Here is a 284,164-nt window from a genome sequence, read left to right on the forward strand (position 1 = left end):
CATGTTGAAATGAAGGCGCTGATTGGTCTGCTAATGTTAGCTGGTACCTATCATGCTAATAGGCTCAACCTTGAGGATATTTGGAGTAACGATGGTACTGGGATTGAGGTGTTCAGGATGACTATGTCACTAAATCGCTTCCGTTTCTTGTTATGCTGTCTACGATTTGATGACAAAGCAACACGTGAGGAGAGAAAGAAGGTGGATAAGCTTGCCCCAATTAGACAGATATTTGAGATGTTTGTTGAGAACTGTAAAAAGAACTACACTCCATCAGAATTTCTGACCATAGATGAAATGCTTGTAGCCTGTAGGGGCAGAGCTCCCTTTAGGCAATATATCCCCAGTAAACCTGCAAAATATGGAATAAAAATACATGCAATGATTGATGCCAAGACGTTCTATGTATGTAACATGGAGATATATGCAGGATTACAGCCAGAGGGGCCATACAAAGCTGACAAAGAGTACAACTCATCATACGCTGTGGTCACAAGACTTATATCTCTCATCTCTGGGTCTGCTAGAAATGTCACATTAGATAACAGGTATACCAGCTACTCACTAGTGGAATCACTACTCCGTGACCATAACCTTACTGCTGTGGGAACCCTAAGAAAAAACAAGAAAGAGATTCCCAAAGAATTTTTGGAGAAAAAGAGGAGACCTACATGTGACAGCATGTTTGGATTTAGAGATAAGCTTACATTAGTCTCATACATACCAAAGAGTAAGAGCAAGAAGAAAAATGTTGTACTCATTAGCAGCATGCACCAGGATAAGAAGATTGACAAAGCTACTGGTGAGGACAAGAAACCTGAAATCATTACATTCTATAATTCAACCAAAGGAGGAGTAGATGTGGTGGACATGATGATGGATAAGTATAGCGTCTCCAGAAACAGCCGACGTTGGCCTCTAACTGTGTTCTTTGCTCTCCTGAACATCTCTTGTGTAAATTCGTATGTCCTGTATGTTCACAACCCACAGAATAAGCTGAAGCATCGCAAATTCATCAAGAACGTAAGCCTTGTGCTATTACAGGACAATCTGAAGAGAAGACTCCAGAACATGCGCCTGTCAAAGATTCTCAGAGCAGGTATTTCAAGATTGTTACCTGAAACTGCAGTTGCGACACCCTCAACAAGCTCACAGCCCTCACAAATCAAGGCAAAAAGATGTGAATTTTGTCCTAGGTCAAAGGACCGAAAGGTGAAATCAGTATGTAGCACTTGCAAGAAACATGTATGCAATGATCACAGTAAGATGACTGTGACCTGCACAGAGTGCAAGAATGCAGACATTGGTGGTGAATCAGAGTGAACAGTATTTGCTATGTAATGAACTCCCATAAGTGGTGAATAAGAGTGAACGGTAAAAGCTATGTTTTGAAATCCCATATGTGGTATATACAGTATAGTGGTTTATTTCTATAAATCTGGTTGCACAAACTTCAAAATGTTCAATCATGTTTGTAAATATATCTTGAACCAGTGAACCAGTTGCTTGATTAACCCTATAAACTTTTTTGTATTGGAGTGTGCAAACACCCCACGTGACTAACCATGTTTGAAAACCCCATGTGACCAACGTAGGGTTAAGAAGTTTTCAAACACTCCTTTCTCTTTTATTGTGCATGTCGGAAGACACAAAACATCCTCTATCAATATGTTTATCAGAGTTTGGTGCACTTCGCCGTTCCTTTTGTATAATAACGATGGTCTTGTCCATACTTTATGTTTTCTTCTTCTCTGATGGCCACACAAAACAACAAATGATGCAGCTGCCAGCAAAGCATCCTCACACAATGACATGTCTGCCACTTCTGGAGACATGGTGGGGACAGTTTCACTGAGTCAACTCCTATTGTCAACATGTCTCTCTACATTGCGACAGATGTGTCCCCATACATATCAGATTTGTATCAGAATCTCTTCTACTGTGTCCCCCACAGTGCTTCCAGTTTGTCTCCAAGCAACATATCACTGGTGTGGATGCACCCTAACTGATCCTTGTAGTTTGCCATCTTCCATTTTATGAAATCTGGTCTTAACTCTCAAGGATGATATTAGTTGCAAGGGCACCACTGTAGGCAAAGCCCATTCATCAAACGTGCATTACACAATGTAATATCATGGCAAAAATATGTAAAAACTGTGGTCTCATTGATTCCATTGATGATATCTCAGAACAGGTCTGACAAAACAAATAAATACCAACATCAAATAATTTGTCTTGTGAATGCCAATTAGTATCCCAATCGACTTGTGCAGCGTCATAGGCTGGAGCCAGTCTTTCATTAGAAGTGTGCAGTGGTTGCACAGGAAGGAATATTCTGAAATTTTCTGAGCAATCAGAGCTCAACCTAAACTTCACTTCAGTGTAATAACTATCTAGGATATATGAGACCAGAGATACATTCAGCTGAACCTTTCCAATTTTAGCCCACCGAAATCCCCGATTTTCAAAAATGTGACTAGATCAGAGTAAAGGTAAGACTCTAACGATCATTCTGAGGTACATTTTGTAGAAATCAATGATGATTTACCGCTGTGTGCGGCTGTTGGAAGCTTCTCTCATGTTTTGATTGAGGCGACCCGAGCCAGACTGACATCAGGAAGGCAGGCGCCAGGAAGATCACGTGATCAGAATATCACACTGATTCATCAGCCTATATCATTGGCATTTTATTTTTAGAATAGCAATGCTACCTGAAGCCATGTGGCATTTATCATATTTATTGACATCTTCTAAAATGAGTTTTTTTTTTTTTTTCCAATTTGTCAGCATATTTTGACTGTATAGACACTTGAAAGAATGTCATGTGATTTAGAAGGTTTTGTTGCATGGAGATTGTTTTGATTCTGAACAGCTGATGTTGCTAGTCTAATTTAACCCTGAGATTTAAGGGCTAGAATGGATTTAAAGTGTCTTTAACCCCTTAAGACCTAAGGCCTAAAATGATTTAATGGCCTTTAACCAAAAAATATTTTCTTCTTTGATGCTGAACAGCTGATGTTGCTAGTTTAGTTCAACCCTTTGAGGCATGAGGTCTAGAATAATTTAAGTTCCTTTAACTAAGAAATATTTTCATCTTTGATGCTGAACAGCAAATTTTGCTAGTCTTGTTTAGATAAAGAACTCAGAATGATACCTATCATCACTATTTTGTTTGCTTTCATGTTTAAAGAGTAGGATAAGTTGATGCATTCATTATGGAAAAGAGACTTAACCCTGGCATGTAATGTACAAGCTGCACAGATGTAACCATCATTGAACAGACATGCAACAGAGCCTTCATCAATAAGATTATCTATTTACCTCTACTTTAGTTCAGTCTTGTCATTTAGACACTGCTGGACACAACCATGATCAGAGGTCCTGGAGCCGCAGCGTCTACGTCGTGGGACCACCCCCCAACCTCAAGAGTTGGGGGCCAAACGACGGCAACCAGCCCTGGCCACCGGCTCTATGCAGGTGGCACCGATCCCCAAGAGGAGCTACGACTGCCTTGGGGAGTACCACAATCCTTTTCTCAACATGCACTGTTACGTTTTTTCTGCACCGAGGGGTGATTTTCCAGCGATCACCCCTCTTCTACTTTTAGCTGGGAGATGTAGAGAGCAATCCGCGTCATCGCTAACCGAGTAGGTCGTTAAACGAGGAGTACCTGTATATATATTATATATGTATATATACCAATGGCTGCCCTGGGGTGGAAGTGGACCAGTCAAAGCAAAATCTGAGCGTTCAAGAGGAAAGGTCATGGACACTGTCTTCTTGGATGCGGAGGGGATTTTGCTGGTTGACTTCCTTAAGAACAGGAAAACAATTACATCTGCTTATTATGAATGTGTTTTGAGGAAATTGTCAAAAAAAATCTCAGAAAAACACCCTGGAAAGCTGCATCAACATGTCCTCTTCCACTGCAATACACCTGCTCACAGTGCTTGGTAGACAAGAGTTGTGCTACATGAATTTCAATGGAAAATCATCCAACATCCCCCTTACAGCCCCAATTTAGCCTCATTTGACTTCTTTTTGTTTCCAAATTTAAAAAAAATAATTGAAAGGTACCAATTTTCCATCAGTTGAAAATGTGAAAAGAGCTGCTCTGACATGGTTCAGATCACATGATCCTCCCTTGTACTCAGACGGACTTAACCTGGATTACTAGACATAAGATTTTATGACAATTTAGGTCAACCTGTATCCAAATGGAATCACAATAGGAAAAAAAAAATGTATAAACTTGTTTTACTTGTATATATAGGTGCTGTGGTACAAAAATATGTTTCTAGAGTCCTTTCGACAAAATTAATTAAATCCTAAAATATATATATATATATATATATGGAGACTATGTGGTCCTGAGACTAATATATAAGGAGCTAAGAAAAAATAATACTATAAAAATAAACCATATACATCACTTTGTCACACTGTGCCTCTAAGCTCTGGACTGCCCAGAAAACATGGTATCTGGAATAAATGAAAATGGGTGATTTTTGTAAATGTATAAAACAAAAAATAATTTCTAAACTTTCTTCCCCCCTTCTATCCACATTTTGCACCAAATCTTCTGTGACAAACAGCAATTCAGGAGACACAGATGACAGCAACACAATGGGTGGTGATGCTGCCACATGGTCCCCTATAGGGCCGAGTTGGCCACCTCCCACAACACCCTCTTCCACAGTCCCATTGGTGATATCGGCTTCACTTATTGAGTCTACTGTGTTATCTCCACCACATTCAAACTCCTCAGAGTTCACAAGCAACACCAATTGTTCATCTGTGTAGTGTTTTGTTTGTTTCATTGCTGCCAGCACTACCTACAAAAAAAAAAAAATAAACAAACACATGTAGCATTTAATATTGTATCATGTGAGTCATGTTTACGAATGCAGTGTTCATTATAACTTCTTCAAATTTTGTCTACAGGTAACAAATCCTTGTAGGCTGCCATGTCTTTTTAAAATCTGGTCTTAACTATCAAAGACGATATTAGCCCATTATCTCCCAGTGATCTCATATTATACCAGTTAATAAGAGTTGAATTTGCAATGCATCTGGCAATTTATTTACAAATCTAACACTTTCATGCAATTTACTGGGTATTTCTTCATAATAATCAGGATAAATACGAATCTTAAAATGGCCCAAAATGACCTGAATTTTTTTTACAAAACATCAATTTACCACCTTATGTCTTAAAAACATTAGTACGTACAGCAGACAAAGAGAGAAAGTTTTCAAAAGTGGACTGATCTCATATTAGATCACTGGGAGGACGTGCTGTAACATATGTGAAGCGTGTCATGACTTGTTACCTTGATAAGAAAATAGACAGCTCTCATGCATTGCTTGTCATAACTTGTTTTAATGTGTCTCTGTAGAAGTGGAAGTCATTGTAGAAGGAGACAGGTTATTTTGATTGAATGAGGTAAGATATGCATAGATAAGATGCTTTGTATTTTTATCCATTTACTTTATACACAAATTAATTCTTTTAGCGTTCTGTTTCCATATATAACACTGGGTAACAGCCAAAAAATCGTCAGGGGTTTCTCAGCTGATTTAGACTAATTTTGGTGTTCTGAGTCCGAATATCACATTGGTTTTGCTCAATCAGGTCAACTTTTTGAGATACAGCCATAGGCCTACCTGACGAGCTATACATATGATAATTTGAAAGGTTTTGAGTTCAATCCTATTTTTCTTGAAGAATATAGGGAATTATTCATATATAAATGGTTGCTTCTGGTGTGTTTCTGTTTGAAATTGACTAATTGACTTATTTCTTTCTTTTCAGGGTATTGATATGGCTTCGGCACGAAGGTCATGCAGGAATAATCCTGACATTTTCTGCTACATTTGCGGAGAATACACGCTGTCAATGCACAGGAAGAGCATCACAAGCTTTGTGAAGCGTGCATACCAGGCTTACTTTCAAGTCAAGCTGGGTGACCAAGATAAGTCCTGGGCACCGCACACGGTGTGCATGACATGCGTGGAATACCTCCGGCGGTGGACGAAGGGCACGAAAACTTCACTGAAGTTTGGGATTCCGATGGTTTGGAGAGAGCCGTCTGACCATGAATCGGATTGTTACTTCTGCGCCATCAATACTACTGGCATCAACCGGAAGAATCGGAGCAGCCTCCAGTACCCCAACCTTCCATCTGCCCGCCGTCCAGTTGCTCACTGCGAAGAACTTCCTGTACCAGCGTGCAGAGAGCTTCCTGACAGCGACGACGAGGCCACCACTGCATATGAGGGAGGAGATACAGAAGAAGAGTATGAAACACAAGATGGTCCGCAGCCCTTTTCACAATGTGAGCTTAATGATCTGGTTCGGGATCTCAGCTTGTCGAAGACTTACGCCGAGCTGTTGGCCTCCAGACTCAAAGAGAAAAATCTACTCGGCGAGGACGCGCGTATCACGTTCTTTCGTAGAAGGCATCAGGACTACATGGGCTACTTCTGCCAGGAGGAAGACCTCGTGTACTGCCGAGATGTCGCCGGTCTTCTTGTTAAACTCGGCGCTCCTCAATATGATCCGAGAGATTGGCGACTCTTCATAGACAGTAGCAAGCGCTCTTTGAAGAGGATGCTCATCCACAACGGGAACGAGTTCGCCTCAATTCCTCTTGCGCACTCCACAACTCTCAAAGAGAAATATGAAGCAGTCAAGTACGTGCTCGACAAAATCCAATATGAGCAGCACCAATGGCTCATCTGCGTCGACCTTAAGATGGTGAACTTTCTACTTGGTCAGCAGTCCGGGTACACAAAGTACCCATGCTTTATATGTAAGTGGGACAGTCGAGACAGAGCCCAGCACTATGTGAAGAAAGAGTGGCCGGCGCGAGAGCAGTTAGTACCTGGGGCGAGCAACATCATAAACGAACCTCTTGTTGACCGGGAAAAGATTTTGTTCCCACAGCTTCACATCAAGCTTGGGTTAATGAAACAGTTCACGCGCGCTCTGGATAAGGATGGGAGGTGCTTCAACTACCTGTGGCGAGCCTTCCCTGGAGTGACCACTGAGAAGCTGAAGGCTGGCATTTTCGATGGCCCACAGATACGGCAGCTCATCAAGGACACAGAGTTCGAAAACTCCATGAACACGCTAGAGTGCGCCGCCTGGAGGTCGTTTGTGCAGGTGGTGAACAACTTCCTGGGGAACAAGAAGGCAGCAAACCACGCCACACTCATCAACAGCATGATAAAGAACTTCCAAAACCTCGGGTGTTTGATGAGTATAAAGATGCATTTCCTGTTCTCACACATGGAGAAGTTTCCTGTAAACCTTGGTGCGGTCAGCGACGAGCAGGGAGAAAGGTTCCATCAGGACATGCGTCAAATAGAGGAGAGGTACCAGGAGAGGTGGGACGCAGTCATGCTCGCGGACTACTGCTGGTCGCTGAAGAGAGACAACCCAGCAGCTGCTCACACACGGAATTCGAGGAAACGGCGATTTACGCCGTGAACTCAAGAATTGGCAAGACTCTGTACAGGAAGATGTTGAATCAGCATATGTTATGGTGATTCGACCAGATACAGATGAATTGACAGACAATGAATATATTGATGACTACTGAAGATGTGGATGTTGCAGGCTCCCTTGAATTGCATACTGCTGGTCCGGTTGCCAATGATTTGAAAAATAATCCAACAATTTTTGAAAGCTTCATAGAAACAGATGGTGCCACTGGATCTCGAACACAAGAAAGCTGCAGCCAAGAAAGAAGAGAAAACTTTGTGATTCAGTACCAAAATGGGAGCACAAGGTACCAGATTATACAAAAGTCCACAAAGGAATGAAGCATGCGAAGATAAAATGAGATGTAATAAAGAAAAATTGATAATTATGTTCAACTCCAGTTGAGATTTTTTATGAAATGTTTTATAAAGAAATGTTTGAACTCATTATCAAAGAAACTGTTCGTTATGTCACAGTATATAAGAACAAGCCTAACACCACAGTAAACTCAGATGACAAAATTATTTATTTGAGTGTTACTACTTTCTGGCTACCACAGATTACCTTCAGAAACTCGCTACTAGTCAAATGATGAAGACTTAGGAATAAAACTTGTGAAGGATGTGATGTCAAGATTGAATTTTCAAGTAATGAAAAGCATTATCCATTTCTGCAATAATGATGAAGCTAATAATAACAACAAAATGATAAAGGTTTCAAAATAAGAAAACTGATTTCAGCTGCACAGGAATCATTCATGAAGGTTGGTATTTTTGAAGAACACCTCTCTGTGGATGAAAAAATAGTGAAGTATTATGGACATGATGCCCTGAAGCAATTCATTAGAAATAAACTGATTCGATTCAGATATAAACTGTGGGCACTATGCGGCATCTTGGGCTACTGTTACAACTTTTGACCTTTATTGTGGCAAGAGTTCTTTTGAAGATGAACGTGCAGATTTATTACTTGGATCAAAAGTTGTACTGAATATGCTAGATGTTGTGAAAGACCCCCAATCACATAGTGTGTTTTATTTTTATAATTTTATTCACTGGGTATGAATTATTAGTGCATCTTTGCAACACCGGCTTTTAAGCAACTGGAACAGTGCACGAAAACAGACTAAATAAATGCCCTCTGGAAGGCTCAGATATAATGAAAAAGCAAAAGAGAGGAACATACAACTACAAATTCAACACTAATGAGGCAATTCTCTTTGTGAAATGGGTTGACAATACATGTGTAACTGCTGGAACTAATTATGACACAGTGGAACTTTTACAAAATGTGCAACGTTGGCTGAACGAAAAGAAAGCAAAAGGTTTGTTTCCTCAATCTAATGTGTTTAAAAACTACTGCAGTTTCATGGGCAGTGTAGATAAATATGATGGGCTCATCAGTAAATATGCAACAGCAATCAGAAGTAAGAAATGGTATTGGCCACTTTTCACTCGCATTCTGGACATGGCAGTTGTGAATGCATTATATATAATTTGTTCATGCTGATGATAAAGATAATGCTGCCTGTAAAGATCTGCTATCATTTAGAAGAGACATATGCAGGTCTTATTTGAGATTCACCAGTAACAGAGTCCCACCTGGTAAAAAGCAATCATGTCCAGAACTTTTGTCCAATCTTCAGATGTTTGGTTTTCCTCCACAGGACACATCGTTATAAAATGAGCTGAACAACAAAGGTGTCAGAACAAGCCATGCACTGCTAGGCAAAGGACATACTGTTCTAAATGTTATGTTACCTTATGTGTAGACTGCTTTTCTTCCTACCATAAGAATAACAGCTGAAGTAATAAGTAAAACACTTTATGCAATGCTTATATAACAACATATTATGATTTTTATATGTTTATCTAGTTTATGTACTGATTATTTTGATTTCTATACTGTTTTGCATTATATTTATTTTGATTTTTATACTGTTCATTTTGATGTATATATTGGTTACTGGGCTCTTTATTGCAGCATTTACCACAATGTCTCTAGTTTTCTAGTAGTATTTTTTTTAATACAATGAGTTTTGATACCTCATGATACCACTGATCTCATATTAAGCCGCATCCACACTTGTTGCATTTCCACATATCGTATCATCGTTGTGTAGTAATGTGGACGGGAAAGAATTGCACTGTTGCACATCAAAATATGATACAAAGATACGCAATGGGTTTGAACCATCATTTGTCAGTCTTTTGCTATCACATCAAAGGAATGATACACAACGCATCTACCCTCGTGTGGACGGGAAGCATGGCATTGTTCCGTTTCACGTTCAGTCTTGTTGTAGAGATGACCATGAGCAGTATAGTTGTAGCTGATCATGTGTGACTGGCCATGATTGTGTCATTATATATACGATATATATATATATATATATATATATATATATATATATATATATATATATATACACATATATACACATATATATATGTATATATGTATGTATTTTTAGTGTGAAGAACTATCTAGGTACTAAAAATCATGGACTGGAGTAAGGAGGATGTCATATGTCTGATAGAATCTTAACAAAGGAGGGAAATTATTTGGGACCCAAAACATGTTCATCACTTCAATAAGCACCGTAAACAAGATGCATGGGAAGAAATTGCCAAGGAAATGGGATTAACGGCAGATGTGTGCAAGAAGAAGATGGAATATCTTTTGGCAGCCTTGAGGAGGGAGAAAATGAAAATGAAGAAGAGCACTGGTACTGGAAAAGGTAAATAAATAATACTGTATTCTTTATTTAACCATAATATATGAAGTCATCATACATATATACTAAATATTCTTCTTCTGCATATAAAGTGATGTATACAGCTCTCCATATATGGTACTCATATAGCCTGTATTCAAACCAATAACTAACAATGTGAAAAATATGAGTAACTAGGCTACATTTAGTGGGAAGTATTGACATACAATAAATGCCTATGTGAGTAATTGAATTAAATCAATGCCTCCAAATAATAGAAAAATGAACATATATATATATATATATATATATATATATATATATATATATATATATATATATATATCTGGCCTATATACTAAAGAAAAACATTCTACTCCGTTCCAACTTTTTTTTTTTTTTTTTTTTTTTTTTTTTTTGTCAGGAGCACATAAGGTTTACACTAGCTCATGGTATGCCTTTGAAAGTATGAAGTTCCTATGGGACAAGAACCAACCCAAACCAACACCGAGTACAGTAAGTAGTATTTAGTCCATTAAGAATTAATATTTCTTTATGCCAAACTACATAAAATTACATTACAAGGCATTGTGACAAAATAAGCTGTATTTAATTTTTATTTCTATTTATTTATTCTATCATTATTATTATTATATTTCTTTTAGTGAGTCGTCTGAACTTAACACAAGTCAGTCTGAATGTGTTTGAATATCATTGTTTATGTGCCGAAAACATAATGATATTCAAACTTATTCTGATCAGCTAATCAGCTGCAAGTTTGTTGCTGCAACTGATTCGTGGTGAGTGCAGACTCGCCACACTAAGAAGAAAACAAAAACTTTAGCAATTTAACCTGGGGGAGGTAACCTACGACAAAAAGACGCAAGCTGGATACTTTGTCAGCAGTTTTTCTTTTCTATGCGTACTTATTTTGCCACACTAATTTTCCTTCACTCAAGAAATAGTCAGCTATCTCCTCCTTCACATTTAGCAATGAAGCCTTTGTTTTGCATGCAACCCCTCTCAGGGGAAGAAGTGATCCCATCTCATGCATTGCTCCTCTCCAATTTCCATTTCTCACAACACTTGCCTCTTTGGAATCAAATGTTCCTGCTGGAGTGTAGAGTCAAGCTGAATCAGGTCTTCGGCACAAGAAGTTGTGTAGTATGGCAGTTGTCATCACAACACATGAAGCCTTTTCTGGTTCCAGTAGCAACGGTTTCCTCAGTACATGGAAAACAGAAGATGCCATGCTGAATACATTTTCAACTACTCTGTGAGCTCTACAAATACTGTATTTAAAAATTCTTTACTTTGATCCTTTGACATGGTAACCTGGATATGCTTTCATGAAGTTTTCACTCATAGGAAAAGCTTCATCTCCCACAAAGAAGAATGGTACAACTTCCTCCCTCTCGTTTAGAGGAGCAGGTTCATGCAGATTTAAAGCTTTTTCCTCCATTAGTTTGTACATCTACAAACATGAAGTTGTAGTTAGCATCAACTAAAGCATAAAGAACAATGCTGAAAAAACCTTTGTAGTTGATGTATTCACTGCCACTTGCAATGGGACACTGCAAAGTGATGTGCTTACCATCAATAGCCCCGACACAGTGCAGAAAGTTCCATATATTTTCAAAGTCTTTAGCCACTTCCAACCACACTTTTAGGGATCTGGAAAAGAAAACAGATGGTACAGTTTCACATTTTATGGATGTGGATAATTATGGATTTATGGATTTAATCTATGGATTTAATTTAAATTATGTGTTTTTATTAATAATTTTTATTTATTAATTTTTTAAAATAATTTTTATTAATAATTTAAATTATGGATTTAATTTATGGATAATTATGGATAATTATACTCAAGGATAATGTGGATGAAGGTACATACATACATACATATACCAAGGCTTTTTCCCCCTTACAAGAGAGGTAGCCAAAAAGGAAAAGGCATAAAATCATTCCCACCCATTCCATCCCTGAATACACTCCACACCCCTCCACCCTCCCTCTTATCTTAGCACCTCCTGGATGACGGGTCATTCCTGCACCTTGTCCACTGCCCTGGGTCAGAAGCAGTGTCGCAAGACACAGCACATCCACAGCAAGGCCGCTTCATTAAATCGGCGACCCCCCCTCTCCGTCCCCCCATGCATGAAAGGAGAAGACGGGGAGAAATCCCTTCGGGCTGCATCAAATTTTTGCTCACACATACTACCTCACCCCCCATCCCCCCGCCCATTCCACCTCATGCATCACAACATCATCCAAATACAACCATTCTCCATTCACCCCTGTCTTCTGTCCTCTCCCGTCCTTCCACAACAGACATTCCCCTCTTCCCCAAAGCCCCCTTCACCCCATCCATCCACCTCATCCTAGGACGTCCCCTCATGTTCACTCCCTCCTCATCTGCCTTCCATACCTCTTTTACTAGTCTTTCTTCACACATTCTTTCCATGTATCCAAACCATCCTAATACTCTTGCATCAACCCTATCTCCCAACTCCCTTTCCACCCCCGTTCTTCTCCTCACCTCCTCATTTCTCACTCTATCCAGCCTAGTAACCCCCATCATACTTCTCAGACACCTCATCTCAAACACATTCAAACTCCTTCTCTCTTCCTCTCTTATGTTCCATGTTTCTTCCCCATACAGAAGGTGAAACTGGGAAAGGAGATGTGGGTTTTTGTAAGTGCATATGGGCCTGGTAGTGAGAAGAGTGTAGAGGAAAGGGAGGCTTTTTGGATATATTTAAATGAGTGCATAGAGGGATTAGGGAGAAATGTCAATGTAATAGTACTGGGAGACCTTAATGCTAGGGTAGGAAATGAACCAATTGACGGAGTGGTTGGAAAATGTGGAGTTCCAGGAAAGAATTGTAGTGGAGAGTTGATGGTGTAGATGTGTCTAGAAAGAGAGTTGATGATAGCAAATACAGTGTTTCGGAAGAAAGTCAAGCATAAGTACACATGGGAGAGGGTGGTGAATGGGTGGTAGATAGAGCATTAATGGACTATGTAGTGGTAAATAGGAGTATAATAAGAAGAGTTAAGGATGTACATGTGCTAAGGGGAGAGGGTGGGGGAATATCAGATCATTTTTTGGTGGAAGGTAAGTTGAGAGTGGAGGATAGATGGAGAAAGAGGAAAAGGACAAAAGGTAGGGAGGTGCTTAGAGTTAACTCTTTAAATGAAAAGGAGGAGCACAAGAAGAAGCTGAGAGAGGAGTGGGAGGGAGTGAAGGATAGAGTAGAGCTAGGAATGGAGGAGGAATGGGGATGGTTCAGGGAGGGAGTCACAAAGTGTGCAAGGATGGTGTGTGGAACAAGAAGGACAGGAGGAAACAGAAAGAAGGGTAGTGAATGGTGGGATGAGGAAACAAAGAAGGTTGTAGAAGAGAAGAAGCAAGCTTTCACAGATTGGTTACAAAATAGGACGAGGGAGTCATATGAGAGGTACAAAGAAAAGAAAATAGAAGTAAAGCACAAGGTAAAGGAGGCAAAGAGGAGAGCAGATGTGAAATGGGGTAAGAGTATGACAGAAAATTTTGAAAGTAATAAAAAGATGTTTTGGAAAGAAATTAAGAGAGGAAGAGGAGGCGAGTCAAGTAGAGAAGAAAAGGTAAAAGGTGCAGATGGAGAGTTGATAATGGAAGAGAAGGCAGTAAGGGGAAGATGGGCAGAATATTTTAGGGAGTTGCTTAATGTGAAGGAGGATAGGGAAGGAAAGATAGTTGCAGTGGGAAATGCTAAGAAAATGACCGTGATGAGTGAGGAAAATGGAGGAGAACTAAGGAAGGATCAAGTGAAGGCAGTTGTTAATATGATGAAAACAGGTAAGGCACCTGGTCTGGATGGATGCCATGCAGAATGTCTAAAAAAAGGAGGTACAGTGATGGTGGACTGGCTGGTGAGGTTATTTAATGTTTGCTGGAGAGAGTGTAGAGTGCCGGAGGACTGGAGGAGTGCATGTATAGTTCCACTTTACAAGGGAAAAGGCGACAAGTGTGAGTGTAGTAGTTTCAGAGGGATTAGCTTGTTAAGTGTAGTTAGGCAGGCTTATGGGAGGGTCTTGATTGAGAGGATTAGGAGAGGAACAGAGGGAGTAATTGGTGAGGAATAGTATGGATTTAGGATGGGTAGAGGTTGTGTAGATCAGATTTTTGTGGTAAGACAGATATGTGAGAAAGCTATAGGAAAGGGGAAGGATTTTTTTTGCCTTTTATGGATCTGGAAATGGCTTACGACAGGGTAGACAGGAAGGCACTATGGGAAGTTTTGCTGACGGTCAACTTGAATATTCAAATGAAGGAATGTGTAATATCTTAAATAATTATTTTAGCTTGGTATTCGTAAATGAAACACCAAAGGGAACTCCAAACTGAAACCTGTGAAAAGTCTAGGGTAAACTTACTATGGTAAATATAACAAAAGAAAAAATTAAAAGGTGTATAGATAAACTCAAAGTTAATAAAACACCAGGGCCTGACAGTTGGCATCCAAGAATCTTAAAGGAAATGAAAAATGAGATTGTTGTTCCATTAGAAATTATTTTCAAGAAATCCATCATATCTGGAGATGTCCCAAGAGAATAGAAGCTAGCTAGCATTACTCCCATATTCAAAAAAGGTGACAAAAAGAAGCCAAATAACTATAGGCCTATAAGTTTGACTTCAATTGTAGGAAAAATAATGGAAACCATCATCAGAGATGCTATCGAACATCATTTAGAAAGTAACCGTTTGATAAATGATAGCCAGCATGGTTTCAGACGGAAACGTTCTTCCATGACTAACTTACTCGAATTGTACAACACAGTTATCTTGAATTATGACAAAAGAAACAATATAGATTTAATATATCTAGACTTTGCAAAAGCTTTTGATACCGTCCCACATGAAGACTATTTACTAAATTAGCTTTACACGGAATAAGTGGTAGCCTATTAAGTTGGACTAGTAATTGGTTGAATGGTCGAAAACAGAGAGTTGTTTTGAATGGAAAAACTTCTAGATGGAAAAATGTTACAAGTGGAGTTCCTCAGGGTTCCATTCTTGGGCCACTTCTATTCATAGTATATATAAATGATATAGACCATGGACTAAAATCTACTGTTTCCAAATTTGCTGATGATACAAAACTGTGCGGAGTGGCAAATGATCACTTAAATCAATTAGATATTCAAGAAGATTTAGATCAATTACAGCAATGGTCTGAAAAGTGGCTAATGAAATTTAACACAAGTAAATGCAAAGTAATGCACATAGGTAAAAATAACAGTAAGTACAATTACAAGTTATTTGGAAATTCATTAACAAAAGTGGATAGTGAAAAAGATCTCGGCATAATTATCAGTAATGACCTCAAATCATCCAAGCAGTGTATTTCAGCCTTTGAGAAAGCAAATAAGATTCTAGGACTGATTGCGCGATCTTTTGATTTCAAAAGTCCATCACTCATTAACAAGCTATATAAATCGTTAGTTCGTCCACATTTAGAATATGCTGTTTCCGCATGGTCACCGAATCTCATTAAAGACATTGACAGACTGGAAAAAGTACAACGGCGAGCCACAAAACTGATTCCAAATATCAAAAATAAATCATACAAAAATCAACTTAAACATATGGATCTGTTTTCCCTAAAAAAGCGTAGACTCAGAGGTGACTTGATACAGGTCTTTAAAATTCTAAAGGGAATTGACAACATCAAAAGTGACAAAATTTTCACATTGAGTGAGAATCAGACAAGAAACAATGGTCTCAAACTGTCCGGAAATAGATTCAATTTGGAAGTAGGTAGAAACAACTTTGCCAACCGTATAGTTAATGAATGAAATAAACTTCCTGCACAAGTAGTGCCATGTAGTTCAGTTCGAAGCTTTAAGAATCATTTAGATAAACACCTAAGCAAGATGCTGTAATGATTATAACTTATTTTATATTGTTTTTGTTTTGTTATCATTTGTCTGCTTGATTCTCATTTATTATTAGTTATATATCAATTTATTATTATTTACTATTTAACCTGTTTGTTTATTATTTAACTATACCTATGCATTTATGTATTTTATTTGTTATTTACATTATTATAGTTTTTATTTATTATTTTATTACAGTATTATGATTTTTTTTTTTTGCATCCGACCTAGATATGGATCAAAAGGTCTCCTGTCGGCATGCTCCCCCTTTGTAATCCTTTGTAAGGAGGAAAGCTTTTAGGAGCTGTCAAGGGATTTTATGAGAGTAGTAGAGCATGTGTCAGGATAAGAAATGGAGAGAGTGAGTGGTTCAAGGTAAAGGTGGGACTTCACCAGGGATGCGTTATGTCGCCCTGGCTGTTCAAGTTGTACATGGATGGGGTGGTGCGAGAGGTAAATGCAAGGGTGGTGGGTCAGGGATTGGAGATGGTTAAAGAAAATGGAGAAAAGTGGGAGGTGAGCCAGCTGTTGTTTGCGGACAACACTGCGCTTGTGGCAGGATCAGAGGAGGGATTGAGGAAGTTGGTGACAGAGTTTGGGAGAGTGTGTGAAAGAAGAAAGCTGAAGATAAATGTGGGTAAAAGTAAGGTGATGAGATGTACAAGGGGTGAAAGTGGCAGTAGACTGGAAGTGAGCATTAAGGGAGAGCGGCTGGAGGAAGTGGATAGTTTTAGATACTTGGGTGCAAATGTGGCAGGAAAAGGTGGAGTGGGGGTGGAGGTAGAATGTAGATTGAGAGAAGAGTAAATGTCTTGGTGGATTAAAAAGTGTAATGAGGAATAGACATTTGGGAATGAATATTAAGAGGAGACTGTATGAAGGAGTGATTGTGCCAACAGCACTGTATGGAGCAGAAACATGGAACATAAGAGAGAAGGAGTTTGAACGTGTTTGAGATGAGGTGTCTGAGAAGTATGATGGGGGTTACTAGGCTAGATAGAGAGAGAAATAAGGAGGTGAGGAGGAGAACAGGGGTGGAAAGGGAGCTGGGAGATAGGGTTGATGAAAGAGTATTAGGATGGTTTGGGCACATGGAAAGAATGAGTGAAGAAAGACTAGTAAAAGAGGTATGGAAGGCAGATGTGGAGGGAGTGAACATGAGGGAACGTCCTAAGATGAGATGGATGGGGTGAAGGGGGCTTTGGGGAAGAGGGGAATGTCTGTTGAGGAAGGACGGGAGAGGACAGAAGACGGGTGAATGGAGAATGGTTGTATATGGATGATGATGTGATGCATGAGGTGGAATGGGTGGGGGGATGGTGGGTGAGAGAGTGTGTGTGAGCAAAATTTGATGCAGCCCGAAGGGATTTCTCCCCGTCTTCTCCTTTCATGCATGGGGGAACGGAGAGGGGGGGTCGCCGATTTAATGAAGCGGCCTTGCTGTGGATGTGCTGTGACTTGTGACACTGCTTCTGACCCAGGGCAGTGGACAAGGTGCAGGGATGACCCGTCATCCAGGAGGTGCTACGGTGGGAGGGAGGGTGGAGGGGAGTGGAGTGTATTTCGGGATGGAATGGGTGTGAATGATATTATGCCTTTTTTTTTTTTTTTTTTTTTTTTTTTTTTTTTTTTTTTTTTTTTTTTTTTTTTTTTTTTTTTTTTTTTTTTTTTTTTTTCCTACCTCCCTTGTAAGGGGGAAAAAACCTTGGTATATATATATGTGTGTGTATATATATATATATATATATATATAGGTATTTATTCATTTATTTGTTTATTCTCTCTCTCAGATCCAGACCACAACAAGTGAAGCAGCAGAGGAACCAACACAAATGCCAGTAGAAGGTGAGGAACGGAACACAGGTTTGGTGTCATCACAGGAAAGAAAACCTGAAACAAGCCACCCTAAGTTGCCCACACCCAAAATTAAGAAGCCAAAGACATCAGGTGACCAACGTCTTGATAAGGCTTTTGAGTTACTCACGGCCACAGCTAACCAAGTTAATGATGAAAACCATCATTTTGGTAACTTGGTTGCTTCTAAATTGCGTAGGTATGATGAGAGGGTACGCAGTTTGATTCAAAATGACATTCTGAACGTATTTGTTAGAGCTGACAGAGGCTGTTACAACACTGACCATCCTTTCCCTGGCAACGTAGTTGGAGGTCCACATACAACCCATCCAGTAGGCTTCCCACCCAACTTTGGCCAGTATCATACTTATTCAGTCTCACCTCAGAGTCATGATTCTAGAACATCTACTCCACCTGCATTGCAACCATCACCTTCCCCCAGTACTTGTTCGGTAGCAGATGATTTTAACATAGAGGAACTAGTATACTGTAATTAATTTAATTTTTTCACATGTGGGCCTTACACTTCGAATGAGGATATAGATATCTTCTATTATTGAATAACAACTTTACTTTGTTTTTACTTCATTGTGCCCCATCTTCAAAATACATGACATTGATGTGTCAAGTTCCTTCTTGAGAGATGTACTGTTAAATAGAAAATACAGTAAAACATTCCTGTTTCTTTCATTTATTCCTGCACAGACCAACAGAATATACTGTCTTACGATTAATTATATGATTTATAAAATCAGTAATTCCCATTTTCCTGCTATTGTGATCTGTTTTTAGTAAGTATACGGACAAGACAGACTCGTTGAAGAAATAGTGTACATAATTGTGATCTGTTCAGCACACCTTTCCTTGTACTAATACATGTTTGTATGTGTACGAGAGAAACATACATCGATTCTAGTATGAGTGGCACATTCAGGTCAATGGTTATTATACATCAGTTGTTCATATGACATTTTATAGATGATTTACCTTAATGTAGTCATACAGTGTTTCCACAATGGCATCACACACTTCGGGAATGATCTTGCTAATCACCTGCTTGGAGATTTTGAAGAGATACTGCAGGCTGGTGTATGAGTCACCAGTGGCCAGAAAGTGTAATGTTACTGCTAGCCTTTCCTGGATGGGAGTTGCTTTCCAAAATGTTGTGTCTTTTTGGCAATTTTCAATACAACTGCAGCAAACAGAAACTCAAAATCAGTGGGGCATCCTTATAAAGTTTTTATAGAGTCCACTCACGTGTTGGAATTTTAAGTCAGCCAACATAGTTGTTCCATTGCACATCTCCCTTCTTTCATAAGCGGCCCATACACGATCAATTATATTGTGTAATTTCATTGTCAATACTCTGAATTGACAATTAAATTGACCGTGTATGGGTGATATATCGCCCATACACGGTCAATTTAATTGTCAATTCAGAGCATTGACAATGAAATTGCGCAATATAATTGATCGTGTATGGGCTGCTATAGAGTTTAGAAATCCACCAACTCCGTGACTTTCTTTTCCTTTTACTGACAAGATATTCATGAATACAAATATACGTGGCCGCAGCCAACTGCACATTTGCACTCATGGTAAGTGGTCAGGAAGAAACTGGATCATACTGTTGCACCATGGAATGATTATACAGCAGGCGAATACGCAACAAGTGGGTACAATACCCTGTTGCACCATATCATATCACTAGGTACACAACGATGATACGATATGTGGAAATGCAACAAGTGTGAATGCGGCTTTAGATCACCTCATATCATGTTTATTTTTTAATATAAATAAATTCTGATTATTGTAATGTGTTTGCCATCCAAATTTATGGTTGAATTCAGAAATTATAAAAAGAAAAAAAAAAAAAATTGAATTATGGGAGATAATGGGTAAGTAACTTTAATATGAAATTACAAGTGTCAGAAGCATTTTGAATGCTACTGTATGTTATGTGTAGATTTTCCTAGTCTGATCATAGTTTTAATTGGGAAAAATTGAAATGGACATGTTTTATGGGGGAGGAAAGGGTGATGGTTGTCCTCTCCCATGCTAAGCCACTTCATTTTGCATGTAACAACTGATATGTGAAAGAACAATGAAATAATTCACTCGAATATAGAAATGTACAGAACAGACCAGAAGAAATTCCTTCGGGCTGTGTCAGTTTATCATCCAATCATAACCACTCTCCATTCACAGCTATCTTTGCCCCCCACCCTCCCACTGCTCAACAGGCATTCCTCTTGCATCAAGTGCTTCCTTCATCCTGTCCATCCACCTCTGTCTTTGTTTTTCCCTCAAGTTCCATCCACTTCTGCTTTCCACAGTCTATAGTCTTAAGCCATACCAGCACTCTTTGATCAACCTTAATTGCCACACATTTCTTTCCATCCCCACTCTTTGCCACATTTCTTTATTTCTCACTATCCATAGCACCCACTTTCACCTAAAAACATGCACATTCTCCATTCCTACACTCATATGAGCTCTACTACCTTAGTAAAAACAAACAAATGCCCTCACTAGTTTTCCTGTTACCCATACACCTGCAACTCATTCCATAATGCCTATATTGAAGTGAAATCTTAAAGTTATTTACTTATATTTATTATGATTATAAATTGAACTGCCATGGTGACATGACACATCTCTGATGAAGTCCCACCTTTAACTCAAACCACTCTCTCTATTTCTAATTCTAACTCCACTTCTCTCATAAAAACTCTTGACCTAATTTGTACATAGATTTATGAAATTTATACATGGATTGGGTGGTGTGAGAGGTTAGTGCAAGGGTAATGGACTGCAGGGATTGAAGGTGGTTGAAGACTGGAGAAAAATGGGAGATAAGCCAGTTGTTGTTTGCTGATGACACTGTGCTTGTGGGAGGATCAGAGGAGGGATTAGGGAAGCTTGTAGCAGAGTTTGGGAGGGTGTGAGGGAAGGAAGTTGAAGATAAATGTGGGTAAAAGTAAGGTGATGAGATGTGGAAGTGGAGAGGATGGCAGCAAATTTGAAGTGAGTATTAAGGGAGGGAAACTGGAGGAAGTGTATAGCTTTGGATACTTGGGTGTGAATGTGGCAGAAAAGGGAGGAGTGGAGGTAGAATGTAGATTGAAAGAAGCAAGTAAATGCTTTGGGGGAATTGAAAGGTATAATGAGAAATAGACATTTGGGTATGGATGCTGAGAGGAGATTGTATGAAGGATTATGCTGACAGCACTGTAGGGGGCAGAAGCATGGATGGGTTAGGCTGCATTTATACCAAGTGAATCAAATATTCAATTCGTGAAGAATCAGCATGATTCATGAATCATGTTAATTGGACACACTAGTTTCAATGTAACCATTTACACCAGGCAAATTGGGTCAATTTAAATAATGCCGATTCAAAGTAAATGATTGGTTTGGACCCATTTTTCATCAGTCAAGGCAAGTCAGCCGAGGAGTAAGCACCATGCTAGTGGACGTCCTCATCAATTTAGTACGAGAACGACGTGCTATATATGATCCTAGTGATCCTGTGCACCGAGATCGGGATGCTATTGCTGCTTTATGGAAGGATATTGCCACAGAAATGAAATGCAAAGGTGAGTTAAACAGTTTTTATTTACTTATTATCCCTGTACTACAGTCGAAGTTACATGTACTGAACCATAAAAGGAATTGCTGTACCCTACAAATTACTAGACAATATTATTCTGCATCCTATAGTTGGATACCTTTCTAGAGTTACAGGTCCTTTCAAGGGTAAGGCTTCATTATATGTAACTTTTAAAGGGAAAGTTTCATCTCCCATGAGATAGAATGGTACTTTGACATCAGTATAAAGTATTTCACTAGGCTGTGGGATACCTAAATGACCAGAGAGGAATGACCTACCCATATTAGAGTAACTGAAAACTGTACTGTCACTGTTTCGCACATATGCCCCAACATTAATCAGAGTAAAATAGCACTTGGCATCAGCAATAGCCATTAGTACAATAGAGTGATACCCATTGTAATTATGGAAGAGTGAGCCTGCAGTAGGTGGGCATTTCATCCAACAGTGCTTGCTGTCGACACTTTCGATACAGTTTGGAACACTGCATCTATCGAAAAATGCTCTTGCTATCTCTTTCCACTGTAGATGATCAGGTACTGGCATATACTGTGGCTCTAATACTTCCCATATGGCATAACTTGTTTCCTTGACAATCCTATGCACTATAGTTTTCCCAATGCAAAACTGGAACCCAAGGGAAGCAAACTACTCTCTGGTAGCAACATGTCTGGAATAGAGAAAAAGAAAAACCTTCCATGAATAGGCTTTCTATTTCTATTTCTGTTATTTTTTATCATCATTGCTGTTGCCATTAAAGTAATAATAACTATTAATAACATTCATTATTATAATAAACACTTTTTATTTCTTTCACAGAATCCGATTGCAAGGACAAGTGGCATCAATTAAGGAGCAACTTTATGAGAGAAAAGAGGAAGATTACTACTCAACCATCTGGATCAGCTAACATCAAAACAAAGAAATGGGTATTCTACGATGCTATGGCATTCCTCATACCCCATGTGACACCACGAGCAACATCTTCTAATGTACCACCACTACCTGATGAGGACAACAGTTATGATATAGATGATGCTGCACCTGATGATAAATCATCAACCACTAATATCACGGATGCACCTGATATTGCGCGTTCTCAAAAAACAACAACCAATGTAGACGTCTGTGAATGGGGAAGTAGGCCTACACCTGCTGTCGACAAGCCATCATCTACAGCAAAGAAGCCTAATGCCAACAAGAGACGTCACTGCGAGCTTCCAAGTGAAGTAGATGAGCAAATCATGGGGGAGTTGCAAAAGTTGCGAGAACAAGTAGTTTATAAAAATGAAAATGAACTTGACCCAGATCGCCAGTTCCTATTAAGTCTTCTACCTCTTATGAAACAACTGTCGCCCGTTGACAGTATTGACATTAAAATAGAAATACACCAGGCCTTTCGAAGGAAACTCATTAAGGACCAAAACTCCAGCTACAGTTACTGGACTGACCAACACCCACCTCATACACCGTCTCCATATGCTAGTGATAGTAATTCTGAGTACACTTATTTGTGAAAGGTATCCTTAAACTAGGAGAACATAACAGTTACTGTATTCATAACCAGGAATAAAGCATGTCTACATATTATTTTTGTATTACAGCTGCCTGAAACACCAGACCAATCTACCAGTAGACTTTTTTTTAATGAACACACTTACCATAGGAAAATGGCCAGCCTTTCTTCAGGTTGATCTGCAAGTTGGTAATTGGTATTCTGCTTCTAAATGGAGAACCCAATCAACTCCACCAACATCTTAAATTGTTCTGTGGTTATCCTAAAGAAATTATAAAAATTTGGATTATTGACCAAATCTGGGAACAAATGTCCAGAGTTCCCAAATTCAGGTCTTCTGGAATTAATTACATGCACCCACATTCATTGCCTATGCTTCCTCAGCCACAGTAACACTGCTATTTCTGCAACAGCCAATACGTCCATACTCTTTGAAGGTTGCCTTGGTACTGAATGATGTGTTCAGACTTAGTCAGTTGGAACAATGCTGATTCAAAATAAGTCAAATAATTCTTCATTAATTGAATTGATTCGATTCACTTGGTGTAAATGCAGCTTAAGAGAGAAAGTGTTGAAATGTGTTCGAGATGAAATGCCTGAGAAGTGTGGTGGGGGTTGCTAGGCTGGATAGAGTGAGAGGCGAGGAGGTAGGGAGGAGAGTGTGATGGAAATGAAGTTGGGAGATAGGGTTCATGAAAGAAAATTGGGACAGTTTGGACACGTGGAAAAAATGAGTTAAGATAGATTAGTAAAAGACCTGTGGAGGTCAAAGGTGGAGGGGGTGGACATGGGGTAGGGCAAGTGAAGATGGTATGGATGGGGTAAAAGGGCCATTGGGGAAGAGGGGAATGTCTATTGAGGAAGGAAGGAATAAGACGGAAGATAATGGTGAGTGGAGAATGGTTGTGTATGGATGATACTGTGATGCATGGAAGGGGTATTGATATAAACAAAACTTTATTGATTATTGACATAAAAAGAAGCATCAACAGGAACAACATATCACAATTTCAGTGGGGAAAATATAATTTCACCTTAGCTCTATTTAGATTGGGACATGCTGTGTTTATTGAGTGACTGAAATGATAAAATAGAGTCATTTCACATTAATGGTCAGTACACAAAATGGAGAATGAATGAGAAAGACAAAAATATAGAGAACCAACAAAGAGATGTCTGGATGTAAGCAGGGTGGAATCACCGTTGGGGGTCATACCTAAGAAGACTTGCAATATGGAAACCCTGAAATTGACTCTAAGGTTTGAAAATAATGTTCTTTTCAGGGTTTATTAAAGAAAGTGGAATACTAGGTAGAGGTTTATAATTGGAAAGAGAATCAAGGTATAAAAATATCCTAAGAAATCAGGAGATTACAGAATTGATCAATGAAACTATAGATCTGTAAGCTGAATACAGGGACAGAGAGGTGAACCAGCTGAAAAGACAATGCTGAAACTAACAGAGCTTAATGATCAAAAAAAGGAATTAAACATAGTCAAAAATGAGGCTTTGAAAAAAGAAGTAAAAGAACAAATACGAGGGGTGATCAAGAAAGTTGGAGAAACAGTAAAAGGTACAGATCTCCAAGAATTAAAAATTAATGGAAAGTGGAACAAGAAAACCAAAAAGTAACTTTTAAAGAAATAGTACAGCAACAAGTGGAAGAAAATGCTAAAGAAACAGTAATTAAGGAGAAAGAGAATTGGTTCAGGGACACAATGGATAAAAAAAAATGGCATAGTAGTTTATGGTAATACAGAAAAACAATGTAGCTAGATACCTAAGAGAAAAAGAAAGAAATTGCAAAAGAAATTCTGAAAGAAGCTAGAGGAGGGACAAGTAATGGAAAAAGAAATACAAGTACATAGGATAGGACAATACTCTAAAGAAAAAAATAAACCCCTAAAAATTAAACTAAGGTCTCAAATGATAGCAGAAGTACTATCAAAAATGGCATAGTTGGCAAAAAGTGAAAATTACAAAAATGTATGGATAAAAAAAGAAAGCGATGAGGAAAAAGAGAGGGAAAAGACACTAAGAAATGAAAAGAAAAAGAAAAGAAAAACAGAGACTGAAAAGAACAAGTTTTTTGGAGAGTACTAGACCTCAGGCTGAGAAAATGGTACAGATTGACCTCTCATTAACGCACACCGCATTACCGGATATCGGATGCAACGGACAAAATCCGCTGGTCTGGTCCGACAGTCTAAATTTCACAGGTAGGGTGAATGCATCTGTTAGTTCGGCATTTGTCCGCTGAGTGGCTGATAGCGTGATGGTGTGCACTTTGTTTTGTTTACTAGTTAACAAGATTGTGATCAGTGTGGATGTTTGGACGTTTATTAGCTGTGTTTGTGGTGTTTTTGGTACTGTTGTTTAGTGCTGTGCAATCACTATGGAGGAGATCGCTGAAGCTGTTCTCGCTGGCAACGAGCAGGAGGGAGCGAGTGGCAGTGAGGAGGAGGTAGTGGCGGTTAAACCCAAGATGTCAGAGGTGCGCCAGGCTATTGACACACTCATAACTTACGTTGATCTCTGCTAACGGTGACATTCAGGCTTATTATGAACATTTGCGCACTTTAAGAGAATTATTGATTCGTGAACAGTATCAGAAAGGGAAACATTAATATGTATGTTCATATACTATGATTTTATTGAACTTAAGAGGTGATCTCCCCCCAATACACATACACACAAAAACCACTCCAAATCAATGGATTATTCACATCAACGGACACTGTTACCCCCCTTTTAGTCCGTTAATGAGAGGTCAGTCTGTATATAAAAAAAGGAGACAATAAACAAAAAAGGAGAAAGGAAAAAAATAAAAAATAATACCAACATAGATGGCATGATTTCAGGACTAAACAAATTGAATGACTGGCAGAAAACTCAGCCACCATCATGCCAAAACCTTGACAAGTCCATACCATTCATTCTAATAGGAATGTCACAACAGGCAGTTGGTTTACTTCAGTGTCTCTTGTGTCTGACCTTCAAAAAAATGTGGCATGAGCCTAGTGGGCTCATTGAGGGTTAACAGGTGAAAGAGAAAACAACTCTCGAGTTGGGGTCAAGGGCATTCCTACTTACAAAGGATATGATTTACATGCCTGCCACTTCTAAGACTACGAAGATAATGCTCTTGGTGTCATTCTATGCACACACAGCCAACTCTGGGGTAGAAAGGGATGCCAGAAATTATTGAATTTTATGATTCACCCAATGGTGGTGTTGACTCCTATAACCAGATGTGTGCTATTTACTTATGACCAAATGACCAGAATATGGCTGATTATGCCATACTGAAAGGTACTATGATAAATTCGTGGATTATGTACACTAATAATATGAGGACAAGTGGCAAAACTGAGATCAGGCAGCTGACAGGAATTTAAAGCCATGGGCACAGGAGAGGGTAAACACTTCCATTCTATCAATACCCTTGAAAACACTCATCACTGACCCCTGTTACCTCCTTTCACCAGACAGTACTACCAGCACAACAGGGCCAGAGGTTGCAGAAAATCATTATCCTCCACTCTGCTGCAAGAATTATCCATCAAATAAAGACAGAAAGACATGCACTAGGTGCCACAGGTGTCAACAGCTTGTCTGCCAGTGCCACCTTTGTTCTCTGTTTCAAGTGTAAGGAGTTAGCCTAATTTTAGGTTTGGAAGTTAAGGTTACTTTAATTATATGTAACTAGGGGCATATACATACATAAAAACATATACCAAAGGCTTTTTCCCCCTTATATGGGGGGTAGCTAAAGTCAAAAGGCATACACTTCCACCCATTTCATCCCTACCCACTCCACTCCCATTTGCCACCCTCCCTCCCTCTTTTCTTGGCTCCTCCTGGATGAAAGGTCATCCCTGCATCATGCCCAGTGCCCTGGGTCAGAAGCAATAGAGCAAGGCTGCTTCATTTAATTGGCAGCCCCCTTTCTCCATCCCCTCATGCAGAAAAAGAGAAAATGGGGAGAAATCCTTTCGGGCTGCATCAAAACACCGTTCACACACAACTACTCCCCCCACCCTATTTTCCACACCCACTCCCTACCATATATCACAGCAGCATCCATACACAACCATTCTCTACACACTAGGGGCATATTACTTGGAAAAAGGTTATTTTTGCAAATACAGTATGTAGATTTTTTACTTTAAAAATATGAACCCTTTTTGTTCACCAGTATCACAGTGAGTGAATGTACCAAAGGCTTGTGGCTGCCACAAGAGATTGTCCAGGGACCTGTAAAACTAAAGCAAAAGATAAATGTGTTATCCTGATAAGATTGTTAGAATTTAATTATGTTTTGTAATTGTTCATGTTTTTCTTTGGCTACTCCTGATATGTTTACTTTGGAGTTATTTAGGAGCTTTGGATTAAGCCCGCTTGATATCTGGCCACACACAATATCCGTGAGGGTCTGTGGCCCTATTAGTACGGGTATGCAGAATTTAACTATGTAGGAAATTGTTACTCAGTGGTGCTCCTGACGTTACCAGAGTTTGGTACACAGATGTTTTTTCTCTCAGTTGTTTGCTCACATGTTCTACCAGAGGGTATCATCGAATGTTGCTGTGGTCCCAACCAACCTGGCCATCAGTGAAGACGAGAGCCAAGAGGATGATGATGATGTGGCGGACCCCACCTTTATCCCACCCCCCCACGATGAGGACATGCCAGGCCCTTCTGATGAGGGCCCTAGCTCTTCCAAGAGGAATTGCGTGAGATGTACTATGCAGGTTGTTGAGGACGACAACAAGGAGGTAGAGGAGGAAGGTGACAGTGACGAAGAAGATGCAGACCAGTCACAAGCCAAGAAGGGGTGTAAGAAGAAGAAACCCAAGCCGACCATCTGGAAAAAGGTTGACATCCACAACCCACCCCTGCCTGAGTACAAACACACTCTCTCTGACTTCGTTGAAACTCCATTCCAGTACTTCAGCAAGTACTTCAGTTCACAATTCATTGACCACATCACCTATCAAACCAACCTGTATGCCACTCAAAAGGACATCAACACCACCTTCAAGACCATATTAGATGAGGTGATGAACTTCGTATCTATCCTCATATACATGGGGATTGTTGAGCTGCCTGCTGTCAGTGACTACTGGGCTATGGAGACAAGGATTCTGCAATTTGCTGACCTCATGTCTTCAAAGAGGTTCATGCTTATGAAGAGGCTGGTGCACTTCATTGACAACTCTCAGATCCATGGCAGCATCAACAGATTCTACAAAGTACGGCCACTTCAGTTTCCTCAACACTTCCTTCAGGAGTGAACCACAGACCCCCAAGCAATCTGTGGATGAGGTCATGGTAGCCTATAAAGGTAAGACAGCAGGAAATTTGAGGCAATATCTCAAGATCAAGCCAGACAAATGGGGTTTTAAGATATTTTGTTGGGCTTCTGAGGATGGTTTCATTCATGACATGATGCTGTATCAGGGGAGAACTACACTGCAAGCTCATGGCATTCCCCTGACCCCTGAACAGGAAGTCATGAGTGTGACAAGCCAGATAGTGGTAGTCTTGGCCAGCACCATGTCATGCTCTATAACAACAGCCATATTTGGAGATAATTATTTCACAAGCCTGGAGATTGTGCGTTACCTCAAGGACAAGGACTGCAGGTATACAGGGACAGCTAGGGAGACCCGAATTGGCAAGCCTCCACTGAAGACAGTCAAAGAGATGGAGAAAAAACTTTCCCTTGTACCTTAGACTACACCACCAGTGACAATGGGATCCTGGTGGTCAGGTGGAAGGACAACAAGGTGGTTACTCTCCTGTCAAATGACGTGAGGGTGGAGCCTAAGTCTGTTGTCAGCCGGTTCTCCAATGAAATAAAGGAGGAGGAGGAAGTAAGCTGCCCTGCAATTATCAAGAACTACAATGCCAATATGGGGGGCATTGACAAAAGTGATGTTTGTCCACCTGTACAAGACCCCAATAAAATTGAAGAGGTGGTACTTGCGCATGTTTGTGTGCACCATTGATGTGAGTCTAACCAATGCCTGGGTGATGTACAAAAGGGACTGTAAGGCTCTTGCTGTGGAAGATAGTCTTTCACTCAAACACTTCAGAATCCAGGTCTTGAGGGGTGCCAGCTGTCAGAAGCCTCAATCAAAGCACTCACAGAGACACTCAGACTTTCCAGTCTTGAACACCACTGCTGACATCCCTGCACCAGTATGAGGACACCGCAACCACATCCCAGACATCTCTGTGCAGTTTGATCTGACCCTGTTCCATGCCCCAGTCTACAGCAGCCGCCAAACCTGCAAGTACTGCAGCAGGAAGGGGTACATCCTGAGGTCAAACGTGGTTTGTCAGGTCTGCAAGGTCCACCTCTGCTTGAATGCAGACAGGAACTGTTTCATAATGTACTACCAGCAAGTTGCCTAAGTTAAGTGCCAGGGTTGACTGGGAGGTACTTATTTTTTGTGTATGTTTTGCATATTTTTGTACTTTTATACAAATAAACAAATGTTACTATGTATTTCATTTTCCAAAATTCATATTTCAATATGCAAATTTTAGCAAACCATTTTTACCAACTTCAGGCGAGGAACCATATCTAGTAACTTTATTGACTTGCAATTGCAACTTTACTTTTAATTTTTTTGAAAAAGTCATACAAATAAAAATGTCTTAGAATATGCTCAAGTTTATTGGTATGTGGCTGAAATTTTAAATTTCCAGCAATTTCTATGAGTGCCTCATAAAGGGTTAAAGTATTTTTTCAATTCAGTAAAGTTTGATTATAGATGCACTTTTTAATTTTCCCAAATATGCATTTATTAGAACCAATGAATGTGGGGAAAGGAATGTGAAGGAATGCCCCCAGGTATTTATAGGTGTTGATGTAATAAGTTACAAATAAATTTGTTATGAATGTTTTCAAAGATGATGCCAATCTTGATAGTAAAGTCATTGTCATCATTGTCAGTTCAGTTTTACAAAGAAAATTTGCTATCACATTTTTAGCTAAAATGTATAGTAATGTTACAGTCAGGCTGGGAGAACATTATGGGTAACTTTCCTCAGTTTCATAATGGTCATATGTACAATGTCTTGACCTCTGACTCCCTCTCTCTTTCTCCCTCTCCCAACCTCTTCTTCAAATACTGAATTAATACTTAATTCATATTCACCAATCACTACTCCTCATAGTTTTCACCCATTGTATTTGTGTGCATGGCAATATATTTTCTAGCAGCTCAGTAATGCTGCTCATTATTATTTTTTATCTATTTTATTTCCCCTTTGTAAGGGGAAAAAAGCCTTGGTATATGTATGTATTATTATTATTATTATTTTCAAAGACATTGAAGGCTGAACACATTTCTTATCTGATGAGTGAATTACTTTTTCTCCATATCCAGGTTGGATGCACATCACCATTTGCTTCGGACAAGTTGGCCTTGCCTACTGAAACATCACTACGCCATAGTGGTTCCACCTCTCACACCCGCTCCAGTTCAAGAGTGCTACAAAGTAGGGAAAAGGAGTTGATTTACAATGTTAACAAGTACTTTTTAGAAGAAAAGGCTTGTAATGCATTCATAATCCCACCTTCAAAGGCAACTGCTCGCACTGCAAAAGCCACCAATGTTTCTGAGAAAACTGTTCAACGAATCTGCTCAAAACGGACACGAACATCACTAGAACCGCCTGTGTTTTTACCACCACAGAAGAGGAGATGTACTGCACCTGTGACAAGTATCGATGATCTTGATAAGTGTGCAATAAGAAGAACAGTCTCTGGATTTTATGAAAGGCATGAAATCCCAACTTTGCAAAAAATTCAAGAAGAACTCAAGGCAAAAATATCCTTCAGTGGTGGCATAACATCGCTTCGAAAGATTCTGCTGGAGATTGGCTTCAAATTTGCCAAGGTTGATGGCCGCAAATTCCTTATGGAGAGGAATGATGTTGTGGCTGCTCGCAATAAATTTTTGCGAGAAATAAAGCAAGTCAAACAGTCCTCCCATAACATCGTGTATCTGGATGAGATCTGGGTGAACCAAAATTACACTGATGGAAAATGCTGGACAGACACTGCATCACCACAAGCCACTGGAGTACGACAACCAAAAGGAAATCGTCTAATTCTTCTTCATGCTGGAACAAAAAATGGTTTTGTTAATAATGCAGAGTTAGTGTTCCAAGCCAAAAATGATGGGGATTCCCATAACCAGATGAACTCTGCACTTTTTGAGGAATGGTTCAGGAATCAGTTGCTTCCAAACATTTCACCAAACTCTGTAATTGTGATGGACAACGCTTCCTATCATTCTGCCAAGCTGGAGGAAATTCCTACATCATCGTGGAGAAAATCAGACTTGCAGGACTGGCTGATGAAGAAGGGAGTGCAGCCCCACAATAACTTATTAAAAGCAGAGCTACATGAGCTTGCCAAGAGATTGGATATCACTGCACCCTATGTAATCGACAAGATTGCAGAAGAAGCAGGACATCGGGTTTTGAGATTACCATCATATCACTGTCAGTATAACCCAATTGAGCTTATTTGGGCTCAGGTCAAAACTTACATAACCAAGAAGAACAACTTTAAAATGGCTGACCTTAAATCCCTTGTAAAAGAAGCTCTGAGTCTTATCACACCACAAATTTGGATGGAAGCAGTTCGACATGCTGAACAAGTACAGGATGAAGATGCACAACAGGACATAGCAGCTGAACATTTTGTAGAGTCTTTCGTGGTCAATGTAACAGAAAGTTCTGATGATGAAGATTGTGATTAAAGATCAGTGAGAGAGGATTAGGCCTACAGGGGAAACCTCTTAAAAAAAAAAACGCGCCTAGACTTTTACCTCATGGGTGGTGTGGAAAAAAAGTAGAAAATGAATAAAAAATAATGTATGTATACATATATATATATACAGCCAGTCCTCGCTTAACAACGATCTCGTTTAGCGACGACTCAGAGTTACAACGGCTTCTTGAAAAAATATATATATATATATTCTTTTACTGCATTCGAATCTTCGCGCCTACCGAAACACATGCGATTGTAGCGTATCTATACTTAAATTTCCTCCTCAAGTTTTTAGTGATTTCTAGTTAACAGTATACTACTTTATCCCTTCATGATGACTGGAAAACGAAAGAATACAAATTCTCCTACTGCATCCGGTCCTAAGAAGCAGAGGAAAGCCATCGACTTGGATATGAAAATGAAAGTCATTAACGAGCACGAGCGAGGTAAGAAAGTCCAAGCTATTGCTGACAGCCATGGCCTCTCACATTCAACTATCTCTACAATTCTCAAGAACAAAAGTAGTATCAAAGAAATGGCAAAATTATCGCCAGGATACAGCGCATTCTTAATGAGGCAGCGAAAAGGATTGGTGCATGAGATGGAGAAAATGCGATGCCCAGTTAGTTCTTTCATTGCACTTGTAGGCATATGACGTGCCCATGTATATTAGACGTTAAACCTAATAAATGATTGATGTGGTCCCCTCGAGTATCCCTGCACCTACAACCACAGTAAGATGGACAGTAAGTAAACAAACATACAAAATGTATTAATATACATGCCCTGAATAAGATAACCTAGCATGTAGCACTTTGTCACTTTGCCTACTTCCGAATCTTTGTTTATATGCTCATACATGTATGTCTCTCAATGGGTCCTCGTTTAGCGATGAAATCACTTAACAACGGGGTCTTCTGAACGATACTCCGTCGTTAAATGAGGACTGGCTGTATATATATATATATATAATATATATACATACATACCTAGGTCTCTCAACCCCTTCCATACAATGATGTTGATATCTGTCCCATGAGGCACGAGTGTGTATACAGTGAGTCCTCCTTATACGGTAATTCCTTATCCGGTAAATTCACAGTTGGTATTTGGTAAATACTACCCTCGATTCTATTTACAGTAAGAAAAATTCACAGATACAGTATCCGCTTGTGTTTTGGAGGTAAATTTAGATATTTTGAAGAGGAAAGACCAGGGAGAAGGTATGTCTGCCATAAGTCGAAACTTGGGTTCAGTATGCGGTAATTTCAATTTGCAGTAAGGTTTTCAGGAATGCATATGTACTGCATAACAAGGACTCACTGTACTAGGATGCCAGTGTCAGCATCTTGATTATATTTTGTAGTTATAGCTGAGTGACCCCCATATTCTGTGCGCAGGCTTGATCACATTTTCTGTGATTAACATTCAGGGTGAAAGAACAAGCAATACAATTGTATCTTTATCTTTTATAATGGAAGTATTGTGATGCATCATCATACATCAGGCAGCCAAATTGTGTGCAAGAATTCAACTCATATTGAAGAAGTTAATCCAATATTCACTAACTGCTACTTATGCAGATGTTACCCTGGACATAAACCCACTTAAGGAATTGGCCCAGGACATAAAACATCAATTTCCAAAGTGGGTTTATGTCCTAGGCCCAAATGTCCTCACGATTGGTGGTTGACGAGTGTTGAATTAAGAGATATAGGTGTATGTGTGTCTGTATTTACCTAGTTGAATCTTAAAGGAAGGGGAGCTATGCTCGTGGTGTCCTGTCTTTGTATTTCACAGTGTCTAGTTTGCTCTTAAATTCATGTATAGTTTTTGCACAAACTACTGTTTCATCCAGTTTGTTCCAGATATCTACCGCTCTGTGTGGAGAACTTTTTTTTTTTCAGTTTCTTCTATAACTATCCTTTTTGAGTTTATTTTCATGTCACTATGTATTTCTCTTATCCCAAATTAGTAAGTTCTTTCTATCTAGGGCTTCCATGCCTTTCATGTTTCTGTAGATGGTCACCAGGTCACCTCTTTCTCTTCTTTGTTCCAGAGTCGGTAAATACAGTTTTGACAATCTCTCCTCATATGACAGGCTTGAAACAGTTGGGGCCATCTTTGTAGTTGCTCTCTGGGTTCTTTCAATTTTCTTTATATTCTTTTTGGTACTGGGTTACCATAGTGTCGCAGCATACTCCAGTCTAGGCCTTATTAGTGTGACTAGTTTATTTTATTTTTTTTTACCATTTCTTTGTCCAAATAGGTAAAAGCCACCTTTTTTGATCATAGCAAATTGTAGGATTCTCCAACAATTTTGTTTATCTGTTTATCAGTGACATGTCATGATGATTACTCCCAGGTTTTTTTCAGATCCCACTTTCTTTACTTCCTTTGATCTGATATTATATTGTCCTGATATTTTTTTATTTTTTCAATTCTATATTGTCCTGATTTTTTTTCTTCCCCAAATTCCATTATACTATATTTCTTGATGTTGAAGCCTACTTCCCACTTCTGACTCCATTTCTAAACCTTGTTCAGGTCTCTCTGCAGTGATTCACAATCCTTTTCAGTATTCATTTTCCTCAGCAATTTAGCATCCACAAATCACCTCATCCCAAGCTGAACACTTTTCTCTGAACAGTACCCTCATTTTCCTTCCATGCAAAAAATACTCCATCCAGTTTAGTAGTTTATCTTGTATCCCTCCTTTGTTTTCCTTTTTTTTTTATGATTTTTATGTGACACTTTGTTGAAGCCTTTTTGTAAGTCTAGGAAAGCACAATCAGCCCATGCATCCCTTTCTTGTATTATATCTATTAGTCTTGAGTAGAAACAGATTAAGTTTGTGACACATGATCTTCTGTCTGAATCCAAACTGTCTGGTTTGTTATATTGTTTTCTTCCAGGTGTTTTATCCACCTATTCTTAGTAACCTATTCACAAATTTTGACTACAGTGCTTGTAAGGGAAACTGGTCTGTAATTTGTTGGTTCTTTTTTGTTTCCTCCTTTATATATTATTACACTATTGGCATCTGGTATTTTTCCTTCTTTGAGTGAGCAACTTCTTATGTTATATATTTTGTCTATTAATTCTTCTTTAAATTTTTTTGTATTCAATTTGCTATTCTATCTGGGCCGTGTGATTTCCTGACATCAAGGTTCGTTAATTGACCCATTATTTCTTTTTGTGTGATTTGTATTTCCCTCATAGGGGAGGGGGGATCACACTTTGTCCCCTTCATTTTTCTTCCACTTGCATCTTTTCATGGTGAAATTTATCCCAACTTGCTTCTTGAAATTTTTTCTTAAGTTTCACAAAGTCCATGTCACTATATACCAGTCTGTCTTTTCTGTATTTCTCATTTCTCCCCATATATCCTCCTTTAGTTCTAGTTCAGGTAATATGTGGTCACTCTTCCCAATTGGTGTCTTGTATTCAATTTTATCCACAATTTCAGGTTCTGATGTAAAGAATCCAGTCTTCATGGTTCTTCATTATTTCTATATCTGGTGTTTTCCTTTACCCATTGTGTCATTGTATATTCCATAATCATGTCAAGTAATACATTTCCCCTTAATTCCTCTTCACCTTTCATTATCTCTTCCCAACAGATTTCTTTGCAGTTAAAATCCCCCATAAATACCACAGTTCCTTCATCTTTCACCACTCCATTTAATGAAATCCTTGTATCTTGTAACATTTTAGAGTAATCTCTCACCAAGAACCCATTTTTGGGGGCACATAAATCACCACAAACATATGATAAAGAAAATTATTTTATCAAAGCATTCAACAAGGTGCCCCAACAGAGACTTTGCCATGGTATAGAAGGAAAAGTGTTTGGATTAGAGCATAGATTAGTGACAGAAAACAGGCTGTCACCATTAATGGTGTAAAATCTAAATGGACTAGTATTACTGGTGGAGTTCCCCAGTGGGTCACCATAATGTAAAATTCAAATGGGGTAGTGTTACTAGTGGAGTTCCTCAGGGCTTGGTTTTGGGTCCCTTATATATGTGAATGACTCGGACAAAGGGATTAATATTGATGTTGATAAGTTTGCAGATGACACTGAAAATACATACATACATATACCAAAGGCTTTTTCCCCCTACACAGGGGGTAGCCAAAAAGAAAAAGGCATAGAAACCACTCCCACCCATTCCATTTCTTATATATTCCACTCCCCTCCACCCTCCCTCTCATCTTGGCACCTCCTGGATGACAGGTCAACCCTGCACCTTGTCCACTGCCCAGGATCAGAAGCAGTGTCGCAAGACACAGCACATCCACAGCAAGGCTGCTTCATAAATTCGGCGACCCCCCTCTCCGTCCCCTCCTGCAGAAAAGGAGAAGACGTGGAGAAATCCCTTCGGGCTGCATCAAAAAATTTTCTCATACATACTTCCTCACCCCCCATCCCCCACCCACTCCCCCTCATGTATCACAGCACCATCTATACACAACCCCTCTAATAGGATGCCATATTAGGTTGGGGGAAGAGGCTGAGATACCGCAGGAGGATCTATATTGTTTGTATGTTTGGTAAAATGGCAAATGGACTTCAATATTTCAAATGCAGTGTGTTAAGTGTAGGATTACACAACTCAGCAAATAAGTATAGCTTTGATAATGCCATATTAGAGAAAACAGAATGTGAAAATAACTTTGGAGATTTAGTGAGTCCTGACCATAAATCCAGGAAACAGTACATTAGTGCCAGGAATAGGGCTAACAGGGCATTAGGGTCTATTGTTGGGATGGTTACAAACAAAAGTGCATAGGTAATCATTAAACTCTATCTGGCGATAATCAGACCCTTGACTATGTGGTACAGTTTTGGTCTCCGTCCTATTGAATGGATATTAAATAAATTGAATCGATACAGAGGAGAATGACCAAAATTATACAAGAGCTTAAAAACTTACTACACAAAGACAGGCTTAGACACCTTAACTTACAATCTCTGGAAAGACAAAGAGTGCAGGGCAATCTAATAAAGGTATTCAAGTGGTTCAAGGGTTGTGATAAAGGTGGTGCAGGCAAGGTCATCATATTAATATAGCAGGACAGGACTTGTAGTAATGGATTTACATTGGATAAATTTGGGTTTAAGAGGTAAATAGGCAAGAACTGGTTTACCAACAGATTGGTTAACAAATGAGATAGAAGATTAAATAATCTTATGGACAAGGATGATAGGTGGAATGGACATGGAACTACCTAGTGTAGGCCTTATGGTCTCTTGCATTCTCTTTCAATCTTATGTTCTTATTGGAGGTATTCACTGCATATTATATGCAGTCAGCACTTTTGAGACTTGAAGTACCCCTATGCAAATCATACAGCATTCTTAATAATAATAATTAGCCTCGAGATTCAGACTGCAAATCTAGAGCCCCAGAATGAATGGCAGTGGTAACTGGTCTTTTCCATAGTCGAAGGTGAGTGTTGACAGATTTTGAAGACAGATGACAGGAAGGTGTGTATCGGTCTTGCTGGACCTTCACTTGCAACTTCCACTTGTAGGGTTATGGGTTTTCATTCAAGGAAATTTGAGGTAACAATTATAAATGGCATCAACCCTGTAATATATGTGCATACCACACTAGACCACTTCATCACATATTAGTAATGACATTTATTATAGTTCACATTTACTGCATTAACCAAGTCAGTGCATTGTGAAATACACATGATAGTTTTATTTGCAATTCTTAATAGAAAAAAAAAAGAAGAAAAAAAAAAGACTGGGGGGCTAAATGATAAACTTTATTCTGTTTCACTGTACAGTAAGAGTGAGTGCACAATAATAGAAAATGGAAATACTGTATAATAAATTTTTATAATAGAAAATGGAAATACTGTATCATAAATTTTTATAATAGTTTTCCTTCAAACATTTCTGTAGTTTAATTTGTAAAATACTTGTTTTCTTAAACTAAATCTTTACTGTATCATAACAGCACATTTATTTTTGATCCTACCAAAAATTTAAACCAAAAGCCATTACATGACCTTTATCTGGTCTGATATGAATGGACCTGTGGTGGTAGTGACTGTGCTGCTTCTGTCACTCAAGTCGTCGGACCACTTCCTCAGTTTATCGATTTTGCGCCAAAATATGCTTTCCACGGGTGTGAAAGCTTCTGAGACTTGAGTAAAAGCATTGATTCCTGTTGTTGCAACATTAGAAATAGCTTGGACCATTTCTCCTGCATCATTTAGAGAAGCTGCTGCTTCTCCCCCAAATTGGGTAAGGAATTGAAAAAAATTGGCTAAACCATTGGCAGTTTTCTTGAGAAAGTCTGTTAAGTTTCCTGCTGATGAAGGAGTGGGAGGGATGAATGGAGGGCTTGTTGAAGTCTGAAACAATGATGCAATATCTGGGAAAAATCCTTGTGATTGCTCTGTGGCTGTGACCATGGGATCTACACTCACTGATTGAGATTGTAACTGTGTGACATCTGTAGAAAGTCCAGGAATGATCTGACTGAACAGGCTGTGAATTAGGTTTGGTGGCATTTCTGAAACTTCAGGACTGGAGAGAAATTGAAGTAAAGGAGATGTGGCTGAAGGCTTTCTAAACAGATTTGAGAAAAATGACTTGGTAGGAGTTCTTTCTGTACTAGTTGAAGTCTGAGTATTTAACTTCAATAGCAGATCTGATATAAAATTGCTAGAATCCACTTGGGAATCAGTTTGCTCATTCCCTGTTACAAAAGTCATATGATTACTAGAGTTAAGCATGTTTGGCAATACCAAATCAAAGAAATTTTCTTTCAATCCTGAATGGCCTTGGTCTGGTAATTCATCAGAAGAAGTACTTGCATCATTGTTTTCTCCTATAAAAATTTCTTTGGAGCCTAGAAACTCTGTAAATACAGGAAACCCTTGATCTGGGGAGGGTTGAGGTACCCAAGCTGTAGAAGGATATGAGAGTTGTTGGTCATCATATGACAGCATAGGAACTGTGTAAAGAGTTTCTATTGTTGCACTTTGCAAACCATCATCTCTTGTGACTCTGGCAGTACTCAATTTTTCGTTATCAGGTTGATGCCTCTGGACATTCATTTCATTGTTCCTGAAGATTCTTTCAGGTATATTGCCAGGTTCATGTTCATTCAATGTATCAATATTCAGCCCCTTTAAGAAAGACACAAGTGAAGAGGGATCACGTAATGCAGACGATGGAATTTTTCCTAGAAGCAGACCATTGTTTCTTGAATTGTTAAAGTATGTAGTTGGAGTTAAACCTGACAGATTAGGATGTGAAACTGAAGACTGTTGAGTAGAACCATACTCTGTGGACAATTCTGGTTCAAAAATCATTTCTGAAGGTTGTTGACCTCTGACTCCGTTAAGTATAACTGTGTTATTAGTAAGTGATGGAAAGATTTCATAACCAATGGGATTTGTATCAGATACTGCCTCTACTTCCTCAGTTGGAGGTTTTGATTGATTTAAGATATTCAGGATATTGTGAATACTGTTGCTCTTGTTTGTATAATCTTCAAGCTGTAATATTTCTAGAAATGGATTGATATGGTTATTTTCACTTTGAGTTTGTGTTACCATGGATGCTATGGATGAAAGATTTAAATCTGTGAAACTGAAAGATGAAGGTGTAAGACCTGCAGGGAGTCTGGGCAAGTCACCAGAACTGAGTAAATTCTCGGTAGCTATACTTGCATTATCCTGACTGAATAGCTCTGAATGAATCAGGCTGGAAATAGTGTTGGAGATATTCTTGGTGGGAAATAGTAATGCCATTGATGACAATGTTGTGCTATTTTGGTCAAGGGGGTTGATGACTTCATTTAGGAGGCCCTGTGACAGCAAGAGAGGAATATCAGTAATGCCTACAAGAGGAGGAAGGGTAGGCAGAGAGGCTTGTGGCACAAAGAGGTTTGATAAATTTAATTTTGGCAATTCAATGCTGGGAACCAGGGTGAAAGAATCCTTTTTTTGACCTGTGAAGGATGGTATCCATAACGTGGACAACAAGCTTTCAAAACGCTGTCTCTTAGTGTTTGGACTGACAGATGAATTCCTTATCCCAAATTCTGAAAAAGAGGAATAACTTTCACTGGTAGAATGGGAGGGTGGTAGTGTTGTATTTTCTGTAGTGACTTGTGTCTGCAGGCTGGGGCTGCCATTTGCAGATTCCATTTGTGTGCTTCCAAGCAGTACAGCTGCACGACTGTGCCGTACAACAGGGCTCTGCAAATGGCCCTGTGAGCCAACCAGTCTCCCTTTATCATTCCACTCTGTTGTGATGTTACCAGGTTCTGTCACTGATACATGGTGAAGTGCAGCTCCATGAATCTTTTTTACTATAGTATCAGGCTTGTGTCTTTCTTTCTCTGGGTGATCATGCAAATGATGAAGTGCAGGGGATGATCCAGGAAAGTTGATAGTGAAGACATTTGGGTCTAACCCATTAGCAAGCTCAGTCATCTGTAAACTAAAAATATTTTTTTATTTGAGACAGCAAAAAAGAACACAATAAAGAATCATTGCTGGCAAATGTGCATCAAGAGCTTACCCTGTGAGCTCATAGTCCATTCCTTTGGCATATTGCATTGGGATGTGATGGGATTGCAGGCTAATGGTCACAGGACTACCATAAATGACCTGCCTAGACTGTATCAGCATTATCATCAGGGTACAGATCTGCTGCAATATAAAATAATTTGAGATCACACCACCACCTGATGGTTATTCAATTTGCATGTTCACTCCTTTAAAAAATCATAACAGAGACAAATCACTCAAAATTATTCACATTGAAATGACCATTTTATGTCTACTCACATTTGTAAAGCGCTTGGGAGGATCAGCCATCTCAACCTCTTCCCCAAAAGAAAATGCAGGTCTAAGAAGGTAGTGATGAGAGTTGACTCGACAAGAGGGGTTCCAAAGGTGATGTTCCGACTTCAGGGCAGCCGAGTAGGGAATGAGGAGCCAAGGTATTGTGGCGAGCTTATATAACTCCTGGGTCGCTTCGGTACAATGACTAATGACATGGTTCATTATATATTTTACAAATGTGACAGTCCTCACAAATACCTTACCATAATGAACTCACTAAAATTCCCTTCATGATGAACGTTTATTTCTCATCAAACCCTTTATTACCATAACATATTACACATTTTTTTAGAGGGTGGGGTGGCAAAACACTTGACTGTTCAGGCCAGGCCATTGTCAGCTTACTCCTCGGCTGAAAAGTAAAATGGTCTGTCAGATTATATATATATATATATATATATATATATATAGATATATATATCATGGCGTTATCGCGATATATTATCGTGATAATTTATCGCGATAACGCCCACCTATGCCGTCCAGTATGTTCTGTTCCCAGCTCGGACCTACCTATTTGTGCCTCCAAGGCACGCGGGTCTCGACCAAATGCTAAACTGGAACAAAAAACTGAAATAATCGATTATCGCTAATTTAGAACCAAAACTATCGGCGATTCCGATATATCGATAGCGCGGGAAAAATATCACATAACCGATAACCCGTTATCGTTATCACGATAATTTATCAAGTCCCCCATTTCATTGTTTCACACCAACAACTACTGTAAACGAAAATACCATAATTTGTTACCTATTTTAGGCATAAAGAAGATTGAAGCAGTTGCGACCCATAGGTGGGTATGATCGCGATAACGTCCACCTATGATATATATATATATATATATATATATATATATATATATATATATATATATATATATATATATGTATATGTATATATATATATATTTAACATTGGATGTTTCAATAGTATGACTATATATGTATATATTATATATATATATACATATATATATATATATAATATATATATATATATATTTATATGTATATATATATATATATGTATGTATGTATATATAGTGTCATACTATTGAAACATCTAATGTTCAAAAGTACCGATATACATGAAAATGTAATAAACAGATCAGACATGAATCCTTTAGGTTTGTCTAAGCGTTAGTCTTCCAAACGTTTTTAGGCGAGTCTAAATCAAATTTCTAATTTGAGTTTCATTTCTGAGGGTGAAAAGGTGTAGAAGCAGCTTCGAAACACTGTTTCTGGTTTATTCTGAGGCAACTATCGTAAGATGTTTCGTAATCACGTGAAAGACACGGTTACTACATTACCACTGTGTAGCAACTTGGGGAAATCCAATGATCGACTGACATTCACTATCGTCTTAGCGTTAGGTCTCTAGCTCTCTCTCTGAGGAACTGCTTCCTGTATGACAGTTTCACAAACCACGAAAGGAAAAAATTCTCAAGATAAAGAATACCAATTGGCTTTAATTTTCAAGACTGCAGATAATGGAGATCGAGTGAAATGGTGTCACGACCAAACAAGACCTGGAAAAAATGAAAGGAAAAAGAAAAATCAAAGGAAATAAAGAGAGAGCCAACGCCAGGAGGCGAAAAGAAAGAAAAACAAATATAGAAAAAATCTAAGTCAAGGAAATTCTGTATTTCAAACCTTCACTGGACGATACCAAAACAGTAAGATAAAAATCAGGAACGATACAAGAGAAAGAAATGACAAGATAAGTTTTAAGGCCATGGTAAAACAGATTATTTCTAATTAAATCTCTCAATCTGGGACAAGATCGCCGCGAAACCACAACAAATAGAAAACTACACATCTGATGAAGAAAATATATATAACAGATATAAAGAATAAAATCTATATAAATGCACCAACTCCTGGAAAAGCTTAGAAAGTGAATTATAAAGATAAAAGGCAATTGGTAATGAGTAGCCCTGAAGTAGCACTATGTGAGGAAATTGTTATGGGTAGCAGTGGCGTAGCTAGTGCTTTTGCCGACCGGGGCTGCCCTCATGTTTGCCGCCCCTTCTCACAAGGAATTCAATATTACAAATGCACATTAGCCTATACATATTAACTCGTAACAGTAGCCTAGTCCAATTTCTGTGCAGAGCATGTTCATTTTCACCCATGTATACCCGTCCAATCGGATCGATGTACACGCTTGCAAACTGTCACGCTTTATTATGCTCAATAACTTAGAAAAAACTGACATCTATGAGAGACTGATTAACGTAATTTTATATAAATCATACAAGGACCAAAAATGCCGCCCCTCTAAAAGTGCCGCCCCTACCGCCACCCCTTAGCTACGCCACTGATGGGTAGCCTATACAGATTCGTTCATTCGTGTTTCATTAGGTACTTGATAAAGTTCGTACAAGTGAAACGGTGTACCAGTAACGACTTATAAAGATTTACAAAGGAAAAACATACCAACAGGAGAGCTTTTGTTCCATAACTTCGTCCTTACATGGTACTTTTCCTGACCTGTTGAAATGACCCGAGCTAAAACTATGAGTATTCAAAACTAAGTGGAGTGGATAAGAGATAGGAAACCCTAAGTGCATGTTTTTTATTCATTTATGTATTTATTCATTCATTTATACAATCGGGTAAACACCCACACACATTTTTGCTGGTGCAGTGGTACCAAGCTCGCCAGCTAATTAAGCGGATTTGAAGTCAGCCCTGGTCCAGGACTGATAAACATCACAATATTGGAAAACCCTGCTCTGTTTGGCACGATTTTTTTTTATCGAGGCATATATGAATTCTGAGCTCTCATCCGGGAAAGTAACAGTTATCGATCACGATTTCAACACGTGACCCAAGACCATGGTGAACACACAAACACGTATGTCCCCTCCTATGCACGTTTACACGGGCATCAATCCCTGGGTGACGTAGTACATTGGAGGTATTGTTTCAGCATGACTGTCATGATATACCAAATTCTCCCTTTCTCTTTTTCTTTATACCTCTTTCCTTCTCTCTATCAGTCTCTGTCTTTCACTCTTTCTTATCTCATTAATTTTCATATCCTAAGCCTCGTATTTTCATATACGTCGTCATTTGTTTTACTTTGATGAAAGTTGATTTCTTACTATTATAGAACTTTCGTATTATAGCAAATACTCTCGACATTAAATTAATTTAAAAACACTGGACCATTATTTCGTCTAAGGTTTTGTTTTGTATCATTAAATCAACCATTGGTACGAAAAAGAACGAAACATACTTCATAGTACGAGAAAAGAGTACAGTAACAGTGTTATCAATGTTACGGTCAAATAAAGTAAAAAGTGTAGTGACCATGAAATGGTAGTTTGCACAGCTATGTTCAGTTCCAGAGCCGGCAGAAATAAAAACATTCTGATGAAGAAAATAAGCCTTGTGGAGATAAAGGATAACTAAAAGGAATTTCAGTATAATAATAATAATAATAATAATAATAATAATAATAATAATAATGATAATAATAAAATAATAATAATAATAATAAAACAACGTTTGATGGAACTAGCAATAACTTGGGTGGAATTATATCGCCTTATCCTACTTCTTTCTCGTTCTTCATCTGTTCATTATCTTTATACAGTCGGATTACACCAATGCCCTTCTCGTAAATGTTCTACAGAACGCGTCCAGTATATGAGTTTAGATTTTTTTTTTTCTCTTTCACCCACTGAAGGAGGTGGTGGTGTCACGTGATGCCTCTGGTGGGAGGAGTGGCAATGTCCAGAGGAGATCAGTAAGAGAGAACACCCTCAATCTCTGGCGGTGCTGGGGGCAATGGCGTGCCCCCAAGAAGCTGAGAGTTCCCTTGAAAGGGGAGACGGTGAGGTGCACAAAAAATCAAGAGCCAAACTCAAAAGTTTATTGTAACCTCGATTAGTTGATACTTTGTCTGAAGATAGTCTGTAGTGGAGTATCCAAATCTATATCCAACCAGTTTATAAATTTATTACGGATACAGAGAGACAGTATCCCATGAGCACACCTCAAGCCCCATGTGGTATAACTAGGTGAATAAACACACACACACACACACACACACACACACACACACACACACACACACACATACACACACACACGGCTCGGTGGCGGATTGGTAAGGCACTGGCCTCACAAGCCGGAGAACCGGGGTTCGATTCCCCGGCCGGGCGGAGATAAGTTGGGTTTGTCTCCTATCACGTGTAGCCCCTGTTCACCTAGCAGTGAGTAGGTACGGGATGTTAGTCAAGGAGTTGTGACCTTGCTGTCCCGGTGTGTGGTGTGTGAGTGGTCTCAGACCTACCCAGAGATCGGCAAATAATGAGCTCTGAGCTCACTGCCGTAGGGTGGTGTCTGGCTGTCTCGAACAGAGGCTGCAGCAGATCCGAGGTGAATACACACACACACACACACACACACACACAAAAGGCTCGGTGGCGGATTGGGAAAGCACTGGCCTCACAAGCCAGAGAACCGGGGTTCGATTCCCCAGCCGGGCGGAGATAAGTTGGGTTTGTCTCCTTTCACGTGTAACCCCTGTTCACCTAGCAGTGAGTAGGTACGGGATGTTAGTCAAGGAGTTGTGACCTTGCTGTTCCGGTGTGTGGTGTGTCAGTGGTCTCAGACCTACCCAGAGATCGGCAAATAATGAGCTCTGAGCTCACTGCCGTAGGGTGGTGTCTGGCTGTCTCGACAGAGACTGCAGCAGATCCGAGGTGAATACACACACACACGCACACACAAGAGAATTAGAAAGAATTCAAAGAGTAGCGACAAAAATGGCACCTACACTATCAAATTTGATATACGAACAAATATTGGAGAAATTACATCTATTAACACTGGAACAGAGAAGAGAAACGGGTGATTTGTTGACCATTTACAGATTTATGAAAGGGATGGAAATTCTTGATAGAGACGACTTGTTAAAACGGGACAGAAAAGAAACAAGAGGACACGAAAAGAAACCAAAGAAGGATAGTTACAGAAGAGATTTGAAAAAAGAATAGCTTCCCACATAGAGTGATTGATGTCTGGAACAAACTAAACGGAGAAGCAGTGAGTGCCAAAACCATACAAGATTTTAAGGATAAACTGGATGCAGAGAGATACGAAAACGGGTCATACGAGCTCTGAGCTCTCGTCCCGTAAAATATAACTAGGTACAACTAGGCGAATAGATACACACACCTCGTGGCGCAGTGGTTAGAGTTGCCGCCTGCCACTACTGCGGTCCGGGTTAGATTCTCGCCCAGGGCTGAACTGATCTCAGTATATGTGCGCTGCGGGTTGTTACTCCAACTCTTGTGGGCGGGGGGTTGGGGGTGTGTGTGTGCGTGTGAGGTCACAGTATTACCCATAGATTGGTCATACGAGCTCTGAGCTCTCATCCGGAGGTTAATACCTGTCGATCACGAGTCCGACATGTGATCCAAGACCATGGTGAATCACACATATACACGCTTGATGAGTGGAGGTAAAGAGACGGGTAAATACAACTACGTAAACACATCTAATCACACACAAACACACGCACACACACATACACACATATGGCTCGGTGGCGCGGTTGGTAGATTCTCCGACTATCATTTCGGCGGTCCGGTTTCGATTCCTGCCCAGGGTTGAAATAATGTCAGTATCGCTGCGCTTCGATTCGTTACTCCAACTCTCGTGGGCGGGGAGTTGGATGTGTGTGTGTATTCACTTGGTCTTTGGATCACGTGTTGGACTCGTGATCGACAGCTATTTCCCTCCTGGAAGAGAGCTCAGAGCTCGTAGGTCCGATCTATGGGTAATGCTATGACCTTGCACACACACACACACCCAACTCCCCGCCCACGAGAGTCAGAGTAACGACCCGAGGCACAGCGATACCGAAATAATTTCGGCCCTGGGCAGGATTCGAACTGGGTGCTGGGAGCATTTCTGCTTCCCAGTTCAGCGCTCTACCAACTATGCCACCGAGTCGGTGTGTGCGTGCGTGCGCGCGCGCGCGCGCGCGCGTGTGTGTGTGTGTGTGTAAGGTCACAGCATTACCCATAGATCGGTCATACGAGGTTCTGAGCTCTCTTCCGGGAGGGAAATAGCTGTCGATCACGAGTTCAACACGTGGTGCAAAAAGACCATGATGAATACACAAACACGCACCCACACACACAAATAATTTCAGTATCGCTCCGCTGCGGGTTGTTACTCCAACTCTCGTGGGCGGGGAGTTAGGTGTGTAAGGTCACAGATACAATTACCCATAGATTGGTCATACGAGCTCTGAGCTCTCATCCGGGAGGTTAATATATGTCGATCACGAGTCCAATACGTGATCCAAGACCAAGGTGAACATACATGCCTTTTATGCATAAACTTGAACTAGAATGAAAATTTTTGTTAATGACAAAGTACATTTATTTCACATGATTAAGATTTTCATGATGACAGTACCTAAATCCGGGAGAGAGATAATTAATTAGTGTTTCATTTGAAGGTGCATGGCAAGGAAGGATGTTGGATTCATGGAAAAAAAAACACGGAGAGAACAATCTACACTAATTCCGACCATTCACGCTTCAAAAATTAATTAATGAATTCCCTTTCTCTATCGATGTGATTAATAGACTTGAACAAAGCAAATGACAGTATCCACCCCGTCAATTCGTCCATCCATCCCCTCCCCCAAGTCCATCTACACCTATTGACGTACACACATAATATATACATCCATATATACACGCGCATACATGCATACATCGTGTACATATGCATACATACACACACGTGCATGCATGCACATGCATACATATATAGTACACGCATACATACATGCATACATACACTCAACATTCCATACATATGTACACATTTATATGGATGCATATATTTATACACACTGATTTTGTATCGTGGGCTGGGCGCGCGCCCACGATACCACCGCTAATTCAGCGTCTCGTGTTCGAGTGCTAGCCAGGGCTTTAAAAAAAAAAAAAAAAAAAAAAAAATGCACACACTCTACATCCATGCCCAAGGGAAAGTGTAATGACCTACACTGTCGTGATAGTTTTCCAGCGCTGGGCAGAGTCCGATCTAGGTACCACTGAGTAAGTAATCCAAGACGTTATTTACCATAAAAACCAGCCGTGCATACATGTTCATGTATGAGAATAGACACATGCACGGTAGAAAGAGTGGAAGGACACAGGGTGGTGCAACAGAAGATCAAATTAAACCAAACCATAAAAAAAAAGTGTGGCTTCCCCGACAAAACAATATTTGAGAGCGGGGAGCTGCCAACGGAGGTGATCGAAGCCCAAACCATAAGGGGCATTTAGACGGTCAAACGGTTTGACCGTGTAAATGGCCCTATACACACGCATATGAGATATGCTAGAACGACAGAAGAAAACGGGATGATGATGATGACAATAATAATAATAGATAGTAATAGTAATAATAATAATAATAATAATAATGATAATAATAATAATAACAATAATAATGATAACAATAATAATAATAATGATAACAATAATAATAATAATAATAATAATAATAATTAATAATAATAATGATAATAACATTAACAATAACAATAATATAATAATTAATAATAATAATAATAATAAACTGCTACTTTTGTCCTGATGAAAAAGGAAGATTACTTCGAAAAATTTAATTCCATTTTAAGCAATACCACTAAACTTAAATGACTGAACCAAGACCTCACAGAAAACCAAGAGAAAAAGGTAAATAAACTGATTGAGGCCAATAACACTGCTACCAACGCTATCCATCTCAACAAACCTACTGGTGAATATAAACCTGGTTAGTGTTATGGTAATGTGAAGATACACAAACCAGGAAACAAATTACGGCCGATAATTGCACAAATTCCCACGCCAACCTACCATATCAGTAAAAGACTTTGTGCCCTACTCACCCCAAACGTACCAGCTACATATAGTCTTACTTCTGTGAGTGATTTTATAGATATCTTGAAACACAACAACGCTAACGGTTTTATTGCTTCGTTGGATGCTGAATCCCTATTTACACAAATTCCTGTAAATAGGACGATAGGCTTTATTTGTGATCAAATATACAGAGACAACTCCACCCCTAAGCTAGAAATCCCTGAGAATATCTTAAGACGGCTACGAACATGTACGAGCGAGGCACCTTTTACTTGCTCAAAAGATAACCTGTACTCCCAGGTCAACGGTGTTGCTATGGGCTCCCCCTTGGGGATGCTTTTCGCAAATTTCTTCATGGGAAGTATAGAAGAACTAATATTTCGTAGTATGAAAAAACCTGAGATATACTACAGGTATATAGATGACATCTTCATTAAAGTTAATGACTACCAAGAAGTGGAAAACCTCCGTCTTAAACTACAAGAAGCCACAGGACTTAAATTCACAACTGAACACAGTGTGGGTAACTCCATGCCCTTCCTTGATGACCTTGTTACCCAAAGTGGTTATAATTTCACCACCAATGTCTACACCAAGCCTTCCAATGAAGGCCAATGTCTCAACGGAAACAGTGAGTACCCCAATCGATATAAGCAATCTACCATTGGAGCCAATGTCCGCCGAGCACTTACGCACTGTGATATCTGGTCAAAAGTCCACCAAGAACACGAACGCACTACCCAGGTACTAGTAAATAACGGCTTCAGCAACAAAGAAATGAATAAAGTTACCGAAAATATATTAAACAAATGGTACACCAATTCCAACAATACTCCAAACCAAGAAGAAATCAAACTTTTTTACAAGTCACACTTTTCTACAGCTTACAAAGAAGATGAAAAGGCCATCAAAGACATCGTCAAAAGAAACTTAAAGCCTGTGAATGACAACACTTCTATCAAACTTATCATCTTTTATAAAAGTAAGAAAACCTCCAATCTGCTTCTCCAAAACAACACCCGCCAAGAGAGGAATGAGCTGAAAAAGTCTCATGTCATATACGAATATAAATGCACAAAAGGGAACTGCGAAGCCCTTCCTTCCTCGTACATAGGCATGACGACTATGAAGCTGGAATCCAGACTGGTTGGACACAAATACACAGGAGCTCCACATTACACGAGAAGAATTAGAACAGAACACGAAAATCTTGGAAATCTGCATGGACCCGAGAAAGTTAAAGATAATCGAGGCCCTTTATTACTTCTTACTTCTTACTTCTGCTCCCAGGTAGGCTTTCAGCCTGTCAGTCGGGCCAGCACACTTCTCCAGATTGTCCTCTCAAAGCTTCCTTCTTCTCTCAAATCCTCTAGGATTTCTTCAACGCCATCTTTCCATCTTTTCTTCGGTCTACTTCTAGATCTGCTACCTTCTGGTCTCCAGTTCCATCTTATCAAGGATAAAAACCCCAACTTGAACATACAGGCACTTGATTTATTAGCGCTACCCAGTATGAGAACACAGGGTAGGCCAGAAGCATGAGGAGATAATTTATGCATATTTTTCAAACTATCATGTGATCTCCCCTAGTCTAATAATTTCGCGTGGTCAAATATCGCACTTTGATGACATTTGACACACTCCCTGAAGAAGGCTCAGTTGAGCCGAAATCCGGATCGGAGAATATGTCCACCATCCACGAGTTCTACAGAGTTTAGACCCTGCTACACGGCGATTAGTGAGATCTTTAGAAAGTATCTCCAAGAAAATTATTAATGCAGAAAACAGCATCACCTTCAACAAAATTTGTGTATTAGAAGACTTACTGCCTGTATATACTTTAAATAATAATAATAATAATAATAATAATAATAATAATAATAATAATAATAATAATAATAACAACAACATAAAAAGAGAGAGGAGAAAGTCAGTGAAGGGCGTTGAATTAAAATCTAAAAAGAAAAAGTACGTGAAAACAGAAAACAAAAAATCACGTACAGTAGGCTTTTACATGCAAAGGTCATTGTGGTTCTCAACTTCGGGGCCATGACAAGAGTTTTAGTTGGGTCATAGCCTGCTGTTACAATGTGAGGAATCTTGAAAAGAAAGAAGAAAAAATCCATCACTCTGTCCTGGCAGAAGAAATATAATTACGATTTCTAATGATAAAGCAAAGGTTTTTTTTCTTCAACAATCTATTGTAATTTCTTTTTATCTTTTTATTTATTTTTTTTTTTTTTTGGCGGGGTGGGCTTTGTGAGGAAAATGAAGGGGAGAGACACGAACGTTGTTAATTGATGAAAGGGAGGGGCGGGAAGGAAGTGAAAAAGGTTGAGAATCATTTAGAGGAGGGTTGGGGTTGGGAGCCATTCGGGCACATCGCCAAAATGATTAATTCTATGCCAAGAAGGCGTACTGAAGAGTGTGTCACAATTTGCCACTCTTAACCTCAGTGCCAAAGAGGGCCAGGCCACAAGGTGACCAAAACACTGTTATGTTTGCATTTCATGGTAGTCACACATTAAAGGGTTCGAGCACCAGTGGCAGAGCTTGTTGATCCATTTGTCGTAACTTCAAACACTTATTGGATGGCTTGCCTGCATAAAGACTCGATGAAATAGAGATGACTGTCGGAAAGTGGTCAGGTCCAGATCTTTCCTTTTATAAGATCAAATGTGGTACAACGATTACGTCCTTGTTCTGTGGTAGGCAGCTGCACATCCAAGGGAGTCTCAGCAACAGAACTTGTAAATCCATTTGTTTCTTTTTCAGACTCTCTGATTTATATAAGGTACTATAACAGGGCGGATTAGGTATATCACACACACACACACACACACACACACACACACACACACACACACACACACACACACACACACACACACACACACACACACACACACACACACACACACACACAGGCACACAAGTTAGATGAGAAAGTGGTGTGTGCAAAAACAATACATGAATTTAAAAACAGTTTAGATAAAATGAGATATGAAGACGGGACACCACGAGCATAGCTCCCCTTCCCGTAAAATACAACTCGACGACGCAGTGGTAGCGTTTGCTACCACTACTACAGTGGTCCGAGTTCGAATTCCGTCTATGGTTGAAATAATTTCAGCATCGCTGCGCTGCGAGTCGTTACTCCAACTCTCGTGGGCGGGGAGTTGGGTGTGTGTGTGTTTGCGTGTAAGGTCACAGCATTACCCATATACCGGTCATATATGAGAGGGTAATAGCTGCCGATCACGTGTCCAACACGTGATCCAAGACCATGGTGAATCACATATACACACAGAAAGATAGAGAGATAGAGAACCCGAAGGAGATGAAGTATTTGGGAGATGAGAATTATAATTACACACACACACACACACACACACACACACACACACACACACACACACACACACACACACACACACACACACACACACACACACACACACACACACTGCGGTGGCGCAGTTGGTAGAGCGATGAACTACTAGCATGGTGGTGCCCGTAGTGCTTGGTTCGAATCCTGCCCAGGGCCGAAATTATTTCGGTATTGCTGCGCTTCGGGTCGTTACTCTGACTCTCGTGGGCGGGGAGTTGGGTGTGTGTGTGTGTGAAAGGTCATAGCATTACCCATAGATCGGACCTACGAGCTCTGAGCTCTCTTCCGGAAGGGAAATAGCTGTCGATCACGAGTCCAACACGTGATCCAAAGACCAAGTGAATACACACACACACATACACACACACACACACACATACACACGCACACACACACACTGCGGTGGCGCAGTTGGTAGAGCGATGAACTACTAGCATGGTGGTGCCCGTAGTGCTTGGTTCGAATCCTGCCCAGGGCCGAAATTATTTCGGTACAGCTGCGCTTCGTGTCGTTACTCTGACTCTCGTGGGCGGGGAGTTGGGTGTGTGTGTGTGTGTGCAAGGTCATAGCATTACCCATAGATCGGACCTACGAGCTCTGAGCTCTCTTCCAGGAGGGAAATAGCTGTCGATCACGAGTCCAACACGTGATCCAAAGACCAAGTGAATACACACACACACACACACACACACACACACACACACACACACACAAACACACACACAAACACACACATGACTCGGTGGCGCAGTTGGTAGAGCGATGAACTACTAGCATGGTGGTGCCCGTAGTGCTTGGTTCGAATCCTGCCCAAGGTCGAAATTATTTCGGTACAGCTACGCTTCGAGTCGTTACTCTGACTCTCGTGGACGGGGAGTTGGGTGTGTGTGTGTGTGTGTGTGTAAGGTCATAGCATTACCCATAGATCGGACCTACGAGCTCTGAGCTCTCTTCCAGGAGGGAAATAGCTGTCGATCACGAGTCCAACACGTGATCCAAAGACCAAGTGAATACACACTTTTGTCGGATGGACGGCGAGGATTGGAGTTCTGAAGAAAAAGTGAAATTTTCGTGGATCTCAACGCAAAGGAAGTACCTATTGTATTTACAGGGAAGAGGATAACTCGTGGTGTCGTGGGAATGTGAGGAAAAAGGAGAAGGGGAGGGATTACTGAGGGAAATGGGAGGAAATGAGGAAGGAGAAGACTTGGTCCAAGAGGCCAGACGTCTTGTAAACAAACAGAGGACCGATGATTTTGGTGATGAGATTAACAAAAATGTAAATATTAGAAATATAGATAAGAGCAGCTCAATGGAAGGTGAGGATAATAATTTCCAGGGATTTAATGAGGGTGGGGGGATACAAACCTCCCCCGATTGACAAGACTAGAGGAGAAACTTGATAAGATGATCGAACATTGGGAAGACAGGATCGGTAACGTAACCAACATTGCGCAGAGAGTTGAAAAATTGCAAGAACGAGAGAAGGCGAACAAAAATTTAACTAATGAAATAGAAGAATTAAAAAGACAGTTAAAAGAAGTAAAAGAGGAGAATGAAGAATTGAAGAGGAATAATAAAGACAATAAAGAAGCCATAGCAAAAGAAGCTCAGGGTTGGAAAAAAATCCAGGAAAACAGTAAAGTTGCATTTACTGACATAATTAAACAGCAAATGAAAGAACAAACTGAAGACTCAGTTATCAAAGTGATGAGACAGAAGGAGAATATAGTAAGAGACTTAGCAGATAAAAAGAAATGTATAATTATATTAGGAATGGAAGAGAAACATAACCTAGATAGAACTTCAAGAATCAGTGAGGAAAAAGAAAAAGTAAGCAGCTTACTAGAATTAGTTCAGGAAGATGAACCTGAAATAATGAAACAAATCGAAGAGATGTTTAGGTTCGGAAAATATAGTACAGATAAGACCAGACCAATTAAGATTAAATTCAGGTCACAAACAACAGCAGAGAATATCTTAGCAAAAACAGGGAAGCTAGCAGCAAGTGAACAATATAAAAAGGTATGGATAAAAAGAGAAATGAATAAAGAGGAGAGGAAGAAAAAATGAAAAGGAAAGAAGCTAAAGAAAAAAACGAGACCAGAATTCTACTGGAGAGTAGTGAATATGAAATTGAGGAAATGGACCATAACAGAGAGAAACAAAAAAGAAACAGAGAATACAATGGAAATAACAGAAAGTTAAGAGTGTCCTACACAAATATAGATGGATTAATAACAGGACTGAATGAACTGAACGAGTATCTGAAGGAAAAAGAACCGGACATAATGGGAATTGTAGAGACAAAATTAAGAGGTCCACTACCACCCAACAGCATAGGACACAATGCATATACTTATTGGATTAGAAACAGAGAGATAAAACAAGGGGGTGGAGTTATGTTCCTGACTAAGAAGGATATAAACGTGAAGAGTGTCACATATGGAAAGAATAGAGTAGAGATGATTATGATAGAAGTAGAAGACAGAGATAAGAAGAGCAGAAAGTTTGTAATAAACTACGTGCCCCCAAAAACAGCCTCGTGGGAAGAGAGTGAACATAAAAGTATGTTAGAAGGCACAAGAATAACATTAAACAAGATAATGGAAGATGGAGGAAGAATAGTTATGATGGGCGACTTTAATTGCAAAGAAATCTGCTGGTAAGAGATGACCGTAAAGGGTGGAGAAGACTCATGGGGAAATGTTCTACTTGAGATGATTACTGACCACACAATGACACAATGGATTCAAGAGAACACTAGGTATAGAAATGAAGAAGAACCATCGAGACTAGACCTAATAATCACATCAGAACCTGAAATAGTGGAAAAGATAGAATACCAGGCACCAATAAGTAAAAGTGACCACATATTGATAGAACTAGAACTAAATGAGAAAAAATATATGAAAAGAAATGAACAATATAGAAAAGGAAGATTGATGTATCAATTTTTTTTTTTTTTTTTTTATAAAATAAGAGAATTCTTTCAAAATGAAAACTGGGAAAGAATACACAAAGAAGGTACAACAGTAGAAGAGAAATGGAATATTTTGACAAAAATTTATAAAAAAAATAAAAATAAAAAAAAAGTGGAAAAATATGTCCCAAGACAAAAACAAGAAAAAGAATATGTAAAGTGCTGGTATAATAAAAGTTGTAGAGAATTAAAAGACAAAGCTTGGACCAAATGGGAGAAAGACAAAAGACCTGAAAAATGGAAAATATATATTTGTTATAGAAATGAATATGTACAAGTGTGCAGAGAGGAAAAGAGAAAATATGAAAAAGATGCCATAGAAAAATGTAAAGATCAACCAAAACTATTTTACAGATTTGTAAACAACAAACTGAAAAACAAACAAGAATTAGAGAAATTACGACAAGGAGGAGTTGAATAAACAGAGGAAATAGAAATGGCGGAAATTATGTACAAGCATTTTAAATCAGTGTTTACAAGGGAGAATATACAACCGGAAGAGATCGAATGGAAAGAGAAAGTCCCCCCTATGAAAGAAATAGAAGTAACAAAGAATGAAATAATGAAACACTTGAGTAATCTTGATGTTAGAAAATCGCATGGACCAGATGAAATAGCAAACTGGATTTTGAAAGAATGCAGGAATGAACTGACAGACAAAATACAAAGCATAATAAACAGTCCCTTGAAAGAAGGAAAAGTTCCAAAAGATTGGAAAAGAGCAAATATAGTACCTATATATAAAGGAGGAAATAAAGAGGACCCTACCAACTGTAGACCAGTCTCTCTAACAAGTACAATAGCAAAAATTTGTGAAAGAATTATCAAAAGTAAATGGGTAAAATATTGAAAAAAAAAACAGCGTGCTAAATCCAAGGCAATTTGGATTCAGACAAGGACGACCATGCGTCACCAATTTAATATGTTTCTATTCAAGGCTAATAGATATAATACAAGAAAGAGATGGATGGGCTGATTGTGTATTTCTAGACCTGAAAAAAACTTTTGACAAAGTACCACATAAGAAGTTGCTTAAGAAATTAGAAACTGAAGGAGGAATACAGGGCAAACTGCTTAAATGGATGGAAGACTTTTTGCAAGAAAGAAAAATGAGAGTAGTGATAAGAGACAAACACTCAAAATGGGATGACGTAATAAGCGGTGTTCCACAAGGAACAGTTCTGGCCCCGATAATGTTTGCTATATATATTAATGATATGGATAAAGAAATTGAAAGTTACATGAGCTTCTTTGCAGATGACGCAAAACTGTTAAAAAAAAAAGTGAACAGTGAAGAAGATTGTGAGTCACTACAGAGTGATCTAAATAAAGTATGGGAATGGAGTAGGATGTGGGAGATGGAGTTCAATACCAAAAAGTGTAGTATAATGGAATTTGGAAAAAGGAAAAAAAAAAGAACAGAAGGATCATATAAATTGGGATTAGAAGGAATAAAAAAGTAGAAAATGAGAAGGACCTGGGAGTCATTATGATGAATAATATGTCACCTGAGAAACATATAAACAAGATTTTTGGAGAAACTTATAATTTAGTAAGAACAATCAAAGTGGCATTTACATACCTGGATGAAGAAATGGTGAAGAAAATATTAATCACCCTGATAAGACCAAGATTGGAATATGCAGCAACGATGTGGTCACAAAAAAAAAAAAAAAAAAAAAAAGTATAACAAAACTTGAAAGAATACAAAGAGCAATTACAAAATTGGCACCAACACTCTCCAAACTATCATATGAAGAGAGACTAGCAAAACTTGAGCTACAGACACTAGAGCAGAGAAGAGAGAGAGGAGATTTGATAACTATTTACAGAATCATGAAAGGCATAGAAATTATTGATAGAGAGGATCTAATAAAATGGGATGAAAGAAATACAAGAGGACACGGAAAGAAAATCAAGAAAGACAGCTATAGAAGAGATCTGAAAAAGAATAGCTTTCCTCACAGCGTAATAGACAGTTGGAACAATTTAGATGAGAAAGTGGTGTGTGCAAAAATAATACATGAATTTAAAAATAGTTTAGATAAAATGAGATATGAAGACGGGACACCACGAGCATAGCTCCCCTTCCCGTAAAATACAACTTGGTAAATACAACTAGGTAAATACACACACACACACACACACACACACACACACACACACACACACACACACACACACACACGAGGATCTAATAAAATGGGATGATAGAAAAGAAATACAAGAGGACACGGAAAGAAAATCAAGAGAGTTATAGAAGAGACCTGAAAAAGAACAGCTTTCCTCACAGAGTAATAGACATTTGGAACAAGTTAGATCAGAAAGTGGTGTGTGCAAAAAACAATACATGAATTTAAAAACAGTTTAGATAAAATGAGATATTAAGACGGGACACCACGAGCATAGCTCCCCTTCCCGTAAAATACAATTAGGTAAATACACACACAAACGCGCGCGTGCGCGCGATACAAACATGCAGACTGATTTTCTAAGAGTTTGGGAATACCGAACGAAAGATGGGAGAGAATCAACACATACAAGACCTGAGTGAGAAAGGAGAACTCTGCACATACACACAGGGCGAAGGTCCCTTTTATCTAGGGTTGCCAACCGTCCATTATTTCAAAGGACAGTCCTTTATTCAGCACTATTTGTCCTTGTCCTTTATTGAGATTTGAAATGACACTAGTTGTCCTTTATTTTGAAATCGGTGTGACTGGTAGTTCAATCCTACTCTTGAGATGTGATGATTGCAAAAGCGTTTACTTCTTGTAAGAGTGCAGACTGTCAACTCCGCATTCTGCACAATACCAGACGCACAGAGCGGCAGGCCGCAGTCCAGGGTGTAAAATTAACCTCATTTTATGTATAACTCAAGTTTTCATAAAAAATACACCAATTTTGGGAAAACCAGAAAATCGTAAAGTATGTTACTAACCACCACCAAGAAAAAAAAAAGGAAAATAATAGAGAAAGAAAGGAGGTGCCGTTGGACGTTTGGAAAGGCAATACTTCCGCCTATCAACTGAACTCACGAAGAACCAAAACAAATATGGCGTATTATACAACAATGTAATGATGACACCCTTCACAAAATCGAGCCGTAATGTGTTATAAATACCAGAAGAGCAGTGAAATCTATGTGAAAAAACTTGTATTAGCAGTGCCAATATGTCATGTTAACAGATATTTGGAAAAACAGAAAAGATTTCGATGAAATTCAACATTCGGCATATTATCAAACATAAGCTTCGTAGGCCATTCATTTTCCAAAGTTTCAGAAATTTGTAGAATTTGTAGAAACTTTGAAACTAGAAGGAAAGCTTAGATTAAAGATGGATGAACTTCTTTTTGATGAAGTAGTATTATTCAAAGAAACTTCAACACTATCAAAAGCTCTAAACTCTTCATAAGCTCAACAATAACCAGAGAGTGGTATTTTGTTTTGAAATCTATGGACTTTAAATGTATCAATGTTTTCAAAATAGTTTCTTTTGTACAATCGATTCCTGGAACATCAACTTATTGTGAAAGAGTTTTTAGTTTAATGTCATCTAAATGGCGAGATGAAAGGAACTGATGCTCTGTTGAATTAAGAACGAACTTCTCATACATTTTAACATAAAAAATAGTTACTTAGAATTCGCTAAAAACAGCAAAGATGATACAAATTTTCTGAAGGCAGCAAAAATCCAGGGCAAATATAGTTCTAAAGATTAGAATCCTTTGATCAAGGTAAAATAAATGTCTTCTCATTCTTGTTTTTATATTTTCATTTAGGTATGAGAAATGTGATTTTGAACTGCATTTAATATAGGCATCTATTATGATCTATAGCCACTTAAATAAATATCAATAAAGATTTTATGTCCTTTATTGTAGCTTAACAGAGTTGGCAACCCTAATTTTATCCAACGGGTCATCGACAAGAGTTCACGAATAAAAGAAAGAAAGAAAGAAAAAAAAAGAAAGAAAACGGATTCAACAGTCTCGGGCTTTCTTTGACATCGAGTACCCAAGCCCAGGGCAACCATCAACAGTCCACCCAAACACCTTGTAAGGAAACGATAGTGTTGCACAGCATGTGTCGTGCAATAAGTCATAAGGGAAAATTAAAAATGTCTTATTTGAAAAAACAGTAGAAATTGGAAGACAGAAGTATGGTTTGTGTGTAGCTAGTGAGAAACACAATTGGTATGTGTTGTAAATGTACGGAAACACTTTTGCATGATAAAACGAAATTATTTGAATATTACGTTTGCGATTATTGTGCCATTCAACATCCTATTTGGAGTAACAATTTTAGTTTATTGTAGGAGTGACTATATCCAGTGGACTACAATAATTTCGCAGTAGCGGAAACTGAAATCTGACGCCTTCCTGCGTTTGATATCTACTTGAGTCTGGACCAGCCCAGTCCTCAGTGCACTCAGTTTGAACGTGACGGTTACCGTCGTCTGATCAACTTTGTAGGAATATATATATATATATGTATATATATATATATATATATTCTTATAAGGGCTAAGGGACTTAAAATGCCATAAAACACTGCGTTGTATAAACATACGAGAAGACTATTCTGTACACCACAGGATCAACAGAGGCACCAATGACGTAAAACATCTTCACATCGGTGAGTCTCTATCTTCTCTTCCATTTAAATGGCGAAAGTGATATTTGGAAATAATGTTATGAAAACGCAATTGCACGTTCTCAAAGCAAAATCTAAACTATCTATGAGTACATCTACTCGTACACCCTAAGTGACACACCCAAGCACATACCACTCCCAAATGTATAAACGTCCGCGCTTCCGCGCGCGTACACACACACACACACACACACACACACACACACACACACACACAGCTACAGACACTAGAGCAGAGAAGAGAGAGAGGAAATTTGATAACTATTTACAGAATCATGAAAGGCATAGAAATTATTGATAGAGAGGATCTAATAAAATGGGATGAAAGAAATACAAAAGGACACGGTAAGAAAATCAAGAAAGACAGCTATAGAAGAGATCTGAAAAAGAATAGCTTTCCTCACAGAGTAATAGACATTTGGAACAAGTTAGATGAGGAAGTGGTGTGTGCAAAAACAATACATGAATTTAAAAATAGTTTAGATAAAATAAGATATAAAGACGGGATACCGCGAGCATAGCTCACCTTCCCGTAAAATACAACTAGGTAAATGCACACACACACACACACACGAGCGCATCTAGGGAGGGCCAAGGGGGCCATGTCCCCCTGAAATTTCCTTCCTTGTAAGAAATTAAATACACTAACTGCTCATTGCCTGGTGAGCGCTTGTTGAACTGGTTTTTCGTCTCCTCGTATTTTTAAACAGCGGTAAGAACAGTAATGTATATCACTGTCAATTTTATATATATATATATATATATATATATATATATATATATATATATATATATATACACACACACAGTCGGTCCTGGGCATAACATGAAACTGCATCCATTGATGGGGCCGTAGATCGGGAGATATATATACGGTTTTGGAGAGAGTGGGGCTGCTCCTTAGCCTCTGTAAAAGGTCAACTAGCCCTTCTGGTAAGATGAGTAGACATGAGGGGAAATATCCATGAGGACTTCATAGGATTTGAGGAGGACACTGATGGAACTGGCAAAGCAATAGCAGAGCTAATTGTTTCCAAACTTAAAAGAATATGGTTTGGATCTCAGCCTTCTGAGAGGTCAGGTGTATAATGGATGTGCAGCAACTGATGGGAGCTACAAATGGTGCTCAAATACACATTAGGCAAATCTACAAAAATGCAATTTTCACCCACTGCAGCAGTCATGTCTTCAGTCTGGTAGTGTGTCAAGCTGCAAAGGTGCAGGATTTCAACAACTGTGTGGGAACAGGAAATCACGACCTTCATGCGCGCCAGTGTCAAGAGGATGATAGAATTTGACACCAAAGTGTTTGAACAGAAGCAGTCTTCTGCATATGGGTAATTTCACAAGATGTGGTTATCTCTCTGTGAAACCAGATGGTTTGAACGCCACGACACTATTATTGTTATTATTAAAGAAATGTGTGACTGGAAAGATTACATAGCATCATCAAAGGCTTCACAAATGTTAGCTGCCATGACAGCACATCGGTTTGTAGTTGCTCTCTGTGTATGTGAGCGTTTTTCCAAGGTACTACTGCTTATATCAGTACAACTCCAGAATCCCAAACTCGACGTATTCCAATGTGCCGAAGAAGTGAATAACCTCCTGGAGACACTTACATCCATTCGAGCTAATGCTGAGGAGGACTTCCATATAATTTTCGTGGAAGCTAAAAATCTGTTGGATGAACCAATGCAAGTACCATGGCAGTTTACAAAGCAAACCAGGAGGTCAAATCTAGAAACACACGAACCTGAATCCTAAATTTTAGGATTTCAGTTTTCTTGCCATACTTGTATAACCTACTGCAACAAGTACGAAATCGATTTGGCACTCACACACTCTACGCCTACAATATCTTATTTCTAAGTATGTTAGCAAAACCACATTTGATCGGGTGAAGGAAGCTGCTGAGTTTTATAAAGAAGATCTGCCTGTAATGCGGGCAGATCTGCATGGGGAAGTTGAAAGATGGTGCCATATATGGAACACAGAAAGTGTGAGTTGCATGAGTAATGAGAGAATCCCAGCAACATGCTCAGAAGTCCTGGCTTTTGAAACCCATGGTGTGTTTTATCCCAACATCTTCCAGTTCATTAAGATTCTTTGTACTCTTTCAGTCACATCAGCATCAGCTGAACGAAGTTTCAGCTGCATGAGAAAATTAAAAATATACCTCAGGTCAACAATACACGAAGATTGTCGGGTCTGGTACTCATGAATATTCATAGGAACAAGTTGCCCTAATGAAACAGAAATCACTGCTGAACTAGCTTAAAAAACTCGCGTTAGGAAAATGTGCGTAAAATTTTAACAAGCGGTATGCTAGCAACGGTATAGTTCTAAGTAAACGTTAAATTACATTTTGCACTTGAAATGTTTTATTTTGATAATGTATTACATTAACATTTCAGTCCGATTCAAATGTTTCTAGTTTATTTGTAATTTTGTTCACTAATAGTTAAGTAGTTTTTAGATAAAACCTGTCTAGTTATTACTTTTACACAATATTTACTTACAAGCATACTAAACAAAATAAATTTGTTGTACGTATTACTGTAATTCAGACAATCATAAGTGTACTTTCTAATTACATTCTGGTTAATTTTCACTAATTTTATTCCATTTTGTTTTCTTAAATAACCAGATCAAATTAATGTTATTTTATTTCGTAATAAATTATATTATTAATGCAGTCACTATAATAACCATAGAAATATTTGCAATGATGTATGAGGTCTTGTTTTCATAGATAAAACATTCCACTGTCTATTTCAAACGCACAAAAGTACATAAAAGTGACTTACATTTTATTTTTTCCTCGCCTCAATTTTCATTTTCATGCCCCCCTCCGAAAAAATTCCTGGGTGCGCCCTTGCGTGATACACACATACCTACCTTCGGCAAGATACCTGAAAATCGACTCTAAATAGAAATTGGTACATGTTAGAGGCATTAAAGGTAATCAATATGACTGAATGAAGGATTTCTTGAAGGACCGGTACATGAGAACAACAGTAGTAAAGTATAGGTTGTTAGAATGAAGTGTAGAGACTAGCGGAGTCTCACAAGGGCAAAGAATAGAAGAAAAATTGGCACCTGAAATGTTCTTGATCATTGTAAATGACACGATGAAAGATACAAAACACTACACTTTGTTTGCTGATGATGCAAAGATCATACGAACACAAAATGAAGAAAATCCTAAGTTGTCATGAAATATTCAAACCAGGAATAGAGAACCCCCCTTTTATCCTACCCAGAGCCGTTACATTTTTTTTTTTTTTTTTTTTTTTGTGGGGACTACAAAATAATAAACTTAAAAAAGACAGCCTATTTTTTCTTCTTCTATTCTTTGCCAATCTCTGGACCCTTAACGTAAAGTTTATGCGTTATTGTTATTGCTGATACATATAATATCATACCAGTTGATAGTGTTAATAAAAAGGAAAATATAAAAATCCTAGAGCCTAGATTAATTGAAATTAGAATCAAGCCTGCGTTTGCCATGGCGGGGGCAACATTTCTCACCTTTGATCTAGACCAGTGGTTCCCAAACTTTTTTCTGTCATTTCCCCCTTGCACCCAGTTCAACCCACTGATCTAGATATAACTGGATCACGGATCGCTGTCGAGATTATGAGGTCGGCGGCAGCCATGATGTTAGTACCAAAACAAAGTCGCGCCACGCGATCACTGATCTGATACAGTTACAGTTCTCGGCAGCTTTCGCTCCCATATACATATTCAACGATCATTTTACAATGCCAACTTGTGCTGCATTCAACTGCACCAACCGGAGAAAAGGTGGATGTGAGCAGTCCTTCCACTCGTAAGTAAATTAAGGTTTTATTACCCAAAACATCCCGATACCTATCAACAAATGATGCGACCATCAGGAGCCATAAAATGTTGCCCACCAACTGTTTTGTTAGGTGTTGTCATGTTAATGCTTTGTATTTATTATCGTAAGAAATAGAGATATAGCAGCAACCCATTTGTCACGAATGTAATGGTGGCAATAGCAGGATAGATATTTATCATTTAAAAATATCTTATAAGGCTCAAACGCTGTCCAGAGCTGTGTAGGTGTATAGAACCAGTTGTTCTTCCTGATTACATGTGTAGGCTTTTTCTATATTGTGAAGTGTGAGGAATTCATATTAGATGGGCTGAATTACTATTCGGGGCCCGTTCAAAAATTATGTAACGTTTTTTCTGGTGAAATTCGACACCCCCCACCTCATGTAACATTGCGTAACACTGAGTGTTACATCTCCCTGTATTACATAACACTGATTACAACTAATTACAACTCGGCACCCCCATCAAGTGTAGGCCAGATCCGCCAAACACCCCTCCCCCTTGACTTCTCACCAAAACATACTCATTTTTATTTGTCCTGTGTGAAATTGTTTACGATTGCATCAAAGAATGAAACATGGTATGATGTTTTTGGATTTTTTTGCTCGATATTTATTGCTCGATCTTTTAAGGATATGCTATTTCAGTGCATAATTTGTGACATAAATTAATAAATGAATATAAATAACCATTATTAGCGTTGCGTAGCACTGTTGAAAACCCCCACATCCTCGTAACGCATCGCATCTACCATGCACCCCCCCCCCCGCGTTACATACTCTTTGAATGGCCCCTTACATGTTCACCACTTTAATGCGATATTTTACTATTTGAAACAATTTAGATCATAGATATGGCAATTTCTCTATCTTTCCATATGTTCGACACAACCCCGGATTCTAACCTCATCGTCAATTTGATCAAGTGTATCGTCACGTGCTTCTGCAAAATCAGGCTCCATCATATCTCCAAATTGTATTCTCAAAAAGTAAACGGTGTCAAAGTGAGGAAGGAGTTATCAAAACTTGTTTTATTCAAGCACCAATAACGATAAGCAGTACAGTAATCAAATGTTATAGGGATATTTATTCCGTTAAATGCTAGTATAGATATATTATTATCCCTATAATATTTTGACTATATATCATTATCCCATTTGTTGTCTGTGTAACATTACCTTGAAGTTATAATATATACTGGAATTATAATTTGTCAGTGCCAACTCATCCATATACTGTACATGCACAAGTTTATGTATATAAATGGTTATTTCTGCCAGAGGTAATAAATATCAATATATTGTTTTATTGTGATGATGCTATTTTGATATACACCTTGTATACGTACGTATGTATGTATGTATGTATATGGAGGGCCCAGCAGCGACGAATTGTGTGGCCATTATATACCCAATCATGCTTGGATCACAGGCCACGAGAGTATCACGACAGCTCCCATGACACTGATCTAAAAATGGTGTTATAATGACCGGCGGAGCGGTTCACACTAGCTGTTTTGGTACTTCCATTATGGCGGCCATGTCCCGCCCGCTGGCCTCACTCCTGGGGCAGCCCACGGCCCGTATACGCTATCCAGGTGTTATATAGATCAGTGGTTCAACCATCCAGATTTCCCCCTTTCATGTGTATGAGGGAAAAAGTAGTTAAAAGACACTGTGACTATTTACTAATTTATTTTTCAAATGTACATATATACTGATAAACAGGCATTCTCTCTCTCTCTCTCTCTCTCCCTCAGACATGAGAAAATTCATCTGAGATTTTTTTAGTTCGTAGGTAGTATAATTATTTCCCCCCTGGTAGCTTCAAATTTCCCCCCAGGGGGAAATTTCCCCCAGTTTGGGAACCCCTGATCTAGACAGTATATATCGGGAAGCATGTGTGAAAAATGAAATTCAATTCCAAAATTGCAAAATACTATAGAAGGGTAAAAGCTCAGAAAGATGGAATGGTATTGTTGGGGCAAGTTGATCGAACTAGTCAAGAATTATTTGGAGTTGGAAGGATGGGTGCACGAGAGCTTGCTCGGATAGACTGTGGGCCAGTGCTGGGCAAATACCGCTAATTTCAGTACCGGAATTACCGGTAAACAACAATGCCGTTACCGGTATTACCGGTACTTTACCGGCAAGACTCGTGAGGTAGTAGTGACGTCCCAAGTTCGAGTCGCTTTTATGACTTAAATCTTTAAACAAATTTCATCCTACTATGGTGTGTAGTCACAACTTAGTTTTGTAACGTCGTCACTATAAAAATCCTGCCTGCATCACGAACGGGCGAAGGAAGTACTAACCTACCCTACATGCCTACCGGTGTTATAGGCAAAATGTAAAGGGATATATATATATATATATATATATATATATATATATATATATATATATATATATATATTATATATATATATATATATATATATATATATATATATATATATATATATATATATATATATATATATATATATATATATATATATATATATATATACCGGTAAAGTTAGCGGCACACTGGGCCCGTGCCATCAGTCCGTCACTCAGTACCACCAAGACGAAACGTACTTACCGCTCTCTGAGTGTTATGGTATAGCTTATCGAGTTATCGGTTAACGGAACCTTAACGGTACCAGAATTTTTACCGGTAAAGTACCGTAAAGGTTGTTACCGGTAAAACCTTTATCTGCCCACCACTACTGTGGGGACTGGCGCCGAAAAGTACGTTGGAGAACGTCCTAAGGAGTGGTGTGGCGTCGTGGGAGACACTGGAGAATAGAGTTGATCCGTGCTACCAGAATGTCTGGGGTCCTGGACAAATACGGGGTTCAAAAAACGACGGACTAGAGCTCATATAAGGATCGATAAAGAGAGGTACGTCAAGGGAGTAGCTGAGAATGTCGAGGGCAATTTTAATGCATATGGCCTCAGGCCTGCTTACCGAGCCCTGAAGAAACTCTGCTCGAAATCTTTGACCTAAAGGAGCACAGTCTGAATAGCTGATGGAGAGTTAGTGCTAAGCATAGAGGGGTGGAGCCCCTTTGTCGAGTACTTTGAACAGTTGCTCATGGGTGACCCTCTAAGCGGACAGCTTCCTCTCGATGGTGTTCCGGTGGCAGTTATCAATCTAACGACATATGAATCTCCACTCTCATTGACATTTGTCAGAGGCTGTAAGTTGAAGGGTGAAAAGACAGCTGGCATCTGCAACACCAGTGGAGAGTTGCTGAAAGCTGGAGGTGAGGCTATGATCTGTGGGTTACATGTAGTACTGTTCTGTCTGGTAGTCCGGCACCAGAAAAAGGGTCTGGTCGTCCCTATCTGGAAGAGGAAAGGGGCCTGACAGGACCGCAACAATTACTGTGGTATTACACTGCTAAATGTACCAAATAAAGTGCTTGCCCATCCATTACCGACACGGGTTCGTTCACATCTGCTAAAGTTTCAGAGGCTTGAGCAGTTTCGTATTTTTGTGGAGCACCGACGACGTGAGCTTCAACAAGGATTTCTTGTAGCTAATGTTGATTTCAAGAAAGCGTTTGACACGGTGCATCGCGGGATACTCTGGGATCTTTTGATGATCCATGGGATTCCTTGAAGATTATTGACTTGGTATCTGGCTTATACTTTGGGACAGAGTGTTCTGTAAAATATGGAGGTGTGTCCCTTTATTTATTTATTTATTCATTCAAGGGTGAGGCAAGGGTGCGTCCTCGCCCCAACACTTTTCCATGCCTGCATGGACTTGGTATTGGACAGAATTATTGAGCATTGTCGTTGCAGAGCATCTATTGGCAACATCAAAGTCACTAACCTTGTCTTTGCTGATGATGCTGTCCTTCTTGTGGAGTCGTTGGAGATCCTGGTTGTAGCTCTCAAGTCACTGCACAGGGAGGTCAGACATCTTGGAGAAGCTGGTTTTGATAGTGCATCAATTGTTTGAGTAATGACACGGCTGATTGTTGCTTGCGAGGTCCCAAAGTCGTCACTGCTGCATTTTACCTGTGGCTAAATATCATAGGGTTGCCACCTTCGTCTCAGGACTCAGTGGTCGATTCCGTTCTGTTCGGGATTGAAGTTTGTCCCTCACTAAATCAGCCATTGTTATTATACCAGCACGGTTCATTCTGAAGCGTTTGAGGAGTTCGTCGTCATTGTACTCGTTAATATGTCCCGTCGCTGTCGTCTTTGTTGTTCCGCCATCTTCTCTACTAACAGGAATTTGTTAAGAGCTTAATAGTCCTCCACAACACTTTTACCTTAACGGTACTTTTAAGGCCCTAACAAGTTTTCTGTATCCACTGTTAGTGCTTAACAGCTAAATGTTAGCCTTAACAGGAATTTGTTACCCTTACAGCTATTTGTTAGTGCTAGCAAGTTTTGTGTATACGGTCCCCTGGATGATAGTGTCCAGTCTATAGTTGTATGTGGTGAGGACATTGAGGGCTTAGAAAGCTTTACATACCTTGGTAGTGTAGTGCATAACAATGGTGAGTCATGTCAGGAAATATTCCGAAGAATTGACATTGCCCATGGTGTTATGGACACGTTCAACCAGAGTATTGTATATGGCGTCGATATTTATGTGGGAGGACTAGGATCCGAATCTTCAAGTCATTTAATATGCAGATGTGAGACATGAACATTGAATTTAAAGCTTAGATAATTAAACTATACACCATTAATCTTCAAAAACTTTCCCTTCCCAACTTAACTTTCTGAAAATCTCTTTCGGGCAAGCTGTATATAACTTATGAAATTGTATGGCCTTTGATCTTTATAATTTTTGTACATTTATATACCGTATATATTTGTGTATAAGCTGACTTCATGTATAGGGGACTTCCGATTTAAGAAATGCATATACCTCGTGTATAATGCGACCCCAACTTCTAAACATTACTAGTAGGCTTATCATAGTCGAATATTGCAGTGCTGGGCATTATTCTGGAGATATTTTATAGAAGATATATGATCCCCATTCTTTTTTGTACAATGATACCTCTAAATGGTCAGAAATTTGCATGCATTTTCGTTCACAAGTGTTTCCATCGCTGAGTTATTGCCTTCCTAACGACAACCATTTTGTCAGGCTTAGCGGTATATGTATGCCACATCTATGGTTCTTTAACAGTATTCTATTTTCCAAAAAATATTTACAATAACATATCGATATATTTTACTTCCTGTATGTACTGCACAGAAATGCAGTATAAAAACAAAGTACCATAGTTGATGGCTTATAATACACACTTAAAAACAAATAAATAAATAAATAAACAAGTCTCAGAAAATATGTCTGCGTGTTATATGGCCAAAGTTCGGCTTTGAGATAACGGCTGTTAGTAAGTGTGTATGGCAGCAGTGGTCCTTTAATTAATCAAACTGCAAACATTTTTATACATCACTGGTGAGAAATGTAGTAACGCATTTGTAAATCACACGTCACAACTACATCACAGTCGGAAAAAAGAAAGAGTTGAATGAAATAGTGGGTAGTGGTATTTACTCCTTCCCTGTTCATTTTCCTTAATAAGATGGTTGCTGTAAGATGTCCTCCTCCTCCCACTTTGTACTGCTGAAAAAGTATTGCGGTTAGCAGTCAAAATATATAGACTAGCTTATGCAACTTTTTTTTTCTGAATGTGGTGTTAGTTGTGATTTTTATACGTGTAAACATAGTGGTGTTTGCTTCTACACTTAGTGTAGAAGCAATCACCACTATGTTTACACGTATATACATTACATGTTATACATTACAATGTTACACGTACATACATTAATGTTATACATTACAATGTATTTTTTCTTTTGTAGTGTAACACTACAAAAGAAAAAATACATTGTAATGTATAACAAATCGTATTTATTGGTAATTCATATAAAATGACATCAGTCAGGAAGAAATTAAATTTATTAAGTGATTATGCTTAATCATGCATTTACCAAAACAATGCCTGCCCAAATTGAGATGCATTTTTATTTTATAAGCCTGTGCATCTTACTGTTTAATTAAGCCGTCAAATACGGTACTGTAATTGGAAGAGGCAGAGCACCTCTAATGCAAACACGTGCGAACGAATATTCATGCAGGTTGGAGAAAAGACAAAAATATTGTCAAGTCTTCGTTTATAGAAGGTCTTTGTAGATTGTAAGTGGTATACAGTCAATGAAGTCCCGATGTGGCAATAAAAAGAATGTGGGTTACAGGAGACAGGTTAAAGGAGCTTACTCTTACTGTTAAGTTAGCCAAAAGTACCGTGAGACAGTAACAACCTGATAATTTAGTCACAAAAAAAAAAAAAAAAAGCATGAATTGTAACACATTAAAAATATTACTTTTGTATAATACAACCCCTATTTTTTGAGTAAGAAATTGATAATAAAATTGCACTAAACACAAGTATAATAAAGTAGTAGAATTACAGCAGTACCTTTCTCACAAATCTCGAGTTCTTATAACCATGTGTTTGCACCCTACTTGCATAGTGAGTTTAGTGTTGCGATTTGTTTTACCAAGTTAAAGGCCTTCTTGTTATCTACAAAAGCTAAACAAATATTCATTGTATTCTGTCGTTTTTGCGATTAGTTGATTCATCTTCTGCAAATGGTTTAGGCCTACAGTGTAGTCAATTGACCACTTCTAAATCTTCCCTGTTCTCTTGATTAGTTTCCATCTAAAACTTTAGTGAATCTGTTTGTAAGGATCTTGGAAATACTTTATATACATCTGATAACAAGCTGATTGGTTGGTAGTAAGGTCTTCCTGGTCTTTTTTGTGAAGTAAAATCATAGTATTGCAACATGATTCAGGAACACTTTCCTGATAACATTAGAAATACAACTGAACTAATTTTTAATTAACTTTTTTCCTAGCATTTTTTAGAAGTTCCATCCTCCCGAGGTAATTTTATTAGTTTCATACTTTTTAGAGAAAACACTATTTCTTCCATTGCAACTTTTGGGGCACTACTAACATCTACAGATGAATTTACTAATTCAACTACTGTATTCTCATTTTGAAGTTTTCTGCAAAGTTGATTTCTGTCATTTCTCTCACCTATTCTAGTTTCCAATGCTCAATTCATCTCCCATATTATTCCCCAGTTTAGCATTGAAGTCATCTATTACCAACATTATTTATTAATTCTTGATTCATTACGTGACTTAAATCATCATAAAAGGACTCAATTTCATCATCTGAACTCTGTGAAGTTGATGGATAAACTGGAATTCTAGAGTACCTTTTACGTAGCCTCATCATTCCAAGCTACCATAGCTGATACACTTCTGAACTTCACTATGTTACCAGCAACATCTGGATTTATCAAGAATCCTACTACATTAGATCTTTCCTTCTCCTTACCTCTATAAAAAGACAGGTGGTGACTATCTTGTAGCTGCATCAGCTTTTCTTCCTTCAAACTTTGCTCAGTCCCACTTGATGTTCTCTTGTTTTTCTATAAAATGCAGCCTTGCTGTGGATGTACTGAATTAATAAATAAACAAAATAAGACAAGATAAAGGAGTTCATCAAGGAATGTGTTTCATAATTATACAGTGGGTCTCTTGGAACCAGTCCTTCCACGTAACAGAAGGACTACTGTAATAATGCAGTACTAACAGTAGCCTTGAGTTTCACTGATAGGAAACTTGCATCCTTACAACATCTGGCAATGGTATTCACATCCTTTAGGTATTTAGTAGTCTTTAATCTGGTTACAGTAGAAAATAAATATGAAGTGCTTCGAGAAGAAGGGAATGTAAATGATCCGGGGTTTCAGTGGCAAAGGTTATGTGAAGCAATAGAAGAGGGAAATAAAAAGGTACTTCCTGAAAATAGAGGGAGGAGGAAAAACAAATGGATAACAGAGGAAATATTCAAACTGATGGATAAGAGAAGAGAAGCTAATAATAGGGATAGAAATGAATATAGAGAACTTACCGGTAATAGACAAATCAAAAAGAAGTGTATAGATGCCAAGGAGAGTTGGCTTGATGAACAATGTAGGGAAATTGAGGACCTTGAAAAAAGGGATTCTAAAATGATGTATGATAAGATTAGAGAAATTACCAAGAGAAAGGGGAGTAATGGGGGGCAATCAAAGATAGAGAAGGAAAGGATTTAATGGATGAGGAGGATATTAAACATAGATGGGAGGAGTATGTAAGGGACCTATTTGAGGACGACAGACAAGAAGGAGAAGAGGAAAATTATAGATATCTAGATGGGGAAGAAATAATGGAAGAGGAAGTGAAATTTGCAATGAAGAAAATGAAAAAAGGGAAAGTCATGGGTGAGGATGGTGTGATGATTGAAATGTTAGAGGCATTAGGGGATTTTGCAATAAGAAAACTCACTAGTCTAATAAACCAAATTTACGAAAAGGGTACAATAATGGAACATATGTGTAACTCAATTTTTATACCACTAACAAAGATAAATGGAACAATGGAATGTAGTAAACATCACACAGTCAGTATCATGAGTCAAATAACCAAAATTATATTAAGGATAGTTTTAAATAGAATAAGAAATAAAGTGAGAGAACAAGTTTCATGGGAGCAATTTGGTTTCATAGAAGGGAAAGGAACAGCAAATGCAATTTTTATAATATGAACGATTATGGAGAGGATGATAGAAAAACAACAAAATGTATATCTTTGCTTTGTTGACTACGAGAAGGCGTTTGATAGGGTAAGACATGAGGATTTGATAAATATTTTGGAAAGAGTGGATATAAATAGCAAAGACATGAGTATCATCAGAAATTTGTATTGGAAGCAAAGAGCAGCAGTGAGGGTACGGGGAGGAAGAACAGAATTTCAAGCTATAAAGAGGGGAGTGTGTCAAGGCTGTGTTATGTCTCCAGATTTATTTAATTTATATGGGGAGATGATCCTTAGGGAATTAGAGGGAATGGAAGGGATTAAAATTGGAGGATTTAGTATAAATCATATCAGATATGCTGATGACACGGTATAGGTGGCTGACTCAGAAGAAAAACTGCAACATCTATTGAATGTAACCGTAAGAGCTAGTGAGGAGAAAGGTTTAAATGTATTTATGGAGAAAACTAAAATACTAGTGGCCAGTAAAACAGATCCACCAAGAGTGCAAGTACAAATAGCAGGGAGAAGAATAGAACAAGTAACCAAATTTTCATAACTGGGAAGCGTATTGACAGAAGATTGTAGATGTGAAAAAGAAATAAAATCAAGGATAGCGATAGCTAAAAGCACGTTTCAGAAAATGAAAGGGGTTTTAACAAACAAGAAAATGTCTACAGATATAAGGAGAAGAACAGTTAAAACATTTATATGGTCAACACTGTTATATGGTTCAGAAGCGTGGACAATCAGCAAAAAATTGCAGGAGAACTTAGAAGCAGCAGAAATGTGGATATGGAGACGAGTATTAAGAGTACCATGGACAGCGAAGAAAACAAATGAAGAAGTATTAAGAGAAATGGAGACAGATAGGGAATTGATGACAACAATGAGGAAAAGACAGTTGCGATTCTTAGGACATATAATGAGGAGGGAAGGGTTGGAAGAGGTGGTGATGACGGGAATGGTGGAGGGAAGGAGAGCAAGAGGAAAGCAGAGGGAGAAGTATATGGACGGGCTGATGAGGGCAACGGGAAAACAACTCAAACCAGCACAGATGTTACAAGTAACTAGGGACCGTGAACGGTGGCACTCCATGGTTGCCGAAGTCTAAGAGGATATAGCACGATGGTAAGATAAGGTAAATTTGTTCTCATGATCCCCCCTATCCATAATCAAAAGATTGTGTTTTTTGTCTTCTCTGATAATAATGTAGTTTGTGAAGTTTTGTAGTGTGGTCTGGTGTGAAAATTTAGTTTCTTCTATTAGGGGTATGAATGTAGTAAGCTTGTGTAAGAATTGTGCCACCTCTACATGCTTGTTTGTAATGCCATTCATTTTTATTAGTAATATGTGTTGGCTGAGTGTTTAGCTATGTATAGACAGTAGGCCCAATTCATTGTGTACTCTTTATTTTTGGTGAGGATGGTGCATTCTAAATGGGCCCATGAAAGGCAGCAGTTACACTGGAGAGATGTATTCATATTTACCTAGTTGTATTTTTTGGGAAGAGAGCTATGCTTGTAGTGACCTGCTTTTGTATCTTTCAGCATCTAGTTTGATCTTAAATTCTTGTATAGTTTTTGCACTCACTGTTTCTTCATTCAGTTTGTTCCAGATATCTATCACTCTGTGTGGGAAGCTATTCTTTTTCAGATCTCTTCTGTAACTATCCTTTTAAGTTTCTTTTCGTGTCCTCTGGTTTTTCTTCTATCCCACTTTAATAAGTCATCTCTATCAAGGACTTCCATCCCTTTCATAATTCTGTATATGGTTAGCAGGTCTCCTCTTTCTCTTCTTTGTTCCAGGGTTGATAGTTCTAGTTTGGACAATCTTTGATCGTATGTCAATTTGGAGAGTGTTGGTGCCATCTTTGTCATTGCTTTTTGAATTCTTTCTAATTTCATTATGTTCTTTATATGATGAGTCTTTTGCATTTGGGATGTGTTAGGGCCTAAGTTTGTTTTACTTTAGCAGGTAGTGGTGGAGGGGCTGTTGCACCTTGGCACCTCAAAGTTTGTAGGGTTTGTGATCAGGGCTGTGGAGTCGGAACACAAAACCTCCGACTCCGAATCTGACTCCGACTCCTCTATTTTTGGCACCACCGACTCTGACTCCTCTATTTTTGGCACCACCGACTCTGACTCCTCTATTTTTGGCACCACCAACTCCGACTCCGACTCCTCTTCATGTAATTAACTGATTATGGCCTACATGTTTCATAAAGCCTATACAACACACATAGGCTGTGATGGAAATGACGCATATGGAACTTGACAGGAATATTACAGTTCCCGTGACTGTGTGTCAACAGGTGTAAAATGGAGGTGTTTATCTAATTTATTCAAGTAATACTTTGGATGTTTATCGCTCTATGTATAAATTTGAAAGCCAGGGTTGCACAAGGACGTTTTGGGGGTTTAGTGGAATGACCATGAAGATAAGATGATGAGATTTATTACATTTTATAAAATGGTGTTTTTTTTTTATATAATCTACTTATAAGGAGTGTGCACTGCATAACTCTACAGACTAAACGAAGGCCTTATAAAGTGTAAATTTAACTGGAGTTGGAGTCGGTATATTTTTACCGACTGACTCTGACTCCAGTGACACCGTAATTGCTTCTGACTCTGAGTCCAGTGACCGCAATTGCTTCTGACTCCGACTCTGACTCCGACTCCAACTCCACAGCCCTGTTCGTAATTGTCTCCTCCTGTGCACCCTGTAGGCAGTAGATTCCACCCTTCTACCTGGACGAAGGTGGACTGCCTTGTACCTAGTGACAAGGTAGTACCAAAATGCTGTTTCTGATGTATGAAGTTGGCTGCTGTGGTTGGCCCAGGCCATTAATCTGGCCTTCTTGATAATGATACCCTTGCTCTGTGTGATTGTAGGTGCATAAGCTGTGTGATTTTGCTGAACCTTGTTGTTGCCTTAGCAGCAGCATCTGCAATAATGTTCCCAGGCATCCTGATGTGATTGTGGACCCAGTGATGGGGTGGGGTGACTGCACCTTAGAGTGGAAGTGAGAGTTGTGACCCACTCTGGGTGCTAATTAGCTGCCCTGCTCAACCTTAGGGGTAATGAGCCTATTGGAAGTTTATCTTTCATCCATTGTCTGGATATTGCCTTGTGAGAGTGTGAATCATTGACACCTCAGGCATGAGGACAGTATCAGTATTATGGTTCATAGCTTAATTAATATTATTAGAGAAACTGAAGAGAACAAGTATATCAAAGTGATAAATGATGTAATAGAATTAATACATTGATGGTTAAAACTAAAAGGTGTTAAATAGAGCTTAATAAGATAAGAGGTAAAGGGAAAAAGGAAAGAAGGAAGCATGGATCATAGAAAAAAACTATTAGAACAAATAATGTCATAAGCAGGTACTCAGAGCACACTAGTATCTATCATACAGAGTGGGGGACGAAAACAACCTTGCTGCATTGATTAGATTATAATTTCAGGGTCCTCTTTAGAGGAACCTCCTCTAGTAACAGAATCCAGAATATGAAAATGGCCACTTATGTTCACTGATTTCTTTATCAAGAGCTTAGGTACAGACTGGGTAGAAAGTGTTATCTCACATGGCTACAGCCCTAGTTGGGGGTAAATTAGGAAAGTGGCTTTGCCTCTGGGAGGCAGTAACCACCTCTGAGAGCAGTGGTACTACATGCAGGTGCCTCCAGTTAACTCAGTATTAAAACCATTCTGAGATATCATGAGCAGTGCTATAGTATGTGTAAAGTATAACTTGAAGTATTCTTTGAGAAGAAGATTTTTAGTATTACTGTGAGTGAAGCAAGCTCACATACACATATATTTTGTTATTATTTATAGTGACTTGTCTCTCAAGTTATGTTTTACATTTTAATCTCCTCTTTAGCACAGCACAGCTGAAGTCCTGACCTTTTGCCATGGATGAATTTGTTAAATTGCGTATTACAAAGAGCAACAGCCCCACAGAAGGAACAGAAGTGACACGTTTCTTCAGTAAGCAGGATCCTGAATCAGGCATTCTCAAGTTGAGAGACCAGTCAGGGCAGATTGTATGGAATGATAAAGAAGTGATAAGTATGTATGACAAACTTTTCCTTATTAAAAATCTTTGATAAATAGATACCCAAGATGTCTTAGGGGAAAACTGTATCTCTTTTGTAACATGAAATACTAGAATAGTATTTCTTTTTCCTACTTGTACTTGTTAATTCAGTCATGTTGATCATTTGTAACAATATAATGATACACATAGTCCATGAGAACTTAAACTGCATACATTCTTTTTGCCCTAATGTTTCTGTACCCATTTACCAATTTAGCTGTATTGATTGCTTTTTAGTATTTTGATTAAAAAAAAAAAAAGCATATCTTCAGTTTAGTGTAAAAAGTGCTTAACAATAATGATTAATTATTGCCTTGAATTTATTGGATTGGAAGCCAACACACCTATAGCAGCCAGCAACAGTCCTCAGGGACTCCCATAGATCTCTCTGGGAAAAACTGGACTGTTGTCTGTGTGTCAGTGTGAAATTATTTCTACCTCACTGGCTGAAAGTAGTACAAAGAGAGGAGGAGCTGCCAGTTATCAGCAGCCTTCCTGGTGTGAAAACCTGTAAGAAATTCAGTTGAAGTTGATAGAGAGATCTTGATTAAAGTCTGGAGACTGAGGGTCAGCCTCTCAGGGCCATACCTCATGATGGAGGTGAGGGGGTTGATGAGGTTTTAAAAATGGGCAGTTCTGCTGTTCATTGTGTAGGACCACCAGTAATAGTACCTATCACTGGTCCCTAGGTGCTTTTCTTATTTAAGGATTTTTTACTTATTCATTTATTTTATCAATATCTTTTTTATTCAATAATCTAATTACCGTAGTTATTTGGAAAATTATGAGTGTTCATTTATTTATGGTAGATGCACTGGTAGCACAGTTGAAAATATGCTGGTATCACATCTCCCTAGTCATGGGTTTGAGTCCCAGCAGTGACTACAGTATTACCTGCCTAAACAGTCAAGTGCATGGGGCAAAGGTGAAAGCTCCAGCTGCAGTTACACACCTCCTGGCATATGCTCCTCACCATCATCTATTTAATAGGAATAGGTGAAGGGTGGGTGTATGCTTTGAAATGGCCACCCAATATTTTAAGGGGAAAGGGGCATTTTGGTATATATTGGTATATATGTATTTGTTATGCATTTATCTACCAATTACTTTAAAGAATCTCAAAGGTTATTCTATGGAGATTGACAAAATATGCCAATAGAACCTTCTAGTTATTGTTTTATCATGGTGATACTGTAGTGTTATAGTCTTACTGTGGGTTGATACTAAAGAATATATATATATATATATATATATATATATATATATATATATATATATATATATATATATATATATATATATATATATATATATATATATAAGTTTTTTTCATGAAAGTAGCAGTTGCCGACAAGACTGACGAGTTAACACCAAATGAGGATGGAGCCTTTATTTGTACTATGTTTCGCTTATTACAGCTTTTTCAAGTACAAGTTGAGATACATATGCTTGAGATTAAATAAGGGGAAAGGAGGGAACAGGAAGAGAAAAGAAGTAGGGGGGAAGGAAGAGGAGGAGGAGGATGAGGATGAGGAGAAGGGGGATTGAACACTGGGAAAGGTTGAGAATGCTGGCCCAAATGTCTGCGGGCAAAATGTTCACAAAGGGTGGTTTAAAATTTTTAAAATTTTGCTGGCCATGGGTATTAGGAGAATTATGTGGGGCGAGATGTTGAACATGCCCCTATTTTGTTCAATAGTGTTCATTCCTTGAATGATCGCTGCTTCTAAACACCTGAATACACAAATACATGAACACCGTTACGATGTCAGGCATGATGTCACCACCAATGCATGTGTGACACATAGAAACAAGGAAAACCATCTTATGGACTGGAAGAATGCAGAGCTGCTGATACGAGAGCCAGACAAGATCCGCAGGAAGTGTTTAGAAGCAGCGATCATTCAAGGAATGAACACTATTGAACAAAATAGGGGCATGTTCAACATCTCGCCCCACATAATTCCCCCAATACCCATGGCCAGCAAAATTTTAAAAGTCTTAAACCACCCTTTGTGAACATTTTGCCCGCGGACATTTGGGCCAGCATTCTCAACCTTTCCCAGTGTTCATTCTCCCTTCTCCTCCTCCTCCTCCTCCTCCTCTTCCTTTCCCCCCTACTTCTTTTCTCTTCCTGTTCCCTCCTTTCCCCTTATTTAATCTCAAGCATATGTATCTCAACTTGTACTTGAAAAAGCTGTAATAAGCGAAACATAGTACAAATAAAGGCTCCGTCCTCATATGGTGTTTAACTCATCATATATATAAGTATATATACAGTTGTAGTAGAAAGTTTGGGTGCAAAATTATAGGCACCCAAATGATTTGCTGAATGCAAAACATATGAAAATTACTCATTTCTATAAAATTATTTTGCTATTTTTCAATGCTAGCACCTGTACCATTATTTAGATGAGACAATACATGCCACTTGGCAACTCTGTTTAGTTGGTCCCAGGACCATGTGGTGTCAGTTTGTAGACATCTCTCACGTGGTCTAGTCAATTTTTTGTGGTTGTCTCTGTTTTTGTGCCTTGATATTTCCATAATAGGAAGTGGTAAAGAGCTGGGAAAATATACAAATCATAAGTAAATTTAAAACTAGGAAAATGATAGTTGGATAAAAAATTATGGGACTTCATGTATATTACATGACTATATATTACATGACTATGTATATAGTAGACACAAACAGTAGTACCTGTACTGACATATATTCATTTATTATGTTAGTAGTGTTGAGATATATGTTATCAACATGTTTGGCTTATCATGTATGATGTTATTTAAATGAATCATTGTCAGCATTCAGTAACTAAAAATGCTTTCAAGCTGGGCAGATAAACCATACTAGGAAAGAATAAAAGCATTGGGTCTGCCAACTTTGAAAGATTGAAGAGAAAGAGTTAATATGATTACAGTATTCAGGTCACTAAAGGGGATACACTGGATTGACAAAAGAGCTCTCTTGATTAAAGATAAGAGGGCTTTAAGAGATGAGAATAAAGTAAGGAAGACTGCATGTCTAGAATATGTGAAGAAATACCATTTTCCATATAGATGCATAATACTTGGAATAGCTTAGAAGGTGATAAAACCTAAACTGGAACAATACATGAATTCAAATCTAAAAATGACAATTGGAAATTAAATATAAATCGAGTTGGAACTGCATATGAATTTTAAGCTAGGTATAATAAATTTGAGAGTAGGAGATGGGACCTAATGAGTGTTGCTCCTCTTGTGTATACTACAATTTGGTAAATACAATTAAATAAATATTCGAGTAAATGCAGCTCCACTGATAATAAGTGCTTGTTAACTTGTATTCTTTTCTCTCACAGTAGTCTTCACTTTATTCTTTTATGATAAATTTAATGTACACCCACTCCTCGTTTAACGGCCTACTCGGTTAATGACAACTCGGAGTAACGACGGGCTTTATGACAGACCAATATTCATTTAACGCAAATCTCCCGAAGTTACGACGTCGTGTACGATAATTAAGTTGGCTGAGGCAAATTTGTATGATGTTATAAATGAACTTGTATGGTGGATATTAGCTGTGAGGTAAAGTGTTCTGAAGCTTAGGTCTACATTACCATCCTGCAAGCTGCAAAAACTACCTGGGGTACAATATATACCTGTAGTGGTAAATTTTTAGTTTCGACCAAGGGCGCAATATAGCAAAAGAAAATTAATTATTAATTTTGTAAATTATAGTGTATCAACGTAATATGCAATTTTGTGAGCGGAAATAAAAGAGGTGCTAAAACAAATTTTGTAAGTAACGAAGTCATGTCGGACGAATGGTACACCATGTTTGTTATGATAGGTGCCGATGTCGAATAAATGAAAGGATGATAAATTCGTCTAACCTACACTAAACTAACCTAACCTGTGTTTGATAAATCATTACCTGCAAATTAAATGTCATCCGGCTCGTCCTCATTGTCGTCGTCGTGAGAGACGTTGGCAGACGACAAGATGGCGTCCCGATCCTATGCTACCGACTTCTTTCATTAGCATATTTTCTTGTAGCATGGTATTTTTTACTTTCATTTCCGCCCACAAAATTGCATATTACGTTGATACATTTTAATTTACAAAATTAATAATTAATTTTCTATTGCTATATTGCGCCCATGGTCGAAACTAAAAAAAATACCCCGGTATCCAATATGGAATGTCAGCATACGCGGATTTGGTCATATACGGTAATTTCAGAAACCTAACCACCGAAAATAAACGGTAAATAAGGCTTTAATGTACTGTTTAAAAGAGGGAAATACACGAAAATAAAGATACTTGTATTGCTGGACATTGTACATACAGTACATATGCGTATATGTATACACTTTCGCTTAACGACCAATTCGGTTAACGATGGTGTGCTGGTCCCAATTGTCATCGTTAAACGAGGAGTGGTTGTACTAGCAAAGTTTTAAGGTGAGGAGCATACACTAGAAGGTGTGTAGGTGCAGCCAAAGCCATCATCTTTGCCCTTTGTGCTTGGACTGTTGGGGCAGGGAAGTGGAAAGAGGTGTTGGACTTGAACCCATTAATAGGAAGATACAAGATCCAGACTTCTGATTGTGCTACCAAATGAATGTTAGTGCTAAACTAATGTTAGATAACTCTTATTTCTACAGCAACCATAAGACAAATACGAAGGATTAACATTGGAAGGCAGTCAAAGGATTTTGAAAAGAATGAGAGTCTCACACGTTTCTATGGTGAACATTGTTGCTTTATACTCTACTATGGGTCTGAATTTGAATACCAGACTCTCTCTGTTGCAGGTAGGCTATTAAGAATGTATCAGAGGAAATACCAGGATAGTCAAAGATCATTAGATCTTTGACTACACATCAGAATACATATAGATACATCAGCATATTTTAAATTTATTGTTTCTCCAGGTTTCAAGTTTATGTGATTATTTTCAGCAAAGGATGAAGAAATTTGTAACAAGTGGTACAAAGAATTGATGAAATTAATGAAAAAAAGCGAAACTGAAATCTACAGCAGTCATTTAGAGAAAATCCTACGTCAAGAGTTTTGCCTTTATGACTGCAATTGTAATAGGTAAGTTACTGTAGTTTACCCATTGACATAGGTTTATCAGACCCTATATGCAATAATTTATCATGTCAGAAACTTATGTCAGGAAAAACTGAAGATTATGGAATGTTATTTTACTCTTATCTAGAGACCACTGTAGCAGGCAGACTGAAGTTCAAGCCTCTCCTTACAACTCTGACCTTACCATCCATGAATTTCTCAAACAGTCTTCCCTGCATTCTTTGTCCAAACACTTCTTGTTTGGGTAAATTTGTCAAATCATCCTCTCTTCTCATAACATATATTTAACCTCCATAATCTGCCTGTTCTAATACATCCTGATATTATTTACATATTTTTTCCAACATGGATTCATTAGCACCACATCCTCAATTCTTTTCTCATTTATATTGATCAGGTTCATCTTGAACTAATTCTAATAAATTGTTTTACTTTTTCTTTTTCCTCTTTGATTCCTGTGGTTCTATTTAGATTATACTTCTCTTCCATCCCTAATATAATTATACATTTCTTTTTGTCTGCTAAGTCTCTTACTATATTCTCCTTCTGTCTCAGCACTTTAATAACTGCGTCTTCAGTTTGTTCTTTCATCTGCTGTTTTACTGTATCATTAAATGCAATTTTGTTGTTCTCTTGGATTTTTTCCAACCCAGTGTTTCTTTTGCTATGGATTCTTAATTCTCTTTATTCTTCTTCTTTAATTCCTCATTCTCATCTTTTACTTCTTTTAACTGTCTTTTTAATACTTCTATTTCTTCAGTTTTTGGTTCACTTTCTCTAGTTCTTCCAATTTTTCAACTCTCTGCGGGATCTGCGTGAGTTGACTGAACCTATCCTCCCAATGTTTGACAATTTTCTCAATTTTTTCTTCTAGGCTTGCTAATCGGGGAGGGTTGGCTTCCCCCCCCTCATTAAATCCTTGGAAATTGTTATCTTCACCTTCCATTGTGCTGCTCTTATCTATATTTCTAATCTTTACATTTTTGTCAATCCCTTCATTGTCACTAAATTCATGCGGCCCACGTTTGTTTACATGGTGTCTGCCTGCCTGGACCAAGTCCTCCCCATCCTCATTTCCTTCCATTTCCCTCAGTAATCTCTCCCTTTCTCCTTTTTCATCACCTTCCCACTACACCACGAGCTTTCCCCTTCCCTATAAATATAAAAAGGTACTCCCTCATAGTTGAAATCCACGAAAGTTTTGTTTTTTCCGTAGTTCCAGTCTTTGCCGTCAATCTGACGATTGTATTTACCTAGTTGTATTTTACGGGAAGGGGAGCTATGCTCGTGGTGTCCCGTCTTCATATCTCATTTTATCTAAACTGTTTTTAAATTCATGTATTGTTTTTGCACACACCACATTCTCATCTAATTTGTTCCAAATGTCTATTACTCTGTGAGGAAAGGTGTTCTTTTTCAGATCTCTTCTATAGCTGTCTTTCTTGATTTTCTCTCCGTGTCCTCTTGTATTTCTATCATCCCATTTTATTAGATCCCCTCTATCAATAGTTTCTATGCCTTTCATGATTCTGTAAATAGTTATCAAATCTCCTCACTCTCTTCTTTGGTCTAATGTCTGTAGCCCAAGTTTTGCTAGTCTCTCTTCATATGATAGTTTTGAGAGTGCTGGTGCCAATTTCGTAATTGCTCTTTGTATTTTTTCAAGTTTTCTTATATATTTTTTTGTACTTGGTGACCACATCGTTGCTGCATATTCCAATCTTGGTCTTATCAAAGTGATTAGTATTTTCTTCACCATTTCTTCATCCAGGTATGTAAATGCCACTTTGTTCCTATTAAATTATAAGTTTCTCCAAAAATCTTGTTTATATGTTTCTCAGGTGACATATTATTCATCATAATGACTCCCAGGTCCTTCTCATTTTCTACTTTTTTTTTTATTCCTTCTTCTCCCAATTTATATAATCCTATTATTCTTTTTTTGTTTTTTCCAAATTCCATTATACTACACTTCTCATTATTGAACTCCATCTCCCACTTCCTACTCCATTCCCATACTTTATTGAGATCACTCTGTAGTGACTCACAATCTTCTTCAGTGTTCACTTTTTCTAACAGTTTTGCATCATCTGCAAAGAAGCTCATATAACTTTCAATTTCTTCATCCATATCATTATTATATATAGCAAACATTAATGGAACCAGAACTTTTCCTTGTGGAACACCACTTATTACTTCATCCCAATTAGAGTGTTTGTCTCTTATCACTACTCTAATTTTTCTTTCTTGCAAAAAGTCTTCCATCCATTTAAGCAGTTTGCTCTGTATTCCTCCTTCAGTTTCTAATTTCTTAAGCAACTTCTTATGTGGTACTTTGTTAAAAGCTTTTTTAGGTCTAGAAATGCACAATCAGCCCATCCATCTCTTTCTTGTATTATATCTATTAGCCTTGAATAGAAACATTGGTGACGCATGATCGTCCTTGTCTGAATCCAAATTGCCTTGGATTTAGTACGTTGTTTTTTTCTAAATACTTTACCCATCTACTTTTGATAATTCTTTCACAAATTTTTGCTATTGTACTTGTTAGAGAGACTGGTCTTTAGTTGGTAGGGTCTTCTTTATTTCCTTCTTTATATATAGGTACTATATTTGCTTTTTTCCAATCTTTTGGAACTTTTCCTTCTTTCAAGGAACTGATTATTACGCTATGTATTTTGTCTGCCATTTGGTTCCTGCATTCTTTCAAAACCCAGAGTGCTATTTCATCTGGTCCATGCAATTTTCTGACATCAAGATTACCCAAGTGTTTCATTATTTCATTCTTTGTTACTTCTATCTCTTTCATAGGGGGGACTTTCTCATCCCATTTGATCTCTCCAAGTTGTATGTTCTCCCTTGTAAACACTGATTTAAAATGCTTGTTCATAATTTCTGCCATTTCTATTTCCTCTGTGTATTCAACTCCTTGTCGCAATTTCTCCAATTCTTGTCCGTTTTTCAGTTTGTTGTTTACAAATCTGTAAAACAGTTTTGGTTGATCTTTACATTTTTCTATGACATCTTTTTCATATTTTCTCTTTTCCTCTCTGCACACTTGTACATATTCATTTCTATAACAAGTATGTATTTTCCATTTTTCAGGTCTTTTGTCTTCCATTTTGTCTTTTAACTCCCTACACTTTTGTTGTACCAGCACTTTACATATTCTTTTTCTTGTTTTTGTCATGGGACATACTTTTCCACTCCATTTTTTTTCTTTCTTTTTTTTTTTTTTTTTTTTTTATAAATTTTTGTCAAAATATTCCATTTCTCTTCCACTGTTATTTTCTCTTTGTATATTTTTTCCCAGTTTTCTTTTTGAAAGAATTCTCTTATTTTATAAAAAAAAAAATTGATACATCAATCTTTCTTTTCTTTATTGTTCATTTCTTTTCATGTATTTTTCCGCAGTTCCAGTTCAATCAATATGTGGTCACTTTTAGTTATTGGTGTCTTATATTCAATCTTTTCCACTATTTCAGGTTTTGATGTGATTATTAGGTCTAGTCTCGATAGTTCTTCATTTCTATACCTAGTGTTCTCTTGAATCCATTGTGTCATTGTATGGTCAATAATCATCTCAAGTAGAACATTTCCCCATGAGTCTTCTCCACCCTTTACTGTCATCTCTTCCCAGCAGACCTCTTTGCAATTAAAGTCGCCCATCATAACTATTCTTCCTCCATCTTTCATTATCCTATTTAATGTTATCCTTGTGTCTTCTAACATACTTTTATGTTCACTCTCTTCCTACGAGACTTTCTGCTCTTCTTATCTCTGTCTTCCACTTCAATCATAATCATCTCTACTCTATTCTTTCCATATGTAACACACTTCATGTTTATATCCTTCTTAGTCAGGAACATAACTCCACCCCCTTGTTTTGTCTCTCTGTTTCTAATCCAGTAATTATATGCATCATGTCCTACACTGTTGGATGGTAGTGGACCTTTTAATTTTGTCTCTACAATTCCCATTATGTCCGGATCTTTTTCCTCCAGATAATCATGCAGTTTGTTCATTCCTGTTATTAATCCATCTATATTTGTGTAAGACACTCTCAATTTTCTGCTACTTCCATTGTATTTTCTGTTTCCCTTTTGTTTTTCTCTCTTATGACCTATTTCCTCATTTTCATATTCACTACTCTCCAATAAAATTCCTCTTTTTCTGACTGTTTTGTTCTTGTTTTTTCCCTAGCTTATTGTCTTTTAATTTTTTCCTCTTTATTCATTTCTCATTTTATCCATACCTTTTTATATTGTTCACTGCTAGTTTCCCTGTTTTTACTAAGATATTCTCTGCTGTCATTTGTGATCTGAATTTAACCTTAATTGGTCTGGTCTTATCTGTATATTTCCCGATCCCATACATTTCTTCAATTTGTTTCCCGATTTCAGGTTCATCTTCCTGAACTAATTCTAATAAACTGCTTACTTTTTGTTTTTCCTCTTTGATTCTTGTGGTTTTATTTAGATTATACTTCTCTTCCATTCCTAATATTATACATTTCTTTTTATCTGCTAAGTCTCTTACTATATTCTTCTGTCTCATCACTTTAATAACTGTGTCTTCAGTTTGTTCTTTCATCTGCTTTTTTACTATATCATTAACCCCTTCCATACGGTGCTGCACACGTAGGCGTCATGGACTTAGATCTCGGTGGCAGCAGCCAATGCCAGCCGTACGACGTGTCGTAATAATACTCGCATCATAAAATATAGTCATCGCTTATATTGATCGTTCTCTCTTCACCCGTGAATTTTGATAACCATAGAAAATGCGATTACAAAAGAATTAGAAAGAATGTCATTATGGAGGGGCGACTACAATAAATATAATCAAGACGCCGATATGGCAGCCTCGCGAATACACTCGCTCCCCATGACGCCTACGTGTGCGGCACCGTATGGAAGGGGTTAAATGCAATTTTGCTGTTCTCTTGGATTTTTTTCCACCTTGTGCTTCTTTTGCTATGGACTCTTTATTCTCTTTATTATTCTTTAATTCCTCATTCTCATATTTTACTTCTTTTAACTGTCTTTTTAATACGTCTATTTTTTTTAGTTAGTTTTTGGTTCACCTTCTCTAGTTCTTCCAATTTTTCAACTCTGCGTGACCTTCATGAGTTCACCGAACATATCCTCCCAATGTTTGACAATTTTCTCAATCTTTTCTTCTAGGCTTGCTAATCGGGGAGGGTTGGCTTCCCCCCCCCCTCATTAAATCCTTGGAAATTGTTATCTTCACCTTCCATTGTGCTGCTCTTATCTATATTTCTAATCTTTACAATTTTGTTAGTCCCTTCATTGTCACTAAATTCATGCGGCCCACGTTTGTTTACATGGTGTCTGCCTGCCTGGACCAAGTCCTCCCCATCCTCATTTCCTTCCATTTCCCTCAGTAATCCCTCCCTTTCTCCTTTTTCATCACCTTCCCACTACACCATGAGCTTTCCCCTTCCATATAAATACAACACAGGTACTTCCTTGTGATCCTCGAAATTCTTGGATAACTCCGGAGTCCGAAGTTTGCTGTCACTTTGACCAACGTGTATTTACCTAGTTGTATTTTACGGGAAGGGGAGCTATGCTCGTGGTGTTCCGTCTTCATATCCCATTTTATCCAAACTGTTTTTAAATTCATGTATTGTTTTTGCACACACCACTTTCTCCAGTCTGAGGTGGGACAGTGAGAAGTGGAAGAAGGTATTGTGGAGTGACAAAACTACATTTGACATTACTGGGAACTGAGGAGGCAATGTGAGGTTATGACCAGGTAGACCTGTACACCCCAAGTACACACAGGGGATGGTCAAGTACCCTGATAGTGTAACAGTTAGTTAATTAGGGTATTAATGAATGAAGGGTAGAAACTCTGCACTAGTGGTCCTTGATTACTTGTAGGAAAAGGTTATACCTACACAAATGTCAGTCAACCAGAGTATGAAAGACGACTGTGACCTGTATATACAATACAATAGGGGATAGATAGTTTGAAGGGGGTGGAGATGAGGGGGGTTAGGTGAAGGAGACATAGTAGAAAGTAAAGGAAGATGCATGTTAGAGTGGTTAGTAGGACAAGTGTGGGTTATTAAGGGGGTGAGGTAAGATGTGATAATTTTTTTTCTTTCAATATGCATGTTTTATACTTTGCCTTTATATAGGTTTTGAATTTTTAGGGATTTTGTGGTTTGTCTGCTTGCATGGAGGGAGAGTTTACTATGTACATGCATATTGTTATGATACCAAGTGCAATGTGTACTGGGCCCTTCTGGGAGTTTGTGATGTTATTTTTTTTATTTATTTGTTTTTATTATATTGCTTCTCTTGTGTTCTCCTTTGTATTACTTTTATTTGTGATGGTGAATTAGTTAATTAATTGGATTGCACATGTTATCTTTTTCATGCTTACATAAAAAGAAAAAGAATAGCTTCCCACACAGAGTGATAGATATCTGGAACAAACTGAATGAGGAAATAGTGAGTGCAAAAACTACACAAGAATTTAAGATCAAGTGGATGCTGAAAGATACAAATGCGGGTCACTACGAGCATAGCTCTCTTTCCGTAAAATATAACTAAGTAAATACTTATACATACACATACATGCATATACATACATGCTTATAATATGTATAATGACTTTTTGGTCCTAATATAGGTGTTGAATTCTAGTGATGATCGGTTGTAGTTCAAGATGAAGAGGAAGGGGGAGTTGAGTCAAGATGTATCAAATTGAGTGACAATACGTGTGTGTTAGCATGTGTCCTCACTACTTAAATATTGACATATTAGATATACATATTATAGTTTAATTCAAGTTTATTGTCGTTTGATGTTGTGGTTTCTGGGTACATGTGTAGGGCATATTCAGCTGTGATAGGGTGTAGGTGGATTGGTGTTAAATCTAGGTGATATTCTTGGCCACCAGTGGTGATCAGGAGTATTGTCTGTGTCTAAGTTGTTGCATTGTGTTATAAAATCTAGCTTGATGTTTTTAATGCTGTTCCATGTTTTGTTGCCTATCCTGTGGCATCTGGTGTTAAGTGGTTCTATTTTGTTTTGTCTGTATAGGTATTCCATTATTGTTAGGTAGGGGTGTATTTACTTAATTGTATTTAACTAGTTGTATTTTACGGGAAGGGGAGCTATGCTCGTGGTGTCCCATCTCCATATCTCGTTTTATCTAGACTGTTTTAAATTCGTGTATCGTTTTAACACACTCCACATTCTCATCTAACCTGTTCCAAACATCTATCATCCTGTTGGGAAAGCTGTTCTTTTTCAGGTCTCTTCTATAATTGTCTTTCTTGATTTTCTTTCCATGTCCTCTTGTATCTCTGCTATCCCATTTTATTAGATCCTCTCTATCAATAATTTCCATGCCTTTCATGATTCTGTAAATAGTTATCAAATCTCCTCTCTCTCTTCTTTGGTCTAATGTCTGTAGCTCAAGTTTTGCCAGCCTCTCCTCATATGATAGTTCTGAGAGCATTGGTGCCAATTTCGTAATTGCTCTTTGTATTCTTTCAAGTTTTGTTATACATTTTTTTTGTACTTGGTGACCATGTCGTCACTGCATATTCCAATTTTGGTCTTATCAAAGTGACTAGTATTTTCTTCACCATTTCTTCATCCAGGTATGTAAATGTCACTTTGATTGGTCTTATTAATTTATAAGTTTCTCCAAAAATCTTGTTTATATGTTTCTCAGGGGACATATTATTCATAACAATGACTCTTTTTCCATTTTTTTAATTTCTTCCTCTCACAATGTATATGATCCCACTATTCTTTTTTTGCTTCTTCCAAATTCCATTATACCACACTTCTTAATGTTGAATTCTATCTCCCACTTCCTACTCCATTCCTTTACTTTATTGAGATCGCTTTGCAGTGATTCACAATCTTCTTTGTTGTTCACTTTTTTGAACATTTTTGCATTGTCTGCAAAGAAGCTCATATAACTTACAATTCCTTTATCCATATCATTAATATATATAGCAAACATTATTGGGGCCAGTACTGTTCCTTGTGGAACTCCACTAATCACCTCATCCCAATTGGAATGTTTGTTCCATATCACTACTCTCATTTTTCTTTCATGCAAGAAGTCTTCCATCCACTTAACCCCTTCCATATGGTGCCGCATACGTAGGCGGCATGAGGAGCAATAGGATACGCGAGGCTGCCATATCGGCGTCTTGATTATATTTATTGTAGTTGCCCCTGCGTAATGACATACTCTCTAAACTGTCTTCATCACATTTTCTATGTTTATCAAAATTCACGGGTGAAAGAGAGAATGATCGATATAAGCGGTGACTATATTTTATGATGTGAGTATTATTACGACATATCATACGTCTGGCAGCTGATGCTGCCCGCGAGATTTTGAACTGTACTGAAGAGGTTAAGTAGTTTGCCCCGTATTCCTCCTACAGTTTCTAATTTCTTTAGCAATTTCTTATGTGGCACCTTGTCAAAAACTTTTTTCAGGTCTAGAAATGCACAATCAGCCCATCCATCTCTTTCCTGTATTATATCTATTAGTCTTGAATAGAAACACATCAGGTTTCTGACACATATGTTGTTGTTTTTTTCCAAATGCTTTACCAATCTAATTTTCATAATTCTTTCACAAATTTTTGCTATCGTACTTGTAAGAGAGACCGGTCTACAGTTTGTAGGGTCTTCTTTGTTTCCCCCCCTTATATACTGGTACTATATTTGCTCTTTTCCAATCTTCTGGAACTTTTCCTACTTTCAATGAACTGCTTATTAGACTATTTATTTTGTCTGTTAGTTTGTCCCTGCATTCTCTCAAAATCCAGTTTGCCATTTCATCTGGTCTATGTGATTTTCTGACATCGAGATTACTCAAGTGATTCATTATTTCATGCTTTGTTACTTCTATTTCTTTCATAGGGGGTGGGGGGGAGTTTCCCCTCCCACTCATCATCTCTCAGTTGTATATTCTCCCTCGTAAACACAGATTAAAAATGCTTGTTCATAATTTCTGCCATTTTTATTTCCTCTGTATTCTATTCCTCCTTGTCGTAGTTTCACTAATTCTTGTTTGTTTTTCAGTTTGTTGTTTATAAATCTATAAAATAGATTTGTTTGATTTTTATATTTTTCTATGACATCCTTTTTGTGCTTTCTCTTTTCTTCTCTGTGCACTTGTACATATTCATTTCTATAATCAGTATATATTTTCCTTTTTTTTTTTGTCTTTCCACCATTTTATCCAAGCTCTATCCCTTTTATCTTTTAACTCTCTACATCTTTTGTTATACCAACATTTTACATATCCTTTTTCTTGTTTTTGTCTTGGAACATGCTTTTCCACTCCTTATAATATGTCAAAAATTTCCATTTCTCTTCTACTGTTGTTTCCTCTTTGTCTATCCTTTCCCAATCTGCTTTTTGAAAAAAATTCTCATTCTATCAAAATTTGTTTTTACATACATCATTCTTCCCTTTCCATATTGGTCGTTTTTTCTCATGTATTTTTCTTCATTTAGTTCCAGATCTACTAATATGTGGTCACTTTTACTCAGTGGTGTCTTATATTCTATCTTGTTCACTACTGTATTTCAGGTTCTGATGTGATTATTAGGTCTAGTCTTGATGGCTCTTCTTCATTTCTATACCTATTATTCTCTTGTATCCATTGTGTCATTGTTCTATAATCATATCAAGTAGTACATTTCCCCATAGGTTATCTTCACCCTTCACAGTAATCTCTTCCCAGCAGATTTCTTTACAATTAAAGTCACCTATTATAACTATTCTTCCTCAATCTTCCATTATCTTATTTAGTGTTATCCTTGTGTCTTCTAACATATTCTTGTGTTCTCTCTCTTCCCACGAAGTCGTTTTAGGAGGCACATAATTTACCACAAACTTCCTGCTCTTGTCCCTGTCATCTCTTTCCATCATGATCATTTCCACTCTATTCTTTCCATATGTAACATTCCTCACATTTATATCTTTCTTAGTCAGGAACATAACTCCACCACCTTCTTAGTTTCTAATCCAATATTTATGTGCACCACGTCCTACACTGCTTGGTGGTAATGGACCTTTCAAATTTGTCTCTACAATTCCCATTATGTCAGGTTCTTTTTCCATCAGGTAATCATTCAGTTCATTCAAACCAGTTATTAATCCATCTATATTTGTGAAGGACACTTTTAATTTTCTGTTACCTCCATCCTGTTTTCTGTTTCCCTTCCATTTTTCTCTCCTATGAACCATTTCCTCACTTTCATATTTACTACTCTCCAATAGAATTTCTCATTGACTCTGTTCTTGTCTCATTGTTTTCCCTAGCTTCGATTTTTTTTTCTCTTCCTCTCTTTCCTCTTTATTCATCTTTTTATCCATACCTGTTTGTACTGATCACTTTCTACTAGTTTTCCTGTTTTTTGATAAGACATTCTCTGCTGTCGTTTGTAACCTGAATTTAACCTTAATTGGTCTGGTCTTGTCTACATTGTATTTCCCAAGTCTATATATTCAATTTCTTTCCCTATTTCATGTTCACCTTCTTGAAATATTCTTAATACCCTGTTCACTCTTTCTTTCTCCTCTCTTAACTCTTGTAGTCCTATTTGGATTATGTTTCTCTTCCATTCCTAACATAATTATACATTTCTTTTTATCTGCTAAGTCTCTTACTATATTCTCCTTCTCTCTCATCACTTTAATAACTATGTCCTTAGTGTGTTCCTTCATTTATTGTTTCACTATCTCTCTAAATTCAATTTTGCTATCCCCCTGAACCTTTTTCCAACCTTTTACCTCTATTTCTATGGACTCTTCAATCTCTTTATTATTCTTCTGGAATTCCCCATTTTCATCCTTTCATTTAATTGTCTTTTTTAATTCTTCTATTTCTTCAGGTTTTGGTTCTCCTTCTTTAGTTCTTCCAATTTATCAACTCTGTGTAATCATTGCAAGTAGACTGAACCTAACCTCCCATTGTTCGTTCATTTTTGTTAGTCTTTCCTCTAGACTTGCTAATCAGGGGAGGTTGTCATCTCCTCCCTCATTAAATCCATGGAAATAATTATCTCCACCTTCCATTGCACTGATCTTTTCTATATTCCTAATTTTTACATTTTCACTAATTTCTTCGAAGTGACCTCTGTCATCTGTGCATCTTTTGTTGACATTCCTTCTGACATCTGGGGCCCGTTCGTCCCCTTCCTCATTTTCTTGTTTTCCTCAGTAATCCCTCCCCTTCTCCTTTTTTCTTCACCTTCCCACTACACCACGAGCTTTCCCCTTCCCTATCTAATACAACACAGGTACTCCCTCGTTGAGATCCATGAAAATTGATGTTTTTTCCGGAGTTCCAATCTTCGCTGTCACTTCGACTGTCATGTGTGTGTTTGTTTTCTTTCTTTATGATTTTGTTTTGTGTAGCTTGTAATTTTTTGTATGCTGTTTTATTTAGTGTGGTGTTGAGTATTGGTGGGTATTGTAGTTGTGGTCTTGTTAGTATCTTGTATAATTTCAGTTGGATTTTTGTGTTTAGGTTTTTAAATCAGTATATTTTTTTGTGTTGTTTACTGTCCGTATATGCATGTTTGTGTGTGTTTGTATGCCTTGTGTTCCTATGCATGCTCCTAGCATGGTTATTTTTTTTATGGTATGTTTCCTGCAATTGTGAATGGTGTTGGTTTCTGTGTGGATATGGATAGTATTTAGAATTTTGTTTTGTTTGTTGCAATTTTCCGTTTCTTTTCATAGTTGTCTATTATTTGTATTTCTGTTTCTCTTTTTGGGAAACATGACTGTGACCTGAACTGAACCTGCCGATAAGTAGCATCTGTCATGCCTTTGCATGAATATGAAAATTTTGTAGTGTAGAAAAATGTATAACTTTGTGTATGTATTATATACTGACATTGTATATTATTGATTTTTATATGATATAGTATATTTAATCTTCACAGTTCAAAATAGATAAGATTATAAGTAATTGTGTGTGTAAACATACTGTACATAAAGAGGTACATTTTGCACATCTCATTAATTTGTAGAATGTATTGAAACAGTTCTGTTAAACAAATAAGATCAAAATAAGATAATTGGAGATAAACACAGGGGATGTCATGAATATTTCTTTCTTTACTCCCATTACCTTAATACAGTAAAAGCTCTCTTATCCGGCATCACTGGGACCAAAGGCATGCCGGATACTCGAAAATTCCGGATACTTGAAGGGGTTGCTAAAGTAAGTGAAGGGGTACAGAAATATGTCTACAATCACCCCCTTTACTCACTATTAATGTCAGTTAACATATAGTATCACATACCATAACATAAACAAAGCATCACATGATTGAGGCGTCACCACCTCACTTGCCAACATACAGTTCATCACTAGACACTAACCTTCTCTGTACTTTTCTGAAGGGGTTACTAAAATAAGTGAAGGGTTACAAAAACACTATGTCTACAATCAACTCATTTTATTCACTATTAACAACATTTAACATAACATAAACATTTAAACAAAAAAGCACATAAACAAACAAAACCACCTCACCCACCAACATCCAGTTCATCACTCCAGTTTATCACTATTCTCTGTACTTGTTTGCTGCTCTTTCTTTCCCTTACAACCTACTTTGAAATAGTTTCTTATATCAGCTTGTTTGCAGCTCTTTCCTCTTTACAATAAAAACTTAATCTGAATGCAGTGAAGAGACATAACATCTCGGGTGGACTTATAGCTGCACTGCTCTGCATTGCTTTTCGAAACTGACCCAGACAGTGGTGTGCTCTGGTGACTGTGGTAACAATTAAAGCCTGATGTGGGAAAATTTATTGATTTGTATTGATTTCATATAGATTTTCATAATTTTAATGCTCGGAAAAAATATGCCGGATATTTTAAATTGTCGGATACCTGAATTCCGGATAAGAGGGCTTTTACTGTATTATTCTTCTGATAGCTGTTCTCATATATTTCCCCTTATTAACCCCTTGATTACTCTTAGAAATACTGATGATATTGACTAAATGAATCATAAAATATTTTTGTTTATTGCATTCAAACATTCCCAGCTTTTGTAATGCATGCTAAGTTGTACATAGTTTTCATTTAGCCTTCTGTTTTCCTCACTCAAAATTCTCCTTTAAAGTCATCATCTTCACACAAATAATCCTGATTAATCAAAATAATTTAGAAATTCTTCACTTTCTATTTGAAAACATTAGGCTTGAATCCCCATCTTACCTGATTATTATTATTATTATTTTTTTACAGTATCCCTCCCCAAAGGGCAAACCAAATCTTAACTGGAATGAACATGAAACCTAGGTTTACCAAGACCAAAGTGAGAAACGTTTCATTTGATGATTTCTTCAAAGAAGTAAAGGCATCTATTGAGGAAGACTTGGTATGAGTATTTTTGTTATACAACTCATTATATATGACAGTGGTCAAGGGGAAAAATATATAAAGTATGTAAAGGCCTCCCTACATATTTACACATATTTTAATTAGATATGGTGAGATACAGAGATGGGACACCAGGAGTGTAGCTCCCCTTCCTGTAAGATACAACCAGGTAAATACATGCACACACACACACACAAAATCGTCAGATTGATGCTGAAGATTGGAACTCCGGAAAAAACGCAATTTTCATGGATTTCAACTACAAGGGAGTACCTTTTTGTATTAGTAGTGAAGGGGAAAGCTCATGGTGTAGTAGAAAGGTGATGAAAGGGGAGAAGGGGAGGGATTACTGAGGGAAATGGAAGGAAATGAGGAGGGAGACGAACGGGCTCCCCCTGACAGCAGAAAAAATATAAACAAGAGGTCTGCTGATGACACAGGGGAAATTGAAAATATCAGTAAAAGCATTAAGGTTAGAAATATAGATAAGAACAACACAATGGAAAGTGAAAATAATAATTTCCATGGATTTAATGAGGGGGGGGGGTGATGCCAACCTCCCCCGATTAACAAGTCTAGAAGAAAAACAAGAGAAAATGACCGAGCATTGGGAGAGTAGGTTTGGTCAACTTACTCGGATAGCACAGAGAGTTGATAAATTGGAAGAGTTAGAGAAGGAGAACCAAACCCTAACTAAAGAAATAGAAGAATTAAAAAGATAGTAAAAGAAGTAAAAGATGAGAATGAAGAATTAAAGAGGAATAATAAAGAGAATAAAGAGTCCATAGCAAAAGAAGTACAGGGTTGGAGAAAAGTCCAAGAGAATAACAAAATTGTATTTAAGGATATAGTGGTACAACAGATGCAAGATCAAACTTAAGACAATTATTAAAGTGATGAGGGAGGAAGAGAATATAGTGAGAGACTTAGCGGATAAAAAGAAATGTATGATTATATTGGGGATGGAAGAGAAGTATAATACAAATTGGACTACAAGAATAAAGGAGGAGAAGGAGAAAGTAAATAAGATATTGGAAGTAGTTCAAGAAGATGGAACAGAAACAAGGAAAGAAATAGAAGAAATATATAGACTAGGGAAATGCAATACAGATAAGACCAGACCAATTAAGATCAAATTCAGGTCACAAACAACAGCAGAGAATATCTTAGCAAAAACAGGGAAACTAGCAAACAGTGAACAATTTAAACAAATATGGATAAAAAGAGAAATGAATAAAGAGGAAAGAGAGGAGGAGAAAGCAAAAAGACAAGAAGCTAAAAAAACAAAACAAGAAAAGAACAGACAGAAAAAGAGAAATTCTATTGGAGAGTAGTGAATAAAAGTGAGAAAATGGTACATAGCAGAGAAAAATGGAAGGGAAACAGAAAACATGATGGAAGTAGCAGAAAATTGAAAATGTCTTACACAAATATAGATGGCTTAATAACAGGCTTAAACAAACTGAATGATTACCTGAAAGAAAAAGAACCGGACATAATGGGAATTGTAGAGACAAAATTGAAAGGTCCACTACCATCCAACAGTGTAGGACATGGTGCATGTAATTGTTGGATTAGAAACAGAGAGGTAAAACAAGGAGATGATTATTAGGTCCAGTCTTGAAGGTTCTTCATTTCTATACTTAGTGTTCTCTTGAATCCATTGCATCATTGTATGGTCAATAATCATATCAAGTAGTACATTTCCCCATGAGTCATCTCCACCCTTTACTGTCATCTCTTCCTAGCAGATTTCTTTACAATTAAAGTCCCCTTTTATAACTATTCTTCCTCCCTCTCCATTATCTTATTTAATGTTATCCTTGTGTCTTTTAACATATTTTTATGTTCTCTCTCTTCCCACAAGGCTGTTTTAGGAGGCACATACCGGTAATTTATTATAAACTTTCTGCTCTTCCTATTTTTGTCTTCCACTTCCATCATAATCATCTCTACTCTATTTTTTCAATATGTGACATTCCTCACATTTATATCCTTCTTGGTCAGGAACATAACTCCAAAAATGTAAAGATTAGAAGTATAGATAAGAGCAATACAGTAGAAGATGATGAGAATATTTTCCAGGGATTTAAAGAGGGTGGGGGGGACACAAACCCCTCCCGATTAACAAGACTAGAAGAGAAACTCGATAAGATGATCGAGCACTGGGAATTTAAGTTCGGTCACGTTAACAACATTGTGCAGAGAGTTGAAAAATTGGAAGAACTAGAGAAGGCGAACAAAAACTTAACTAAGGAAATTGAAGAATTAAAAAAAAAACAGTTAAAAGAAGTAAAAGAAGAGAAAGTCTTAAAGGAGAATAATAAGGAGAACAAGGAGGGTTGGAAAAAAATCCAAGAAAATAGCAAAGTTGCATTCACTGACATAATCAGACAGCAAATGAATGAACAAACTGAAGACTCAGTTATTAAAGTGATGAGACAGAAGGAGAATATAGTAAGAGACTTAGCAGACAGAAAGAAATGTATAATTATATTAGGAATGGAAGAGAAACATAACCCAGATAGAACCACAAGAATCAAAGAGGAAAATGAAAAAGTAAGAAATTTACTAGAATTAGTTCAGGAAGATGAACCAGAAATAATGAAACAAATCGAAGAGAAATTCAGGCTCTGGAAATATAGTACAGACAAGACCAGACCAATTAAGATTAAATTCAGGTCACAAACTACGGCTGAGAATATCTTATCCAAAACAGGGAAACTAGCAACAAATGAACAATATAAAAAGGTATGGATAAAAAGAGAAACGAATAAAGAGGAAAGAGAGGAAGAAAAACAGAAAAGACTTGAAGCTAAGGAAAAAAACGAGAGAAGAACGGAGTCAGAAAAAGAGAGATTCTATTGGAGAGTAGTGAATATGAAACTAAAGAAAGTCGACATACAAGAGAAAAACAAAAGGGAAACAGAGAACACAATGGAAGTGGCAGAAAACCAAGAGTGTCTTACACAAATATAGATGGATTAATAACAGGATTGAATGAGCTGAATGATTATTTGAAGGAAAAAGAACCAGACATAATGGGAATTGTAGAAACAAAATTAAAAGGTTCACTACCACCCAACAGTGTAGGACATGATGCATATAATTATTGGATTAGAAACAAGAAATGACAGTAAAGGGTGGAGACGGCTCATGGGGAAATGCTCTACTTGAGATGGTTACTGACCATACAATGACACAATGGATACAAAACACTAGGTATAGAAATGAAGAAGAGCCATTGAGACTAGACCTAATAATTACATCTAAACCTAGAATAGTGGACAAAATTGAATATAAAACACCAATAAGTAAAAGTGACCACATATTGATTGAACTGGAACTTAATGAAGAAAAATATATGAAAAGAAATGAACAATATAGAAAAGGAAGAATGATGTATGAAAAAACAAACTTTGATAAAATAAGAGAATTCTTTCAAAAGGAAAACTGGGAAAAAATATACAAAGAAGAAACAACAGAAGAGAAATGGAATATTTTGACAAAAATTTACAAAAAAGGAGTGGAAAAGTATGTCCCAAGACAAAAACAAGGAAAAGAATATGTAAAATGCTGGTACAACAAAAGTTGTAGGGAGTTAAAAGACAAAAGAGACAAAGCCTGGACCAGATGGAAAAAAGACAGAAGACCTGAAAAATGGAAAATATATACCTGTTATAGAAATGAATATGTACAAATGTGCAGAGAGGAAAAGAGAAAATATGAAAAAGGTATCATAGAAAAGTGTAAAGATCAACCAAAACTATTCTACAGATTTGTAAACAATAAACTGAAAAACAAACAAGACTTGGAGAAATTAAGACAAGAGGGAGTTGAATACACTGAGGAAATGGAAATGGCGGAAATTATGAACAAACATTTTAAATCAGTGTTTACAAGGGAGAACATACAACCTGAAGAGAACGAATGGAAAGAGAGTCCCCCCTATGGAAGAAATAGAAGTAACAAAGAATGAAATATTAACACACTTGAGTAATCTTGAAGTCAGAAAATCGCATGGACCAGATGAAATAGCAAACTGGATACTGAAAGAATGCAGGAATGAACTGGCAGACAAAATACATAGCATACTAAACAGTTCCTTGAAAGAAGGAAAAGTTCCAGAAGATTGGAAAAAAGCAAATATAGTACCTATATATAAAGGAGGAAATAAAGAACCTACCAACTATAGACCAGTCTCTCTAACAAGTACAATAGCAAAAATTTGTGAAAGAATTATCAAAAGTAGGTGGGTAAGATATTTAGAAAAAAACAGTGTTAAATCCAAGGCAATTTGGATTCAGACAAGGACGATCATGCGTCACCAATTTAATATGTTTCTATTCAAGGCTAATAGATATAATACAAGAAAGAGATGGATGGGCGGACTGTGCATTTCTAGACCTAAAGAAAGCTTTTGACAAAGTACCACATAAGAAGTTGCTTAAGAAATTAGAAACTGAAGGAGGAATACAGGGCAAACTACTAAATTGGATGGAAGACTTTTTGCAAGAAAGAAAAATGAGAGTAGTGATAAGAAACCAGCACTCAAAATGGGATGAAGTAATAAGCGGTGTTCTGCAGGGAACAGTTCTGGCCCCAATAATGTTTGCTATATATATTAATGATATGGATGAAGGAATTGAAAGCTATATGAGCTTCTTTGCAGATGATGCAAAACTACTGAAAAGAGTGAAAACTGAAGAAGATTGTGAATCACTACAGAGAGATCTAAATAAAGTACAGGAATGGAGTAGGAAGTGGGAGATGGAGTTCAATACAAAAAAGTGTAGTGTAATGGAATTTGGAAAAAGCAAAAACAGAATAACAGGAGCATATAAATTGGGAGAAGAAGGAATAAAAAAAGTAGAAAACGAGAAGGACCTGGGAGTCATTGTTATGAATAATATGTCACCTGAGAAACATATAAATAAGATTTTTGGAGAAACTTATAATTTAATAAGAACAATCAAAGTTGCATTTACATACCTGGATGAAGAAATGGTGAAGAAAATCCTAATCACCCTGATAAGACCAAGATTGGAATATGCAGCAACGATATGGTCACCAAGTACAAAAAAAAAAAAAAAAAATGTATAAAAAAACTTGAAAGAATACAAAGAGCAATTACAAAATTGGCACCAACACTCTCAAAACTATCATATGAAGAGAGACTAGAAAAACTTGAACTACAGACACTAGAGCAAAGAAGAGAGAGAGGAGATTTGATAGCTATTTACAGAATCATGAAAGGCATAGAAATTACTGATAGAATCTGATAAAATGGGATGGCAGAAATACAAGAGGACACGGAAAGAAAATAAAAAAAGACAGCTATAGAAGAGATTTGAAAAAGAACAGCTTTCCTCACAGAGTAATAGACAGTTGGAACAAGTTAGATGAGAATGTGGTGTGTGCAAAAACAATACAAGAATTTAAAAATAGTTTAGATAAAATGAGATATGAAGACGGGACCCCACGAGCATAGCTCCCCTTCCCGTAAAATACAACTAGGTAAATACACACACTTCAACAAATGGACGGCTCAAAGGACATTCTGAAGAAAAAGGGAAATTTCCTGGATCCCGAAGCAAAGGAAGTACCTATTGTATTTACAGGGTGGGGGGAAATTGCTCGTGGTGTAGGGGAAAGTGAGGAAAAAGGAGAAGGGGAGGCATTATTGAAAAAAATGGAAGAAAATGAGGAAGGTGAAGAAAGGGTCTTGGAAGTCAGAAGGGGTGTAAACAAAAGGTGTGCAGACAACACAGCCGAGGTCGAACAGGTGAGCAAAAGTATGAAGAGTAGAAATATAGATAAGAGCAGATCAGTGGAAAGAGGAGATAATTACTTCTATGGATTTAATGAGGGAGGAGATGACAACCTCTTCTGACTAGTTAGTCTAGAGGAGAAACTGATAAAAATGAACGAGGCATGGGAGGTTAGGTTTAGCCAACTTGCACTAGTTACAGAAAGAGTTGATAAGGTGGGAGAACTAAAGAAGGAAAATCAAAACCTAACTAAAGAAATAGAAGAATTAAAAAGACAAGAGAAGTAAAGGATGAGAATGAGGAATTAAAGAGGAATAATAAAGAGAATAAAGAGCCCATAGCAAAAGAGGTGTTTGGAAAAAAGTCCAAGAGAATATCAAAATTGAATTTAGAGATATAGTGAAACAGCAGATGAAGGAAAAAACTAAGGACACAGTTATTAAAGTGATGAGAGAGAAGGAGAATATAGTAAGAGACTTAGCAGATAAAAAGAAATGTATAATTATATTAGGAATGGAAGAGAAGCATAATCCAAATAGGACTACAAGAGTAAAGGAGAAGGAAAAAGTAAAGAATGTATTAAAAATAGTTCAAGAAAATTAACAAGAAATTGAAATATGTAGGCTGGGGAAATACAACAAGACCAGACCAATTAACAATGTCTTAAATTTTATTTTTATTTTACAGTTCAGCATATGGTGCAGGAACTTAAATGAGGCATCTCTAATTGACAAATATGGATCAGGCAGAAAAACTATCCCTATAGAACGGTTCAAGAATTTTTTGGTCTTGGAACAGAAAGATGATGAAAATGCTGGTTTGGAATATATGAGAAGCTTACCTTGGGATATGAAGAGAGTGGAGAATAAAGAACTTAGTCATCTGGAGGTTAGATTCGATACATTTAGCAAATCTTTATTACTTGTCACAGCTAGTTAAATCTTTATTAATAATTGGTAGATCATATCCTTCAATGTACAGTGATCCCACATCTGTTTCAGTTTATCTTCTATTTGTTTTCTAAATCCAATGAGCTGTGGGATAAGTCTCACAAAAGCCAGAGTATGTCACAGCCCATGCATCATTACTGGATTTCATCATCCCATAACACGTATGTATATTAGTGATGTCTGTTCAGCTTGTGTATGTGAACAGTGACAACATTTGTCACTCAAACCTTCATAAAATGTTTCCGATACAGATATCTTACAGGACGACAGTTTGGGGGGAACTCTTCTGTGGATGCATATGTTGAAGTACTTTGCCAGGGCTGTCGTAGTGTTGAAATTGACTGTTGGGATGGGAAAAATGGTCAGCCTGAAGTAACTCATGGTAGGACTCTAACATCATCTATCAAATTTAAGGATGTAATCAAGGCCATCAAAGACTATGGTTTTGCCACTTCTGAGTAAGCATTTTTCTAATGTTGAAAAACTGTGATACTGTGATATTTTTTATGTAGAATCTGATGCATTAATATTCCAAGATATATGCATGTATTTCAAAAGATGTATGCTTTCTCAGGTACCCACTTATACTGTCTATTGAAGACCATTGCAGTATAGCTCAGCAGACATTGATGGCTCAGATCCTTAAGGACATTTTAGGAGATTATCTTCTTCAGGGACCTTTAAATCTTCCTAGTCCTACAATGCCTTCCCCTGAGCAGCTGAAAATGAAAGTTCTCATCAAACATAAGAAGTGTGGTGGATATGGTAATAGAAATTGGGGCTCCTTTGTTAATTCTTCCATAATGGATAGCACTTTTATTTTTAATTTTGGTTGCCACTAGACTCTTTTATTTATGAGAGGTACAAAGAAAAGAAAAGAGAAGTAAAGCAAAAGGTAAAGGAGGCAAAGAGGAGAGCAGATGTGAAATGGGGTAGGAGTATGACAGAAAATTTTGAAAGTAATAAAAAGATGTTTTGGAAAGAAATTAAGAGAGGAAGAGGAGGCGAATCAAGTAGGGAAGAAAAGGTAAAAGGTACAGATGGAGAGTTGATAATGGAAGAGATGGCAGTGAGGGGAAGATGGGCAGAATATTTTAGGGAGTTGCTAAATGTGAAGGAGGATAGGGAAGGAAAGATAGCTGCAGTGGGAAATACGAAGAAAATGAGAGTGATGAGTGAGGAGAACGGAGGAGAAATAAGGAAGGATGAGGTGAAGGCAGTTGTAAAGATGATGAAAGCAGGTAAGGCACCTGGTCTGGATGGATGTCATGCAGAATGTCTGAAAAAGGGAGGTTCAGTGATGGTGGACTGGTTGGTGAGATTATTTAATGTTTGCTGGAGAGAGGGTAAAGTACCGGAGGACTGGAGTAGTGCCTGTATAGTTCCTCTTTACAAGGGAAAAGGGGACAAGTGTGAATGTAGTAATTTCAGAGGGATTAGCCTGTTGAGTGTAGTAGGGAAGGCTTATGGGAGAGTCTTAATTGAGAGGATTAGGAGAGGAACAGAAGGAGTAATTGGTGAGGAACAGTGTGGATTTAGGACGGGTAGAGGTTGTGTAGATCAGATCTTTGTGGTAAGACAGATATGTGAGAAAGCTATAGGAAAGGGGAAGGATATTTTTTGGGCTTTTATGGATCTGGAAAAGGCTTATGATAGGGTAGACAGAAAGGCACTGTGGGAGGTTATGCAGATTTATGGGATAGGAGGAAAGCTTTTGGGAGCTGTCAAGAGTTTTTATGTGAGTAGTAGAGCATGTGTTAGGATTAGAAATGGAGAGAGTGAGTGGTTTGAAGTAAAGGTGGGACTTCGTCAAGGATGCGTTATGTCGCCCTGGCTGTTCAACTTATACATGGATGGGGTGGTGCGAGAGGTGAATGCTAGGGTAGTGAGTCAGGGATTGGAGATGGTTAAAGAAAATGGAGAAAAGTGGGAGGTGAGCCAGCTGTTGTTTGCGGACGACACTGCGCTTGTGGCAGGGTCAGAGGAGGGATTGAGGAAGCTGGTGGCAGAGTTTGGGAGAGTATGTGATAGAAGAAAGCTAAAGATAAATGTGGGTAAAAGTAAGGTGATGAGATGTACAAGGGGTGAAAGTGGCAGTAGACTGGAAGTGAACATTAAGGGAGAGCGACTGGAGGAAGTGGATAGTTTTAGATACTTGGGTGCAAGTGTAGCAGGAAAAGGTGGAGTGAAGGTGGAGGTAGAATGTAGATTGAGAGAAGCGAGTAAATGCCTTGGTGGTTTAAAGAGTGTAATGAGAAGTAGACATTTGGGAATGGATGCGAAGAGGAGACTGTATGAAGGAGTGATTGTGCCAACAGCACTGTATGGGGCAGAAACGTGGAACATAAGAGAAGAAGAGAGAAGGAGTTTGAATGTGTTTGAGATGAGGTGTCTGAGAAGTATGGTGGGGGTTACTAGGCTAGATAGAGTGAGAAATGAGGAGGTGAGGAGGAGAACAGGGGTGAAAAAGGATTTGGGAGAGAGGGTTGATGAAAGAATATTAGGATGGTTTGGACACATGGAAAGAATGAGTGACGAAAGACTAGTAAAAGAGGTATGGAAGGCAGATGTGGAGGGAGTGAACATGAGGGGACGTCCTAGGATGAGGTGGATGGATGGGGTGAAGGGGGCTTTGGGGAAGAGGGGAATGTCTGTTGAGGAAGGAAGGGAGAGGACGGAAGACAGAGGTGAGTGGAGAATGGTTGTATATGGATGATGTTGTGACGACATGAGGAGGAATAGGCGGGGGGGTGGTGGGTGGGGTAGTATGTGTGAGTAAATTTTGACGCAGCCCGAAGGGATTTCTCCCCGTCCTCTCCTTATATGCAAAGGGGGACGGAGAGGGGGGGTCGCCGATTAAATGAAGCGGCCTTGCTGTGGATGTACTGTGTCTTGCGACACTGCTTCTGACCCAGGGCGGTGGGCAGGGTTCAGGGATGACCCGTCATCCAGGAGGTGCTCAGATGAGAGGAAGGGTGGGAGGGGTGTGGAGTGTATTTAGGGATGAAATGGGTGGGAGTGTTTTTATGCCTTTCCTTTTGTGGCTACCTCCCTTGGAAGGGGGAAAAAGCCTTGGTATATGTATGTATGTACTAGACTCTTTTATTTACCTTCATGGTACCCCTTGGAAGTGAAGGATGAATTTATGGTCAAATGTGGGCTGAATTTTTGGTTTCCTTTATATATGGATTTGATATGGTTTGATGTCACAAACTCCCCCCTATTGGAAGGCTCGGACAGTGCCCCACACAGAGGACTTTGTAGTGTGGAATTTAATAAACCATGCCCTTGGTTCAACTTTGCTGGTGGCAGGATAACCCGCTCAGCCAGCGAGCTTCCGTATCCCCTTGTATTTCTCTTATCCCAATTTAGTAAGTCTTCTCTATCAAGGACTTCCATATCTCTCATGATGCTGTAGATAGTCAACAAGTCACCTCTTTCTCCTTTGTTCCAGAGTCAACAATTCTTGTTCTGACAATCTCTTTTCAGATGACAATTTTCTAGTGCTGGGGCCATCTTTGTAGTTGCTCTCTGGGTTCTCTAAATTTTCCTTATATTCTTTTTAGTACTGGGTGACCATAGTGTCACTGCGTACTCCAATTTTGGCTTTATCAGTGTGACTAATATTTTCTTAACCATTTCTAAACTAACCTGACCTGTGTTTGATAAATCATTACCTGCAAATTAAATGTCATCTGGCTCGTCCTCATTGTCGTCGTCGTGAGAGACGTTGGCAGATGACAAGATGGCGTCCCAATCCTATGCTACCGACTTCGTTCATTAGCATATTTTCTTGTAGCATGGTATTTTTTACTTTCATTTCCGCCCACAAAATTGCATATTACGTTGATACATTTTAATTTACAAAATTAATAATTAATTTTCTATTACTATATTGCGCCCATGGTCGAAACTAAAAAAATACCCCGGTATTCAATATGGAATGTCAGCATATGTGGATTTGGTCATATACGGTAATTTCAGGAACCTGACCACCGTAAATATACAGTAAATAAAGCTTTAAGGGACTGTAGGGCGCGAAAACACGAAAAATTCTGGAAAATCAACGAATTTTAGGTAAACATTTCAAAAGATTCTCTATGATGGTGGTAACACTTTAGCCAAATATTACAGCTCAATTCCGTTTCTTTTCTTATATATAAAATAAAATAAATAAATTTTTGGCAACCTCTGGCAACCCCATTGCATGAAAAAACATTCTGTATATTGAAATAAAGTCAAAATTTTGATACCCAGTTCTGTTTTGTTTACTATAATTAATATATATGGAGATATCTGGCAACTTGCCCAACACTAATCGTCAATCACCACAAGGATCTCAGTATCTCTTCAAAGCTAAAGGAGAAAGGATGTCGCCCTGTCGCGTATCTGTTATCCTACCAGTCATGCATGCGATCGTATTATCTTTTATTCTACCAACAGGTATTCAAAAGATTCTCTATGATGGCTGTAACACTTCGACCAAATATTACAGCTCAATTCCGTTTCTGTTCTTATATATAAAATGAAATAGATAAATTATTGGCGACATCTGGCAACCCCATTGCATGAAAAAACATTCTGTATATTGAAATTAAGTCAAATTTTCGATAGCCAGTTCAGTTTTGTTTAAAGTTTTAAACGGAAACGTAAAAAAATAGACAATGTCACGAGTGAGTACGCGGCCGGAGGATTTTAAATGCCGGTGCGCTCCTTTAAACTTTAAATGCCTCTCCTGAAAAGTTTATGTTTTTTATATTTAAATAGCCATATCTCTGTTTCTTTTTGTCCGATTTCATTCATTCTTTCGAATTTGTAAAGAGAAAGAGTAATTCTTTAATTTGATCAGGAAAAAACAAAGGAAACTGTAACTTATTTTTTTTGTTTAATTTATCATAGCAGATTTTCACTGAAGTTTCTACTATTCAAAATAAAAAAATCATAAAAAAGAATAAAAGAGAGTAGGAAAAAATCTAACTCAATGAAGTTGTTTCCAAGACTCTAATCTTTCATTTCCTACATAGTAGGCTGATTACCTATGCCTGTGGATACTTCAATGATTACAGATACTATCATAAAAAAAAGAAAGAAAAAAATTAACTACACGTAATATATACATGTTACTAAAACAATTTAGTATGCAATAATACTCTTTCCGATAGAGTAAGTATACATAAGTTCACCAAAGAAATTGAACAACTTTTATGACACGTTCACCTATAAGCACTTCCCACAGTCCCTTAATGTACTGTATAAAAGAGGGAAAATACACGAAAATTAAGATACATGTATTGCTGGACATTGTACATACAGTACATGTACGTATATGTATACACTTTCGCTTAATGACCAATTCGGTTAACGATGGCGCGCTGGTCCCAATTGTCATCGTTTAACAAGGAGTGGTTGTATATATTAGATGAGTAGTAGTGGCTATTTTGTGAGCCTTCTTCACACAAAAATGAAGAAATGGGTAAATTGTGTGGAGCTGGGTAGATAGTGATAGGATAGGTTACACCAGCATACATTGGCACCTGTGCCATGGCACTGGTGTTGTGTGGCTGTAGTATAAAAAGGTGCTGGGGAATTTTTGGCTTCTCCTGACTATTGAGCTCACACCCTGTTCACACCAACTTCATTGTAAGTCAAAGACAAATTGTAATTTATGCACATATTAAATTAAGTATTTGTGCTCTGCCATTTTTTTTTTATCCCCAGTGAGAATCAGTTGATCTAAAAAAAGAGGCTAAGTAGATGTTCTAGAATCTGGATTGCAGGAACCACTCAAGTCAATGGTTATGCTTTGATGCACCAACTCAAATACAGGGCCTAGTTTGTGACATATAGATGATTCCGGAAAGGACCTCATTTATATGTCATGAACTAGGAACTAGGCTCTGTATTTGAGTTGGTGCATTGAATGATAACCCTTGACTCAAGCAGTTCCTGCAATCCAGGGCTCTAAAACATCTACTTAGCCTATTTTTTTTTTTTTTTTTTTTTTTTTTTTTTTTTTTTTAGATCAACTGATTTTCACTGGTGATAACAAATGGTAGAGCGCAAATAGTTAGTATGTACATAAATTACAATTTGTCTTTGACTTACAATGAAGTTGGTGTGAACAGAGTGTGAGTGCGATAGTCAGGAGAAGCCAAAAATGCCCCTGCATCTTTTTATACTACAGCCACACAATACCAGTGCCATGGTACAGATGGCAATGTAAGCTGGCGTAACCTATCCTATCACTATCTACCTAGCTCAACACGATTTAACCATTTCTTTATTTTTGTGTGAAGAAGACTCACAAAATAGCCACTACTACTCATCTAATATATAGTGATCATCACCCTGTTCTCTCCATTTGTAACTTTCATCACATTTGAGTTTTTCTTAGCCAAGAGCATGACCTTCTTAATTTCTTTCCAAAACATCTTTTTATTACTTTCAAAATTTTCTGTCATACTCTTACCCCATTTCACATCTGCTCTCCTCTTTGCCATCTTTACCTTGTGCTTTACTTCTCTTTTCTCTTCTTTGTACCTCTCATATGACTCATGAAATTAAGAGAGGAAGAGGAGGCAAATCAAGTAGAGAAGAAAAGGTAAAAGGTGTAGATGGAGAGTTGATAATGGAAGAGAAGGCAGTAAGGAGAAGATGGGCAGAATATTTTAGGGAGTTGCTTAATGTGAAGGAGAATAGGGAGGGAAAGATAGTTGCAGTGGGAAATGCTAAGAAAATGACTGTGATGAGTGAGGAAAATGGAGGAGAAATAAGGAAGGATGAAGTGAAGGGAGTTGTTAAGATGATGAAAGCAGGTAAGGCACCTGGTCTGGATGGATGCCATGCAGAATGTCTAAACAAAGGAGGTACAGTGATGGTGGACTGGCTGGTGAGGTTATTTAATATTTGTCGGAGAGAGGGTAGAGTGCCAGAGGACTGGAGGAGTGCCTGTATACTTCCACTTTACAAGGGAAAAGGGGACAATTGTGAGTGTAGTAGTTTCAGAGGGATTAGCTTGTTAAGTGTAGTTGGGTAGGCTTATGGGAGGATCTTGATTGAGAGGATTAGGAGAGGAACAGAGGGAGTAATTGGTGAGGAACAGTGTGGATTTATGACGAGTAGAGGTGTAGATCAGATTTTTGTGGTAAGACAGATATGCGAGAAAACTAAAGGAAGGGGGAAGGATGTTTTTTGGGCTTTTATGGATCTGGAAAAGGCTTACGACAGGGTAGACCGGAAGGCACTATGGGAGGTTTTGTGGATATACGGGATAGGAGGAAAGCTTCTAGGAGCTGTCAAGAGATTTTACAAGAGTAGTAGAGCATGTGTCAGGATAAGAAATAGAGAGAGTGAGTGGTTCGAGGTAAAGGTGGGACTTCGTCAGGGATGCTTTATGTCGCCCTGGCTGTTCAACTTGTACATGGATAGGGTGGTGCGAGAGGTAAATACAAGGGTAGTTGGTCAGGGATTGGAGGTGGTTAAAGAAAATGGAGAAAAGTGGGAGGTGAGCCAGCTGTTGTTTGCGGATGACACTGTGCTTGTGGCAGGATCGGAGGAGGGATTGAGGAAGTTGGTGACAGAGTTTGGGAGAGTGTGTGAAAGAAGAAAGCTGAAGATAAATGTGGGTAAAAGGTGATGAGATATACAAGGGGTGAAAGTGGCAGCAGACTGGAAGTGAGCATTAAGGGAGAGCGACTGGAGGAAGTGGATAGTTTTAGATACTTGGGTGCAAATGTGGCAAGAAAAGGTGGAGTGAAGGTGGAGGTAGAATGTAGATTGAGAGAAGCGAGTAAATGCCTTGATGGATTAAAAAGTGTAATGAGAAATAGACATATGAGAATGGATGCTAGGAGGAGACTGTATGAAAGAGTGATTGTGCCAACAGCACTGTATGGAGCAGAAACATGGAACATAAGAGAGGAAGAGAGAAGGAGTTTGAATGTGTTTGAGATGAGGTGCCTGAGAAGTATGATGGGGGTTACTAGGCTAGATAGAGTGAGAAATGAGGAGGTGAGGCGGAGAACAGGGATGGAAAGGGAGTTGGGAGATAGGGTTGATGAAAGAGTATTGGGATGGTTTGGACACATGGAAAGAATGAGTGAAGAAAGACTAGTATAAGAGGTATGGAAGGCAGATATGGAGGGAGTGAACATGAGGGGACGTCCTAGGATGAGATGGATGGATGGGGTGAAGGGGGCTTTGGGGAAGAGGGGAATGTCAGTTGAGGAAGGACGGGAGAGGACAGAAGACGGGTGAATGGAGAATGGTTGCATATGGATGATGTTGTGATGCATGAGGTGGAATGGGCGGGGGGATGAGGGGTGAGGTAGTATGTGTGAGCAAAATTTGACGCAGCCCGAACGGATTTCTCCCTGTCTTCTTTTATGCATGGGGGGATGGAGAGGGCGGGTCGCCGATTTAATGAAGCAGCCTTGCTGTTGATGTGCTGTGTCTTGCGACAATGCTTCTGACCCAGGGCAGTAGACAAGGTGCAGGGATGACCCGTCATCCAGGAGGTGCTAAGATAAGAGGGAGAGTGGAGGGGTATGGAGTGTATTCAGGGATGGAATGGGTGGGAATGATTTTATGCCTTTTCCTTTTTGGCTACCTCCCTTGTAAGGGGGAAAAAGCCTTGGTATATGTATGTATTTATGTACAATATCTCTCACTCTAGTCTACCCTCTCACCCAACTAGCTCTCTTTCGGTCTCTCAGCGTTATTCCCATCATTGATCTCTCCATTCTCCTCTGTGCAGTCTTTAGTTTTGTTTACATCGCCTTCATTGGTATCCAAGTCTCACACCCATAGATTATTGCTAGCAGAATGCATTGATTGTAAACTATATGTTTCAAACATAAAGGTAGAGAGCCTCTCAGAATTTTATTATACTTACCAAACACTTTCCAATCAATTGTAATGCGTCTATTTCATTATCATGATCTTTTGTCACTTTCACCATCTGGCCTAAGTAATTATACTCTTCAACTTCTTTAAGACTCTCATCATCGATTATAATCTCTTTACTTTGAACTTTTGTGTTAAACATTACTTTGGTTTTACTCTTATTCATTTTTAAACCTACTTTGAGACTTTTCTTGTTCAGATCACTCAGCATATCTTGCAAGTCTTCTGCTTTTTCTTAAATAAGTATAATGTCATCTGCAAATCTTAAGTGGTTTGAATATTTGCCATTAATCATTAAACCTTTCTTTTCCCAACTCAACCTTCTGAAAATTTCTTCCAAACAAGCTGTAAATAATTTGGGTGAAATGGTATCGCCTTGCTGTACTCCTTTCTCGATCTTGATCTTTTCTGTATCTTTTTTAGTCGAATTATAGCAGTACCTTTCGCATAAATCTTTTCTAAAACCCTTACAATCTGTTCGTTTGTACCTTGATTGGGTAACAAGTTTAATACTGCTGTTTGTTCTACTGAGTCAAAGGCTTTCTTGTAATCTACAAAAGCTAAACAAAGAGGTATATTGTATTCTGTTGTTTTCTCGATTATTTGGTGTATCGCCTGGAAATGGTCTAGAGTCAAATATCCGCTCCTAAAGCCTGCCTGTTTTCTCGGTTGGTTTCTATCTGAAACTTGGCTTAGTCTATTTGTAAGGATCTTGGAGAATACTTTATATACATTTGATAGTAAGCTAATTGGTTGATATATACTAAGGTTCTTTTGGTCTCCTTTTTTTATGAAGTAAAATCACTATGATTCAGGAACGGTTTCCTGACATAAGCACTGGGTGTACAACTGAGCTAACTTATTATGAACTTCATTCCCTGCGTCTTTCAAGAGATCTATCGATATACCATCTTCCCCAGGTGCTTTTCCTCGTTTCATAGTTTTTATTGCAAATTCTACTTCCTTTGTAATCTCTGGTACACTACTAACGTCTACACACGAACTTACTGACTCAACTACGGTCTTCAACGAGTAAAGCTCTTGATAAGATTCTTCCACTCTTTTTACCATTCTGTCCCTACAGTTAATGATTTCTCCATTTCTATCTTTCAAACATATCATTTGCTGTCTTCCTACCTTTCCGAATAGTTTCCTCTATTTCATCCATATTTTTCTTTCTTTTCTCTAATCTCTGCCTTTTGTTGATAAGCTTGTTCAGTTCTACTCTTTCTATTTTGTCTTTCCTGCTTTTAATCTGCATGGTCCTTCTTTTTTTAATTAGGTCATTTGTAGCTTTAGAGTATTTGTTTTCTTTAAAACTTTTTGTACTTCCTACTTTCTCTGCCGATTCCCTAATGATATTCACTAAATTTAAATTCATATCTTCAACGGTGTCCTCGTTGGATCTTAGCGCTTCGAATCTATTTTTAATTTCTATTTGAAACTTCTTATTATTATCCTTAACCTTTGTAAGACTGATTTTCTTTTTTAAAACTAGTTTATTTCTCTCTGCTCTGAAATTAGATTTAGCTATGCAACCTACCATTCTGTGGTTGCTACCTATGTTGACTTTATTTATGACCGTAATATTGCTAACGCTCTTGCTCTCATCGCCTAGTATGAAGTCCACTTCGTTCTTTGTTGTTCCATTTGGACTTCTCCAGGTCCATTTGCGACCTACACACTTTTGGAAGAAATTGTTCATTATCCTCATGTAGTTCTCTGCAAAACTTACTAACATCTCGCTTCTGTCATTTCTTTCACGTACTCCAAAATTCCCAATGCACAACTCATCTCCCATCTTCTTCCCCCCTTTAGCATTAAAGTCGCCTATTACCAACATGTACTTACTTTTTTCTTGATTCATTACCTGACTTAAATCATTGTAGAAGGACTCAATTTCATCGTCTGAACTCTGTGAAGTTGGTGCATAAACCTGAACTATCTTTTAGAGTGTACCTTTTACACAGCCTAATCACAATTCAAGCTACCCTGTCTGATAAACTACTGAACTTGACTATGTTAACGGCAAGAATCCTGCTCCACAAGATCTTTCTTTGTCCTTACCTCTATAGTAGAACAGGTGGTGACCATCTTGTTATTGTATTAGCTTTTCTTCCTTTCTTCGGACTTCGCTCAGTCCTACGATGTCCCACTTGATGTTGTCTAGTTCTTCCATTAAACTCTCCAGCCTGTAGTCTTCTGAGAGAGTTCTTACGTTGTAGGTATAGATCTTCATTTTCTTCATGCTGTTTAATGCCCAAGACTTTGATCTGCTTGGACAGTGCTTACTTACATTCGGTGTCACACTGCCTGTAAGCACACGAGGCAATGCAGTTGGACCTTTAGGAGACAATGATCCAACAGGAATGCCTGGTTTTGTTTTGGTCGTGCTGTTCATGGTTGCTATGAAGGGGGGTTGGCAATAATCTCACCTCCTTGCCAACTGGTTGTTTCTGGTGAGATATTTCTCTGGTGTCACCTTATTCGTTATATTCAGTGAAGCCCTATATATCTATAGGGTGCCCAATGGTCCACACTGTCATTATGACGGTACCCCATATATCTATGAGGAATTTCCCTGTTCGCCATCAGGGACGTGCCAGATAGCAGTGGGTCCTGCAACTGTGTGAGCTGCTCTTTGTCTTATCTTTCATACAGAACATGTTTGATATGGGTGACCCTGCAGAGATTTCCTCTCTATCAACATAGCTTTTGTAATCATCAAGATTCTCAAGCTTATCCACCACATCAAGATGTCAACTCTTGGATAGGATATATATATATATATATATATATATATGTTTATACATATGTTTATACATATACATGTGTATATATATATATATGGTATCAGGACAAGTGCCCGACTGACAAGTGCCCGGCGGCCACATGCCCGACGGACATCTTCCCGACGGACATCTGCCCGACTGAACAGTGCCCGATGGACAAATGCCCGATTAGGACAATTGCCCGTTTAGGAAAACTGCCCGATTAGGAAAATCGCCCGATTAGGAAAACTTCTCCGAATATTTACATATATACAACCACACAATAGTTGAGAGAGAAACTACCATACAATTGCCAGATTAGGAAAACTGCCCGATTAGGAAACTACCGGACTATGAACAATCACGTTTATTTGTATGTGGAATATGCATGATCGCGTATGCGATGATTTGCCACGAACAATCAATTCCTTGGAAGGATGGCATAACCATTTACAGGCAAATATAACCTCGAGTCATCCCAATATCTGGCATTTTCTTCAGGTACTGAAGACTGAACAAGCTCTTAACGATACAATCATCAACCAGATGCTGGCAGGACAAGAGCCTCCCTCAAAAAGGAAAAAATATCAAGATACAACCAAAAGAATAGCAAATATTGTGGAAGATTATGAAAATCGAGAAGTAATAGATTTTTTGAGAGGGATAGCTCATAATTTAAAATTTTATTTTTATTTTTTATTTTAGATCTATTGTCTTTTTTTTTTTTATCAATGTTTATCATGTGATTTTTATCCATAAAAAAAAAATCATGTTCTTTTTATTTGTCTTTTATTGTACCTTGTTAATGTTTACCATGAGGAAAAGATAAATAATTAAAGGAAGCGCATACTAAATCCTTTGACAGCAAAACATATAATCGGGCAAATGTCCTAATCGGGCAATTGTCCTAATCGGGCATTTGTCCATCGGGCACTGTTCATTCGGGCAGATGTCCGTCGGGAAGATGTCCATCGGGCTTATGGACGTCGGGCATTTGTCAGTCGGGCACTTGCCCTAGAGTCATATATATATATATATATATTTATATATATATATATATATATGTATATATATATATATATATATGTATATATATATGTATGTATATATATATATGTATGTATATATATATATGTATGTATATATATATATATATATACATATATATATATACATATATATATATATATATATAATATACATATATGTATATTATATATATATATATACATATATATCTATATATATATATATATAATATACATATGTAATATATATATATATATGTATATATATATATAAAATGTGGATAAAAGTAAGGTGATGAGATGCAGACTGGAAGTGAGCATTAAGGGAGAGCGACTGGAGGAAGTGGATAGTTTTAGATACTTGGGTGTGAATGTGGCAGGAAAGGGTGGAGTGGAGGTGGAGGTAGAATGTAGATTGAAAGAAGCGAGTAAATGCCTTGGTGGATTAAATAGTGACCTCTCCCTGCCATTTTTACTCGGCCTTATATACCCATGTTTGTCTTGATGTAGTGTATTACCCTGTAGATGACCATTTGTAATGGTTGAAACAGCTGTTGGTAAAATGAATCAACATTCTGAAGCCTTCGACTATTTCCTACAGAGTTTGAATTATGAAGAAAAAAGGAAATACAAAGTTAGAGAAATGTTCTCTTAAAATCATTGACGCCACTTGTGCTTTAGCATTTAACAGGAATTGTTTACGAGAAAGACTTTGCCCAAAACATATATATATATATATATATATATATATATATGTACATATATATGTATATATATGTATATATATATACATATATATGTATATATATATATATATATATACCGTATTTTCCGGCGTATAGTGCGCGACTTTTTTCCGTTGGAAGGGCCTAAATATGGGAGGTGCGCGTTATCCGGTGGTGCGCATTATCTACGGCCTACGATAAAAATTCTGCGGCTGTGTGTGTAATTTTTTTCACAACAACGTGACGATGTTGGCCGTCACAAAGTTGGGACGGCACACTTCTCCGTGACGTTCCGTGAGAACAAGAAGAACAGCCATGGTGACATGAAAGAATACGCCAGCATGGGGTACCGTATATAAATATTTGGTATATGTAGGTATCTATCGAATCTTATTTTTCATGTTTAAATAGGCCTAAACACCATGAAACATGATCAATATTCATGGTATTTGCCCATGTTCTCAGCATCCTAGTTTGAATTTTTATGTTGGCTTTGTTGCTTCACGTTAGGTATGGTACAAATTCCGTTGCGGCCGTTCATAAACTCGTGTCAAACACCTGACTACAACACCCTCTTTCGGGAGTTATATTAACTAAACGTCACCTCGATGAGAGACTGTCCTATTTCACCACTGTCATTGCAGGTTCAAAGCTAAAACGAAACAGTCTAGTTTGTTTCAGTATTAAATAAAAAATGGTAAAGATTAATTATTTCCTCAAGATATAAAATGAACATTTTCTGTAAAAATCCCAAATTTTTTCTGTATATTTCACTTTCAATAAACTTTTTTAGATCATATTTCCTACAAACTATTTAAGCTACAAAGTAATAAGGGACCAACGCACAACATGAGTCATATACTGGTACATGTAGTTTCAACTTTTTCTTAGTTGTGTCCTGATTGATGTCTAAACTGACAATTTAGTGACAAATCAACAGATTTCCCAGCGGTGGCTCTAGCCAATGAAAAATACTTCTCCATGTAACCTCATTCACATGATATAAATACCGAGGTAAAATTGCGTTATACACAAATGCGATCGGGCATGCGCGTTATACGTCGGTGCGCGCTATCTGTGTACTGAGATAACGAAGTGCATGGGTGCGCATTATAACCCGATGCGCATTTTAAGCCGGAAAATACGGTATATATACATATTTATATATATATATGATAAGGTATTATTTTGAACAAGTCCCAAATTTGGAGTGGTATTAATATCTTACAGGAAACTTGTAAACTTTACATGAAGTATAATGAAATTACTATTTTCAGATAGAACACTGATGTCATCTATTGTGTCTGCAGCACCGGAGGGTATTGAGGACTGGTGGCTTTACAAGTGCAGTTTCTATGACGGAAAAGTGTATTTTAACTGCCTTGACCAAAAGATACAAAGCAAAGATCTTTACACTATTCCATATGAGGTAAATGGTCTTTTGCAGTCATGAATTGATATTGTGACTGAATGTGTACATAGTATAATTGGTGAGAAATGCATGGAGGCAATAAACAAATATTGTACCTATAATTTATTCTAAAAAAAGAACAAGTGAAACATATAAAGGTAAAAAATTATCACAATTATCACCAGTTCTGGCTTTAACTTTCTTTATTTGGCCAGTGATTTCATGGCCATGCTGCTTGCTGAACAATTATTTTTTCTTCTCCAGTCATTCCTCTACCTTTTCTCTTACACTTACCTCATATATTTTTGACTAATCTGTACCCTTCTATTCCTTTTGATGTATCCATGCAATTTCAAATGAGAATTATTTATGTTTTCCTTCCGTCTCACTTTCTTCCCCATCTACAGTTTATGGAGTACTGACTGCATATTCTATGCAGTTGCTATTTTAGTGACATCCCTATGGACTAAGTCACTTACCATTTGTGTATGACTGGAGACTAAGCTCCACTCCATTCTATCATTTTCCTTAAATTTTTCCTTAACCACTTCTATGACATGTCCCCAATAATAGAAATACTGTTTATTACTGACAATATACTAAAATATTTTCCCCCATGCTTATTTCTTATGTCTCTGTTTAATATCTTTCTACTCTCTTAATGACCCGTCATCTAGGAGATGCTAAGATGGGAGGGAGGGTGGAGGGGTGTGGAGTGTTTTCGGGGATGAAATGGGTGGGAATGTTTTTGTGCCTTGTCCTTTTTGGCTACCCCCCTGGTGGGGGGGGAAAAAGGCCTTGGTATATGTATGTATGTATGTACTCTCTTAATGACACACAAGCTCCTTAATCATTTCATCTCCAACATCTACAATTCACTTCCATACAACAGCATGGTTTCCACTATTTTTGTAACCATGCCTACCATGTTCCAATTTACATTCTCCCCCTTTGATCTACATTTCTAGCATCCAGCTGTTTATGTTTTTTCCTGCTTTATGCTTTCATCTGCTGCCACATCATCTTCCAAGTATCTCAGTAGTGTAATGTTTTTCAGTTTTCTTTGTCTAATTTTTCCATTTCCATCAACTCAGATATATTGGTATCACTCTCTGTTTTCTACTTTTTCATATCTATCCAAAGGTTTAGTTCTTGTAATTCCATTCCACCATGTCCCATTATTACGTCTGCAAAGAGTATATGGTATCACCTCTATCTCTCCTCCTTCCTAAAATACTGCAACAATCTGCTTAGCCCTGTTTTTTTCTAATATAACCATTTTTGTATACAATTACATCAATCAAATCATTGCCCTGGATCTCTCTACAGGAAGCCCATGGCCTCCAGGAAACTGGCCATGGCCAAGTTACTCAGTCAGGAGATTTTGTGTTGCTGGAAGGAATGGGTGTATAGCAGTGTTGAATAAGATGCTCTGTGTCTTCTGTGTGGTGGTTGCACCTCGAGGAATTGGTGTCTGTAGCCAGGCCAATTCTGTATTAGTACTGGTTAAGTTGAGAGTGGTGACTAGAACATAGGCATGACAGTATAGTTCTTACTTATCTTGGAAATTATTTCTCAGTTGGGTTGATATTAGATACAAGAAAGTTGGAAAGAACTTTGAAAAATATATCTGTAAATGCAAAGACAAACCTTAACTCTTCTACAAGTCTTTCAGCAGTAGACTGAGACACAGTAAGGTAATCTCTCAGCTATTAGTGGATAGTAAGGTCTTTGAAGAAGGATTGACTCAAGCTGAAATGATAAATGAAAGTTAGCAATTTGTTTTCACAAAGGAAAATAATTTTGTAGAGGAGGGAGCTGTGAACTACCATACTATGTTAGAAGATATAAATGTGGAAGTGAAGTGCTCAAACTAGTGGGATCATTGGATAAGAGAAAGGCTTCAGGGCCTGATGAAATCTCAAATTAGATATTTAAGAAATGCAAAGAGCGATTGGCTAATAATATTCATAACCTAATTATATACATACATACATATGCCAAAGGCTCTTTCCCTCTTACAAGGGAGCTAGCCATAAAACAAAAGCATAGAAACCACTCCCACCCATTCCATCCCCTACATCTCCACCTCCCTCTACCCTCTTCCCTCCCTCTTATCTTGGCACCTTTTGGATGACAGGTCATCCCTGCATCTTGTCCACTACCCTGGGTCAGAAGCAGTGTTGCAAGACACAGCACATCCATAGCAAGGCCGCTTCATTAAATTGGTGACCCCCCCCCCCCCTTGTCCCCTCATGCAGAAAAGGAAAAAGACTGGAAGAAATCCCTTTGGGTGATGCATCAATTTATTTCTCATACATAATACCTCACCCCCCATCCCCCACCCACTCCTCCCCATGCATCACATCATCCATACACAACTATTCTCCATTCACCCCTGTCTTCTGTCCTCTCCCGTCCTTCCTCAACAGACATTCCCCTCTTTTCCCAAAGCCCCTTTTATCCCATCCATCCATCTCATCCTAGGTCTCCCCCTCATGTTCACTCCTTCTACCTCTGCCTTCCACACCTTTTTTATTAATCTTTCTTCACTCATTCTTTCTATGTGTTGAAACCTTTCCAATACTGTTTCATCAACCCTATCTCACAACTCCCTTTCCACCCCCATTCTCCTCCTTATCTCCTCATTTCTCACTCTATCCAGCCTAGTAACCCCTATCATACTTCTCAGGCACTTCATCTCAAACACATTCAAACTTCTCTCTTCCTCCCTTATGTTCCATGTTTCTGCCCCATACAGTACTGTCAGCACAATCACTCCTTCATGCAATATCCTCTTAGCATCCATTCCCAAATGTCTATTTCTCATTACACTTTTTAATCCTCCAAGGCATTTCCTCGCTTCTCTTAATCTACATTCTACCTCCACCTCCACTCCTCCCTTTCCTGCCACATTCATATCCAAGTATCTAAAACTATCCATTTCCTCCAGTCTTTCTCCCTTAATACTCACTTCTAGTCTGCTGCCACTTTCTCCCCTTGTACATCTCACCTTACTTAACCCACATTTATCTTAAACTTCTTTCTTTAACACACCTTCCCAAACTCTGTCACTAACTTCCTCAATCCCTCCTCTGATCCTGCTATAAGCGCAGTGTTGTCAGCAAACAACAACTGGCTTATCTCCCACTTTTCTCCATTTTCATTCACCATCTCCAATCCCTGACCCACTACTCTTGCATTTACCTCTCACACCTCTTTGTCCATGTATAAATTGAACAGCCAAGGTGACATAACACATCCCTGATGAAGTCCCACTTTTACCTCAAACTCACTCTCTCCATTTCTAATCCTAACATAAGCTCTGCTACATACATACATACATACATACTGGGAAGAAATATACAAAGAAGAAACAACAGTAGAAGAGAAATGGAATATTTTGACAAAAATTTACAAAAAAGGAGTGGAAAAGTATGTCCCAAGACAAAAACAAGAAAAAGAATATGTAAAATGCTGGTACAACAAAAGTTGTAGGGAGTTAAAAGACAAAAGAGACAAATCCTGGACCAGATGAAAAAAAGACAGAAGACCTGAAAAATGGAAAATATACACCTGTTATAGAAATGAATATGTACAAACATGCAGAGAGGAAAAGAGAAAATATGAAAAAGATGTCATAGAAAAGTGTAAAGATCAACCAAAACTATTCTACAGATTTGTAAACAATAAACTGAAAAACAAACAAGACTTGGAGAAATTAAGACAAGAGGGTGTTGAATACACTGAGGAAATGGAAATGGCGGAAATTATGAACAAACATTTTAAATCAGTGTTTACAAGGGAGAACATACAACCTGAAGAGAACGAATGGAAAGAGAAAGTCCCCCCTATGGAAGAAATAGAAGTAACAAAGAATGAAATATTGACACACTTGGGTAATTTTGATGTCAGAAAATCGCATGGGCCAGATGAAATAGCAAACTGGATTCTGAAAGAATGCAGGAATGAACTGGCAGACAAAATACATAGCATAATAAGCAGTTCCTTAAAAGAAGGAAAAGTTCCAGAAGATTGGAAAAAAGCAAATATAGTACCTATATATAAAGGAGGTGTCATGCCCTAAGCTCAGTTTTTGTGTGTTACATCATCAAACTCTAAAACAGAGTTTGAGTAATTCATACAATCCAGAGTCTCAGAGAATAATCGCCTCTTTATAGATACGTCCAACACGCCAGGATAAAGAAAGAAGATATACAAAATCACCGAAATATTTATTAACACAACTAATGAGAATATCTCTTACTTACAAGTACCGACAATGCGCAGAGGTCGAGTGCGGAGGGAGCAGCGTGGGTGACCTCACCCCCTGATTTATACCCCAACCGCACAACACAAGTGCTATTGCCCAATGCCAACTTATCTTAAAATACATTTCCTATCCCTATCCACCCAACTCCACACATCCATTACTTCCTTTATTTATGTATGGAGAGGGTTCACAATAATTCCCTAGCTTATACCTTAACCTACAAGATAATGAGGTAGAAGGGAGGGGAGGCACTACTTCGCCTTCTCGATTCACGCGCCCCTTGACCTCAGCTAGCGGGCGGCGTTGGCTTCGTATCACTCCGCCGCTTGCTTACGAGAGCTTTCGCGCGCGTTCCAGGTCAACGGCCTTAGCGGACAAGGAGTCATTGTTCATTCTCACACAAAGGGGTAGCATAACACAGTGTAATTATGCTCAAGGAATAAATATGTCACATCACGAGTATGAACCCAGTGTGACGTGACATACATCCCCCTTCACCAAAAAAAAATGTTCAAACCTGCGAAGCGAGGGTTGAACATTTTGTGTCTGGGCGTGATAGGGCATCAGCGATCATGTTACTCTTCCCTGAAATATGTTTAAGATTTAAATCGTGACCCTGGAGTGCTAGCGCCCACCGAGCCAACCTATCACTCTTAGTCTTCCCTTCTATAATGTACTTAAGAGGATTATGATCACTAAGGACTATTACCTTACCATCTAAAAACACCTGGAATTTCTTTAGCGCTAACACGAGGCTGAGGGCCTCCTTCTCAATTGTGGAATACCTAGTCTGATAATCCTTGAGGACTTGAGACATAAAAGAAATAGGTCGCATGGAACCATCCCTTTCCTGAGCCAACATGGCACCTACAGCCGCTTGGCTTGCATCACATAAGATGAAAAAGGTCCTGCTATAGTCAGGAGCCACCAAGACGGGACGACTTGAGAGAAGCCTCTTGCACTCATCAATAGCTGCATTTGCGCCTTCATTCCACCTGAAAGGGTTACAAGAGAGCATGCGGGTCAAGGGAGCGGTCACATCAGCGAGGTTTGGACAATACCTTCTATAGTAGTTCACCATACCCAAGAATCTTCGGATCCCCTTCTTCGTCTTTGGGACCTGGAACTCTGCAATGTCCTTCACCTTAGCTTCCACTGGTGAGATGCAATTCTGGCCAACTTGGTGGCCCAAGTACTCGATGGTACTCCTGCCAAAGGAGCTCTTTTTCAAATTTACGGTGAGATGGGCTTGGGCCAACCTGCCAAGCAACTCCTTTAGCCTGTGAAGGTGATCCTCCCAATTGTCAGAGAAAACTACGATGTCATCTGAGTAAGCCTTGACACCGGGTAACCCCTCAACTATCCAATTGACCAGGCGCTGGAAGGATGCTCCGCTATTCCTCATTCCAAAGGGGGTAACTTTATATTGAAAGTGCCCTTGTGGAGTAACAAATGCGGAGACCTCCGATGCTCTACTTGTAAGGGGGATTTGGTGATATCCCTTCATTAGATCCAGCTTGGACAGGAACCTAGCTGCTGCAACCTCCTCAATGAGGTCATCAATTCGTGGAAGGGGGTAGGGGTCTGCCTTGGTCACAGCATTCAGACGGCGGTAGTCAACACACAACCTCCACTCACCTCCGGGTTTCGGAACCAACACAGCAGGCGAAGCCCAGGGGCTCGTGCTTGGTTCCACCAACCCTTGTTCCATGAGCTGCCTGACTTCCTCCTCCATGATTCGCTTCTTCTGGGGCGACAGTCTATACGGGGCTTGCCTCCATCTTCTAGGACGACGTCGTGGTGTATCGCCTGTGTAACGGTGGGGTATGGGGAAAACACATTGGCATTCTCGCGTAGCAGCGCTCTGACCTCTTCCCGCATTTCTCCCTCTAGTGAGGATAAGGACTTCTCCTCCGCCTCACTAGTGTTTGATCTGTCCAAATCATAGAACAGATTTAGGTTATCAATGTCTGAATCCAGGCTTCCATCATCTCGTCCCATCTCGATTACCCCAATTGCACCCTCTTCTACCATTCCCTTGAACTCTTTAAGGAGGTTAATATGTACTTGTTGGACCCCAGACTTTCTCATTGGATTTATTAAGACATAATTATGGCCCCCTTTCCTTTCAAGTACCTTGAATGGTCCCTCATATTTTGGATGTAATGATGATCTTTGAGGGGATAGTACAAGTACATAATCCCCTGCCTTGAATTCCCTCTTAACAGCTTTCCTATCATAGTATTCCTTATAATTCCCCTGGGCATTTTCAAGGTTCCTTTTGGCTATTTGCCTAATTTTCCTCAGTTTTTCAAAATTTGCACCCACTAAATTAGCGTATTTGACATCTCCCTCTGAAACCCTAGACAAAAGTTGTTCATACAGGGCAGCGAGGGGCTCCCTCGGGGCCCTACCGAACATTAAGTAGAAAGGGGAAAACCCTAGTCCCTCATGCGTGGTTATTCTGGATGCATACAATAAAAGGTCGATACCCTCATCCCAGTCCTTCTCAAATTCCAAGATGAAGGCTCGGATCATGCGTTTCAAGGTTCCGTGGAACCTTTCAAGGCTCCCCTGACTTTGGGGGTGATACGCTGAAGCGACTACATGCTTTATATTGAAGTTCTCCAGAGCACCCTTAAAAATCCCACTTAGAAAATTTGTGCCTCTATCACTTTGGACCTCCCGAGGCATACCCATTTTACTAAAATAAGACATTAGGGCCTTTGTTATTGTCTTGGCCTTAATATTTGACAAGGGGATCGCTTCAGCGTATCGAGTAGCTATGCACATGATGGTGAGGAGGTACTGTTTCCCCGACTTGGTCTTTGGGAGGGGACCTACACAATCGACAACCACCTTGGAGAAAGGTTCCTCAATGACTGGTACTTGGCACATAGGAACCTTTCTCGGAGTATCATTGGGTTTCCCCGTCACTTGGCACACCGCACATTGATTGATTAGTTCCTTGATATCCTCTGACATCCGAGGCCAGAAGAAGTGCGCCGATATGGCCTGTTTGGTTTTTGAGATCCCAAGATGGGCACATGTGAGTTCATGTGCGATCTCAACTATCTTCCTTCTCATCGCCCGCGGCACTACAATTTGTAATATATTATCCCCTCCTACCTTATCAGGGGTCCTGTGTCTTCTCAGGATCACGCCGTTTTCAACGATGAATGCTCCCCTGCCATTCTTCTCCTCCTTTTCCACACTTCGGCGTATATCTTCTAACCCAGGATCTTCATGTTGGAGTCGGATGAGTTCTTCCTTGCCCATGGCCATCCCATGGATAACTTCCTCGGCCAAGGGTTCCTCTCCCTGGCCTTCCGGTCCTTCCTCATTCGTTGTCAGTCTTACTTCTCTCCTCCTGTGTTGGGATTCTTCTGAGGATGCGTCTACATGGATATGGTCGAGCAGGGGGTCTAGGTCCAATTCCTCTCGTTGCTCCTCCTCTCGCGCCTTCTTGGCTTGGCTCCTGGTGATGAGGGCCACAGGATCTGCCATATCAGCCCTGCTGCCGTCATTCTGGGTGTGCGTCAGTTTGGGTAGGGGTCTATCTATAGTCTTGAGTCGGATATGGACCGGTTTGCCTATGTCATTTCCTAGTAGTATATCTATTCCCTTCACGGGGATTTCTGCTACTCCTACCTCTACATCTGCTGTCTGACCTTCTAACTCCAATGACATTCTAACTAAGGGCGATGATTTTGTCACTCCTCCTGCTAGTACCATAGAGAATTGACCTATACTCTCCCCTTCTAGATCCGGTATCAAGTTTGGCCTTATGATAGTGCGGGCTGCCCCTGTATCCCGAAGAACCTTCACAGCGATCTTCTTCTTACTCCTTCCTATTCCTATGTTAGCATCCTTCACATAGGGCAACCACTCCGGGCTTACTTCCCTGCTGCTTGTCTCGTCTATTCTACCCTTTCCTATGGGGTTATATGCTACCTTCCCCTCGGTCCTTTCACCATTCTGCCCTGGTTTCTGGTCTTGTGTATCCTCGCTGTATTTCACCATGGGGCAACTCTCCATCCCTTGATTCAGCTCCTCATGAGGGGGGCACCCTTTTCCCTTTTCCGGGCGTAACTCTCTTTCCTGTACACAGAAAATCCCTTGTTTGGACTGCTTCTCTCCCATCTCTTGCCTGTAGGTTTGCTCAGACCACCTAGCGAAGCATTCCTGTAATCTGTGCCCGTACCTTCCACACCTGGGACACCTTTGTGTCTTCCTCCAATTATCTCCTACCTGAGGTCTAGCATACCTTTGGCTCGGAACCGCATTCGCGCCTCTATATTGTCGAGTGGTACTTCCTTTCTGACCCTGACTTTCGTTAACCCGCAACGAGAAATTCTAAGCAAGCCTAGCCGCATCCATTAAGGTATCACATTTCTGCGTGGTGACATGCAGTCTGGCTTCATTGCTTAGCATGTTTATGAATTGTTCTTTGACAAATACTTCTAATACATCCTCAGCACTGACCGCATTTTCAGCACGCATCCATCTCGTGAGATCGCCCTTTAGTTTCCTGGCCATGGCGACGTAGCCCTTGCTGACATCCTTTTCCTCTTCCCTAAACTTCTTCCTGAAGTACTCCGGGGTAACCTCATATACCTTTAATATTTCATCTTTAATCTGACTATAATTATAGACTCCCTCCCCGTCAAACATATTATACACTGCTAATGCCCTAGGGGGGAGGTTTGATCTTATCATGACTGACCAAATGTTCCTTCTCCATCCTAATTGTTTAGCCAGGCCTTCAAATGACGAAAAAAACAAATCTGGGTCCTCTTCATTAAATTTAGCTATAATGTGAGAAGCTTTAATGATATTGTCGATGTCATTTCCCCCACTACAGGTCCCCGCTTGTTGGTGAGTGTGATGTCCTGTTCCACACCCACTCGTGTCCCCCCATGTCTCCAGTCCTCTCCTAGGATAATATTCGTTCCCCGATTCTACTCTGGGATCCCTACCTATCCTAAACCTGTCCATATCGTCTATCATGTCGTAGTAGTTTCCCCTCTCTTGTGGGAACCGTTCATAACCAATCCTATCTGACTCCATACTATATCTTCTTCCCATTTTTGGGGTCTCCCTACCTTCCTCTTTATAATAGTGTCTACCTGTTTCTTGTGGTGTGTCCGGCCTTTGTCTGTATGTATATTCCCTTTCCTTACTGACTAGTCTACCCCCTGATCTAACCTCACTTTTTCTATCTTCTATGTCATAATTTCTGGATTGGGGAACTTCCCCATAATAATGAATTTCTGTCTCTTGCATCCTACGTATGTTCCCTTCTACTCCACCCTCACTAAAATTGCTCCTTGCGTTATAATACCTAATGCTGTCATTTTCGTCTTCCCCCAGTTCGAAGTATCTCTCGCTCCTTAGCCTCCTACTTTGTTCGAATTCTATATCACCAGTGTGAGGGCTCCCTCTCCTGCTTTCTATGTCACTTTCCCCTTCTCTCACCTGTGGGAATCCTTCAAAACTAGGGCTACTCCTAGAACTAGCTGGGGTGTTTGGGTAAGACATCGTATAAAAGAAGAAAACAACTACAATACCATAGGTAACGCGTTGCTGAAATGTAAACAATGAAGCCAATCTGCTTGCGTTTGTATGATCGATCACGGTTTTGATCGCTTGGCGGCTTGCGTTTTTACTTGAAAATAATTTTCAATGCTTTTGCATACACTAATTCCTCTATCTGGCGGCGGAGTGTATCCCGGACGGGCCCCCATTTATGTCATGCCCTAAGCTCAGTTTTTGTGTGTTACATCAAACTCTAAAACAGAGTTTGAGTAATTCATACAATCCAGAGTCTCAGAGAATAATCGCCTCTTTATAGATACGTCCAACACGCCAGGATAAAGAAAGAAGATATACAAAATCACCGAAATATTTATTAACACAACTAATGAGAATATCTCTTACTTACAAGTACCGACAATGCGCAGAGGTCGAGTGCGGAGGGAGCAGCGTGGGTGACCTCACCCCCTGATTTATACCCCAACCGCACAACACAAGTGCTATTGCCCAATGCCAACTTATCTTAAAATACATTTCCTATCCCTATCCACCCAACTCCACACATCCATTACTTCCTTTATTTATGTATGGAGAGGGTTCACAATAATTCCCTAGCTTATACCTTAACCTACAAGATAATGAGGTAGAAGGGAGGGGAGGCACTACTTCGCCTTCTCGATTCACGCGCCCCTTGACCTCAGCTAGCGGGCGGCGTTGGCTTCGTATCACTCCGCCGCTTGCTTACGAGAGCTTTCGCGCGCGTTCCAGGTCAACGGCCTTAGCGGACAAGGAGTCATTGTTCATTCTCACACAAAGGGGTAGCATAACACAGTGTAATTATGCTCAAGGAATAAATATGTCACATCACGAGTATGAACCCAGTGTGACGTGACAGGAGGAAATAAAGAAGAACCTACCAACTATAGACCAGTCTCTCTAACAAGTACAATAGCAAAAATATGTGAAAGAATTATCAAAAGTAGATGGGTAAAATACTTGGAAAAAAACAACGTACTAAATCCAAGGCAATTTGGATTCAGACAAGGGCGATCATGCGTCACCAATTTAATATGTTTCTATTCAAGGCTAATAGATATAATACAAGAAAGAGATGGATGGGCTGATTGTGCATTTCTAGACCTAAAAAAAGATTTTGACAAAGTACCACATAAGAAGCTGCTTAAGAAATTAGAATATGAAGGAGGAATACAAGGTAAATTGCTAAATTGGATGGAAGACTTTTTGCAAGACAGAAAAATGAGAGTAGTGATAAGAGATCAGCACTCAAAATGGAATGAAGTAATAAGCGGTGTCCCGCAGGGAACAGTTCTGGCCCCAATAATGTTTGCTATATATATTAATGATATGGATGAAGGAATTGAAAGCTATATGAGCTTCTTTGCAGATGATGCAAAACTACTGAAAAGAATGAAAACTAAAGAAGATTGTGAATCACTACAGAGAGATCTAAATAAAGTACATGAATGGAGTAGGAAGTGGGAGATGGAGTTCAATACAAAAAAGTGTAGTATAATGGAATTTGGAAAAAGCAAAAACAGAATAACAGGATCATATAATTTGGGAGAAGAAGGAATAAAAAGAGTAGAAAATGAGAAGGACCTGGGAGTCATTGTTATGAATAATATGTCACCTGAGAAACATATAAATAAGATTTTTGGAGAAACCTATAATTTAATAAGAACAATCAAAGTGGCATTTACATACCTGGATGAAGAAATGGTGAGGAAAATCCTAATCACCCTGATAAGACCAAGATTGGAATATGCAGCAACGATATGGTCACCAAGTACAAAAAAATGTATAAAAAAACTTGAAAGAATACAAAGAGCAATTACAAAATTGGCACCAACACTCTCAAAACTATCATATGAAGAGAGACTACAAAAACTTAAACTACAGACACTAGAGCAAAGAAGAGAGAGAGGAGATTTGATAACTATTTACAGAATCATGAAAGGCATAGAAATTACTGATAGAGAGAATCTGATAAAATGGGATGACAGAAATACAAGAGGACACGGAAAGAAAATAAAAAAAGACAGCTATAGAAGAGATTTGAAAAAGAACAGCTTTCCTCACAGAGCAATAGACAGTTGGAACAAGTTAGATGAGAAAGTGGTGTGTGCAAAAACAATACATGAATTTAAAAATAGTTTAGATAAAATGAGATATGAAGACGGGACCCCACGAGCATAGCTCCCCTTCCCGTAAAATACAACTAGGTAAATACAACTAGGTAAATACATTCAAACTTCTCTCTTCCTCCCTTATGTTCCATGTTTCTGCCCCATACAGTACTGTCAGCACAATCACTCCTTCATGCAATATCCTCTTAGCATCCATTCCCAAATGTCTATTTCTCATTACACTTTTTAATCCTCCAAGGCATTTCCTCGCTTCTCTTAATCTACATTCTACCTCCACCTCCACTCCTCCCTTTCCTGCCACATTCATATCCAAGTATCTAAAACTATCCATTTCCTCCAGTCTTTCTCCCTTAATACTCACTTCTAGTCTGCTGCCACTTTCTCCCCTTGTACATCTCACCTTACTTAACCCACATTTATCTTAAACTTCTTTCTTTAACACACCTTCCCAAACTCTGTCACTAACTTCCTCAATCCCTCCTCTGATCCTGCTATAAGCGCAGTGTTGTCAGCAAACAACAACTGGCTTATCTCCCACTTTTCTCCATTTTCATTCACCATCTCCAATCCCTGACCCACTACTCTTGCATTTACCTCTCACACCTCTTTGTCCATGTATAAATTGAACAGCCAAGGTGACATAACACATCCCTGATGAAGTCCCACTTTTACCTCAAACTCACTCTCTCCATTTCTAATCCTAACATAAGCTCTGCTACATACATACATACATACATACTGGGAAGAAATATACAAAGAAGAAACAACAGTAGAAGAGAAATGGAATATTTTGACAAAAATTTACAAAAAAGGAGTGGAAAAGTATGTCCCAAGACAAAAACAAGAAAAAAAAATGTAAAATGCTGGTACAACAAAAGTTGTAGGGAGTTAAAAGACAAAAGAGACAAATCCTGGACCAGATGAAAAAAAGACAGAAGACCTGAAAAATGGAAAATATACACCTGTTATAGAAATGAATATGTACAAACATGCAGAGAGGAAAAGAGAAAATATGAAAAAGATGTCATAGAAAAGTGTAAAGATCAACCAAAACTATTCTACAGATTTGTAAACAATAAACTGAAAAACAAACAAGACTTGGAGAAATTAAGACAAGAGGGTGTTGAATACACTGAGGAAATGGAAATGGCGGAAATTATGAACAAACATTTTAAATCAGTGTTTACAAGGGAGAACATACAACCTGAAGAGAACGAATGGAAAGAGAAAGTCCCCCCTATGGAAGAAATAGAAGTAACAAAGAATGAAATATTAACACACTTGAGTAATCTTGATGTCAGAAAATCGCATGGACCAGATGAAATAGCAAACTGGATACTGAAAGAATGCAGGAATGAACTGGCAGACAAAATACATAGCATACTAAACAGTTCCTTGAAAGAAGGAAAAGTTCCAGAAGATTGGAAAAAAGCAAATATAGTACCTATATATAAAGGAGGAAATAAAGAAGAACCTACCAACTATAGACCAGTCTCTCTAACAAGTACAATAGCAAAAATTTGTGAAAGAATTATCAAAAGTAGATGGGTAAAATATTTAGAAAAAAACAAAGTGTTAAATCCAAGGCAATTTGGATTCAGACAAGGACGATCATGCGTCACCAATTTAATATGTTTCTATTCAAGGCTAATAGATATAATACAAGAAAGAGATGGATGGGTGGACTGTGCATTTCTAGACCTAAAGAAAGCTTTTGACAAAGTACCACATAAGAAGTTACTTAAGAAATTAGAAACTGAAGGAGGAATACAGGGCAAACTACTAAATTGGATGGAAGACTTTTTGCAAGAAAGAAAAATGAGAGTAGTGATAAGAGACCAGCACTCAAAATGGGATGAAGTAATAAGCGGTGTTCCGCAGGGAACAGTTCTGGCCCCAATAATGTTTGCTATATATATTAATGATATGGATGAAGGAATTGAAAGCTATATGAGCTTCTTTGCAGATGATGCAAAACTACTGAAAAGAGTGAAAACTGAAGAAGATTGTGAATCACTACAGAGAGATCTAAATAAAGTACATGAATGGAGTAGGAAGTGGGAGATGGAGTTCAATACAAAAAAGTGTAGTATAATGGAATTTGGAAAAAGCAAAAACAGAATAACAGGAGCATATAAATTGGGAGAAGAAGGAATAAAAAAAGTAGAAAATGAGAAGGACCTGGGAGTCATTGTTATGAATAATATGTCACCTGAGAAACATATAAATAAGATTTTTGGAGAAACTTATAATTTAATAAGAACAATCAAAGTTGCATTTACATACCTGGATGAAGAAATGGTGAGGAAAATCCTAATCACCCTGATAAGACCAAGATTGGAATATGCAGCAACGATATGGTCACCAAGTACAAAAAAATGTATAAAAAAACTTGAAAGAATACAAAGAGCAATTACAAAATTGGCACCAACACTCTCAAAACTATCATATGAAGAGAGACTAGAAAAACTTGAACTACAGACACTAGAGCAAAGAAGAGAGAGAGGAGATTTGATAGCTATTTACAGAATCATGAAAGGCATAGAAATTACTGATAGAGAGAATCTGATAAAATGGGATGACAGAAATACAAGAGGACACGGAAAGAAAATAAAAAAAGACAGCTATAGAAGAGATTTGAAAAAGAACAGCTTTCCTCACAGAGTAATAGACAGTTGGAACAAGTTAGATGAGAAAGTGGTGTGTGCAAAAACAATACATGAATTTGAAAATAGTTTAGACAAAATGAGATATGAAGACGGGACCCCACGAGCATAGCTCCCCTTCCCGTAAAATACAACTAGGTAAATACATATAACAAAGGCTTTTTTCCCCCTTATAAGGGAGATAGCCAAAAAACAAAGGCATAAAAACCACTCCTACCCATTCCATCCCTATCACACTCCACTCCCCTCCACCCTCTTCCCTCCCTCTTATTTTGGCACCTCCTGGATGATGGGTCATCCCTGCATCTCACCCACTGCCCTGGGTCAGAAGCAGTGTCACAAGACACAGCACATCCACAGCAAGGCCACTTCATTAAATCAGTGCCCCTGCCCCCACCCCCACCCCCTCTCCATCCCCTCATGCAGTAAAGGAGAAGATGGGGAGAAATCCCTTTGGGCTGCATCAAATTATTTCTCAAACATACTCTCTCACCTCCCATCCCCCATTCATTCCACCTCATGCATCACAGCATCATCTATATACAACCATTCTCCATTCACCCCAGTCGTCTGTCCTCTCCCATCCTTTGTTAACAGACATTCCCCTCTTTTCCCAAAGCCCCCTTTACCCCATTCATCTCTCTCATCCTAATTAAATATTGATTAAATCTTGACCTAATCAAATGTTGATTAAAAAAAGGGACAATACCTCTGGATAGGAAAAGGGATGTGGTACTAGTTTGTTAGGGAGGAAGCAAGAGCCTACTACTATATTATTGACCAGTGTCCTTGAGCAGCATGATAAAATTGTGTTGGAGAATTGTGAGAGATGTGTGAAAAGATTGCTTAAAAGATGAACATATATATGATTGATTTGGGATGGGAGGGCTTCATGTGGGCATGAGAACACATTGAAAAGACTAAGTGTCAAAAGAATGCAAAGAAATAGTTTTCCATACATATAAAATGTTGGAATAACCCAGAAGATGATATATCCCAAGCTGGAACCACATATAAATTTAAATCTAAGTATAATCATTTGAGGTGATACAGCCCAAATTGGAGAGTAAGAGACAAGATCCTATGAACTCTGCCTCTTTCCTATACACTTCAATTAAGTAAATAGAATAGGGTCCCCATATATGAATGGTTTGCTCACACTAAACAATGAACACATTGTCTGAATATCTGAACAACAAACTGTGAGCAGACTGTTTATGCATGGAAGTGGCTGGGATCATTCTTAACAGACTCAGATACCATATTGTACTTATTTTATTTCATAAGCTGTGAACTTAGCATGTAAATTTTTACATTTTGTACTATTTTTTTTTTCAACATTTTTGTTAAAAATCATAATCATGAATTAACAATTACTCACTTGCACAATGAAAATTTTAGTTAATTTGAGAGTAAAAGAATGGTTCTCAGAATACATGATTATTGGAAAATATATTCTTTGAATCTGATTACATGGTTTCTATTTTTTTTTCTTTTCTTTTGTAGGTACAGTATGAAAAAGAAAGACACGTGGAGGAGCAATGGTTCCACAAAAAGTAATCCAATTTCAATTTTTACTTTTATGTTCCTCATATAATGAAACTGAATTTATGTTATATACTGTACAGGGACAAAAGTATATCCCTAAGTTTTAATCAATATCATTACATAATATCTTTACCTAAAAAGTAATATGGTAGAATTGCTCACAAAATGTATGCATACTGTGTTTTAAGGATCTTTGAAGACAGAGGTGAAGTGGAAAGGCTGATGTTGAAATACTTACACCTAGGAACTGGAACATTCCTGGTCCGTCCCGCCTTGAAATGGCCTGATAAATTTACCCTCTCACTATTGTAAGTTTTCTCCAATTGTGTTCTCATACAGTAACTGATCCAGTCTTGATTTTAGGTAAGAAGATAAGGTGGATCAAAGATATATGAGTAAGTATGTTGGGGGCACAGTAGCAGATGATAATAGTGGAGATGATGATGATTTAATTAATTGTTGCCTTGAGTTTCATTAACTGGAAAACCCATAGCCCTACAGTATCTAGCATTGGTCCTCAGGCTGTCACACAGATCTCCTTGGGAAGAAACTTTGGGCTGATGTTTGTGTTGTATTAGTGTGGTACTGTTTCCATACCACCAGCTGAAAGTGGTACAAGGAGGGGAGCAGTTGCTGGTTATTGGCTCACCATGTGTGAAGAATTGTAAGAAATACAACTTGTCATGGACTAGACTCTGTATTTGAGTTGATGTATCAAATCTTGGCCATGCATACAGGTCTTACAATCTAGTATCTAGTATGACTATTTGCCTTTTTAAAGGATCAATTCTATTTCACAAGGACAAGGAAAGGTGGAGTGCAACTAATTTAATTTACATAATGTAAAAAAAAAATACAGATTTTAAGTTTACAAACAAGAAATGAGAGGGTAAGTACAGGGATGCGGGCAGGAGTCTGCTAGCAATGCCCACATCTTTTGCCTTTTTATACCAGAACCGCATGATACCAGTGCCAAAAGTGGGTGCCAATTTGTGCCTACATAAGCCTATTCTAACATTATTGGCCCAGCTCCACACAATCTATCCACTTCTTTATTTTTTCATGAAGAAAGCTTACAAATTATCAACTGCTAATTATCTAACACAATAGTAAAAACAGGTAACAAATGTGATGACTTTACTTCTTTGCATCATCATTGTTATGGTGACCTCTGACCCTGGCATCAGGAGGTCCTAGTTTTGTATTCCTCTGCCGTCTGTGCAACAAAAACTCCTGTAACTGGTTATTTATCATAAGTTACTTATGTTTATAATCCTCCATCTTATTATCTAGCATTCAATAACCTAGTAGTGGTTGAATTCAACATCCATAGTCATTTACATTTAGGATGGTGAGCTATTATGGCTTTTGCTAGGATGTGGCTTATGATGCCTTATCCATGTTTCTTTGTGTCAGTGATACATCATGGTACATGGCATATCCCCCTTTCCTGAATAAAAATGTTTTAGCCTGTGAAGTAAGGCTTGAACATTTCATATCAGGACACGATAAGGCATGAGCTACTACAGTTGTTTTCCCCGGGATATGTTGAATATAGATCATGTCATTGGAATGCTAATGCCCATCTGGCTAATCTGTCATTCTTTGTTTTTCCACCTATGATATACTTCAAGGGGTTATGATTGCTCAGGAATATCTGGAATTTCTTCAAAGCTAATACAAAGTTGAGGGCCTCCTTTTCAGTGGTAGAATACCACCTTTGATAATCCTTGAGGATCTAAGACATGAATGAGATGGGCCTCATGACACCATCCTTTTCCTGAGCAAGCATAGCACCTACTTCTACATGACTGGCACCACAAAAGAGGTAAAAGGTCTAACTATAATCAGGAGCTATCAAGACAGGATAACATGAAAAGTTTCTTACACTCCTCAATGGTTTCATCAACACCTTTATCCTACCTGAAATGATTATAAGAGAGCATGTGGGTTAAAGGAGCAGCTACCTCTGCAAGGTTTGGACAGTACCTCTGATAGAATCCAAGCATGCTCATGAATCTTTTGATACCTTGCTTTGTCTTCGAGACCTGGAATTCCATGATGTCCTTCACTCTGGCCTCTGATGGGGTGATGCAATTCTGGCCGAGCTGATATCCCAGATAGTCAATGGTGCTCCTCCCAAAGGCACTTTTCTTCAGATTTACAGTAAGATGGGCTTATTCTAGTCTGTCACGTAAACCCTGCAACCTGTGCATGTGATCATTCCACATGTCAGATAACACTACTATGTCATCTGAGTATGCTCTAACACCTGGCAATCCCTTGACTGGCCAATGTACAAGGCACTGAAAGGATGCTCCACAATTTTTCATCCCAAATGGGTTCACTTTATTATGAAAGTGCCTGTGTGGGGTAACAAAAGCAGATATCTCAGTAGCTCTGCTTGTAAGGGGGATCTGATGATATCCCTTCATCAAATCCAATTTTGACTGGTACTTTGCAGTAGCGACCTCCTCAATCAGATCATCTATTCTGGGGAGAGGGTAAGGGTTCACTGTTGTGACTGTGTTCACCTTCCTGTAATCAACACATAGTCTCCACTCACCTCTGGGCTTAGGTACCAGTGGAGCTGGCAAAGCCCAAGGACTAGTACTAGGTTCCATTAATCCTTGATCCATGAGCTGCTTCACTTCCTTCTCCATGACCCTCTTCTTTTGGGGTAACAGTCTGTAAGGTGTCTGCCTTACCGGCTTGTCTTTGTCTTCTAAGACGACATTGTGTGATATCGCTTGTGTAACGGTGGGGCATGAGGCAAATATCTTCGCACTCTTGCAGAGAAGTGCTTGGACTTCTTCACATATCTCTCCCTTTAGTGATGACAGACATCCCTCTGATGCCTCACTTATGTCTGACCTATCCAAATCATAAAAGAAATTACATACATACATATACCAAGGCTTTTTCCCCCTTACAAGGGAGGTAGCCAAAAAGGAAAAGGCATAAAATCATTCCCACCCATTCCATCCCTGAATACACTCCACACCCCTCCACCCTCCCTCTTATCTTAGCACCTCCTGGATGATGGGTCATCCCTGCACCTTGTCCACTGCCCTGGGTCAGAAGCAGCATCGCAAGACACAGCACATCCACAGCAAGGCTGCTTCATTAAATCGGCGACCCTCCCTCTCTGTCCCCCCATGCATAAAAGGAGAAGACGGGGAGAAATCCCTTCGGGCTGCGTCAAATTTTGCTCACACATAATACCTCACCCCCCATCCCCCCGCCCATTCTGCCTCATACATCACAACATCATCCATATACAACCATTCTCCATTCACCCCTGTCTTCTGTCCTCTCCCGTCCTTCCTCAACAGACATTCCCCTCTTCCCCAAAGCCCCCTTCACCTCATCCATCCACCTCATCCTAGGATGTCCCCTCATGTTCACTCCCTCCATATCTGCCTTCCATACCTCTTATACTAGTCTTTCTTCACTCATTCTTTCCATGTGTCCAAACCATCCTAATATTCTTTCATCAACCCTATCTCCCAACTCCCTTTCCACCCCTGTTCTCCTCCTCACCTCATTTCTCACTCTATCTAGCCTAGTAACCCTCATCATACTTCTCAGACACCTCATCTCAAACACATTCAAACTCCTTCTCTCTTCTTCTCTTATGTTCCATGTTTCTGCCCCATACAGTGCTGTTGGCACAATCACTCCTTCATAACGTCTCCTCTTAGCATCCATTCCCAAATGTCTATTCCTCATTACACTCTTTAATCCATCAAGACATTTACTCGCTTCTCTCAGTCTACATTCTACCTCCACCTTCACTCCACCTTTTCCTGCCACATTTGCACTCAAGTATCTAAAACTATCCACTTCCTCCAGTCGCTCTCCCTTAATGCTCACTTCCAGTCTGCTGCCACTTTCACCCCTTGTACATCTCATTACCTTACTTTTACCCACATTTATCTTCAGCTTTCTTCTATCACATACTCTCCCAAACTCTGTCACCAACTTCCTCAATCCCTCCTCCAATCCTGCCACAAGCACAGTGTCGTCCGCAGACAAAAGCTGGCTCACCTCCCACTTTTCTCCATTTTTTTAACCATCTCCAATCCCTGACCCACTACCCTTGCATTTACCTCTCGCACTACCCCATCCATGTACAAGTTGAACAGCCAGGGCGACATAACACATCCTTGACGAAGTCCCACCTTTACCTCGAACCACTCACTCTCTCCATTTCTAATCCTGACACAAGCTCTACTACTCTCATAAAAACTCTTGACAGCTCCTAGAAGCTTTCCTCCTATCCCATATATCTGCATAACCTCCCACAGTGCCTTTCATAAGCTTTTTTCAGATCCATAAAAGCCCAAAAAACATCCTTCCCCTTTCCTATAGCTTTCTCACATATCTGTCTTACCACAAAGATCTGATCTACATAACCTCTACCCATCCTAAATCCACACTGTTCCTCACCAATTACTCCCTCTGTTCCTCTCCTAATCCTCTCAATCAAGATCCTCCCATAAGCCTTCCCAACTACACTTAACAAGCTAATCCCTCTGAAACTACTACATTCACACTTGTCCCCTCTTCCCTTGTAAAGTGGAACTATACAGGCACTCCTCCAGTCCTCCGGCACTCTACCCTCTCTCCAGCAAACATTAAATAACCCCACCAGCCAGTCCATCATCACTGTACCTCCTTTTTTAGACATTGTGCATGGCATCCATCCAGACCAGGTGCCTTACCTGCTTTCATCATCTTAACAACTCCCTTCACCTCATCCTTCCTTATTTCTCCTCCATTTTTCTCACTCATCACGGTCATTTTCTTAGCATTTCCCACTGCAACTATCTTTCCCTCCCTATCCTCCTTCACATTTAGCAACTCCCTAAAATATTCTGCCCATCTTCCCCTTACTGCCTTCTCTTCCATTATCATCTCTCCATCTGCACCTTTTACCTTTTCTTCTCTACTTGATTCGCCTCCTCTTCCTCTCTTAATTTCTTTCCAAAACATCTTTTTATTACTTTCAAAATTTTCTGTCATACTCTTACCCCATTTCACATCTGCTCTCCTTTTTGCCTCCTTTACCTTTTGTTTTACTTCTCTTTTCTTTTCTTTGCACCTCTCATATGACTCCCTTGTCCTATTTTGTAACCAATCTGTGAAAGCTCGCTTCTTCTCTTCTACAAGCTTCTTTGTTTCCTCATCCCACCACTCACTTAATCAGAATTCCCGTCAGCTTGTCCTGTCATGATGGTACCAACTGCTTCTTCCTCTACAATCTCATAAATTCCTTCAAGACATTGATATGCATTTGTAGCACTCCTGATGTCCTCATTGGATTTTTCAGTGAATAATTATGACCCTTCTTTCTCTCAAGTACCTTGAATGGTCCCTCATATTTTGGATGCTATGAGGTCTTCTGAGGAGATAACACAAGTACATAATCCCCAATCTAGCTTCCTTCTAAGTGCCTTTCTATTATAATAATCTTTGTAAGAGTCTTGAGACTATTCAAAATTTCTTTTTGCTATCTGCCTAATCTCCCTCAATTTTTCAAAGTTAGTACCAACTAGGTTTGTGTAAGGGGTACTTCCTTCTGGATTTCTCAATAACATTACTTCATACAATAATGCAAGGGGTTTTCACAGGGTTCTACCGAACATCAGGTACATACATATACCAAGGCTTTTTCCCCCTTACTAGGGAGGTAGCCAAAAAGGAAAAGGCATAAAATCATAAAAAGGCATACATAAAAATCATAAAAGGCATACATCAGGTAAAAAAGAGAAAATCCTAGACCCTTGTGTACAGTTATTCTAGTGGCATATAACAGCAAGTCTATGCCTTCATCCCAATCCTTCTCAAATTCCAAAACAAAGACCCTAATCATGCATTGGGGGTGATGTGCTGCTGTGATTACATGTTTTATGTTGAAACCTTCCGGGCCCCTTTGAATATCCCACTTAAAATGTTAGTGCCTTTATCACTTTGTACCTCCTGAGGCATACCCATCTTACTAAAATAAGACATTAAGGCCTTGGTGATTGTTCTGGCTTTTATGTTTAGAAAGGGTATTGCTTTAGCAAACTGTGTGGCTTGACACATTATGGTTATAAGATTTTGTTTTTGGGAGAGGTCCTACACAGTGAACAACAATGCTACTGAAAGGTTCCTCAATGACAGGAACTTGACACATGGGTACATTCCTGGGTGTGTCATTTGGCTTCCCAGTCACTTGACACACAGTGACAACTGGGGCCAGAAGAAATGCATCAAGATTAATTGTCTAATTTTAGTGATTCCATGGTGGGCACATGAAATCTTGTGAGCTAGCCTCACAATCTTCTCTTGCAGCACTTGGGATATGATTATTTGGGTAACAGTGTCACCTCCTACCTTTTCTGGTGCCTTGTATTTTCTCAGAAGTACACCATCTTCCATGACGAACTTGGTCTTGCTGTACTTCCCTTCTTCCTGCTCCTCCTCAACTGCTTGGCATACTTCCTCCAGCTCTGGTTCATCCTGCTGTAGTCAGAGGAGTTCCTCCTTCTCAATGGCCATCTCACAAATCACCTCCTCTGCTAGGATGTCATCTCCTTGGCCTCCTCCTACATCTTCCTTCCTCACCAAGTTTGTTTTGTGACTCCTTTGGGACCACATCTGCAGTGTCTTCTTCAAAAAGTGGGTTCAGGTTGTCATCACCATTTATCTTCCTCTCGTGCTTTCTTGGCCTGGTACCTGGTAATGATGGCCACCGGGTTGGCCATGTCAGCTTTGTCTATGTGTGTCTGTCTGGTTATGGGGTCATCTACTGTCTTGAGTCTAACCTGGACTATCTTGCCTACATCATTCCCAAGGAGAAAGTCTATTCCTTTTACTGGAAGTTCCACTACTCCTACTTCAACGCTCGCTGTCTGGCCATCTATCTCAAGTAATACCTTAACTATGGGAACCACCAAAATCTGTGTGAGAACATGCTTGAACAGATTGCTCCCGAGGCAGCGTTCTTCAGTAGTGATGAGGCACATTTTCACCTCTGTGTGGCTGTAAATAAGCAAAATTTCCGTTACTGGGCTGAAAATAACCCCCAAATTATCCAGGAAAGACCACTACATTCCCCTAAACTTACGGCGTGGTGTGCCATCTCACAATTTGGTGTGATAGGCCCATACTTCTTTGAGGAGGACGGAGTAACTGTGACCGTGAATTCCAAACGCTATGTTACAATGTTGCAAAATTTCCTGCAGCCCAGAATGGAAGAGATTGTTGAAAATGAAGGATTGGGGGGACGTGTGGTTCCAGCAGGATGGGGCTACAGCTCACACAGCCCGAATTTCACTCAATGTTTTGAGAAACATGTTTCCCGGACGTCTGGTTTCTGCACGGTCACCTGATTTGAGCATTTGCGACTTCTTTCTTTGGGGACATCTGAAAGAAAAGGTGTTCAAAAGTCGCCCTCACACCCTACCACAGCTAAGGGAGTGGATTATTGAAGAGGTTAATGCCATACCCTGCAGTATGTGTGAACATAAGGATTTTAAATGGTATGTTATGCTAACCTCGAATTTAATAAACTTTATTCTCTGTGGGAGGTTATGCAGATATACGGGATAGGAGGAAAGCTTCTGGGAGCTGTCAAGAGTTTTTATGAGAGTAGTAGAGCTTGTGTCAGGATTGGAAATGGAGAGAGTGAGTGGTTCGAGGTAAAGATGGGACTTCATCAAGGATGCGTTATGTCGCCCTGGCTGTTCAACTTATACATGGATGGGGTAGTGCAAGAGGTAAATGCAAGGGTAGTGGGCAAGGGACTAGAGATGGTTAAAGAAAATGGAGAAAAGTGGGAGGTGAGCCAGCTGTTGTTTGTGGACGACACTGCGCTTGTGGCAGGATCGGAGGAGGGATTGAGGAAGTTGGTGGCAGAGTTTGGGAGAGTATGTGATAGAAGAAAGCTAAAGATAAATGTGGGTAAAAGTAAGGTGATGAGATGTACAAGGGGTGAAAGTGGCAGTAGACTGGAAGTGAGCATTAAGGGAGAGCAACTGGAGGTGCAAATGTGGCAGGGAAAGGTGGAGTGAAGGTGGAGGTAGAATGTAGATTGAGAGAAGCGAGTAAATGCCTTGGTGGATTAAAGAGTGTAATGAGGAATAGACATTTGATAATGGATGCTAAGAGGAGACTGTATGAAGGAGTGATTGTGCCAACAGCACTGTATGGGGCAGAAACATGGAACATAAGAGAAGAAGAGAGAAGGAGTTTGAATGTGTTTGAGATGAGGTGTCTGAGAAGTATGATGGGGGTTACTAGGCTAGATAGAGTGAGAAATGAGGAGGTGAGGAGGAGAACAGGGGTGGAAAAGGAGCTGGGAGATAGGGTTGATGAAAGAATATTAGGATGGTTTGGACACATGGAAAGAATGAGTGAAGAAAGACTAGTAAAAGAGGTGTGGAAGGCAGATGTGGAGGGAGTGAACATGAGGGGACGTCCTAGGATGAGGTGGATGGATGAGGTGAAGGGGGCTTTGGGGAAGAAGGGAATGTCAGTTGAGGAAGGACGGGAGAGGACAGAAGACGGGTGAATGGAGAATGGTTGTATATGGATGATGTTGTGATTGCATGAGGTGGAATGGGCAGGGGGATGCGGGGTGTGGTAGTATGTGTGAGCAAATTTTGATGCAGCCTGAAGGGATTTCTCCCCGTCTTCTCATTTTATGCAATGGGGGGATGGAGAGGGGGTGTCACCGATTTAATGAAGCAGCCTTGCTGTGGATGTGCTGTGTCTTGCGGCATTGCTTCTGACCCAGAGCAGTGGACAAGGTGCAGGGATGACCCGTCATTCAGGAGGTGCTAAGATACGAGGAAGGGTGGAGGGGTGTGGAGTGTATTCAGGGATGGAATGGGTGGGAATGATTTTATGCCTTTTTCTTTTTGGCTACCCCCCTTGTAAGGGGGAAGAAGCCTTGGTATATGTATGTATGTATTCTCTATGTACCTCCATTACTTTTTTATATCTCCTCAAGTCTGTTCAATCAGTTCTGCCGCACCCTGTATTTCCCACATCTGATCTACAGGCTTTTCACTTAATTTTGCCTCCCAGTCTGTATGCCGAAGCTCCTGATGTAGTCCTATGAACTGAACTTTACTGAAATCAGGCATTTTAGATACACACCTATCTATTCTAAAAAATTTTGCAGATTAAATATAAGTTGTGATTGCTACTTGCAATAGTTTCACTAACTTCTACATAAGTTATCATGCTTTTGTGGCTAATGATCAATAGGTAGAGTAATTTTCCATGTCTTGTAGGGTCTTTTATGTGCTGAACTAAGTAACTCACCAAAAAAATCTATCCGTCAACTACCTATTTTGCCTGGTAAGAGGGTCGTCTCATCAATGTTGGCAAAATTGAAATCATCCATTATCAGTAAGTCCCAATTGCAGAAACTAAACAGTTCATGAAACAACAGTTTATTGTCTGTTACTGATAGTGTTTTTGGTCCATATATTACACCTACATTCATCTATTGCAGATAACTGTTGAGGATGCAACACCTCACCCCCATACTATATTACACCTTATGGAAGACTGCATTGTACACAATTACACACACCAACAACACAGAATACATTCTATAAAGGATTTGTGGGAAAACCCCATACCTGCCTGTTCCTCAGGGAGATGGGACTGCTCAGCTAGACAATCTAGGGAATGACAACAACAACAACAGTTGCACTAATTTTGAGTGCAATTTGACTACCAATTACATTCCATGTGGGAATGATAAATCATGCTAAGTCCACTGGGAAGTGACTTAGATCTACAACAACCATTATTTCTCTCCATTGGGTTGGCTGGTATTCAGTGTGAACACCCTGCTGGGTGGGAGAGTTTGTGGTCAGGATGTCACACAAGTGAAAATGTATGTGGGTGACAGTGAGTTGGAAAAATATAGACTATGGTGATGACCTGTCACATGAAAGGGATGCATCAAGGATGAATTGGTAGTATTGTTAGAGCAATGTTCACATTGTTTATGCAGAAGTGAAAGGTTTATGTATGGTGATACTGAAATAGGCCAGAGTGTCCCTCACCTGTGTTTAACCAACTTGCTTTGCAGGTAATGGTATTCATGTTGAAAGCAACACTAAAGATTCTGTCTGTATATCAAAAGGTTTCTCCCCCCTTATGAGGAAGGTAGTCAGCCAAGGCATGCAACCACCCCTACTTATGCCGCTCCCATCCATCACATTGACAATAAAATATTTCAATGAAATAAGGAGACAGTTTGTAATCAGTCATACCAAACATTCACATTTATTGTATTGAAATAAGAAACTAATATATCCATAGATATGTACTAGGAATTTCTATCTAACTGTTGTTTTTTCAATGTATTGTTTCTCATGTTTTACTACATCTGAAAAAATTCTATTTACAGGTGTAAAGGAAAAGTGTACCATTTTAGAATCTACAGTAACACGATAAACAATGAAAAAGTGTATACTTTCAATTCAAGTTACTCAGAAGAAGAGCCAGCAAACTTAGACATGGGTTACTTCACTTCAATCTACAGCCTTATCACCTTTTACCAAGGCCACTACTTCACATACAAGACGAAAGAGGTTAGTAGGAAAGAAAAAAATGTAGACATTTAAATTCATTCAGAGAATTAATCAATATCAAGCAAAAAGCAAGGTAGAAAAGACAAAACATTACATAACATTATAGACAACACGACTTGAAAATCTTCTAGGCAAACTGTAAATAGTTTAGATGAAATAGTATTACCTTGCCATACTTTCTTGACCTTTATATTTACTGTATTTCTATGTAATCTAATTACAGTAGTACCTTTCACATAAAAGATTTCTACACACATACATATACCAAAGGCTTTTTCCCCCTTACATGGGGGGTAGCCAAAAAGAAAAAGGCATAGAAACCACTCCCACCCATTCCATTTCCTATATATTCCAATCGATGGAGTGGTTGGGAAATGTGGAGTTCCAGGAAAGAATCGTAGTGGAGAGTTGATGGTGGAAATGTGTCTAGAAAGAGAGATGATGATAGCAAATACAGTGTTTCGGAAGAAAGTCAAGCATAAGTACACATGGGAGAGGGTGGTGGAGGGAAAGGTGGTAGATAGAGCGCTAATGGATTATGTAGTGGTAAATAGGATTATGATAGGAAGAGTTAAGGATGTACATGTGCTAAGGAGAGAGGGTGGGGGAATATCAGATCATTTTTTGGTGGAAGGTAAGTTGAGAGGGGAGGATAGATGGAGAAAGAGGAAAGGGACAAAAGGTAGGGAGGTGCTTAGAGTGAACTCTTTGAATGAAAAGGAAAAGGAGAAGGAGTACGAAAAGAAGCTGAAGGAGGAGTGGGAGGGAGGGAAGGATAGAGTAAAGCTAGGTGTGGAGGAGGAATGGGGATGGTTCAAGGAGGGAGTCATAAAGTGTGCAAGGATGGTGTGTGGAACAAGAAGGACAGGAGGAAATAGAAGAAAGGGTAGTGAATGGTGGGATGAGGAAACAAAGAAGCTTGTAGAAGAGAAGAAGCGAGCTTTCACAGATTGGTTACAAAATAGGACGAGGGAGTCATATGAGAGGTACAAAGAAAAGAAAAGAGAAGTAAAACAAAAGGTAAAGGAGGCAAAGAGGAGAGCAGATGTGAAGTGGGGTAAGAGTATGACAGAAATTTTTGAAAGTAATAAAAAGATGTTTTGGAAAGAAATTAAGAGAGGAAGAGGAGGCGAATCAAGTAGAGAAGAAAAGGTAAAAGGTGCAGATGGAGAGATGATAATGGAAGAGAAGGCAGTAAGGGGAAGATGGGCAGAATATTTTAGGGAGTTGCTAAATGTGAAGGAGGATTAGGGAGGGAAAGATAGCTGCAGTGGGAAATACGAAGAAAATGAGAGTGATGAGTGAGGAGAATGGAGGAGAAATAAGGAAGGATGAGGTGAAGGGAGTTGTTAAGATGATGAAAACAGGTAAGGCGCCTGGTCTGGATGGATGCCATGCAGAATGTCTGAAAAAGGGAGGTACAGTGATGGTGGACTGGCTGGTGAGGTAATTTAATGTTTGCTGGAGAGAGGGTAGAGTGTCGGAGGACTGGAGGAGTGCCTGTATAGTTCCTCTTTACAAGGGAAAAGGGGATAAGTGTGAATGTAGTAGTTTCAGAGGGATTAGCTTGCAAAGTGTAGTAGGGAAGGCTTATGGGAGGATCTTGATTGAGAGGATTAGGAGAGGAACAGAAGGAGTAATTGGTGAGGAACAGTGTGGATTTAGGACAGGTAGAGGTTGTGTAAATCAGATCTTTGTGGTAAGACAGATATGTGAGAAAGCTATAGGAAAGGGGAAGGATGTTTTTTGGTCTTTTATGGATCTGGAAAAGGCTTATGATAGGGTAGACAGAAAGGCACTGTGGGAGGTACTGCAGATATACGGGATAGGAGGAAAGCTGTTGAGAGCAGTCAAGAGTTTTTATGAGAGTAGTAGAGCTTGTGTCAGGATTAGAAATGGAGAGAGTGAGTGGTTCGAGGTAAAGGTGGGACTTTGTCAAGGATGCGTTATGTTGCCCTGGCTGTTCAACTTATACATGGATGGGGTGGTGCGAGAGGTAAATGCAAGGGTAGTGGGTCAGGGATTGGAGATGGTTAAAGAAAATGGAGAAAAGTGGGAGGTGAGCCAGCTGTTGTTTGCGGATGACACTGCGCTTGTGGCAGGATTGGAGGGATTGAGGAAGTTGGTGGCAGAGTTTGGGAGAGTGTACGAGGGGTGAAAGTGGCAGTAGACTGGAAGTGAGCATTAAGGGAGAGCGACTGGAGGAAGTGGATAGTTTTAGATACTTGGGTGCAAATGTGGTAGGAAAAGGTGGAGTGAAGGTGGAGGTAGAATGTAGATTGAGAGAAGCGAGTAAATGCCTTGGTGGATTAAAGAGTGTAATGAGGAATAGACATTTGGGAATGGATGCTAAGGGGAGACTGTATGAAGGAGTGATTGTGCCAACAGCACTGTATGGGGCAGAAACATGGAACATAAGAGAAGAAGAGAGAAGGAGTTTGAATGTGTTTGAGATGAGGTATCTGAGAAGTATGATGGGGGTTACTAGGCTAGATAGAGTGAGAAATGAGGAGGTGAGGAAGAGAACAGGGGTGGAAAGGGAGCTGGGAGATAGGGTTGATGAAAGAATATTTGGATGGTTTGGACACATGGAAAGAATGAGTGAAGAAAGACTAGTAAAAGAAGTATGGAAGGCAGATGTGGAGGGAGTGAACATGAGGGGACATCCTAGGATGAGGTGGGTGGATGGGGTGAAGGGGGCTTTGGGGAAGAGGGGAATGTCAGTTGAGGAAGGATGGGAGAGGACAGAAGACAGGGGTGAATGGAGCATGGTTGTATATGGATGATGTTGTGATTGCATGAGTTGGAATGGGCGGGGGGATGGGGGGTGAGGTAGTATGTGTGAGCAAATTTTGATGCAGCCTGAAGGGATTTCTCCCCGTCTTCTCCTTTTATGCAATGGGGGGACGGAGAGGGGTGTCGCCGATTAAATGAAGCAGCCTTGCTGTGGATGTGCTATGTCTTGCGACACTGTTTCTGACCCAGGGCAGTGGACAAGGTGCAGGGATGACCCCTCATCCAGGAGGTGCTAAGATAAGAGGGAGGGTGGAGGGGTGTGGAGTGTATTCAGGGATGGAATGGGTGGAAATATTTTTATGCCTTTTCCTTTTTGGCTACCTCCCTTGTAAGGGGGAAAAAGCCTTGGTATATGTATGTATATATGTATATATTCCACTCCCCTCCACCCTCCTATCTTGGCACCTGGATAATGGGTCATCCCTGCATCCTGTCCACTGCCCTGGGTCAGAAGCAGTGTTGCAAGACACAGCACATCCACAGCAGGGGTTCTTATACTCATTCTTCTTTTTTATCTCATTTAAGCGGTTTACTCTAAGTACCTCCCTACCCTCTGCCCGTTTCCTCTTTCTCCACCTATTCTCCACTCTCAATTTACCTTCCACTAGAAAATGGTCTGATATTCCCCCACTCTCTCCCCTTAGGACATGTACGTCCTTAACTCATCGTCCCATATTCCTGGTCACCACTATATAGTCCATTAATGCTCTTTCTACCACCCTTCCATCCACCACACTCTCCCATGTGAACTTATGCTTGACTTTCTTCCTAAACACTGTATTTGCTATCATCAACTCTCTTTCAAGACACAGCTCCACCATCAATTCTCCACTACGATTTTTACCTGGAACTCCATACTTCTCAATCACTCCATCTATTGGTTCATTTCCTACCGTAGTGTTAAGGTCTCCCAATACAACTACATTGACATTTCTTCCTAATCCCTCTATGCACTCATTTATATCTACCCTAAAAGCCTCCCTTTCCTCTATGCTCTTCTCACCACCAGGCCCATACGCACTTACAAAAACTCACATCTCCCTTCCCAGCTTCACCTTCATTCACATCAACCTTGATGAAACCTCCTTCCACTCCACTACACGTTTATTTATCTCTTCACTTACTAGTATAGCCACCCCTTCTCTCCCTCGTCCACTCTTCACTCCAGAGTACCTTCCAGCTACACTCCCAAACTCACACTCACCCTTCCCGTTCATTTTAGTTTCACTCACAGCCAGCACATCCATCTTTCTTCTCACAAACATACTGCCTATCTCTGGTTGGAAAACTCCTAGACCCTCTTATGCCTTTTTTCTTTTTTTAGGAATGTTCCCTTTTGGGGCTATAGGTAGTAGGACTCCTAATCCCATCCCCTGTCCCATTTTTTGTCGTCTTTTACGACTCAAGTGGAAAGACTTGGTGGTAGCATTCTCTTTCCCTACCACAGGTTAGGGGAAAAAAGGAAGTGAATATTCATAGAAATGGTACAGGACAGTAACAAGGGACTGGGGGACAGCATAACGGAGGGACAGTCATAGTATAAAAGTGTCATCATTTCGCTATAAATGAACAGAGTTTTCCTCTATCACAGACAAAATGATGTGTGTCTCTGGTCCATAGGGGCACCCCATATAGACCGTAAAGTATCAACTGCACGCTACACTGCCACAATAAAATGCAGCCAATGCCCTTATATTGTGTTCATTTGCACCCTTCTTGCATATTCAGTTTTGTATTACTATTCATTCTTCCAAGTCAAAGGCCTTCTTTTAAACAAAGAGGTCTATTGTGTTTTATGATTTTCTCAGTTACAGTAAACTCTTATTATATTGGCCTAATTGGAGAGAAAGCATGGTTGATAAAGCCAAAAGTTTGATAAATATAATGGTCGGATTTCTCCCTCATATACCAAACTAGATTCAGTATATGAGGGGGAACTTTGGTATACCACTCACTGCCACCACTACCCACTAGTTTGCTCCCTCACTCACTGCCACCACCGCTGACTGAATGATCTGCCACATACACCAATCTTTGTTTGATATGTCAGTTGGATGGTCAGTAGGCCATATTCAATCAAATCAGCCATCCTGATCCACTGCTGAACAAAGGCCTCCTTCATAGCATTCCATGATTCATACAACCGTGCCAACCTCTGCCATGTCACTCCTGCAAACTTCTCAATCTTGTCTCTCCACCCCCTGTCTGGTCTCCCTCTTCCATGCTTCCCATGTTGTGGCATCCACTCAGTAACACACTTGCTCCATCATTCATCAGTCATTTGCACTAACTTACCTGCCCAATTCCACTTCCTCTCTTTCACTGCCTCTACAATATCTTTCACTCTAGTCTGCTCTCTCTCCCAAATTGCTCTCTTTTGGTCTTAACATTATTCCCATCATTGATCTCTCCATTCTCCTCTGTGCAGTACTTGACTTTTTTTCTATGGCTTTTGTCAGTTTCCAAGTCTCACACCCGTGAATTATTGCTGGCAGAATACATTGATTGTAAACTTTATATTTCAAACATAAAGGTAGAGAACTTCTCTGGATTTTATTATATTTACCAAACACTTTCCAACCAATTGTACATACATACATACATATACCAAGGCTCTTTCCCCCTTACAAGAGAGGTAGCCAAAAAGAAAATGGCATAAAACCATCCCCACCCATTTCATCCCTAAATGCACTCCTCCATCCTCCACCCTCCCTCTTATCTTAGCACCTCCTGGATGACGGGTCATCCCTGCACCTTGTCCACTGCCCTTGGTCAGAGGCAGTGTCGCAAGACACAGCACATCCACAGCAAGGCCGCTTCATTAAATTGGCGACCCCCCTCTCTATCCCCCCATGCAGAAAAGGAGAAGATGGGGAGAAATCCCTTCGGGCTGCGTCAATTTTTTCTCACACATACTACCTCACCAACCCATCACCTCACCCATTCCACCTCATGCATCACAACATCATCCATATACAACCATTCTCCATTCACCCCTGTCTTCTGTCCTTTCCTGTCCTTCCTCAACAGACATTCCCCTCTTCCCCAAAACCCCCTTCACCCCATCTGTCCATCTCATCCTAGGATGCCCCCTCATGTTCACTACCTCCAACCAATTGTAATAAGTCTTTTTATTTCATTATCATGATCTTTGGTCACTTTCACCATCTGGCCTAAATAATTATACTTTTCAACTTCTTCAAGACTCTCACCATTGATTATAATCTCTTTACTTTGAACATTTGTGTTGAACATTACTTTGGTTTTGGTCTTATTCATTTTTAAACCTACTTTGAGACTTTCCTTGTTCAGATCACTCAGCATATCTTGCAGGTCTTCTGCTCTTTCTGTAATAAGAATAATGTCATCCACAAATCTTAGGTGGTTCAAATATTCACCATTAATCTTTAAACCTTTCTTTTCCCAACTCAACCTTCTGAAAATCTCTTCCAAACAAGCTGTAAATAATTTGGGTGAAATTGTATCACCTTGCCGTACTCCTTTCTCAATCTTGATCTTTTCTGTATCTTTATGTAATCGAATTATAGCAGTACATTTTGCTTAAATCTTTTCTAAAACCCTTATGATCTGTTCATTTGTACCCTTATTGCGTAGTGAGTTTAGTATTGCTATTTGTTCTACCGAGTCAAAGGCCTTTTCGTCATCTACAAAAGCTAAACTGAGAGGTATAGTGTATTCTGTCATTTTCTCGATTAGTTGGTTCATTGCCTGCAAATGGTCTAGAGTCGAGTATCCACTCTTAAAGCCTGCTTGTTTTCTCGGTTGATTTCCATCTGATCTATGCCTGTTGTTGATAAGCTAGTTTAGTTCTACTCTTCCTATTTCGTCTCTCCTGCTTTTAATCTGCATGCTCCTTCTTCTTTTAATTAGGTCATTTGTAGCTTTGGAGTATTTGTTTTCTCTAATACTTTTTGTACTTCCTACTTTCTCTGCTGATTCCCTAAATTCAAATTCATATTTTTGATGGTTGACACCTTGACATGGTGGATAGGCTTGAGAATCTTAATGACTACAAAAGCCATGTCGATAGAGAGGAAATCTCTGCAGGGTCACCCATATCTAACATGTTTTGTAAGAAAGATCAGACAAAGAGCAGCTCACAGTTGCAGGACCCACTGCTAACTGGCACATCCCTGATGGCAAACAGGGAAATTCCCCATAGATATATGGGGTACCGTCATAATGACAGTGTGGACCATTGGGAGCCCTATAGATGTATAGGGCTTCACTGAATATAATGAATAAGGTGACACCAGAGAAATATCTCACCAGAAACTAGTTAGCACGGAGGTGAGATTACTGCCAAAAGCCCTTCATAGCAACCATGAACAGTAGAACCAAAACAAAATTGGGTGTTCCTGTTGGATCATCATCTCCTGAAGGTCCAACTGCATTGCCACATGTGCTTATGGGCAGTGTGCCACTGATTGTGAGTAAGCACTGTCCAAGCAGATCCAAGTCTTGGACATTAAACAATATGAAGAAAATGAAGATCTATATTTACAATGTAAGAACTCTCTCAGAAGACCACAGGCTGGAGAGTTTAATGGAAGAACTAGACAACATCAAGTGGGACATCATAGGACTAGATGGATTTGGAAGAGCGGAAGAAAAGCTGATACAATTACAAGTTGGTCACCACCTTTTCTACTATAGACGTAAGGACAAAGAAAGGTCTAGTGGAGTAGGATTCTTGATAAACTGAGAGGTTCCTGGTAATGTAATCAAGTTCAGTAGTTTATCAGACAGGGTAGCTTGTATTGTGATTAGGCTATGTAAAAGGTACATATATATATACCAAAGGCTTTTTTTTTTCCCTTACAAAGGAGGTAGCCAGAAAACAAAGATAGCAAATACAGTGTTTTGGAAGAAAGTCAAGCATAAGTACACATGGGAGAGGGTGGTGGATGGAAGGGTGGTAGAGTGTTAATGGACTATATAGTGGTAACCAGGAGTATAGTGGGAAAAGTTAGGATGTACATGTTCTAAGGGGAGAGAGTGGGGGAATATCAAATCATTTTCTGGTGGAAGGTAAGTTGAGAGTGGAGGATAGATGGAGAAATAGGAAAAGGGCAGAAGTTAGGGGGATGCTTAGAGTGAACTGCTTAAATGAGAAAGAAGAGGAGTATAAAAAGAAGCTGAGAGAGGAGTGGAAGGGACTGAAGGATAGATTAGAACTAGAAGTGGAGGAGGAATGGGGATGGTTCAAGGAGGTTGTCATAAGGTGTGCAAAGATGGTGTGTGGAACTAGGAGGATGGGAGGAAATAGAAGGAAGGGTAGTGAGTGGTGGGATGAGGAAGCAAAGAAATGTGTAGAAGAGAAGAAGCAGGCTTTCATAGATTGGTTACAGATTAGGACGAGGGAATCATATGAGAGGTACAAAGTAAAGAGAAGAGAAGTAAAACATAAGATAAAGGAGGCAAAGAGGAGAGTAGATGAGAAGTGGGGTAAGAGTATGACAGAAAATTTTGAAAGTAATAAAAAAAATTTTTGGAAGGAAATTAAGAGAGGAATAGGAGGCGATCAAATAGAGAAGAAAAGGTAAAAGGTGCAAATGGAGAGATGATAATGGAAGAGAAGACAGTGAGAGGAATGTGGGCAGAGTATTTTAGGGAGTTGCTAAATGTGAAAGAGGATAGGAAAGGAAAGGTAGTTGCAGTGGGAAGTGCAAAGAAAATGACCGTGATAAGTGAGGAAAAATGGAGGAGAAATAAAGAAAGATGAAGTGAAGGCAGCTGTTAAGATGATAAGACTAGGTAAGGTACCTGGGTTGAATGGATGCTATGCAGAATGTCTGAAAAAAGGAGGTACATTGATGGTGGACTGGCCAGTGAGGTTATTTAATGTTTGTTTAAGAGAGGGTAGAATGGCAGAGGACTGGAGGAGTGCCTGTATAGTTCCATTTTACAAAGCAAAAGGGGACAAGTGAGTGTAGTAGTTTGAGAGGGATCAGTTTAAGTGTAGTTGGGAAGGCTTATGGGAGGGTCTTGATTGAGAGGATTAGGAGAGGAAGAGAGGGATTAATTGGTGAGGAACAGTGTGGGTTTAGGACAGTTAGAGGTAGCGTAGATCAGATTTTTGTGGTAAGACAGATATGTGAGAAAGCAATAGGAAAAGGTAAGGATATATTTTGGGCTCTTATACACACATACATACATACATATACAAAAGGCTTTTTCCCCCTTACAAGGGAGGTAGCCAAAAAGAAAAAGTTATAACCATTCCCACCCATTCCATCCCAAATACACTCCACTCCCCTCCACCCTCCCTCTTATCTTGGCACCTCCTGGATGACGGGTCATCCCTGCACTCTTGTCCACTGTCCTGGGTCAGAGGCAGTGTCGCAAGACACAGCACATCCACAGCAAGGCCGCTTCATTAAATCAGCGACCCCCCCCCCCTCTCCATGAGGGTTGTGGAGACTCCGACTCTAACTCCAACTCCTAGAATTCCTAGGATGCCGACTCTGACTCCGATTCTGACTCCGACTCCTTTGATTCCTCCAACTCCAGACTCTGACTCTGACTCCGACACCTGACTCCAACTCCCAACTCCTTAACTCCTTGACCCCTATGTGGAAATCTATTCTGCAGATCCATATACCAGCCTCCCACACCTATTCAGCAAGCATTTTATAAATATGTTTCATGTATGTTATTTTAAGTAAAACATTCACTTGTATGATAAATATACTCACATATACACTCACCCAGCTCTATATATATATATGCACACAATCACGTATATTCGTATAAACATATATATATATTAAATATATAATGGTATTATTTATGCTCATGATCATCTACCAGCTTATGAGCACTTTCAAATCTGTCATGGCAGAGTTGCCACTTCAAGCTATATATTTTCTTTTTCCTTTGTCCCCCTCCCCTCCGCCCCCCCAAAAAATCATCTGTTATTTCATTTGTCCATTCTCATAAACCTTCTATCACAATATTAGGAAAAATGTGACAAATCATATTGAGGAAAGGTTAATGGAGGATGCCCTACCTAGTACTTACTGCAGAATTAATTTCACCATGTTATCATAAAAACCAGGAATCAGTTCAGGAAAGAGAGAGACAACCTTCCCCTGTGCACACTTTTCATAGCTGCTGTTGTTCCTCCCCTTTTCAGTCATCACCAAATGCTGTGACATATGCTCTAATATCATTCCTATCTGGCCTCTGAGACTGGTCAAAGTTTATCTCAGGGCATTATCCCAGCATGACATAGCTCCTACAAAATAGTAAACCACACAAAAACACTTCCATTGACTTTTACATACATGAAGATGTACGTGCATAGTGCATATGTAGTGGATATTTACTATTGTCTACACTGTCATGTATGTGTGTACATGATGGAGTTCTAGATGTTAACATAATTTGAATTAATTAGACTGTCAACAAAGGTAAAGTAGCTAGTTTAAATTATTCAAAGATATCTCTGTCACTTGACATTTGACAAATTATTCAGGAATTTGAATTACTGATTATATTTATTGAATATTTATTAAAAATAGAAATACATTCCACTGGTTATAACTCCCATAGTATAGAATGAATTGCCTCCAAAAATAAAAGCAAAACCATACAAAAACTGCTAAATTGTGCAACTGGTAAAACCAAACAGGGAAACCATATTAAAAAAATAATTTTATTGGACTTAAAGAGCCGGAGTCGGATAAAAAAAATTCCGACTCCTAGTACTCTTAGAAATCCGACTCCGACTCCGACTCCCAGCTTAAACCTCCGACTCGCTCTGACTCCAACTCCGACTCTGCAAACCTGCTCTCCATCCCCTCATGCAGAAAAGGAGAAGATGGGGAGAAATCCTTTCAGGCTGCGTCAATTTTTTCTCACGCATACAACCTCACCCCCCCATCCCCCACCCATCCCACCTCATGCATCACAACATCATCCATACACAACCATTCTCCATTCACCCCTGTCTTCTGTCCTCTCCTGTCCTTCCTCAACAGACATTCCCCTCTTCCCCAGAACCCCTTTCACCCCATCCATCCATCTCATCCTAGGTCGTCTCCTCATGTCCACTCCCTCCACATCTGCTTTCCCTCCACATCTTTTACTAGTCTTTCTTCACTCATTCTTTCCATGTGTCCAAACCATCCCAATACTCTTTCATCAATCCTATCTCCCAACTCCCTTACCACCCCTGTTCTCCTCCTCACCTCCTCATTTCTCATTCTATCCATCTAGTAACCCCTATCATACTTCTCAGACACCTCATCTCAAACACATTCAAACTCCTTCTCTCTTCCTCTCTTATGTTCCATGTTTCTGCTCCATACAGTGCTGTTGGCACAATCACTCCTTCATACAATCTCCTCTTAGCATCCATTCCCAAATGTCTGTTCCTTATTACACTTTTCAATCCACCAAAGCATTTACTCGCTTCTCTCAATCTACATTCTACCTCCACCTCCACTCCACCCTTTCCTGCCATATTCGCACCCAAGTATCTAAAACTATCCACTTCCTCCAGTTGCTCTCCCTTAATGCTCACTTCCAGTCTGCTGCCACTTTCACCCCTTGTACATCTCATTACCTTACTTTTACCCACATATATCTTCAACTTTCCTCTTTTACACACTCTCCCAAACTCCATCTCCAACTTCCTCAATCCCTCCTCTGATCCTACTACAAGCGCAGTGTCGTCCGCAAACAACAGCTGGCTCACTTCCCACTTTTCTCCATTTTCTTTAAACATCTCCAATCCCTGACCCACCACCCTTGCATTTACCTCTCGCACCACCCCATCCATGTATAAGTTGAACAGCCAGGGCGACATAACACATCCCTGATGTAGTCCCACTTTTACCTCAAACCACTCTCTCCATTTCTAATCCTGACACAAGCTCTACTACTCTCGTAAAAACTCTTGACAGCTCCTAGAAGCTTTCCTTCTATCCCATATATCTGCAAGACCTCCCACAGTGCCTTCCTGTCTACCCTGACATAAGCCTTTTCCAGATCCATAAAAGCCAAAAAAAAAATCCTTATCTTTTCCTATAGCTTTCTCACATATCTGTCTTACCACAAAAATCTGATCTACGCTACCTCTACCCGTCCTAAATCCACACTGCTCCTCGCCAATCACTTCCTCTGTTCCTCTCCTAATCCTCTCAATCAAGATCCTCCCATAAGCCTTCCCAACTACACTTAATGAGCTAATCCCTCTGAAACTACTACACTCACATTTGTCCCCTTTTCCCTTGTAAAGTGGAACTATACAGGCACTCCTCCAGTCCTCTGGCACTCTACCCTCTCTCCAGCAAACATTAAATAACCTCACCAGCCAGTCCACCATCACTGTACCTCCTTTGTTTAGACATTGTGCATGGCATCCATCCAGACCAGGTGCCTTATCTGGTCTCATCATCTTAACAACTGCCTTCACTTCATCCTTCCTTATTTCTCCTCCATTTTCCTCACTCATCATGGTCATTTTCTTAGCATTTCCCACTGCAACTATCTTTCCCTCCCTATCCTCCTTCATATTTAGCAACTCCCTAAAATACTCTGCCCATCTTCTCCTTACTGCCTTCTCTTCCATTATCATCTCTCCATCTGCACCTTATACCTTTTCTTCTCTACTTGATTTGCCTCCTCTTCCTCTCTTAATTTCTTTCCAAAACATCTTTTTATTGCTTTCAAAATTGTCTGTCATATTCTTACCGCAGTTCACATCTGCTCTCCTCTTTGCCTCCTTTACCTTTTGCTTTACTTCTCTTTTATTTTCTTTGTACCTCTCATATGACTCCCTTGTCCTATTTTGTAACCAATCTGTGAAAGCTTGCTTCTTCTCTTCTACAACTGTCTTTGTATCCTCATCCCACCATTCACTACCCTTCATGGGCTTTTATGGATTTGGAAAAGACCTATGACAGTGTAGAGAGGAAGTCACTGTGGGAGGTATTGCAGATATATGGGACAGGAGGAAAGCTGTTAGAGCAGTCAAGAGTTTTTACGAGAGTAGTAGAACGTCTGGGGTATTGGCTGCATGTTATTGTGGCAAAGTAGCATGAAGTTGATACTTTAGGGTCTATATGGGACACCCCTATGGACCAGAGCCACACATAATTTTGTGATAGAGGAAAACTCTGTTCATAGAGAAATGATGACACTTTTATACTACAACTGTCCTTCCATTATGCTGTCCCCCAACCCCTTGTTACTGTCCTGTACCATTTCTCTAAATATTCATTTCCTTTTTTTGCTGACCCTGTGGTGGGGGAACACAATGCTACCACCAATTTTTTCCACTTGAGTCGTAAAAGGTGACAAAAAACAGGACAGGGGATGGGATTAGGAGTCCTACTACCTAAAGCCCCAAAAAGGGACATTCCTAAAAAGAAGAAAAGGCATAAGAGGATCTGTGAGTTTTCCAACCAGTACCCTAAGGTTTGGGTCTTTTAATGTGCGTGGATGTGGTACAGATGAGAGTAAAAGGGAAGAGATAGGCAGTATGTTTGTGAGAAGAAAGATAGATGTGCTGGATTTGAGTGAAACTAAAATGAAAGGAAAGGGCAACTGTGAGTTTGGGAGTGTAGCTGGGAGGTACTCAGGAGTGAAGAGGGGACGAGGGAGAGAAGGGGTGGCTATACTAGTAAGTGAAGAGATAAGCAAGCGGGTAGTGGAGTAGAAGGAGGTTTCATCAAGGTTGATGTGGATGAAGGTGAAGCTGGGAAAGGAGATGTGGGTTTTTGTAAGTGCGTATGGACCTGGTAGTGAGAAGAGCGTAGAGGAAAGGGAGGCTTTTTGGGTAGATATAAATGAATGCATAGAGGGATCAGGGAGAAATGTCAATGTAGTTGAATTGGGAGACCTTAATGCTAGGGTAGGAAATGAACCAATAGACTGGGAAGTATGGAGTTCCAGGTAAAAATTGTAGTGGAGAAATGATGGTGGAGATGTGTCTTGAGAGTTGATGATAGCAAATACAGTGTTTAGGAAGAAAGTCAAGCATAAGTACACATGGGGGAGGGTGTTGGATGGAAGGGTGGCAGATAGAGTGTTAATGGAGTATATAGTGGTGACCAGGAGTATGGTAAGAAGAGTTAACTCCTTCACTCTGGGCCAAAATCTCGCGGGTAGCATTAGCTGCCAGACGTGTGATGTTGTGTCATAATACTCGCATTATAAAAAATAAAGTCACCGCTGTATTAATTGTTTTCTCTTTCACCCATGAATTTTGATAACCATAGAAAATATGATGAAGCCAGTTTACAGAGTATGGGGGTCATGCAGGTACAACTACAATAAATATAATCAAGATGCCGATGTCGGCATCCTGCGTACCCACTTGCTCCTCATGACACCTACGTAGGCATCACCATATGGAAGGGGTTAAGGATGTACATGTTCTAAGGGGAGAGAGTGGGGGAATATCAGATCATTTTCTGGTGGAAGGTAAATTGAGAGTGGAGAATAGGTGGAGAAAGAGGAAAAGGGCAGAAGGTAGGGAGGTACTCAGAGTGAACTGCTTAAATGAGAAAAAAAAGGAGAATGAGTATAAAAAGAAGCTGAAAGAGGAGTGGGAGGGAGTAAAGGATAGAGTAGAACTAGGAATGGAGGAGGAATGGGGATGGTTCAAGGAGGGAGTCATAAGGTGTGCAAAGATGGTGTGTGGAACAAGGAGGGCAGGAGGAAATAGAAGGAAAGGTAGTGAGTGGTGGGATGAGGAAGCAAAGAAATGTGTAGAAGAGAAGAAGCAGGCATTCATAGATTGGCTACAAATTAGGACAAGGGAATCGTATGAGAGGTACTTAGTAAAGAGAAGGAAAGTTAAGCATAAGATTTAGGAAGCAAAGAGGAGAACGGAAGGTGGGCAGAGTATTTTAGGGAGTTGCTAAATGTGAAGGAGGATAGGGAGGGAAAGGTAGTTGCAGTGGGAAGTGATAAGAAAATGAGAGTGATGAGTGAGAAAAATGGAGGAGGAATAGGGAAGGATGAAGTGAAAGCAGCTGTTAAGATGATAAGAGCAGGTAAGGCACCTGGTCTGGATGGATGCCATGCAGAATATCTGAAGAAAGGAGGTACTGTTATGGTGGACTGGCTAGTAAGGTTATTTAATGTTTGTTTAATAGAGGGTAGAGTACTGGAGGAGTGCCTGTATAGTTCCGCTTTACAAAGGAAAGGGGGACAAGTGTGAATGTAGTAGTTTCAGAGGGATCAGCTTGTTGAGTGTAGTTGGGAAGGCTTATGGGAGGGTCTTGATTGAGAGGATTAGGAGAGGAACAGAGGGAGTAATTGGTGAGGAACAGTGTGGGTTTAGGACAGGTAGGGGTTGTGTAAATCAGAATTTTGTGGTAAGACAGATATGTGAGAAAGCAATAGGAAAAGGTAAGGATGTTTTTTGGGCTTTTATGGATCTGGAAAAGGCTTATGACACGGTAGACAGGAAGGCACTGTGGGAGGTACTGCAGATATATGGGATAGGAGGAAAGCTGTTAAGAGCAGTCAAGAGTTTTTATGAGAGTAGTAGAGCTTGCGTTAGGATTAGAAATGGAGAGAGTGAATGGTTTGAGGTAAAGGTGGGACTTCGTCAGGGATGTGTTATGTCGCCCTGGCTGTTCAATCTTTACCTGGATAGGGTGGTGCGAAAGTTGAATGCAAGGGTAGTGGGTCAGGGGTTGGAGATGATTAAAGAAAATGGAGAAAAGTGGGAGGTGAGCCAGTTGTTGTTTGCTGACGACACTGCGCTTGTAGCAGGATCAGAGGAGGGATTGAGGAAGTTAGTTACAGAGTTTGAGAAGGTGTGTGAAAGAAGGAAGCTGAAGATAAATGTGGGTAAAAGTAAGGTGATGAGATGTAAAAGGAGAGAGAGTGAAATCAGGCTGGAAGTGAGCATTAAGGGTGAAAGACTGGAGGAAGTGGATAGCTTTAGATGCTTGGGTGCAAATGTGGCAGGAAAGGGCGGAGTGGAGGTGGAGGTAATATGTAGATTGAGAGAAGCGAGTAAATGCTTTGGTGGACTGAAAAGTGTAATGAGGAATAGACATCTGGGAATGGATGATAAGAGGAGGTTATATGAAGGAGTGATTGTGCTAACAGCATTGTACGGGACAGAAACATGGAACATGAGAGAGGAAGAGAGAAGGAGTTTGAATGTGTTTGAGATGAGGTGTCTGAGAAGTATGATAGGGGTTACTAGATGGATAGAATGAGAAATAAGGAGGTGAGGAGGAGAACAGGGGTGGTAAGGGAGTTGGGAGATATGAGAAGTATGATAGGGGTTACTAGGCTGGATAGAGTGAGAAATGAGGAGGTGAGGTGGAGAACAGGGGTGGAAAGGGAACTGGGAGATAGGGTTGATGAAAGAGTATTAGGATGGTTTGGACACATGGAAAGAATGAGTGAAGAAAGATTAGTAAAAGAAGTGTGGAAGGTAGAGGTGGAAGGAGTAAATATGAGGGAGCGTCCTAGGATGAGATGGATGGATGGGGTGAAAGGGGCATTACAAAAGAGAGGAATGTCTGTGGAGAAAGGATGGGAGAGGACAGAAGATAGGGGTGAATGGAGAGGGGTTGTGTATAGATGATGCTGTGATGCATGAGGGGGAAGTGGGTGGGGGATGGGGGGTGAGGAAGTATGTATGAGAAAAAATTTGACGCAGCCTGAAGGGATTTCTCCCCGTCTTCTCCTTTTCTGCATAAGGGGACGGAGAGGGGGGGTCGCCGAATTTATGAAGCGGCCTTACTCTGGATGTGTTGTGTCTTCGGACACTGCTTCTGACCCAGGGCAGTGGACAGGATGCAGGGATGACCCGTCATCCAGGAGGTGACAAGATAAGAGGGAGGGAGGAGGGTGGAGGGGAGTGGAATATATAGGAAATGGAATGGGTTGGAGTGGTTTCTATGCCTTTTTCTTTTTGGCTACCCCCTGTGTAGGGGAAAAAAATCCTTTGGTATATGTATGTATGTAGTAGAGCATGTGTTAGGATTAGAAATGGAGAGAATGGATGGTTTGAGGTAAAGGTGAGACTTCGTCAGGGATGCGTTATGTTGCCCTGGCTGTTCAACTTGTACATGGATGGGGTGGTGCGAGAGGTAAATGCAAGGGTAGTGGATCAGGGATTGGAGATGTTTAAAGATAATTGAGAAAAGTGGGAAATAAGCCAGTTGTTGTTTGCTGGCAACACTGCACTTGTGGCAGGATCAGAGAAGGAATTGAGGAAGTTAGTGACAGAGTTTGGGAAGGTGTGTGAAAGAAGGAAGTTGAAGATAAATGTGGGTAAAAGTGAGGTGATGAGATGTACAAGGGGAGAGAGTGGCAGCAGACTGGAAGTATTATAAGAGAGAGACTGGAGGAAGTGGATAGTTTTAGATACTTGGGTGTGAATGTGGCAGGAAAGGGAGGAGCTGAGGTGGAGGTAGAATGTAGATTGTGAAGTGACTAAATGCCTTGGTGGATTAAAAAGTGTAATGAGAAATAAACATTTGGGAATGGATGCTAAGAGGCGATTGTATGAAGGAGTGATTGTGCCACCAGCTCAGTATGGGGCAGAAACATGGAACATAGGGAGGAAGAGAGGAGTTTGAATGTGTTTGAGATGAGGTGCCTGAGAAGTATGATAGGGGTTGCCAGGTGAGATAAAGTGAGAAATGAGGAGGTGAGGAGGAGAACAGGGGTGGAAAGTGAGTTGGGAGATAGTTGATGAAAGAGTATTAGGTTGGTTTGGACACATGGAAAGATTGAATGAAGAAAGATTAATAAAAGAGGTGTGGAAGGCTGAGGTGGAAAGTGTGAACATTAGGGGTCGAACGAAGATGAGATGGATGGATGGGGTAAAAAGGGCATTGGGAAAGAGGGGAATGTCTGTTGAGGAAGGACGGGAGAGGACATAATGGAGAATGGTTGTGTATGGATGATGCTTTGATGTATGAGGGGGAGTGGGTGGGGGATGTGGGTAAAGGTATGTATGAGAAATAAATTGACTCAGCCTGAAGGGATTTCTCCCCATCTTCTTTTCTGCATGAGGGGACGGAGAGGAGGGGGGTTGCCAATTTAATGAATTGGCCTTGCTGTGGATGTGTTGTCTCACAACACTGTTTCTGATCCAGGGCAGTGGACAAGATGCAGGGATGACCCATCATCCAGGAGGTGCCAAGACAAGAAGAAGGGAAGAGGGTAGAGGAGAGTGGAGTTTGTAGGGAATGGAATGGGTGGGAGTAGTTTCTATGCCTTTGTTTTTTGGCTACCTCCCTTATAAGGGGGAAAAAGCCTTTGGTATATGAATGTATGTATGTATGTATGTTAACTTGTGGAGGAAAGTATTGGTTTAGGCAGGGTTTGACTACCTCTACACCATTATTTGATGGTTGTAGTGTGGCAAAAATATCTTGCATTTCTTCACCCACGATATGCAAGAAAACACCTTTCCTTTGACTCACATCTCATATACCCATGGTGGCGAGATAATACTCAAATTTGGTGAGTCACCTCTTCCACGTTGTGTGCAAATGTAGCTGTTTCCATCTTGACCACAAATGACTGAGGAACTGTGACATCCAAACCGATCTTGTCCTATGTTGATTTGTGAGCTTGCCAAACCTCTTTGGTGCCAATCTCACATCCTGTATCCATGTCAGGATCATACCCCTGGGGTTTGCCTTCAGTCTACCTCATAGGGTGTTGCTTGGCTTCGTGGGGTCATTGCTCTGCCTCATGGGTTTGTCTCTTTACTCATTGCTAGCTTGTTAAGTTGATAAGGTACAGATGCTCCTCTACTTACGTTCATTCATTTAACGTTTTTTCGATTTTACGTTTGAACGGACTGTAAAAAAAAATTGTAAAAAAAAAAATTGTTTTTGAGTGAATTTTTTTAGTTTAGTGCGCTCTCCATAGTTCAAACGATACTTACGCATGATGCTGCGTCCATTGTTTACATTGCACAAACGACAGACTGAAAGTGCCTTGCCTCCTCCTCCTCCACCATCTCAATTTATGTTGCTTGAATTTAATTTATTTGAAATTAATGTTATTATTTTACAATGCTATGTGTATAATTAATGATTTAGGGGTGTTTTGTAAGATACGGTAATAGAATTTATGGATGTATAGTACAGTAACAACTTACGTTCATTTTCAACTTACGTTCGGCCGTTCGGAACGTAACTAAAACTAAAACGTAAGTTGAGGAGCGTCTGTATTCTCATTTACATCAATTGGTCAAACATACCTGTGGGTGAAGTGGATCTCTTTAGTTGTATGTGTAATAAATCAATCTCATCCTTGTCACCAGTTTGTCAAGTGGATTAGGTATTCTCATTTACATCAATTGGTCAAGCATACTTGTAGGTGAAGGAGATCTCATTAGTTGTATGCATAATGAATCAATCCCATCCTCTGTTGCAGATGTGGGGATTAAAAAAAAAATCCTGCTTTCTTGGTGGGTTTATATTTTGTTGCCATCTTGCTAGAGTATCGGTACAAAGGTAAACAAACATACAAATGTCACAAAACACATCTTGGAGTGATGATTGGAAAGGACATGAAACATGATAAGCATATAAATAAAATATTCGGAGAAACCTACAACTTATTGAGGTCAACCAAAGTGGCATTTACTTATATGGATGAAGAAATGATAAAGAAAATACCAACTACACTAATAATACCAAAACTTGAGTATGCAGCATCACTTTGGACACCCAGCACCAAAAAGAATATTAAGAAACTAGAAAGATTACAAAGAGCGACAACCAAACTAGCACTGACTCTTGCCGAACTAACATATGAGCAAAGACTATCCAAACTGAACCTACCAACACTGGAACAAAGAAGAGAAAGAGGAGATTTGCGGACTATCTACAGAATAATGAAAGGAACGGAAGTTTTAGACAGGAACAACCTGTTAGTGTGGGACAACGGTAAAACGAGACACGGAAAAAAACTGAAAAAAGATAGCTATAGAAAAAACTTGAAAAGGTACAGTTTCCCACACAGAGCGATTAATATATGGAACAAATTAGACAACAAAACAGTATGTGCAAACACTATACAAGATTTTAAGACAAAACTTGATGCGGAGAGATACAAAGATGGGTCACCATGAGCATAGCTCCCCTCCCGTATATTACAACTAGGTAAATACAACTAGGTAAATACATGAGCATTGTGACCTTCCTATTCAATCCTATATATAATGGATCAAATAGCTATGCATGAATATCAAATATATCAAATACATAACATTCATGGCTATCAGCATAGCCCTTGTAGTCATTAAGATACTCAATCCTGTCCACCATGTCAAGGTGTCAACTCTTGGATTGGTGTCAGCTCTCAGATAGACCTCAAGGGATAGCATCCTAGAATAAGTGTAATCAGTATGCTATGCCCACCTGACAAACACAATATTGATATTATGTTGAACATATTTCATACATACGTATACCAAGGGCTCTTTCCCCCTTTCCAGTGAAGTAACCAAAGTCAAAAGGCATAATTCCACTCCCATCATCTCCCCCTACCCATCTGGACTTCTCATGAATGATTGGTCATCCCTGCATCTTGCTCATTGCCCTGGGTCAGAACTAATACAGCAAGACACTAAAAGAAATTTATAATGAGGGAGTAAATAAATACGTACATACATACATACATATACCAAGGCTTTTTCCCCCTTTCAAGGGAGGTAGCCAAAAAGGGAAAGGCATAAAAACACTCCCACCCATTTCATCCCTAAATACACTCCACACCCCTCCCACCCTACCTCTGGGGTATTGGCTGCTTGTCATTGTGGCAAAGTAGCATGCAATCGATACTTTAGGGTCTATATGGGGCGCCCCTACGGACCAGAGCCACACATCATTTTGTCTATGATAGAAGAAAACTCTGTTCATAGAGAAATGATGACACTTTTATACTACGACTGTCCCTCCGTTATGCTGTCCCCCAACCCCTTGTTGCTGTCCTGTACCATTTCTCTGAGTATTCTCTTTCTGTGATGGGGGAATTCCCTGTGGTGGGGGAAAAGAATACTGCCACTAAGTATCCCACTTGGATCGTAAGAGGCAAGAAGAAAGGGACGGGGAGTGGGACTAGGCATCCTTCTCCCTGTAGCCCCACGGGGCATATATAAAAAAAAAAAAAAAAAAAAAAAAACGTACCACAACAAAAAAATGGAAAGAACATACATAAAAAGCTGGTACAACAAAAGGTGTAGTGAGGCTAAGGATAAAAGAAACAGCTTAGAAGAAATGGAAAAGAGACAAGAAAACAAGCAAATGGCAAATGTACATTAAACTAAGAAATGAGTATGTAAAAATACGCAGAGATGAAAAGAGAAACCAGGAAAAATATATAATAGAAAAATGCAAGGAAGAACCCAAACTATTTTACAGATATGTAAATGGCAAACTGAAGAACAAGAAATAGAAAAGCTGCGCCAAGGTAAACATGAATATACGGAAGAACTGGAAATGGCTGAAATTATGAACAACCATTTCAAATCAGTATTCAGAATAGAAAACTCATCTAACTGAGGAAATAAAGAGAGAGAGAACCCCTCAATGAAAGAAATAATTGTAACACAAAAGGAAATCAGCGACCAAATCAAAACCCTTGACGTCAGAAAATCACATGGTCCAGACGGAATTGCAAATTGGATACTGAAAGAATGCATGGAAGAATTAACAGACAAAATATACAATATAATTAAATTCTCACTTAAAGAAGGAAAAGTGCCACAGGACTGGAAGAAGGCAAACATTGTACCAATTTATAAGGGAGGAAACAAGGAAGACCCATCAAATTACAGACCGGTCTCCCTGACAAGCACAGTAGCAAAAATTTGCGAAAAGGTTGTCAAAAATAGATGGGTTAAACATATGGAAAAAAAAACTATACTGAATCCAAATAAATTTGGATTCAGACAAGGAAGATCATGTACAACAAATTTGATCTGCTTCTACTCAAGATTAATAGACATAATACAAGAAAGAGATGGTTGGGAGGACTGTGCCTTTCTGGACCTACCAAAGGCATTTGATAAGGTACCACACAATAAACTAATAAGGGAGATAGAATCAGTAGGTGGCATCAGAGGAAAATTATTGGAATGGATGAAAGACTTCCTGACTGGGAGAAAAATGAGAGTAGTAATTAGAGAGAAATTCTCAAATTGGGAAGAAATGATAAGCGGTGTCCTGCAGGGATGAGTACTGGCCCCGATCATGTTTGCTATATACATAAATGACATGGACAAAAGAGTAAAGTGTTATATGAATTTCTTTGCAGATGACACAAAAATACTAAAGAAAGTAAAAACAGAGGAGGATTGCAACTCATTACAACAAGACTTGGACAAGATCTGTAAATTGGACTTAAAAATGGGAAGTGAAATTCAATATCAAGAAATGTAGTATAATGGAATTTGGAAAAAGTAAAAACAGAATATCGAGAGATTATAAAATTGGTGAAGAGGTCAAAAAAGTAAATTCGGAAGAAGACCTTGGAGTGATGATCAGCAAAGACATGACACCGGATAAGCATATTAATAAAATAGTCGGAGAAACCTATAATTTATTGAGGTCAGTAAAAGTGGCATTTGCCTATTTGGACAAGGAAATGATAACAAAATTCTAACTACACTAATAAGACCAAAACTTGAGTACGCAGCAACACTATGGACACCCAGTACCAAAAAGAATATAAAGAAGCTGGAAAGAATACAAAGAGCAACAACAAAGCTGGCACCAACTCTTTCCAACATGACATATGAACAAAGACTGTCCAAATTAGAGTTACCAACTTTGGAACAAAGAAGGGAAAGAGGAGACTTACTGTTTATAAAATTATGAAGGGAATGGAAATATTAGATAAGAATGATTTATTGAAATGAGACAGTGGAAAAACAAGAGGACGAAAAAAAAAAAAAAAAAAAAAATAGCTTCCCATACAGAGTGATAGATACTTGGAACAAATTGGACAAAGAAACAGTGTGTACAATAACAATTCAATATTTTAAGAAAAAACTTGTTGCTGAGAGATACAAAGATGGGTCACCACGAGCATAGCTCCCTTCCCGTATAATACAAATAGGTAAATACGGTACATCCACAGCAAGGCTGCTTCATTTAATTGGGGAGAAATCCTTTTGGGCTGCGTCAAAATATCATTCACACAACCACTCCCTACCTCCCATTCCCCACCCACTCCCTTCCATGCATCACATTATCATCTATACACAGCTATTCTCCACTTGCCTCTATCTTTTGCCTTTTGCCTTCCTTCCTCAACAGACATCCCCCTCTTGCACAATGTCCCTTTACCTCATCCATCCATCTCGTCCTCAGTCATCCCCTCATGTTCACTACATCCACCTCTGCCTTCCACACTTTTACTAATCTTTCTTAACTCATTTTTTCCATGTGCAAACTATTCCAATACTATTTCATCATATTTCATACCTATTATAGAATTTTCTTATTTAGTCTGGATGTCCTCAGGTAATACAAATATATGGTTTCAGGAAGAAGTAATAGATGTGATGCTACAAAATGGTGTACCACAAGAAGATTTCCATAGGTCCATGAAATGGTACCATCATGACATGACTAACAATATCTCCAGGCTTGTACTTGAATCTATATCCAATGAAGGAGCCTTCCTTGTGCGACCAAGCTCTCAAGGACAAAGTTCTTTCACACTTCTATTAAGGTAATGATTATTTTCAGTGATGGTAAACAGGGTTGCCTCAGGGCATCTCATTTATTCAGACTGGTGGTGGAAGTTGAAGTTGATTTTTCCAATATATGTAGGCATTGACTGATTGATTGATGTAGGCATACCTCATTATACAACTGATGTTTAGACAGTCATTCATACAATGCAAATTTCTCTATGCAAATTTGTGCAATTTTTTATTATTATATTTTTCAATTTGACTCTTTTTGTTATAAAAACACAACTATTTTCTCTAAGAAAATGGAAAAAATAAGCCTGCATTAGTGAGGAAGCTGTAATAGAACTATCTGTCTATATAAACTTAGGGCTTTTCCTCCCATATAAGCAAGGTAGCCAGTCTAGGCATACACCCACTCCTACCCATTCCACTCCTATCTACCACCTTTAGCATCCCCTCTCATCTTAGCTCCTGGTGGATGAAGGGTCATCCATGTCTCTTGCCCACTGCCTGGGTCAGAAGCAATGCAGCAAGACACAGTACATCCACAGCAGAGCTGCTTCTCTTATATGGTGATCCTCCCTCCTCATTCCCTCATGCAAATAATAGAGAAGACAGGGAGAGATCACTTCTGGCTGCATCAAAATATTATATATACACAACCATTTTCCACTTTCTTCCTTTCCAGCTCAACAGACACTCCCCTCTTGCTCAAAGCCCCTTTCACCCTATCCATCTATCTCATTTTTGGTTGCCCCCTCAAGTTCACTCCATTCACATCTTTTTGCTAATCTTTCTTGAGGCATTCTTTCCATGTGTCCAAACCATTCCAATAATCTTTCATCAGCCATATTTGCCAGCTGACTTTTCACACCTGCTCCTCTCTTAACCTCCTCATTTACCATTCTATCCAAAATGAGTGTTGAAGGCAAAGCTAGATGGAGTGAACATGAGGGGAAAACTGAGAATGAGATGGATAGACGGGTGAAGTGAGCTTTGGGTGAATGGGGAATTTCTATTGATGCTGAGCAGTGAAGATGGGAAAAGATAGGTGTGAGTAGGAAATGGTTGTGAATGTATATCTTGACTCATTTTCTCTAATTGTTCATGATTGGACAAGGAAAGAGGGTTGCCATTGTAAATGTAACAGTGGGGGTAAACCAGCTCTGGTTATTGGGTTCTGGTATTGAGATGTGTGTTGCTATATTACTTATGACCCTGGCAGTGTACAGGGATGGCCCTTCATCTTTAAAGGACAGATTTTAACTTGTATTTTGCAGCAGAAGAGCTATGCTTGTAGGGACCCACAGTTGTGTCTTTCCATATCCAGTTCTTTCTTAAAGTCGTGTATAGTTTTAGCACTCACTGTTTTCAATTTATTCCATTTGGCGCAGCCAAAAGTGGGGCTGCGCAGATCAAATGGCACTAGCATCTAGCACCCGTGACGTAGACAGACTTGGGACTGAAGGTTATAGAATCACGGGGATATTTGATGCGAATTTAATGCAGATCTGATCCATCATGCAGGATGGGACCAAGGGGATTTTGATAGTACGTTGGAATTGATGAAAAACTGTAAAAAGTACTGTAGTTACTAAAGGCTAAAAGCTACACATGATATAAAGGATTACAAAGGATGCACTAGAATACTCTAAACCTCAAATACAAAGAGTTTTAAGACTTACTGAGTTGGCTATAAGAGGGGTGTGTTCATCTTTCTAGTTCGGACCAGACTGGCGCCTAGACGTGATGTTATGTCACAAACGGCAACCGGTTCTTACACACCTTTTTAAGTCTAATTCTTTAAGTGCACATTGCACAAATAATGAGATGTTATCTTGCAACACAGCTTGCAGACAACTTACAACGGTAGTATTTTTAAGCAGAAGAAGCTTCTGCTCGCAACATACTTAAATTAAAGCATTACCAAAAACAACGATGAAAACCCCTTCCGAGGGGAAACAAGCTCAAACAGAAAATATGTAAACATTGGGAATACACGGATATATAAAAAAAAGCCCCATTACATCTCGTAATGGCACATTCCATGTATCTATCACTCTATGTGGAAAGCTATTCTTTTTCAGATCTCTTCTGTAACTGTTCTTCTTTAGTTTCTTCTTGTGTCCCCTTATATTTCTTGTGTCCCATTTAAGTAGATCATCCCTGTCTACTGAGAGATGTTTATTCCCTAAATAGACATTATATATAGCAGTATGAATTGGACAAGATATCAAATCAATGTGATAGAGAAAATATTCATAAAAATACATATTAGTTCTCGGTCCTTCTGATAGCAGTCAAGTTAAGCACCTTGGAAGGAGAAAATCAGATGATACCAAACTCTAAGAATCTTAATACAAGTGCCTCACACTCTTCATCCTTGTACATGAACCAAGTTCTCTCCTCTTGACCTTTCAGAGCCAATGGTAAAGTTCAAAAACTTGGCATTCAGGGTGAGACTGATGGCTTCTACATCTGGGACACAGACCTACCATTTCCAACATTGGTGGACATTGTCAAATATTATATGCACAGGCCTTTAACCAAGACTGGAGTCTGCCTTGCTGTGCCTGTCACTGAGGAACATGTTCAAATTGCTTTAGAGGTAGGTCAGTTGAGGTGGTCTACAACTTTTGTAGCAACATTTTATATTTTCTGTTGAATTTTTTGGGAAGTATATATTCTTTTATTCTACTTAATTTATATATACAACCACTCCTCGTTTAACGACGACAATTGGGACCAGCATGCCGTCGTTAACCGAATTGGTCGTTAAGCGAAAGTGTATACATATACGTACATGTACTGTAATGTACAATGTCCAGCAATACATGTATCTTTATTTTCATGTATTTCCCTCTTTTATACAGTACATTAAAGCTTTATTTACTGTTTATTTACGGTGGTCATGTTCCCGAAATTACCGTATATGACCAAATCCGCGTATGCTGACATTCCATATTGAATACCGGGGTATTTTTTTAGTTTCGACCATGGGTGCAATATAGCAATAGAAAATTAATTATTAATTTTGTAAATTAAAATGTATCAACGTAATATGCAATTTTGTGGGATGAAATTAAAGTAAAAAATACCATGCTACAAGAAAATATGCTAATGAATGAAGTCGGTAGCATAGGATTGGGACGCCATCTTGTCGTCTGCCAACGTCTCTCACAACGACGACAACGAGGACGAGCCGGATGACATTTAATTTGCAGGTAATGATTTATCAAACACAGGTTAGGTTAGTTTAGTTTAGGTTAGGAGAATTTATCATCCTTTCATTTCCTCGACATCGGCATCTATCAAAACAAACATGGTGTACCATTCATCCGACATGACTTCATTACTTACGAAATTTGTTTTAGCACCTTTTTTTATTTCCGCTCACAAAATTGAATATTACATTGATACATTATAATTTACAAAATCAATAATTAATTTTCTATTGCTATATTGCGCCCTTGGTCGAAACTAAAAAATTTACCATTACCGGTATATATTGTACCCCAGGTAGTTTTTGCAGCTTGCAGGATGGTAATGTAGACCTAAGCTTCAGAACACGTTACCTCACAGCTAATATCCACTGTACAAGTTCATTTATAACATCATACAAATTTGCCTCAGCCAACTTAATTATCGTACACGACGTTGTAACTTCGGGAGATTTATGTTAGATGAACAATGGTCTGTCATAAAGCCCATCGTTACTCCGAGTTGTCGTTAACTGAGTAGGTCGTTAAACGAGGAGTACCTGAACATATATATATATATATATATATATACACACACACACACACACACACTTCAGCGAATGGACGGCTTGGATGACGTTCTGAAGAAAACTGAAGTCTGTGGATCCCAACGCAAAGAGAAGTGCCTAGTGTTTTTACAGGGTGGGGGGGAAATTGCTCGTGGAGTAGTGGGAAAGTAGGGAAAGAGGAAAAGGGGAGGGATTACTGAGGGAAATGGAAGGAAATGAGGAGGGAGTAGACTTGGCCCAGCCAGACAAGCGAAAGGTAAACAAAAGGCTGAGTGAGGATGAAATGTCTAATAAAATTGTAAAGATTAGAAGTATAGAGAGGAGCAATACAGCAGAAAGTGACGAGAATATGTTCCAGGGATTTAAAGAGGGTGGGGGGGACACAACCCCCCCCCCCCCCCGACTGATAAGACTAGAGGAGAGAGTTGATAAGGTGATCGAGGACTTGGAACGTAAGTTAGGTAATGTTGATTCCATTTTCCAGAGAATTGAAAGGATGGAACAACTAGAGAAGGCAAACAGAAACTTAACTGAAGAAATAGAGGACCTAAAAAGACAGTTAGGAAATGTAAAGGAGGAGAATGAGAAATTGAAGAAGAATAGTAATGAAAACAGAGAGAAAATAGCTACAGAAGCTAAAAATTGGAGAACAACCCAAGAAGGGAATAAGGTTTCATTCACTGACATAGTCAAACAGCAATTGAAAGAACATAATGAAGACTCAGTTATTAAAGTGATGAGACAGAAGGAGAATATAGTAAGAGAATTAGCTGACAAAAAGAAATGTATAATTATATTAGGAATGGAAGAGAAACATAACCCAGATAGAACCGCAAGAATCAAGGAGGAAAATGAAAGAGTAAGCAGTTTATTAAAATTAGTCCAGGAAGATGAACCAGAAATTATAAAGGAAATTGAGGAAAAATTCAGACTCGGAAAATATAGTACAGATAAGACCAGACCAATTAAGATTAAATTCAGGTCACAAACAACGGCAGAGAAAATTCTATCCAAAACAGGGAAACTAGCAACAAATGATCAATATAAAAAGGTATGGATAAAAAGAGAAATGAATAAGGAGGAAAGAGAGGCAGAAAAGCAGAAAAGACTTGAAGCTAAGGCAAAAAACGAGGAAAGAACGGAGTCAGAGAAAGAGAGATTCTATTGGAGAGTAGTGAACATGAAAATAAGGCAGTTCGACATACTAAAGAAAAACATAAGGGAAACAGAGAACACAATGGAAGTGGCAGAAAACTAAGAGCGTCTTACACAAATATAGATGGATTGATAACAGGATTGAATGAACTGAATGATTATTTGAAAGAAAAAGAACCGGACATAATGGGAATTGTAGAAACAAAATTAAAAGGCCCACTACCACCCAACAGTATAGGACATGATGCATACAATTATTGGATTAGAAACAGAGAGAAAAAACAAGGGGGTGGAGTGATGTTCCTGACTAAGAAGGATATAAACGTGAAAGGTGTCATATATGGAAAGAATACAGTAGAGATGATTATGATAGAAGTGGAAGACCGAGATAAGAAGAGCAGAAAATTTGTGATCAATTATGTGCCTCCGAAAACAGCCTCATGGGAGGAGAGTGAACATAAAAGTATGTTAGAGGACACAAAGATAGCATTAACTAAAATAATGGAAGACGGAGGAAGAATAATTATGATGGGCGACTTTAATTGCAAAGAAATCTGCTGGGAAGAAATGACAGTAAGGAGTGGTGATGACTCATGGGGAAATGCTCTACTTGAGATGATTACTGACCATTCAATGACACAATGGATACAAGAGAACACTAGGTATAGAAATGAAGAACCATCGAGGCTAGACTTAATAATTACATCTGAACCTAGAATAGTGGACAAGATTGAATATAAAACACCAAAAGGTAAAAGTGACCACATATTGATTGAACTGGAACTTAATGAAGAAAAATATATGAAAAGAAATGAACAATATAGAAAAGGAAGAATGATGTATGAAAAAACAAACTTTGATAAAATAAGAAAATTCTTCCAACAAAAAAACTGGGAAGAAATATACAAAGAAGAAACATCAGTGGAAGAGAAATGGAATATTTTGACAAAAATTTACAAAAAAGGAGTGGAAAAGTATGTCCCAAGACAAAAACAAGAAAAAGAATATGTAAAATGCTGGTACAACAAAAGTTGTAGGGAGTTAAAAGACAAAAGAGACAAAGCCTGGACCAGATGGAAAAAAGACAGAAGACCTGAAAAATGGAAAATATATACTGGTTATAGAAATGAATATGTACAAAAGTGCAGAGAGGAAAAAAGAAAATATGAAAAAGATGTTATAGAAAAGTGTAAAGATCAACCAAAACTATTCTACAGATTTGTAAACAATAAACTGAAAAACAAACAAGACTTGGAGAAATTAAGACAAGGAGGAGTTGAATACACTGAGGAAATGGAAATGGCAGAAATTATGAACAAACATTTTAAATCGGTGTTTACAAGGGAAAATATACAACCTGAAGAGATTGAGTGGAAAGAAAAAGTCCCCCCTATGGAAGAAATAGAAGTAACAAAGAATGAAATATTGACACACCTGGGTAATTTTGATGTCAGGAAATCGCATGGGCCAGATGAAATAGCAAACTGGATTCTGAAGGAATGCAGGAATGAACTGGCAGACAAAATACATAGCATAATAAGCAGTTCCTTAAAAGAAGGAAAAGTTCCAGAAGATTGGAAAAAAGCAAATATAGTACCTATATATAAAGGAGGAAATAAAGAAGAACCTACCAACTATAGACCAGTCTCTCTAACAAGTACAATAGCAAAAATTTGTGAAAGAATTATCAAAAGTAGATGGGTAAAATACTTGGAAAAAAACAACGTACTAAATTCAAGGCAATTTGGATTCAGACAAGGACGATCATGCGTCACCAATTTAATATGTTTCTATTCAAGGCTAATAGATATAATACAAGAAAGAGATGGATGGGCTGATTGTGCATTTCTAGACCTAAAAAAAACTTTTGACAAAGTACCACATAAGAAGTTGCTTAAGAAATTAGAATATGAAGGAGGAATACAAGGTAAATTGCTAAATTGGATGGAAGACTTTTTGCAAGAAAGAAAAATGAGAGTAGTGATAAGAGATCAGCACTCAAAATGGAATGAAGTAATAAGCGGTGTCCCGCAGGGAACAGTTCTGGCCCCAATAATGTTTGCTATATATATTAATGATATGAATGAAGGAATTGAAAGCTATATGAGCTTCTTTGCAGATGATGCAAAACTACTGAAAAGAGTGAAAACTGAAGAAGATTGTGAATCACTACAGAGAGATCTAAATAAAGTACAAGAATGGAGTAGGAAGTGGGAGATGGAGTTCAATACAAAAAAGTGTAGTATAATGGAATTTGGAAAAAGCAAAAACAGAATAACAGGATCATATAATTTGGGAGAAGAAGGAATAAAAAAAGTAGAAAATGAGAAGGACCTGGGAGTCATTGTTATGAATAATATGTCACCTGAGAAACATATAAATAAGATTTTTGGAGAAACTTATAATTTAATAAGAACAATCAAAGTTGCATTTACATACCTGGATGAAGAAATGGTGAGGAAAATCCTAATCACCCTGATAAGACCAAGATTGGAATATGCAGCAACGATATGGTCACCAAGTACAAAAAAATGTATAAAAAAACTTGAAAGAATACAAAGAGCAATCACAAAACTGGCACCAACACTCTCAAAACTATCATATGAAGAGAGACTACAAAAACTTAAACTACAGACACTAGAGCAAAGAAGAGAGAGAGGAGATTTGATAGCTATTTACAGAATCATGAAAGGCATAGAAATTACTGATAGAGAGAATCTGATAAAATGGGATGACAGAAATACAAGAGGACACGGAAAGAAAATAAAAAAAGACAGCTATAGAAGAGATTTGAAAAAGAACAGCTTTCCTCACAGAGTAATAGACAGTTGGAACAAGTTAGATGAGAAAGTGGTGTGTGCAAAAACAATACATGAATTTAAAAATAGTTTAGATAAAATGAGATATGAAGACGGGACCCCACGAGCATAGCTCCCCTTCCCGTAAAATACAACTAGGTAAATACAACTAGGTAAATACACACACTTCAACGAACGGACGGCATAGACGACGTTCTGAAGAAAAAGTGAAATTTCGTGGCTCCCAAAGCAAAGGAAGTACATATTGTATTTGCAGGGTGGGGGGGAAATTGCTCGTGGTGTAGGGAAAGTAAGGAAAAAGGAGAAGGGGAGGGATTACTGGGGGAAATGGAAGGAAATGAGGAAGGTGAGGACTTGGCCCAGGCAGGCAGACGAAATCTAAACAAACGAGGGCCGGACCAATTTAGCGATGATGAAATGTCTAACAAAAATGTAAAGATTAGAAATATAGATAAGAGCAATACAGTAGAAGATGATGAGAATATTTTCCAGGGATTTAAAGAGGGTGGGGGGGACACAACCCCCCCCCCCGATTAACAAGACTAGAAGAGAAACTCGATAAGATGATCGAGCACTGGGAATTTAAGTTCGGTCACGTTAACAACATTGTGCAGAGAGTTGAAAAATTGGAAGAACAAGAGAAGGTGAACAAAAACTTAACTAAGGAAATTGAAGAATTAAAAAAACAGTTAAAAGAAGTAAAAGAAGAGAATAAAGTCTTAAAGGAGAATAATAAGGAGAACAAGGAGGGTTGGAAAAAAATCCAAGAAAATAGCAAAGTTGCATTCACTGACATAATCAGACAGCAAATGAGTGAACAAACTGAAGACTCAGTTATTAAAGTGATGAGACAGAAGGAGAATATAGTAAGAGACTTAGCAGACAGAAAGAAATGTATAATTATATTAGGAATGGAAGAGAAACATAACCCAGATAGAACCACAAGAATCAAAGAGGAAAATGAAAAAGTAAGAAATTTACTAGAATTAGCTCAGGAAGATGAACCAGAAATAATGAAACAAATTGAAGAGAAATTCAGGCACGGGAAATATAGTACAGACAAGACCAGACCAATTAAGATTAAATTCAGGTCACAAACTACGGCTGAGAATATCTTATCCAAAACAGGGAAACTAGCAACAAGTGAACAATATAAAAAGGTATGGATAAAAAGAGAAATGAATAAAGAGGAAAGAGAGGAAGAAAAACAGAAAAGACTTGAAGCTAAGGAAAAAAACGAGATAAGAACGGAGTCAGAAAAAGAGAGATTCTATTGGAGAGTAGTGAATATGAAACTAAAGAAAGTCGACATACAAGAGAAAAACAAAAGGGAAACAGAGAACACAATGGAAGTGGCAGAAAACTAAGAGTGTCTTACACAAATATAGATGGATTAATAACAGGATTGAATGAGCTGAATGATTATTTGAAGGAAAAAGAACCAGACATAATGGGAATTGTAGAAACAAAATTAAAAGGTCCACTACCACCCAACAGTGTAGGACATGATGCTTATAATTATTGGATTAGAAACAGAGTGAAAAAGGAAGGGGGTGGAGTTATGTTCCTGACTAAGAAGGATATAAACGTGAAGTGTGTCACATATGGAAAGAATACAGTAGAGATGATAATGATGGAAGTAGAAGACAGAGATAAGAAGAGCAGAAAGTTTGTGATAAATTATGTGCCCCCGAAAACAGCCTCATGGGAAGAGAGTGAACATAAAAGTATGTTAGAGGACACAAAGATAGCATTAAACAAGATGATGGAAGAGGGAGGAAAAATAGTTATGATGGGCGACTTTAATTGCAAAGAAATCTGCTGGGAAGAAATGACAGTAAAGGGTGGAGACGGCTCATGGGGAAACGCTCTACTTGAGATGGTTACTGACCATACAATGACACAATGGATACAGGAGAACACTAAGTATAGAAATGAAGAAGAGCCATCGAGACTAGACCTAATAATTACATCTGAACCTAGAATAGTGGACAAAATTGAATATAAAACACCAATAAGTAAAAGTGACCACATATTGATTGAACTGGAACTTAATGAAGAAAAATATATGAAAAGAAATGAACAATATAGAAAAGGAAGAATGATGCATGAAAAAACAAACTTTGATAAAATAAGAGAATTCTTTCAAAAGGAAAACTGGGAAGAAATATACAAAGAAGAAACAACAGTAGAAGAGAAATGGAATATTTTGACAAAAATTTACAAAAAAGGAGTGGAAAAGTATGTCCCAAGACAAAAACAAGAAAAAGAATATGTAAAATGCTGGTACAACAAAAGTTGTAGGGAGTTAAAAGACAAAAGAGACAAAGCCTGGACCAGATGGAAAAAAGACAGAAGACCTGAAAAATGGAAAATATATACCTGTTATAGAAATGAATATGTACAAACGTGCAGAGAGGAAAAGAGAAAATATGAAAAAGATATCATAGAAAAGTGTAAAGATCAACCAAAACTATTCTACAGATTTGTAAACAACAAACTGAAAAACAAACAAGACTTGGAGAAATTAAGACAAGAGGGAGTTGAATACACTGAGGAAATGGAAATGGCGGGAAATTATGAACAAACATTTTGAATCAGTGTTTACAAGGGAGAACATACAACCTGAAGAGAACGAATGGAAAGAGAAAGTCCCCCCTATGGAAGAAATAGAAGTAACAAAGAATGAAATATTAACACACTTGAGTAATCTTGATGTCAGAAAATCGCATGGACCAGATGAAATAGCAAACTGGATACTGAAAGAATGCAGGAATGAACTGGCAGACAAAATACATAGCATACTAAACAGTTCCTTGAAAGAAGGAAAAGTTCCAGAAGATTGGAAAAAAGCATATATAGTACCTATATATAAAGGAGGAAATAAAGAAGAACCTACCAACTATAGACCAGTCTCTCTAACAAGTACAATAGCAAAAATTTGTGAAAGAATTATCAAAAGTAGATGGGTAAAATATTTAGAAAAAAACAGTGTTAAATCCAAGGCAATTTGGATTCAGACAAGGACGATCATGCGTCACCAATTTAATATGTTTCTATTCAAGGCTAATAGATATAATACAAGAAAGAGATGGATGGGCGGACTGTGCATTTCTAGACCTAAAGAAAGCTTTTGACAAAGTACCACATAAGAAGTTGCTTAAGAAATTAGAAACTGAAGGAGGAATACAGGGCAAACTACTAAATTGGATGGAAGACTTTTTGCAAGAAAGAAAAATGAGAGTAGTGATAAGAAACCAGCACTCAAAATGGAATGAAGTAATAAGCAGTGTTCCGCAGGGAACAGTACTGGCCCCAATAATGTTTGCTATATATATTAATGATATGGATGAAGGAATTGAAAGCTATATGAGCTTCTTTGCAGATGATGCAAAACTACTGAAAAGAGTGAAAACTGAAGAAGATGGTGAATCACTACAGAGTGATCTAAATAAAGTACAGGAATGGAGTAGGAAGTGGGAGATGGAGTTCAATACAAAAAAGTGTAGTATAATAGAATTTGGAAAAAGCAAAAACAGAATAACAGGAGCATATAAATTGGGAGAAGAAGGAATAAAAGAAGTAGAAAATGAGAAGGACCTGGGAGTCATTGTTATGAATAATATGTCACCTGAGAAACATATAAATAAGATTTTTGGAGAAACTTATAATTTAATAAGAACAATCAAAGTTGCATTTACATACCTGGATGAAGAAATGGTGAAGAAAATCCTAATCACCCTGATAAGACCAAGATTGGAATATGCAGCAACGATATGGTCACCAAGTACAAAAAAAAAAAAATGTATAAAAAAACTTGAAAGAATACAAAGAGCAATTACAAAACTGGCACCAACACTCTCAAAACTATCATATGAAGAGAGACTAGAAAAACTTGAACTACAGACACTAGAGCAAAGAAGAGAGAGAGGAGATTTGATAGCTATTTACAGAATCATGAAAGGCATAGAAATTACTGATAGAGAGAATCTGATAAAATGGGATGACAGAAATACAAGAGGACACGGAAAGAAAATAAAAAAAGACAGCTATAGAAGAGATTTGAAAAAGAACAGCTTTCCTCACAGAGTAATAGACAGTTGGAACAAGTTAGATGAGAAAGTGGTGTGTGCAAAAACAATACATGAATTTAAAAATAGTTTAGATAAAATGAGATATGAAGACGGGACCCCACGAGCCTAGCTCCCCTTCCTGTAAAATACAACTAGGTAAATACACACACACTTTTGTCGGATGGACGGCGAAGATTAGAGTTCTGAAGAAAAAGTGAAATATTCGTGGAACTCAATGCAAAGGAAGTACCTATTGTATTTACAGGGAAGGGGATAACTTGTGGTGTAGGAAAGTGAGGAAAAAGGAGAAGGGGAGGGATTACTGAGGGAAATGGAAGGAAATGAGGAAGGGCAGGACTTGGCCCAAGAGGCTAGACGTCTTGTAAACAAACGAAGGACCGATGATTCTGGTGATGGGATTAACAAAATTGTAAAGATTAGAAATATAGATAAGAGCAGCACAATGGAAGGTGAGGATAATAATTTCCAGGGATTTAATGAGGGTGGGGGGGATATCAACCTCCCCTGATTGATAAGACTAGAGGAGAAACTTAATAAGATGATCGAACATTGGGAAGATAGGTTTGGTAATGTAACCAACATTGCGCAGACAGTTGAAAGATTGGAAGAACTAGAGAAGGCAAACAAAAATTTAACTAATGAAATAGAAGAACTAAAAAGACAGTTAAAAGAAGTAAAAGAGGAGAATGAAGAATTAAAAAGGAACAATAAAGACAATATAGAGGCTATAGCAAAAGAAGCACAGGGTTGGAGAAAAATCCAGAAAAACAGTAAAGTTGCATTTACTGATATAATTAAACAACAAATGAAAGAACAAACTGAAGACTCAGTTATCAAAGTCATGAGACAGAAGGAGAATATAGTAAGAGACTTAGCAGATAAAAAGAAATGTATATTATATTGGGAATGGAAGAGAAACGTAACCTCGATAGAACTTCAAGAATCAGTGAGGAAAAAGAAAAAGTAAGCAGTTTACTAGAATTAGTTCAGGAAGATGAATCTGAAATAATGAAACAAATCGAAGAGATGTTTTGGCTTGGAAAATATAGTACAGATAAGAGCAGACCAATTAAGATTAAATTCAGATCACAAACAACAGCAGAGAATATCTTAGCAAAAACAGGGAAGCTAGCAGCAAGTGAACAATATAAAAAGGTATGGATAAAAAGAGAAATGAATAAAGAGGAAAGAGAGGAAGAAAAAATGAAAAGGAAAGAAGCTAAAGAAAAAAACGAGACTGGAACGGAGTCAGAAAAAGAAGAATTCTACTGGAGAGTAGTGAATAAATTGAGGAAATGGACCATAACAGAGAGAAACAAAAAAGAAACAGAGAATACAATGGAAATAACAGAAAGTTAAGAGTGTCCTACACAAATATAGATGGATTAATAACAGGACTGAATGAACTGAACGCGTATCTGAAGGAAAAAGAACCAGACATAATAGGAATTGTAGAGACAAAATTAAAAGGTCCACTACCACCCAACAGCATAGGACACAATGCATATAATTATTGGATTAGAAACAGAGAGATAAAACAAGGGGGTGGAATTATGTTCCTGACTAAGAAGGATATAAATGTGAAGAGTGTCACATATGGAAAGAATAGAGTAGAGATGATTATGATAAAAGTAGAAGACAGAGATAAGAAGAGCAGAAAGTTTGTAATAAACTACGTGCCCCCAAAAACAACCTCGTGGGAAGAAAGTGAACATAAAAGTATGTTAGAAGACACAAGAATAACATTAAACAAGATAATGGAAGATGGAGGAAGAATAGTTATGATGGGCGACTATAATTGCAAAGAAATCTGCTGGGAAGAGATGACTGTAAAGGGTGGAGAAGACTCATGGGGAAATGTTCTACTTGAGATGATTATTGACCACACAATGACACAATGGATTCAAGAGAACACTAGGTATAGAAATGAAGAAGAACCATCGAGACTAGACCTAATAATCACATCAGAACCTGAAATAGTGGAAAAGATAGAATACTAGGCACCAATAAGTAAAAGTGACCACATATTGATAGAACTAGATCTAAATGAGAAAAAATACATGAAAAGAAATGAACAATATAGAAAAGGAAGATTGATGTATGAAAAAACAAATTTTGATAAAATAAGAGAATTCTTTCAAAAGGAAAACTGGGAAAGAATACACAAAGAAGATACAACAGTAGAAGAGAAATGGAATATTTTGACAAAAATCTATAAAAAAGAAGTGAAAAAGTATGTCCCAAGACAAAAACAAGAAAAATAATATGTAAAGTGCTGGTACAACAAAAGTTGTAGGGAGTTAAAAGACAAAAGAGACAAAGCCTGGACAAAATTGAAGAAAGACAAAAGACCTGAAAAATGGAAAATATATACTTGTTATAGAAATGAATATGTACAAGCGTGCAGAGAGGAAAAGAGAAAATATGAAGAAGATGTCATAGAAAAATGTAAATTTCAACAAAAACTATACAGATTTGTAAACAAACTGAAAATCAAACAAGATTTGGAGAAATTAAGACAAGGAGGAGTTGAATACACAGAGGAAATAGAAATGGCAGAAATTATGAACAAGCATTTTAAATCAGTGTTTACAAGGGAGAATATACAACCGGAAGAGATCAAATGGAAAGACAAAGTTCCCACTATGAAAGAAATAGAAGTAACAAAGAATGAAATAATGAAACACTTGAGTAATCTTGATGTTAGAAAATCACATGGACCTGATGAAATAGCAAACTGGATACTGAAAGAATGCAGGAATGAACTGGCAGACAAAATACATAGCATAATAAATAGTTCCTTGAAAGAAGGAAAAGTTCCAGAAGATTGGAAAAAAGCAAATATAGTACCTATATATAAAGGAGGAAATAAAGAAGACACTACCACCTATAGACCAGTCTCTCTAACAAGTACAATAGCAAAAATTTGTGAAAGAATTATCAAAAGTAAATGGGTAAAATATTTAGAAGAAAAAAAAAACAGCATGCTAAATCCAAGGCAATTTGGATTCAGACAAGGAAGATCATGTGTCACTAATTCAATATGTTTCTATTCAAGGCTAATAGATATAATACAAAAAAGATATGGATGGGCTGATTGTGCATTTCTAGACCTAAAAAAAGCTTTTGACAAAGTACCACATAAGAAGTTGCTTAAGAAATTAGAAACTACAGGAGGAATACAGGGCAAACTGCTTAAATGGATGGAAGACTTTTTGCAAGAAAGAAAAATGAGAGTAGCGATAAGAGACAAACACTCAAAATGGGATGAAGTAATAAGCGGTGTTCCACAAGGAACAGTTCTGGCCCCAATAATGTTTGCTATATATATCAATGATATGGATGAAGAAATTGAAAGTTATATAAGCTTCTTTGTAGATAATGCAAAACTATTAAAAAAAGTGAACACGGAAGAAGATTGTGAATCACTACAGAGTGATCTAAATAAAGTATGGGAATGGAGTAGGAAGTGGGAGATGGAATTCAACACTAAAAAGTGTAGTATAGTGGAATTTGGAAAAGCAAAAACAGAATAACAGGATCATATAAATTGGGAGAAGAAGGAATAAAAAAAAAGTAGAAAACGAGAAGGACCTGGGAGTCATTGTTATGAATAATATGTCACCTGAGAAACATATAGATAAGATTTTTGGAGAAACTTATAATTTAATAAGAACAATTAAAGTGGCATTTACTTACCTGGATGAAGAAATGGTGAAGAAAATTGTAATCACTCTGAAAAGACCAAGATTGGAATATGCAGCAACGATGTGGTCACCAAGTACAAAAAAATGTATAAAAAAAAAAAAAAAATTAAAAGAATACAAAGAGCAATTACAAAATTGGCATCAACACTCTCAAAACTATCATATGAAGAGAGACTAGCAAAATTTGAGCTACAGACACTAGAGCAAAGAAAAGAGAGAGGAGATTTGATAGCTATTTACAGAATCATGAAAGGCATAGAAATTATTGATAGAATCTAATAAAATGGGATGATAGAAATACAAGAGGGCACAGAAAGAAAATCAAGAAAGACAGCTATAGAAGAGATATGAAAAAGAACAGCTTTCCTCACAGAGTAATAGACAGTTGGAACAAGTTAGATGAGAAAGTGGTGTGTGCAAAAACAATACATGAATTTAAAAATAGTTTAGATAAAATGAGATATGAAGACGGGACACCACGAGCATAGCTCCCCTTCCCGTAAAATACAACTAGGTAAATACACACATAGACGGATTCACAGTGAAGATTGGAGTTCCGAAAAAGAAGGGAAATTTTCGTGGATCTCAACATCAAAGAAGTACCTTTTTGTATTTATAGGGAAGGGGAAAGCTCGTGGTGTAGTGGGAAGGTGATGAAAAAGGAGAAGGGGAGGGATTACTGAGGGAAATGGAAGGAAATGAGGAAGGGGAGGACTTGGTCCAGGCAGGCAGATACCATGTCAACAAACGCGGCCCAGAGGATTTTGGACATGAAGAAGGGATTAACAAAAATGTAAAGATTAGAAATATAGTTAAGAGCAGCACAATGGAAGGTGAAGATAATAATTTCTATGGATTTAATGAGGGGGGGGGGAGCCACCCCACCCCCATCCCCTGATTAGCAAGCCTAGAAGAAAAAATTGAGAAAATTGTCAAACATTAGGAGGATAGGTTCGGTCAATTTACGCAGATCACGCAGAGTTGAAAAATTGGAAGAATTAGAGAAAGTAAACCAAAAACTAACTAAAGAAATACAAGTATTAAAAAGACATTTAAAAGAAGTAAAAGATGAGAATGAGGAATAATAAAGAAAATAAAGAGTCCATAGCAAAAGAAGCACAGGGTTGGAAAAAAAAAAAAATCCAAGAGAACAACAAAATTACATTTAATGATATAGTAAAACAGCAGATGAAAGAACAAACTGAAGACACAGTTATTAAAGTGATGAGACAGAAGGAGAATATAGTAAGAGACTTAGCAGATTAAAAGAAATGTATAATTATATTAGGGATGGAACAGAAGTATAATCTAAATAGGACTACAAGAATGAAGGAGGAAAAAGAAAAAGTAAATAAAGTAAATAATATATTAGAATTAGTTCAGGAAGATGAACCTGAAACCTGAAATTGGAAAACAAATTGAAGAAATGTAGAGCCTCGGGAAATATAGTACAGATAAGAGCAGACCAATTAAGGTTAAAATCAGGTCACAAACGACATCGGAGAATATCTTAGCAAAAACAGGGAAACTAGCAAACAGTGAACAATATAAAAAGGTATGGATAAAAAGAGAAATTAACAAAGAGGAAAGAGAGGATGAGAAAACAAAAAGACAAGAAGCTAAGGAAAAAAAGGAGATGAGAACAGAGTCAGAAAAAGAGGAATTCTATCAGAGAGTAGTGAATATGAAACTGAGGAAATGGCAGATAATAGAGAAAAACAAAAGGGAAACAGAAAATACAATGGAAGTAGCTGAAAATTAAAAGTGTCTTACACAAATATAGGTGGCTTAATAACAGGATTGAATGAACTGATTGGCAGTCGTGGGCGTTGCGATAAGTAAAGTAACCGAAAATTTATCGTTTATCGCAAGACCAGAAAAATTTATCGCTTTCAAATTTCCCGCGATAAATCCAGCGATAAAGTAGAAGACGAAAAACCATTACAGCGGGAGGTTGAAGGCTCATTGTTACGCGAAAACAGATATGGTATTTTAAGTGTAAAAAAGAGGTTTTTAAATGCATAAGTAGCAAAAATAGAGTATTTTTGGATTTGTCGCAGGATTTATCGCTTATTGCTTTAAGGTCTCTTGGAAATTTATCGCTTTATCGTTATAGGACTTAGCGGAAAAATTTAGCGCTTTATCGCAAAATTTATCGCTGCCCACCACTGCTGATTGGTTATCTGAAGGAAAAAGAACTGGACATAATGGGAATTTTAGAGACAAAATTGAAAGGTCCACTACCACCCAACAGTGTAGGATATGGTGCATATAATTATTGGATTAGAAACAGAAAGGCAAAACAAGGGAGTGGAGTTATGTTCCTGACTAAGAAGGATATAAACGTGAGGAATGTCACATATGGAAAGAATAGAGTAGAGATGATTATGATGGAAGTGGATGACAAAGATAGGAAGAGCAGAAAGTTTGTAATAAATTATGTGCCTCTTAAAACAGCCTCGTGTGAAGAGAGAGAACATAAAAGTATGTTAGAAGACACAAGCATAACAGTGAATAAGATAATGGAAGATGGAGGAAGAATGGTTATAATGGGTGACTTTAATTGTAACAAAATCTGCCGGGAAGAGATGACTGTAAAGGGTGGAGACGACTCATGGGGAAATGTACTACTTGATATGATTATTGACCATACAATGACGCAATGGATTGTAGAGAACACTAGGTATAGAAATGAAGAAGAACCATTGAGACTGGACCTAATAATCACATCAGAACCTGAAATAGAGGAAAATATTGAATATAAGACACCAATAAGTAAAAGTGACCACATATTGGTTGAAATGGAACTAAATGAAGAAAAACACATAAAAAGAAATGAACAATATAGAAAAGGAAAATTGATGTATGAAAAAACAAATTTTGATAAAATAAAATTCTTTCAAAAAGAAGACTGGGAAAGAATATACAAAGAGGAAACAACAGTAGAAGAGAAATGGAATATTTTGACAACAATTTATAAAGGAGTGGAAAAGTATGTCCCAAGACAAAAGCAAGAAAAAGAATATGTAAAGTGCTGGTACAACAAAAGATGTAGGGAGTTAAAAGACAAAAGAGATAAAGCTTGGACAGAATGGAAAAAAGACAGAAGACCTGAAAAATGGAAAATATATACTAGTTATAGAAATGAATATGTACAAGTGTGCAGAAAATAAAATACGAAAAAGATGTCATAGAAAAATGTAAAGACCAACCAAAACTATTTTACAGATTTGTAAATAACAAAGTGAAAAACAAACAAGATTTAGAGAAACTATGACAGGGAGTTGAATACACAGAGGAAATGGAAATGGCAGAAATTATGAACAAGCATTTTAAATCAGTGTTTACAAGGGAGAACATACAACCTAGTGATATTGAATGGGAAGAGAAAGTCCCCCCTATGAAAGAAATAGAAGTAACAAGGAATGAAATAATGAAACACTTGAGTAATCTTGATGTCAGAAAATTGCATGGACCAGATGAAATAGCAAACTGGATTTTGAGAGAATGCAGGAATGAACTAACAGACAAAATACATAGCCTAATAAACAGTTCATTGAAAGAAGGAAAAGTTCCAAAAGATTGGAGAAGACCAAATATAGTACCTACACATAAAGGGGGGAAACAAAGAAGACCCTACAAACTATAGACCAATCTCTCTAACAAGCACGATAGCAAAAATTTGTGAAAGAATTATCAAAAGTAGATGGGTAAAATATTTAGAAAAAAACAACATACTAAATCCAAGGCAATTTGGATTCAGACAAAGACGATCATACGTCACAAACTTAATATGTTTCTATTCAAGGCTAATAGATATAATGCAAGAAAGAGATGGATGGGCTGATTGTGTATTTCTAGACCTGAAAAAAGCTATTGACAAGGTGCCACATAAGAAGTTGCTTAAGAAATTAGAAACTGAAGGAGGAATACAGGGCAAACTGCTTAAATGGATGGAAGACTTTTTGCAAGAAAGAAAAATGAGAGTGGTGATAAGAGACAAACACTCTAATTGGGATGAAGTAATAAGTGGTGTTCCACAAGGAACAGTTCTGGCCCCAATAATGTTTGTTATATATATATGTTAATGATATGGATGAAGGAATTGAAAGTTATATGAGCTTCTTTGTGGATGATGCAAAACTGTTGAAAAAAGTGAACACTGAAGAAGATTGTGAGTCATTACAGAGTGATCTCAATAAAGTATGGGAATGGAGTAGGAAGTGGGAGATGGAGTTCAATACTAAAGTGTAGTATACTGGAATTTGGAAGAAGCCAAAAAAGAATAGTAGGATCATATAAATTGGGAGAAGAAGGAATAAAAAAAGTAGAAAATGAGAAAGACCTGAGAGTCATTATTATGAATAATATGTCCCCTGAGAATCATATGAACAAGATTTTTGGAGAAACTTATAATTTAATAAGAACAATCAAAGTGCCATTTACATATCTGGATGAAGAAATGGGGAAGAAAATACTAATCACTTTGATAAGATCAAGATTGGAATATGCAGCAACGATGTGGTCACCAAGTACAAAATAATGTATTAAAAAAAACTTGAAAAAATACAAAGAGCAATTACAAAATTGGCATCAACACTCTCAAAACTATCATATGAAGAGAGACTAGCAAGACTTGAGCTACAGACATTAGAGCAAAGGAGAGAGGAGACTTGATAACTATTTATAGAATCATGAAAGGCATAGAAACTATTGATAGAGAGGATCTAATAAAATGGGATGATAGAAATACAAGAGGACACGAAAAGAAAATCAAGAAAGACAGTTATAGAAGAGATCTAAAAAAGAACAGCTTTCCCCACAGAGTAATAGACATTTGAAACAAGTTAGATGAAAAAGTGGTGTGTGCAAAAACAATACATGAATTTAAAAACAGTTTAGATAAAATGAGATATGAAGACAAGACACTATGAGCATAGCTCCCCTTCCCGTAAAATACAACCAGGTAAATACACGTCGGTAGAGGTGAAAACGAAGTTTGATCTCCAGAGAAAACTGCAAATTCCAAGGATCACAATGACAAGGAAGTACCTGTGTTGTATTAATAGGGAAGGGGAAAGCTCATGGTGTAGTGGGAAGGTGAAGAATAAGGAGAAGGGGATGGATTACTGAGGAAAATGGAAGGAAATGAGGAAGGGGATGAATGGGCCCAGGATCTTAGGAGAGGCATAAACAAACAGGGGGCAGAATATGCAGACGAACAAGGAAGCAGAGGTGTCAAGAGCAGAAATATAGATAATAGCAACTCAATGGAAAGAGATGATAACTGCTTTTATGGATTTAAAGAGGGAGGAGGGGACAACCTCCCCCAACTAGTAAATCTAGAGGAGAAACTAAAAAAAAAAAAATGAACGAAGAATTGAAGGTTAGGTTTGACCAATTAACCCTAGTTGCTGAGAAAGTTGATAAACTGGAAGAACTAAGGAAAGAGAATCAAAATCTAAAGAAGTAGAATTAAAAAGACAGTTAAGAGAAGTAAAGGAAGAGAATGAGGATTTAAAGAGGAATAATAAAGAAAATAAAGAGTCCATAACAAAAGAAGTGGTTGGAAAAAGGTTCAGGAGAATAACAAAATTGGATTTAGAGATATAGTGAAACAACAGATAAAGGAACAAACTGAAGGCACAGTTATTAAAGTGATGAGAGAGAAGGAGAATATAGTAAGAGAGTTAGCAGATAAAAAGAAATGTATAATTACATTAGGGACGGAAGAGAAATATAATCTAAATAGGACTACAAGAATAAAGGAGGAAAAGGAAAAAGTGAATAGTATATTAGAAGTAGATTGAGAAGATGAACCAGAAATAGAGAAACAAGTAGAAGAAATGTATAGGTCGGGAAATACAATACTGATAAGACCAGACCAATTAAGGTTAAATTTAGGTCACAAACGACAGCAGAGAATATCTTAGCAAAAACAGGGAAACTAGCAGACAGTGAGCAATTCAAACAGGTATGGATAAAAAGAGAAATGAATAAAGAGGAAAGAGAGGATGAGAAAGCAAAAAGACAGGCTTGAATGAACTGAATGATTACCTGAAGGAAAAAGAACCAGACATAATGGGATTTGTAGAGACAAAATTGAAAGGTCCACTACCACCCAACAGTGTAGGACATGGTGCATATAATTGTTGGATTAGAAACAGAGAAGTAATACAAGGGAGTGGAGTTATGTTCGAAGAATTGAAGGTTAGGTTTGACCAATTAACCCTAGTTGCTGAGAAAGTTGATAAACTGGAAGAACTAAGGAAAGAGAATCAAAATCTAAAGAAGTAGAATTAAAAAGACAGTTAAGAGAAGTAAAGGAAGAGAATGAGGAATTAAAGAGGAATAATAAAGAAAATAAAGAGTCCATAACAAAAGAAGTGGTTGGAAAAAGGTTCAGGAGAATAACAAAATTGAATTTAGAGATATAGTGAAACAACAGATGAAGGAACAAACTGAAGGCACAGTTATTAAAGTGATGAGAGAGAAGGAGAATATAGTAAGAGAGTTAGCAGATAAAAAGAAATGTATAATTACATTAGGGACGGAAGAGAAATATAATCTAAATAGGACTACAAGAATAAAGGAGGAAAAGGAAAAAGTGAATAGTATATTAGAAGTAGATTGAGAAGATGAACCAGAAATAGAGAAACAAGTAGAAGAAATGTATAGGTCGGGAAATACAATACTGATAAGACCAGACCAATTAAGGTTAAATTTAGGTCACAAACGACAGCAGAGAATATCTTAGCAAAAACAGGGAAACTAGCAGACAGTGAGCAATTCAAACAGGTATGGATAAAAAGAGAAATGAATAAAGAGGAAAGAGAGGATGAGAAAGCAAAAAGACAGGCTTGAATGAACTGAATGATTACCTGAAGGAAAAAGAACCAGACATAATGGGATTTGTAGAGACAAAATTGAAAGGTCCACTACCACCCAACAGTGTAGGACATGGTGCATATAATTGTTGGATTAGAAACAGAGAAGTAAAACAAGGGAGTGGAGTTATGTTCCTTACTAAGAAGGATATAAATGTGAGGAAAGTCACATATGGAAAGAATAGAGATGATTATAATGGAAGTGGAGGACAAGGATAGGAAGAGCAGGAAGTTTGTATTAAATTATGTGCCTCCTGAAACGGCTTCATGGGATGAGAGAGAACACAAAAATATGTTAGAAGACACCAGGATATTACTAAGTAAGATAATGGAAGATGGAGGACGAATAATTATAATGGGTGACTTTAATTGTAAAGAAATCTGCTGGGAAGAGATGACAGTGAAGGGTGGAGACGACCTATGGGGAAATGTACTACTTGATATGATTATTGAACATATAATGATGCAATGGATACAAGAGAATACTAGGTATAGAAGTGAGGAAGAACCATTGAGACTGGACCTAATGATAACATTAGAACCCGAAATAATGGACAAGATCAAATATAAAACACCAATAAGTAAAAGTGACCATGTATTGGTTGAATTGGAACTAAATGAGGAAAAATACATGATAAAAACGAACAATATACAAAGTGAAGATTGATGTATGAAATAACAAACTTTGACAAAATGAAAGAATTCTTTCAAAAAGCCGAATGGGAAAGAATACACGAGGAGGATACAACAGTAGGAGAGAAATGGAGTATTTTGACAACAATTTATAAAGGAGTGGAAAAGGTTGTGCCAAGACAAAAGCAAGAAAAAGGATATGTAAAGTTCTGGTACAACAAAAGATATAGGGAGTTAAAAGACAAAAGAGATAAAGCATGGAAAAAAGACAAAAGGCCTGAAAAATGGAAAATATTGTAGTTATAGAAATGAATACGTACAAGTGTGCAGAGAGGAAAAGATAAAATATGAAAAAGATGTCATAGAAAAATGTAAAGATCAACCAAACTATTTTACAGATTTGTAAAGAACAAACTGGAAAGCAAACAAGACTTAGAGAAACTACGACAAGGAGGAGTCGGATACACAGAGGAAATGGAAATGGCAGAAATTATGAATAAGCATTTTAAATTGGTGTTTACAAGGGAGAACATACAACCTAGAGATATCGGATGGGAGGAGAGAGTTCCCCCTATGAAAGAGATAGAAGTATCAAGATATGAAATAATGAAACACTCGAGTACTCTCGATGTCAGAAAATCGCATGGACCAGATGAAATGGCAAACTGGATTTTGAAAGAATGCAGGAATGAACTAACAGACAAAATACATAGCCTAATAAACAGTTTATTGAAAGAGGGAAAAGTTCCAGAAGATTGGAAAAGAGCAAATATAGTACCTATATATAAAGGGGGAAACAATATGTTGCCCCACGATTCCACATCTTTCTCCCATTCCTCCCTCATATATATATACCTTAAAAGATAATCACATGTGTGAATTAGCTGAATCTTGTAAAAAAAAAAGTGTTTATTTCTATTTTTCTTTCTTCAGAAATACGTGGCACAACAGGATGATGATGCACAGAACTCGTTGGGCTCATCCATGGCATACAACATACAACCTAAAGAAAAGGTAAGTAAACATGACCATTTATAATAGTAATTAAATCAACAAAACTCACAATATTCTTTCCTTCCCACCTTTCCTTATTCTTTTCTTTTTTCCTCTTCCTGTTTTCTTTTTCTCTCTTCTCTTTTTTCTCTCTCTCCCTCTTTCTCTTCTCTTACCTCTTTTTATTCATCTGTTTATTCTAGTGGGCAAGGGATTGGAGATGGTTAAAGAAAATGGAGAAAAGTGGGAGGTGAGCCAGCTGTTGTTTGCGGACGACACTGCACTTGTGGCAGGATCGGAGGAGGGATTGAGAAAGTTGGTGGCAGAGTTTGGGAGAGTATGTGATAGAAGAAAGCTAAAGATAAATGTGGGTAAAAGTAAGGTGATGAGATGTACAAGGGGTGAAAGTGGCAGTGGACTGGAAGTGAGCATTAAGGGAGAGCGACTGGAGGAAGTGGATAGTTTTAGATACTTGGGTGCAAATGTGGCAGGGAAAGGTGGAGTGAAAGTGGAGGTAGAATGTAGATTGAGAGAAGCGAGTAAATGCCTTGGTGGATTAAAGAGTGTAATGAGGAATAGACATTTGGGAATGGATGCTAAAAGGAGACTGTATGAAGGAGTGATTGTGCCAACAGCACTGTATGGGGCAGAAACATGGAACATAAGAGAAGAAGAGAGAAGGAGTTTGAATGTGTTTGAGATGAGGTGTCTGAGAAGTATGATGGGGGTTACTAGGCTAGATAGAATGAGAAATGAGGAGGTGAGGAGGAGAACAGGGGTGGAAAAGGAGTTGGGAGATAGGGTTGATGAAAAAATATTAGGATGGTTTGGACACATGGAAAGAATGAGTGAAGAAAGACTAGTAAAAGAGGTGTTGAAGGCAGATGTGGAAGGAGTGAACATGAGGGGACGTCCTAGGATGAGGTGGATGGATGGGGTGAAGGGGGCTTTTGGGAGGAGGGGAATGTCTGTTGAGGAAGGACGGGAGAGGACAGAAGACGGGTAAATGGAGAATGGTAGTATATGGATGATGTTGTGATTGCATGAGGTGGAATGGGTGGGGGGATGGGGGGTGAGGTAGTATGTGTGAGCAAAATTTGACGCAGCCCGAAGGGATTTCTCCCCATCCTCTCATTTTATGCTATGGGGGGACGGAGAGGAGGGGTTGCCAATTTAATGAAGCGGCCTTGCTGTGGATGTGCTGTGTCTTGCGACACTGCTTCTGACCCAGGGCAGTGGACAAGGTGCAGGGATGACCCGTCGTTCAGGAGGTGCTAAGATAAGAGGGAGGGTGGAGGGGTGTGGAGTGTATTCAGGGATGGAATGGGTGGGAATGATTTTATGCCTTTTTCTTTTTGGTTAACCCCCTTGTAAGGGGGAAAAAGCCTTGGTATATGTATGTATGTATTTATTTTAGTAAAAGAAGTATGGAAGGCAGATGTGGAGGGAGAGAACATGAGGGGGCGTCCTAGGATGAGATGGATGGATGGGGTGAAGGGGGCTTTGGGGAAGAGGGGAATGTCTGTTGAGGAAGGATGGGAGAGGACAGAAGACAGGGGTGAGTGGAGAATGGTTGTATATGGATGATGTTGTGATGCATGAGGTGGAATGGGTGGGTGGATGGGGGGTGAGGTAGTATGTGTGAGAAAAATTTGATGCAGCCCAAAGGGATTTCTCCCCATCTTCTCTTTTTCTGCATGGGGGGACGGAGAGTGGGGGTTGCCAATTTAATGAAGCGGCCTTGCTGTGGATGTGCTGTCTCTTGTATCACTGCTTCTGACCAAGGGCAGTGGACAAGGTGCAGGGATGACTCGTCATCCAGGAGGTGCCAAGATAAGAGGGACAGTGAAGGGTGGAGGGCAGTGAAGTGTTATTAGGAATGGAATGGGTGGGAATGGTTTTTATGCCTTTTTCATTTTGGCTACCTCCCTTATAAGGGGGAAAAAGCCTTGGTATATATATGTATGTATGTATGTATTTATTCTCTCCTTTTCCATCTTTTTCACTTCTCTTTCTCTTAAACTCTTTCTTGCATGTGCACACAATGCATACAGTGTACTTGTGCAATGCAGGCATGCACATAATACACACTTTTAATTTGGTATGGGGAGAAACTGAACAATGCACTTGGAAGATATCAAGAAAAAATTTCTGGACAAGCACATTGGTCTGTTAATAACATGTAGGAGGAAACATCTAATAGTAAAATAAAATAGCTAAAGTCTTCCATTGGAAAAGAATAAAAAAATTCCAGACCTTATTTTGGATACTCCAGTAATCTTCAGCCACATGTCAGATCTAACAGTGAAAATGAAGAAAGAAAGAAATGTAACAAAATCAGTCACAAATGTGGGCTATGGACAGCAGAAAGAAACTAATCAGTCTACAAACAGTTCTAAAGAATCACCTTCAACTATGCTTCCACACAGGATACAGAACTCCTCATCTTACACTGCCCTACCTCTGCCACACCCAGAAAACAATACAATATATCTTCCTTGAGTGATTTATGGGCCAATCTAGTAGCTGTTACTAGTTTTCTGGGAACTGTGGGTCTCCTGCAAGAGAGACCAAGAGCAATGAATTGATTGATTGATTTTACTATTTTTTATGTAATGTGGTACCGTTTCCATACCGAGACCATGACACATTCTTTTTAATCTACATTTCCAGTATGTATTTCCCTAATTTCGGGTAACTTCAACACTTCTTTTCCCACATTTGCATGTTCTATTATCTTGTTCTATGACTTTTCTTAGTTTAACTTTTTTCTCCTGAGTTTTTTTCCATTTCCTTTCTCCCCCCATGAACTCAGTGGTTTTCATTTGACTTAGCCTAAATATTATTATGTATTTACCTAGTTGTATTTTACGGGGAGGGGGGGTCGCCGATTAAATGAAGCGGCCTTGCTGTGGATGTGCTGTGTCTTGCAACACTGCTTCTGACCCAGGGCGGTGGGCAGGGGGCAGGGTGCAGGGATGACCCGTCATCCAGGAGGTGCTCAGATGAGAGGGAGGGTGGGAGGGGTGTGGAGTGTATTTAGGGATGAAATGGGTGGGAGTGTTTTTATGCCTTTCCCTTTTTGGCTACCTCCCTTGGAAGGGGGAAAAAGCCTTGGTATATGTATGTATGTATGTATTTTACGGGAAGGGGAGCTATGCTCGTGGTGTCCCGTCTTCATATCTCATTTTATCTAGACTGTTTTTAAATTCATGTATTGTTTTTGCACACACCACTTTCTCATCTAACTTGTTCCAAATGTCTATTACTCTGTGGGGAAAGCTGTTCTTTTTCAGATATCTTCTGTAACTGTCTTTCTTGATTTTCTTTTCGTGTCCTCTTGTATTTCTACTATCCCATTTTATTAGATCCTCTCTATCAATAGTTTCTATGACTTTCATACATACATACATATACCAAGGCTTTTTCCCCCTTTCAAGGGAGGCAGCCGAAAAGAAAAAGGCATAAAATCATTCCCACCGATTCCATCCCTAAATACACTCCACTCCCCTCCACCCTCCCTCTTATCTTAGCACCTCCTGGATGATGGGTATCCCTGCACCTTGTCTACTGCCCTGGGATAGAGGCCTTTCATGATTCTATAAATAGTTATCAAGTCTCCTCTCTCTCTTCTTTGCTCAATGTCTGTAACTCAAGTTTTGCTAGTCTTTCTCCATATGATAGTTCTGAGAGTGTTGGTGCCAATTTTGTAATTGCTCTTTGTATTCTTTCAAGTTTTGTTATACATTTTTTTGTACTTGGTGACCACGTCGTCGCTGCATATTCCAATCTTGGTCTCATCAAAGTGACTAGTATTTTCTTCACCATTTCTTCATCCACGTATGTAAATGGCACTTCGATTGTTCTTATTAAATTATAAGTTTCTCCAAAAATCTTGTTTATATGTTTCTCATGGGACATATTATTTATAATAAGGACTCCCAGGTGCTTCTCATTTTCTACATTTTTATTTCTTGTTCTCCCAATTTATATGACCCCACTATTTTTTTTTTTGCTTCTTCCAAATTCCATTATACTACACTTCTTAATATTGAATTCCATCTCCCACTTCCTACTCCATTCCCATACTTTACTGAGATCACTCTGTAGCGACTCACAATCTTCTTCAGTGTTCACTTTTTTCAACAATTTTGCATCATCCACAAAGAAACTCATATAACTTTCAATTCCTTTATCCATATCATTAATATATATAGCAAACATTATTGGAGCCAGAACTGTTCCTTGTGGAACACCACTTATCACTTCATCCCAATTAGAGTGTTTGTCTCTTATCACTACTTTCATTTTTCTTTCATCCACTTCAGTAGTTTGTCCTGTATTCCTCCTGCAGTTTCTAATTTCTTTAGGAACTTCTTATGTGGCACTTTATCAAAAGCTTTTTTTCAGGTCTAGAAATGCACAATCAGCCCATCCATCTCTTTCTTGTATTACATCTATTAGCCTTGAATAGAAACACGTTAAGTTTGTGACACATGATCGTCCTTGTCTGAATCCAAATTGCCTTGGATTTAGTATGTTGTTTTTTTCCAAATGCCTTACCCATCTACTTTTGATAATTCTTTCACAAATTTTTGCTATTGTACTTGTTAGAGAGACTGGTCTATAGTTAGTAGGGTCTTCCTTGTTTCCCCCTTTATATATTGGTACTATATTTGCACTTTTCCAATCTTCTGGAACTGTTCCCTCTTTCAATGAACTGTTTATTAGGCTATGTATTTTGTCTGTTAGTTCATTACTGCATTCTCTCAAAATTCAGTTTGCTTTTTCATCTGGTCCATGCAATTTTCTAACATCAAGATTACTCGAGTGTTTCATTATTTCATTCCTTGATACTCCTATATCTTTCATAGGGGGGAGTTTCTCCTCCCACTCGATATCACTAGGTTGTATGTTCTTCCTTGTAAACACGATTTAAAATGCTTGTTCATACTTTCTGCCATTTCTATTTCCTCTGTGTATTCAACTCCTCCTTGTTGTAGTTTCTCTAATTCTTGTTTGTTTTTCAGTCTGTTGTTTACAAATCTGTGAAATAGTTTTGGTTGATATATACATTTTTCTATGACATCTTTTTCGTATTTTCTCTTTTCTTCTCTGCACATTTGCACATATTCATTTCTATAACTAGTATACATTTTCCATTTTTCAGGCCTTTTGTCTTTTTTACATTTATCCATGCTTTATCTCTTTTGTCTTTTAACTCCCTACATCTTTTGTTGTACCAGGTCTTTACATATTCTTTATAAATGTTTTGTCAAAATATTTCATTTCTACTGTTGTTTCCTCCTTGTGTATTCTTTCCCAGTCTGCTTTTTGAAAAAATTCTCTCATTTGATCAAAATTTGTTTTTTCATACATCAATCTTCCCTTTCTATATTGTTCAGTTTTTTTCATGTATTTTTCCTCATTTAGTTCCAATTCAACCAATATGGGGTCACTTTTACTTATTGGTGTCTTATATTCAATCTTGTCTACTATTTCAGGTTCTGATGTGATTATTAGGTCCAGTCTCAATGGTTCTTCCTCATTTCTATACCTAGTATTCTCTTGAATCCATTGTGTCATTGTATGTTCTATAATCATATCAAGTAGTACATTTCCCCATAGGTCATCTCCATCCTTCACTGTCATCTCTTCCAAGTAGATTTCTTTACAATTAAAGTCACCCATTATAACTATTCTTCCTCCATCTTCCATTATCTTATTTAGTGTTATCCTTGTGTCTTCTAACATACTTTTGTGTTCGCTCTCTTCCCACGAGGCCATTTTAGGAGGCACATAATTTATTACAAACTTCCTTCTCTTCCCATCTCTGTCCTCGACTTCCATCATAATCATCTCTACTCTATCCTTTCCATATGTGACTTTCCTCACATTTATATCCTTCTTAGTCAGGAACATAACTCCACCCCCTTGTTTTATCTCTGAGTTTCTAATCCAATTATATGCACCATGACCTACACTGTTGGGTGGTAATGGACCTTTCAATTTTGTCTCTAAAATTCCCATTATGTCCGGTTCTTTTTCCTTCAGGTAATCATTCAGTTCATTCAAGCCGGTTATTAATTCATCTATATTTGTGTAAGACACTTTTAATTTTCTGCTACTTCCATTGTGTTTTCCGTTTCCCTTCTGTTTTCCTCTGCTATGAACCATTTCCTCACTTTCATATTCACTACTCTTCAATAGAATTTCTCTTTTTCTGACACTGTTCTTTTCTTGTTTTTTTTTTTCCCTTAGTTTCTAGGCCTTTTGTTTTCTCATCCTCTCTTTCCTCTTTATTCATTTCTCTTTTTATCCATACCTATTTAAATTGCTCACTGTCTGCTAGTTTCCCTGTTTTTGCTAAGATATTCTCTGCTGTCGTTTGTGACCTGAATTTGGTCTGGTCTTATCTGTAGTGTACTTCCTGAGCCTATACATTTCTTCTGTTTATTTCCCTGTTTCTGGTTCATCTTCTTGAACTACTTCTAATATATTATTTACTTTTTCCTTTTCCTCCTTTATTCTTGTAGTCCTATTTTGATTATATTTCTCTTCCATCTCTAATATAATCATACATTTCTTTTTATCTGCTAAGTCTCTTACTATATTCTCCTTCTCCCTCATCACTTTAATAACTGTGTCCATAGTTTGCTCTTTAATCTGGTGTTCCATTACACTTCTAAATTCAGTTTTATTGTTCTCTTGTACTTTTTTCGAACCACCTACCTGTTTTGCTATGGACTCTTTATTGTCTTTATTATTCCTCTTTAATTCCTCATTCTCTTCCTTTACTTCTCTTAGCTGTTTTTTTAAATCTTCTATTTCTTTAGTTTGATTTTGATTCTCTTTCGTTATTTCTTCCAGTTTATCAACTTTCTTGGCAACTAGAGTTAATTGGTCAAACCTAACTTCCCATTCTTCATTCATTTTTTTTTAGTTTCTCCTCTAGATTTACTAGTCGGGGGATGTTGTCACCTCATTAAATTCATAAAAGCAGTTATCTTCTTTTTCCATTGAGCTGCTATTATCTATATTTCTGCTCTTGACACCTCTGCTTCCTTGTTGTTTGTCTGTGTATTCTGCCCCCTGTTTGTTTACACTTCTCCTAAGATCCTGGGCCCATTCGTCCCCTTCCTCATTTCCTTCCATTTTCCTTAGTAATCCCTCCCCTTCTCCTTTTTCTTCACCTTCCCACTACACCACGAGCTTTCCCCTTCCCTGTTAGTACAACACAGGTACTTCCTTGTCATTGTGGTCCTCGTAATTTTGAAGATTTCACCAGAGTCCAGACTTTGCTGCCACCCCGACCGATGTGTGTGTGTGCTTGCACCAATGTGTAATATGCTTTTGCTGGCATGTGTAGCCTACACATATAATAATTTTATTCATTTATATTCACTTTATAACACATTAACTGCTATAGATCACTTCATAGATTTTGTGGCATTTAAATCTAGGCAATTTGATGTAGCTGTAGGACAGACTCTACCATGAATAAAGTTTTAAGTGACCATCAGCTGGTAGCTTTTTGAAATAAAATCCATAACGTATGTTATTGGTCCTTTAACAGAGTGATACACTTATCAGATTATGTTGTTGCAAACACTAGATAGTTTTGTTCAGACCTGGGGCACTCTCAGATGGAAAACAAAATAGTTTAGTGCTTGGTACATAAAAATCTGAAAGAACATGACAGTGAAGGGAAGAAAGGAGTTGGAAAACATATTTTACTAAACTGGAATTACAGAATTTTGTTTATCATGGTATACATTTTTTAAATATACTGTGTACTTAGGTCGTATTTTAACTTTACAAGAAAAAGCACCTGGGGAAGATGTTATATCAATAGATTGTTTGAAAGATGCAGAGAAATAAGTTCATATTAGGTTGGCTCAGTTGTACACCCAGTGCTTACATCAAGAAAGCATTCCTGAATCATGGTGCAATGCTATAGTTATTTTGTTTCATAAAAAAGAGACTAGAAGGACCTTAGTAACCATGGATCAATTAGCTTGCAATTAAATGTATATAGAATATTCTCCAAGATCCTTACAAGTAGACTAACTCAGGTTTTAGATAGAAACCAACTGAGAGAACAGGCAGGCTTTAAGAGTGGATATTTGACTCTAGACTATTTGCAGGCGATGAAACGACTAATCAAGAAAATGACAGAATACAGTATACCTCTGTGTTTAGCTTTTGTACAAAAAAACAGATCGTAAGAGGTACTGCTATAATTCAACTACATAAAGATACAGAAAAGCTCAAGATCGAGAAAGGAGTATGGCAAGGCAATATCATTTCACCCAAATTATTTACTGCTTGTTTAGAAGAGATTTTCAAAGGTTGAGTTGGGAAGAGAAAGGTTTGAAGATTAATGGCAAATATTTGAACCACCTAAGATTTGCGGATGACATTCTTATTTCTGAAAGAGCAGACTTGCAAGATATGCTGAGTGATCTGAACAAAGAAAGTCTCAAAGTAGGTTTAAAAATGAATAAGAGTAAAACCAAAGTAATGTTCAACACGAAAGTTCAGATATTATAATCGATGGTGAGAGTCAGATGGTGAAAGTTATGAAAGATCATGATAATGAAATAAAAAGACGTATTACAATTGATTGGAAAGTGTTTGGTAAATATAATAAAATCCTGAGAGGTTGTCTACCTTTATGTTTGAAATGTAAAGTTTGCAATCAATGCATTCTGCCAGCAATAATCTATGGGTGCAAGACTTGGAAATTGACGAAGGTGGTGGAAACAAAAGTTAAGGACTGCACAGAGGAGAATGGAGAGATCAATGATGGAAATAACACTGAGAGACTAAAAGAAAGTTGGGTGAGAGAGCAGACTAGAATGTAAGATATTGTAGAGGTGGTAAAAGAGAGGGAATGGAATTGAGCAGGTAAGATAGTGCGATTGACTGATGAGCGATGGAGCAAGTGTGTTACTGAGTGGATGCCGTGAGATGGGACCATGGAAAAGGGAGATTAGATAGAAGATGGAGAAATGAGATTGAGAAGTTTGTAGTAGTGATGTGGCAGAGGTTGGCACAGTCGTGTGAATCATGGAATGCTATGAAGGAGGCCTTTGTTCAGCAGTGGACTCAGAATGGCTGATTTGATTGATTAATTGATCAATTAACCCTTTTAGGATTTTTGTTTTTACAGAATAGAAACTATATTTTGTTTAGAGGTACTCCTTGTTTAATGACGGGTTCTGCTCCTGCAACCCCGCCTGTAAGTGAATTCGTCATTGAGTTATTTTCTTTATTAACATACGAAATTCTTAAAATTACAAAAAAGGAAGGTACAATAAAGGAATCTCAACTTACAAATCATTGTTTTAACATACAAAATTCTTAAATTTACAGATACATTCTTTGACATTTTTTCCCATAATAGTCCCATTTTGTCTACATCTAAAATATCAATAAATTCTTCTGCTGCTTCCATATCTGTACTTGCTACTTAACCACAAATACTACAGTTATGTAAATTAAATCACCAATGAAAGCAATAGAACCAACTGTGGTTTGCCATAAAATTTCCATGCATGCCTCTCCCTCATGTGATTTGAGTGTGTTGAGGATGCTGAGTGTCTTACTTTGAATTATATTAAAGCTATTAGGTATTTTGTTTATTTGGTTGTCAAACCAATTGGTCAACAATTATTCCATCTCATATATCAGTCCTTTTTGCTGCCTTGTTATCAAAGCATTGTATCCTATTGTAGTCTTGGCCATCTCCTTCACTCGTTCTTTGTCCTTTAGGATGGTAGATATTGTATAATGCACTAAGCCCATACTACTAGCGATTGTTTGAACTTTCTTTCCTTCTTCATGTTGCTTGATGACCTTAACCACTTCCATACGGTGACACCTATGTAGGCGGCATGAGGAGCAAGTGGGTACTCGATGATGCCGACGTCACCATCTTGACTATATTTATTGTAGTCGTACCTACATAATTTCGATTCTCTCTAAACTGGCTTCATCAATTTTCTATGGTTATCAAAATACACGGGTGAAAGAGAACGAACGATTGAGCACTGACTTTATTTTTTATAATGTGATTATTATGACGCAACATCGCACGTCGGGCAGCTAATGCTGCCAGACGTGCAATGTGCCCCGGAGTGAAGAGGTTAAGCTTCATGTCGATATCAAGAGCTTTCCTTTGCTTCTTGACAGAAGATCCTCGAGAAGTAGCACTCTTTCTTTTTTCCGACATCTTGAGGGGATATACATGTATTGAAAGCAAAAAATACTACACAACCTATCGCAATTGGGTGGTGCACACGAAAGACCGTGTGAGGTAGCAACAGTGATAAGATGGAGGCTGCACTGCCAGGTGCCTCAGGCGAACCTATTGTACAGAACTGCATACAATTACACTCACAACTATGCTACTGCTGCACTCCTCGCACTTTGTAACTTAGATTTTTGTTAAATAAATATCAGACTGGTTGTAAAGCTGTCATAACTCCAAGTTGTCATAAAACAAGTACATCGTTAAGTGAGGAGTACCTGTATATAGTGTGTAACATGATTGTTGAAATACATTGATGAAAAATGGGATTTGGAGTTAATTATTTGCTCAGCAGAATTACAATAAAAATATCTATGTTAGAGTAAATGGGATTCAGAGAAATTTTACAATGTTAACAGCTTAAGGGGGGCCACCCCCGAAAACTCCTTGGGCTCATATCTCGCTTCTGGTTCATCCAATTGCTTTGAAATTTCAATATGTTGTTTGTTGGTGTAAAGAAATGCTATTCTGTAAATTTCATGAAATTTTGATGAATGGTAGCGGCTACAAAAAAAAACGTGTTTTTTTTTTGTTTCACAAGATTCATTTTTCACTTAATTGCTTTGAAAAAATTATCATAGAAACTTTGTTCATATATCTACATTTTGTTGGATTTGTTTTTCAATTTTTTGTCTTGTCTTTGAAGGATTTTTTTTCGATTTTTTTTTAGGTCTCCTGAATCCCGTTTTCTTTGGACAAATTGAAAAATCTAATTCCAACAAAAAATTATATTTTTGTTGAAGTATAAATTGATACCTAACATAGTTGATCAGAGTTTTTACCGATTTTGTGAAAATATTTGAAGTTCAGAAAACAACATTTCGAGATATCGGCTTCTAAATTTTTTTTTCGTTTTTTTCCTTTTCCTGCCATGTGTATTCATCTGATTGGCATGAAATTTTCACATATGATTGTGTATATATTGTTGACTTAGTGGAGAATGAAGAGAAATGGGGGGTGACTGCTGTTGTGGCGTGGTTGGGAGTGGTGGGGAAGGAGGAGGAGGTGATAAGCCGGACAGCGATAACACGCTCTCCCCTTCATCTCTGCTAATTTCTTCGCTAATTTCTCCTTGATCTGAAGAGTCTTGATGCCCTTTACTCTTCTTGAAGTTGGATATCCTCGATAATGTAAGCTTACGTTTGTAAGTCATCTTGCAAGACGAATATAAAAGAAATATTACAGGAACGCAGCGTTGAGTTGTCTGTAATGTCTCCGTATGTATTGGACGTGAGTAGCTAGGAATACCACACGCATGCGGGGAAGAGATGCCATTTGTCGAAATTTATATAAAGAAAAAATTATTTTAATGATAGTTCTACATAGAATGATACCTCATTTTCTAGCGCACGCGTCAGGCTATGACGCAACACCCCGGGTCATTTAAAAATGGCATCTGAGGGAGAAAAAAAAAAAAAATCAGAAAAAAACTTCAAGTGATAGTTTTGGGTAGGACTGACATCTTGAGCCGATAAAAGTGAAAAGTGAAAATTTTGAAATATTCGTGAAAAATTCACCGGGGTGGCCCCCCTTAACTAAATTACATTTTTCCTTATTTGTTCCAAGGTTAAAGAAGATTACTTTTCCTTATATGGAGCCAATGGAATTGACATCAAGTATCTCCTAACCAGAACTGAATACAACTCATCTAGATATATCATAAGGTTAGTTTCTTGTGCATTGAAAACTAATGTTCATATTATAATTTATATACTATTGCATTAACTATAGCATTGAGTCCACACAATACAAACATAAAGTAGCATGCATAACATGCATAAAAAGACCATTTGAATTACGCTATGGGAAGTGAGAAAATTACAAAGATGAATAAAGTGAAGGATCTAAGTGTATGGATATGGGACCTGCCACATAGCAAACATATCAGTAAGGTCATGAGAAAGATGTACAGTCCACTGAGAAACATAAAGGTGGACTTTCATGATATGGACAAAGAGTATTAGTATTTTGTTGGAAATAGCCAGCAATTCTATCCTTGGAGACAGTATCACACAAGTTGAGTCATAGAGGTGGTAAAGAAGAGATTTAAGGAGGGTAGCAGAACAGAGGGATAGCACTACTTAAAAGTGATCAGCATTCATTTTTGAGTGGAGCGTATGCCAGAAGATGCTTAGTTTTGACTGTAAATGTTACTTTTACCATATTCACCCTGAAATCATGTTATATCACTGTTAAAAGAGGTCTTGTTAATTTTTTATTGTCCTTATTATCTACTTTGAACGTAATTATTTTTTATACTGTGTTGTAATTGCCTTTAAGCTCTCAATAAACATACATACATATACCAAAGGTTTTTTTCCCCCCTTACATGGGAGGTAGCCAAAAGGCAAAGGCATAGAAACCATCCCCACCCATTCCATCCCCTACATACTCCACTCTCCTCTACCCTATTCCCTTCCACTTATCTTGGCACCTCCTGGATGATGGGTCATCCCTGCATCTTGTCCACTGCCCTGGGTCAGAAGCAGTGTTGCAAGACATAGCACATCCACAGAAAGGCCGCTTCATTAATTTGGCGACACCCCCTCTGTCCCCTCATGCAGAAAGGAGAAGACGAGGAGAAAGGCTTCATCAGCCTTCAGGCTACATCAATTTATTTATGAGATATACAAGGGGTGAAAGTGGCAGCAGACTGGAAGTGAGCATTAAGGGAGAGTGACTGGAGGAAGTGGATAGTTTTAGATACTTGGGTGCAAATGTGGCAGGAAAGGGTGAAGTGGAGGTGGAGGTAGAATGTAGATTGAGAGAAGCAAGTAAATGCCTTGATGGAATAAAAAGTGTAATGAGGAATAGATATTTGGGAATGGAGGCTAAGAGGAGACTGTATGAAGGAGTGATTGTGCCAACAGCACTGTATGGGGCAGAAACATGGAACATAAGAGAGGAGTTTGAATGTGTTTGAGATGAGGTGTCTGAGAAGTATGATGGGGGTTACTAGGCTGGATAGAGTGAGAAATGAGGAGATGAGGAGGAGAACAGGGGTGGTAAGGGAGTTGGGAGATAGGGTTGATGAAAGAGTATTAGGATGGTTTGGACAAATGGAAAGAATGAGTGAAGAAAGACTAGTAAAAGAGGTGTTGAAGGCAGATGTGGAGGGAGTGAACATGAGGGGGTCCTAGGATGAGATGGATGGATGGGGTGAAAGGGGCTTTGGGGAAGAGGGGAATGTCTGTTGAGGAAGGGTGGGAGAGGACAGAAGATAGAGGTGAATGGAGAATGGCTGTATAAGGATGATGTTGTGATGTATGAGGTGGATTGGGTGGGGGGATGGGGGGTGAGGTAGTATGTGTGAGCAAAATTTGATGCAGCCTGAAGGGATTTCTCCCCATCTTCTCCTTTTCTGCATGGGGGGATGGAGAGTGGGGGTCGCCAATTTAATGAAGTGGCCTTGCTGTGGATGTGCGTCTTGTGACACTGCTTCTGACCCAAGGCAGTGGACAAGATGCAGGGATGACCTGTCATCCAGGAGGTGCTAAGATAAGAGGGAGGGTGGAGTGTATTTAGGGATGGAATGGATGGGAGTGGTTTTATGCCTTTTTCTTTTTGGCTACCTCCCTTGTAAGGGGGAAGAGGCCTTGGTATATGTATGTATGTATACTACCTCACCCCCCATCCCCCACCCACTCCCCCTCATGCATCACAGCATCATCCATACACAACCATTCTCCATTCACTCCTATCTTCTGTCCTCTCCTGTCCTTCCTCAACAGATATTCCCCTCTTCCCCAAAGCCCCTTTTACCCCATCCATCCATCTCATCCTATGTCGACCCCTCATGTTCACCCCTTCCACCTCTGCCTTCCACATCTCTTTTACTAATCTTTCTTCACTCATTCTTTCCATGTGCCCAATAATGATCCCAATGAACAAGTAGAGTAAATTTATAACCACAAAATGATAGTGATACAATGTTAATACATTTTTTTGTTTTAACAGGTTAAGAATTGAGAAGTCAGATGAAGTCATCCACTTGGGCAGACTTCAATTTGACTCACTTGATGAGGCATCATTGTGGCTTTCTAATTATAATGAAGCTTCAAATAGAAAAAGCACTCTAGTAAGTTACTACTGTTTTATTGTTTAATCTTAGTTATTTTACAAGAATGATTAAAAAAATTGGGATTACCCACACTGAAGAGAGAAGTTATATGATCGCTATCTTTAGAACTGAAAGGTGTGCAAAAAATTGACAGAGAGAATCTATCAGTGTAGGATGAAAGAATATTGAAATAAACTGGTCTTGAAGAGGAAGATAAGTCTTGCAAAAGTAAAAGATAACAAGAAGGAATTAAATTTAGGAATTAGAAATGTATTTGAAGCTTTAAGAAATAATGAGTACACTACTGAGGGTATGAATTTTTAATTCATTGAATATCATTAGTGAATCTGTAGAGAAAGTAAGTAGTACAGAAAATTAGAGGATTGTGAATATTTTCAATTTCATGCCAACCATACAAGAACCAACCTCAAACTGCCAGGACACAGATCTAATCCAGAAATAAACAGAAACAATAATTGGGTAGTCAGTGAATGGAATAAAATTCTCACAGAATCAATGGTTACTTGTTTACTTATCTATTTGTGTCTTTTAAAGTACTTCACAATGTTTTAGAGACCAATAATGGGTACCTGTTTATGTACTTGTATGTGGTGATACTCTGTTATCAGTCCTCAAAATCTTTCAACATCCTCATCTCTATCTAAGGGTTTCCAGACCGGGGCCAAGGTCTCTGTCAACTTAGGATGTATTTTCTCGCATCTTCTTACATAAGGCATACTGACAACTAGTGACTTGTAATACTAAAATATGCCAATGACAAAGACAGAGTCCTATGTCACATGATTTACCTGCCTAGTTGTATTTACATGGTTGTATCTTAATGAAAAGGGGAGCGAAGCTTGTGGTGTCCCAGTTTTGTAATAATTTCTTGTATTGTTTTTGCACATACTGTTTTTTCATCCAATGTGTTTCATTTTTTTTATTTTTTTTTTTTATTGTTCTTAACCACTTCAGTACGGGACTTAAATCTCGCGGGCAGCTGCCAATGCCAGCCGTATGACGTGTCGTAATAATATTCGCATCATAAAATATTGTCACCGCTTATATCGATCGTTCTCTCTTTCACCCGCGAATTTTGAAAACCACAGAGAATGGGATTCAGGGCGCATTTGGGAGAATGTAAAAACACAGGGGCGACTACAATAAATATAATCAAGACGCCGATATGGCAGCGTCGCGAATCCACTTGCTCCTCATGACGCCTACGTGTGCAGCACCATATGGAAGGGGTTAAAAATGGAAACCCCTAAATCCAAGGACGCAACTAAAAGAAGCCTGGAAGACACAAAAATTGAAACTCCACTAGGAGTAGTGAGAAAAAAAATCATGCTTCGCTTCAACACCAAGAGAATATCAAAGACTAGACGTAAGTAGATTTTCTGGGTTTGAAAGGGAAGGAAATGGATTATTAAGAATAGAGATGGATAGAGAACCCAGATACAGGAACATAATGAGGAGTAGAGATCTAAGTGATATCGTAGACGAACTATTAGAACTTAAAAGCGAATATAAGATAATGTACCAGGAAGTATCAAACCTAAGGAAAGCCAACAAGGAAAACAATAGGGAGATAGACGAGTTGAAAAAGGAATTAAAACAGCTTAAGGGTGAGAATGAGAGGTTGAAAAGTGAGGATAATAGTAGGAACGAGGGTCTGAAACGAGAAATCAAAAGTCAAATGAAAGAAGTGACCAAAAAGGTGGAAGAAAAAATTAGGGAGAACGACCTACAGGAAATAAAAAAACAGTGGAAAATTGAGAAGGAAAGTCAGGAAATGTCTTTAAAGAAAATAATGAACAACAAGTAAAAGATAATACAAAAGAAACTGTAATTCAGGTTATTAAAGAGAAAAGTAACCTAGTTAGGGACACAGTGGATAGAAGAAGATGTATAGTAGTCTATGGCATTAAAGAAAAGCACAATGTACCAAGATACCAGAGGGAAAAGGAAGAAAAAGAGATTGCCAAAGAAATACTAAAGGAGTTACAAACAGATGAGTTAGGCTGGGACCGAGAAATCGAGGAAACTCATAGAATGGGCAGGTACTCTAAAGATAAGCTATATAGACCATTAAAAGTAAAACTTAGATCGCAATCAAGTGTAGAAGAAATTATAACTAGAACAATGAGACTAGCAAGTAGTGAACAGTACAAAAATATATGGATTAAAAAAGAAATGAGTGAGGAAGAAAAAGAGAAAGAAAAGGAACTTAGGAATGAGGCAAATGAAAGGAATGAGAATAGAACTGAAAAAGAAAAGGAGGAGTTTTTTTGGAGAGTGATAGACATGAGGCTGAGGAAAAAGTACATAGAGAAAATGGAAACAAAGAAGACAGAAGGGGAGGAGGAGAAAGGAAACTAAAAATAGCTTACACAAATATAGACGGAATAATCTCGGGAATAAACGAATTAAATGATTATCTAGTATTAGAAAAACCAGACATAATGGAAATTGTAGAAACCAAATTAAAGTTCATACTAACACCCCACACTGTGGGACAAGGAGAATATAACTGTTGGACAAAGAATAGAAAGAACAAACAGGGCGGAGGAGTTCTAATTTTGGTCAAGAAAGATTTAACTGTAGCAAAAATAACTGAAGGAAAAAATAATGTAGAATCAATTATAGTACAAGTCGAAGGTAAAAAAATGAAGAAAAGAAAATTTGCAGTGGTATATGTACCTCCTAAGACACAAGCCTGGTCAGAGAGGGATCACGCCGAGTTACTAGATGATACAAAGGAAGAACTAATTGAAACACTGAAGGATGGAGGAAATACAGTAATTATGGGTGACTTTAATTCAAAAGAAATATGCTGGGAAGATATGACAATGAAAGGGGGAGAGAAACACTGGGGCAATGTACTCCTTGACTTGACCATTGAATACACAATGACCCAGTGGATTAGAGAAAATACTAGATATAGAGGAAATGAAGAACCCTCAATATTGGACTTAATACTTACAACAGAACCTGAGATAATCGATAATATTATTTACAAAACTCCGATAGGAAAAAGTGACCATGTACTAATAGAAATGGAATTGAAAGAACAACCAGACCAAAGCAAAAATGTTAAACAGAATAGGAAGACCTATGTATAACAAAACAAACTTTGAGAAACTTAAAACATTCTTTCACAATGCAAACTGGGAAAAATTCCAAAACGAAGATACAGGGATAGAAGAAAAATGGAACATACTAAAAGAAATTTATAATGAAGGAGTGGACAAATTTGTACCACAACAAAAAATGGAAAAGGCATACATAAAGAACTGGTACAACAAAAGATGTAGTGAAGCAAAGGAAAAAAGGGACAAAGCTTGGAAAAAATGGAAAAGAGATAAGAAACAAAGCAAATGGCAAACATACATCAAACTAAGAAACGAATATGTAAAAATACGCAGAGATGAAAAGAGAAATTATGAAAAAAAGATAATAGACAAATGTAAAGAAGAACCCAAACTATTTTACAAATATGTAAGTGGAAAACTGAAAAACAAACAAGAAATAGAAAAACTGCGCCAAGATAAAAAGGAATTTACAGAAGAACTGGAAATGGCTAAAATAATGAACAACCACTTCAGATCAGTATTCACAATGGAAAACTCGCCTAACAGTGAAGTTAGAGAGAGAGAATTATCCCCAGCAATGAAAGAAATAAACGTAACACAAAAAGAAATCAGTGATCAAATTAAAACCCTGGATGTCAGAAAATCACATGGCTCAGACGGAATAGCAAACTGGATACTGAAAGAATGCATGGAAGAATTAACTGACAAAATATATGATATAATTAATTCATCAATTAACCCTTATTGCCCGGAGCACATATGTAAACAAAGCATTTGCTATGCGTTCATAAAAACAATGGATACAATGGCCCATACACTCACATTTTAATTTTATTTACAAATGTACTTGTTATTAAACATAATATGGATGATTATACATCAAAATAAAGCTTAGAGTCTGTATTTTCTTTTGATGAAAAGGAAACTAAGAAAAATTAATATGGATAATGAAAAAAAAATATTAGAATCAGAAAGTTGAAAGACAATTTCATCTTCACCACTAAAACACGCAGACGCCATGACTTTTGCAATGAGGCCGTCTTATATTTGCCTATTTCAAAGGTATTACGCACTGTATAACAATATCTATTATAAGTATTGTTCCTCAGATACTTATCTATTTTTCTATAACAATTTTTTTTCTGATTACGGCACTAATCACAAGAAAAAAAATGGGCAAAATATGTAAACTTTTCCGACGCACTTTGATCAGGAAAGCGAATGTGCCGCTACTGCTGATAAGATTCAATTTATAAGCCACCCTGTGATTGGTTGGCTGGACCACCTCGTGGAAATGATAGGCCAATGGTTGGTCTAGATACATCAAGTCTCGGCTCAGTGTAAACAAAGACGAATATCTTTAAGAACCGCGAAATTTAAACGGAGCCGAAATATCGTCATTAGGACTCTGTCGAACAAACCGATATCTCGGCTCTGTGTCCGATATGGGTTAAAGAAGGAAAAGTACCATTGGACTGGAAAAAAGCAAACATTGTACCAATTTATAAGGGAGGTGATAAGGAAGATCCATCTAACTACAGACTGGTCTCACTAACAAGCACAATAGCAAAATTTTGTGAAAGAGTGATCAAAAACAGATGGGTTAAGTACCTGGAAGAAAAATCTATACTGAACCCAAATCAATTTGGATTTAGACAAGGGAGATCCTGTACAACAAATCTGATTTGCTTTTACTCAAGATTAGTAGACATAATAGAAGAAAGAGATGGATGGGCAGACTGTGCTTTTCTGGACCTGCAAAAGGCATTCGATAAGGTACCTCATAGGAAACTAATAAATAAGATAGAGTCAAAAGATGGCATCAGAGGAAAATTATTGGAATGGATGAAAGACTTTCTGATTGGGAGGAAAATGAGAGTTGTAATTAGAGAAAAATTCTCCAACTGGGAAGAAGTAAAAAGCGGGGTCCCGCAAGGATCAGTACTGGCCCCGATCATGTTCGCTGTATACATTAATGACATGAATGAAGGCGTGGAGTGCTATATAAATTTTTTTGCAGATGATGCAAAATTACTCAAGAAGGTAAAAACGGAAGTGGACTGCAACTCATTGCAACAAGATCTGGACACAATATGGAATTGGACTCAAAAGTGGGAAGTAAAATTCAATATTAAGAAATGCAGCATAATGGAATTTGGAAAGAGTAAAAATAGAATATCAAAAGATTACAGAATTGGGGAAGAAAAAATAAATAAAACAAACTATGAAAAAGATCTTGGAGTGATGATTGGAAAGAAAATGAAACCAGATAAGCATATAAACAAGATGTTCGGAGAAACCTACAACTTATTGAGAGCAATCAAAGTGGCATTTACCTATATGGACGAAGAAATGACAAGGAAAATACTTACTACACTAATAAGACCAAAACTCGAGTATGCAGCATCACTTTGGACACCCAGTACCAAAAAGAATATTAAGAAACTAGAAAGATTACAAAGAGCGACAACAAAACTAGCACCGACACTCGTTGAATTAACATATGAGCAAAGACTATCCAAACTGAACCTACCAACTCTGGAACAAAGAAGAGAAAGAGGAGATTTGCTAACTATCTACAGAATAATGAAAGGAATGGAAGTTTTAGACAGGAACGACCTATTAATGTGGGACAACGGTAAAACAAGAGGACACGGAAAAAAATTGAAAAAGGATAGTTATAGAAAAAACTTGAAAAGGAACAGTTTCCCACACAGAGCGATAAATACATGGAACAAATTAGACAACAAAACAGTATGTGCTAACACTATAGAAGATTTTAAGACAAAACTTGATGCGGAGAGATACAAAGACAGGTCACCACGAGCATAGCTCCCCTCCCGTATATTACAACTAGGTAAATACATAATTTGTAAGTTTGTATTACATATTGCCTCCACCAAGAGGGGGAAAAAAGCATTTATTGGTTTGACAGTTGGCAAGTTACCATATTTTTATAGAATCTATAAGGTGATGTTTTGGGTGGAACTTATTTATTGAATGGATTTAAATATGATTTGAAAACCTTATGTGCTCACATTTTATATGTGCTCTTGTTGTAAAACTTTTGTGCATAAGCACAGCTTAGAGGGAATGTTGCACATGAGGAAACAGCGTCTTTGGGCTGATAAACATTGCGTGTTTGTCTGAATATAGATAACATTTCTGAGACTGAGGTGGATTTGTTGTTGAATTCCTCTAAGAGGGGCAAGAAGGTGTCCTCAGGTCATGAAAAATCATCGATATTTAACCCCTTCCATACGGTGCCGCACACGTAGGCGTCATGAGGAGCAAGTGGATTCGCGACGCTGCCATATCGGCGTCTTGATTATATTTATTGTAGTCGCCCCTGTGTTTTTACATTCTCCCAAATGCGCCCTGAATCCCATTCTCTGCGGTTTTCAAAATTCGCGGGTGAAAGAGAGAACAATCGATATAAGCGGCGACTATATTTTATGATGCGAATATTATTACGTTACGTCATACGGCTGGCATTGGCTGCTGCCTGCGAGATAAAAGTCCCGTACTGAAGTGGTTAATGGGTGTTTTGTCCTGAGTCTTGCTGATTTGGACATATGGGAGTTAGTGCATCTGTTACATTTGGAATGCATGTCCACAGCTGTCAGTAAGGTAGAAGAATTAGAGCCCTGGGGAGAGGTATGGGTGGTGATGCAATTTGTGCTAGCAGCTGGTGCATCCTCGTGTGATGAAGTGGAGTGAATTTGAAGGGGGGGAGGGGGGTAGAATCAGTTGATGCAGAATCATGTTCTGCCTGCTTGATCAAATGCATGTGTTTTACTTTGTGAGAATTTGCTGATGGCAGTGCAGGGAGGAAATGATTTGCATAAATGATACCATTTTGAGCAGGGTAAATAACTATGTTATGTTACTTCATCAATGTTAAACCTATGAAGATATCAGCAGGAAAGTAAATGTCAGCTACACAGGTACTAGAATGGATGGGCACTCATCTTTAATGCTAATGTCTAGGGAGAATTTACTCATGATCAGGAATGGTACACCATCTACATTGCAAAAGTTGACATTGGGGTTCCAAAATGATGACACGTTTTGTTGCAGTGCAGAATTTATGGAAACTGTGTGTTGACATGTTAACTGGGGAACCCGCGTCTAGAAAGATTGTCATTTCAGTGTTGCTAGATGTAGCATTGAATGTTAAGGAATGGGAAGACATTTCTGGGATATCCAGGGTATGTACAGGTAGAGTTGATGAGTGAATTTTTGGGTATGGAATAATTGTCCTTGGTGTGCACTAAGTCATTGTATTTTGTAGTCATAAAGGAGATATGTTATGTGAATGCCTTGCAGATGTGTTGTGTGAATGCCTTGCAGAAGAGTGATCTGGGGCTTCTGGTCTGTGTTGCCTCCATGCTAACAGCACATGGCAACAATCACTTGAGTGAAAACATGTACCATGATAATCGCAGTATCAGTTTTGTTGTGAAGGGTTTCTGTGTTAACATGTGTTTATGAGGTGTTTTAGTTTGTGGCAGTATGTACAAACCATATGTGTTCTTGAAGAAGAGCATTGGCATGAGCGATGTTGACTGTGAGATGTATGTGTTGATTTCGTGTTATGTGAGGGGGAATCTGGGCTATTGTGTTGGTGGGTGCAATGGGTACTGACTGGCTCTTGATCTAGGTGATAACTTTGTGTCAGAGAATTTCCTGGGGAATTTGCCTAGTGTGATACCTGGTGTGAATGGAATAGTGCTAACTTTCTGGAGTGTTTTTGAGTATAATTGGGAGAGTTTTCAAAAGTATGCCATGAGTAAGATGTGTTCCAATGAAATTTTGTCTTCTGAGACCCAGTCGAGTTTTTGAGGCTTTCTCTGAATTCGCTTTTAAATGTTGAATTAATTTTGACAGTTTTCTCTTGGGTGTGGTGTGGACCATGATTGTAAGTTCTAGCCAAAGAGTATAAGGGGAAAGTGATCCAAGTGACTCAAATGAAGCAAAGGACTTTTTAAAGTGTTCTATAAATTCCTGATAATTTGAGGCTTCAAATAAGTCAAACTGAATGATATCACCAGTTAATGTGTTATTCTTATCTATTCTGGATGTTAATATTGAGATTTTGCCTTAGTCTATCTCTGATTCAACCTTAGAGAGGAAAGTATGTACAGGAATTTCCTTGCTGTTAAAGAGCCTTAATGTTGCCTCATCCTAGACTATGGTGATAAGATTTTGTGTTGTCATAGTATTTTGAGTAGCAGTGAACTTTCTGAAGAGGTGTATTGGAAGTGAACATAGAATGGCTGTATGTACAGGGTTGGTATGTCGAGTCAGAGAGGGGTTTGGACATGTTCATGGACTAACTGATAATAAAAAGGGCATAGAGACTGTATGCCTCCTAGGTGATAATGAGAATGGGAAAATATCTACTTACCCAAGATGATGTAGGGAATGGCTCTAAACTGATGATGCAGTGGGACGAATCGGTGGTAAGACGCACTGCTGGAAACATGGGGGAGGAGTTAGTACAATGTATTGGCTGGTGAGTGAATAAAATATAAAATTTTACATATAAAAAATGAGGAATGAGATAAATGGAAGTGTGCACCTGTGTAAAGCTAGATGCAGGATGAGTGTTAGCATACCCGTGTGAAGCTAGATACAGGATGAGCAGCATTGGTGGGCAGTATAGCAAAGAGCATTGGTTGATGATGCAGTTAACAGCATTGGAGCATTGGTGCACCTGTGCAAGGCTATATGCATGACAAGGAGCATTGGTTGGTGATGCAGCAAAGAGCGTTGGAGTGTTGCCTGGTGATGCAGCAAAAAGCATTGGAGCTTTGGCTCATAAGTAGATGATGGACAAAGAGCGTTGGTGCTTCAGAGGAATTATTGTTGAACTTCTAATCCGTAACTGCTGCTGCCAGAATGTAGATTTGTAGAGTGGAATTTTGTATCCCACCACTGCCACCAGAATGTAGATTTGTAGTTAGAATCTGCATTAGATGTTTTGTTTTAATGTTTCAGTTTTCTCTGCTTTACAAACATGAAGCAACCTCTGAGGAAAACTTGGGGAGTTGCCAAAATTCTATTTACAAATTTTATTTACAAGTGTTGACATATGCTGTTGGGAAAAGGTTGGTAGAGTTGGATGGTGATGTGTATTGTTTTGCCAGGTGATTAGGCATAGTCCGAAGTACCTGGCTTCTCTGGTCACTGTCAGATCCGAGGACAAAGGAGTGTCCCTTGGGAAGGAGATCCGGGCACAATAGTGGGTCCCTTGAGAGTTGGCTGAAGATGTTGGAGTTCTCTGTAGTAACCTAGTTGTATTATATGGGAAGGAAGCTATGTTCGTGGTGACCCATCTTTGTATCTCTCAGCATCAAGTTTTTTCTTAGAATCTTGAATAGTGTTTGCACATACTGTTTCTTTGTCTAATTTGTTCCAAGTATCTATCACCCTGTGTGGGAAGCTATTTTCTTTTTGATCTCTTCTGAAATGATCTTTTTTTAGTTTCTTTTCGTGTCCTCTTGTTTTTCCATTGTCCCATTTTAATAAATCATTCTAATCTAAGATTTCCATTCCCTTCATAATTCTATAGATAGTTAGTAGGTCTCCTCTTTTCCTTCTTTGTTCCAGAGTTGGTAATTCTAATTTGGACAGTCTTTGTTCATATGTCATTTTGGAAAGAGTTGGTGCCAGTTTTGTTGTTGCTCTTTGTATTCTTTCTAATTTTTTAAAATTCTTATTGGTACTGGGTGTCCATAGTGTTGGTGCGTATTAGAGTTTTGGTCTTATTAGTGTAGTTAAATTTTTTTATCATTTCCTCGTCCAAATAGGCAAATGCCACTTTTATTGACCTCAATAAATTGTAGGTTTCTCCGATTATTTTATTGATATGCTTATCGGTGTCAAGTCTTTGCTGATCATCACTCCAAGGTCTTTTTCCGAGTTTACTTTTTTGACCTCTTCCCCACCAATTTTATAATCTCGATATTCTGTTTTTACTTTTTCCAAATTCCATTATACTACATTTCTTGATATTGAATTTCACTTCCCACTTTTGAGTCCATTTCCAGATCCTGTCCAAGTCTTGTTGTAATGAGTTGCAATTCTACTCAGTTTTTACTTTTTTTTTAGTATTTTTGCGTCGTCTACTAAGAAATTCATATAACACTCCACTCCTTCATCCATGTCATTTATGTATATGGCAAACATGATCGGGGCCAGTACTGATCCCTGTCATTCCATATGTGTGCGTGCATGCATGTGCACACTAGACATCTAAAGGATTGACTTTTCCTTTCAATCATCTTGTAACAAATGTATTGTAATTATTATAATTAAACCTGTAAGATAATACACTTGTATTGGAAAAATTTGGTAGCTTGCATGGCTGAGAATATAAGGCATTGGCATAAGAATGTAGATCTATACATTATGTTGTAGTGTGATCCGCTGGCTGTAATACAAAGAAAATAATATATCTATATGATACACAGAACTCCTTCCCCTCCATCTTAATCCATAGCTAAACAGTGGGCATCCAGAGGTCACAGCTATGCTAACTCTAAGCCTGACCACTTTATATAATTTTGGGTTGGGGATGCTTGGCACCTTGCATGGAAACCTGTCGACTGGAGTGCTTTAGTTAGAAATCTTTATAACACTTTGATCCCCAAATACATCACCATAAAAACTACGAAGGACTACCATATAACAAACTAGTGACAATATTGCATTATCAACATATATCAATGTAAGGGAGGAGGAGTAAAGAAAGAACCGACCTGTCGACTGGAGTGCTGTAGTTAGAATGACTCCAGCTTCCGTGGGTGATGCTGTGCTCCTCCCAATCGGTATCCTGTTACTTAACCCTGCCAATGGTTTTGTTGCAAGGCAATGGAAGGAAATATTAGATCCTTTAGATGTCTTGTGTGCACAGGTGTGCACTCATGCATTAGCTACAGAAGATAAGGTCTCACATCTCCAGAGAACTCCCGTGGGACTACCTGTTGTGTTTGACCATGTGTATGTTAATAGTACCATTGGCAACTGCCAGAGCTTTCCTCAGGGAATGTTCTGAGAAGTAAATCAGCCTAGACCGAGAGAATAGAGCCAACAGACTACAGCTTCATTTGCCTCAATACCTCCAAACTCGGTGTAGAACAAACACAGATCTACAGTTTCGTCTATCTAATCCCATGTACTTTGTCAACCATTCCAATTAGGTCACTCACATCAGGCACTCCCAACCTTCCACATTCCCCACAATACAGGATTACCCCAGTTACTCACTCAAAAATGTGAAAATTTTGCCCATAAACAATCTCTAGTTCTGTGTGTATGGCCCCGGACTATCTACCCCCAGGTTGGGGCCTGCATCTTCTCCCACTAAAACTGAGAGGGTGCAGTAGAGGTGGAAAAGTGGTACTGCCCATGGGAAATGTCACATATGCATTTTGGGAAAGGCCTCAAAGAGGTGATATGTCCCACAGCCTACATCTAATTAGATTAAATTAGAATCCTGACATTACATTATATAAATTGTTATGTAAATGTGTTATGTAATGTTCATCCCACCACATAACTATGTAATATGTTATGAAATATATAATGTTCATGCTTGATGCCTGTGTACCATGATATATTTAAGATAAAATTGGTCATAACTTGTTTAAGATATAGTATGATAAAATGTGGAATTATAGAAAAACTGAAACTTAGAACTTTAGCCACAAACCTCTCAAGTAGAAAATGATGTGAAGTTGCAGTAGAGGAGCACAAGAAATGGCCATGATGCGACCCAGGGTCAGAGGTCGTGGATGAAGATGGCACATTGAAGTTGCTCCATCATCAAATAAATGTGTCTTTTCATGCAGATATTAGATAACTAATGATAAATTGTTGTTGTTGTTGTTGTTCCCTAGACTATCCGAGCAGTCCTGTCTCCCCAAGGAATGCCACAGCCGAAACTGGGTTTTCCCACAAATCCTTTATAGAGTGTATGTTGTGTTGTTTGCGTGCATGATTGTGTATAATGCACTCTTCCATTATGTGTTGTTGTTGTTGTTGTCGTTCCCTAGACTGTCTGTCCGAGCAGTCCCGTCTCCCCAAGGAAGGCCACAGCCGAAACTGGGTTTTCCCACAAATCCTTTATAGAGTGTATGTTGTGTTGTTTGCGTGCATGATTGTGTATAATGCAGTCTTCCATTATGTGTTGTATGGTATGGGGTGAAGTGTTACATCCTGGGCAGCTGTTCACAACACGGTCGTCCAGCCTCTTCTACGTCGTGGGACCACCCCCCAACCCCAAGAGTTGGGGGCCAATCAGCAGCAACCACCCCTGGCCATCAGCTCTACGCAGATGGCACCGATCCCCAAGGAGGAACTACGCCTACCTGGGGGAGTACCACAATCCATTATGTGTTGTATGGTATGGGGTGAAGTGTTACATCCTGGGCAGTTGTTCACAACGCGGTCATCCAGCCTCTTCTGGTAGCTTAGAAGTGCTGGGTGGTGGCCGCACCGCAGTCTGGCCAGGTGGACTCTGTCCTTTCATGGGAGGGAGGATTCAGAAGGGTGGATATCAGGGGGTCTGGCATGCAGCAATGTGTTGTCTTTCAGTGTGTTAATGGAGCGGTGAGTGATATGATTATGAATATGTTTCCGGAGGCTGGTATTTGGTGGTTGTGGAGGAAGAGAGGAGAGTATCTGTGTGTGATATAGGTCTTTGGGTGTTGTTTTAATGTTTCTCGGTGTGTGTATGTGTGTTCTGCTATGTAGTGTAGTGGGTGTGATGTGTTTGTGGTGGCTGCGGCAAGTGTTTGTGTGCCTCTCATGTCGAGGTGGTCCTTGACTTTGAGGACTTTTGTTTCATTGTGTAAATGGTCTGTAGGTGTTGTATTTGTGCAGCCAGTAATTGTTTTTAGGGCTTTGTTTTGTATGATTTGAAGGGTGTTGTGGTGTGTCTCACTGAGATTAGGAGCCCATGCAGGACTCGCATAATTCATCACTGAGCGTATGCATTGTTTGTATATTGTTGTATTAGTTTCTTTGTTTTGTCCAAATGTTGTTCCAGTGATTGACTTAAGTGCATTAAGTCTAGGTGTGCATTTGTTTTTTATGTTTGTGATGTGTTGTTTGAAAGACATGGATGTATCGTATGTTACACCAAGAATTGTCGGTGTGTTTGTGTGTGGTATTAGAGTGTTGTTGATGTAGAGATGGGGTATGTATTTGTGTTCTTTTGTCCAGTTGGTGAGAAATGTTGCTGTAGATTTGGTTGGAGGTATTTTGAGTCTGTTTGTGATGAACCATGTGTTGAGTGTATCAAGGTATGGCTGGATTATTTCTGCAGCTTTGTCTGTGTTACGATGTGTGCATGTGATTGTTATGTCGTCTGCGTAGGAAGAGATTTGTATTTCTGAGGTGTCTGCTGTAGGTGTGTCATGCATGTATAGATTAAAGAGCGTGGGGGATAGAACAAAGCCCTGTGGTACTCCATTCTTAATGTTTCTGATGTGCGATGATTGGCCATTATATGACACATAAGCATTCCTACCTGCCAAATAATTGGCCAGCCATCTTTTGGTGTTATGTCTGTGTTATATATTTGATTTGTTAGATTGTGGCGGGGATAGCATCAGAAGCTTTACTAATGTCTAATGTTATAAGAAGTGTTCTGTGGTGGGGCCTATCTGAATTGGTGCCATCTAAAATTCTTTGTGTGAGGTTTATCAGAAGAGTGTTTGTGGAGTGTAGTGGCCTAAAACCATGTTGTGAGTCAGCAAGGGGAATATGTGGTGTGACAAGTTGAAGTATTAGGCGTTCAATGACTTTAGAGGGGGTGCAGAGAAGTGTGATTGGGCGGTACGATGTTGGGATTGTTGGGTCTTTCTTCAGTTTTGGAATGGTGATTATTTTACCATGCTTCCATATGTTGGGTATAGTGTTGTGTGAATAGCTGTAGTTTGCAATGTTTGTGAGTGTGTGTATACCTTGTGGTCCAATGTGTTTTAGGTGGATGTTACTTATGTCATCAGGGCCACAGGGAGATGAGTGCTTGAGATTATGTATTATGTGTTTTGTCTGACTGTCTATGAAGGGTGTATAGTCTGAGTCTGTGGGAAAGTCTTTCTCACGTCGAATAGTGCGTCGGTCATCAGGGTGAGAAGTGAGATGGCTTGTCTGTGCAAAATGATTTATGAGTGTGTTTGCTTGTTGTCTGTCTGAGGGTAGATTGTCTATTGTTGTGATTATTGCTGCATGAGAGCATGTTGTGTTACTGTTGGATAGGGTAATGCTGTTGAGTGTTTTGTACAATTTGCTGGTGTTTGTTTTGTGATCAAGTGTATTGATAAAATTTTGCCAATTTCGTGTTTTTTGTTCGTGTATTTTATTGGCAATCACAGTGTTTAGTGTTTGTATTTGGTCTGCTATGTTTTGAGGGATAGGTGTGGGGGTATTGTGTTTAAGTGTGTCTCGTCTAATAAATTGTAAACCTTCCTCATACAAAATAAAGATATAAGACAAATATGTGAAGGCAGGTAAATAGGAAAATAGACTAGGCTTAGAGAAATAAGATTCTTGGCAAGTGCCACACATATAAATAGGGTTGCATGCTATATCTTGTGTGTGTGCCCTCATACCCCTATAATTTATAAGTAAAAAGTAGTTATATATTTTCTAACTTTGCCTTTTCCTTAAATCCGGGGAAAATGGAACGAACTAGTATAAAAAAAAGGGGAAATAGGCACGCAGCCAATGGATTGATAGGATTGTTCAAATCATGGCCAGGTTTGAGATTTGAGACAGTAAATCAACAAACAACACCAGAACATGGCATTCACACTTTAACCACATAGGCAACAATCCAGTGTTTCTTCCCAAACAGATCTAAAGAAGCGGCCAAGGATTGTTGCCAGCCACTATGGGACTGCAGGTTTCCAGTCACCAAAACTTGAGGCAATAATTACAATAACATATACAATTTTTTTTTTCTGGATCTGACTTTGTTATAGACTAAAATGTCTTCTGTTGGCATATTTTGTCATTGCAATCAATTTAACAGGACTGTTAGAAAAAGTAAGGAGCAGGCCAAAGAATGATGCTAAATTTTTTCTTCACACAGAACCAGGATGAAAAAATTGCAAAGGAAATAAGTGACCTAGTAAATTACTTTGAACCATCTCCCTACAAATTAACCAACAATTTCAGACAAGTGACTTCATTTAATGAAGTTCAGGCTGATAAAATTGATGACCAGGAAATGCTCAAATTCCATATGGTAAGTAACCATCTTTGAGTTTAATTGCAAAAATGGTGTGTCTGTCTGAGGTAAGATGTTATTTTTACTTGATTACATGTGCATTAAAGATTACTTCTTAATTCATAATGGTCACATATAAGTTATATTAAGTTGGGTTGTTATATGTTTAGGCAATCAATAAATGAAAATTGGAAAATGAGAACAATCCCAATATTGCAAAACAACTAGGAAGATGATAAGCACAAAGATATATCAGATGGATTACAATACAAAGGGGAGCAACCAAACTGGTCCCAGCCTGTCAGATGAACCAAATGAAAAAAAAAAAAAATTAAAACACTGAATGTACTAATTTTGAAAAATCAAAAGGGAAGAGGTGATATGATTATAGTAATCAAGTCACTAAAGGGGATAGACTACACTGACAAGATATCTCTTGATTAGGAATAGGAGTTTATGAGGTTATGAGAATAGATTAAGGAAGATTACATGTCTAAAGGATATGAAGAAATACAGTCTTCTATATAGATACATAATATTTGGAACAGCTTAGGTGATATAGCCCAAACTGGAACAGTAAATAAATTAATATCTTAATATGGTAATTGGAAATGAAGCATATAAGCAAAGTTGAAACCCTGTACATGAATCTGAAGTTAAGTAAGATAAATTGGAGGATAGGAAATAGGATCCCACAATTGTTGCTCTTGTATACTACAATTAGGTAAATACAGTCGAACCTCAAAAGCCTGGACCCCGAATGCCCGGACCCTCGTATGACCGGTCGAAATGAACAAAGGGCGGACTTTTCAAGCAAAGTTCCCTATTTTTCCGGTAGGTGGCAGCGACGGCCGTACACGTGTACTCAAACCCGGCTCAGTCAAGCCGCCACCAGGGCTTCCGTTTCGTAGAATTTTGTACCAAAATGTAGTAAAATAGCGTTATGTGGCAACTGCACAAGGACATATGGAAACTTTTTCTACATATCAGCGGGCTGTTAAAAACATTCAAAAACTCAAACTTTTGTTTAAAAATCATAGAACTAGTTATCAAATAATAAATGGTACATCAAAATATGACTTTTATTTGTAATTGTTACTTATAAAATATTATACCCCAAAAGATATGTTTTTACGGTGTAGAAAAAAATTCTACGCTAAAGTTTCAGCTTTCTTTTAGCGATAATAATATAAAAAAATAATTTTTATATCTTACTGAATATGTTAGGGCATGGGGGCATTATATACATTCAAGAATAAAAAAACTAGAACCAACATTTTGTTAAAGTTTGACAAGTATATCTTGCTATGGAAGTCTGCACACGCCCGAGAAAAATGTATGCCCCGGTATGGCAACACTCCCATTCTACACGGCAGTGTAGAAAACGCGGCAACCCTGGCCGCCACCACTGTCCCGCGTGCATACCTTCCGATATTTACAGTGTACTTAATAAAAAATACAGTACAGTACACTGTATTTACAGTACATTTACATGCCTGTATTACAGTTATTACAGAATTATTAGTATTATAGCATTATTATTACAGTATTGTTATTATTACAGTGTTAGAGTATTATTCTTATGTGTTTCTATGCCATATCATACATTACCTATACGTATACCACTACGAAAATCTACGGGTGTTAGGGCGATATTTTCGATGACCGGACTTTTGGCATGACCGGACCACCCATCCCCCCAATTAGTCCGGGCTTTCGAGGTTCGACTGTACAGTGGTACCTTTATTTACGAGATTAATCTGTTCTGTACACCTCTGCATAAATAGAAAGTCACTTAAATGTAAATGCTATTTCCCATTGAAATCAATGTTAATTCAATTAATTCGTGATGCTGGTTTTCTTACGAGCACCAGCTTCAGTAGGACTTCTCACCTGTTTTGGAGGCATTTTAAAGGCACAAACAGTACAATACCAAGGGGTAGGTACTGAATGAAGGACCATTTATGCACACAACAAACAAAGATGGCTGGAGGAGACACAACACAGCGCATGAATAGTGACATGAGCAAGAGTGCAGCACGGGATTCGATTTTTTGCACAGTAATAGACACCGATGTGCCTGCGTGAATAGAAATTTTCCATGTAAATAGCAACAAGATTTTCCTCATAATTTGACCCTGTAAATAGAATTTCGCGAACATAAGGGCATGCGTAAATAGAGGTACCACTGTATAGGGCAGACTTACAAACTATTGATGATCATAAAACTAATGTTCCACTATATGTACAAGGATTTGATAGGAAATAAATATGATTCATTCTAGCCTAGAATGTGCTGCAATGCCCTGGTTGTTACAACAAAGAAGAAAGCTATTATTAAAATAGAAAATATTCAAAGCTGCCTCCAGCTCTTTTTAATGAAACACGTAAAGAATGAATATACTGGAACTGCCAACATTAGAAGAGGAGAGAAAGTTTTTCATTTGATAGCAGTGTTTAAATTCATAAATGGAGCAGATGCAGTTGGCAAATAGGACCTCATAGTGTGGGATCAGAGGGGAAAAAATCTAATGAAGATTCAAAATGATTTTCCATATTGAAATACTGATTTGTGAGATGGTTTGGAAATAGGAATAGTAGTGAAATAACACTGAAGAATTTTAAAGTAAGAATTGACCATAACTCTTATTCTATACACTATTACTAGGAGGGACCAATGACAGGTTATCCTGCAGAATGGACACTGGAGCTGGTCATTCCTAAAGCCTGTCAACCTCCTCACCTTCAGGAGATACATTCCTGAGGAGCTGACACTTAGACTCTGGACTGGACCCAAGATCTCAAATTTATTTACTTTTTTTTCAGGAAAGTTTTAGCAGAATTTATCCACACTGGTCAAGAGTTGCTTCAGCAAACTATAATCCTGTCCCACTATGGAACAAGGGGTGTCAGCTTGTTTCACTTAATTACCAAATAGATGGTAAGATTTTTTTCACTTTATATATATATAAAAAATTGATAATGTAACACAAAAAGATACTAAGAAAAATTGAAACAATAGGTGGTGTACAAGGAAAGTTACTGAATAGGATGGAAAATTTCTTGAACAGGAGAAAAATGAGGGGGGTACTTAAGAGACAAAAACTTTACCTGGAAAGAAATGATAAGTGGAGTCCCACAAGGTTCTGTATTGGCTCTGATAATGTTTGCCATATACAGTATGTAAATGACATGGATGAAGGTGTGGAATGTTAATAAACTTTTTTGCAGATGATGCAAAACTACTAAAGAAAGTAAGTACAGAGGAAGACTGTTTGCCATATACAGTATATAGATGACATGGATGAAGGTGTGGAATGTTATATAAACTTTTTTGCACATGATGCAAAACTACTAAAGAAAGTAAGTACAGAGGAAGACTGTAAATCAGTACAGAAAGGGCACTATAAAATTGGTACAAAGGAAGTAAAAAAAAAAGTTAGCTCAGAAAGGGACGTAGGAGTAAGTAATTATCAGCAAAGACATGTCACCAGACAAACATATCAACAAAATAGTTGGAGAAACCTTAAATTTATTAAAATCAATGAAAGTGGCCTTTGACTACTTGGATGAAGAAATGATAAAGAAAATATTAGTCACACTGATAAGACCAAGATTAGTATGCTGCAACACTATGGACACCCAGTACTGAAAAGAATATAAAGAAATTAGAAAAAATTCAAAGGGTAATGATAAAGTTGGCACCAACCTTCTCTAAGTTGACATACAAACAAAGATTGTCCAAACTTGAACTACCAACCCTGGACAAAGAAGAGAAAAAGGAGATCTACTGACTACAGAATTATGAAAGGGATGGAAGTCCTTGTTATAATTTAATAAAGTGTGATAAGAGAAAAGCAAGAGGACATGAAAAGAAATTCAAAAAGGATAGTTATAGAAGAAATCTGAAAAAGAATAGTTTCCCACACACAGTGGTGGATATTTGGAATAAATTGGATAAGGCAACAATGTCTACAAAACCTATACAAGAATTTAAGAACAAACTTCATGGTGCAAGATACAAAGATGGGTCACTACAACCATAGCTCCCTTCCCTTATAATACAACTAGGTAAATACATACATATAAACAATTTGGCTTTAGACATGGAAGATTATGTGCCACTAACTTGATTTATTTTTACTTGATGCTAATAGAAATAATGCAAGAAAGGGACTGATGGGCTGATTGTGCTTTCCTAGATTTAAAAAAGGCATTTGATGAAGTACCACACAAAAATGATACTAAGAAAACTCAAAGTAATAGTAGGTGTACAAGGAAAGTTATTGAAATGCATGGAAGATTTCTTAAACGGAAGAAAAATGAGGGTGGTGCTTAAGAGACAAAAACTCAACCTAGGAAGAAATGAAAAGTGGCATCCCACAAGGTTAAAAACTAAGAGTGTCTTACACAAATATAGATGGATTAATAACAGGATTGAATGAGGTGAATGATTATCTGAAGGAAAAAGAACCGGACATAATGGGAATTGTAGAAACGAAATTAAAAGGTCCACTACCACCCAACAGTGTAGGACATGACGCATATGATTATTGGATTAGAAACAGAGAGACAAAGCAAGGGGGTGGAGTTATGTTCCTGACTAAGAAGGATATAAACATGAAGAGTGTTACATATGGAAAGAATACAGTAGAGATGATTATGATCGAAGTGGAAGACAGAGATAAGAAGAACAGAAAGTTTGTGATAAATTATGTGCCTCCAAAAACAGCCTCGTGGGAAGAGAGTGAACATAAAAGTATGTTAGAGGACACAAAGATAACATTAAATAAGATAATGGAAGATGGAGGAAAAATAGTTATGATGGGCGACTTTAATTGCAAAGAAGTCTGGTGGGAAGAGATGACAGTAAAGGGTGGAGACGGCTCATGGGGAAATGTTCTACTCGAGATGATTATTGACCATACAATGACACAGTGGATACAGGAGAACACTAGGTATAGAAATGAAGAAGAACCATCGAGACTAGACCTAATAATCACATCTGAACCTAGAATAGTAGAAAAGATTGAATATAAAACACCAATAAGTAAAAGTGACCATATACTGATTGAACTGGAACTAAATGAGGAAAAATACATGAAAAAAAATGAACATCCCAAGCCCGGATGAGAAAGGAGGAGGGTTGTTACGACAGGCCTAGCTAGCCGGTAATGTAAAAAGTCTTCTGCTCGTGAAACTCCACGACCAGCCTCGGAATCCAGACGGCGCTTTGGTAAACGAAATCGGAAACGTAAAGGAAATTCACACAAGACACTCCACAAAGTAAGACTTGCAACATTGCAACATATAGAGACAAAGAGGAAGAAATCTTGGAGATGATGAATGAAAGATAGACATTATAGGAATGGCAGAGACAAGACATTGGGGAAAAGATGAAGGAAGAGACCTTGGAGGGGGATATACCTTAATGTACTGTGGATCAGAAGAGAGAGGGAGAAGGCACAGGGTAGCTATGATAGTGGGACCAAGACTGACGCAGTATATTCAAGAGGTGAAATTGATCAATGAAAGATTAATGAAGTGTACAATACGAATAAAAGGAAGAAAGTACAATATATATCAAGTGTATGCACCACAACAGGGATGTCCTGAAGAAGAAAAAGAAAATTTCCTGGATCTTTTAGAGGGAGAATATGAGATTCTAGATGGCGATATAGGACTTTTGATTGGTGATTTTAATGCTAGAGTAGGAAAGGAAAGAGAAGGAATAGAAAGTATAATAGGGACATTTGGCGAAGGGACGAGAAACTCAGAAGGAGAAAAACTGATAGATTACTGCATGAGGAACGGTTTGAAAATAATGAATGGCTTTTATCAACATAAAGAGGAACATAAATTCACTAGATATAGATGGAATCAAAATACAGGACAGTTTGATCAAAAATCAATTATCGATTACATAATATGTTCAGACAGAAGAATATTCACCAATATAAAGGTAATACCAGGAGTGAGTTTAGATTCAGATCACAGGTTACTGGTGGCTGATCTTAAGATTGGTAAGGTAAAACCACGGCAATGTAGAAAAAGAAAAATATTTAAAACAAAAAGTTTGCAAGAGGAAGATAAAAAGAATGCTTATAAAACTAAACTTACACAAAAATTAGAGAAGCAAAATGATGAGGAAAAAGAAAGATGGCACATTATGAAAGAAGCAATCAGTGAAGTAGCAGAAGAAACTTTAGGGGTAGAATGGATCGGAGGAAATAGAAGACACACACCTTGGTGGAATGAGGAGGTCAAACAGGCAATAAAAAACAAAACTTTAAAGTTAAGAAAGTGGCTAAGAAGACGAACACCGGAAAGCCAAGCAGAATATGTACTGGCAAGGAAAGAAACAAATCTTGCAAAATATCAAACAAAGACAGAGACATGGAAAGAACTGGGAGAGAGATTGACAGAGGATTTGCAGAAAGGGAAAAAGTTACTATATGGTATAGCAAAGTCATATAGAAAAAGCAAGGCAAAACAATATAACATTAAAGACCTAGAGGGGAATGTTCTTACAGATCAGGATGAGATAGACAACAGATGGACAGAATACTTCCAGGAGCTCCTAAATGCAGGAAATGAGGAACAATGGCAAGAGGCGGAGGAAGATTTAGATGGAGAAGAACATGATGAAATCACACAAAAAGAAATTGAATGGGCATTGAGAGAAATGAAGAATTCCAAAACACCAGGAGTAGATGAAATATCAATAGAGCTAATAAAGGAAGGAGGAAATGTAGTACAGCAAAATATATTGAAGCTCATAAATAAGATCTATAGAGAAGGAAGAATACCAGAGGAGTGGGGTAAAACCCTAATAGTCCCAATTTTCAAAGGTAAGGGTGATGCTGGAAATTGTAACAACTATAGAGGGATTTCCCTAATACCCCACATCACAAAGCTATACGAGAGAATAATTGAGAGAAGAGTAAGAGACCTAGTAGAACCTTCATTAGGAGAAGAGCAGCATGGTTATAGAAGTAATAGATCAGTAACGGATTTAACTTTTGGACTAAGGATGGTAATAGAGAAGGCATGGGAATATAACCAAAGCCTATACATCGCTTTCATTGATTTACAGAAAGCTTTTGATTCAATACCTCGCGAAAAGGTATGGAGATGTATAGAGGAGAGGTATGGTATCAAGGGACATCTAAAGAAAGCTATAAAAAGTTTGTATTACCCCTGTGTATGCAGTGTTAGAACATCAAAGGGGGCAGAAAAGTGGTTCCCTGTAGAAACAGGGGTTAAACAAGGAAGTGTGTTATCCCCTCTGCTTTTTATAGCATATATGGAAACTGTAATAGAGGATTTTAAAGAAGGTAAAGAAGAAAATTATAAGAACAGAATAATGGCTTATGCAGATGATATAGCTGAATGGAGCACAGATAGGGAAGAGATCAAAGAAGACATAAAAAGGTGGAATGAGTGCTTTATAAGGTAAGGCATGAAAATGAATGTAGAAAAGACAGAGATACTGATCGTTTGCAGAAGAGAGGAAATAAGATGGTAAAAAATACAAACATCTTCAAATATCTTGGAAGTGTAGTCACTAAGGAGGGTGGAAATAAGAGATATTTCAAAAAGAATAAATAGATTTAGTGCAAATGTTAGAGCTCTCTGGCCAATAATAAAAGAAAAACATGTACCTTTAGAAGTGAAAAGGATTATTTTCAATACTGTCTTGTCTCCTACCCTAACATACGGCTCAGAAAGTTGGGTAATGACAAAAGTAGACATAAGCAGGATTCAGGCAGCGGAAATGAGACCATTAAGAGCCATAGTTGGAAAGACGAGGAGAGATAAATTGAAAAATGAAGACATAAGGAAAAGCATTGGCGTCTGTTCCATGCTAAGCAAAATAGATGCTGCCCAGTTAAGATGGTTAGGACATTTAGAAAGAATTGATGGAGAAAGAATTGCAAGGGAATGCTGGGAGTGGATGGCGGATGGAAGAAGGCCAAGAGGAAGACCGAGAAAGAGATGGAAAGAAAATGTTGAAGAAGCCCTCAGCAGACATGACTTGCCCAACATCGAAACTCTGAGGGAGGAAGGGGCCTTCCATGATAGAGCCAGATGGAGGAACATGCTGGGACCACTGACAGGCATAACGCCTACTACTGGGAGCTGAAGTAAGAAGTAAGAAAAGGAAGAATGATGTATGAAAAATCAAACTTTGATAAAATAAGAGAATTCTTTCAAAAAGAAAACTGGGAAGGAATATACAAAGAAGAAACAACAGTGGAAGAGAAATGGAATATTTTGACAAAAATTTATAAAAAAGGAGTGGAAAAGTATGTCCCAAGACAAAAACAAGAAAAAGAATATGTAAAGTGCTGGTACAACAAAAGTTGTAGGGAGTTAAAGACAAAAGAGACAAAGATTGGACCAAATGGAAAAAATATAAAAGACCTGAAAAATGGAAAATATATACTTGTTATAGAAATGAGTATGTACAAGCGTGCAGAGAGGAAAAGAGAAAATATGAAAAAGATGCCATAGAAAAATGTAAAGATCAACCAAAACTATTTTACAGATTTGTAAACAGCAAACTGAAAAACAAACAAGATTTGGAGAAATTAAGACAAGGAGTTGAATACACAGAGGAAATTGAAATGGCGGAAATTATGAACAAGCATTTTAAATCAGTGTTTACAAGGGAGAACATACAACCTGAAGAGATCGAATGGAAAGAAAGTCCCCCCATGAAAGAAATAGAAGTAACTAAGAATGAAATACTGAAACACTTGAGTAATCTTGATGTCAGAAAATCGCATGGACTAGATGAAATAGCAAACTGGATTTTGAAAGAATGCAGGAATGAACTGGCAGACAAAATACATAGCATAATAAACAGTTCCTTGAAAGAAGGAAAAGTCCCAGAAGATTGGAAAAAAGCAAATATAGTACCTATATATAAAGGAGGAAATAAAGAAGACCCTACCAACTACAGACCAGTCTCTCTAACAAGTACAATAGCAAAAATTTGTGAAAGAATTGTCAAAAGTAGATGGGTAAAATATTTAGAAAAAAAAACAATGTGCTAAATCCAAGGCAATTTGGATTCAGACAAGGACGATCATGCATCACCAGTTTAATATGTTTCTATTCAAGGCTAATAGATATAATACAAAAAAGAGATGGATGGGCTGATTGTGCATTTCTAGACCAAAAAAAAGCTTTTGACAAAGTACCACATAAGAAATTGCTTAAGAAATTAGAAACTGAAGGAGGAATACAGGGCAAACTGCTTAAATGGATGGAAAACTTTTTGCAAGAAAGAAAAATGAGAGTAGTGATAAGAGACAAACACTCAAAATGGGATGAAGTAATAAGTGGTGTTCCTTCTGGCCCCAATAATGTTTGCTATATATATTAATGATATGGATGACGGAATTGAAAGTTATATGAGCTTCTTTGCAGATGATGCAAAACTGTTGAAAAAAGTGAACACGGAAAAAGATTGTGAGTCACTACAGAGTGATCTAATAAAGTATGGGAATGGAGTAGGAAGTGGGAGATGGAGTTCAACACTAAAAAGTGTAGTATAATGGGATTTGGAAAAAGCAAAAACAGAATAACAGGAGCATATAAATTGGGAGAAGAAGGAATAAAAAAAAATAGAAAATGAAAAGGACCTGGGAGTCATTGTTATGAATAATATGTCACCTGAGAAACATATGAATAAGATTTTTGGAGAAACTTATAATTTAATGAGAACAATCAAAGTGGCATTTACATACCTGGATGAAGAAATGGTGAAGAAAATTCTAATCACTGATAAGACCAAGATTGGAATATGCAGCAACGATATGGTCACCAAGTACAAAAAAATGTATAAAAAAAACTTGAAAGAATACAAAGAGCAATTACAAAATTGGCACCAACACTCTCAAAACTATCATATGAAGAGAGACTAGCAAAACTTGAACTACAGACACTAGAGCAAAGAAGAGAGAGAGAGGAGATTTGATAGCTATTTACAGAATCATGAAAGGCATAGAAATTATTGATAGAGAGAATCTGATAAAATGGGATGATAGAAATACAAGAGGACATGGAAAGAAAATCAAGAAAGACAGCTATAGAAGAGATCTGAAAAAGAACAGCTTTCCTCACAGAGTAATAGACAGTTGGAACAAGTTAGATGAGAAAGTGGTGTGTGCAAAAACAATACATAAATTTAAAAATAGTTTAGATAAAATGAGATATGAAGACGGGACACCACGAGCATAGCTCCTCTTCCCATAAAATACAACTAGGTAAATACAACTAGGTAAATACACACAAGGAACAGTTCTGGCCCCAATAATGTTTGCTATATATATTAATGATATGGATGACGGAATTGAAAGTTATATGAGCTTCTTTGCAGATGATGCAATACTATTAAAAAGTGAACACGGAAGAAGATTGTGAGTCACTACAGAGTGATCTAAATAAAGTATGGGAATGGAGTAGGAAGTGGGAGATGGAGTTCAACACTAAAAAGTGTAGTATAATGGAATTTGGAAAAAGCAAAAACAGAATAACAGGATCATATAAATTGGGAGAAGGAATAAAAAAAGTAGAAAATGAGAAGGACCTGGGAGTCATTGTTATGAATAATATGTCACCTGAGAAACATATAAATAAGATTTTTGGAGAAACTTATAATTTAATGAGAACAATTAAAGTGGCATTTACATACCTGGATGAAGAAATGGTGAAGAAAATTCTAATCACTGATAAGACCAAGATTGGAATATGCTGCAACGATATGGTCACCAAGTACAAAAAAATGTATAAAAAACTTGAAAGAATACAAAGAGCAATTACAAAATTGGCACCAACACTCTCAAAACTATCATATGAAGAGAGACTAGCAAAACTTGAACTACAGACACTAGAGCAAAGAAGAGAGAGAGGAGATTTGATAGCTATTTACAGAATCATGAAAGGCATAGAAATTATTGATAGAGAGAATCTGATAAAATGGGATGATAGAAATACAAAAGGACACGGAAAGAAAATCAAGAAAGACAGCTACAGAAGATATCTGAAAAAGAACAGCTTTCCTCACAGAGTAATAGACAGTTGCAACAAGTTAGATGAGAAAGTGGTGTGTGCAAAAACAATACATGAATTTAAAAATAGTTTAGATAAAAGGAGATATGAAGACGGGACACCACGAGGATAGCTCCTCTTCCCGTAAAATACAACTAGGTAAATACACAAAGAAAATGGAGGCCGAAAGGGGTTCTATTGGAGAGCCATAGACATGAGGCTGAGGAAATGGTATGCATTTGTGAACACACATTTCTAGTGTTTTTATTTTATACACACACACACATATATATGTGTGTGTGTATATGTATATATATATAATATATATATATATATATATATATATATATATATAGCAAACTGTAAATCCAAGATTTGGAGAAAAGATACACTGTTGAAAGATTAACTGCATATTTCAACCATTGTTTTTGGTCCTCTTTCCCCTGAGGAGGACCATGGATGGTGTTAGCAATATACAGGTAATCTTTCAATAGTGTTTCTTTTCTCCAAATATGGGATTTACAGTTTATCTTATGAATATGTTAATATGTTAGAACATTTATTTGCTGGGACATATACACATTTATATATGTGCATATATCAGGGTCTGTATTGGTGGTGATATATAAGAAGGATACTATTAGTTCTGCTAAATTTAGCATAAGAAAAAATAATGAAAAATAATCTAAAAATTTGCAGATGTCCCTATGCAGCTTTATGAAGCCAGATTTCTTCAGAACCACCGCTGTGGTTATGTACTGAGGCCCGAATTGCACTGGAATCCATTCTTTGATGGAAGAAATATGAATGCTATGAGGGAATTACCATCTCATGTTTTCCAAATCAAGGTAATTGCACTGCATTATATTTTTAAATATTTTATATAACTATCCCATTACAGGCTTAAGAAGTTTATATTGTCTTTGTGATAATGAACTCATTCCCATATGTCTCTCTTGTGGGACACTCACAGGTTCCAGGTAATCAGCAACACCCCCAGATTGGTCCATAAGTCATTTAAAGAAGAAATATTTTGTTGTCTAGGGATGGCTTAAGTAGGGCAGTGTAAGATGAGGTGTTCAGTGTCTTCTATGTGATGGTTGCATCTGGGGCAGTTTGTTTCTCTGGCTAGGTTTATTCTGTGTTGATGTTGACCTGAATGCAAATGTGCAAGTATGGTTTTTGCTTCTCTTGGGAGGGATTTTTCTGTGGGCCTAATACCTACAAGGTTTGGTGGAGAAGGGACTATGGTGATTGGTCTAAGACTGCTTGTTCTATGATTTGAGTGTGACTGTTTTTGTATCAGTGTGATGTGTGGTGCATGTGGAAGGTTGTTGTATATATTTGAGTAGTACACTAATGTAGTTTTTTCTTTTTGTTGCATTCAGTTGGTTGTGCTTATGTGGTGTAATGAGATGGGTGAGTGGGGTTGAGGGCTTTTGCATAGTATTCTGTGACATTGATTTTCTTGTGTGATTTCTATGATGAGGAGTTTGGTTTCTGTGAACTGGTGTTCTATTAGGGTGATTTTGGTGCATCCTATTATTATTCTGTATGCTTTATTTTGAATAGTATGTAAGGTGTCTATATTTTTCAAAATTGTTGCTGTTGTTGTTGTTATTGTTCCCTAGACTGGCAGAACATTTTTGTTTTTCTAATTGGAAACTGCTGTAGAAGTGTAGCCAAGTGTGGTTCTCAAGAACTGTGTACAGACTGTGATTAATTTCATTCTGCTGTCCAAAGCCCACACTTATGACTGATTTTAGCATGTGTATTTTCTTGGGGATTTTCAATATTAGCTTTGATGGGTGGACAGAAGGCTATGTGTCAAAAGTGAGGCCTAGAAAGTTAAGATTCTTTTCCAGTTTTACTTCTGTATTTTCTTTGATTCATGGTTGTCTGGAAGGAGTAGTGTAACCACTCACTCTTCATTTCTAAACCTGACACATGCTCTACCACTCTTGTAAAAACTCTCAACAGCTCCTAGGAGCTTTCCTCCTATCCCATACATCTGCAATACCTCCCACAGTGCCTTCCTGTCTACCCTGTCATAAGCCTTTTCCAAATCCATAAAAGCCCCCAAAAAATCCTTACCTTTTCCTATAGCTTTCTTACATATCTGTCTTACCACAAAAATCTTATCTACACAACCTCTACCTGTCCTAAACCCACACTTTTCCTCACCAATTAGTCTGTTCCTATCCTAATCCTCTTAATCAAGACCCTCCCAAAAGCCTTCCCAACTATTAAGCTGATCCCTCTGAAACTACTATGCTCACACTTGTCCCCTTTTCCCTTGTAAAGTGGAACTATACAGGCACTCCTCCAGTCCTCCAGCACTCTACCCTCTCTTAAATATTAAATAAACTCACCAGCCAGTCCACAATCACTGTACCTCCTTTTTTCAGACATTCTGCATGACATCCATCCAACCCAGGTGCCTTACCTGCTTTCATCATCTTAACAACTGCCTTCACTTCACCTTTCCTTATTTCTCCTCCATTTTCCTCACTCATCACAGTCATTTTTTAGCGTTTCCCACTGCAATTACCTTTCCTTCCCTATCCCCCTTCATATTTAGTAACTCCCTAAAATACTCTGCCCATGTTCCTCTTACTGCCTTCTCTTCCATTATCATCTCTCCATCTGCACCTTTTACCTTTTCTTCTCTACTTGATTTGCCTCCTCTTCCTCTCTTAATTTCTCTCTAAAACATCTTTTTATTACTTTCAAAATTTTCTGTCATACTCTTACCCCATTTCACATCTGCTCTCCTCTTTGCTTCCTTTATCTTATGCTTTACTTCCCTTCTCTTTTCTTTGTACCTCTCATATGATTCCCTCATCCTATTTTGTAACCAATCTGTGAAAGCTTGCTTCTTCTCTTCTACACCCTTCTTTGCTTCCTCATCCCACCACTCACTACTCTTCCTTCTATTTCCTCCCATCCTCCTTGTTCCACACACCATCTTTGCACACCTTGTGACTCCCTCCTTGAACCATTCCCATTCCTCCTCCACTCCTAGCTCTACTGTATCCATCACTCCCTCCCACTCCTCTCTCAACTTCTTGTACTCCTTTTCTTTCTCATTTAAGCAGTTCACTCTAAGCACCTCCCTATCTTTTGTCCTCCACTCTCAACTTACCTTCCACCAAAAAATTATATGATATTCCCCCACTCTCTTCTCTTAGAACATGTACATCTGTAACTCTTCCTACTATACTCCTATTTACCACTACATAGTCCATTAATGCTCCATCCACCACCCTCTCCCATGTGTACTTATGCTTGATTTTCTTCCTAAACACTGTATTTGCTATCATCAGCTCTCTTTCTAGACACATCTCCACCATCAACTCTCCACTATGATTCTTTCCTGGAACTCCACACTTCCCAACCACTCTATCTATTGGTTCATTTCCTACCACATTGAGGTCTCCTAGTACCACTACATTGATGTTTCTCCCTAATCAACCCTATGCATTTATTTAAATCTATCCAAAAAGTCTCCCTTTCTTCTACACTCATTTCACTATCAGGCCCATATACACTTACAAAAACCCACATCTCCCTTCCCAGTTTCACATTGTCCTTGAAGAAACCTTCCACTCCACTACATGTTTACCTATCTCTTCACTTACTAGTATAGCCACCCCTTCTCTCCTTTGTCCTCTCTTCACTCCTGAGAACCTCCCAACCACACTCCCAAACTCACACTTGCCCCTCCCTCTCAACTTAGTTTTCCTCAAAGCCAACACATCCATCTTTCTTCTCACAAACATACTCCCTATCTTTTCCCTTTTACTCTTATCTGTACCACATCCATACACATTAAAAGACCCAAACCTTAGGGTACTGGTTGAAAAACTCCTAGACCCTCTTATGCTCTTACTTTTTTTTTTAGGAATGTCCCCTGTGCTCCCTTGTAAGAGAGAAAAAAAGCTTTTGGTGTATGTACCAGGGAGGTAGCCAAAGTCAAAAGGCATATACCCATCCCCACCCATTCCACTCCCATCCACCACCTTTTCCTCCCTTAGCTCCTTTTGGATCATGGTCATGGATCATGGTCATCCCTGTATCCCACCCCTGCCCTGGATCAGAACCTGAAATTGTAGACAGAATAGATTACAAAACACCAAAGAGTGACCATGTACTAATAGAATTCGAACTAAAAGAGCAAATAGACCTAAGAAGAAATGAGAAATATAGAATAGGAAGACCAATGTACAACAAAATGAATTTTGAGAAATTTAAAAATTTCTACCATAATGCGAACTGGGAAAAATTCCTAAATGAAGAATCAAGGATGGAAGAGAAATGGAACATACTAAAAGAAATTTATAATGAGGGTGTGATCAAATATGTTCCACAACAAAAGCAAGAAAGAATATACATAAAGAACTGGTACAACAAAAAATGTAACGAAGCCAAGGATAAAAGAGGCAAAGCCTGGAAAAAATGGAAAAAAAGAAAAAAAAAGAGAGAAAATTGCAAACATACATAAAACTAAGAAACGATTATGTAAAAATATGCAGAGAAGAAAAGAGAAATTATGAAAAGAAAATAATAGAAAAATGCAAGGAACAACCAAAACTGTTTTATAGATATGCGAACGGTAAACTAAAAAACAAGCAAGAAATAGAAAAGTTGTGCCAAGGAAGTCATGAATACACAGAAGAACAAGAAATGGCAGAAGTTATGAGTAACCACTTCAAATTGGTTTTCACAATTGAGAACACCCCTAACTGTGAGGGAACAGAGAGACAGAAATCCCCCCCCAATGAAAGAAATAACTGTAACAAAGAAGGAAATCAGCAACCAAATAAAGAACCTTGATGTCAGAAAATCGCATGGTCCAGATGGAATTGCAAATTGGATATTGAAGGAATGCATAGAGGAATTAACAGATAAAATACACACTATAATCAAATGCTCGCTCAAAGAAGGAAAGGTACCACAAGACTGGAAAAATGCAAACATAGTACCAATATACAAAGGAGGAAAAAAGGAAAATCCAACTAACTACAGACTGGTCTCCCTAACAAGCACAGTAGCTGAAATATGTGAAAAAGTGATCAAAAATAGATGGGTTAAACACCTGGAAGAAAAATCTATACTAAACCCATGCCAATTTGCTTCTACTCGAGACTAATAGATATAATAGAGAGGGATGGATGGGCAGACTGTGCCAATTGAGACCTATAAAAGGCATTTGACAAAATACCACTCAAGAAATTAATAAGAAAATTAGAATAAATAGGTAGTATTGCAGGTAAATTATTAGAATGGATGGAAGATTTCCTGACTGGGAGAAAAATGAGAGTAGTAATTAGAGACAAATGCTCGAAATGGGAAGAAATGATAAGTGGTGTTCCACAAGGGTCAGTGCTGGCTCCAATCATGTTTGCCATATACATAAATGACATGGATGAAGGAATTGAATGTTATATGAATTTCTTCGCAGATGACGCAAAAATATTTAAGTAATAGCAGAAGAGGACTGTGATTCATTACAATCAGACCTGGACAAAATCTGGAAATGGACTCAAAAGTGGGAAGTGAAGTTATCAAGAAGTGTAGCATAATGGAGTTTGGAAAAAGCAAAAACAGAATTTCAAAAAATTACAAAATTGGCAAAGAAATAAAAAAGTGCACTCGGAAAGGGACCTTTGAGTATTAATCAGCAAAGACATGACACCTGATAAACATATAAACAAAATAGTTGGTGAAACCTACAACCTATTAAGGTCAATGGAAGTGGCATTTGACTACTTGGATGAAGAAATGATAAAAAAAATATTAGTTACATTAATCAGACCAAAGCTGGAATATGCAGTGAGACTATGGACACCCAGTACTAAAAAGAATACAAGGAAACTAGAAAGAATACAGAGAGCAACAACAAAGTTGGCACCAGCTCTTTCCAATTTAACATACAAACAAAGATTATCGAAATTGGAACTACCAACTCTAGAGCAGAGAAGAGAAAGAGGTGATCTACTGACTATATTTAGAATCATGAAAGGAATGGAAATCCTTGACAGGAATGATTTACTTAAAAATGACAATGAAAAAACAAGAGGTCATGAAAAGAAACTCATAAAGGATAACTATAGAAGAGATCGGAAAAAGAATAGCTTCCCACACAGAGGGCTGGATATATGGAATAACTTAGATAAAGAAACAGTGTGTGCAAATACCATTCAAGGTTTTAAGAAAAACCTTGATACTGAAAGATACAAAGACGGGTAACTATGAGTATAGCTCCCTTCCTGTATAATACAACTAGGTAAATTTGAATAATATAGGTTAATTATGTACCAGGTGTCATACACCAAACCTGCATAAAGCAACTTTCATTGTAAACATGGTATGCTGCTGTGTTGGATTGGGACAGGCATCACTGTATATTACTGCACTGTAATATGTTCTGCACTATATCTGTTCACATAGTCTTGACTGACCCCATATGTGATATTGAATGTATGTTTTATGCAGTCAATATCAATTCTGCTGCCCTCTTTAAATCTTTCCTTTACCACATCTACAACTCATTTTATTGGTGTGGTTTTTTCACCAAGGATAGAAGTGTTGGCTATTCCTGATAAAATACTAATACTAGTCTTGGCTGAGCTTGTCAGTAAAGAACATTTGGAAGACATTTCATGTCATCTTCTGAAGATATTAAGAGGTGTACAGACTCCTTCAGTGTGGTGATAGATTTTGTTCTGTTAATGCCAGAGAATTGTATTCAGTTGAAATTCATTTTAGGTAAAATAGGGTCTCAATTCAAGTGACGCTGATGAAGAATTACAGCTGTTCAATTGAAATCTTGTAAATGATGGAAATATTCTTTGGACATTAACACTAATTTCCTATCTTGCTTCAGCTGATTGCCGGCTTACTCCATGTAAAGATTGACAAGAAAGGGTGGACGCCAAGGATTGAAATAGAAATCATTGGCTGCAGATTTGATAGTGACAAAAAATGCATAGGAGGGTTTGTAGGTAAGGTTCTATTTATTCTCAAGTAGGTCCCTTTCAATTGATCATGAATATAACACATACGTACATAAATATACCAAAAAGGCCCTTTCCCTTTGTAAGGTATCATATCAAGACAGCAAAGCATGGCTCATAATCATGGATTTATATTGGACAAATTTAGATTTAAGAGAGAAATAGGCAAGAACTGGTTTACCAATAGAGTGGTTAATGAATGGAATAGACTTAGTAACCATGTAGTGAATGCTGAAACTATTTGTTGTTTTAAGGGAAGGTTTGATAACTTTGGATAGCAATGATTGGTGGTAATGGACATGGAACTGTCTCTTGCAGTCTTTTTCAGTCTTATGTTCTTATATGGTAACTATAAAATAAAGTTACTGCTATGGAACACAAGAGAGGAAGAGAGAAGGAGTTTGAATGTGTTTGAGATGAGGTGTCTGAGAAATATGATAGGGGTAACTAGGCTGGATAGAGTGAGAAATGAGGAGGTGAGGAGGAGAACAGGGGTGGAAAGGGAGTAGGGAGATAGGGTTGATGAAAGAGTATTAGGATGGTTTGGACACATGGAAAGAATGAATGAAGAAAGACTAGTAAAAGAGGGATAGAAGGCAGATGTGGAGGGAGTGAACATGAGGGGACGTCCTAGGATGAGATGAATGGATGGGGTGAAGGGGGCTTTGGGGAAGAGGGGAATGTCTGTTGAGGAAGGACGGGAGAGGACAGAAGACAGGGGTGAATGGAGAATGGTTGTATATGGATGATGTTGTGATGCATGAGGTGGAATGGGTGGGGGGGGATGGGGGATGAGGTAGTATGTGTGAGCAAAATTTGATGCAGCCCGAAGGGATTTCTCCCAGTCTTCTACTTTTCTGCATGGGGGGACGGAGAGGGGGGGGGGGGGTCACCGATTTAACGAAGCGGCCTTGCTGTGGATGTGCTGTGCCTTGCGACACTGCTTCTGACCCAGGGCAGTGGACAGGGTGCAGGGATGACCCATCATCCAGGTGGTGCTAAGATAAGAGGGAGGGTGGAGGGGAGTGGAGTGTATTTAGGGATGGAATGGGTGGGAGTGATTTTATGCCTTTTTCTTCTTTTTGGCTACCTCCCTTGTAAGGGGGAAAAAGCCTTGGTATATGTATGTATGTATGCTACTTGGTACTGCTGAATGCTTGGTGAAAGAGGAAGCTTTCACTCTAGAAGTCCACTAATTTTTCAAAAGAAGTTGTCAATATTACTGTATACCTATTTTGGTATTATGGTGTTTGCTTTTCATTTTTCATTTCAGCTGGCAGCAAGGGAAACCCAGTCTGGTGTGAATGGGTGTATTTCAGAGTCTACGACCCAGCATCAGCTTTGCTTCGTTTTTCTGTTTATAATTTGGATCCAGGTCAAGGGAGCATGATAGGCCAAGCAACTTACCCAGTATGCTAAATGATATTAAAATTATTGAAATAACTCATCATGAATACATCTAATTAATCATTTGCGTGCTTATATTGTAGCATAAGAACCTAAACTGCTTTGTAAAAACATATTTTAAAAGCCATAGATTATTTTTTTTATTTGATCTTGGTATATCTTCAGAAACCTTCACACATTTGAACTGCATAATTATATTTATCCTCTCTTTACTACTCCCAAGCTTACTTGCATACGTGAAGGCTATCGGAGTGTCCCTTTGAAGAATGGCTTTTCCCAGGAACTTGAAATGGCAACATTACTTGTCAAAATGAAGGTATGTTTAGATTAGGTTTTTTAATGGTCCTTTCCTTAACTTCCATTAACAACAACTTTTGACTGCCTAATTTAAATATAGATATCCAAACTGTGAGCAGAATTAAACTGCAGAGATGAATTATCCAGTAGATTACAATGCTGAAGTTACAAAGGAAACTAATCATCTTCTCATGTTCTCGCCAGACATCCTTCTGCCAGAGCATATAATATATGTTTGATTGTGTGTGATGTGACCAGAGAGTGAACATGGCATCTGTTGGATTTCCTACCCTGTGTTGATATGTCATAAGTGACATAGTGGCTCATCAGTCTGTGTAGGTGAACTGTGTTTTTAGTTTATTTCATTTCTGCTTTCCTCACTCCCTTTATTAGTCTTTCCTTATTAAATTATTGTTTTCATATGCCCAAACCACTTTACTATTTTATTTTACTCTATCCAAAATTTTTCACTGTTTTTGTCACTTCTGCTACATAAAATTGTAGATGGAACTGTAATAACTTTGCATATTTGTTTTATTCATAAGCATAATAACATGAGAGTTCAGTTTTTATTGTCATATATATATATAGTAATTTCAGTGTTTGGTAACTTATTTTCTATTTTCCTTAGGAACAAAATAATGAAGATAGAAGCCATGTGAGGAATAAGAGACCAGGGAGAATAGATTGATTGAGAGCCGAGAAACAAGTTCCATAAAGATAGCCATTGGCATGTAATTGCTTTTACTAATTTGTGCAATTCATCACCACAGTCTTGGATTACATATGTGTGCATTTACCTAATTGTAGTACTGTATATATATATGAAAGCTAGGAGCAATGATCATTAGGTTCTGTCTCCTATTCTCCAATTCATATCATACTTAGCCTCAAATTCATGTATGGTTCCAACTTAATCTACATACTTGATTTCCAATTATCATATTTAGATTGGAACTCATGTATTGTTCCATCTTGGACTATATCACCTTCTAAGCTATTCCAAGTGTGTGTGTATATGTGTGTGTGTATTTATCTAATTTACCTAATTGTAGCATACAGGAAAAGAGCAACGCTTGTTGGGTCCCATCTCCTATTCTCTAATTTTTTATCATATCTAGACTCAAATTCATGTACAGTTCCAGCTTAATCTATATTCTTGATTTCCAACTATCATATTTAGATTTAAACTCGTATATTGTTCCAGCTTGGACTATTTCACCTTCTAAGCTATTCCATGTGTTTATGCATCTGTATGGAAAACTGTATTTTTTCACATCCTTTAGACGTATGGTCTTACTTAATTTGCTCCCATGACCTCTTAAAGCCCTCCCATCTTTAATCAGAAGATCTCTTCTGTCAATGCAATCTATCCCCTTTAGTGACCTGAATATACTGTAATACCTCTTTCCTTCAATCTTTCAAAGTTGGCAGACCCAGTGCTTTTAGTCTTTCCTCAAATGGTTTATCTGCCAGGTTAGGGACCAGTTTGGTTCCTGGCCTTTGTATTCTCTTGATCTTGCTTATATCCTTCACCCTGTGTGGGGACCGACCATACTATTGATGCACATTCCAGTCTTAGATCAGAGATTTGATGATTTTTTTCATCATCTCTTCATCCATATAGTGAAATGCCACTTTAGCCACTTCAGTACGAGTCAAACTCTTGCACGCAGCATCGGCTGCCATATGTACGATTCATCGCACTACTTGCATTATAGAATATAAATTCGCTGCTGTATTACTCGTTCTCTTTTACTGTGACTAATAATAAACACAGAAAACATTATCAAACCAGTTTACAGAATCTGGAGGTAACTCATGTACAACTACAAAAATATATATATATGTATATAATCAAGATGCCAACATTGGCATCCTCGTGTATTCACTCAAGCCTCATGATCCCTATGTAGTGGTTATTGTACCAAAGTGGTTAATCTTCAGCAGTAGTCCATATGTCTCTCACATTCTCCTGCCAATATACTCGTATCTGTCAGGTGACAAATATTTCACCTCTTTTACTTTTGTAATGGGCTTCTCAAGGAATAGTTTAACAATTTTTTTCCCAATACAGTAAAACCCCAATTATCCGAAAGCGGATTATCCGAAAAACGGGATTATCCGAAATTGATTTGGATAATGCAATTAAAATTAATTTTTTTTCTATACTAAAACATTATGAAACATCAAAAACATGAAAATAAATAAAAAATAACTACATATGTACTATATGTACTATTAACACATTTAAAATTGATAAGAACAGTTAAAATGAATACGTTTTAAGTGTACTACTTTGTTTAGCGTAGCGTGTGTTTGTTTGGTTTCATTGTTTACATCGTCAGTCGGCGGCAGTCACGTCACAGAGTTCACACTGGGCAGTCGCGTTCTACCTGTGCTTCGACCTCACTTCTTTCTACATCACCATGCCGAAAGAAACCGGGAAAAGGAAGAAAGTCATCCTTACCATACAGCAGAAGCTGGAGATATTGGACAAGCTGAAGGCGGGTCAATCGGATATGCGAGAAGTGTTTGAAGGATTCGACCGGGAGGTGCGAGAAGTGTTTGAAGGATTCGACCGGGAGGTGCGAGAGGTGAAGGAGGCCCTGGGTGATTACGAGATAGTTACAGAGGAGGACGTCCAGGAGTGGCTCACTGTGGATGAGGGGGGCCCAGGTTACGCTCTCCAATCAACCAAAGAAATAGCTGAGGAAGTGATGCACGGCCATGACAACGATGATGATGACGACGACGATGATCCTTCTGATCCTTCCATGTCTTTGGCAACAGTCCGGTCCCACATCGAAGGAGTGCTTCAGTTTCTTGACCAGCGACCCAGGGACATTTCAAATAGCAATCAACTGTACCCGATGATGCGAGCAGCACTGAGTGACGTCATCGAGAAACAGCTGTCTTGCCTTTTTGTATTTGCAGGGGGTGGGGGAAAGGTGAGGAAAATCCTAATCACCCTGATAAGACCAAGATAAATGATAATAAATTGACATATAACTAATGATAAATGAAAACCAAACCAATAATAACAAACAAACAGACAAATAATAACAAATAAACAAATTATATAAAATAAATGGCAGGCATTACAGCATCTTGCTTAGTTGTTTATCCAAATGAATCTTAAAGCTTTGAACTGAACTACATTGCACTGCCTCTGCAGGAAGTTTATTCCATTCATTAACTACACAGTTGATGAAGTTGTTTCTACCCACGTCCAAATTAAATCTATTTCCTGACAGTTTGAGATCATTATTTACATTAAGCGTGAATATTTTGTCACTATTGATGTTATCAATGCCTTTTAGAATCTTAAAGGCCTGTATCAAGCCACCTCTAAGTCTGCTTTTTTAGGGAAAACAGATTCATATGTTTTAGTTGATTTTCATATGATTTATTTTTTATATTTGGAATCAGTTTTGTGGCTCGCCGTTGTACCTTTTCCAGTCTGTCAGTCTCTAATGAGATTCAGTGACCACACAGAAACAGCATATTCCAAATGTGGATGAACTAATTTGTAAGAGACCAGTAGATAAAGGTAGACATTTAAGGTAGATCGGAGGTAGATCGAGGAGGTAGAAGGACGGGAAGGAAATTCTATAGTCATTTTATTAGGATGTTATGATACAACGGCCGACGGCTGACAGGCGTCAAGGATAGCTGAGTCAGACTCGCGCCTTGTATATATTTAAAAGTGCAGAGTGTCACCTGGTGTAATATTGTTTTGACTATTGGAACTGTGAGTGGACAAGCCATTTTTTGTTACGACATAATGCTTACATTGTGACATAGTTTAGAAGAGTATAACAGCCTCTCCAATTGGAGAAAAAGGTGGAGGAGAAAAATCATTGGTGCAGAAAGGAGAAGACACGCCCTTAAGGTGTGGCACTCGTTTGAGAAGTAAAAGACTATTGGATGAATGAAAGAGTGATGTCAGAACGATTGTGGCTTGATGTGATGAAGAGAGTTCCGGCTGGGATTCTCGGGGTGTACTGATTTAGACCAACAAGCTTCAGAGAAAAACTACACCCTATTTTATTCACCCCCAAGAAGACCAAGGCATGGGGCCTTAGAACAAATTCTAGGAGAGAATAGAAATGCTCTGAGAGGAGACGACGGACGCGGGGGTGACAAATTGTTTATATAACTTGTTAATGAGAGATGGACTTTTGAAGTAAAAAATTGCGCAATCAGTCCTAGAGTATTAGCTGCTTTTTCAGAGGCAGAAATACACTGCTTAGATGATTTGAGGTTGTTACTGATAATTATGCTGATATCCTTTTCAGTATCCACTTTTGTCAACGAATTTCCAAGTAACTTGTAATCTTACTATTATTTTTACCTATGTGTATTACCTTGCATTTACTTGTGTTAAATTTTATTACCCACTTTTCAGATCATTGCTATAATTTATCTAAATCTTCTTGGATATGTAATTGGTTTAAGTGATCATTTGCCATTCTGCATAGTTTTGTATCATCAGCAAATTTGGGGACAATAGATTTTAGTCCAAGAACGGAACCCTGAGGAACTCCACTCATAACATTTCTCCATCTAGAAGTATTGCCATTTAAAACAACTGGATGGGGTAGTGCAAGAAGTAAATGTAAGGGTAATGGGTCAGGGATTGGAGATGGTTAAAGAAAATGGAAAAAAGTGGGAAATAAGCCAATTGTTGTTTGCTGACAACACTGGGCTTGTGGCAGGATCAGAGCAGGGATTGAGGAAATTAGTGACAGAGTTTGGGAAGGTACAAAAGCCCTCTGTGAGGGGTACTATCCTAGCCAACCGATAGGGAGGGAGTGAAAAGGAAGGTGATAAGATGTACAAGGGGAGATGTGGCAGCAGACAGGAGGTGAGTATTAAGGGAGAGACACTGGAGGAAGTAGATAGTTATAATACTTGTATGTGAATGTGTTGGGAAAAGGAGTGGAAGTGGAGGTAGAATGTTGATTGAGCGAAGCAAGTAAATGCCATGGGGGAATAAATAGTGTAATGAGAAATAGACATTTGGGAATGGATGCTAAGAGGAGATTGTATGAAGGAGTGATTGTGCTGATACCACTATATGGGGCAGAAACATGGAACATAAGAGAGGAGGAGTTTGAATGTGTTTGAGATGAGGTGCCTGAGAAGTATGATAGGGGTTACTAGGCTGGACAGAGTGAGAAGTGAGGAAGTAAGGAGGAGAACAGGGGTGGAAAGGGAGTTGGGAGATAGGGTGGATAAAAGAGTATTGGGATGGTTTGGACACATGGAAAAAAATGAGTGAAGAAAGATTAGTAAAAGTGGTGTGGAAGGCAGGTAAGAAAGGAGTGAACATGAAGGGTCAACCAAGGATGAGATGCATGGATGGGGTAAAAGGGGCATTGGGAAAGAGGGGAATGTCTGTTGAGAAAGGACAGTAGAAGATAGGGGTGAATGGAGAACGGTTGTGTATGGATGATGCTGTGATGGATGAAAAGGAAGTGGTTGAAGGATGTTGGGTGAGGGAGTATGTGTAAAAAAATAACTTGATGCAGTCCAAAGGGGGCATAGGCAAGAAATATTATTGGTGGAAGCACTGAACCTTATGAAACTCTACTTGTTACTGCTCTCAATCTTGACATCTTATCCTTTATTACTGTCCTCGTGTATCTTTCCTTCAAAAAAAATATTTCACCCATTAGAGTAGTTTGCTTTTCAGTCCTCCAGCATGCTCCAATTTCCACACAAGTTGACTGTGAGGTACTTTATCAAAAGCCTTCTCTAGGTCAAGGTACACACAATCCACCCACCCCTCTCTCTTTTGAAGCTCAAAAGGTTCAACACACACAACTTTCCAGATCTGAAGCCAAACTGACTGTCTGTCAGACTGTTCATCTTTTCAAGATATTTGGTCCATTGACCTTTCACATAATTTCATTATTGTACTGGTCAGTGATACCAGCCTATAATTTAGTGGTGTCTCCTTATTTCCACCTTTGTGAATTGGCACCACATTTGCCCTTTTCCAATCAAGCAGCACAATGCCTTCTTTCAACAAACATGTAATAAGACTATGAATCTTGTCCACTAGTTGTTCCCTACATTCTTTAAGTATTTAGTTTGAGATCCTGCCAGATCCTGAAGATTTTGTCACATCCAATGATCCCCTCACTTCTACATTTATATTGTCTAAACCTGGTAGAGAAAGAATGGACGTGTTGGTTGATTTTTGTCTAAGTTCTTTGTACATTGAAAGAACACAGCTTATCTGATATTCTAGATCTGTGTGATCTCCCATGGGTGAAATTCATACAATTAAATAAATTGTGAAAATTTGTAGGCCTACTTCCTAACACTGCAGTCACACAGAGCTGACTGTGGGGGAATGTGGGCTGAGATGAGTAGTTGGAGCTAATGTTTGCTGTTATATAAATGCCTATCATAGAATCAAAGTAATGAAAATCTAGATGAACTGTGGAATTCATTATTCTAGTATCTATTGTTACAGGTTTATGAAAAAATTAAAACTATTTCTTTATGGATTTTTTTTTCCGATCCTCGTCCTAAAAACATGAAAAAAATGTTTATGTAAAAGGTTAAATTTGGCTATCATATGCTGTCTCGGATGGAAGTATAACAAAGAACTTTGATATAAAATGTGATGATAAAGGAGTAATAACAGATCAAGGCAGTAAGGAAAATTACTGAGTATGTATACGATGTAATGGAGAGGAGGAAGATGGGAAAGAATAGAAGGAAGACCTTTAGAAATTAAAAACAACCGTTTATACTGAAGAAAGAAATGAGGATCTACAGAGAAATAATTGACGTCGACAAGTTTGCTAAATATGGTTACGACCTTACTACTACATTATTTTCATTTTCTATGATAAACAGAAATTTTTTAAGGGGAAACCACAAAAAGTAAATATTGTCACTTTCATAACAACTGTTAGATGGAATATCGCGGTATGCTCTTTTAATTTTGTAATAATAATTGCTGCCTCATTATTTCCTATTTCAAACTGCCAGTTCTGTCAATCATATGAACATGTTCCTCACCCACGGGTTCCGTGCCCTAACAAAGGTGAAACCAAGGAGGATGACGACGTTTCTCCATTACCAGGGAATCCTCGTTTTACGACGGTCAAGACTTGGCCGTTTCGTGGTTAAGACGATGTCACTGCGCGTCCCTGTACATTCCAGTTTGTTTATTTTTTAAACGATGATATGAAGAACTAATTTGTGAGCGCGGCGGAGGAATACGTCGTCATGCGACGAAATTGCGAGGAAGAACATTTTGGATTACTACTCATCATGTGCTCTCTCTCTCTTTGTGGGGTAGGCGGGGAATTTTTTACCTTCATTATGGGTGTCAAACATAAAACAGACTTCTCATGAGAGAGCACCGAAGAAAAGGAAAGCAATCACTATGCAAGGTTGTGGTAATTGTGGTTACGGGAATGACTTTGTTTACCTGGAGCTACGGCAATTTCCCGAAAGCTAGTTTAATTTTTGATTTGGGAATCTTCCTGTAACTTCGTACCACACTATTGTAATTTTAATTCATGTTACTAAGCTCCCCTCCCTCTTTATTATTTATTTAAACCTATGTCATAATTTGATTAACAAATCGGGAACTTGAGAACTTACGTCAAGTATCTGTTGTCCCGTGACTTCGAAACCGTTTTGAAGGCTCAATAAAACTCCTGCCGAACAAGACCAACTTTCTGTCACGGTACGTCAGACTAGCTGCAACCCTCGTCCCAGTGACTAGCTTCAACACTGGTACCGTGACAAGCTTTAACCGTGTCTCCAAAAGGACGATAAAACCTCGGCAAGGAACTAGCCATCGAAGTCTCAAGCATATATATATTTCTAACGATTTTTGTTAGAGAACTCATTCAGGTAAGTTCTCTAACGTTCGCCTTTGTGATCAATTAATTACGACAAGGTTAGGCGGGTTCCAACCTATGCCGAATTTTGTTTTACGACATTGCGTGGAAACGGAACTCCGTTGCAACTCGAGGACCCTCAGAGTACAAGGTATTTCCAAAGTTCGGTTTTTGATTAAATTTGTTTTTAGTTTCTTCAGATTCACTGAACTCCCTTCAATCTACAAAAAAAAAAGTTAAGCAAAGTTAGCCTCTGTATGGTTGTATGATGTATCTTATATATTTCCTCTTATTTCTGCCTCTGTATGGTTGTATGATGTATCTTATATATTTCCTCTTATTTCTGCCTTATTCACTTTCAGCATAAATACTGAATTTGGAAAAAAAAAAAAATCTACCACCTCGGGTTCTTAATGAAACCCAGTCTTGCAGGTTCATCTTTACCTCTCTATTGATTTGGTTCCATCACTCATTGGATCATTATATTATTCATTGTTTTAAACTTATTATCCCACCGTCGGAAAAGAAGACACTAATGTCGAAAGTCCTGTATATTTCGATCACTTTCGACATTAGTGTCTTCTTTTCCGACGGTGGGATGATAAGTTTAATTTACTAATGTGCTACGACATTACTTTACTGTGATTCATTGCTTTGTTCAACTATATCTCGCCCCACGCTTCTTCACCGCATCTATCTTACACGCCTCACATATTACCTCTCTACAATTAAAGTAGTTAATTATTTATATATTCGCTGGCTGAGCGGGTTAGGGCGTCGTTATTTACGGCGAAGGTCGAGGGGATTGCGGGTCGAACCCTGCCACCGGCGAAGTTAAACCAAGGGCACGGTTAATTATATTCCACGCTACAAAGCACTCTGAGGGGCACCGTCCTAGCCTTCCGATAGAGGAGTTTGTGACGTTTAACTATATCACATATCAATTAGTTATATTCTCACTTTTTCAACAATCCTGTTCAACTTTGCACTCTACTTCAATCCTTGTTTATGTTTTTGAAGGGACACATAATAGTGCCTTGTATATTTCCATCTCCACTCGTAATTCCATTTTCCTCCGTTATATATTTGATTAATACATCGGCAATTCCTTCTTCCGTTGTTTTTCTTCCACTTTTATATTTTTCCTAGATGGTATCATCATTCCTCATATTTCTCCTCATATGTCCCTCAACCATACATTATAATGCCCCTCACTTTTCCCCCTCCTTGAAATGGACATTTCTCTCAAATTTTGCTGAAATATATTTCTACTTTTCTCTGCTATAATCTTCTTTCTCAATGTATCAGCTATTCCTGTTTTCATTATTATCATTATTATTTTTTTTTTAGCTGATATCACCAAATGATCACTCAAACCAATTAGATATTCAAGAAGATTTAGATAAATTACAGCAATGGTCTGAAAAGTGGCTAATGAAATTTAACACAAGTAAATGCAAGGTAATGCACATAGGTAAAAATAACAGTAAGTACGATTACAAGTTATTTGGAAATTCGTTAACAAAAGTGGATAGTGAAAAAGATCTCGGCGTAATTATCAGTAACGACCTCAAATCATCCAAGCAGTGTATTTCAGCCTCTGAGAAAGCAAATAAGATTCTGGGATTGATTGCGCGATCTTTTGATTTCAAAAGTCCATCACTCATTAACAAGCTATATAAATCGTTAGTTCGTCCACATTTGGAATATGCTGTTTCCGTATGGTCACCGAATCTCATTAAAGACATTGACAGACTGGAAAAAGTACAACGGCGAGCCACAAAACTGATTCCAAATATCAAAAATAAATCATACGAAAATCGACTTAAGCACATGAATCTGTTTTCCCTAAAAAAGCGTAGACTCAGAGGTGACTTGATACAGGTCTTTAAGATTTTAAAGGGAATTGACAACATCAAAAGTGACCAAATTTTCACATTGAATGAGAATCAGACAAGAAAAAATGGTCTCAAACTGTCCGGAAATAGATTCAATTTGGAAGTAGGTAGAAACAACTTTGCCAACCGTGTAGTTAATGAATGGAATAAACTTCCTGCACAGGTAGTGCAATGTAGTTCAGTTCGAAGCTTTAAGAATCATTTAGATACATACCTAAGTAAGATGCTGTAATTATTATAATTTATGTTATATTATTTGTTTTTGTTTTGTTATAATTTGTCTGTCTGATTTTCATTTATTATTAGTTATATGTCAATTTATTATCATTTACTGTTTACCTGTTTTTGTTATTCAACTATACCAATGTATTTATTTATGTATTTTAATTGTTATTTACATTGTTATAGTTTTAATTTATTATTAATATGATTTTTTTTTTTTTTTTTTTTTTTTGCATCCGACCTAGATATGGATCAAAAGGTCTCCTGTCGGCATGCTTTGCCTTTGTAATCCTTTGTAATCCTTCGGTTGTCCCTTCTGTTCTCATCCACTGATCTCAACAACACACATCATATCTGGTTCTTTTCTCCAATCATGCTATCCTCTTATCGGTCCTCTCCTACTTTGTTTCCTTGTCTTCTTCAACCAGTTTACTTGTTTTCCCTCTTTCTTTCTCTGTTGCTTCCCTCCTTACCCAACCATTCTTAAATTTGCTGTGCTTGCTAGTTTCTATTACCTAACTTTCTTAACCCAATCACGATACTTTGCGATTCAGACTTAATCTTTATTGGCCGAACACCTTTGTTGATATTTACCTAACGTAAATACTTATTTAATTTCTTAATGTATGTCTTCTTCATTGTCCACAATTATTTGCACCATTTCTTTGGATTTCTGTCGCTCTTTGGTTTCTCTTTCTATTCTTGCTGGCATATGCTCCTCTTTCCATCCAGCCGTGTTTACTTACCAACTCCGTTTTTTTTTGTTTTTTTTTGTTATTCCATTATCTTGTCAAACATATTCCTCTTCATGTATCCTTATTCACGTTTTCTGCTTTTCTTTTATCTTTCTAACATTCCTTTCGTTTTTATTCGTCTGCTCATTACCTTTTCTTTCATTGTCCTCTAGTTTATTTACCTTCCTCTTTTTATGGTACATTTTCAATTTACCAACTCCACGCTCTTGGCTTTTTTAATCTTCTGTTTTTGCCCTCTGACTATGAATGGTTTGTATGAAATTGGCAGTTGTCGAGAAGTCTATCAAAATAAACAATATGCGAGGGCGATGTTTTTATCACGACGTTTCGCTTCTTACAAGCGGAACGTCGTACAAGGCTCCGTCTTCACATATGGTGTTTCTTTTTATATTAATTGTTTATTAAATGCACTCGGTCTTCTTTTTCCAGTGCAATCATCAGGAAATGATTCATGGCGGACAATCTTGTTATTGTTTGGTCTATATTGCTTATCTCGTTAATAAATTTAATATGAATAATATCCTATTCCTGCCTAGGGCTGACACCAAACTCACTACCACTATTTTCTGCCGCCATTTCCATTTACATTAAGAATTTTTATTTTACTGGTTTCACTAAATCACTTTCCAGTATGTTAATAACTAATTTTCCAATTTTGCATTAAATCACTTCTAATTCTCTCGAGACTTCACTAACTTTTCCAACTAGTTTAGGTTAACAATGAGTATATTTACCTAGTTGTATTTACCTAGTATTTTACGGGAAGGGGAGCTATGATCGTGTGTGTCCCATCTTCATATTTCGTTTTATCTAGACTGTTTTTAAATTCGTGTATCGTTTTTGCACACGCCACATTCTCATCTAACTTGTTCCAAACGTCTATTACCCTGTGGGGAAAGCTGTTCTTTTTCAGGTCTCTTCTATAACTGTCTTGATTTTCTTTCCGTGTCCTCTTGTATCTCTACTATCCCATTTTATCAGATCCTTTCTATCAATATATAGTTTCTATGCCTTTCACGATTCTACAAATAGTTATCAAGTCTCCTCTCTTCTTTGCTCTAATGTCTGTAGCTCAAGTTTTGCTCGTCTCTCTTCATGTGATAGTTCTGAGTGTTGGTGTCAATTTCGTAATTGCTCTTTGTATTCTTTCAAGTTTTGTTATACATTTTTTGTACTTGGTGACAGGAGACATATTATTCATTATAATGACTCCCAGGTCCTTCTCATTTTCTACTTTTTATTTTTTTTCCTCTCCCAATTTTTATTATCCCACTATTCTTTTTTTTTTTTTTTTTTGCTTCTCCCGAATTCCAATATACTACACTTCTTAATATTGAATTCCATCTCCCACTTTCTACCAGGGCTGTGGAGTCGGAACACTAAACCTCCTACTCCTCCATTTTTGGCACCACCGACTTCGACTCCGATTCCGACTCCTCCTCATGTAATAGATACTTGTGCTTCTAAAATACCCGATTTCAGTAATTCTCAGTTCATAGAACTACGTCAGGAGCTTCAGCTTACAGATTGGGAGGAAAAATTAAACGAAAGGCCTGTAGATCAGATGTGGGAAATATTTCAAAATACGCTCACTAAGATGATTCAAACTTACATTCCTTTTAAGGACAGACGTCCCCCAAATCAGGCTCGCCCAAAGTGGCTCGACAAAGAAACTGAAAAAAGTATTGCTAAAAAGAGACAGGCTTATAAGAAATATAAGTGCTCGGGTGCATCTAATGACTATGAAAGTTATGTATCAATACAGAGAGATTTAAAAAAGACAATAAGAAAAAGAAAACGACAATACGAAATGAACATCGCTGAGAAATCCAAAGAGAATCCCAAAGAATTCTATAGTTACATTAGAGATAAAAAGGTTGTTAGGAATCACATTGGTCCACTATTATCTGCTGACGGTCAACTTGAATATTCAAATGAAGGAATGTGTAATCTCTTAAACAATTATTTTAGCTCGGTATTCGTAAACGAAACACCTCAAAGTGAATTCCAAACTGAAACCTGTGAAAAGTCTGGGGTAAACTTACTCACTACGGTAAATATAACAAAAGAAACAATTAAAAGGTGTATAGACAAACTCAAAGTTAATAAAACACCAGGGCCTGACGGTTGGCATCCAAGAATCTTAAAGGAAATGAAAAATGAGATTGTTGTTCCATTAGAAATTATTTTCAAGAAATCCATCATATCCGGAGATGTCCCAAGAGAATGGAAGCTAGCTAACGTTACTCCCATATTCAAAAAAGGTGACAAAAAGAAACCAAATAACTATAGGCCTATTAGTTTGACTTCGATCGTAGGAAAAATAATGGAAACTATCATCAGAGATGCTATCGAATATCATTTAGAAAGTAACCGTTTGATAAATGATAGCCAACATGGTTTCAGACGGAAACGTTCTTGCGTGACTAACTTACTCGAATTCTACAACACAGTTATCTCGAATTATGACAAAAGAAACAATATAGATTTAACATATCTAGACTTTGCAAAAGCTTTTGATACCGTCCCACACGAAAGACTACTTACTAAATTAGCTTTGCATGGAATAAGTGGTAGCCTATTAGGTTGGACTAGTAATTGGTTGAAAGGTCGAAAACAGAGAGTTGTTTTAAATGGAAAAACTTCTGGATGGAAAAGTGTTGCAAGTGGAGTTCCTCAGGGTTCCGTTCTTGGGCCACTTCTATTCATAGTATATATAAATGATATAGACCATGGACTAAAATCTACTGTTTCCAAATTTGCTGATGATACAAAACTGTGCGGAGTGGCAAATGATCACTCAAACCAATTAGATATTCAAGAAGATTTAGATCAATTACAGCAATGGTCTGAAAAGTGGCTAATGAAATTTAACACAAGTAAATGCAAGGTAATGCACATAGGTAAAAATAACAGCAAGTACGATTACAAGTTATTTGGAAATTCGTTAACAAAAGTGGATAGTGAAAAAGATCTCGGCGTAATTATCAGTAACGACCTCAAATCATCCAAGCAGTGTATTTCAGCCTCTGAGAAAGCAAATAAGATTCTGGGATTGATTGCGCGATCTTTTGATTTCAAAAGTCCATCACTCATTAACAAGCTATATAAATCGTTAGTTCGTCCACATTTGGAATATGCTGTTTCCGTATGGTCACCGAATCTCATTAAAGACATTGACAGACTGGAAAAAGTACAACGGCGAGCCACAAAACTGATTCCAAATATCAAAAATAAATCATACGAAAATCGACTTAAGCACATGAATCTGTTTTCCCTAAAAAAGCGTAGACTCAGAGGTGACTTGATACAGGTCTTTAAGATTTTAAAGGGAATTGACAACATCAAAAGTGACCAAATTTTCACATTGAATGAGAATCAGACAAGAAACAATGGTCTCAAACTGTCCGGAAATAGATTCAATTTGGAAGTAGGTAGAAACAACTTTGCCAACCGTGTAGTTAATGAATGGAATAAACTTCCTGCACAGGTAGTACAATGTAGTTCAGTTCGAAGCTTTAAGAATCATTTAGATAAATACCTAAGATGCTGTAATGATTTTAATTTATGTTATATTATTTGTTTTTGTTTTGTTATAATTTGTCTGTCTGATTTTCATTTATTATTAGTTATATGTCAATTTATTATCATTTACTATTTACCTGTTTGTTTGTTATTCAACTATACCAATGCATTTATTTATGTATTTTAATTGTTATTTACATTGTTATAGTTTTAATTTATTATTAATATGATTTTTTTTTTTTTTTTTTTGCATCCGACCTAGATATGGATCAAAAGGTCTCCTGTCGGCATGCTTTGCCTTTGTAATCCTTTGTAATCCTTAACTGATTATGGCCTACATATTTTATAAAGCCTATACAAAACACGTACGCCCCAATCATGAGTAGACTTATATCATTATAACTGCTTTATATCAAAGAATAAATTATTTCTTTGTCGCGGCTCGTGCCGCTTAAATTGTTTTTATCGGCTTAAGAAACCTGCACAGCGAAGCTATAGCGATAATCCCATACCACACTCCTGGTCATATGGCCACTTCCCGAAGGTTGAGTGTGGTTGGAATTTTCCGCCAGAATCATCAGAAATTTAACATTCCCGGCTCTGTGCAGGCATGCGCATTGTCGACCCCACCTTCCCCTCCCTTCTTAGCCGGCTCGCCTGAGTCGTCACTTCAATGAGAAATGAAGGCTTCGCCTGTGGGAGGAGGGAGGGACCCTAAATCTGTGCAGGTTTCTTAAGCCAATAAAAACAATTTAAGCGGCACGAGCCGCGACAAAGAAATATTATCGGCTGAAAGAAACCTGCACAGCGAAGCTATGCATGAGACGAGGACAGGTGGGAGAGGTGAAGCCTGATTCAAACCGTTATTACGTGTGTCTTTCCTATGGGAGACTTATTCATTTTATCACTCAGTAGAGGGGAGAAAAGAAACGTCGAGTACCCACACCGAAGAATGTGACGTGCACAACATTGCACTATTCACACAATGTGTAAATTATACGAAATTCGTATCCTGTTCAGCGGTTCCTGGGCCCCTCCCCACTCCTCGGTCGCCCTTTGCCCCCTCCACCCCTTTTTTTTTCTTCTTTTTTTATGAGATGAGAGGGGTGGAGCCGTTTCCATGGCGACACATGGGACAGGGGCGACCGAGTGATAGAGACACAGTGTCCCCACGGGAGTCGTCGATGTTCAGCCCCTAGGTCCCGCACCCGCTCCAGAGTGGGTGCGGAGAAACGCCAGCGATGCCACGAAGTCCCTGATGCTGTGAGCGTGCGGGGCATGGCCCGGGTCGGCTCTCTCCAAAATGCGGCAAAGCAGGTGCACCCGGGACTCGGGGTTAGGGGAATCCTAAATTTCGAGTTGTAGAAGAGATGATCTTCAGAAATCTCTTCCGTGTGCTCCACGTAGTCTTCGAACGCACGGACCGGGCGCAGCGGTTGTGGGCGTCCTCCCTCCCGGAAGGATCGTATTCTGAGAGGGCCAATCATGTCCGCTCGGCCGTTCCTGGCCAGGAATGTTGGTGATGGAGAGAGGGTTAGGGCCGATCTGTCCTCCTCCAGTTTGGAGAAGGACGGGTGGCGGGTGATTGCCGCCAGCTGTGAAGCCCTGTAGTCCGTAGTCAAGGCGAGCAGAAAGACGACACGTTGAGGGAATTGTTCTTCCTCCATAATGGCCTTTTCGAACGCCAGGTATTGCAGAAGATGATGCAAGGACCAGGCCAGGACCGGTTGATGTCTTGGCTCTCTCGAGGCGCTGATCCCCTTCTTTAGGAGGGTTCGCGCCCTCTGTGGCACTCGGATGTTCATGCCCAAGCGTAGCGGATCAGTGAGGGCTGTATAGTGAGGCAAGATAGTCGCCGGTGCCCTGTTGGTGGAGTCAGCCAGCCAAGTCAGGAAGTCCAGAACCGTCCTGGCGGAGATGGTCTCCATCGTGTGTCTCCGAAGGCAGTTCCGAAATCTCCGTCCGCAGGACCCACACTGCCGCACTGCTGCCTCTGTAGAGAAGAGTTGGCTGAGAGCTCCCCGTAGAAACTCCAAGTATCAAGTTGGAGTGACGCTTGGAGAGGCGCGGTAAGGCTGTTGGCTAGGCAGGCTGACTCCAGTAGAAGGGGAGAAGGGCCCCATCTCATTAGCTCCCCGAACCACGGCTGGGTTGACCATTAGGGAGCTATCAGGAGGACCTGACCTTTGAAGGACCTGAGGGTCTGCATCACCTTCAGGAGGACCGGTGTCGCTGGAGGAGGAAAATAAATACGGACTTCCAGCTGTTCCAGTCCTCCGTGAAGGCGTCTGGGCCTCCTGTGTGTGTTTTTTGGATGCAGAAGAGGTAGAGGGGGAGCTGGGTCGTGTTTGGGGAGGCAAACAGGTCCACTTCTGGGGTGCCGCAGCGGAGGGAGAGCGACTCGAACACTTGTGGGCGTAGTTGCCACACCACGGAGGTCTCCTGAAACCTGGATAGAGCGTCCGCCCAGTCGTTCTCCCGGCCCGGAACATACTTCGCCGAGAGTGATATGGCCCTGCGTGATGCCTCGGCGAAGATGTCTTCCGACAGGGCTAGGAGTGGACCTGGTATTTACCTAGTTGTATTTTACGGGAAGGGGAGCTATGCTCGTGGTGTCCCGTTTTCATATCTCGTTTTATCGAAACTATTTTTAAATTCATGTATTGTTTTTGCACACACCACTTTCTCATCTAACTTGTTCCAACTGTCTATTACTCTGAGGAAAGCTGTTCTTTTTCAGGTCTCTTCTATAGCTGTCTTTTTTTATTTTCTTTCCATGTCCTCTTGTATTTCTCTCATCCCATTTCATCAGATTCTATCAGTAATTTCTATGCCTTTCATGATTCTGTAAATAGCTATCAAATCTCCTCTCTCTCTTCTTTGCTCTAGTGTCTGTAGCTCAAGTTTTGCTAGTCTCTCTTCATATGATAGTTTTGAGAGTGTAGGTGCCAATTTTGTAATTGCTCTTTGTATTCTTTCAAGTTTTTTTTATACATTTTTTTTGTACTTGGTGACCATATCGTTGCTGCATATTCCAATCTTGGTCTTATCAGGGTGATTAGAATTTTCTTCACCATTTCTTCATCCAGGTATGTAAATGCAACTTTGATTGTTCTTATTAAATTATAGGTTTCTCCAAAAATCTTATTTATATGTTTCTCAGGTGACATATTATTCATAACAATGACTCCCAGGTCTTTTTAATTTTCTATTTTTATTCCTTCTCCCAATTTATATGATCCTGTTATTCTGTTTTTACTTTTTCCAAATTCCATTATACTACACTTCTTTGTATTGAACTCCATCTCCCACTTCCTACTCCATTCCTGTACTTTATTTAGATCTCTCTGTAGTGATTCACAATCTTCTTCCGTGTTCACTTTTTTCAATAGTTTTGCATCATCTGCAAAGAAGCTCATATAACTTTCAATTCCTTCATCCATATCATTAATATATATAGCAAACATTATTGGGGCCAGAACTGTTCCTTGTGGAACACCGCTTATTACTTCATCCCATTTTGAGTGTTGGTCTCTTATCACTACTCTCATTTTTCTTTCTTGCAAAAAGTCTTCCATCCAATTTAGCAGTTTGCCCTGTATTCCTCCTTCAGTTTCTAATTTCTTAAGCAACTTCTTATGTGGTACTTTGTCAAAAGCTTTTTTTAGGTCTAGAAATGCACAATCAGCCCATCCATCTCTTTCTTGTATTATATCTATTAGCCTTGAATAGAAACATATTAAATTGGTGACGCATGATCGTCCCTGTCTGAATCCAAATTGTCTTGGATTTAGCACGTTGTTTTTTTCTAAATATTTTACCCATCTATTTTTGACAATTCTTTCACAAATTTTTGCTATTGTACTTGTTAGAGAGACTGGCCTATAGTTGTTAGTCTTCTTTATTTCCCCCTTTATATATAGGTACTATATTTGCTTTTTTCTAATATTTTGGAACTTTTCCTTCTTTCAAGGAGCTGTATTTTGTCTGCCAGTTCATTCCTGCATTCTTTCAAAATCCAGTTTGCTATTTCATCTGGTCCATGCGATTTTCTGACATCAAGATTACTCAAGTGGTTCAATATTTCATTCTTTGTTACTTCTATTTCTTTCATAGGAGGGACTTTCTCTTTCCATTCGATCTCTTCAGGTTGTATGTTCTCCCTTGTAAACACAGATTTAAAATGTTTGTTAATAATTTCCGCCATTTCAATTTCCTCTGTGTATTCAACTCCTTGTCTTAATTTCTCCAAATCTTGTTTGTTTTTCAGTTTTTTGTTTACAAATCTGTAGAATAGTTTTGGTTGATCTTTACATTTTTCTATGACATCTTTTTCATATTTTCTCTTTTCCTCTCTGCACGCTTGTACATATTCATTTCTATAACAAGTATATATTTTACATTTTTCTGGTCATCTGTTTTTCTTCCATTTGACCCAGGCTTTCTCTTTTGTCTTTTATCTCCCTACAACTTTTATTGTACCAGCACTTTACATATTCTTTTTCTTGTTTTTGTCTTGGGACATACTTTTCTACTCCTTTTTTATAGATTTTTGTCAAAATATTCCATTTCTCTTCTACTGTTGTATCTTTGTGTATTCTTTCCCAGTTTTCATTTTGAAAGAATTCTCTTATTTTATCAAAATTTGCTTTTTCATACATCAATCTTCCTTTTCTATATTGTTCATTTCTTTTCATGTATTTTTTCTCATTTAGTTCTAGTTCTATCAATATGTGGTCACTTTTGCTTATTTTTGCCTGGTATCCTATCTTTTCCACTATTTCAGGTTCTGATGTGATTATTAGGTCTAGTCTCGATGGTTCTTCTTCATTTCTATACCTAGTGTTCTCTTGGATCCATTGTCATTGTGTGGTCAGTAATCATCTCAAGTGGAACACTACCCCATGAGTCTTCTCCACCCTTTACTGTCATCTCTTCCCAGCATATTTCTTTGCAATTATAGTCGCCCATCATAACTATTCTTCCTCCATCTTCCATTATCTTGTTTAGTGTTATTCTTGTGTCTTCTAACATGCTTTTATGTTCATTCTCTTCCCACGAGGCTGTTTTTGGGGGCACGTAGTTTATTACAAACTTTCTGCTCTTCTTATCTTTTTCTTTCAGATATTTGTTCAGTTCATTCAGTCCTGTTATTAATCCATCTATATTTGTGTAGAATACTTTTAACTTTCTGTTATTTCCATTGTATACTGTTTCTTTTGTGTTTCTCTGTTATTTTCCATTTCTTCAATTTCATATTCACTACTCTCCAGTAGAATTCTTGTTTTTCTGTCTCCGTTCTGGTCTCGTTTTTTTTTTTAGCTTCATGTCTTTTCCTTATTTCCTCCTCTCTTTCCTCTTTATTAATTTACCTTTTTATACAAATCTTTTTATATTGTTCACTTGTTGCTAGTTTCCCTGTTTTGGATAAGATATTCTCTGCCGTCGTTTGTGACCTGAATTTAATCTTAATTGGTCTGGTCTTGTCTGTACTATATTTCCCAAGCCTGAATTTCTCTTCGATTTGTTTCATTATTTCTGGCTCATCTTCCTGAACTAATTCTAGTAAATTTCTTACTTTTTCATTTTCCTCTTTGGTTCTTGTGGTTCTATCTGGGTTGTGTTTCTCTTCCATTCCTAATATAATTATACATTTCTTTCTGCTAAGTCTCTTACTATATTCTCCTTCTGTCTCATCACTTTAATAACTGAGTCTTCAGTTTGTTCTTTCATTTGCTGTTTGATTGTCAGTAAATGCAACTTAACTGTTTTCTTGATTTTTTTTTTCCAACCCTCCTTGTTGGCCTTATTATTCTCCTTTAAGACTTTATTCTCCTCTTTTACTTCTTTTAACTGTTTTTTTAATTCTTCAATTTCCTTAGTTAAGTTTTTGTTCGCCTTCTCTAGTTCTTCCAATTTTTCAACCCTCTGCACAATGTTGTTAACGTGACTGAACCTAAGTTCCCGGTGCTCGATCATCTTATCGAGCTTCTCTTCTAGTCTTGTTAATCGGGGGGGGGGGGTTGTGTCCCCCTCACCATCTTTAAATCCCTGGAAAATATTCTCATTTCTACTGTATTCCTCTTATCTATACTTCTGATCTTTACATTTTTGTTAGACATTTCGTCGTCGCTAAATTGGTCCGGACCTCTTTTGTTTAGATGGCGTCTGCCTGCCTGGGCCAAGTCCTCACCTTCCTCATTTCCTTCCATTTCCCTCAGTAATCCCTCCCCTTCTCCTTTTTCCTCACTTTCCCCTACACCACGAGCAATTTCCCCCCACCCTGTAAATACAATAGGTACTTCATTTGCTTCGGGATCCACGAAATTTCACTTTTTCTTCAGAACGTCCTCTAAGCCGTCCGTTCGTTGAAGTGTGTGTGTGTGTGTGTGTGTGTGTGTGTGTGTGTGTGTGTGTGTGTGTGTGTGTGTGTGTGTGTGTGTGTGTGTGTGAGCGAGTGTCTGTGTGTTTGTTTGTCTTTACCTAATTGTAGTGTACAGGAAAGGAGCAACGCTCATTGGGTTCCAACATACCTTGACTCAAATTCATGTACGGTTCCGATTTAATCTATATCTTTGATTTCCAATTATCATATTTAGATCTAAACTCGTGTATTGTTTGAGCTTGGGCTATATCACCTAACCTATTCCACATATTTACACATCTATATGGAAAACTGTATTTCTTCATATCCTCTAGAGATGTGGTCTTTCTTAATTTACTTCCATGACCTCTTAAAGCCCTCCTGTGTGTGTATGTGTATGTTTTCAAGTAGATAAATCTGCAAACATACCTACTTGCATGTACAATTAACACTGGCAGTTGATTTGCTTCTCTTTAACAAGGGTAACCTAAATTCAGTGCAGTATAATAAATAAATAGATAACAAGATTTCTACACATTTTGAGCATAACTCCAACCAATGATCAAAGAATCAAGTGTAAGTTCCTTGATCAATGACACTTCCCAGGGGCAACACAGTACCCAGTGTGTGTGTGTACAACTCACACATTCCAAGAGTACTAGTACAGTTACCCCAAGCAATACAATACATGAAGACCTGGACTTTTTTATACATTGGATCACATGGTTCTATTCACGTGCAGTTTTGCATTGCACGATATGGTATATCTGTGCACATAATCGGCAAAATGTCCTGCACCAATTAACTCATCCCACAACACACATTGCATGTGATAAGGTCATTTGTCACATGTACACCATCAAATTCCAACATGCAAAAAATGTATCCAACCTGCACCAATTAACTCATCCCACAATACGCTTTGCATGTGATAAGGTCTGTCACATATGCAGATGTGCACCATCAAATTCCAACATGCAAAAAATGTATCCATCCCCACTCAAACCATGCGTTTCTAGGTGAGCTCTGAAATGTCCTTAGGACCTAAAATCACACTTTGCTTCACCTGGCTATTCACATCCGTCATGTAGTTTCTCATACATTTCTTCCTAAACACTTTCATGCACAACGAGAGATACCTTGCTTGACTCACATGATATATCATACAACCTGGGGTGAGACACAAGGCATCACATGCATAATATATCAGATAAATCATGAGGAACATTATCTGTTCAATGTGAACCATGGCATGAGCTGGTTACACATGCAGTCCATGAAACCCATGGTGAACAAGAGCAACACAAAAATCTCATCATACATTAACACCTTCTGTACAAAAGTCATACATTCATATGCATTGTGTGCACTTAACATTTTCCAGCATATGGTCTCAGTATTGTAGCAACCTTTACACATTTTGTTGCAGTCTGTGCCAAACTATTTTCTTACACAAGATTTCATTCAAACTCAAAGCATCCCTTCCTAAACTCAATAATATCGCTTCTTGTCTCAAGATAGTGGTCAGAAACCTGTAGCACCACAGTAATGACCCCCAGGCCCTCCTGTAGGTCCCTCCAGAAAGATATTCTGGACCGGTGTCCGTGCTTCTGCATCCATGGGTGGGTCTGTTTCTGTTGCTAGGTAATAAGAGAAAGAGGAGGAAATGAAGGGGAAGAGGAGGAGGAGGGTAGTAGTTATTGCCTATTATCAGCTCTCCCTGTGTGAAGTGGGGGGATGACACTAAAAGTTACTAGAGAGCTTAGGCTTTGTTCAGAGACTGAATGTCAGCCCGTGAGGTTCCCCCCCCCCCCCCCAGATGGAGGGAGGTAAAGTAACGAGTTTTAAACACGGATGGCAGACACATAAATCGTACGAGTACGCGTTGTAAGCTACAGTAACGTGTAGTTAAACAAGGACATTTTAACTTCTGTGATATGTACATGTAATAATTATGTACAGTTTATGCAAACATGCTTACCCTCACACATACATATATATATTTACAGATATGTATACATATGCATACACATATGCACACAAGAGGCATACACAGACACGCAAACATGAGAGCACTCCAAAGTTCGGCCTTTTGACGTTTATGCCTGTGGCAGGGATACCGTGTGCCTGACTGGTGTGCCATTGCACTGCAGGGCATCCCAGGCCTTGCCGGACCTGTGGGTGTCATAGCGGGTAAATCGGTGGAGGTGACCAAAATGACCCATAATAAAAAAAATCTCCAAGGGGGTACCCCATGGAATTTGGGTGGAAATCCGAAGGTGAGCGATTTGGTCCAAACTTGCGCCACAAGTAGAGACTGTGAATGGTGCACTCCAGCGTAGGCAGCACAATCGTGAGACCAAGGGTGTGGCGGTGAGAGCCCTCCAAATTTGGGCCTTTTGACGTTTATGCCTGTGGCAGGGATACCGTGTGCCTGACTGGTGTGCCATTGCACTGCAGGGCATCCCAGGCCGCCCCGGACCTGTGGGTGTCGTAGCGGGTAAATCGGTGGTGACCAAAATGACCCAAAATCAAAAAAATCTCAAAGGGGGTACCCCATGGAATTTGGGGGGAAATCCGAAGGTCAGCGATTTGGTCCAAACTTGCGCCACGAGTAGAAAGTGGGATAGGGTGTACAATAGCGTAGGCAGCACAATCGTGAGACCAAGGGTGTGGCGGTGAGAGCCCTCCAAAGTTCGGCCTTTTGACGTTTATGCCTGTGGCAGGGATACCGTGTGCCTGACTGGTGTGCCATTGCACTGCAGGGCATCCCAGGCCGCCCCGGACCTGTGGGTGTCATAGCGGGTAAATCGGTGGAGGTGACCAAAATGACCCAAAATCAAAAAACATCTCAAAGGGCCCCATGGAATTTGGGGGGAAATCCGAAGGTCAGCGATTTGGTCCAAACTTGCGCCACAAGTAGAGAGTGGGATAGGGTGCACACCAGCGTAGGCAGCACAATCGTGAGACCAAGGGTGTGGCGGTGAGAGCCCTCCAAAGTTCGGCCTTTTGACGTTTATGCCTGTGGCAGGGTTACCTTGTGCCTGACTGGTGTGCCATTGCACTGCAGGGCATCCCAGGCCGCCCCGGACCTGTGGGTGTCGTAGCGGGTAAATCGGTGGAGGTGACCAAAATGACACAAAATAAAAAAAATCTCAAAGGGGGTACCCCATGGAATTTGGGGAGAATCCGAAGGTCAGCGATTTGGTCCAAACTTGCGCCACAAGTAGAGAGTGGGATAGGGTGCACACCAGCGTAGGCAGCACAATCGTGAGACCAAGGGTGTGGCGGTGAGAGCCCTCCAAAGTTCGGCCTTTTGACGTTTATGCCTGTGGCAGGGATACCGTGTGCCTGACTGGTGTGCCATTGCACTGCAGGGCATCCCAGGCCGCCCCGGACCTGTGGGTGTCATAGCGGGTAAATCGGTGGAGGTGACCAAAATGACCCAAAATCAAAAAAATCTCAATTTCCCCCCATGGAATTTGGGGGGGGGGGGGGAATCCGAAGGTCAGCGATTTGGTCCAAACTTGCGCCACAAGTAGAGAGTGGGATAGGGTGCACACCAGCGTAGGCAGCACAATCGTGAGACCAAGGGTGTGGCGGTGAGAGCCCTCCAAAGTTCGGCCTTTTGACGTTTATGCCTGTGGCAGGGATACCGTGTGCCTGACTGGTGTGCCATTGCACTGCAGGGCATCCCAGGCCGCCCCGGACCTGTGGGTGTCGTAGCGGGTAAATCGGTGGTGACCAAAATGACCCAAAATCAAAAAAATCTCAAAGGGGGTACCCCATGGAATTTGGGGGGAAATCCGAAGGTCAGCGATTTGGGTGCCACAGGACCAAAAGTGAATACTAGGTGAAAAGGCCCAAGTTTGGAGGGGTGCCACCGCCACGCTCTTTGGCTAAGGCTGTTCATGTCTACCTTGCTTTGTACTTTGTCCGACTCTCTACCTGTGAGGCAAGTTTGGACCAAATCGGTCACCTTCGGGTTTTGGGCAAAATTCATATGGTTTCTCCTTTGAGATTTTTGGATATTGGGTCATTCTGGTCACCTGCTCCAATTTACACTCCATATCACCCACAGGTCGAGGGCGTACAGGGCTGCCGTGGAGTTCAATTTGACACCACTCAGGCCAACGGTATGGGCGCCACAGGCCCAAAAGTGAATACTGGGTGAAAAGGCCTAAGTTTGGAGGGGTGCTACCGCCACACCCTTGGGCTAAGGCTGTTCATGTCTACCTTGCTTTGTACTTTGTCCGACTCTCTACGTGTGAGGCAAGTTTGGACCAAATCGGTCACATTCGGATTTTGTGCAAAATTCATATGATTTCTCCTTTGAGATTTTTTGGATTTTGGGTCATACTGGTCACCTGCTCCGATTTACCCGCCATATCATCCTCAGGTTGAGGGCGTCCAGGGCTGCCGTGGAGTCCAATTTGACACCACTCAGGCCAACGGTATGGGTGCCACAGGCCTAAAAGTGAATACTGGGTGAAAAGACCCAAGTTTGGAGGGGTGCCACCGCCACGCCCTTGGGCTAAGGCTGTTCATGTCTACCTTGCTTTGTACTTTGTTCGACTCTCTACCTGTGAGGCAAGTTTGGACCAAATCGGTCACAGTCGGATTTTGGGCAAATTTCATATGGTTTCTCCTTTGAGATATTTTGGATTTTGGGTCATACTGGTCACCTGCTCCGATTTACCCGCCATATCACCCTCAGGTTGAGGGCGTCCAGGGCTGCCGTGGAGTCCAATTTGACACCACTCAGGCCAACGGTATGGGTGCCACAGGACCAAAAGTGAATACTGGGTGAAAAGACCCAAGTTTGGAGGGGTGCCACCTCCACGCCCTTGGGCTAAGGCTGTTCATGTCTACCTTGCTTTGTACTTTGTCCGACTCTCTAACTGTGAGGCAAGTTTGGACCAAATCGGTCTCTTTCGGATTTTGGGCAAAATTCATATGGTTTCTCCTTTGATTTTTTTTTTTTTTGGATTTTGGGTCATTCTGGTCACCTGCTCCGATTTACCCGACATATCACCCACAGGTCGAGGGCGTACAGGGCTGCCGTGGAGTCCAATTTGACACCACTCAGGGATACGGTATGGGTGCCACAGGCCCAAAAGTGAATACTGGGTGAAAAGGCCCAATTTTGGAGGGGTGCCACCGCCACGCCCTTGGGCTAAGGCTGTTCATGTCTACCTTACTTTGTACTTTGTGCGACTCTCTACCTATGAGGCAAGTTTGGACCAAATCGGTCACCTTCGGAGTTTGGGCAAAATTCACATTGTTTCTCCTTTGAGATTTTTTGTATTGTAGGTCATTCTGGTCACCGGCTCCGATTTTCCCGACATATCACCCACAGGTCGAGGGCGTACAGGGCTGTCGTGGAGTCCAATTTGACATCACTCAGGGATACGGTATGGGTACCACAGGACCATAAGCGAATACTTGGTGAAAAGGCCCAAGTTTGGAGGGGTGCCACCGCCACGCCCTTGGGCTAAGGCTGTTCATGTCTATCTTGCTTCGTACTTTGTCCGACTCTCTACCTTTGAGGCAAGTTTGGACCAAATCGGTCACCTTCGGATGTTGGGCAAAATTCATATGGTTTCTCTTTGGAGATTTTTTGGATTTTGGGTCATTCTGGTCACCTGCTCCGATTTACCCGCCATATCACACTGAAAGGACCGCTATTAACAAGCATAGTGGGACATGGTCTATATAACCACTGGGCGCAAAACAGAACTGAAAAGCAAGGTGTCATGATATTGACCAAAAAAGGTTTAAATGTGACAAAGATAATTGAAGGTCAGGGAAACACAGAAGTAATTATGATTAAAATTGCCCAAAAAAAGATGTGAAGGAGAAAATTTGTAGTAGTGTATGCACCACCAAAAACCCATGCGTGGCCAGATAGTGAACATTCCAAATTATTGGAAGAAACAATAAAGGTGCTAAACGAGTTACTGAAAGAGGTAGAAACATAGTAATCATGGGCGATTTTAATGCAAAAGACATAATTTGGGAAGAAATGACAGTCAAAGGGGGAGATGAACTCTGGAGCAACATCTTACTAGATATGACCATCGAATACACTCTAACACAATGGGTTAAGGAGAATACTAGATATAGAAACAATGAGGAACCATCGATACTAGACCTGATATTAACCTCTGAACCAGATATTGTGAACAGAATGGAGTTTAAAACACCAATTGGAAAAAGCGACCATATACTAATAGAGTTTGAATTAAAAGAACAGAACAACATAGAAATGATAAACATAGAGAAGGAAGATTTATGTACAACTAAACTAACTTTGTAAAACTAAGGACATTTTTCCAAAACGCAAATTGGGATAGGTTCTCTAAAGAGGAAACAAATATGGAAGACATATGGAACATATTTAAAGAAAAATATAAAGAGTTAACAAATATGTACCATATATATATATATATATATATATATATATATATATATATATATATATATATATAATATACGAAACTGGAATATGCTATATCAATGTGGGCACCAAGCACAAAGAAAAACACAAAGAAATCAGAAAGAATCCAAAGAGCGGCGACAAATATGGCACCCACACTATCAAATTTGACATATGAACAAAGATTGGAGAAATTACAGCTGTCAACATTGGAGCAGAGAAGGGAAAGAGGCGACTTGTTGACTATCTTCAGAATTATGAAAGGGATGGAAGTTCTCGATTGAGATGACCTATTGAATGGGACGAGAGAAACAAGAGGACACGATAAGAAGCTAAAGAAGGAGAGTTACAGAAGAGACCTGAAAAAGAACATTTTCCCGCACAGAGTGATCGATGTCTGGAACAAACTAAACAGTGAAACAGTGAATGCCAGAAATATACACGAGTTCAAGAATAAACTGGATGTGGAGAGATACGAAAACGGGTCACAACGAGCATAGCTCCCGTCCCGTAAAATACAACTAGGTAAATACAGACACACCGCCCAGTAGAGAACCACTCAGAGTAGACATCTGGCACCTGGATAAGGCCAAGTACCTGTATACGTACTCGTACACTTTGTGGCACAGGTAGTCGACAAGTATACGAGCAGTCTGCCTGTACGCCCTGTTCCCTCTTGGTGGTGATGGGGGCTTGGTAGTGACACAGGTACACTTTATTTGTTGATTCTTTTATTGAGATTCATTACATGGGTCCTCTTACGATTCTTTACTAGGATTCATTACCGTTCGACGTCATGTCGTTTCCTCGTCTTACTAATGAACCGCCGCCGGAAGGGTGGGTGGCGGGGGTGGGGGGAGGAGGGGGTTGCTGATGAAAAGAAAGAACAGCGGGCCACCCTCCTCTCTCTCTCTCTCTCTCTCTCTCTCTCTCTCTCTCTCTCTCTCTCTCTCTCTCTCTCTCTCTCTCTCTCTCTCTCTCTCTCCTGCATACCAAAGCTCTACTGACATCGCACATTGAAGATGGAGAGGTACAAAGGAAGGAGGTGAATGAAAGTGGACGAGAGATGGAGAAAGAGAAGAGTGAAAAAAGGGAAAAGAGAATGAGGAAAAGAAAGAGGAAGGGAAGAGGGGTCAAGGGGGAAGGAAGGAAGGATAAAGTGAATGTTTGCTTGTGTGTATGAGTGTGTATGTTCATGTGTGTGTGTGTGTGTGTGTGTGTTGTGTGTGTATGTGTGTGCGTGCGTGTGTATGCATGTGCTTATGAGCGCACATTTCTTGCATGATTTTAGATATGTTCCATATTTGTCATATTTCATCAGACATAGTTGTAATGATATTATTTCCCCTATCGAATTTCGATAGCGCCTCGCTTTTGAATAGCACACTACCAACCGTATCAGTCTGTCCAGTATGTTCCCTTTAATACTTCTTACAACCCCTGACTTGAGTTTCCTCATTAAATCTTTTCAACTTAATTTTCTGCGAGTAAATTGATGAGTAACATCTGCTGTAATATTCTTAACTGTTTGTTTTCATTTCTACAGTCGACTCGAAGCCGTTGGCAACACTGCTCGCTTTCCCGCCAAAAAGACAAAGGCGACCACAATGGCGCGCTCGGTCATTGTTGCTCCGCCGAGACGACGCACTGTGGCTTATTGAATCCAGACTCGTCGTCGGCGTCGCCGCGCGGAAGAAGCGAACAAGGCAAAAAGGGAGAGTTCCATATTCTAATGAGACGAGAGAGAACTTCAAAGAATCTGTGTGTACGTAAATAAAAGGAGACATGGATGGAGGTGGGGGGCTGGAAAGATTCACAGATCTATTGTCTGTTTAAGGCAGATATTTCGTGTGAATGCTTCCCTATACCTGGATTTCTCCAATCACAAATCGGGGGACGGAGGAAGGCGGTGGAGGAGTCTCTCTCTGTACCACAGAATTCTTCCAGTTATCAAAAAAAAAAAAAAAAAAAAAAAAAAAATCCAACTCTTTCGTGGGAGAACCGAAGCCCAAAGGTTCTCTCAGTTGTCAGATAAGCAGCGCCCAAAATGGCGAAGGCGACTTCGTCGCGAAGAAGTCGCCTCAGCGACTCCAACTCGGCATCGTCGTCGTTGTTGGCAACAGGGGCATCTTCTTTCTTGCGGCGAAGGTGATATACAAGTATTTCAAAATTACTTCAAATTAGAAACCCCTTCTTGAAATAATTTTACACACACACACACACACACACACACACACACTCACACACACACACACACACGTCGGACTAACAGCAAAGATTGGAACTCCGGAAAGAAACACAATCTTCGTGGATTACAGCGACGAGAGGGATTACCTGTGTTGTATTAGTAGGGAAGGGGAAAGCTCGTGGTGTAGTGGGCAGGTGAAGAAAAAGGAGAAGGGGAGACATTATTGAGGAAAATGGAAGGAAATGAGGAAGGGGACGAACGGGCCCCGGACGTCAGAAGGGGTGTCAACAAAAGGTGTGCAGAACACACAGACGAGGTAGAACAGGGGAGCAGAGGTATCAAGAGCAGAAATATAGATAATAGCAGCTCAATGGAAAGAGAAGATAACTGCTTTTATGGATTTAATGAGGGAGGAGATGACAACTTTCTCCGACTAGTAAATCTAGAGAAAAAAAATGAACAAAGCATGGGAGTTTCGGTTTAACCAATTAACACTAGTTACCAAAAAAATTGATGAATTGGAAGAACTAAAGAACTAAAACCTAAACAAAGACATAGAAGAATTAAAAAGACGGTTAAAAGAAGTAAAATATGAGAATGAGGAATTAAAGAAGAATAAAAAGAATAAAGAGTCCATAGCAAAAGAAGCACGGGGTTGGAGAAAAGTCCAAGAGAACAACAAAATTTAAGTTAGAGATATAGTAAAACAACAGATGAAAGAACAAACCAAGGACACAGTTATTAAAGTGATAAGAGAGAAGGAGAATATAGTAAGAGACTTCGTGGATAAAAATAAATGTATAATTACATTAGGGATGGAAGAGAGGCATAATCCAAATAGGACTACAAGAGTAAAGGAGGAGAAGGAAAAGTAAACAAGATATTAGAAGTAGTTCAAGAGGATGAACAAGAAACAGGGAAATAAATTGAAGTCATATATAGACTAGGGAAACACAATATAGATAAGACCAGACCAAATAAGATTAAATTCAGGTCACAAACTACAGCAGAGAATATCTTAGCAAAACAGGGAAACTAGCAGACAGTGATCAATATAAACAGGTATGGATAAAAAGAGAGATGAATAAAGAGGAAAGAGGATGAGAAAACAAAAAGACTAGAGGCTAAGGAAAAAAAACGAGAACAGAACAGAGTCAAAGAGAAATTGTATTGGAGAGTAGTGAATATGAAAGTGAGGAAATGATTCATAGCAGAGAAAAACGAAAGGGAAACGGAAAACACGATGTAAGTAGCAGAAAATTAAGTGTCTTACACAAATATAGGTGGCCTAATAACAGGCTTGAATGAACTGAATGATTACCTGAAGGAAAAAGAACCGGACATAATGGGAATTGTAGAGACAAAATTGAAAGGCCCACTACCACCCAATAGTGTAGGACATTGTGCATATAATTATTGGATTAGAAACAGAGAGATAAAACAAGGGGGTGGAGTAATGTTCCTGACTAAGAAGGACATAAATGTGAAGAATGTCACATATGGAAAGAATAGAGTAGAGATGATTATGATGGAAGTGGAGTACAGGGATGGGAAGTGCAGGAAGTTTGTGGTAAATTATGTGCCTCCTAAAACGGCTTCATGGGAAGAGAGAGAACACAAAAATATGTTAGAAGATGCAAGGATAACACTAAATAAGATAATGGAAGATGGAGGAAGAATAGTTATAATGGGTGACTAATTATAAAGAAATCTGCTGGAAAGAGATGACAGTGAAGGGTGGAGACGATCTATGAGGAAATGTACTACTTGATATGATTACAGAACATACAATGATGGAATGAATACAAGAGATTACTAGGTATAGAAATGAGGATGAACCATCGAGACTGGACCTAATAATCACATCAGAACCTGAAATAGTGGGCAAGATTGAATATACGACGCCAATAAGTAGAAGTGACCACATATTGGTTGAACTAGAACTAAATGAAGAAAAATACACGGAAAAAACGAACAATATAGAAAGGGAAGATTGATGTATGGAAAAACAAAATTTGATAAAATGAGAGAATTCTTTCAAAAAGCAGACTGGGAAAGGATAAATAAGGAGGAAACAACAGTGGAAGAGAAATATTTTGACAAAAATTTATAAAGGAGTGGAAAAGTATGTTCCAAGACAAAAACAAGTAAAAGGATATGTAAAGTGCTGGTACAACAAAATATGTAGGGAGTTAAAAGACTAAAGGGATAAAGCTTGGATAAAATGGAAAAAAGACAAAAGACCTAAAAAATGGAAAATATATACTAGTTATAGAAATGAATATGTACAAGTGTGCAGAGAAGAAAAGAGAAAATACGAAAAAGATGTCATAGAAAAATGTGAAGATCAACCAAAACTATTTTATAGATTTGTAAACAACAAACTGAAAAACACACAATAAATAGAGAAACTATGACAAGGAGTTGAATACACAGAGGAAATAGAAATGGCAGATATTATGAACAAGCATTTTAAATCGGTGTTTACGAGGGAGAACATACAACTTAGAAATGTCGAGTGGGAGAAAGTCCCCCCCTATGAAAGAGATAGAAGTAACAAGGAATGAAATAATGAATCACTTGAGTAATCTCGATGTCAGAAAATCGCATGGACCAAATGAAATGGCAAACTGGATTTTGAGAGAATGCAGGAACGAACTAACAGACAAAATACATAGTCTAATAAGCAGTTCATAGAAAGAGGGAAAAGTTCCAGAAGATTGGAAAAGAGCAAATATAGTACCAATATATAAAGCGGGAAACAAGGAAGACCCTACTAACTATAGACCAGTCTCTCTTCTTTCAAGTACGATAACTAAAATTTGTGAAAGAATGATCAAAATAAGATGGGCAAGGCATTTGAAAAAAAATAAAAACGTACTAAATCCAAGGGAATTTGGATTTCGACAAGGACGATCATGCGTCACAAACTTAATGTGTTTCTATTCAAGGCTAATAGATGTAATATAAGAAAGAGATGGATGGGCTGATTGTGCACTTCTAGACCTGAAAAAAGCTTTTGATAAGGTGCCACATAAGAAATTGCTAAAGAAATTAGAAACTGCAGGAGGAATACAGGGCAAACTGCTGAAGTGGATGGAAGACTTCTTGCATGAAAGAAAAATGAGAGTGGTGATAAGAGACAAACCCTCTAATTGGGATGAAGTGATTATTGGAGTTCCACAAGGAACAGCTCTGGCTCCAATAATGTTTGCTATATATGTTAATGATATGGATAAAGGAATTGAAAGTTATAGGAGCTTCTTTGCGGACGATGCAAAATTGTTGAAAAAAGTGAACACTGTAGAAGATTGTGAGTTGCTGCGGAATGGTCTCAATAAAGTATGGGAATGGAGTCGGAAGTGGGAGATGGAATTCAATATCAAGAAGTTTAGTATAATTGAATTTGGAAGAAGCAAAAAAAAAAAAATAGTGGGATCATATAAGCTGGGAGAAGAAATAAAAAAGTAGAAAATGAGAAGGACCTGGGAGTCATTATTATGAGTAATATGTCCCCTGAGAAACACAAAAACAAACATTTTGGAGAAACTTATAATTTAATAAGAGCAATCAAAGTGGCATTTACATACCTGGACGAAGAAATGGTGAAGAAAATACTTATCACTTTGATAATACCAATATTGGAATATGCAGCGACGACGTGGTCACAAAGTACAAAAAATGTATAACAAAACTTGAAAGAATACAAAGAGCAATTGCGAAATTGGCACCAACACTCTCAGAACTATCACATGAAGAGAGACTAGCAAAACTTGAGCTACAGACATTAGAGCAAACAAGAGAGAGAGAGGAGACTTGATAACTATTTATAGAATCATGAAAGGCATAAAAACTATTGATAGAGAGGATCTAATAAAATGGGATAGTAGAGATACAAGAGGACACGGAAAGAAAATCAAGACAATTATAGAAGAGACCTGAAAAAGAACAGCTTTCCCCACAGGGTAATGGACATTTGGAACAAGTTAGATGAGAATGTGGTGTGTGCAAAAACGATGCGCGAATTTAAAAACAGTCTAGATAAAACGAGATATGAAGACGGGACACCACGAGCATAGCTCATTTTCCCGTAAAATAAAACTAGGTTAATACAACTAGGTAAACACACACACACACACACACACACACACACACACACACACACACACACACACACACACACACACATATATATATATATATATATATATATATATATATATATATATATATATATATATATATATATATATATATAGATAATGGAGAACATAAACACAGGGGAAGGCACGGAACCCTAAACACTAACGTTTCGTTCGCGTAGAACGTTAGTGTTTAGGGTTCCGTACCTTCTCCTGCGTTTATGTGCTCCATCATTCAAATAACTTGTCTAAAATACTTATCAATATATATATATATATATATATATATATATATATATATCTATATATATATATATAGTGTGTGTGTGTGTGTGTGTGTGTGTGTGTGTGTGCGCGCGCGCGCGTGTGTGTGTACAGAAAAACAAGTAAAATAATAGCAATCTATTATATTCTTTGGTGGTTTATTCGGCATATCTAAAATCACGTGCATGTGACCCCTAGTGATTCCTAACGGCTATGAAGCAGCCAATCAGGACACCCACCGAGCAAACGGAAACCAACCAGTATACAAACAACACATACACACACACTCAGAATATTCAGCCTGAAGATGGTCTCATAAGAACATAAGAATAAAGGAGACTGCAAGAGACCATAAGGCCTACACTAGGCAGCTCCGTATCCATCACCACCTGTCATCCCCATCCATAAAGTTGTCTAATCGTTTCTTAAAACAACTGATAGTTTCAGCGCTTACTACATGGTTACTAAGTTTATTCCATTCGTCGACCACCCTATTAGTAAACCAATTCTTGCCTATTTCCTTTTTAAATCTAAATTTGTCCAGTTTATAACCATTACTGCGAGTCCTGCCCTGTTGTTTTAATATGATGACCTTGTTTGCATCACCCTTGTTAATGCCTTTGATCCACTTGAACACCTCTATTAGATCACCCCCGCACTCTGCGTCTTTCCAGAGAGTGTAAGTTAAGGTGCTTAAGCCTCTCTTCGTAAGGCAAATTTCTGAGTCCATGTATCATTTTGGTCATTCTTCTCTGTACTGATTCTAGTGAATTGATGTCCATTCTGTAGGATGGAGACCAAAACTGTACCGCATAGTCAAGGATGGGTCTAACTACCGCTAGATAGAGTTTAATAATTACCTCTGCACTTCTATTCGTTACCGTCCTAGTAATGAAACCTAATGCTCTGTTAGCTTTATTCCTGGAGCTAATGCGCTGTTTCCTGGTTTTAAGGTCCGGACTCACTAGAACTCCCAAGTCTCTCTCGCACTCAGTTTTCTCTAAAAGCGTGTTATCTAAGCTGTATCTATTTTCAGGGTTGTGTAGCCCTACGTTTAACACGCTACACTTAGAGATATTGAAGTTCATTTGCCATTTCACCGACCATGTGAACAATTTGTTAAGATCATCCTGCAGAATCTCTGCGTCGTCTCCTGACCCAATTAGGCGTCCTATTTTAGTGTCGTCCGCAAACTTACTAACATCACTATTTATCCCATCGTCTAAGTCGTTTATGTACATAATGAACAACAAGGGACCCAAAACCGAGCCCTGGGGGACTCCACTAGTAATATTGCCCCACCTAGATTTTACTCCATTTATGGTGACCCGCTGTTTTCTGTTACTAATCCAAGCTCTCTTCCGTTCTAACGCTTTTGCTCCTATGCCATGGGCTTTGATTTTATTTAGTAGTCTAATGTACAACACTGTAAGTTTGTGATTACATTTGTACTACAAAGACAGTAAGGTATTCTTGGCATGGCGGACGCACATATTTCAAACCCCTTCCAGGGTTTCGATGATAACATTACACATAGACATCAGTGTCCAATTCTGTAGACCTCCGACACTCAACAGTGCCCCAGCAGTTTCCTGGATAATGAAATGATAGTCACGTCAGTATATGGCGTAGGGAGATGAATGACATTTTCTATTTGCAGGGAATCGTTGGATAGAGTTGAGAAAATCTTTAGGATGAAAGTGGAGGAGGTAAAGTTCTTTTATAGTACATTCGGGTGGTGAATTGTAAACAAAAATCTATATTCACTTAGTATGTTTTTCAGAATAGATATTCACCTGGTTTTGTAAAAATACATTTGCTTTTTTAGTTTTAATTGGAGACTTCTATTTTTTATTCCAGAATGTACTCATGTTCTGTTAGTTGAAAAAAGCCTAGAATAAGGTTTCGAATTTTACTTTTCATACAAGAATTTATTCAATTAACAAGAAGTAATTACTGATCCAAAGATGGATAAGTTCTTGAGACCTGAAAGCCTAGATGTGTCTCTCAGCTCTTCAACAGCTCCCAGAGAGTGGAACCGCACTTTCACTGCCTTTCTAAAGGCTATTGAGACTCATGAACCTGATAAGCTGGATACTTTGATTAATTTTGTCTCGTCCACCATCTATGAGTACATTGCCGAGTGTACCACCTACGATGCTGCTATAGACATCCTCAAAAAACTTTTTATCAAACTTAAAAACGAAGTGTTCGCCAGACATTCTTTGGCTACTCAAAGACAATGGGAAGGAGAGACCATCGGCGAGTACCTACAAGAACTTCTACTGCTCAACAAAGACTAATTTCAAAGTTGTTACTGCCTCTCAGAATCGGGATGACAACGTTCGAGCTCTTTTTATTAATGGACTACTTCCTGATGCGCTAAGGCAGCGAGTGTTGGAGAACAAAACTCTTGATCTCAGCACAGCTGTAAATCAAGCTAGAGCTCTCGACACTGATCAAGAGAACTCAGAGTCTTACTCGGACTCCTCTTCCTTAGCTGTGGGCGCAGTTGTTACATCTGAATATAGACGTTTCATGAACCATAGGACTGCACCCATGGTTGCTACATCTGAAATTAATGACGGAACCTGTGCTGCAGCGAATCAGAAACTTAGGTGTTATTCTTGTGGAGGTTTTCGTCACGACCGTTCTGTGTCCGGCTAAAAATGCTACTTGTCGCTATTGTATCAAACGTGGGCATTTCGCTAGTGTGTAGGCCTTTTAAAACTTTAACTTCGTCATTCACTCAATCATCTACTCTGGGTGTCATTTCAGCCTCTTCTCCAGGACTACTAAGGTCACTGTGTTTGTTTTGGTTAATGACAACTAAGCCAGTGCTCTCATCGATATAGGGAACTCTAAATCTTTTATCTCTCATGACTATGCTGTGAAATATAAGTTGAAAGTTACCCCAGCAACCGGACGTGTTTCCATGGCCTTTTAACGCTCGTCTCTTCTGTCAAAGGACGCTGTACGGCAGACATCAACCTTCTGAGCAAGATATATTCTGATACACGCTTTCCCGTACTACCGGATCTTTGTTGTGATGTCATACTAGGTCAAGATTTCATGAGTCAACACACAAATGTCACGGTCACTTTCGGTGGGCCTAAGAAAAATCTGTCTGTTTCAAATCCTGTTACTTGTAATGTACCAGCTGCTTTGGTAGACATATCATATCCATTTTCAAACCTTGTTCCTTATTGCAAACCTATTGCTATTAAATCTCGAAGATTTGGAGATGATGATAAATTCATAGTCTGAAATCGGCAAGATATTACAAGAAGGTGTTACTGAAGAGAATGCGTCTCCTTGAAGGGCCTAAGTACTTATCGTGGCGAACGAACGCCACACAAAAAGACTGGTTGTTGACTACGGTCAAACCATCAATCGATTCACACAATTGGACGCTTACCCTCTTTCAAGAATAGACGACCTAGCCACTGAAAATTCTCGTTACAAGTATTACAGTTCTTTGGACTTGAAAAGTGCTTATCACCACGTACCCATACAATAAGAAGACAAACCTTATACTGCTTTTGAAGCCAACAGCAAGCTCTATTAGTTCCGCTTATGTGGACAACATTTTTGTGGCTGGAAAAAACCCTACAAGAACATGTGAAAACCTGGTAAAGCTTAAAAAAAGTTGCTCAATGTCATGATATTACCTTTAATAATGGAAAGTCAATCTTATCTACTACATCAATCGATTTTCTTGGCTACACCATAACCCATGGTTCACTCAAACCTGATGCTGGACGCTTGAAACCTTTTAAAAAATTGCCACCTCCTACTGACACAATCTCTTTACGCCTTGTTATTGGCATATTTTCTTATTACTCTCAATGAATAGATTTAAATAAGTGTATAGAGGAATTAGGGAGGAACGTCAATGTAGTAGTATTGGGAGACCTTAATGCTAGGGTAGGAAATGAACCAATAGATGGAGTGGTTGGGAAATGTGGAGTTCCAGGAAAGAATCGTAGTGGAGACTTGATGGCGGAGATGTGTCTAGAAAGAGAGTTAATGATAGCAAATACAGTATTTCGGAAGAAAGTCAAGCATAAGTACACATGGGAGAGGGTGGTGGATGGAAGGGTGGTAGATAGAGCGTTAATGAACTATGTAGTGGTAGATAGGAGTATAATAGGAAGAGTTAAGGATGTACATATTCTAAGGGAAGAGAGAGGGGGAATATCAGATAATTTTTTGGTGGAAGGTAAGTTGAGTGGAGGATAGATGGAGAAAGAGGAAAAAGACAAAAAGTAGGGAGGTGCTCAGAGTGAACTGCTTAAATGAGAAGGAAAAAAGAAGAGTACAAGAAGTTGAGAGAGGAGTGGGAGGGGGTGAATGATAGAGCAGAGCTAGGAGTGGAGGAGGAATGGGGATGGTTCAAGGAGGGAGTCACAAAGTGTGCAAAGATGGTGTGTGGAACAAGAAGGACAGGAGGAAATAAAAGGAAGGGTAGTGAGTCGTGGGATGAGAAAACAAAGGTTGTAGAAGAGAAGAAGCGAGCTTTCACAAATTAGTTACAAAATAGGACGAGGGAGTCATATTATGAGAGGTACAAAAAAAAAAAAAAAAAAAAAAAAAAAGTAAAGCACAAGATAAAGGAGGCTAAGAGGAGAGCAGATGTGAAATGGGGTAAGAGCATGACAGAAATTATTGAAAGTAATAAAATTATGTTTTGTAAAGAAATTAAGAGAGGAAGAGGAGGCAAATCAAGTAGAGAAGAAAAGGTAAAAGGTGCAGATAGAGAGATGATAATGGAAGAGAAGGTAGTAAGAGGAAGATGGGCGGAGTATTTTAGGGAGTTATTAAATGTGAAGGAGGATAGGGAGGAAAAGGTAGTTACAGTGGGAAGTGCTAAGAAAATGAGGGTGATGAGTGAGGAAAATGGAGGAGAAATAAGGAAGGATGAAGTGAAGGCAGTTGTTAAGATGATGAGATGCAGGTAAGGCACCTGGTCTGGATGGATACCATGCAGAATGTCTGAAAAAAGGAGGTACAGTGATGGTGGACTGGCTGGTGAGGTTGTTTAATGTGTGTTTGAGACAGGGTAAAGTGCCGGAGGACTGGAGGAGTGTCTGTATAGTTCCACTTTACAAGGGGAAAGGGGGCACGTGTGAGTGTAGTAGTTTCAGAGTTATTAGTTTGTTAAATCTAGTTGGGAAGGCTTATGGGAGGATCTTGATTGAGAGGATTAGGAGAGGGACGGAGGGAGTAATTGGCGAGGAACAGTGTGGATTTAGGACAGATGGAGGTTGTATAGATCAGATTTTTGTGGTAAGACAGATATGTGAAAAAGCTATAGGAAAAGGTAAGGATGTTTTTTGGGCTTTTATGGATCTGGAAAAGGCTTATGACAGGGTAGACAGGAAGGCACTGTGGGAGGTTTTGCAGATATACGGGATAGGAGGAAAGCTTTTAGGAGCAGTCAAGAGTTTTTATGAGAGTAGTAGAGCGTGTCAGGATTAGAAATGGAGAGAGTGAGTGGTTCGAGGTAAAGGTGGGACTTCGTCAGGGATGTGTTATGTCGCCCTGGCTGTTCAACTTATACATGGATAGGGTGGTCCGAGAGGTAAATGCAAGAGTGGTGGGTCAGGGATTGGAGATGGTTAAAGGAAATGGAGAAAAGTGGGAGATAAACCAGCTGTTGTTTGCGGACGACACTGCGCTTGTAGCAGGATCAGAGGAGGGGTTGAGGAAGTTAGTGACAGAGTTTGGAAGAGTGTGTGAAAGAAGAAAGTTGAAGATGAATGTGGGTAAAAGTAAGGTGATGAGATGTACAAGGGGTGGAAGTGACAGCAGACTGGAAGTGAGCATTAAGGGAGAGAGACTGGAGCAAGTGGTTAGTTTTAGGTACTTGGGTTCGAATGTGGAAGGAAAGGGGGGGAGTGGAGGTGGAGGTAGAATGTAGATTGAGAGAAGCGAGTAAATGCCTTGGTGGATTAAAAAGTGTAATGAGAAATAGACATTTGGGAATGGATGCTAAGAGGAGATTGTATGAAGGAGTGATTGTGCCAACAGCACTGTATGGGGCAGAAACATGGAACATAAGAGAAGAAGAGAGAAGGAGTTTGAATGTGTTTGAGATGAGGTGTCTGAGAAGTATGATAGGGTTTACTAGGCTGGATAGTGTGAGAAATGAGGAGGTGAGGAGGAGAATGAGGGTGGTAAAGGAGTTGGGAGATAGGGTGGATGAAAGAGTATTAGGATGGTTTGGACACATGGAAAGAATGAGTGAAGAAAGACTAGTAAAAGAGGTGTGGAAGGCAGATGTGGAAGGCAGATGTGGAGGGAGTGAACAAGAGGGGGCGACCTAGGATGAGATGGATGGATGGGGTAAAAGGGGCTTTGGGGAAGAGGGGAATGTCTGTGGAGGAAGGACGGGAGAGGACAGAAGACAGGGGTGAATGGAGAATGGTTGTATATGGATGATGTTGTGATGCATGAGGTGGAATGAATGGGGAGATGGGGGTGAGGTAGTATGTATGAGAAAAAAATTGACGCAGCCCGAAGGGATTTCTCCCCGTCTTCTTATTTTCTGCATGAGGGGACGGAGAGGGGGGGTCGCCGATTTAATGAAGCGGCCTTGCTGTGGATGTGCTGTGTCTTGCAACACTGCTTCTGACCCACGGTAGTGGACAAGATGCAGGGATGACCCGTCATCCAGGAGGTGCTAAGATAAAAGGGAGGGAAGAGGGTGGAGGGGAGTGGAGTGTATTTGGGATGGAATGGGTGGGAATGGTCTTTATGCCTTTGTTTTTTTGGCTACCTCCCTTGTAAAGGAAAAAAAGCCTTTGGTATATGTATGTACTCTCAATGGGTCTCCCGGTTCTCTGACAAGATCAAGTCTCTTGTTGTTACTAATACTATTCCTATCGGTCCAGAAACTTTGAAGGCCTCCCGTGATCTTAAAGAGGAGATTGGAAAAACGGTAATGCATTCAAGTGATGAAACTATTCCTCTAGTAGTAGAAGCCGATGCATTAGACACAGCCATAGCTGTTACTCTGAACTAGGCTGGCCGGCCAGCGGCCCTTTTCTCTCGGACGCTCACTCCCACTGAACGCAAGCATTCTTCTGTGGAAAAAGAGGCTTGTGCAGTCATAGAATCGGTAAAGAAGTGGTCTCATTATTTGCCATGAAAGCGTTTTACCCTAGTTACAGATCAACAAGCCGTCAGTTTCATGTTCCATACAGAAAATCTTAGAAAAAAAATCAACGCTGGAAAACTGAGTTGGGAAACTATACTTATGACATAGTGTATCGTCCTTACACAAACAACATTCCAGCTGATGCTCTTTCACGGACTTACTGTGGGGCCTCTATCGGTACTGAAAAATTGTTGGATCTACACGCTCAACTTTGCCATCTAGGAGTACCCCGTGTGGGTCATTTAAATTTGTTCGAGTGAGAAACCTAACTTATTCTTCTGAAGATGTGAGAAAGGTGTGTGTGCTCTGAATGCTCGCTTTGTGCCCCATTGAAACCTCGATTTTACAAACCTAACTCTACCCCACTCATCAAGACTGCACAACTTTTTGAACGCCTCAGTTTAGATTTCAAAGGTCCTCTACCCTCGACTTCCCAGAATCGCTACCTCCTGATAGCGGTAGACGAGTATTCTCGCTTTCCTTTTGCTTTCGCCTGCCAGGATGTGACAGAGAGCGCGATCATTACATGTCTAAATCAAATATTTTAAATATTTAGTGTGCCGTCTTGTGTGCATTCAGACCATGGCTTCTCCTTTGTGTCTAATGCTGCGTCCACACGGTCGAGCTGTGCCTGGCAGACTTTGCCCTTACCGGGCAAAGTCCGCAGACTCTGCCCGCGAAGTGTCCACACGGCTGACGATGGTGGTTGGAGGTTAGTTGGCCGCAAGCAGAGGTTGGGAGGGAGTGATTCAGTGCGGAACGATAACCATGGTTCCCGCCATACTTGGAAAGAAGGTAGCACTTTAGAGCATTATAATTGCTGCCTGCATTAAAAAGAAAAACAAGAAATCACGGAGACATGCCTGATGCCGGGAGTGGTTATAAAGACGTGAGTTAATGGGAAGCTCAGTGACAATCCTACGTGAATTGCAGGATGAAAATGAACAATTGTTTTGCAGTTGCATGAGAATGAACATAAGCAGCTTTTCTTTTCTCCTTTCGAAAGTGGAGCCATATATACAAAGGCAAGAGACAAATATGAGGAAAATCATAGCACCAATAGCACGTCTTGTCGAGACCAGTACACACTAGTACTAGGTGCGGACATGGTAGTAAGGTAACTTCGGTCTGTACTGAGCGGGTTTGCTAACTTTGCTCGCACCTCACCTCATGCATTTGGCAGCGATGTCAGCCCTCCATCCACTGCCCGCAAATGGCACCGGGAACGGACAGTTTGATGGTTTGCCCGCTGAAATTGCCCGTTGTCGAGCAAAGCCCTCGTGCCCGGCGGTCAGTGCTCGACCGTGTGGACGTGGCATAAGGAACTGAATGAATACGTGAATAATCATGGCATAGCACCTAGCCGAACAACTTACAACCTTTAAGGAAATGGGTAGTGTAAGAGTTATAATGGTATCATCTGTAAGCATACCACACTTACCTTGGCGTCCAAAGGTCTGCGAGAACCCTAATGTGAAACTGTACTTCCTCAGGCTCTGCACTCAATCAGATCTTTACTCTACACAACCAACGGCTAGTCCACGCGAAAGGCTCGTTTATCTACATAGCCCATTCTCCATTTAGAACAACAACGTGAACCACAGGCCCTGTTCAGTAAAAGTTCGCTGTTCAATTACATAAGAACATAAGAATGGAGGAGACCATAAGGCCTTCACTAGCCAGCTCCATGTCCATTTCCACCTGTCATCCCCATCCATAAAGTTGTCTAACCTTTTCTTAAAACAACCGATAGTTTGAGCGCTCACTACACGGTTACTACGTCTATTCTATTTCAGAAATGCAAGTAGTCAACCAACATGGAATAAATGATTCTTGAAGAAGAAGGATTTTCGATCATTAGAGAGTATTTAGTACAAAAAATATTCTGGAAAGACAGAGTGCAAGGCGATCTAATAGAGGTATTCATGTGGGTCATGGTAAATTTCTGAATCCATGTATCATTTTGGTCATTCTCCACTGTACGGATTCTAGTGAACTGATGCCCATTCTATAGGACGGAGACAAAAACTGTACAGTATAGTCAAGGATGGTTCTAACTAACGCTAGAGTTTGATAATTATCTCTGCACTTGTATTCGTAACCGTCCCAACAATGAAACCTAATGCTCTGTTAGCTTTATTCCTGGTGCTAATGCACTGTTTCCTGGATTTAAGGTTAGGACCCAATTTCCTCTAAAATTGTATCTGCTTTCGGGGCTGCATTTATATGGAAACAATATATTTCTTCTTGTACTACATAAGCTTTGCTTCACGCTCTCGCTTTTCAACTACTAATTTTGTAAAACAAATTGTATATATGTATGTCTAAATTGTATTTTATATTGTTGAATAAACCTTAACTAACTAACTAGTCTTTTTAATTTGTTCCCTTGGCTTCTTAAAGGTCATGTGTGTGTGTGTGTGTGTGTGTGTGTATTCACCTTGGTCTTTGGATCACGTGCTGGACTCGTGATCTACAGCTATTTCCCTCCCGAAAGAGAGCTCAGAGCTCGCATGACCGATCTATGGGTAATGCTGTGACCTTACACGCACACACACCCAACTCCCAGCCTACGAGAGTTGGAGTGACGACTCAAAGCGCAGCGATACTGAAATTATTTCAGCCCTAGGCAGGATTCGAACCCGGACCGCCGTAGTGACAGTTGGGGACTCTACCAATCGCTCCACCGAGTCGAATGTGTGTGTGTGTGTGTGTGTGTGTGTGTGTGTGTGTGTGTGTGTGTGTGTGTGTGTGTGTGTGTGATTCACCATGGTCTTGGATCACGTGTTGGACTCGTGATCGACAGTTATTAACCTCTCGGAAGAGAGCTCAGGGCTTGTATATGGCCAATCTATGGGTATTGCTGTAACCTTAAACGTACATACACCCCCAACTCCCCGCCCACGAGAGTTGGAGTAATAACCCGCAGCGCAGCGATACTGGAATTATTTCAGCACTAGGGGGATTCGAACTCGGACCTCCGTAGTGGCAGCCGGGAACTCTACCAACTGCGCCACGAGTGTGTTAGTGCGTGTGTACACAATGAATGCCGGGCGTTTGAGTCCTAAGAAATTGTCGAC

General features: G+C 38.7%; 6 protein-coding genes and 1 pseudogene across 11 annotated transcripts; 4 read left to right on the forward strand and 3 right to left on the reverse strand.

Moving 5' to 3' along the window:
• The first annotated feature begins 9,929 nt into the window (after positions 1 to 9,929).
• On the forward strand, positions 9,930 to 18,660 carry LOC143020357 (uncharacterized). 2 transcript variants are annotated; one of them, XM_076176727.1, is made up of 4 exons: positions 9,930 to 10,229; positions 10,630 to 10,721; positions 17,924 to 18,186; positions 18,294 to 18,660. In XM_076176727.1, the coding sequence occupies exons 1-4, from the start codon at positions 10,127 to 10,129 to the stop codon at positions 18,379 to 18,381; spliced, it is 546 nt and encodes a 181-aa protein (XP_076032842.1). In that variant the 5' UTR covers positions 9,930 to 10,126; the 3' UTR covers positions 18,382 to 18,660. The 2 variants fall into 2 exon arrangements, with proteins under 2 accessions (XP_076032842.1, XP_076032840.1); XM_076176725.1 differs by having other exon boundaries at positions 9,936 to 10,229; positions 17,924 to 18,660.
• LOC143020359 (uncharacterized) lies at positions 11,032 to 215,003 on the reverse strand. Of its 2 annotated transcripts, XR_012965897.1 has the most exons (3): positions 213,628 to 215,003; positions 11,800 to 11,879; positions 11,032 to 11,428 (listed from the first exon to the last, which is right to left on the reverse strand). XR_012965897.1 is itself a non-coding variant. In XM_076176729.1 (2 exons), the coding sequence occupies exons 1-2, from the start codon at positions 214,024 to 214,026 to the stop codon at positions 11,850 to 11,852; spliced, it is 429 nt and encodes a 142-aa protein (XP_076032844.1). In that variant the 5' UTR covers positions 214,027 to 215,003; the 3' UTR covers positions 11,032 to 11,849. The 2 variants fall into 2 exon arrangements, 1 of the variants encoding a protein (XP_076032844.1); XM_076176729.1 differs by having other exon boundaries at positions 11,032 to 11,879.
• On the reverse strand, positions 18,679 to 25,670 carry LOC143020096 (uncharacterized; annotated as a pseudogene).
• On the forward strand, positions 30,586 to 32,748 carry LOC143020129 (uncharacterized). The gene has a single exon (XM_076176286.1). The coding sequence runs from the start codon at positions 31,057 to 31,059 to the stop codon at positions 31,903 to 31,905; it is 849 nt and encodes a 282-aa protein (XP_076032401.1). The 5' UTR covers positions 30,586 to 31,056; the 3' UTR covers positions 31,906 to 32,748.
• Positions 37,717 to 41,150, reverse strand: LOC143020356 (uncharacterized). 3 transcript variants are annotated; one of them, XM_076176722.1, is made up of 3 exons: positions 40,749 to 41,150; positions 40,480 to 40,607; positions 37,717 to 40,398 (listed from the first exon to the last, which is right to left on the reverse strand). In XM_076176722.1, exons 1-3 carry the CDS (start codon positions 40,965 to 40,967, stop codon positions 37,941 to 37,943), a joined length of 2,805 nt encoding a protein of 934 aa, XP_076032837.1. In that variant the 5' UTR covers positions 40,968 to 41,150; the 3' UTR covers positions 37,717 to 37,940. The 3 variants fall into 3 exon arrangements, with proteins under 3 accessions (XP_076032837.1, XP_076032838.1, XP_076032836.1); XM_076176723.1 differs by having other exon boundaries at positions 37,717 to 40,391; positions 40,480 to 40,610; XM_076176721.1 differs by having other exon boundaries at positions 40,480 to 40,610.
• sl (small wing phospholipase C gamma 1) lies at positions 59,148 to 242,105 on the forward strand. Of its 2 annotated transcripts, XR_012965896.1 has the most exons (26): positions 59,148 to 59,730; positions 76,132 to 76,319; positions 81,000 to 81,149; positions 81,297 to 81,435; positions 94,726 to 94,858; positions 101,319 to 101,519; positions 101,633 to 101,742; positions 101,833 to 102,039; positions 102,156 to 102,346; positions 116,287 to 116,438; positions 132,569 to 132,618; positions 132,799 to 132,918; positions 143,034 to 143,217; positions 166,538 to 166,725; positions 169,112 to 169,298; positions 190,688 to 190,768; positions 202,629 to 202,726; positions 205,020 to 205,140; positions 220,327 to 220,482; positions 223,291 to 223,405; positions 232,225 to 232,373; positions 238,415 to 238,532; positions 239,818 to 239,954; positions 240,175 to 240,267; positions 240,453 to 240,583; positions 240,880 to 242,105. XR_012965896.1 is itself a non-coding variant. In XM_076176720.1 (25 exons), the coding sequence occupies exons 2-25, from the start codon at positions 76,163 to 76,165 to the stop codon at positions 240,474 to 240,476; spliced, it is 3,261 nt and encodes a 1,086-aa protein (XP_076032835.1). In that variant the 5' UTR covers positions 59,148 to 59,730; positions 76,132 to 76,162; the 3' UTR covers positions 240,477 to 240,584. The 2 variants fall into 2 exon arrangements, 1 of the variants encoding a protein (XP_076032835.1); XM_076176720.1 differs by lacking the exon at positions 240,880 to 242,105 and having other exon boundaries at positions 240,453 to 240,584.
• A 33,784-nt stretch (positions 242,106 to 275,889) lies between these two features.
• On the forward strand, positions 275,890 to 276,589 carry LOC143020212 (uncharacterized). Its single transcript, XM_076176378.1, has 2 exons — positions 275,890 to 276,129; positions 276,251 to 276,589. The coding sequence occupies exons 1-2, from the start codon at positions 275,890 to 275,892 to the stop codon at positions 276,587 to 276,589; spliced, it is 579 nt and encodes a 192-aa protein (XP_076032493.1).
• Positions 276,590 to 284,164: the final 7,575 nt, after the last annotated feature.

This window comes from Oratosquilla oratoria, chromosome 39, assembly GCF_046742065.1.
Source record: "Oratosquilla oratoria isolate Oo_2021 chromosome 39, ASM4674206v1, whole genome shotgun sequence".
Classification (NCBI taxonomy): domain Eukaryota; kingdom Metazoa; phylum Arthropoda; class Malacostraca; order Stomatopoda; family Squillidae; genus Oratosquilla; species Oratosquilla oratoria.

Coding starts and splice junctions, on each gene's coding strand:
- LOC143020129 (XM_076176286.1), top strand. CDS start 31,057: ATGGAGAGGAATGATGTTGTGGCTGCTCGCAATAAATTTTTGCGAGAA.
- sl (XM_076176720.1), top strand. CDS start 76,163: ATGGATGAATTTGTTAAATTGCGTATTACAAAGAGCAACAGCCCCACA. Junction 76,320..80,999: donor GAATGATAAAGAAGTGATAA/GTATGTATGACA, acceptor TTATTTCTACAG/CAACCATAAGACAAATACGA. Junction 102,347..116,286: donor TAAGAAGTGTGGTGGATATG/GTAATAGAAATT, acceptor TACTATTTTCAG/ATAGAACACTGATGTCATCT.
- LOC143020356 (XM_076176721.1), bottom strand. CDS start 40,967: ATGAACCATGTCATTAGTCATTGTACCGAAGCGACCCAGGAGTTATAT. Junction 40,611..40,748: donor CTCCCAAGCGCTTTACAAAT/GTGAGTAGACAT, acceptor TTTATATTGCAG/CAGATCTGTACCCTGATGAT. Junction 40,399..40,479: donor ATGGACTATGAGCTCACAGG/GTAAGCTCTTGA, acceptor AAATATTTTTAG/TTTACAGATGACTGAGCTTG.
- LOC143020212 (XM_076176378.1), top strand. CDS start 275,890: ATGGATAAGTTCTTGAGACCTGAAAGCCTAGATGTGTCTCTCAGCTCT. Junction 276,130..276,250: donor TTATCAAACTTAAAAACGAA/GTGTTCGCCAGA, acceptor ACTGCCTCTCAG/AATCGGGATGACAACGTTCG.
- LOC143020357 (XM_076176725.1), top strand. CDS start 10,127: ATGGGATTAACGGCAGATGTGTGCAAGAAGAAGATGGAATATCTTTTG. Junction 10,230..10,629: donor GAGCACTGGTACTGGAAAAG/GTAAATAAATAA, acceptor TTTTTTTGTCAG/GAGCACATAAGGTTTACACT. Junction 10,722..17,923: donor CCAAACCAACACCGAGTACA/GTAAGTAGTATT, acceptor TCTCTCTCTCAG/ATCCAGACCACAACAAGTGA.
- LOC143020359 (XM_076176729.1), bottom strand. CDS start 214,026: ATGCTTTTTGCTGCATCACCAGGCAACACTCCAACGCTCTTTGCTGCA. Junction 11,880..213,627: donor CATTCCCTACATCATCTTGG/GTAAGTAGATAT, acceptor TTTCTTTTCCAG/ATCCCTAAAAGTGTGGTTGG.